Consider the following 286,448-nt stretch of genomic DNA (forward strand, 5'->3'; position numbering starts at 1 on the left):
CACGCGATTTTAAGAAGAAAAACCGTCTTTCTAGGACCCGTTAAGTCCTCTGAAAATATGCTCAGAAAGTCCATTCTGATTGGTTTATTTGTCCTCAAGAACAATAGAACAATAGGAGAACCAAAAAATCTTCAGGGAGGGTAGGAAAGGCAATTGTCCCCATGTGCTTTTTTTGGGCGGTTATGGGCGGCACAGGGAAATGGAGGAGTTTTTCGCACGGGCGGTTACAGGTGGCACAGGCGTCAATGGGTTAAATAAATAAATAAATAAATAAATAAATCACTTAAATTAGCCTCTTGTGCAAGCTACAGTATGTCCAATAGTTAAAAATTAAATACATGTAATGCTGATTTTTGTTAAACTTCTGTAGGCCCAGAGATGGTCCTCCTCCACCTCGTGGCAGAGATCCCATGCCTCCTCCAAATAGAGGGCCCCCACGAGGACCCCCTGAACCACGGAGAGGTCCCCCTCCCCCTGACAGGTATTGTAATTGTTTGTTTGATGTTGAAGTTGTAGTATGTAAAAAAAGTTGTTTGGACTTTAAAATTAATGCTGTCATGTTAGAATTTGGTCATGAAAAGATTACTCTTTACACAGTACAAATGAAATAAAAAACTCCTATTTAAGTTGATTGAAATAAAGCCAGCGGGTTAAATTGGATACAACCAATGGAAACCCAAGTTATAATGCAAGTACAGGCACTGTTGAGCTGGTCCTGAGATTTGAACAGTGCAGTTGGGTTGAAAGAGGCCCTGCATGTGAGTGAAATGTCTTCCAGACACCAGCCAGACCAATTCTCTCTTCATTAACTTTTTTTATCTCAATATTTAACTATTTGTCAACTTCAAGTTCAGTCACTGTAGCTGCTGTAGTCTGCTTGTGAAACTGACATTTGAGTGTTGTCAGAGTAAAGTGTGAGCATATATAACACCTTTGCTCTGACTTGAAACCTTAGCTTCACAAAATCACCACAGACATTATTTCACCTTAATAGCCAAGTGTTTCAGTTGTGCCGGCTAGTGCAACCCAACCATTTCTTTGGATTTTTGTACCTTTTTTTAAATCTCAAGTCTGCTACATTTTGCCATATAAACCTTCCCATTGGTCTGCATAAATCCTACTGCCTTTCACAGATGTTCATTTGTATACTTGGACTTGGATGACGACTCATTGTTGAACAAAAAAGACGACCTTATTTCTTTCTGGGTATGAAGGATTTGGTATTCTCACAAATGTACATGTATGAGAGATAAGCAATAACCAAACTATTTGGTTTTCCTGCAGATATGATGATTATGGACCTCCTGACCGTGGGTACCCCTCAAGGGATTATGACCGTGGAGGCTACAGTGAGCGTGAAAGGGAGAGGCCACCAAGCTATGGCAATGATCATTATGGCAGCAGGTATTTCAATTATACCAGGTGTAGAATTCGGAGTTGCCTGGTCATCAATGGTGATTAAAATTGGATTAGGACCCTCTAAAGGTGCAGTTTGATTGCGCAAACTGTAACTGTCATACCAAAAAGTTTCAGTGTGGCACGTAGTACAAAGTTAATATTTACCAAAGTTATGAAGTTGATTATCACTTGGATTGCCTTTCTTTAATTTTTTCAACTCTTGATTGACTCATTTTAGTGAATTTTGAGTTTCAATGAAGTGATGATTTTTTTTTAATTGCAACCAGAAAAAGGAAATTTCAATAGAATGCCTACAAGCCAGTACCACTAGCACATATTGTATATTTCTGGTAAAGCTTAGCAGCACTGTTTAAAAGTGGTTAGTTATTATGTGCATGATGTATTTTCGAAGGTATCCTCCACCAGAGCGTGGTGGGGGTGGTAGTGTAGGCAGTGGAAGTAGCTACTCCAACAGCGACAGAGGCTATGGTCCACCCATGGATAGAGGCTATGGCAATTCTGACCGCTACAGCAGTGCTGATAGAGGATATTCCAGTGACAGAGGCTATGGTGACAGGTATCTGCAGACGAATTTTCACTCAAACTCCCTTAATTAGAACACTGTGCCATCTTGAATGTCTAATTTTCTTGGTGATAGGTAATCATTTTGTTGATTTCTTACTACAATATACATGTATCCGTACATCAGAGACAAGAAATTGTTTTATTCAAGTCCCAAGATGCAAAGAAAACCAATTTTTAAGCAACCCCTTTGGGCATGTGTAGCTACGATGTACTAGTCTGAAAGTCATTCTCTTTAGCACCACCAAAAATTCCTTACTGGCATGGTTATGTAATTAAAAATTAGACAATAAACTAATTTAACCTCGTACAGAACTTCTGTAATTTGAATTTCATGAATCATTTTCCTGAGAAACCTTGCTAACCCAATGACAAGCCATTGAGTACACCAGCCCGATTAGAATATTTACTACCCCCTAAGGCTATAGGACACATCAACCTCCTAAGTTGCACGCTGAGCACATGTTGGTGTTCTGTTCAGGTGTATATGTATGATGGTACGGTTTTAAAGGGACATTTTGATATCTGACGTGGTTTTCAGTTGGGTTATTTCCATTTAACAACATGTGTCAAAAGTGGAGGCTAGGTGCTGAAGGGAAAAAAACTGACACAGGGACTGCAACTCCAGTGTAAATTTGATTATAGTGGACAGGTGATATGATCAGCTGTTTCCAAGCAACCAGTCGAACAGAGGAAGATTTTAGCAAATACAGCAAGTCCAGATACCCGTCTGTTACAAGATTGTCTAGTTAGCTATTCACTAACCAGGAACAAGAAGTTGTAGTCAAGACTATAACGAAAAGGTCACAAGCGTGAACCAGGGGCTGTAAACCACTTGGCCCCACCTTTCTGAGTTCTTGCATTGGCACCATGGCAGCCTTAAGATTGTCTGTTTATTATCTCTATCTGTTTCCTGTATCCTGTGCTGTAACTGGGTTTTGCTGTGTGTGAATAGGTATGGTGGCGGCGGCGGCAGTTCTGGAGGTGCGTCTGATGATCGTTACCCCCCAGAAAGAGCTAGCTATGGCAGTGAACGTCAGGATAGAGGAGGGTATGACTCTGGCAGCAGTGGTGGAGGATATGGCAGCAGTGACCGAGGCTATGGAGGACCGGATCGCAGTTACCCACCCTCTGATCGGGGTTATGGCCCTCCCCCTGATCGTTCCAGGGCAGGGGGCTATGGTGGAGGGGCCCCAGCTGATAGGCCTTACTCTTCAGGTTCATATTCTGGAGGTAAGTTTGAAAACTTTTGAATTGTACTTTTCAGTCCTTAGCAGATACTGCAGCCTCAAAGTTTTGCTCATAGTATTAAGTTATCTTTTAATATTGTTTGAAAAAAAAGAAAACAAATCATTGCCAAAGATTGTGATGTGTGAACTACACCTGTAAACCACTGTTGAACCCTGCCATCTGGAACTCCTGAGGGGAATGAAAATTGGTTTAATTTGATTTTCTGATAATAATTGACTAATAACGTACATCCAAAGGAAAAGGATTTCAGTTCAACAGAGCAGAGAATTCCAGATAATTGAGTTTGAGAAAGCGAGGTTTTACAGTTTGAGCAAGTTCGCCTAGGCTAACTGGAGCCACAAAAAATACGCATTTTCATAAGTAACACTATGCTGAATTTGGATCTTGGCTTTAGGCTTAAAGAGCTTGTAGACTAGTTAAAGGTAAAAGGAAATTGTCTAAATTACCACAGTCAGTACAGGTTTAAGACTCCTGTAGGGAAGACAAGTATACAGTCACAAGGGTTGACTCAAAGATTTGTATCTTCAGGCGTGACCTTTTGAAATTTTCGTTTAAACGCGATTCAATACGAGTTTGAAGAAGCGAGTTCCAGGAGTGTCATAAATATTATGTTGATAGGTGGAGAGCATTGTACAGTGTCTTTTATAACTCACTGACACTATTTTGAGCGGAACTGGGTTTGGTTTCATCCACAGTTCCTCAGCAGCTCTCAGTCGTATAGGTCGATTTCTTTCAAAGGACCAAGAAAAAGTGTCAGAATTAAGCCACTTTAGAAACGAATATTGGTTTTAAACATCTGGGGTATAATTTCAGTGTTCGACTGAGGAGAGGGAAACGACTTCGGGAGGTTCGAAAAATCCAGTGTTCGAGAAATCGGGATTCCGGTGCGCTTCGAGCTCAGAAAAGTTGCAATAACAATAGTCTTTATTGGCTCGGAAAACAATTTCCTTGGAAGATAGCAATCATGGCACATGGAGGTTGAAGCTAAGCAAATTCATGCTCGGATATCCAGTGCTCGCTTACTGAGGCTCATTTCTTTGGTCTTTACCCACATGTACTGTGTCCGTTGTATATCGCTTTCGATATCCACAATAACTCGACGTTTGAACTACACTGAATATCATAGCAGCTTGAGAATAGAAAGGGTTTGGATGTTTTTGGCCGCTCATGTTATATTTTAGATCTAGCGGTGTGCTACAATGTCTCTGCGGTCCTTCTTATTTGTATGTTTTTGAAGTGTTCTTTTCTTTTAGAAGCAGGAAAATCCGGTCTGACAACACGATCATCATTCCTTACCAGCTCCCTTCGATTGTACTGTAGTCCTCCCAACGGATACACGTCATGTTATGCTACCTTATTCTGTCCTATTGTCTAATTGTGTAATCTGCATTTCGTTTCAAGGCCGCGACTGGTGATGAGATGCGGAATTCCGATCCACACAATCCAGCGAGGATGATCGAAGTTTGTTTACCGTACCGGATAATTAATTTTAGCCAGTGTTAATTGTAAAGCGTATGTTAGCGTTCGTCTGTCCTACACGACTGTTGCCGAAACCATCATCAAATCTGCCGTAATGCTGTATAACGAACGGTAATCAACATCATCAACAGACTTCTATGGACTCTCTTCAACTTTCATTCCTTCGGCAGTAAATGTTCATGTAGTTTGCGGGAGTGTTAGTATACATGTGTTAGCGCTTCCAAAGTAGGCCTGATTCCAGAATTCGTTTAAGTTTTTAGAAGTTTTTAAGTAGCATTTTTCTTGAGGGGCCTGTTGATGTTTTGAATATTTTTTTTCTTTTCCGCAAGTTTGACGAATTTTTATTTGTTGCAAATAAAAGGTTATTCACGTTCACCGATCCGACGTTTCACTGACTGCCGGAGTTCGAAAAGTTCGAACATCCGTCCTTTGGCTCTCTTGATAACTTCTACAGCGACCGAACCATAGCTACGGATAAACTGAAGGCTGTGTTCAGAATCTTCGGATCTTGATTTCAGTCACCCGGCCTGTTATGGAGCCACTCGAGAAACTTGTCATACCGGCAAATGTAGGTCGTTTAGCTCCCATGTCGATTAGCCCCCAGCTAGTTAGCCCACAACCAAAAGCCGAGTAGCCCCCATTGGCGCTTACTGAACGAGAAATAGACCATGTTTTCGAGTCCTGGTCGGAGGCTTACCGACATCCGGTGAGGAACTAAACGGTTAGGGGCAAATCGACTTGGAGACTAAACGACTGGATACCTTACCGGCGCTTCTGGGATCAGTTGAGTAAGACAAGACGAAAAGGCGGGCGGCGTTTTCGTGTATGTTAAAAATCGAACATTTTAATGGACTTCTGTGCTCCACAACCAACATGTCATTCAACAGCGCTGTACTTAACGTTTCTTACGACGATATGCAATGCCAAGAGCATCTTCATCTTCACAGTTCAATGGCTGCGGTATTTTGGTTTGATTCAGAAAGCTTCGGTCGACATTCGCCATCTTGTCTGCCCAAACGTTCCCAGATTCATTGCGCGCATTCGAGCCAATCCTCGATTTTCGAAGCGTTACTGGTTCATTGTCCAGAATGCCGTGTTCGTGGGTGTTCCTAACCGAAGCTTCCTCGTGTCATTCGAATCCGCGTCCATCGATTGTGTTCGAAGTCACCAACGCTTGCAGTTTTATCCGTAGCTATCCGACGTCCTATTCACCACGTTGCGATTTAAACCTGAAATGCATGTTAATCCTAAACCTGCCGCGAATGAATTCTTTTCAGTTAGCTGGACGAGAGTTAAACCTTGGAGAGTCGCTATTTAAATATAATACGGCATTTAATTGACCAGTAAATAAATGATTGTTTTCGCTGGCCGGCGTTCAGTCAGCCAATTTTCCCTCCGACACTAGTTTTATTTTCCGTTAGCCCGGATACCGCGAGATGCACGTCACTTTGAAAACCTAGTGACCAACTCACTCTCGTTTTAAAATTTCTGACATAAACAAAAGACTTCTCTGGTTCATTTCGAGCGGATGAAATCTCAACAAGCTGTCCAAAATGCGACATAAACCATTAAAAAAGCTAAAAATAGTAATAACATGAAGTGAAACCTTAAAAGACATAACGAATGTAAAATAAATAACTAATCGTAATCCTCGTGACGAGGAGTCGATCGTTGACGCAATAATATGACAAATTCTGGAAAAGAAAAATGACTCGTGTCGGTTACGACGCCTCCTTCACTTTTGAATCGACGACTCACCAACTTAAAATTATTTCTGTAAAACAATGGACCTTATCAGCGATACGGGGGCCATTTTGAATAGTTATTACGGGATGCTTCGGGGGCATATACATACTAATTTGCCCCCTGAGCATTCCACAATAGCGATTTGAAACAACAGAATTCAAAATGGCCGCCGTATCGCTGAAAAGGTCTATTGGGTAGAAGAAGAATGAAGGCTAACATATGTTTATCAAATAATCCGCAGAGACAGTAAAGTGAGTGCTTCAGTACCCAGGGAACTTAAATCTCGTGCTTAGTGAAGAATTTGATCGTGCCTACTTGACCATCGACCACATTCCAATACACGAGAAAGAACAGTTCAATTTTGTGGCACTCTTCATCATCTCTGTAGACACGTCTTTGAAAACTGTTGAAAACCAACGCGCTAGCGTAAGAATGATGTGCGCTCGCAGTAAGATGTCCTAACAACGCCACTTGACACCTTACTTCGTGCGCATAGGTTGTTTATGCCTGTGCTCTGTTGCAAATCAGCCTTGTATTGGTGAGACAGATATTTATACATGGTTCATATGGTATCCGCCTTGAAAAGAGTCGACACCGAGTCGAGATCTTAAGTTGTTGCTCAATGTTTCTCCCGAAACAGGTCGCGAGGTCAGACTAGTAAAGTTGAGGTTTTTGAACGCTTAGTAAACCGTCATCGAAGCTTTGCTCGAGTCCGGCTTATCAGCGATTTAGAGCTCAAACGGAGCTGACCTCTCTTGTGTTTTTTTGGAGCCGGGCCTTTCCTTCGCATCAAGGAACCGTTGAATCCTTCTCCAGAGTGGAATTTATTGGTCTCTTTGATGCACAGGATCAGTTACACACCCAGGGCGTTTCTAGAAGGGCCCAAAATAGGGAGAGGTGAGGGGCGAGACGAAAATCGGCCTGTTGGTGCTGAAAAGGGACAAGTGGTTACATTCTCACCCTCTATAAACAAAAGGAAACCCTCATCCCAGATCCGCATCTCAGAAAGCTGCTTTCCGCTGAGCCGGAACCCCCCCCCCCCCCCCCGCCCGCCTTCCAAGAATTTCCCAGGACATTTTCTTTGACACGTAATAATCTGACACTCCGTAGGTGACATGACATAATGAATTTCATGATGTTCAAGCTGTACAGTGAAGGAAGTAACTTGGCGCACCAGCCACGATTATATACATGTAAAGTTATCCTGAAATACCGATTAAAATCCCAGGGATTATTCAACGTTGTCAGGGGTTTCTAGTGGGCGTATAACCAAGGACACCTTTATCCGGGAAAAGGAGGGGGGGAGGGTTGAACACGGATATAGAACCGATGCGCTCTTTGCAAGTTTATAACATTTTTGTTTCCCATTCGGCTCCTCCTTTTCTCCCTGAGAACTTCGGCGAAGCGAACAGGTCAGGCCTCCTGTTATGCATGTAAACGGAGCAGTTCGGTCACCATATTGTTGCGTTGACCGCTTGGCTTGAGAGTTCATCAGTTTTCAGCAGGACCACATAGTGGAGATGTTTACTTCATCATATTTGTTTCATTTTCTTGCATCACTTTGCTCTGGCGAAGGGCTGATGTTGGAAAGGTCGACTTCATTAGCTCTGTTGTTCGTACCTTTTCTGTAATACAGCGAGAGCAGGTACGAACTTTCAACCACTACAGGTTTCAGTGGTAACCCTACGTCGTACAGGAGAGCACACCCCTTCCGATGGTATCTGAGCCAGGCACTCCCACGCTGACTTTGACGGCTAAGCATGTGCGAGCCAGGCCTAAGACTTCTCCCACCCCCCGCCCTGAGCGGTCTTTGAAGAGAAAGGTCCAAGTAATTCCAAGAGAGTAGAGTAAATTAAAGTGCAGGGCCGGGGAGTGGGGGCGGTTATAAAGAGTTTTCATTGTAAATAGCAAGCAGCGCAATTTCCAAGTTGAGGCTGTACATTGTAAACCATGGGTTACAGAGCAAAGGCGGCAACGAACGCGAAGACAAAAAGGCCGTTTGCATGAAACTGTAACACGGTACAAAATCTATAGTCTGCCTCATGGGAAGAGAATGTGCCTGGTAGCCCCAAGACAGTAACGACTCCAGCTACCAGGACGGCTTTTGTTCTCTCGCCCCAAGATTGGGGCGATTGCTCCTCCTCGATCTTGTCAACTACCGTCACTCTACTGTTCGATAGTTGCCTTTTCCTTGTTTCGAAACGGGTCCTGGGACGAACCATGTGAAGCGAATATACGTTTGCAAGATAAGAAGCATGCTTACCAAACGACTTTGAACTGGCCTCGTTTTAAAACATAGGCATAAGGCAACCCGGTAAAGGCTCATTCTTGGCCAGGAAGAATCCAAAGCGGAAATGAGAGTTCCACGCGGATAGTAGAAAGAGAAAATTCCCTGGCGGAGAATTTTAAGCTCGATGCGAGTAAGTTCTTGATAGTTTTGCGAGACTGGCCACACGAAGTAAATGAGATCACCTTACCTCTAAACGGAAAGGTGTCTCCGGCGCCGAACTGCAGTTCAAAGATCGACCGGCCAGACACGAGGGATCCAAAGTATCGCATTCGTCCGCATCCAGTAAAATAACATTCGTAGTTTAACTCTTCCTAAGAAAGTGAATATATGGCGAAACTTTTCCCATCGGGAATTACGTAACGGTTATGGCATTATGTCGAAAACGTTTGATTGCCGTTTGTTTTGATTTTTTAACCATTTTTTAACATTTTTTAGTCTTGTAAATATTTTGTCATAATATTAAGCGAATTTTATGGCGTAAGTGAGAATAGTCAGGGTATTTTTTTTATGTTTCTCGCTGTTAAATGAAATATGCGTTTAAGAGCAAATAATCTAACGCTTGTTTTGAACGAATTCACTCTTGCTGTATTTGGAGTTCTCGATTCGACGCACCTCATACCCTGTGAGAAGGGGTGGGGGAGGGGAGGGAGAGAGACTCTCTTCGAGCAGAAAGAGAAAGAATGGGTCATGTTGCAGCTCTCGTAAGGTCTCGCATGAATGGTTTAATACCCTTTGAGAGGACAAAAGAACAAACAACAGAAACAATGCACCTAGCCCTAAAACAATAACAGCTGCTAACAATCAAGAGAATTACAAGCTTACGAGAGCTGCTAAACTGCCGGAAAGAATCTTCACTCACAGAGTACTCACCTCGGCCGACCGATCCTAAGCTCGTTGAAGTTATATTTTTGAAGGTTATGTTAAGTCGTACTCAGTTACTCTGGAGACATGCAGCTAAATACACACAGGCCCCATTAAAAAGCTAACCATTCCCCAGTCAGTGCTAACATAAGATAACCGAAGCGCTACACAGTGTAACGGAGTACCCTTCAGGTTAACCAAAGTGGTGTTTAGGCTGACCGGAGTACATCAGTTTTGATTTGGTGTTATTCTTGTCTTTAGCCTCTAGTCTCTGGATCTCTAAAGCAATTGTTTTTGTTTTGGCCTAGGTCAACCCGGCGTTCTCTATTTGAGTGGTGTGTTATTGCACCAATTATAAATATTATAAGGTAGATTTCGATCAAAGCTTAAACAAAATGTTGCTTGAGTCGAGCAGTTTATTTTTTGAAATTTTCTATTAGTTGAGTAATCAGATCTCAACACCGCACTCAGACAGGATAGTGTGCCTGTTGTTTTGGGGGCTTTTTTTGACCATTTCGCCACACGTGCGTCCTGACGTCACTTCTTCAAAGGCGTATTATCTTTAGATGCTGGATGTTGATGTCTTCAAACGTCTGTTATCCGTAGATAGGTCTTTATTTGAGAGAAGCGGTGAAAGCATGTGAAATTTTAGTGAAAACATCGAGCATTTTTTCACCGACTGTACCTTACGCCGGATGAAATTGTAAAATTATCTTCGCTGTTTCCATAGACTGTTCGGAAAGAGAAACAAAGCTGTAAAAGCTGTGTGGCGTCTGCCGTTTGTAGATCTTGTGATCTTTTACGCGGTTTTTTTTTTAGCAATTGTTTTAAAGAGAAAGTGGGAAGGGGGGGGGGGCGGGGCTGGCTTGTTACAATCGACTGACGCGCTTAACAAATTTGATCTTCATTATTCGTCAAACGAGCATCCTAAGTCAATCATTCAAAGTCAATCGCTGTTATTTCCATATGGCCACAGAGACTCTTGCAGCCATCAGAGCTATCACATGGAAACCAGCCATAACGTGTCCCTGAGTTGTCGAGTTGTTTCGAACGAAGCATCCAAAGAATCCTATTATCGCCAGGTCGCTAATAAGTTGAGTACGCCAAATGCATGGAAGTCTTCACAGGAAAGTTTTGTTTCATCCAGCTGTAAGATTGAAATTCTAACTTCTTTGTTACTCGTACTGAGAACAAAGTCAAAGAAATCAGTCACGCGAACCGATTTCAGTGATCGTTTCTTTCCTCGCCAAGCACGCACACATCACGTGTATTGCTGTATGGTGGGTGGGGATGACGTCACGAAAGCACAGGCGGTCATGTTGGATAGCTGACGTAATCAAAATTAGCCATGTTCTAAACGAGCAAGGGACTGGGTACGAATATTTAAAATCGATTAATTTGAAAAACTGAGCCTGTAATCTAAAAGAACATCTAAAAGTTAGGACGTGTACTAAATGTCAGTGTTTTTGGTTTTTTTTTTTTTTTTTTATTAAGCTTCGGCCTACTATAACACATAACGAAAAAAAAAAAAAAACATAATGGCCAGGGGAGCCGCTACAGTTTAGCCAATTACAGCGGCCCCCTTAGGTTCAAACACAAAGACGTAATACAGTTTTGAAAAGCTGTGGTGTATGGTTTGGAGGGACCTCCCTCCAACTGCGCAAAGCCATACAAATATTCGTACCCAGTCCCTTGCTCCTTTAGATACTAATCCAGCACATTGCTTCCTCTAGTCCCTGGTCTTCTCTCTCTGTCACGCAACGCTGTACGTTCTCTCTTGAGAGCGTAGCGTTGCGTGACAGAGAGAGGGCCAGAACGATAATTACACGGAAAAGAAATGCATGAAATCAAGGTAGCTTGAAAAGGGTGCAACGGTCTTCATTGATCAACTCCTTGAGCTAGTAAACAAACAACACAAAGACTGTGTTCTTATCTTGTATTCCATACGACCTGTAGTTGAAAACCTCTTCGAAGACCCCCAAGTCTATGGCCAAAATGATTAGTAACTTCATATCCTGTTTTCCGGGCTCGCATTTAATTACGATCCACCCACAGTAGAAAGCGTTTTTATGGACAGCAGCTCTTGTATTTAAGTTAATTTATGCTCCTTTTTTCCTTGCATTTCTCGGCGCGAAACAGGCAGCGAAATAAACATGCTGAACTAAAATTTAAATAAGGGCATTTTCTCGCCTTTTTATGTACCGCTCAAATGTGAACATCAACATCCGTTCCCCCGCGCATTCCCTTCTTCCTAAGGGGAGGGGATGTAGGAAATTGACGCCGTGTGTGGTTGATATTGGGGTGGGGCATTCTACACCATATGGGAGGGGTAGAAGGGATTTGACAAAGTTACCTCGTTATCATGCACGGTGATGCTAGGAAACCAGAAGAGACAGCTCTGTGGATCCAAACAGAGCGTTGAAAACTTTGTGATTTGTTTTGGAAGGAAATGTACAAGAAGTTTTTGTTGTGCAAGGTTGATCGCATGATTTATTAATATATAAGCAATACTTTGGTAACAGTGGAAGTTCAAAGCGGCTGTTCGAGGGTGATTTTGTTTCTTTTCAATTACTCACTTTTGCCACAAGTTTTGCTCCGAGGGATACATAGTAATTGCTTTCGGTTAAATGAAGATAAACAAGTTTAATGCCGAGAAGTCCTTGACTCGGAAACCATGTAATTTAAACTGCCAGCGATTGGAAAAAATGCTGTAACGCTCGAGTAAACTCGTGAGTTTTTTAATTTTGAAGTAAGAGGTAAGTTCAAATGCCTAAAGTGGTTTTGTACAAACTCGATAGAAACTCAAATTGCTTAACTCAAATTGCTCAATATTATTCTCTTACCGTATATCATTGTCAGTGTTAAGTCGTCTCTGCTCTATATGACAATGAGCTATAGTAGTTCAGTCAGGTATTACGGAAAAACCGTTTTGCTGCCTGAAAGAAACACTGAGAAAAGCCGCCAGACGGTCTTCCAACATGGCGAACGGTTAATTGAAGTCACGTGACCGGACATACTAGGCGAGCCGCGCTTTCTGTGCTTTCTATAGACCCTCGCCAAGACGCCAACCAAACCAGCGAACGGACCTGTTTGTCACATTCAGAACACGCGATAGGAGATAAAACTAACGCTAACACCAAACGGAACGAACACAGTGCTTGAGCGGACGACTGCGACTACCCACGTGCGAGTTTCTGAATTGTTTGGCGAGTTTCTCATGGAATTAAAGTGACTTTTGTTGAGGAATTTCTCCATTTTAAGTTAATTGTAATCTTGCAAGTGCTTGGTCAAGTGTACTCTTCTAGATGAATGCAATACAGTCCTCCATCCGATGTGTGCAATTGAGTTTACCCACGTCCGAAGTTCCTGCCTTGACGTGTGGGTTATTTTAGGGTCTTTTCGGTATCAGTCAGTCGATCTTCTTAAATCTCTTGAAAATCCGTAAAATTGTTTGCTTTTTACTTCCTAACTGATTCCTGATGTGCTTTGTCTAAAAACGAAAAAAACAAAAACAAAACAAAAGTTGAGAGGAAAAAAAAAAAACAATCGCTTATGCTGGAGTATCCATGGACCACTTCTTGCGTGTTTCGGAGGAAATACCGTTGTGGACTCAGTAGCAGGCTGCACCATTTCATTATATGATAATTGCCTTATAATATGACAGCTGTAACAGCTGGGGAGTTAAGATGTCTGTCTCCAGACTATGTATGATTTAAGGGCCTTTAGTCTTCCCGCCGTTGCTTAGGGAACGATGAAGAACTGATCATATACGTGCAACGTTATTAAATTTAACGATTCCCCGATTCTGAGATGTGGCGTTGAGGGCGAGAAGTGGCCAGTTTGAGAACTGTTGTTTGAAGTTATGAACTGCTTGTGGCACTCTGCCTCCCCCCCCCCCCCCCCCCCACCCCACACACACACACAAAAATAGTAATGAAATAAAAAAAATGTCAGAGCACGTTGATATCATGGTAAATGTACGAAACTCTTTTCTCTAACCTTAAAAAAACATATTCTTAAAGACGAGTCAATGGCTGAAGGGGAAATTCATAGCAACACGAGGCTCTCTTTGAGTGTCGAAAAGTCGTTTGTCTTTCGTCTCGATTGGCCATTGTTTTACCGAGTAAGTTCATAAGAAATTGCACAAAAAAGCGCCCCAAACGTCAATTAAAATCTTAATATAGAACGGAGATGTCCAATTCTTCACGCCTTATAATTCCAAATGGGTAATTAAGCGACTCTAGAATTGACTATATTGGGAAGGTTCCTCAGCGACAATCCGACTTGAGCTCTTTCAGTTTCGAACGATATAAAATTCTATCGTCGCGAGGCGTTGTCAAATTGCGTATTATAAAAACTAGTTTCGTCCGATCATCAAACAATTCGAACGGAGTCTCCCAGAATAAAAAAATACTCGTATTTTATGACAGAGTAATCTGACCTCAGAGCCCTGGAATAAGTTAGCCCAGTGCAGTTTGGAGTCCGTATTGGAAAGATCTACACAAAGTTGACTTTATCGCATAAAGGAATTTCTCCAAATTTTTGCTCAATATCTCTAAAATGGCTCCAGATCTAAGAGGAGAGCATTTTATCTTCCATCGTTGGTCTTCATGGACCCTTACATTTCTGACGGTGTTTGTTGGAAGAACAGATTCTGGTTCCAATCCCCTGGCAGGATGGGTTTACTAATTTTCTTGAATTACTTGTCTGACTTAAAGCCGAGATTTAAGATGCTGATCAGTCAATCGACCAAGCAAAGGAAACCGGGAAATAAACAGGTTGAACGAAGTAGCTAAATAAAACTGACGGGGGCCACGTGTTGTTGCAAAATGTGTGGGCAATAAAAATGCGCAGTTTTAGTTTGTCTTTAGCTTAGTTTTTCAAATATTTTTGTCAAACAAGGGACGGAAGATAAGCTTGTGTTTAGATAATGCCTCCCTGTTATTTATAAAGTCGTGAAAACACCTTTTATTGGATAGTTGTGATTGTCACTTCCTTTACTAAAATAATTTTGTGTGAAAAGCGAGAGCAAGTATGCAGCGTTTGAATTTTTTCGCAATTGTTTATTTATAAAATAGACCTGTTTGTGACTTCTGGTGATTATGTAACAAGCGCTTTTTTTAGTCGAAATCTGCTGGTTTGACACGGAAGAAAAAAAAACTGCTGCTCGGGAGGCAGAATTTTTTCGGTAGAGGAAAAATAAGAGTACTTTCGGTGCGTGGGAACCTTGCGATGGCATTGTTTTGCAAAGGTAGTGTGTTATAAAGACTTTTGTCCTGAGCGGGTGTGTACAACAATGCAGGGAAACAAAACACACTTTGCAAACAAAGCCAAACACGTGCTCTGGAATATGGCGTTGTAATGCTTTATTTACAGTGCGCTTTATGAACTTCACAATGGCCCCGTTGAGTCATCACAATGTATCACGTCCGATTTTCTAGTAGACCATTCCAAAAGTCGTTTGTTTATTTTTCACAGCCAATTAGCTCAAATCGTTCTCACGGCCCGAGTTGAAGTCATTTCCAAGTGAGCTTTGGAATATGGAAAAAGAATCTGCGCTTGACATTAATTTGTGAAGTGTCACTAATTCGCCTAGCAGACTTATAGTCGCGGTCGCTAAATGCTTTTTATGTGTGGTAATTGGCTCGGCATACAGCTTTTATTTCACGGGAGTGCCGTTTTTTCTCGCGCGAGTTTGTCATGAATGCGCACTTTAGCTGTTGGCTACCCTGTTCTCGCGCTATTTGCATAACGCATGCTGAGATGGTTTTGTCTTTGACAGCAAGCGACCAATGACAGGGCTTCGTTCTCACGCTTTCTGTCTCAGCTGCCAGCGAAAGCCAAAATACCATTCATCCGACAAAAATGCAGGCTCTTTTTAAACAAAATGTGATGATAATAAGCCGGGGTTGGGAACTCAGAGCCAAGGATTTTCCCACGGCTGGGAAGGTAAATAAAAACGCCGTGTACGCCGAAGTTACGTTCATTTGTCACTTTGGTTAGTAGGCAGAGGATATCGAAAGAAACATTTTGAAACATTTGAATCGGAAAATCGTAGGAAAAGAAAAACTAAAATAGCGATGGTGCAGGAATCTACAAAGTTAGAAAAAGAACATGATTCGGAAAGCCGCAAGGTATCGTGCAATTTTTTCCTCTGGATTTTTAAAGTGTTTTCGTGTACCATTACTGACTAGTCAGTGTGGCTCTTTTTTTCCGAGGCAGCTCTTTGAACTCGCGCCGTTAAAATGTTCATCTCAATTTGAAAGTCACAATGCTGGTGTAGTGCAAGTCGGCCCTCATAAGCGTATTTGATAATTTTGAAGGTTAAAGGCAAAAATATATTGTTTTTTTTTGTTTTTTTTCAGTGGTCTAAGCCAATCATGGAGAAGAGACGACGGGAACGAATCAACCGAAGTCTAGAAGAACTGAAGAGACTTGTCCTTGAAGCGCAGAATAGAGATGTAAGTATACTGTGCTGTGTCAGCAAAAAAATCCTTGTAATAATAACAGGACAAGTGTTCACTAAATGTCGCGTTTGTTCAATGAAACCTTTTGTTTAAGCCCCGCTTACAAGTTTAGAAGACATGTTAAAGTTACTAGCGCTAAGGGCATTGTTTGTTGTCTGTGAAATGTTAGGAGTAGCTGGTAGTACATCGGAGCTGAACTACCTCGCTTATTGCACGCAGGGTCTGATATCATGAGCTTAGACGTGCTGTCGCTTTTCTTTGAGCTTATGCAAACAAGTGTTATTTGGACTGTATTTAATATCCATGACATGTCACGAAAAAAGGACATGAATTGTCATCAGCGAGTTAATGAGATTAGACAAGTTATTGATCACGTTAGCATTTCACGGTTGAAGTGATCGGCCCCTTAAACTAGAATCGTTTTAATAGAAGCTTGCGATTTGATTCGGTTGTTAATTGCCCGTGGAGGATCCTGCTCCAGTGGGTTAAGAAGCTTTTTCAGGCCACTAACGTGTTTCATTTCTGCAGAGTTCTCGGTACACTAAGCTGGAAAAGGCAGACATACTGGAGATGACTGTACGACATCTTCGAAGTTTGCGGCATCACCAGCGAACAGGTAACCCATCGCTCGACAGCGCTAATGACAAGTTAATGTACAAGCAATCAATGTCAGACTGTGCAAGCGTTGTTTAAATCCGTCGCTCAGTCGTTAGACGTTTATAAGACGAACACGTCACTAGACGTGGCAGGTGCATGAGCTGACATCTGGGAGAAACTTTTTAATTCTTTAATCGCCTGTCGATTAGTTATTGAACTGAATGAAAAAACGTAAGGGTCGTTATTATACTTATAACATTAGGGCCGCAACGCCGCCGCCTCCGGCAGTCTTCGTACGGAAAATATATATATTTTTTTTTATGTTATATACAAACTCCAAAACTTTCGCCAAGAACATTGAAAGGAACAATAAGGATACGATTGATTATCCGTTGTGGTTATAGTCATTGTAGTTAATACCATATGCAGATTCTTTACTTTATTTGTACAAGTTGATAACCGTTTTGTAGGTGGTGGAGTGTAGTGGCAGACGAGTGCATTATCTTGGGCTATTTTTAATAGGCTTAAGTTTTGACTTATTGTTCGTTTGTCTTGAGCGGATGTTAATCGCAGCGGATGTTAATTCGAGTGAAAACTTTTTAGTACTCGAATTTGTTTTGGTATATAATTGTGTTTGGGATTTTTAGGCAGCGTTGTTTATCATATAACTTGGCATTAATGAACTAATATCTATCCTGTCTGTGAAGAAGTCGCTAGTTTGATTTGTTTGCAATGTCATTTTGTGTCAGTTGTAGTTATTTTTGTCTGCTAAAACCTTTATCTCAAACAAAGAGAAAATGGATTAACACTCCTCAAAGCAAACAAAAGAGGTACTAGTCATGAAAGAACGAAAAATGTGATTGTGTCAGTGACAACCTTTGCTGCAAAAACTCAAGCCAAAGAAAACGAAAGAGGATACGCTCGGTGTCTCGGCGAATTCAATTTTTCCATACATAAGTAGATGGAATGAAACCTGAAACACTGACGAGCGAGAGTGCTCAAAATTAGGATTTAACCATTGAACTTGTACACAATTTATTATGAAAAATAAAGGTACATTCACATTCACAATTGTGGCTCGAGGGTGGAAAAAAATCCGTGTGAAAAGAGGAGCGTCACCCAGTTTTTTTTAATGCAATTAGCTAGAGGAAAATGTTTTAGTGACTTGATTAGCTCACGTTTTATTTTATTTATTTATTTTTTTGCACAGTGGTGACTAGTGGCGACCCACACGTTCTACTGAAGTACCGCACGGGCTACAGTGCATGCGTGGCTGAAGTGTCCAAGAGTGTGATAGGAGACGAACGTTTGGATCCCGACATCAAAACACGAATCCTGTCACATCTTGCCGGCTGTCATGGATCTCAGCGAGCGGGCTACGGCATGGCGCTACAGTCCACTTCGAGAAACCCTACGTCGATTCATTTCGGCACTACAGGGGACTTTGCAGGGAAGGAGCAAAGGCGACTGATACCTAGAGACACTCAAGAATCGCGCTCCTCGCAAGCGCGGGCCAGTATTTCTCCGTACATGGTTCAAGCCCATCGAGTCCTCCCTTCGACAGGGGCCATCCCGCTTCACTATGTTCCTGTTTTAAGTACCGACTCTGCGACCTCTTCAGGAATGCACCATGCTCTGGTCCCAAGTGGGCCCTCTGCAGGTTTACACCTAACAGACCCCTTGTGGCGACCTTGGTGATCAACAGAGGTTGAGAATATTTAAATGGGAGGCCTTTGAGAATATAATGAAAGGAATAAAGTATTTTTAAAAGAGTAGCGTTGATTACACAGTCCACATTTCGAAAATAAGTATCAGTGTAAGCTAAGTAGTTCTTTTGTTGAAGGTCAGTAGCTCCCAAGCCCATCTGCGTATGCTTTGATCTGCCAGCTCTTGTTTAAAAGGGGTCTCGTCTGGCCATTCTGTAAATACCTAGTTGTCAATCATTTAAGTGCCTTGGAGCTTGATTTGTCTGTCACATTGTTCAGTGAATTCATTTGAGAATTGTCCAACGGTTGTCGTCTTTACAGCTTTGTAGGTTTTAGGCGCAAAACCGTATCTAGATTTTAGCCCGACCTTTACGAAGATGAAACAAAGTTTGAGAGCCTTTTTGGTGCCAATATTTTGGGACAGAAAGGCGAAAGTACAGTAGATGAGCCTTCAGTAGCGGCATGAATAGTATAGAGCATTGTTATATACAATTGTAAATACACAAATTAAGGACAGTTAACGTTCTTAGAGATTTATTGTAAATATGAATAAATGATTCTAACTAAAAAATAAACTTGTTTTGACATACGGAAAAGAGTTTTTCTTTGTTTGTCAAAGTAACAACAAAATCCTTACCCCTTCAATAGTGTTGTCTCGTGTAGCTACTGGTGTTTCGAATCATGAGGAGAAAATGAAGGGAAATTTGAACATTTCGTCTGCCAAGAACCTACAACAGTGTGTTACTGTGAAACTCGTATTTCCCACGCGCAAGAGATTAAAGAAAGAATAGCACACTAAAGGGGCTTGGACTGATCGTAGATCATCGTAGAACTGACTGAAATATCACAATAAGGGCTTAACACTGTAGAACGTTAGGGACTGGGCGCTTCCTGGAAGAGAAAAACCTGGAGGCGAGGGTGATTGTTTGCTACTTCAGTTAGAAATTTAATACTAGGGGGTAGGGGTGGTAAACCTGCGATAGACACGCATCTCTTTATGGGGAGGGGAGGAGACACGAATACTCCAAGTAGCTTAACGTGACAGAAACTGCGAGGTAAACTCTGGCTACATTGGCCATTTGGCCTGACGCAGACTTGAACTTAAGCCCGTTATACAGGTTAAAACTTGATGAGGACTGGTTCGTCTTTAAGTTACAAAACAGATAAGTGAGTCAATACTGGCGAATCCGTTTCAAATCTTTCGGTTTCTTCGAGAGGTTTTCCAGAAATGTCGAATGACGACCCTGGACCAGTTTTCGGTTTAGCGACGTCCTACAGATTACTGTGTCACTTCGTTTTTCTAACCAAACGCCTTGAAGAGCACTTGAAACCAGTCATGTTTCGTCGTTTTCTAATTCCCCACGGCGCGCGCCCTTCTAGTTTGTGTCAATGGGTGTCATATTCCCAGTAGTTTTGAGTTCTATTTTCAGAGGATGTTTTACCGCTCCTGATGAATTCATCAGGCGAAGTCTCAGCTCTCTGATTTCCTTGTCTTTCTGTATGAGAAATAAAATTAAAAAACTGTCATTTAAAGCAAATTTCTATTCCGGAATGTTCAGGATAGAAAGTATGTTTCTTTTCTCGTGGGTTGATCCTGTCACAGCAAGCACCGACCATTGAAATCCTGAAACAACAAGGCCCGGTCCAAACGTCCAGCTGTACATGAGCTATTAGGTTCATGCAACGTCCAGCTGTACATGCGCTATTAGGTTCATGTAACGTTTAACATATGAATCAGTACTAGTTACGACCGACACATTTGTATTTGGTTCGACACTGTCGTTCTATTCGACTGAGGCAGTTGAATAGATCGGGAAAAGTTCGACTTCGATTCAGACGAGGAACTTGACATGAGCCGAATATAATGCACACATTACGGATCCACAGTATGTATTATATTTTACATAAGGTCACGCTACGGCAGCCATTTTGGTGCCCCAAAGCAACGAAATGGCGGCCGATATGTTGGTCCCAAACGAAGTTGAGAGTTGATCAACTCTTATGCAAACACTTTCTTTTGCATGGCCGTTGTCCACGTGAGTGGAAACGACCTATAGTCAGCCTACTTGTTAATGACTGACTTTCACTCAGTGAGGAGCGTCACGTCGCTGGGTAAACAACTTCCCAGACAACTATGACTGTGGGCTCAATCTGCAGCTAATGGCCCTTGTTGTCTTGACTCTGATCAGTGATCACATCGATTTTCACCAGTGTCAATATTGTTACAAAGCATCCTTGCTGTGCAAACCGGGTACAAACAAAATGGTTTCTTACGTCGTTAAGTTTTCTCTTCAAATCTATGATTTGTCGCTCTGTATCGATATCAACTGTTGACATTGTGCGGTTTGTCTCCAGAACCAAAGCACCGGAAGTAAACGTTCGACACAACTGTTCCCCAGACTGCAGAATTCTTTTCATCTCCAGCACCTGCAAATGTAGATATACAGCTAAACAAAAACATTTACAAGTCTAGAGTACGAACTAATGTAGGTAAACAATCAATGTCTTATATAGCAGTCGACCGCTGGAAAGATCTTGTGTTTGCATTTTCGAAGCAAATAAAACGTTTTATACTATACCATAGAAAATACAGCCAATCAGAATGCAGGAAAGCCGTTGTATATTCGACGGTATTGCATCCAACCTTCCCATCATGCGCCGCGCGTATGTTGCACTGATTGAGCTGGCCACTGTATTTTCTACGGTATGGTATAAAATATATAGTTATGAAACGCTCTCTTGTAGTATAAAGGCTCGTGTGTTTACCGATAAAAATAATACAAGTGACTAGTGGGCGTTCCATAGTATAACATGGTGTGCCATTTCTAGATGTAAAATTATCTAATTAGAGCGGTTTTCAATTGAGTGTCGAAAGTAATTAGACAATTACTTTGGTTTTGGTTTTGGTTTTACTTCGGTTTGAGATTAGCTGAGTTGTCTAATTGGTAAGTAATTGGTTTGGTTTTGGTTTTACGACACTCAATTGAAAACCGCTCTATGATATTAATGAGCCTAATGAAAAATCACTTAATTACTAGTTAGAAACGAGAAAAAAAAAACTGTTACTAAGAAGTAATTGAACTCTCTCAAATGTGGAGATAAGCACGAAACACAAAGGCAATTCTGAATACAAACTCGTGATTGTAATTCCAATTATGATAAAAAGATAGAACATAGATACCTTTGGTATAAACACAAGGCATAGAGTGATAGAAGTGCAGATAATAATACAAACAGATACAATGGAAAACGAGGCGTCAGGCTGCTCCCTCATGGCTAACGATATAGGCGCACCAATAACGCACAGGATGAACACATTGTACACAGACATCCCAATGTACCTGCAAAACAAGACTACATTTACCTTATGTCAGATGATCACTGCACCCTTTGGAACCCAATAACACGGCAAGTTTAGGTTTCTTTCCAAAGTTTATTGTAAAACTGGAGAAAACATTTTATTGGCCTGAGTGGTTCCTTCTGACATCTTAAGTGATCACGTGCTGGAGCGCTTAGCTTGTATTTTTGTCCCGTGTTTCTTAAGCCCCGTCCACACTATGCTAGAGGAATTTGAAAAGCGAGGTTCACTCTAGATCTGAAAACGCATCAAATGTTTTCGTCCACAGTGCGCCGGGCGCACTAAAAAACGCAACATTCACCGGCCATTTTGGATTTGTGCTTGAGCAAAACTCCGACAGGCAAGTCACATGATTCTCGCGGCGCCATCGTTTTCGAAAAGCCGGCGTTTTCAAATTTCTCCGGTTTGAAGAGCGAAAAACTTCGTTTTTTTGTCGGAATAGTGTGGACGGTAGGAAACGCAGAAATAAAGCTGCGTTTTCAACTTTCTCTAACGCCATGAGTGTGGAAGCTTAAGGGGCCTTAGTATGTTTAGTAGTGCATGAGTCTTTTCATAATTCTGTGCACTACACTCACTCACTCATGCCCTTTACGCCTAAGTGGCATGTAGGGCAGCAATATGTTCCCTCCACATCTGTCGGTCCCTTGCCATAAACTTGATGCCTTCCCAGTTCTTCCCCATCTCCTTGATTTCCTTCTCCACCGTCCGCCGCCATGTGATCTTAGGGCGGCCCCTCTTGCGTTTTCCTTCTGGCGTCCAATGCAAAGCAGTTTTCGCAATTGAGGCTTCTTGGCGAGCGACGTGGCCAATCCACCTCCAATGTCTCCTCATCAGGATGGTAGCCATTGGTTCAGTTCCACACCGTTCAAAGAGATCATTATTTGAGATGACATTAGACCAAAAGATGCTTAGGAACGCCGAAGGCTCTTGGTGTGAAATGTAGAGAGTTTTGATGAATCCTTCTCCGTTAAGCGCCAACAATCTGAGCCATACAGGAGAGTTGTGAGGACGCAGCTGTGATAGAGATTCAGCTTGGTACGAATACTCTAAGTGGAGGAGCGCCACACCTTATTCATCATGTTGAGCGAGTTTCTGGCCTTGTTGAGACGGCTCTGAATGTCCAGGTCAGTTTCTCCATCTCTACTGATGATGCTGCCGAGATAGGTAACTCTGTCTGTGTAAGGAAGTTCTTCTTTATCAATCTGGACTGGTCGTGTGTTGGTAGTATTCAGCGCCATAATTTCGGTCTTTTTGCTGCTGATGTTAAGGCCAACTTGCTTTGCAAAGGTGTTAAGGCGTTGCGTCTTCTCTTGAATGCGCTTGTGGGTGCGTGATAGTAAGGCAAGATCATCAACATAATCCAGGTCTTCCAAGTACGAAAAAGGTGTCCATCTAATGCCCCTGATCTGATCCTCAAAAGTTTCTATGACAACTTTACCTGCTGTGTTGGCGATGGTGACATCTTATTTGTCCACACTGGACAGTCCACACACCCCTGCCTGACACCAGTGTGGACTGTCCAGTGTGGACAAATAAGATGTCACCATCGCCAACACAGCAGGTAAAGTTGTCATAGAAACTTTTGATGATCTCAGCAAGGTGGGAGGGGATTCCATACGCTCGTAATATCTTCCAGAGGCTGTGTCGATGCACACTATCGAAGGCTTTGGCAAAATCTACAAAGTTCACACAGAGAGTTCGCTGCCACTCGGTACTCTGTTCAATAATATTTCTCAGCGTGAAAATATGATCGATACATCCGCTTCCTCTACTGAAACCTGCCTGTTCCTCGCGGAGTTTAAGGTCCACAGCCAGTGACAGGCGCTTCATGATGACTTTCGCTAGGATCTTACTAGGAGTGGATGATAGTACAATGCCATGCCAGTTGCTGCATTCAGAGAGAGCTCCTTTCTTTGGTATCTTGATGATGATACCCTCATTCCAGTCATCAGGGATTTTCCTTCTGTCCCATATAATAATAATAATAATAATAATAATAATAATAATAATAATAATAATAAAATATTTATATAGCGCCAATATCCTAAAAGTTCAAAAGCGCTTTACAGTTAGAAATATTAAAAACACTTAAGAGAAATAAAGTAAAAATAAAAAAATGTCGCTAAAAAGTTATAAAAATACTTTCTTAAAAAGGAACGTTTTTAGTTTATGTTTAAAAAGGGACACTGAGGAGCTGTTCTTGATGTCAGACGGAAGAGTGTTCCAAAGTGTAGGAGCTGCTACAGAGAAAGATCTTGCGCCATATGTTTTCAAATTGAAGTGCGGAATGGAAAGAAGTTCTTTAGAAGATGAACGTAGCTGACGAGACGGAGTGTAAGGAGTGAGAAGATCACGAACGTATGAAGGTGCCAGATCGTTTAGGGCCTTGTACGTGATGAGTAGAATTTTAAAGATGATACGATAGTTAACAGGAAGCCAGTGGAGATTAAACAAAATAGGCGTGATGTGTTCGTGTTTTCTAGAGAGGGTGATGAGACGAGCAGCGGCATTCTGGACGTGCTGTAACTTTTTTAAAAGACAGTTTGGTAAGCCATAGAGTAGAGAATTACAGTTATCCAATTTTGAAGAAACAAACGCATGAACAAGTATTTCAGTGGTGGTCGATGACAGGTACTTCCTTATATTGCTGATATTACGGAGATGATAAAAAGATGATTTGCAAATACTTGCAATATGTTCATTAAAACGAAAATGATGGTCAAAAATGACACCGATGTTTCTTGCTTTCTGTGACGAGCAGATGGTTTCATCGACGACAGAGATTTCTTGAAGGGTTGGTCTCGGTAGATGTTTTGCGGAGATCACTAGAAGTTCAGTCTTATCCTTGTTATATGGTGTTGAAAAGTGGCTGCAAGATGTTTGCGGCGGTCGCAGCGTCTGCCTTGAACAGTTCAGCATTGAAGCGGTCTTTGCCAGGTGCCTTGTGGTTTTTTAGAGAATTAATGGCTGCAATGATCTCTTCTTCCTTTGGTGGTCCGATGTCAGCAATTAGGTCCTCCTCAGCTTCTGGTATATCAGGCTCCTCTTCTGGTGATGGTCTGTTGAGGACTTCCTTGAAATGTTCCACCCAACGTGCTTCTTGGTCTTTCTCAGTGGTGAGGAGCTGTCCTTGTTTATCTCGTATGGGGGCATTTCTGCTGCCATTATATTTTCCACAGATCAATTTAGTGACTTTATAGACATTCCTCTGCTCTCCTTTTTTCCGCTTCCTCTGCTTCCTTTGCCAGCTCTTCCATATATGCCCTTTTGTCGGTTCGGGTCTTCCTCTTGACATGCCTGTTGGTTTCTGTGTACGCCGCTATATACCTCTGTCGGAGTCTGGCTCATCTGCTGTCATTTATCTTCTTCTTCAGCTGGCGTCTTTCCTCAATAACCTGCCACGTGTCTGGTGTAGTCCATTCTTTCTTTTTTCTAGTCTTCTGCATCTCCAGACAGGTTTTACTTGCTTCATCGAAGATGTTCCTCACTTGCTTCCACTGTTGATTTACAGCGTCTTCTTCTTCATTTTCTTGCTCGTCTATGTTACTCAGGGCTTGGAACCTGTTCCTCAGCTGTAGGACAAAGGCTTTCTTAGTCCTAGGGTCTTGTAGTCTGCTGATGTCATATGTAGGGGTGGTTTATTTGTTTGGTCCAGCTGCTCTGAGTTTCAGTCTCACCTTTGCAGTCACAAGATGGTGATCGCTGCTTGCATCAGCCCCTCTTTTTACTCTTACGTCAAGCAGGGAGCGTCGCCACATGCTGTTAACCATGAGATGGTCTATTTGGTTTTGATCCCTCCCATTTGGGGATGTCCAGGTGAGTTTGTGAATGTTGCGATACGAGACAGGTTTTACTTGCTTCATCGAAGATGTTCCTCACTTGCTTCCACTGTTGATTTACAGCGTCTTCTTCTTCATTTTCTTGCTCGTCTATGTTACTCAGGGCTTGGAACCTGTTCCTCAGCTGTAGGACAAAGGCTTTCTTAGTCCTAGGGTCTTGTAGTCTGCTGATGTCATATGTAGGGGTGGTTTATTTGTTTGGTCCAGCTGCTCTGAGTTTCAGTCTCACCTTTGCAGTCACAAGATGGTGATCGCTGCTTGCATCAGCCCCTCTTTTTACTCTTACGTCAAGCAGGGAGCGTCGCCACATGCTGTTAACCATGAGATGGTCTATTTGGTTTTGATCCCTCCCATTTGGGGATGTCCAGGTGAGTTTGTGAATGTTGCGATACGGGAATAAAGTTCCACCAATGATCATGTTATTGAATGCACACCATTCTACCAGCCTCTCGCCATTTTCATTCTGCAGTCCACATCCTTCTCTTCCCATTACCCTTTCAAAATTCATGTTGTCTGAGCCGACCTTAGCTTTAAGGTCACCCATCACCAGCAGGAGGTCCCTACGATGGACGTTCTCAAGTGTCGCTTGCAGCTGCTCATAGAAGGCTTCTTTATCTCTGTCGTTGCTGTCATTAGTAGGTGCATAGCATTGTATGATGGACAAGTTAGTCTGCCTACCCTTTAATCGTACTTGAATAATCCTGCTGTTAACTGGCTTCCACTCCATTAAATACTTTTCCATTCCTTTCTTCATGATGATTGCAACCCACTCGTGATGTAGATCATCTTCTCTCCCAGAGTAGAGAACTGTCTCTCCTGTTGTTGTCTTCATTCTCCCAGATTTTTTCCCATCTACTTATGCCTAAGATATCAAGTTTGTAACGCTTCATTTCAGCAATGACCTGCGCCATCCTACCTAGCTCATACATTGTTCGCACATTCCAAAAGCCAATCAGTGTTGTTGTTTTAGCGCTGACGGCTCCCGTTGTCATGACAGTGGCTTCCTTTCGGCTTTGGCCATTGTCAGTCATTCGAATCCTTTTACCTGCAGAGTTTCTGGTGTTTTCACTCTCGGCATTCACTGCTGCCCATGGCATGGATTCCGGAGGCTTGTGCTGCACAGATGATTCATGTAAGTTACACGTTGCTGTTTCCGTAACAAAAGCTTTTTACATGACAGGGTTGTAAGCCCTGTGCAAAACCCCCAATCCTGGAGGACCAGTAGATTGCTGCTGTATGTATGTATGTATGTATGTATGTATGTATGTATGTATGTATGTATGTATGTATGTATGTATGTATGTGTGTGTGTATGTATGTGTGTATGTGTGTGTGTATGTATGTATGTATGTATGTATGTATGCTCTTTGTCTGGCCCCTAACCTTCGACCTGTCTGGCATGGGTGGCCCTACCAGGACCTCGAGAGGTCCAGCCAGCATAGCTCTCAGGCTCACTGGAGCACGCAAGCTCCCCCCCCCCCCCCCCCACCACAACAAGGTGGCAATCTAATTCGGGGGAGAATTCTGTGCAGTGAGCTTTCATTAAGTTAGTGATGAGGGTTATGTTTCAGATGTTAACCGTCTTCTTGGAAGAGAGAAAACGTCGACGAGAAAACAAATTTCAATTTGTCTTTTGCCTTGCTGACAGAAATAAATAAGTAAAAGAAAAAACTTATCAATTAAGCTACATAAATGGCGACTTATCCGTTACAATACTGTAACCGTACGTTCTTGCTTTATTATCACGTACTTGGAATCGTTAAGCGCAGTTATTGTAACGTTTCTCGTCTCCCAAGCCAAAAACGCTCCAAACAACAATAGCAGTCCTTTGTAACCACACAGTGTTCCAAGCCAGCGGTATGTGTCCTTAGACTCGCACAGCTCTAGTTGCTTTACAAGTAGGACATCTAAATCAGAGTCTAAAGACTGAGACAGAGCAATAAGGTTATTCAAGTTTTAACTGATACAATGATCCAGCAATCTTTGTCAGACACTTGTGATCGACATTTCGCAGTGATAACAATGGGTTGGCAGGCCTACACAACTCCTATCCACGTGTAATAGCTGCTTTGAGAGTTTTGCTCGAACTAGTATATCTTTGAGGATCTGCTCCTTTTGTATTGTACGATAGGGGGATCTTTGAATATTTCGCTAAGCAATAATCCTGTTTTTAGGAGGACATTTCACCAGAGTAGAGCCGTTAGAGGTCATAAGTCTGCGTGGTTTCCGCTGTTATCCGCGTGTAATTTGTTGAGTTTGACACCTCTGTTTTTGGCCACGTGCTATTTTTTTTGGCTCATTTGATTGCAAGATATGTTTTAAGCTCTCTAAATATTAGCTCTGGAGGGACAAAGTTTGAAATATTCCGTGAGCATGTTGGTTGCTTGCATTTTGTATTATTACGCCGGGCCCGGCTGTTTGATTTACTGTTGCAAGTTATGCTGCTTGTTATCACGGGTGTCATATTTATCTTTGTCCGGCTTCGCCAGAGATAGCTGTAGCTTTCCTTGTTGAAAGCTATGAGTCTGTCTTAGAGAGACGTTCTTATGCTTCTTGCATCAATTTCATCGAGCTTTTTGTCCTTCCAGTTTGTTCGTTCTGGAACTGCAAAAGTAGGTGTTCACGCGCAAGTCTGTGGACCGTTTTGCGTGTTGCTTATGATATTGTGTGGTTTTGTTCAGGCAAAAGCTCTGAATTTAGGAGTTCTTCCTATGATTGTTCATCCAGAGAGCTTAAAACATATATTGCAATCAAATGAGCTAAAAAAATAGCACGTGGCCAAAAACAGAGGTGTCAAACTCAACAAATTACACGCGGATAGCAGCGGAAACCACGCAGACCTATGACCTCTAACGGCTCTACTCTGGTGAAATGTCCTCCTAAAAACAGGATTATTGCTTAGCGAAATATTCAAAGATCCCCCTATCGTACAATACAAAAGGGGCAGATCCTCAAAGATATACTAGTTCGAGCAAAACTCTCAAAGCGGCTATGACACGTGGATAGGAGTTGTGTAGGCCTGTCAACCCGTTGTTATCATCACTATAAGTGATTAACTTAAGTAATTATAAAAGGCAAACGCTAACTAGCAAAAGTTAATTGTTTGCAAAAAAAAAAAAAGAAAAAAAAAACCCTTTGGCTGTTAAAATGGCGAATGACAGTGATGCCACTCCATAGTGCTCTGGAATCGTGCGATATTATATAATCGTCGAATAAATGCCATTCAGAACTTATAAATAGCGAATAAAACGAAAAGTTTGTAAGAAAATTGCGTCTGAAGACAATTGGAACTCTTGCCTATCAACATAACAAGCGTAAGCCTTTCGACGAAGAAAAAGATTACTTGTCATTTATCTTATAGCACGAATCTTCCGTCTGACAAAGGGCTAACACAGAATTAGCTCTATATAAAAGTTACTTATTATTGTTACATATTGTTATTATCACGATTGTTTTTAGAGAGGTTTTCAACTGAGTGTCGTACCCTAAAACCAGGCTCAAAATAAATCACAAAGGACACAGATGTAACACAGTCAACCAATCAAAACTCGGAATAACATAATTACATGTAGCTGATGCGAGGCGCGGGAAAACATGTGCGAGTGAGTAAACAGTGGTTTTCGTTTTACGTTTGATTGCATGAAAAAGTGGCCCGAGTTTTCCAAGCCAATCGTGTAACGTAGTCCTACAGAAAACCAATTATTTTCTGACACTCCACGAAAACCACTCTATTTCTCTTACCTCTTGTGAAAACTCTCTCACAGTCCTTGTCATGGGATCCATGACCTGCCATACCGCAAGGTAAATAACGTCAACCATGACAAGCAAACAGACTACAGCGAACAAATGACGATCCTTTATAACCTGAAAAGAGAACATGTTAACTTATCAACACACAGTGACTACAAACCGCTAGGACAATCGAAGCCCACGGTTTGACGAACGAGAGTGGTTGCTAAGCAGCGTTGTATAGCTTCAGGACTCCACTGAACAAACAACGTGCAACTTTGTTGATATAAGCAGCCAGTTTGTGTTTGTCTCGTTCCTCACCGCTTCCAATGATGTGAACAAGTAACCGCCGACTATCCAACGCATTACAATGGAATCCCGCCGTACGGTCTCCTCGTTAATACGGTCACTCTTTTTGTCCCTGCGAAACGCCCATACAAATTCTTATAAGAAAACCCTGTTAATGGCGGCCACTCAAACCAGTTATGTTCATCTTACATCGTTAATATTTCATGCACTGATTCAAGTTCCAATTTTTCAGTTTAAAATTATATCTGCATTCCGGACGCTTATTAAAGAACAGTTGTTTAGAAGTGCAATAGACCATTTTACAGTTGTCCGCTCAGTGACCTGGCCTTTGTATGGCAGCGAGGCTAGAGTTTGACCTTGTTTTGATACAGGCCTCACAGCTTTTGTCATGTAAATGCACCTAGTTAGCATCAGAACAACTTGTTTTACACAACAAAAGCAGTGAGGTCTGTATCAAAACAAGGTCAACTCTTGCCTCGCTGCCATACAAAGCCCAGGTCACTGAGCAGACAACTGTAAAATGGTCTATTGTGATATATCTGTTAAGACGTCACTTAATTTTAGCCCAGTCGTGAGGTGTGATCCTATCACTCCTTAATACGGCCACCCCATTAATACGGCAGAATTTTCATGGCCCGTTGGTGACTGTATTAACGGGGTTCCACTGTACTAATTATTTGCACAGTCCAACAAACAAGAGTTAGCATTGTTATAACTCGAGTGCTTGTAAATTTTTTTTTAACGGGTAATAAAAACCGGAAAATTTCCGAGTCCTTCAACAAAGACTTGTCAATGTAACACTGGTTCCAGTTCAACTGTACACCTTAGCTTTTCTTATGTTTTTCAAGTTTTACCTTTCGTTTTAATTTCTTGTTGGTAAAGATCAGGTGAACTCGCCAGGTTTTGGAAAACATGGCACCATACGCTAAACTGAAGCCTAGTGACAGAGTCCAGGCCCTGCTCTGAAAGAGAGAGAGGGGGAATTAGAGAGAGAGAGGAAAGGAGACGAGAAAGTAATATGAGTAACATTAATAGTTTGAGGCAAATAATAATTTCATGATAAAAAATCGATTCCTGGAGAAGGCTGCAATAACTAATAGAGAACCCAGTTGGAAGAACTGTATCATGTTCATGATCCTAAGCGTCCAATCATTTTATTTCATACTGGAAAGTAAGTGAACAAGTAAATAGGGCCCCTGCCATGTTGACTCTGAGGCACCAAGGTCTAATGGCTGGTTGTGAATTCAGAGCAGAAAAACGTACTGCGCAGCTATCTGCGCATCCCAAGCCCTACTTGCGGGCTCGGGTAATAATGGGATTTGCAATGGTGGAGAGAACAGCGGACTGTAATAAAGTACGCGAGAATGTCGTTCGGTTGATATGTTTTATATACTTGGGCAAGCATGATAGTGTTTTCAACATTTTACTGTTAAGAAAACAAGTCTGCCCTTACCTGCTGAAAGGCTCTCTTGGTTATATATTCAGTGGCTTGCTTATACGGATGCAACGTGTAAAGTGGGTTTGTGACAAAAAATGTACCTTTGCCCCGAAATTTCGTGTGTACCGCGGGGAGATATAGGGTTCGGAAACCTTCTTTAGGTTTATTTTGTCCGAAAAAAATTGATTCCCCACGAAAACAATACACCAGCTTTCCATTAGTGACGTGAAAATGTCGCTGCTCACCGGGAAAATTCAGAAAGCATATAAAGTTCGTAACTTTTTTGTTTACACAATCAACAAAATTCCTGCCATTTTTTCAAACTTGGAGCTTGGCACAGAGCCAAAACTCGCGCATGCTTATTACGTTTTTCCGCTCTAAAGGTTGTGAATCTAAAGCCGCGTTGGTTACCATGGTCAAGACACTCGAGGCTTGCTTTCCCAGTTCCTCTGTTCACAAGTATGTATAAACGTATATTAGGAAATGGCTGGAACGACTAATCTTCTATGAACTTGTATTAATTAATCCATTCAGCAATGGAGTAGTAATACTCCAAAGGGCATATTAAAATGGGGATTGAGCGCCAGACAGTAGCTCAATTGTATTCGCACATTTTAAGGGCTAATTTCACTCTTCCTTAGTGTCTCCTCACCCTGTTCACTTGAGAAGAGCTAGGAACTTGAGCACCTGGTGAAAAGTGTAGCAACGATAACATTGTTCGAAAGGTTGAGGAAGATTAACCCGCAAACACTCAATACCAAAACGGCGTTCGTAAATACTGCTCGAGATTTTTTTCGCACGGTAATTGACGAGGGCGCAGCCCGAGTCAACTTTCAGGTATTAGGGATTCGTTTTCAATGGTATAGGTACAGGACTCGTCTTAGTATAAATATATTGGTCGTTCAAAAATTTACAGTCACTTCACTTCACTAGGCTACTCACTATGTACAACATAATTGATATCTGATAGATTGTGAGTAACGTAGTCGATAAAAGAACGGCATTCACGATAGAACGCCAGATCTAGGTCTAGTACTCTAAACTAATTTATGAATAAAAGTAGATATATTTCAGGTTTACCGCGCACACTATCTCGTAACCACTAGAAATGAAGCCGCCATCCAATCCAAACAGGAACACTGAGATATAACTTAACGTGCATCCCAGCAGCACAGAGTTATTCAGATTAGGACTGGACATCTTGATAAACCTTGTAAAGAAATCAAACCTACTGTTATTATGATTGATCTGGTAAATGTGGAATGGGATAAGCATGACTTGCACTTTGATTGGTAAAGCTAGAGTGGTTTTGGTTTTGGTTTTACTACGGTTTGAGATTGGCTGAGAAGTCTAATCGGTCGTATTAATTGGTTGGTTTGGTTTTCGTTTTATGACACTCAGTTGAAAACCGCTCTGATAGAACCGGTTAATGCAGTTTGTAAATTTCTAGAGTACACAGACAGTCCAGTTAACCAATCGAAACTTGAAGTGAATACATGTACCTGATGCAAAGCGCGGGAAAACGAGTGTCAGTGAAACACGAGTGGGTTTTGTTTTACTTCTGATTGGATGAAAAAGTGGCGCGAGTCTACTTTTTAAGCCACTCGTGCAGCGGAAACCACTCTATTAAACTGAGTTTCAACGCATTAGGGAACTTTGCGACAGCGGCTAAGAAAGCATTGTATAAGAAAGTGTGTATTAAGCTTAAGTTAAAATGCGGATGAGAAACGTTAATTACAATGAACATCACAGTATAACGAATCAGTTTTTCCAGGTTAAGAAAAACAAAAACATTCTTCTTAGTTTATGCTGCGTGTTTCCTGTTTAGACGTGACTGCACAGTTTCAAAGCATCAAAGTCTGTATATTCGCTGCAGCCTGGATCTAAAAAACGGGACTGCCGAACGGATTCAAATCATCTCGTGTTTGTGCATTCACTTCTAAGACGGGAAAAGAAAACAGGCTCGATTTGACAGGGAAGCCTTATGATAGACCAGTCACTCCCGATCATTACAAGTATTACAGCATACCTGACGTTCCGTTTAGCAATGTTGAACCACAGGAAGAATAAAGAGATAAAAATAGCAAGTGACGTCACCACCGCCATGAATATGAACAGCGGAAGAGACACCGACATAAGCTCGTAAACAACTTTGGTCCTGTCTGGAGGAGGTGAACCACCTGTTAGGACATCAAACGAGTCACTCAGTCTGACATTAGAGGAGTCATTCGAAACAGTTGTTTTGTAATGCTTCTCTTGGTAAAGCTTAAAATTCGTCCTACTAAACATTCAGTCTCCTAGCCAGGTGGGAACGAGGGAATAACACGCTAAGAACATGAGCACTTTCCGATCGGCCGGGTTTACTCAGGGGGTTCTACGCAGACTACGTTTTCTTATACTTTACTGTAATAATTAGGCTCTGCATCATTCTGAGAGTCGATTCACACATTTGGATATTCAGCACATTAAAGCATTTGGAACTGAAGATGTCATAAGAATGTCGAAACATGTTTTGTAAAGTTAAAGATGCTGTTTTCTTTTTAAGATGATTAGCACGCAAAGTGACACGAAGTGTAGAGATTAAAAGATTCACTAAATTTTAATTTTTTTCATTGATTTTGAGAATAACCTCGATCAACACTTCGTCCTAACTGAAGTTGACAAGAAGAGGGAGTAAAAACTGACATATGTAAAAGAAAATCTCCCATACACGTCATGATCAGCAACTCCAAATGGTATTGAAAACCCCTAACCATTAGAGAATCACTTAGGCATATCACAGTTCATCTTTTAAACGACCTTCTGAACAAAATAATACCTTTCCATGTTATAGCTTCGTAACCTGTCCAGGTTATCGTACCCTCACTTAAACGATACAATCCAACGGTTACCTGTTTTCCATCTGTGGACGAGCAAAAAGAACGCTTGTAAGCACTGTAGGTGCGGATATAGAATGAATGATTACTGATTTCCAAAACAACGAGTGCCGAAGGCGGAACCTTCTAGAGGGGTCCGGGTCATGCTTCCCCTAAAGACTCCCTAAAGTCCCCTTTCTGAATCATTCTAAAAGGTCTAAACCGTACCACGGTGAAAACTGGTAAGAAGACGGCCTGAAGCGAGATCAGTTGTAAAAATATGCAAAAAAATTGTACGAAAAATTCACAACGTCGGTCAGGTGTGTGTAAAAAATTTTGATCGTTCTAAGTGGTGCCAGTATTGATCAATAAGCAGAATAACACGTCATGCTGCTTAGCAACAACGCCGACACTGGAACGAACATTACGGGCTCCAATGATTCTCGAAGGCACATGGGTAGATCGCTCTTGGGCCCTGGGCGTCAGTCATACGGGTTATTCAAGCTGTGACGCAAAGGAACATATGTTTAAAAAAGATATTTTTACCTTTCATTTGAACAATCTGCGTATCTCCGGCTCTGTTTCCCTTGCTGGTGAAACCAACAGGTCCCTTGAGAAAAGAAGTTCATTATCAAAAATAAAGTTGAAAATTAACGCTACTACTTTCGTCTACATTTCCGTCAGCAGTGATTTGAGTCATTCAGTGTCTCAGAGATCATTATGCTTTAGAACGATGCGGTGAAATGAACGAAAAAGGCTCTTAACATCAAAAAGTTGACAGGTTCATGTCGTGCACTAGAATTCTCCGCTTATCCTCTGCTAATCTTTTAAAAAGACCAAGAGATTATAAAATATCTTGAAAAGGCTTTATTTACAACTTCTCGATAAATGGCGGACACCCTGGCTATGTGGATATGCAATCCTCCGTAGTAAAAAGCGGCCGTACATTTTACCACAATACCATGCGAGCCTTACACAGCCCATACAGAACAAGGAAAGCCGTATTTTTGCAATATTTGTACCTGTGCTAATAACATTGTGTATGTTAGATTTGAAGATTTTAGAACTTTTCTGTACGTTGTTATGACCGTTTTTAAAGTTTTCGTGGGCTAAGAACTATGGGCAAATATATGAGTCGCCGTCTTTTTTTCTACGGAGGATTTGTCAGTTGTTCCAAGGGAGTCCGCCATATCTGAATGTTTTCTTTAGCTCACCGTCACTCCGGAAAAGTTGGTCCTTCTTAGAGCTTCAGTAAGTGCTGCGGATAAGGTCTTGTCACCGTATGGCACTTTATCTAAACGTGTGTTCGGGGCCATTCTACTGATGGTCCGATTCAATGCTAGGGCCATGGCCCATACTGCGTCATATGCGTAACCACGGTGAACATCACGTGACTTTGGTGAGACTCTCGAATCGTATTCAGCCAAGAAGTCCTTTACCGTCTAAGAGAAAGAAATCATGGTCAGCTATGTATGTTCTTGATCTCTGGATTAGAAATTTGTTCCCTTTCTGTCAAGCAAAACCCAACACTTTCTGAGATATTTCAAGCGAGTGAATTTTCAAGCACTGGATCTCATTTGTCAAGTCAGCTCTGACGTTTGTAGGAAGGTTTGATGATCTTTAAATCGTCTAGATCTTTAATGGACCAATCCCACAGTTGAGTTGACATTTGGCACCAATTAGAGCCTTGTCACATGACGTCAAAGCAGCCATATTGGTGTCCCAAAGCCTTGGGAGTTGACCTCCTTTCTTGATTAACGCTTTTTATTGTTCCAATTTGATTTGCATAGCTGCTGGCCACGTGTGTGGAAACGCTCTACTAGATTGCGAGTTTGACTTTTGTTTCACAAAGTGTAATACAGAAGGCGACAAAAAGACCTGCCTTAAAAGCTAAACTTTTAAGTTGCTTTCTCTCTCAAAGCCTTATTTAAATCAATAAATAAATTCTCACATGGCAAACGATTGCTCTATCAGTGAAATACCTTTCCGAAGACTGTTTTAGTTCTCAGTCCAGTATTCCATAGGTAGTCGGTTGCTAGGTAACCATCCATCGCCTCAGACAACTCCTGAGATGAACATGTGATACTGGAATCATCAACTAGCCACCATTCCCTCTCTATATATCCAAGAAGGATCCACACATACTTTGGACCAAACATGCGTAGTTTGTAGGCCTGTATGACAGCATGGATGGTAAAAAAACGTCTGCAAGAGCATTGGCTTAGCTATAATGTCTACTTAGGTAGCGTCTATTCCTAAGTCATGATGTTTAGCCCGGTTTCCTGTGGCAAATAGCTTGTCCCTTCACAGGGATAGCTCCAGCAACCAATTCGCCGGTACTCATTTATACACACGGGAGAAGAGAGGCAATATGAGAATAGACCAATTTCGATTTATTAAAATTCGAGCAAAAATAATAGACTTCAGCACGAGGCTCTGGGGAATAACTAAAGAGTTTGTAGGGTGTATACCCCAGAGCCTCGTTCTGATGGCTATTGTGTTAGGCTGAATTTTGATATATCGACCTTGGTCTATTTGATTTATACATCAAACACGAAAGACCGTGTTTGAGCAAGTTTCCAAACACGGAGAAGGGGTTGAAAATACGATGCGCAGCGGAGTATTTTTGACGAACTTCGAGGTGGAAATGCGGTCAAACATTGTCTTGAGTGTTTGATGAATCTTCTCGATCGAGAAATCGTAAATATCTATTCTAATTTAAAGATCAGATATCCAAACATCGTCACGGTCATGGTTTCCTTTTAAACTTGATGAATTATCAAGGAGTTCAAGAGGAAAGTCTTACCCACAAGAACACTTGGACCCGACCATGGCTTGAGCCGGGACCACTCTGAGGGGATTCTAGCGTGCTAACCACTGAAAGTTATAAAATAGTCGAGCTTTTCGAAATGGAATCCGGTTCAGTGGGCAGAGGTTTAGTTGAAACCCACCTCACAAAAAACTTGTCGGGCTCCTTTTCCAAAAAAATTTGCCAGAATGATTCTTGCTCCTCTGTTCTGAAAAAATAAAATAAATCGGGTGAGTAGGCTTCAACCCAGGGACAAATTTTTACGTTTGTATGACCCCCTTGAATGAGATGATTTTTTTTTCTAACTTGCAGTCTGGTAGGCAGAGTCCGCTACTCGCTAGGACTTGGTCAGCCTGATACACCAATATAGCGCGATATGCGAACTAGATTAGTGACACTTGCCTTTAAGTTTTCCATCTGCATTGTGGCATTTTCTCGGAAACTCTCGGAAGAAATTTGTCTGATTCCGTTCTTGAGGAAAAGAGCATGAAGATCAGATATGGCCTAGAAGGAGACAAACAGAGCTAAAAAAATCTGTACTGTGTAATTCAAAAGAGAAAGAGACCAAAATACACATATTACAACTGACGCGGCTACTTATAATTTAATATACAGCTCGTATAAAAGGCATGATATTTTAGATTTAAGCTGTGTGCGCTAAATACCGAGGAAAGTATATTGGGACAGCTTGCTATTTTACAGGTCTCCTATTTCTCCCATTTCTCTTGTATAAAAGTTCTCAGCCTTTGTGCATAGCTCTCCACTGAAACCACAGTTTACACCATATCGGAGTGTGAATTGAAACTTGTATATACCTACTAGCGATAATTATACATTTTCGTCACTGTATCAATTCTGATTGGCTAAAAGCACCCAGCTAAATTCTTGCTGGGGCCTGTTTCGTTGCGTCATACCTGTAGACGCTTTCATATATGGAGCAGTGACGTCGTACCTACAGACCATAGTCGCACGTAGAAGCGACTTCGAGTAATTATTCACTAATTGTGCGAGCTCTCTTCTTCGTAAGCACCTAGGTTTATGATAATGATAATAATAATAATAATAATAATAATAATAATAATAATAATAATAATAATAATAATAATAACTGGATTAGGTATAAGATGGTGCGAGTTATCAAGGCCTTGGTTTATGTTATTCACCCGAGCCTTCGGCTTAGCGATCGGTAGAGAACACAAACATCGGTCTTGATAATTCTCCCTATCATGCGGCTCGACCTGATCCAATAATTGTCAATTATCGAGGACAACATGGACGAGGTATTACGTGTTATAGATCTGTGGAACGATCCTGGCCAAAAGTCTTGGGTCATTTTACACTTTTGCCAACATATGGATTTTCTGTTCACCCGGCAACCACTCCCCACCCCCAACACAATGTTGATATTGATTCATCCAAAGTAGACCCACTATTCCGTCATTGTTTTGGGGGAAGGGGGGGGGGGGGGGTTATAGTTACCGTTCGGTGTATGTCCTCCTCTTGAAAGATGATACCCACATGACTCCATTTGAATGTTTTCAGTAAGGCTAGCCGGGGGGCGCTGAACGAGGTATCATCCGGGATAGTGCGGTAGAAGTACGGGTACTTGTTTTTGACTGATAACTCGGGTGATGTACTGGAATATGAAATCTGTTGATGTAAAACAATCCACAACAAAATGTTTTCCGTACACACTACACTGGAGGAATTTAAAAACGCAACAGTCACTGGTCATTTTGGATTTATGTTTGATCGAGGAAAACTCGAGCAGGAAACTCATATGCTTGCCGCGACATCATTGTTTTAGAAAAGCTCCCTTTTTAAAATGTTTTCAGTCTACACTAAAACGGAAAGCCGGCGTTTTTAAATTTCTCCGGTTTGAAAAGCGTTTTCAGAAAGCTCCGTTTTCGTGACGGATTAGTGTGGATGGGGAGTCCTAACCGTAGAAATAAGGCTGCGTTTTTAAATTTCTCCGACGTAGAGTGGACGGGGCCTAAACTAATATTATCCATAATTCCTTTCGGCATTGTCACGTAGACTTTCACGCTTTCGTAGGTAAACCTTTCTCGAAACAGATGTATAAAGAATCAGAGCTCTATACGCCATTACGAACAACAACAATTCGGCTTCTGTCGTAGTCTTGCGACTTGCTCGCCACTAATTCGCGATCTAACTTAAAGTCAAAAGGCCTTACAACGCCAGTTAGGAGTTTAATCAAGTTTCTCACACTTGCCACTGGCTGACTAAACTGCAGGGATATATTTTCGACCTTATCTAATACCTTTGTTATTACCTTTAGTTATTTTTTCTCACATTGTACCTGCGGTATTGCCCAAGGTTCCAGGCCAGCCAGCGCGGCTACCACAGTGCTGCATGAAGAGTATCCGGCTCCCAGGAACATGATTTTACGGGGCTCGTTATGAAGAAACTCGAATACGATATGTTCTGCCCAGCCAGGGGAACCCTGTAGATAAAGCCCAAGTGCCTCATTAATACCTGCTCCGACACGTTTGAAAGCTATTTAGGGAATATCATTTAAAATTGTGCTGATCAGTTTACTCTCTTGAAAATTAACTGCATCAGCAAAACTGTCAACGGAAGCTTAAGTTCAGTGAAAAAGTACCTGTAGATGTTGGAATTGGTTTTAGCGTTTGCATATATTATATCAGTTTTTTTCCCCCCTCCTTATTTTGGGCAAAAAAAATCGCAGAAGGAAGAAAAGCCGGCAGGGCAAGCAAAAAAACCGCCCCCCCCCCCCTCTTAGCTCAAGGTCTGGAAACGCCACTGTATATGACACGTGTGGAGGAGATATCTGAATACAGCTTTGAATCGTACAGTGGTGTGCTGTTGACATAATACTGTCATACTTAAGAAATTACAAGTTGTATAAAACAAGGAAGACAATATTTACCTTGGTGTCATTCCAAATCATTCTCAGCTCATAGTCGGTCAACACTCCAGCACTGTTCACGTGATCAAAAGCCATTTGTGCAGCGGGTTGAATACCATTACCGCCTGTCCAGCCATCATTACGCTCTGACGTCATCGGGAACAAGGCGCCCACGTATAGAGGCGTTTTTGCGCAAGTGCGACAGAAGTTGGTAATAATGAAATGCAAAACGAGGAGACTTAATCGTACAGCCATTTCGATAACCTGTTAAGAAAACAGGAGACAGTTTAATCTAAGCTGAAGAAAACTGATTAATGTATAAATTAATGTTGCAGTGACTGATTGACTGACTGACTGACTGACTGAATGAATGAACGAAAGAAAGAGAGAATGAATGAATGAACGAACGAACGAATAAAGGAATGAACAACTTATAAAGTAGCTTCCGGCCATATTTAACTCAAGCATTTTTTTCTTCAATGATGCTTTCCATTAAACTTTTTGGAATTTGTCCATATAAAGTAAAAAAAGGGCAATTAGCACTTTTAAAACATAGCTTTATTAATATTTACTTATACTACCAAACTCAGTATGCGTAAGTATAGATCCTAATCAAGAGAAGATCAAGGTAAGAGAGTGAATCCTCATATAGGGCTTATACCTAAGCTAAACCTTCTTAAGGCATGTTCAGACATGGTACCCAGTTCTTTCGAGGATGTTGCTCGCGCGATGCCTGGACAGCCCAAGCGACTTTTCCGGAATTACCTGAGATAAAATTCAGTTTTGGTTACTGAACTCTCCTCGATTCGTAGTACGCCGATATTAGCAGTGAGTTTAGCCCATGGAATATTCAGGCGAACGACGCCGCCAGTTATAAATTGCTTTGCTTTTTCAAAAAGTATATATTTAGCATTTCTAGCAGCCCGTAATTTCACGATATTTTAAGTCCACCTTCTCTGTTTGTATCATGATTTAAAACTTTGGCTTACAGTTGTTTTTGTCATTGGAGGGTAGGAGCAAGGACTTTCTTGTTTTCGACGGTCATTTTGCCAAAGACAGCATTTTCAATATTTCAGAGCTACAGCCTTGACGAATTTGAAATGTCTATTTGAGACTTACAGTTGTTTTTGTCATTGGAGGGTAGGGGCAAGGACTTTCTTGTTTTCGACGGGCGGAGTAAACTGAGTTCAGTTTTGCTTATAAGAAACGCGCTTGCAATACAAAAAATTCGAGAGATGTAGAAACCTCGATGCACTCTCACTGGTTCGCTCTTTTGTTTCTCGCTGTCAAGTCAGAAATTAACCCTGTCGATCAACTGCAGTCGCAGGAATTAACTTTAATGGCCTTTAAGAGTGACTTCCTGTAAATACTACGGATAGGTGTGCAAAATGCAAAAATCGAATTCCCTCAAACTTTTTCACAAGAAAGCCCTCTGGAAACTATTTAGGAAAATACAACTTTTAGTTCGTTTGGATTTATATTTTTCAAGTAAAGCGATTTTTTAATTTTCACCCTTGGAGAAGCCCTCGAACCACTGAAAAATGTGCTTCGTATTTGCGACTCGTGTAAGAAAACTAAAGCAATTATCAAATCTATTTCGATATTACACAATTCAATGACCCTTCCTTTACAAAGTACAGTTATTAGAATTGGAAAAGGTTCAAACCTGAATTTTTAAAAAATTTTCAAATTTACCCTCCTAAACAGCATTATCAGAAAGCTCGATTTTGGCAAATTTCAACGGCAAAACTCCCTACCTGGTACATGGATTCCGCTGTAAAGATGGTATTCTATAGAAAGAGTGAGGCTTCCTCTATCGTTCTGTGAAATAAAATTTTGGGGCAACTTAAACTGCGAATTTAGACGACCGAAAATATTTACGAAACTCGCTTGAAGTTTATGACCTTTGAACTTACAGTTGTCTTCATGAATACAAGAGATAACCTAAACAACAGTTGGAATTTTAGCCTGAATGCGACCCTTTCCCCTATTTAAATGATTTGTAGTTATTTTTTATCTTCTGTGGGCAATTTTATCTAAAGTAATATTTTTTTTACGCGGAAAAGGAGTTCTAACTTGTTTATGAGTACGTGCGTATTTGTTTACTGAAGCGGAAATTTGTGGATATTAAATTTATTCCATCTAAGCCCTATTTCGTGTGCTGCAAGGCGTTTCGTGTTCCCATTAAAACAAAATGGTATTGCCAAGTAGAAGGCTTTCTTCTCAGATTTTGAAACAACATATAGTTTTTGACTTACCGTCCACATGCATGGCTTGATTTACTCATCAGCGTTACACCCGGTGTGATAGCGCTAAGATGGCGTGACGATAATTGACAAATCGCTTTTTGCAAATCGAATTCATCAAAATATATTTATTAGATCTTTTGAGATCATAATGCTTTGACACTACTTGATAGAGACTCTTGTGAAATAAGTCTACAAAATTTTGAAACTCTCATTACGGTGAAATGAAGAACCTGGATCTACTATTTTTATGCCGCGGTCGTGTGATCCTCGAGTGTGGTATCACATGACAATAACAACTAAAAAAATGGCCACCTGCAGTTATTCTCAAATCGTTGGGGGCACGTGCGGTCCTAGGGTTTCGAATCCCGCACGTATTCAATTTGTTGAAATTGGATAATGTGGCGAAGATATTCGAGGTGTGTTCACAAACGGCGGAGGTCTGGGTATCTGTACTTGTTTCTAACGGATATCCCTCCTCGTTTGTACAGATGATCACAAAGGCACGAACAACCCCAAGAAGAGAGCCCGACGCGGAATTTAAATCCACCGCCGTTTTACCTTATGTCCAAGGAGTTTCGGAGTCTCTCCGCCGCTGCCTAGAACAACAAGGCATTCGCACCGTCTTCAAGTTCGACACGACACTTCGGTCACACTTAGTGCGACCCAAGGACACCGTCAACCCGGCTAAACAAGATGGTGTTGTCTACAGAATTCCCTGTGAGTGTGGCAAAGTCTACATCGGGGAAACAGGGAGATCTATGCAGGAGAGGATCAAAGAACACGACAGGGATATACGACTGGTCCGTACCCAGACCTCCGCCGTTTATGAACACACCCACGAGACCGGCCACGATCCTATCTGGAATGAGGTCAAGTTTATTGATCGAGATCCTCACTGGTACACACGTAGGGTCAAGGAAGCTATTCACATAAGACTTCACCCTAATAACATCAACAGGGATAGTCGAATTGAAATTCCTGAAGCATGGATGCCCACGATCAAAAAACACAACAACAGGATAGGAGAACAGTACAACAGCGGACCACTGAGGGAACAGCTACTCATCGGAACAATGGAACAATAGGAGGATCGAAATGCACCAATCACAGCCGACCTTTGTGATATAAATGATACCGTGCAATAAGTCGACCTTATCGCCTGAAGACGTCGCGATCTGCATCTCAAGTGACTACATCGTGAGACAAACGATAATACACTTTATTATGAGAGCCTACAGGCAACAAAATTTGCGTCTGAGGGTGGAGTCTTCTCGACTGAACCAGATTTATCCCACGATCCCCTTTCTGGTTCTTCTCATGTTGTATCCATCGCTCTGGACAGGAACAGTTCTTTTTGTTGCTACGCCACCTTATCCCGCATAGGTCCTCATGACGAGGCATACTGTTGTGTTCAAATTACCTTCATCCACGTCAAAACAACTTTGGAAACAAAATGTGTGATATGCGTTTACTGGAAGTTTAGTTTAAAGGTAAGGGTTTCGAAAAACCATGCGACGGCAACGTAAGCCCGGGGATGTAAGCCCTTGGATAACATTGAGAAAGGCATCACAGAAAATGTCACGCAGTATTATAGGACTTCGCTTTCTTACGCAATTTAAATGATACGGGAGAATGTTTCGGCGACAGAAGAAAGCAGAGGAGCCATCCGCGTTTTTGTTCAGTGAATGGGATTCAATGCTGGTAGGTGCCTTTATACCTTATTTAACAAGCAAGAGGACAACAATGCGATAAGTCATCAGATTCGCGGATTTTCATAATAACAAGCGGGGTCTACAAATTATTATTATTTTTTCAGTCATATATGTAATTCCCTTATATGTTACTACCTTAAAGTTTCTCTTGACTTATCTCTTGTAGTGAGGCAAGCCGACAAGTATTCCCCCCACCCCTGCCCCACTTTTAATTTCTAGTCCGTCTTCTCCACGTGGTTAGTAATTGGGATCATTTTCGTGGGAGAAACTTGTAAATAGCCGGGCCGCAATATAACTCAAGAGACTATAGTCTCAAGAGACTATTACACTTTTGCACGGTCAGCTACATTGAAAGAGTGCCATTAGATTTTGACTTCGCGTATCATGAAATCACGCCTTATTGGGCCTCATGCTGATTGTCTGTTACCGTACCACTCAGTATTTTCTCGATAATCTTCCGCAATATTTTCGATCTAAAGAGAAAATTGAATTACGAGTACACTGACCTGCTCTAGCTAACAGTAGCCTTGCTTCGTCCAGAGAAGAATCGCTCACGTAAATAGCCTTCAAATCACCTTGAATGTCTTTGTCACACTTTCGAATTAAAACACATTGAACATGTGCGGGATTCGTAACTCTAGGACCACACCTGCCCCCAACGATTTGAGAATAACTGCAGGTGGCCATTTCTTAGTTGTTATTGTCGTGAGATACCACACTCGAGGATCACACGACCGCGGCATAAAAATAGTAGATCCAGGTTCTTCATTTCACCGTAATGAGAGTTTCAAAATTTTGTAGACTTATTTCACAAGAGTCTCTATCAAGTAGTCTCAAAGCATTATGATGTCAAAAGACATAATAAATATATTTTGATGAATTCGATTTGCAAAAAGCGATTTGTCAATTATCGTCACGCCATCTTAGCGCTATCACACCGGGTGTAACGCTGATGAGTAAATCAAGCCATGCATGTGGACGGTAAGTCAAAAACTATATGTTGTTTCAAAATCTGAGAAGAAAACCTTCTACTTGGCAATACCATTTTGTTTTAATGGGAGCACGAAACGCCTTGCAGCACACGAAATAGGGCTTAGATGGAATAAATTTAATATCCACAAATTTCCGCTTCAGTAAACAAATACGCACGTACTCATAAACAAGTTAGAGCTCCTTTTCCGCGTAAAAAAAATATTACTTTAGATAAAATTGCCCACAGAAGATAAAAATAACTACAAATCATTTAAATAGGGGAAAGGGTCGCATTCAGGCTAAAATTCCAACTGTTGTTTAGGTTATCTCTTGTATTCATGAAGACAACTGTAAGTTCAAAGGTCATAAACTTCAAGCGAGTTTCGTAAATATTTTCGGTCGTCTAAATTCGCAGTTTAAGTTGCCCCAAAATTTTATTTCACAGAACGATAGAGGAAGCCTCACTCTTTCTATAGAATACCATCTTTACAGCGGAATCCATGTACCAGGTAGGGAGTTTTGCCGTTGAAATTTGCCAAAATCGAGCTTTCTGATAATGCTGTTTAGGAGGGTAAATTTGAAAATTTTTTTAAAATTCAGGTTTGAACCTTTTCCAATTCTAATAACTGTACTTTGTAAAGGAAGGGTCATTGAATTGTGTAATATCGAAATAGATTTGATAATTGCTTTAGTTTTCTTACACGAGTCGCAAATACGAAGCACATTTTTCAGTGGTTCGAGGGCTTCTCCAAGGGTGAAAATTAAAAAATCGCTTTACTTGAAAAATATAAATCCAAACGAACTAAAAGTTGTATTTTTCTAAATAGTTTCCAGAGGGCTTTCTTGTGAAAAAGTTTGAGGGAATTCGATTTTTGCATTTTGCACACCTATCCGTAGTATTTACAGGAAGTCACTCTTAATTTCTTATGCATTATATTTATTTTCTTCGCAAAGGAAAACAACAATATATGATTTTTGTAGTTATTATAAGCATATTTACATAAGAAAGCTGATAATGTTTTCTAATTCCTTTTTAAAAATAGACCAGACTTCTCAGTAGAGAGCTCTATTGATGAACAGTTATATTCTTGGGGCAAATTCCAAATTTCAAGCTGTTTCTCTATTTTCATAAAGAACTGCATAAGAGGTTTGCCCTTACCAACAGATCACAGGAGCCGACTTGACATTTTAATTTAATTACTGGTCAATTTAGAGCGACACACTAAAAGTTTTTTATACTATAAAATAACTGGGACGCAAAGGATCAGCGTTCGAAGGCAATGATTTTATACTTTGCCGCTCGCATGTTTTCCACTCGATCGTACATTGCCGTTGTGTGCATGCTTGTTACTGTAGTATTTCTTCTTCACATAAGAGAAAAAAAAGTGGAATCTTATTGTCTCAAAAACCAACGAGTGCAAGACTTCCTTCGGTTTCTGAATGTTCAACGGACTTTGAATTTAAATATGATGCTTATAAATAACTATCACCTGTGCAGTGCAAGCCCAGGACCTCGAGTTGGGTTGGCCTAACAGGTAAAACACCATGTTCACGACACTATGTTCATGACACTATGGTTGCGCTTTTTATACTAGAGAACACTTTTTCGTTTTATCAATTTTACCATAAATAGTTTTTGAAAAACCTTTTAGAGGATGAATCTATTAAAGTTTATCAGTATCAGTATTCTTTTCTAAAGAGAGGATAAACCTGCCGTAATAATTTAAAAAATAACCAGTAAAAAGTTTACAAGGTCACTCAACCTACCTTGTCAACAAAGGACTTAGTACCTTACAGTTAGTGGTCTCAGTGTGAATGGTGAACAGCTAGCAGTTTCTTAAGTAGAAGAATAAAATGTTCATAAGTTGTCGCCATGGTCTAGTGTTAAATGATAATTAGTTGAATATTTTCCCGTTTCAATTTTCAGCTGTCTGCAACAAGTATCACGTTTTGTTATTGAGTTTTCCGCATAATAAATTCGAATGGCGCCAGTTAAGGATATCGCTAAAACTAAACATACAAAGAAGGTCTATTTAACTCAAAAGAAAATGGGCTCAGTTCAAAGAAAAATTCAAAGCATGTGAATGCGCAACGAGAATTGGATACCACAGGCATTTCACATAAGTGATGAATACTCGTAGGCCACCCACTCTTTGCGTGTTATTTATTTACAATGGGTCGCCTACGCCTCGCCACTTTCGTGAAAAACAACCAACTTTGAAACTGTGTTTATTGACGGTGCCTACTTTTGTAAGTGCGCATACGTTCTGCGCATCACTCAATGCATGGTTTACACGCCACACTCTAGGGTTGATATTAGGCACCTTAAGACACTAGGACGGGACGAGCTACGGACGGCTACCAGAAGTAAATTTACTCAACCGGGCATTCGCATGAGAACTATCGACTCATCTCTTTGCCGTCCTCGTCTCGTCGAGGACGCCATTTCGCCCGACTAGCCGTCGTATCATTAACGTAAGTACTTTGCTCTTGTTTTGCCCCGACAAATTTTCCAGTCGACCTTATTTTCAGTTATATTGATAAGAATGTTTATAAGTTTCAAATTTTTCGTGATTGTAGTGTAGAATACTACGCTGAGATACGAAAATGTGAATAAAAATATTCCTTGTCCTTCGTTTGTATTTCAGTCACTTTTCAGACGCTGTCACGAGTGTGCAAGCTCAAAACAAAATACAAACTGTATGCATTGAGAGTACATCAGTGTAAGTACAGGCGATAAAATGTTGTAAGAATGCCATGGAAGCATCTATCGAGCAAATAAAATACACAATTTCAAAATGATGTTTAGATGTTTTTTTTTATACAGCCAGGATCGAACTTGATGCAACGTTTGTTATATTTTTATAATGCTTGTTACAATTACAGATGGAAATTGAAATATTCACCAAAAGTCAGGATTCATCGACGACAGAATTCTCAAACGCTCTGGTGGTAAAAAGCCACCTGAAGCTGGTCGATCAGATTGTTCGTTTAATTTTTTCACACGGAAATTCAGGTTTCTCTATTAAAATATTGACAGATGTTTGCTTCGCTTACAAAGAAAAAGAAATTCAGCGTCGCTGTTCACTATCGTTCAAACTTGATAGGATAGGATTTCTCTTCTTTTATAGTCTAAAGGATGTCATTGCTTCCGTGAATAGCTTGTACGAAGTTCGAATCATTGACGTCGCCGTCCTTTACGAAAATACACATCTTAAGCATTTTGTTTTTGGCGACCCAACGGAACCTGCGAAAGTTTCCCGCGTCCACTGCCGTTCCCGTCCTGGCCTTCCCGTCCTCGTATCTTAAGGTCTCTATATTGATGTAATCAACTACGCTACCAAGTACGTAGCTAAAATGAAAGCAAAATTCTCCTACTGCGACCAAATCAAGTTGCTAAAACGAGGAATACCACAATGGCGGCATAACGCTAACCACTAACTGTTAACGACGTCCAGCTGAGAAAAAATTGCTGTTGTCCAAGAAAATTATACTGAAATCCAGGTGTAAACATGCACCTGCGAATGACATATAGTGCGCTCGTAATTTTTACAGGCATGGGGCAGCATATTTTGAATTAGGGGGGGGGGGGGGGGCGGAGGAGGGGTGCTTACAAGCGAGCGGCAGAGCCGCTTGTATGGGATCTAGAAATATTTATAAATTATATTACGTATTTTTTGCTTGAAATTGGCGCGGGCTCCGCCGTCCCTGAGTTAAGTAAGCCGGGAGACCTAAATGTTTGACTTACTGGGAAGGAGACAGGAAAAAAAAAAAATCGGGCAAGGAAATAGTTTTCAAAAAGATTAAAACAACTCATTTAACTTTTAAAATCGCTTGCTTAGTTACCCCAGCATTTTATGTTAAAAAATGGGTGGTAAGCCAATTCAACATGTCATTAGTTTCTGGTTGTGAGGAAAAGATATTTAGACTGTACTTTGGCAAGAGAAGATCGATCTTAGGGAGTTGAATGAGCAAACCACAAGGGCAACGGTAACGGCAACGAGTACAATGGCTTTGTACGCGTGCGTTGTAATTGCTAGGCCTTTACAAAACAGCAATGTGAAAGGCTACAGGCTGCATACTCGAGAGAGCATGAACCACGACCGCCAATTTTTAGAATTTAGAATTCAAAATTTTAGATATTTTGTTTGGAATATCTCTGACAGTGATCGACAAACTGAATGTATCTTTATTCTTGCGAGATTCGAAGGTTAAATCTAAGTGTCTTTGGTGGTGTTGTTGTTGTTGCTTGAACTCCGTTTTGCTGTTTGGATTGTGAGCTTCTCTCTGCACTTTGGACCATCTGTTTGTAAGGTTGCGTTGTGTTCGGGCGTTCGTTTGCTTTGCTCTCGTTTGGCTGCTTATTTCTCTACCGTTCATTCAGTTTTTGCTGTTTGTTAAGGGCACATCTGTCTCTTATTTAAACTCCTATTAAAGTTTCGAAATGTATTAAAACATAGCAAGGGCCGAGGCTTCTTTGCTTCAAAGAAGACATCCTCACAGCTTTGAGGTTTTCTCTGCAGTGCTTTGAAACGAACAGAAATATAAACAAATCCTCCACAAAAAAAATTCACGAAACGCGCCAGTAACATCCGCGAAAGAACTACGCACCATTTCTAAAAATAACTTAATATGGTTTACCTTGGGTAAAAAGCCTATATAGGGGATTCACTCTCTTACCTTGATCTTCTCTTGATTTAATCTAATGATGCAAGCCGAAGCATTGGTTATGGTGAATTATTACTCAATTAAGACACCTAAGAAATCAGCCAATCATGGAGCTTTATTGCTAGTCCAATACATTCCAAGTATTGGACTGAGTTGAGATAAGCTTGCACAAGTCACGCATCGAAACCCTTATCACGCAATAGAAACAAGGAGGGAAGATTGGCACGAATTACAAACGACGAACTTGATAAATGTAGGCTAAACTCTTCAAGATGTGCAAATCGTGACGTAGCAAATCGAAACGCAGGAATCAGCAAGGCGCTCTGCAAACGTCAATTTGTGTCATCACATACGTCATGTCACTTAGCAACATCCATGCAGATGACCGCGGGCTCATTCAATTCTGAAAGATGTTCACGAATATTCAATTTTTATTTTAGAGAAAAAGGAATCATTTAGTTAACTCATGCGAATAACATGGAACCATGCTAGATTGGAAACCTCTCTTATCATAATATAAAACATTACTTAACTCACAAGCGAGTTTTAATTTCCTTTGCACACGTCAAATTAAGGCCAAATTTTCAATTTAAGAACTATTCAATAACTTCACGATGAGAACGGCAAAATGAAACTGATTTTCTGGCAACTCTCTGTGAGTGAAATATGAAAACTTTACCAGGAAAATAATACGAAAGACTGATTTGGAAACAGTGGTACAGTAACTGTTTCGTTACAGGCCTCTCTAGTCACAATATTTCCCGTGCTCTGCTGGGGAATTACTGCTACTCTCTACACTCTAAATACTAAATTTCCAATCAAATAGGGCATAAAATATTCACGAGGAAAGTGAGTGACTATTATGGAAAGATGAATTGAATTTAACTTAACTAGATTTCGATCTCGCTAACCATGGTATTACCCCAAACGCGATCAATCAATTAGGTTTTTTTTTCTCGCACTAGGTTGAGACTTCTTGTGTACATCCTGCCTTGAGCCCTGCAATGCTAAAAGCTAAGGTTTACCAGCTAGGGAACATAACCCAGCGCTGGTACGGTGCAACTTGGAATCCAAATTTAAATATGCTTCACTTGCAGTTCCTTAACTTGCATGTTGTTATCAGCTGTGAACAGCTTAAATTCGTTTGAAGTTATACTTGTCTATCTTGATTACAAATAAACATTTTTTATCCAAAAGCAGTGTTATATAAAACTAAAGGTAATCTGATCACAAGTTTTTAATTAAAAAATTCGATATCCACGAAATTCTCTTCGAATAGCCCAGGGCAAGTCCCTTTTCTTTCTGGTATAGATGATCAGTTAAAACTTTCATAAGGGTATCGTGGGTATTCAATTAACGCATTGCAGCTACCATGTTTGCAAAAAACGTTTGCCGATGTTTTATTGACAACGTTGAATTATACAACCGGTATAGTTGCTCCCCTAAGTTCCAAATTCTAAATATAAATTTTTCTTACTTAATTCCAAACATTTCCTTCAAAGATAGTTATGAGAGTTTCGTAGATCAAGAGAATATCTCCTTGTTTATAGTTTTCTTTACGGCTGTCAACATTCTGTTTGACAATGCACGTGTATCGATTGATATGCTTATAAAGTTGCAGGTGGATCGTATCTTGGGGTAGATTTCAGTTTCTTCCCTCTTTACAAGAATTAAATCACTAGCTAAAATTAGGAAAATTAAGTCAAACACTTTTTCAGTTATTCACTTTGTAATATCGCTTTTGCTTATCAGTCGACGGTAAGCTTTCCGCTGGAATGGTCCACTTTACGTTTCCGTCGACGTAACTAGTTAAGTATCTTTGTAAGAAATTCGTTAGAAAAAAAGTGGATTGGAAAGTTTTGAGATGATGTTATTAGAGTTGAGTTTGATCTATCTCTTCGCCGCCAATAGTCACCAAATTAACAAAAAGCAACGCGTGTTTGAGTTCCGTCCGACAGTACATGTTTGCTCAGGATATTTTCATGTATCGATACATCAAAATCAATTCACATTTTTTCTGAAAACGGTGTTTTTAACATTATTGCCTCAGACGACGGTTCTACTGGTTGCACACGAGTTAACTTTACTTTAAAAAAAAAAAAAAAAAAAGAATTTACATTTGGAAATTGCTCTATGCCTAACTGCAAATTCACTCTAAATTATCATGACTGATCTGGGCATCATAGGCGGCCGGAGTATTCCCAAAACGTTATTTCCAACGTTGTAAAAAAAAAATTATAAGCCAAAAAAAAAACAAAAAAACACTCAAATACTGTGGCGAACTAATACAATCTGCTTCTCACTCCCAGCAGTGTTATTTACTTGAACAAGTAATAACGACAAAAGCTCACCTATTGGAAAATTATTTTTACAGACCAAGTTAGAGATGTGTCCTTTTTTGCAGTCCAAGCTGGAGATCGCTCATTCATCTATGTGCTATTGTTATTGCAGCGTTTTCGGTCGAGCAAAATGGGGAAGTACTTCCTCTAAAAGAGAAAAACATAACCGATAAACTCTTTAATTAGAATCTACCGTCTATGACTAAAAATGCAATTAAAGGTAGCAGAATATATTTGGCTAAAGCGGAAATTAATTTCCGCCTAATAAGCAAAGCTCACACCAAAAGAAAAACAATAAGGGAAAAAAAAAAATTGGCTGGTTTAAAACCGGTTATTTTGGTCTTGTGCATTTATCAGCACAACTTAATTTGAACCAAAAAACTTAAAATATTTATACTGGAAGTTGAAGTTCTTTGATAAGCAGCAAAAACCATCCTTACCGACGTTAAAAAATTTGCTTAACAGAAAGCAACCATCATTTGTGTGTTATGCCGAGTTCCGCAAAGCTGCCAGAAAAATTAAGGCTTGGAGTATATTTACAAAATCCGTATGTCAGCAACAGCATTCAAAGACGGATGTCTACATCTGCGAGCGAACATAAATACAGCAATCTCAGAAGACTTCCCTTACTTTGTAAAATTTGTTTGGACATGTCTATAAGGTGGCTGACAGATTTTGTTACAGATGTAGCCTGTTGGTACAATCTGTCTGTTACTTGTCTAACCTCACCCATGTCTTCTCAAAAATCTTGACGGACACGCCACTCGACACGATTTCAAAAGGTCGCCTTACAATCTAATAACGCACGTACGAAGGTAATCTAGTGCATTTGAAATATGTAGTTTTTGTTTCACCAGACTTCATGAGCCGCAAAAATGAATATAAAAGAAATTAATTGAAAAGGAACAACAATAGGCGAGTTTTGATTGATGGAAAACCGGCGTTGAACTTGTGTGTACACCTGGGTCAAACTGAATTCTTTCCAAAGAGGAAGAGATGTCAATGTAAAAGTGCAAAATAATTTTAGGCCCGGTTCAGACGCCGTACCTCACGTGAGCCGAATCGAATTCAATGAATTAAGTTCATGTGAAGTACGGGGTCTGGATCAATTTGAAAAGACTGATTGAATTCGGATCGGTTCAGCCCTTCTTCACGGCTGGCTCAGCCGAGAATGACGGCTGTGGATCCACTTTGATTCTGATGCTGTACTTCACATGAAATACATAAATCAATTTAATATATTTTAAATGTGTTTTGATGACCTGAGTATGCACAAAAATATAAATGGTACGTCAGCGCATCAAAATGGCGAGTATCGCTCGTCAGAGTGAAGCCGATATGTGTAGTTTGTGTTTTGCTGTTTTCGTGCGCAAACTTGCAGCCACCTTTTCGTGCTTGTGTTGAATTACATGCGAGCATTGAATTTGTTAATTAACCTGAATATTGAAGGTGGGCTTTTGCCCAAGTTGTGTTGTATTTCATGGCACACAAAGAGGTTGGAAGTGGAAATTGTATGTTGAAATTGAGTTCATGTGAAGTACGACATCTGAACCAATATATGTGGGTTACAGTTAAATTATGAACACTTGTTATTTTTGAGACAACACCACATATACATTCAGTGGAATCAGTTGTGTCAGGCTTATCATGATATAGTTGTGAATTAATACTATATCTAGTTTCAGGACGAAACCTAAGTTTATTTATTTGTCTAGTGATCAACAACTATATTTCCGTCATAGAAATTATGAACCTAATAAGAACCTGCTTTGCCTAAATTGCCAATAACTACCCCCAAAATACATGAACCTGTTTTGCCAGACTTCAAATCATATAGGTTCTTACACGTGGATTTTTACTGTAACATGCGAGCAGAGCTTCGTTTGGGCAGATCGAGGCCAACTTTTGTTTTGGCTCGCTTCTATATTAGCGGTCAGTATCGTATTTATTATCTGTTCGAACCAACACGTGTTGTTGATGACCGCTGAAAGTTGTTAAGCCCAAAAACTGTAAGGTAAAAAAAAATATCTCGTGAAATTGCTTTTTGAAAGTTAAAAGGCATACCTAAGGAATATTCAACAGTAGGACTATAATTTCACGATCATCTGAATAGCTCGACGTTTTTTTAGTGATAAGGGCCCGTTCGTTTTTTATAAGGTAGGGGGGGGGGCTGGTGGGATTTGGGGGGGGGGGCATGCGAAAAAAATGGCTTTCGAGGGGGGGCCATCCCAAAAAAATAAGGGAAAAAGGGGGGGTCACGTGAAATATTTTAGTAAAACTTTAAAATGGAATAATGTTTGAATATCAAAAAAATTGCTACAGAATAAACATAGAAGGCAGGATACAAATTTATTACAAACTTTCCTACTGCTTTAAAAAAACGTTTGGCGACAAAAAGCATTTGTAGCTACTGAAAAGAAGTATTTAACACTGTTATTTTCGAATGCAACTTTCACTGGCACTCATCTTCATCTTCGCTGTCGTCGAGTTCTTCGTCGCCGCTTGTGCTGCTATGGGAGTCTCTTTCACCAATGCTACAAGAAGCAGCAATGCTTTCCGTCAGAGTGTACTCTTCAGGGTACATGAAGGTGTAAACATAATCTCTGACTTCCTGCTCAAGATTGGTGGTGATTCTGCTTCTTGCGGCATTGGTAAAATAATTCCCTTCCAAGAGCTGTGCGATGTATGGCCCATCTCTTCTAAATAACGACGTGGCAACATCCAACTTTAATACACTCTTCCGGGATGGCCGTTATAGGAGGGTACACAAGGCATTGTGGAAGATCATTTCCTAGCGGGTTTCCAACACAGATTCCATAAACTCGTTGGACGTTGTTTTCAGTCCGCTTCCTCTTTCTTTCATTTGACTTTCTGCGGTTTTCTTTTTTCGTTCTCCTTTTGTTGATTTGTTGTTTGAATATGCCCTTGAATATGCTGTTATAATTGCTCTTCTTATTTTCTAGTGCTTCCATGTCCTGGGTGACCTTTGTCAACTTAGCTTCTATACATTTGATCTGTTTTACATTAAAACTGTGGGCAAATTCTTCGCCCTGCTTTAAAGCAAGCCCATTGGACTGAAAGAGTGTGGAATCGTGTTCCTTTACATCTTTCAATATGGCATTCAACTTTTCCACCATTGCTCTGTGCTCTTTGATGGAGAAGTTCAGTTTTCTTCCATCACTGGGCTTCAACCAGTACCCTGGCATGGAAAACTCACTCGCCCTTTCTGAACAGCCATCCGCACTTAGAAAGATTGCTTCTTTTGCTTGTAAGATGTCAAACTGCCTGGATTGTTCAGCTGTAAACCTTTTCTTAAATGACTCGTCGCTTTCGCCATTATTGCGCATTTTGGAATGAGCCTCTTTCATGATGCTCATGTAGTAATGCGCTCTTTTCCCGATTGGATTAACAATATAGCCAAGGCTTGTTTTCCGGAGACCGTGAGGTATGGTTGTATCATCAGCAGAGGAGGAACTAGTGACCTACCAGAAAAGGAAAGACGATTTTTTTATTTATTATATTGAACTGATATTATCGAATGATCATGGTTCGTGTAACCATTTAATGTTGTATTCGTGTAGTGAAATGTAGACCTAAGTCAAACGATATATTAAAAGACACATACTATTTTGAAAATGTTCAAACAGTTTTAGGTGCTATCTTTACAATAGGAAAATACAGAAGTTTCTCATTATAAAAGTGAAGCATACATGCGTTTTTAATTAACACTTACCGGCTCATCTTCTTGTACTTCAACAGCTTTCTGTTTTACCTGCACAGGGCAACATTTATACATGCCTATCACTAGAGTAGAGGTAAAAACCTTCCAAATAAAGACATCTGTAAATTAAATGTAACAATGTGTTTCACACAACACATCAACAGATTTCCAGTTTTTTCACAACACTTCGTACTTGGTTCAGTATCACAATGCAGGAGCAAGGAAAGACTCTGTTCCAGGCCACTGTTACTTCCGTAAGATTGAGAAGTTTATGAATGAGCACTATGAGGAGGGGGAGAACAACAGGGAGTTTCTAAAGTTGTCCTGTCAAGAAAAGGTAGGAGAAATTTGTTCTTTTTGTTGTGAATGGACGGGACCACCCATAGAAAGATACCCTAAACCAGTTCCTGACCATTCCTGCCTACCGGAATACCCCTACCTCTCCTACCAGAAGACCCCCAAAGAAGGGCGTGATCCAGATGACTGGCAGCCAGGGGTCCAAGCGAAGAAAGAGCATGGAAGTGGCAGGCTGGTTTTATCTGACCCAGAGAGCGTTGCTCTATTTGCAGATAAGTTTATTGTCAAATCAAAGTTTGTGGTGGATTATCTTCAGCATCTTGAAGTGCTGGAATTTAAAAGGAAAAAGAGAGCAGAAGAAAAGGCAAAGTTAAGTAGGGACGCAAAAGATAAATCATATGAGGATTATCCTTGGACTGAGTTGTGCGAAGATCTAACCAAGCTTAAAAAGCTACGTGTTCCACAACTAAACAAGTACTTGAACCACCACGGGCTGAAGCAGCATTTGAAAAGCAGCAAGAGTGAGAAAGTAAAGGCAATTGTGAGACATTCATGTTTGCAGCAGAAGAGTCCTCTCAGAGCTGGCCAGCCAACACTGAGAAATGCAAGGACGTTGACCCAAAATGACAACAGGGCAAGTGCTGACAGCAGTGAAACGGATGAAAGTGACAATGATGAGTATGACAGTGATGCCATTGACTCTGGGGGAGAAGATGACTCAAGTGATGTCATTCTTGCATTCATCAATTCGGATGAGAAAGATGCCAATGAGAGGCCAAATGCCACACGCTCAGGGCGAGCCATAACTAGGAGATCCGAAATTGACTTCTCTTTCTTTTGATTTGTTTTTTAAACAACAGGTCTCTGTAGTAGAGGGATTGTCAATATTGTCTTCATAGTGAGCACAATAACGTGAAGTAGGGGGATAATAGAGAAATATTAAAAAAGTTGAAATCTAAATATTGTTTGTTCAATTTTTTTTTGTGGGGGGGGGGGTCATCCCAAAAAATGACCGCTATAAGGGGGGGCCATGTGAAAAAATTGGTAAGCTGAGGGGGGGTCATGTGATTTTTAAATGGTGCTTCCCAAATCCCACCAGCCCCCCCTCCCTCATAAAAAATGAACGGTCCCTAATATCGCAAACTGGTTGTTTTCCCTTATAATAATAATAATAATAATAATAATAATAATAATAACTTTATTTGATTGTCTAGTCTTCTAGCTAGCCTTAAGCTTACTAATCGGGATATTCGTGATATTTTGTCAGAAATTCATAGTAAAATACACGTGAATGATGATGTAATGATGTTACGTCATGAACTATTGTATGTTATCATACTTCTATCGCTAAAGCTCTAGAAATGGGATCGTTGAGATATTGTATCATGTTGAATCAAAACTGATGTAGAAAGGATTATTAAAGAACATGTCAAATAACCACCGAAGGTTTTTAGAGAGAAGAAAGCAAAGAACTACGCGTATACCATCTTCAATTTCGTGTACCCAAGATACTTAACAAAACACTCTAGCTGCAGTTCAAATTTCTCATCGTAAAGTTTGAAATAGTTGGATTTCTCCGTGGTGACATTCTATAAGAATTAGCACTTTTGCCCGCCGAAATTTAGACAACTTCGAAATATTCTCCACGGACTTTTTCATTCAAAAAACCAAAGAAATAACAAATTATGTAGGCCTGGTGTTCAGCTCTGCTTGACCAAAAAATAATGAATAATCAGCCTTAGTTTTGAAGTCCTTAAACATAAAATATACTAAATATTCTTTAGAATTTTGCAAAGAACGGATCTAACTTTACCTGTTTTGCAGATTGTGATCAAAACGACCAAATTAACTAAAATAATTTGAATATTCTCCACGAAAATCAATTTTTCAGTTGCTTCATTCCGACATTGTTCGCAAACGTATCTCAGTTTGTAATGGGATCATGGCAATAATTACCACGTGTTTTTAATTCTTAATGTGACAAAAAAAACAACGAAAGACGTTTAGCAGAACAATAGAAAAACTGATATTGTGTTTGTGGTTAAACGAGTTCATCAGAAAAGATTCAGTGACACATTGAACATCTTCACCATATCCAATACTTTGTATTGATTCCCGTATTTAATTAATTAATTTGATATATTATACTCAGAAAATGCAGCAGAGATCTTGATGGTGATACGAAAAGAAGTAGAAATACCTTTGCATTGCCCATTAGGTTATGTGCGCGCGAATAATAATCTTCTTTGTTAAACAATTCGTAAGGCAAAATATTTCGCTCATCTTTAAATTAAGAAGAAGTACTACATCAGAGATCAGAAAGAACAGAACCATTTTGATTTTTCGCATTCTACGTGAAAAAGAATAAAAGTAAGTCGGGTGCCGGGCTGTTTTAAGCTTAATTTCAATTTAGGGTATGCAAAAGTAGCTCCTTTTGTATCCTTTAGTTCAGGCGTAGATTCATTTGTTTAAATAATTCAATTAGTTTAGTTTAACTCCTACTGAGAACCGTTTAACAATCTTAGTCCAAGCATTGATCTTGAGTAATCTGATTGTAGTTTCTCCTCAGAGCATATGGTAAAGAGCAAGTTTAGCAATGAAAGAGTTAATGCAAGTTTTGTGGATAGTTCATCTTCTTTGATTCCTCTCGTGAAGTGTCTGCTTTATTACGTGCGCATAATCTTGACAATCTTTGCAATGAGGAAATAAACGTCCGTCAACAAAGAGCAATGGCCCGGTAGATGCATCTTGTTTTAAAAAGTATAGCCTGACCTTGTCATAAATTTGGATTATTATCGTGTAATACGAAAGAGCGCCACAAGAGGTAGAAATAAAGAAATATCAGCTAATTAAAAGGGAAAAATGATTAAAACTAGTAGTAATCATAGATTAAAGAGTGCGTTCGAGTTTTGGTAGGTTTGAGGGTATGTTCTCGTTTACACATGTATTACGTAATATTAGTTACGACCGGTCAATAAAAAACACGGACTGCAGTTGGTAAGCCGCATTTTATACCTGAGTCCGTGTTTTATACCCAGTCCGGAATGCTTAGTCCTCGTTTTATACCTAAGTCTGTGCTTTATACCCAGTCTGCCGTCAGCAGCCCGCAGTCCGCAGTCCGCAGTCCGCAGTCCGCAGTCCGCAGTCCGCAGTCCGCAGTCCGCAGTCCGCAGTCCGCAGTCCGCAGTCCGCAGTCCGCAGTCCGCAGTCCGCAGTCCGCAGTCCGCAGTCCGCAGTCCACAGTCCGCGGTCCATAGTCTGCGGTCCGCAGCCCATTTTTTATACTGACCGTGTAATGCATCAGTCAATTCCAGCAGTGCCCATTCCCCCCCCCCCCCCCCGGGCTAACCCCCGAGCATTAGCATTTTTTAAAAAAAAAGAATGAGTAAATTTCCCGGGGTGGGGACGAAGAAAGAGGGCAAATGCCCTGTCCCCGAGATCGTCGCCTTCCAACACCTCCGCAGTTTTTCAATTAATCAGTGAATAAAACGGTCAACTGTTCAGTATTTTAATGCAACGGTAAGACTTCAAGGACAACAGTACCTGTTAGTTGATTCTGATTATATTTATTTCTTTATATTTGTTTTTAAGAATTTGCTAGAGGATAGCTGGGATTGCGGCGGACGTGCCCCCAGCCGCGAGCGATGATGGGCGCCTGTATTCGTAGGCTACTTTTTCTGTGAAGAATTAAGACATTTTAAATGATGATGCATTGCATTTTAAGCTCGCAAGATCTGTCTTGAAGATCGCATCATTTGAATTCGCAAACCTTAAGTATTTTAACTCCACTTTCATGAATTTAAAAAATGCTAGGCTAGTTTTGAATGCGAAATGCGAAATAGTCTTGTTCACGTCAGTGATTGTTTTGTGATAAACAAAATATAGTTCACCTTGTCGCTTATATTTATATGCTTACAAGTAATGAAGAAACATCTAAAATTGAGAAAACATACCTTTAAAAACGTCTGCAAGTTTCTCTAGTCCCTGAGGGACAAGTCATTGCTCGACAAACGCCTCGTCTTTCCCGATGAACTCATCCATGGCACTTTCCATAACACCTGTGTCGAATGCCCGACGGTCGCCCCGGGGTACGCAAATGCCCAGCCCCCGGGCCGCGATAGAATTGCGGATGCCCCACCCCCGGGACTGACAACGTGAGCAAATGCCTCGCGGTTGCCCGGGGATGGGGGATGGGCTCTGCTGGAATTGACTGATGCATAAATCGACACAAACGATGCCTGTTCCGTCGGTATGCGAGACGATTTACTTTTTGTTATCATAAGACAATTACGAACACGACTTTGAATCGTCTTGGCCTTGGGGGAACAGCTACAGGGCATTTTAACTTCCGAAACAATGAAATGGAGGACATGTTGGTGTACCAAATCCTATGGGAGTTGAACTCTTTTCTTATGTAAACACTTTCGTTGGGCTTGTGTTACATAATTTGCGCACAGAAATCTAGGCTAACGAAGTGAAACTACACATTTCCTCCTTTGATTCATTCAGCAGAAAGCAGCGTTAGTTTTGGTCGAAGAGAAGAGGGTACACAGCACGCAGTCAAAATACAGCTTTCTGATCGTACGAAAAGTTGTACACATTTCGTGAAGACATGTCTGCAAGGTTTTTTAATGCCACTGACACAGACTTCGAACTTTAAATAACCGACTTATCCGCTACAGTCCACAATAAGCTCGAAAGTCCGCAATATTGCACAACAATCGAAAGAAAGCACAGGGACCAACATTGAGATGACGTCATTCTTCCCTGAAGAATTTTTTGGGGGCCAAATTAATGTCCACAGAAAGGTACATACACAAAAACTCGAATTTTCCTGCATTACCCAATTAGAACTGCGTTCTCTCGAACGCAATAATTAAAATTCCACCTGCAAGGTAATTTTGACTCCCTTGAAATCTTCACAAAATATAACAAAATATATGTTGCTCTTTGGTTTAGATCTTTCTGTACAATTTGCTCGTGTATCTGGTGGCATTTGGTAATATAATATGTGAAATAAGATAAAAAAAAGAAAAAAAAAAAAAAAAACTTTCGATGATCATATCAGCCATGCAGGATACAGTCCCTTAAATTAGAATTTCAGGTTGGGAACAGTTTTACCTCACACCAACGGCTGGAGATGTATGTAGACTGAACCTAGTTTGTTCTTAGATCCCAGTAAAGCACAATGCCCGAAAACACTTCCTCCCAGTCCCCCCCCCCCCCCGGTATAAAATTGGGAGTGCTGGATCGGAAGTGAAACCTGAAAATTTGTAAGCTCGTCCTTCGCAAATTTAGACAGTAAGCTGAAAAAGGGTTTTCGAATCTATTTTCATCTCTTTACCTCGATCTACGATTAATTAATAGTTTAATAACATAAGTGGCTCTAAAAGCTGACAGCTAGAGTTACTTCTTTGGAATATAACAACTTGGTAAGGAGTAAATAGAAATAACAGGGAGAAATTTATTTTTCAGAAACATGAGAGGAATATAAGACTATTTATACTTCGATCAAGTTATGAAACTTGCATGAAAACCAATCGTTCACAGCATATTAATTTTTTACTGGGGTTTCTAGACTATTGAGAAAATTTTAGCCTTAGATATTTTAACGCTTGTGTTGAAACTGTGAATTTTTCTCCTTTCAATTGATTTTTTTATTATCAGTATCCTAGAAATAAATTAACATAAAAAAAAATGGAATAAAGTGTAATAATTAGAGACGAAACCACATCAGGCTTAGCTGGTTTTCATTTCAGGCGTTCTATTCTGATTGAATCTGAATTTGGAAACAGTGGTTTTTCATGCGGAAGGAAAAGCGGAGTACCCGAGAAGAAGAACAACAAACTCAACCCACATGGCACGGAGCCGAATCGAATTCGGGCCGCATTGGTGATCGGTGAGCGCTCTCAACTCTGCAGTATCCCTTCTTCTCTAAGAAAAAAACATGACTTGTTGCTTCATTGTGGTTTCTGTCCGTGTGCATTTTCTTTTGTTCCTTTTGATGCGAAGAAAATCAATTTTCGACGGATGCCATTTAAAAATTGGCAGTTTTTGTGATTTTCATGTGCTTGCCTACCACGGTATTTGTTTTTTTAGGTGGAATTTACAAATGTTCTGCTTTGCACTGAAGTTAGCACGTATTCTCTCTCAGAAAATCCCAAGCAGTGTTAAGAAAATTGTACTCGATTACCCACGCTAGGAACAAATCAAATTTCTTTTCAAGTTACAGTTATTCCTGTACTACGTACTTTGAGTGAAACCGACGGAACATAATTGCCATGTTCATGACATGTTTTTTAATATTTCCTTTTGGCTGAACCCGTAAAAACAATGACCTCGGCGAAGTTATTTTCCTAGCCTTAACCCTTAGGCTTGATGTATTTTAGGCTTTGAAAATTGTTTGAAGGATTTAAGAAGGTCATTTGAATTCTGAGGCTTTTAAAGGGAGGAAATTAGCACATGTCTCTAAAACAAACTCCTTACAAAAACATGAAATGTAACAATTAAAAATGAAATGCAATGAAATGAAAGTCAGTCAGTGTTTCACTGGTTCACCTTGTCAAAGCTCTTTAGTAAATGTACTGGGACGACCTTTTCGATGACTTGAGCCTTCTGCGAGTAGAAGAACAGCTGAAACATCAATTCTAGAATAAATGGAAAGATACTTCTACCAAATGAGACAGAAACAGCGCTGATTAAAAGAATACGAAATAACAATCGATTTGCATGTAACTCAAAGTAATATATCTTTGATACGATAAAAATGGATTTACTTACAGACCTCACGTTCATCAGTGATACCGACTATTATTAAACAAAGCCCACTGATGTGCTACAAATATCACTAGTATTCCGCCCGTGTCGATAAAAGGGCTAATATAGATTGCGCGGTGCCTCTGAAAACAGGCCATAGATTGAGATTTTCCTTCACATATCGAATGACAGCTGACAATGTATGTAATTTAATTTTTCTTGCTGACACCAAACATCCCGACAGTATTTATTGACAATATCAACTCATCGGCAAATTTGCAGCAAGGTTGTTTGTCTTTACTTTGTTATTAACCGCTGCGGTCCCACGCTCAAAATGTAGATTCCCTATACTGACCGACAAATACCAATTTTCAATTAGCACTGTGAATTTTATGCATCAAGAAAGATTACCGACAATCTGACACTGCATAAAAACAAAGCTCGCCCAATTGATTATTTTCCTGTTTTTCCTGTTTCCTATCTGGCTGACTAGTTGGTTGATGTTCTAAGGAGAAAATAAATGTTGATAAACTTTTATATCGAGAGAATTAGTACGTGTATAGAGGCTTCAAACAAATAGGCCTTTCAACAAATATCCAGATATTTCTTAGGATATTTAGAAGTTTCTGAGATATTTAGATTGGAAACTTTAAGGATGCTTAGAAATATTCATATAGCTTTTTTTTTACTTAGCCCTGTGTTTTCCTCGCAATTATTTTGGTATAATACTCTGTCTTACGGCAGAACTTCCAATTTAGCGATTTCCTACTCGAAAAATGTATCTCACATCTTTGAAAGCGCTAAAGTAGTAATTTTCCAAAATGACGGATACTGGTAACATTTTTTGTGATATCTAGAGGTTTTTTGATAATTTCCGGCAAGACATTTAAGCGATTTTACTCGATATTTGTGGAAAGGCCTACAACCGAATCTTTGACTGAAAGCCATCTCTGCTAAGTAGAGAAACCCATTTACTGCTAAAAGACCTGTCAATTTGCGTAAAAGAGTTTGTCTGCTTAAGTTACTTGGTTTTCGTTACAAAGCGATTCTAAAACAAGCTTGAAGCGATTTCCGGTTATAAACGGAAAAAAAGAGGTAAACCGATTATTTTTCAATTTCAGACAACTTGTCCTCAAATTCGACCCGCGCATTATTAACAGATTCGAAATCGCACCTTTTACGTGATAAGAGGTTATTAAAATACTGGGAAAAAAACGACAAATCAATTTAGATATTTCACATTGTCCAAACATGATCGTATTTCATTACGTTTCTCTCCTGCTCCAATGTAAACAGAAATTATGATTATTCGTTGCAATTTCACACAGCTTAATGCAAAAGACAGCAAAGGAAAACACTACGCACTTAATGAAATAAGATCAGGTTATTTTCAACTTGCCGTCCTAGTTCGTTTTATCACTGTCAGTTAAAACAAACCTGATGAAATACCTTTTATAGGTAGCTGGGAGTTCTCGCAGGTTCATTTCCATTCAAAATCAAACACTTTCAATTTGAAAAGGCCATTCTCAGTTGCCTCTTGCCTCTATGTCTAAACGAATCTTCTTGCAAAACCATTCATATGAAAATGTGTTCTGCCTAGCTACATGCCTATTTTTATGCAAATCAAACTAAGAGGCACAAAGTGATCCGCAAATGGTCTACTGATTCTTACCAATTTAAAATGCAATTCACTTGGGCGAAATACGAACTAGGCAATATTTAATTGGAATTTAACCTCGTCAGCATTTTTGTCGAGATTGAAGGCTAATTATCTCGACAAAATGCGTGGCTACCCCCATTTTTCTCTGTAGATTCCAATAGCCCTTACAAAAATCTACTTTTTTCCGCGTGGACCTAACCTGGCGCAAAAACCTTTGTATTTAGTAGGCACCGTCCTTAAAGTCGGGATTTTTGGACTGATAAGTGTCATAAAGAAGGACAAACTCTATCAGAAACGACGTTGTTAACAAATCAATTCATCATTAAGTTTTGTTTTGCAGAGGGCAAGTACTACGACAAGTAGGAAAACGTACGTTTCGTGGGAAAACACACGTTCAACCCCAGTCAGACGAACTTTTTTCCTGAATAAAACGCCAATCTCGCCCCCGGCCAGAGCCCGTGCATGTTCGGTCAGCGGTTACCGGACGCTCAACGCTCACGACAAAACAGAAAATCCTGGTTTCGGTTTGGTTGTGAAAATGCGTTAGATTGCAATAATGGTTTCTGCACATGCGTAAAGACAGTAACTGCTGTGACTACTATACTGGAAAAAGTATGGAGGCTTCGGGAAACGAGATTGAAAACGCACTGATTAGCAAAACCTCAGTGTTGCTAGGTATGTTGCCTATACTTGTGTGCTTGGGAAAACAAACCGTAAGTCTGTTAATGTTAGTTGTTAGTCGTGAAAATCTGGTGCTACATCAAGACAGTGATATTTATTTCGTTGTTAATTCCCTCGTTACCCAAAGAAAAGACGCAAAAATAATGATACACGTACTAATCCAAATTAACTGTGATTTATTGCCAGCTTAAGCTTCTGGATGATGGACCTGACTAATTGTGTCTGCTGTGTATGTTTCCTCGACAAAAAAAAAAATATGAAAGAGAATTCACACAAGTTATCAATTCATTTATACAAGGCATTTATGGATGACAAATAATCTGCAATTTTCAACGTAACACAACGAAACGGAACTTTGAGATCATCACGCAACAGTCCTGATCTCAGCAGACTCCGTCTAAGCGCAATAAAACAACATAAACAAAATGAAACATTTGTAAGAAGTGATCACGAATGGCTTTTTGTCCCTGGTTTCACGGTGTACTCTTTCGGTGCTCTGCTCAGTGACTGAACGACGACAGGTGCAGATTCTGCATCGTGTTTCGAGCTGTAAGACAAAATAAACGTGACCGTATGATTATTTCCTGCTGTCTTCAACACTAGAGAGCTTACGCAAACCACGACGGCAGCGGCAAAAAGAACGGCACCAAGCAAAAGGTTTAATGAGCAGAAAAATGGCTGTGCACGTGCGTTATAAATCTTTGTATATTTCTTTGTCGTTCTCCGCAAAACAACAACGTGAAACGACTGAGTTCTGCATATTTTGGAAAACGCAAAGGACAGTGGCGAACTTTTTGTAGCTTCATTTGGAATTGAATGCTGGCATTACATATTCAGCTTGAGCAACTTATGAACAGATCTAGACAATTGGGAAATTCGAAGGTCAACATAAATTCAATTTTTACAAGGTGTTATCCTGGAGGTCGCCGTCGTCATTGCTTCAGCTCTCTATTAACTAGCTTGAGCGGGCTTTGTTTGGAAAAACGCAGCATTTTACTAACCTTTGAAATACGTGGTGTCCGTGATGTCATCTGGGCGCGGAATAAATGGAGCGGGATGACTGTGAATGGAAGACCAGTCCAGAGTAGAAAAGAACGGAAGGCTTTCTATCTCTTAAAAAAAAAAAAAAAAAAAAAAAAAAACACGAAAGAGAAAGTAGTAAACCTATTACTGCATGGTGGAGTCAAAGTGTAACTTACATTTAGATTAAGACAGATGTAGACTGTGAAGTTAATAAGTAGAGTCCATGTTGCCATGATTCTCTTCAGTAATAGATCACAGATGTGGTAAGAACAAAAAAGTGGCACGCGAGTCGTTAGGCGAGTGTGTCATTGATGTTCTTATCACATTTGGACGTCTTCTGTGATGAATTACTGAACAGGCGCACAGTAACAAGAAATCTATTTGCTTTTATACAACAAAGAAACAAAAAAAATATGTTACCGACGTCATCTATACGTCTGTCCTCCAATACATAGGACCCATCAAAATGCGAGAACACTTCGACTTCTAATATAAATAAAATTATGCCTGGAGGGATGGAAATATAATGGGAAAATTGGGCTCTAAGTCTAGACGTGAAATCAATACATTTTATGTCCCCCTTCCAAGGCAATACCTTTTGCACCTGGTCTGTGCTCTGCTTGAAGAATGAGGATACTTTCTACGGTTCCGACAGCGTGTTCTGACAAAGCCTCATCTCCCTCGGGCCACAGCAGCTCTGACGAAACGAAAACGAAATGTTATCATGTTATGTCTGGTACTAAGATGCCTTGTAGCCTAGCAAAAGTGCTTCCTAAAAACATTACTCCACACAAAACGGTTTCTGTGCCGGAAGGTAATTCTCGAACCGAATCGAATTTGTCCAGGCCAATTTACTGTTCATATGAAAATTCAACTCTCGACATGCAAGACTGTCAAGAAAAAATCGGACATTCTACTGAAGTGTTCAGGACTATACATATGGATTACACGTTTCAAAATGGCACTTTTTATTTCGCCATCTTCCATTCGCATTTGGAAGCCCTCGGTCAGCGGGGACGATCAAAAAAGCCGGCAGACTAAAAAGAAAAACAACAACAACAACAACAACAAGCGGAGCGAGAGAGAGAAATAGAGAAGGTCTACCCGTCCTTTTCTGAGGTTTGAGACGCGCAGGCACTTAAGATACTTCCGCTTACCTCTCTCCATGATGTGACTGAAGACAAGTTCTGGTGTGTCATCATTAAACGGCGGCACTCCTGTTAGAAACTCGTACAGACAAACCCCGAGGGACCACCAGTCCACTGCTGGTGCTGGAAAGACGAGATCAGAATAGAAATTCTCATTAACGATCAGCATACATTTCTTTTAACGTTACTTCTAAGGCACCGTCCACACTAAGCCAGAAGAATTTGAAAACGGAGGTTTATTTCTACGTTAGGCCTACCGTCCACAGTAATACGTCACGAAAACGGCGCTTTTCGAAAACGCTCTTCAAACCGGAGAAATCTGAAAACACCGGCTTTTCATTTCGCGTGGATGGAAAACATTTTGAAAACGGAGCTTTGCAAAAACGATGGCGTCATGGCGTCGGCGATTATTGCGTTTTCAAATTCCTCTGGCGTACTGTAGTGTGGACGGAAACGATTTGATGCGTTTTAAGATTGAAAACTCCTTTTTCAAATTTCTCCGGCGTAGTGTACACGGGGCCTGAGATTTGAGAGAAGACGGTTTTTCTTATTCCTATTTATATTCACGACTCGTACAAACCTCATATACCGACGGGTAAATATTTGCATTCTGTCACTGTCGCTTACAGTTTAGTTCCGCCGAATGTAAACACATTTCTCGTTTACTAAGAGCTTGACAAGGTTTACACCAACAACAAGTAACAAGTAGCTGAATAGTTGTCGCTAGATTATGAATGAACTACAAGCAGTAAATAAAAAGTTGAGGACGTAAGCGAAAAACCATGAAGGGATTTTGTCATGACACCGTGATAGGCACCAGAAGGGAATTTACGCAAACCACAACGGGAAGTGAACGAAGGAAGGATAAATAGCAGTTAAAAGGCTTTGCACGTGCATTGCACATAGTGGTATATCATTTTCTTAGCGGTAGTCTGCAAAAAAAAAAAAGCTTGGAATCACCAAATTCTGCGTTTTTGACTTCTTGTCTCGAGAAATGCAAAAATGCGCTCCGGCTAAAATAGCAGATTTGCGTGATATTTTCACGTGACTACAACCACCAGAATTCCTTCCGCTTTTTCTTTATTACTTAAATTTAGAAACCCCAGTGGGTTTAAATTGCAATTGCTCAAATTAGCATAAGAAACAGAAAAAGTGAAGGATTCTGGTAGTTGTGGCAAAATGATGCCAACATGCAAATCGCATATTGCAAAAAATTGCCAAGTCTTTGCAAATCATCGATAAATCACTTTCCTGTCTTTCATTCATGGTAACAATTTTCGCCATACAATACTATATCATTCCTTTGGTTTTCTTAGCGTTAAACGCGTTTCCCGAGTCTCTCCCACCCAACAGCAATATTTAATTTAACTTACTGTGCTCGTTTCCCAGCAGGATTTCTGGCGCCAGGTAGTCAGGCGTGCCCAGGATTCTATTCTTGGGTGGTGAGGATGGAGGTCGATTTCCTCGTCTACACGACTTCGGAGTCCGAAATGGGGTACGCATGAGAGGTGCTGAGGTGTGGTGCCACTGGTGGGACACCTCCATTGGACCCGGTGTACTTTTGGAACTAGCGCAACTTTTGAACGTGACGTCCATGGGCGAATTGGAAGCAACGGGCAAGCTTATGTCCATATGCGAGTCTGGCGTGCGATTTAAATTCCCTTCCTCGACAGTGTGCTTTTGGTCACTCGAAGGACCATTCACAAAAACCTCGCCTCCGGCAGACTTTTTGTCCACTGCTTGTTCGACTTTAATTTCTCGCACGTTTTCTTTGTCTTCGAATTCAATTGTTATGCTTCTTTCACGGGGAATGGCGTGGCCAACCTTCGAAGGTAAGCCAAATGGCGATAACAAACCAGCTTCTTTCGCAACATCGGCAGTAATGGCTTCAAGATGCGTGTTTTTGTCGACCACACTTGGTGAAGGCGGGAGTAATGAGATCCCACTCTCACGCCTTCTCAACAAACCAACTGTTTGCATAATTTCGTCTGAAATTTCAATTTTCGCTTTATTCGGAGTCTGAATTTTCTCTTTCTTTTCACCTGGATCTTGACTTGGCCAGTTATCACAGTGGCTTTCATTGAAGCCTGAACTTCCAGTTGTATCTGCTTTGTCACTGGTCAGCCTAACAAAATTGTGGATTCCGTCTGCAAAATCACAGGCGCGAGCCAATTTCTCGCTTCTGACTAGGTCGTTGTTCTCTTCGATAGATAACTCGCTCAAAGCTTTATCCGGAGATTCCCGGTCGATTGCACTTTCTTCTTCACACGAGCTATTCGTTCCGCTAGCATAGCCTGAAGTAAAAGGCACTTCGGGGGACACAATTCTACGTGTCACAGACGTCAAAGGTGTTAAAGTACTGATGGCTTGTCCTGTCTCCGAGCCCTCGTGCTTCGCAGGGGTGACTTGCCCTTTCTCGCTCAAAAACTCGAGAATGGTCCCACTTCGTTCACGAGGACTGGAAAATGTAAGACTTAACGGTGCACAAGGTGAAGGGTTCGACGGAGTGAGAAATTCCTGCCTGCGTGGCGGGCTCCCTTCATTGCTCTTCGCGAGAGGGCTTTCGTATTTGCATTCCATTGGGCTGTTGTGCCTGACAGACAAACTCAAAACAGGTGCATAAGAGGATACAGAATCTATCGATAACGGAGCAGCAGCTATGTCCAAAGGCCTCTGTGGTGTACAAGCGCTAATCTCCTGTAACGGACACCGCGATGAATCGTCTCCCGAGGCTCCTCGTAGATCTTTGAGTGTTAACGCATCTATTTCACCGGTGAGACCTGTGTGTCGAGGTCGTTTTGAAGCTGGCATTTGATTCTCCTCTTCAGGTGATCTGTTTCTGACATTTTTGTGTGCCACCAATTTGGGTACAAGAGGCGTTTCAGGAGGGTCATCGACGTGAAATGTTCTTTGGCTGACTTTGGGACAGAATTGGGTTCGCTTTTTCGTGCCCTGAGCTGCAAAAGATCAGTAAACATAAGATGTTACCATACTTGTCCCCAGATCTATCTGCCTGTTACTTTTAGGCTGAGGGGGCACGGGGAACAAAAAATTGACCTTGATAATTCAACTGCATTAACCATCCGCTTTTGACCTGTTTTCATTTTCCAATTGTCTGATCTACAGTTTATCATCAGGGAAAGAACTTGAGCTCTTTTCTCTAGGCACTCGAAATAACTCCCCCCCCCCCCCTCTAACTCTTGCTTATTCGGAGTCCCAAGAGTTTAATCCTTGAATAGCTTATATGCTACACCCCTCCCCTAACCCATTGTTCCACTGTTAACAGAACTGTTTGCCAGCTTCGTACATGTCACCCCGATCAAAACTGGTACAACGTTTTTAAAGTTAGTGTTGATCAAAAACAAACAGCCAGCTGGTAATGAAATAGGAAAACCAAGCCTCTTTTCTTTAATATCATTAATGTCAGTGTAATTTATGCGATGCAATGGTCTTTGTTGGGGTGACATCTCCTTGCATACGGCAGGTGTGCGCCCGAAATTTGAATTGACCAATCAGGATTCAGCAGACGGCAAAAGCTGTACTGTCCTGACGTCAATGTAGGTTAACAAGGTATCGAAAGGTATCGAAGTCGGGCAACTTTTCTCATTGGAGACACCATTTACTATCCACGAAAAGGGACTTATAATTCAAAAAACCATATCAGACTGTAAAGAGTAAAAACTAGAAACATTTTGTGTCTCCAAGCTTTTAATTTGGGGCCGAAAATGGATCGGTAACTCGCTGTTCGATCGCTGTCGCCAGGAAGGATAATTGTTGAATCGTTTTAAACAAAATAATTATGCTGATCCTCGTCAAATTAAACCCAGATTTCGCGAGTTTAGCATTAGAAGAGGTCAAAGCAATTTAGCAATGTCCATATTTTTTTTTTGTTAGCCGCAAAGAAAAAGACTATTGGTAATTTTAATTTGAAAACGATCTCTGGCTGAAACGATTAAAAAATTACAAGCTTTCGACTGTCTGAATCACAGTCTTCGACGGGTAAGAACATTTTACCCGTCGAGGACTGTAGTTCAGGCAGTCGAAAGCTTGTAATTTTTTAATCGTTTCAGCCAGAGATCGTTTTTAAATTTTACCATGTGTTATCCTGGCTGCGGCCCTTCAATATTTTCAAAAAGACCATTATCGTGTCATTTCGGCAGGACAGCTCGGTTTTGACTGCCGCTTGTTCTGCGAGCACAGACACCGTATGCATGACTTTCTTAAAATGGTAATGTGCGTCAAAATGCACAAATTGTGCGTTGCGATGTCACTGTTTATTATTGGAATTTTAGCTCACCTCCAGTTGCAGCAAGAGGGGTCTGACCACCAGGTGGTTCCAAAACCCCTGTGGGGGATCCTTCGGTGCGACTGACTGAAGAGCCATTCCTCAAGGGTGTGGTTTCCATGTGTTGGTGTAATGTTGTACAGCTGCTGTTAAGCCTCGATTTTTGTGATGGCCTCGCTGCAGACAAGGACTGAGGAAAGAACAAGAAATGTGAATCTACTTGAGCCTAATGCTCATTTGTAGTAAGAAAGAGAAATACATGTAAAGACCATCAGAAGTATTTTCAGACTTAAGCCGGTCTCTCTCTCACAATGGATTATGGACAAGTATCATGTTTCAGCCGGCCAAAGTTTTCTTTCGGTTTTCTATCGCTGCAATAGTCAAGATTTCATGTGACGTATCATACTGGATATATACTATAAGCTAGCCCACCATAAAAACAATTAAGTTGCACTCCTTTGGGAAACAAGTTCTATTTTCCGCAAACAATTCCTTATGGAAAAACTCTACAGAGGGACTCTACAAGGTAAGATCTCAATATGCAAAGAGCCAGTTTCCCAGGTGTGAGTAAACAATTTCTTATGTGCCACGTTAGGATTTCATGAGACAAAAGGAGTAAAAGATGAACGATCAGAGAGTGGAGATTGGACAAAACCACTTACAAACGTGAAATTTGAAGTTAGTGATAACACTTGGCCTGGAGTTCTGAAGAAATTTGACCCAGTCTTGTCAGCTTTATTCAAAGATGGCGTACTCATGACATCAATAAAGCTCGGCTCTGTATGCAGAATTTTAAAAATGATATATATTTAGTAACTCTGTGCACACTAGCTCTTCCCATGGCATTTTAGAAGGAATGCTTTGTCCTTGACGTGGTTTACAGGCTGTCTGGGAATAATTATGAAGTTTAACTTTGACTCGCTGTCTTTGATTTACCAAGCATTACATTATTGACAGTAATGCCTGCAAACATTCCACAAGTTTAATCTGTTGCTTTGTACTGTAGATCAACAAGTCATCTATCACGAATGCCGTTCTTTTACTACTCAATTCCTGAGCAGAAATGTTTCGCTTTTTGAGCTCAGCTATTGCAGTTCGACTTGAGGGCAATTCTTAAAGCATAGCAGGACTCTTAAAGACGGTATGTTGTATGCAATCCATGTAAGTCAGCGTAACAATACAGCACAGACTTACTTTTATCCAGAGTCAATCTTGATAACCCAAAATCCGTCAACTTGATTTTCCCTTCATTGGAGATTAGGAGGTTGTCTGGTTTGAGATCTCTGTGGTTTTTGAATAAAGAAAGGTAAAGGTAAAGAAACCGGTCAAGGTACAGCATTTCCACACCTTTTAACAACTGCTATCCTCTGACGGTTTCCTCTTTCATGGTTACAGAGTGGGAAACTCAACTGTTTGAATCCAGATGTTAAGTGTTCTAAGTCGAGGGTAGCAAGGAGAAGGGTGTTGCGTTCTGGTTTCCCACACGAATGCGACCATGAATACTTTTAACAGTAGATTTATTCACAAATTCATGAATAATGTTTGCTTTTAGTCCCTTTTCACTCACCACACCGTAATTTTTGCACTCATAACCAAGTAATTTCAATTATTTTATCGCTCCCGGACTTTTCTTCAAAATGTGAATTTCCCCTGACTCAAAATAAAATTCCCTGACTTGTCCTGACCTTGAAGAATTTTATTTCTCCTGCCCATTCTCTGAGCTGTGGCAATCCTGATAATATCATGGAAGTTTGAAGGGGCTCATTGACTAGGTTTTGAATGTTCTTTTAGAGTGGTTTTCAATTGAGTGTTGTAAAACCAAAACCAGACCAATTACTTACCAATAATTATTAGACTGCTCAGCCAATCTCAAACCGTAGTAAAACCAAAACCAAAACCAAAGTAATTGTCTAATTACTTTCGACACTCAACTGAAAACCGCTCTACCATTCTATTTATTAATTACATCAAGGAAAAGACTATATTGACAAGGTTTGGAGTCAATTTCCAGCACTCCTGGATCACTAGCTGCTACCACAGCCAGTCTGTGGCAATCAGCATTTACTCAAACTGGCCAATAAACATGGCATAATGGGAATTATATGAAATGTACCTGTGAATAATGCCATGTTTATGAAGATACTCCAAAGCCAGAACAACCTGTTTTGAGAAAATAAACAAATGTTAAATGTAATTTAATATGTGACTGTAAAATTGCTTTGCAGCTTCTGCAATCCACCTAGCAATGGGGAACAAGTTAATTAAACAGACAGCACAGCACCATGCATGCTCATTCATCAGCTAAAAACTCTGTAATCAAATTATGTTAAGCAGCACATGGAGCCAACTGGTCAACAATACCAATAACTATTAATATGAACTGTAGCACAGGGCAACATTACAGGATGGATACCCAGGCTACCTTCAGCATTTTCCTATGACTGAACACAGTCACAAGCATTTAACCGGCCTACAACTGGGCACAGGCCTGGCACTGTGAGAGCTAAATTAGTATCTCTCCCAAGAACATACATGTAACAAGATAATTGTGGACTGTCCCCAAAGTCACCCCTCTATCACAGCCAGCTTTTCTTTGGCACAAGTAAACAGTGGCTTGGAAACACAAATCAAAAGAAAAATTTTCATGCACTTGATCTGGTTTGAAATTTTTATAATCAAGCAGCTTGGTTTTAGTTTCCTCAGTTTCACATTAATTTTGATAGCAAACACTGTGTAAAGGAAACTAAATATCAAACTGATGTGCTGGTCATTTAGGGCACCTAGCAATTTATAAATAAACTCCGACATAAAGAAAAGTATTCAACCTGTGCTATATAAATTCTTGACATTTTTTCATCAAAATATCCCAGGTTATGCAACAAAGATTTGCAGTCTCCTCCAATTAAGTATTCCATAACCTGTATTGAGAACAAATGGTAGCAGTTATTTAATGTCATGTGGAGAGTAAGAAAAAAGGAAAAAAGAAAAGAAAAGAAATTATGTGTCAATGAGTTTTAGCATTGCTGCTAATTGGTAGGCAGGTAAAGTCAGCATACGAGCCAAGTGGCCCACAAGGCCGGAGCTCATCTCGGTTTCCGTAGCATGAAGCGACTAGGAGTATTTCTACTCCCCCCTGGATGGGATGCTAGTCCATCACACGGTTATCCCAAGCATTAAGTTCGCCGGTACCCATTTATACACCTGGGTGGAGAGAGGCACTGTGAGAGTAAGTGTCTTGCCCAAGAACAGAACAGAATGACCCCGGCCAGGGCTCGAACCCAGACCGCTCAATCCTGAGACGAGCACACTAACCATGAGGCCACCATGCCTCCCACTGACACCTAAAATAAGTTACGAGTTAAACAAATGTTGGCTTAATTGTTGTCAGAAAGGTTGCAATGTGTTGTTTGGCACCTAACATCCTTAACATATTAATAGCCCTTTCTTTTGAGCTGGATTTTATCATTCCTTCCTTTCTCAACATTGTTTCCATAGACCATAAATTCAGTAACAGCATAATTATTTAGTTGTAAGTTGTACATTTTGTAAATTTATTTGTTAACTTTTAGAAATTGAGACAATTTAATAAATAGCTCATTAAGCTTTATTATAGTTCTCAATGAATAGGCCAGTGTCTGATTGCATAATTGTTTGAATATCAATACATACGTAAACCTAAGCCTTGTAATGATTCAAAGAATCCTTTGTCTGGAAACATAAGCTAGGTTTTTCAGTAATGTTCATCTACCAATTGATAGTTATTCAAGTTCTGAGTGCCATTTATAAATTTGGTCTAGGACAGTAAGTACATGATACAGTGTCGGTCAAATGTGAATTGATAGTTACATGAAACTTGAGCGAGTCGACTTGATCTTCAATCCTCAATACCAAAACATTTTATGAATTGATCAAGCTTTGAGTCAAATCATTTTAAACTTTCCAATCTAGTTGCATTGTTAGGGTTTCGAGTCAAGTCACTGGAGTTTCTATCTGTTGTTCGCTGCTATTTTTATGTACTTTAATAAGAGAAATAAATTGTTCCCTTGGAAAATTTTTTGACCGTCTTCAAACTTGAAATGCGAAACTCAACCCTTGAGACTTGAAACTGAAGCCTCAAAACTTGATTCTTAAATCTCAAAAGCATGAAAGGTGAAGAACTGAGTTTCAAGTTAAGACTGTCAACTTACATGTATATTCAACAGTACTGTAAATAAACCCTTACCAGAAAAATTCTGTCTTTTGATTGAAAGGAATAGAATAAGTTTACAATATAAGGACTCTTCGCAATTGCCAGGCAATCTCTTTCAGCTACAACTGCAGAAAGGGAATATTAAATGAATGGTTAATCAGTCATAAATTCAGCAGTTAATTTATGATGCTGCAACAATAGTTATCACGCATAGGGTTGAAACACTTTGTTATTGGTAACTTTAGTTTATGTACATATTTAGTATATTTTAATATTGTGATGTGCTTTTGATCATTGTATGTTAAATAGTGCAATATAAATTAATAAAGTATTATTAATTATTAAACAATCTGTTTTCATGTCTCTTCACCGTCCATGACCACTCCTCTCAGAGCATCTTTATTGCCTCTATCCCACACGCTTCCACCACCCACCACCCTGTTCCAGGTTCCTCTAGGTGTCTCCAATTCCCTTCTACACCCAGTTCCCCCCGAGATTTTAATTATGACCCTATTTTAAATGATTGCAGAAATTCCTGCCTCCCCTATTACCTTTTCATAATCTGATTCAACGACATGGTCTGAAAATAAATGTGATCACTCTATAAAGTTTAAGCATAAAAATTTTAAAGCATCATTTAATGTTAGATTCTCTCAAGGAAAATGGGGAAATTTAAGAAAACAGTAACAAGGAGTTCATAACTTTGATGTAACTTGAAAAGGGTTAAGGAGATAGACAGCAAAATTAACCATTATTTACCATGTTTACCTTGTTCTATCATATTTTTATTAACAACGTCCGTCTTCTTGACAACCTTGATGGCATAAAATTGTTTGTCTTTGTCTCTTCTACGAGCTAGAAATACCTGTCTGGAAATGTTAAATTGAACAAATATTACCTGCAAACAAATGTCAGCACATAACAAATGAAGCTATTTTAAGCCTAGGTAGAAATTGTCAATCGTTAAGTCTTCAAATGCAGTAACTTACCCAAATGCACCTCGGCTAATTGGCTTGATAATGTGAAAATCATCTATTCCAGTTGGCTAAAGGAACAAAATAATTTTACCCAATTTAAATACAAATACTACTACGATATAAAATAATATTCTAATTTTCTTTTGCACATTTTGGAAGGAAATAAGTATGCAAAAAATTGTCCATGATTCTTTGTTGATAAGAGGGCTCGCCAAATTATTCCAGGAAGAAAAAAAATATCCATTGGCTAGAATAATAACTAGTTTAGTTTAGCTTCTTGTAGAAACTGAGGAAAACAAAGTTATGTAATATAAGATGCAATGAAAGTTTTAAATTCTTAAAGTTTGCGATGTTAAGCTTAAAGGTTACGTTTGAAATGATTTGACCCTTTGTCAGGCTACAGCGAGCTCGAATAAACACAAACAGAGCCGAGTTCTGAGATTTGAGGAACAGTTTACTGTAAGCTTACATGTATTCACTTAAAAAGGTCAAAAAGCTAACACATGTATAGTACATGGAATCCTAAAACAGGCCTTGCAATAATTTTTGGCTTCGGTGATCAAACCATAATTCCTTTTTTTCTCTAGACCTGCATACCTTACTGTACAGTGACACACATAAATGTTCACCAATGTTACGTGGAGCCTTTTAACGGTTGCACTTGCCAGTACTGTACAGTCACGCTATTGTTTGTGATCGGCGTGATATTGAAACCCAGCAGCGATCCGTTTACAATTACGAAAACATGTCACAGCGACCGTAAATTTACATTTTAATCAGTAAAAGTTACATCGATTAGGGACAAACCTTAAGTGTTTGACGGTGTTTACTGCTCTCAGAGGAAGGTTCATCCATCTTTCAGCAAACTGGCACCAATCCGCACCACCAAGATTAAACAGGATTCTCCCTTGAATAAAGATGAAACCTTTGACAAATAGTGTTGTTTACGCGAGAACTCTAGTGAACGACGTGGTTCAAGTCCCTGAAACGTTACTTCAGCCAACTCGTTGAGAAAACCGCGAAATAATAGAACATTTAAAAAGCCAAGCGAGATTTCGAACAAGTAATCAACAAGCCGCCGCCATTGTTTAAATTTCTGCGCGGAAACAACAGTAGTGTCCAGTCCATCCAGTCCTAAAGTGGATCGCAAGTTCTTCTGGGAGGTAGCGGCCTTATATGGAAAAAAATTAACAAGGGCTACCGGTATTGGAATCCACAAAGAAAACTGTGGATAGCCACGCATTTTCCCAAGAAAATTAGCCTTGAATCTCGAATAAAAGAGCTTTTTGCAAAAGAAGAAAAACAAATTTTTTTTCACACGCCGATTTCCTTAGAATTCGCCGTTTAATACACACAGAACAGCAAACGCATTTCATGTTAAATGATAACATAAACCCAATTTTGGTATGTTTTTGACCATAAAGTTGTCGCAACATCCTTTAGCATCCCTGGCATCTCTCCTCTGGTTTAGCCAAGCTATTGTCTAAAAAGGCGGCGAAATATGAGATACAAAACCCCTCAACTTGTCACGCAACAATGTTTCGTTACAAGTGTTGGGTCGATATTTCGCATTTTTCACCTTGCGCGATCAACTTCTTGCGCGACAACATTTGTTGTAGGTTGCAGAAAGTTGTTGCGAAAAGTAGAGCGCGGGTCTACTTTGAGAGACAAATTTTGTCCTTGTTGCTCGTTTTTTCTCAAATTCGCAAATGTCACGCAGCAAACTCATGCGCGCGCTTTTGTTGTTGCGATGCCGCAATCTTGGTTCCACACCAAGCAAATCAACCAATCGAAACGCTCGCGAAACATCGACCCAAAACTTCCAACGAAATAATGTTGGGCGACAAGTTGAGGGTTTTTGTATCTCGTATTTCGCCGCCTGAAATAGGTTCTCCTCACAACCAAAAACTAATCACGTGTTGAACAGGCTTGCCACTTCGATTTCATGACATAAAATGTAGGGGTAACCACGCGTTTTTTAAAGTTAAATGAGTTGTTTTTACCTTTTCTGAAAACTTTTACGGTGCCCGTTACAATTCTTTTCCTGTCACGTCCCCAGTAAGTTAAACATTTGCGTCTCTCGCACTTGTTTTGCGCGAGCGCTAGGCCGGATTTCAACGCAATTTTCTACGGATAACAGCTAGCTTTTCAGCTGGAAACCGTTAACATTTATGCTATTCCGTGTCTTTTGATCCAGGTTCATTAAACTTGATGGTTGGTCACAGTAGAAAATTTTGCCTTCATTTTAGTCGTTTACCTGGTAGTCTGCTGGCGGCCGGTTTTTTCTCTAAGGGTCACTAGGACGAGTGTTTGTTTATCGCGAACGAAAAAGGGCGGTTAATGACGGTGGCCGAGTGGGGAAGAAGGCGGGACAAGGGCGGTCTGACCGAGTAGGGAAGAAGGCGCGTGTTTTTCTTCTCGTGCGTGCCGCGCTCATGTCTCGTCCCATTCCCTTTAGCCAAAACGTCTCGCCTCATAACCCCTACAGAATTTCGAGAGAAAAACAGACTGCCAGCAGTCTATTTACTTTGTGGCGTATTTTACAATAACTGTCCTGAATTTCTCGCGCGCTGACCCCCTGCCTTTCTTGCTGCATTTTTCCACCAGAAATTATAATATAGCAGGTCGAGAGCTAAAAAAAACCAAGCAAATTCAAGATTTGTAAACGAGCAACGCCAGATCGGATCTGGCGCAAAAAGTTCCTTAAGGACGGTGCCTACTAAATACAAAGGTTTTTGCGCCAGGTTAGGACCACGCGGAAAAAGTAGATCTTTGCAAGGGCTATTGGAATCCACAAAGAAAAAAGGAGGTAACCACGCATTTTTTCGAGATAATTGGCCTTGAATCTCAACAAAAATGCTGACATCAGCGTTTTCTGAAAAAAGGTGGAAAGGATATTTCTTCACAGATTTCCTTTGAATTCGCATTTACAAACAGAAAAGCAAACACGTTTATCAAGGTCTTAAAACTGCATGGTAAATGGTAACATAAAAACCATTTGTTGTTCGTTTTTAATAACAAAATCGTTACAACAGCGCTTTTAGCGTCTCTAACAACCTTCCTCTGGTTCAGCCACAATACAGTCTAAATACCTTTTGCTCACAACCAGAAACTAATCACGCGTTGAATAGGCTTGCCACTTCCATTTTATAGCATAAAATGTGGGGGTAACCACGCGTTTTTTAAAGTTATTGATCTTTTTTGAAAACTTTTACGGTGCCCGCTACATTTTTTCCTGTCACCTCCCCTGTAAGTAGAACATTTGCGTATTTCGCACTTGTTTTGCGCGTGCACTACGCCATCTGCAGGTACATGTTTACAGTTGGATTTCAGTGTAATTTTCGACAAATAACAGATAGGTTTTCAGCTGGAAGACGTTAACATTTAGTGGTTAGCAATATGCTGCTATTTTGGTGTTCCTGGTTTAAGTACGGGTTGATTAAACTTGATTTGGTCACAGTAGAAAAGTTTTGCTTTCTTTTAGTCGTGTACTTGGTAGCGTAGTTGATTGCATCAATGTAAATCCCAGCGCGCATGGCGCTTAAACCATGCCTTGCGTGATGCGCAGAAAGTATGCGCACTAACAAATGTAGGCACCGTCCTTAACCAAAGCGGGAAAGAAAATTTGCGTCATGTAAAAAGGAACAAAGTGTACCTATTTTCCTTTCCTTGAGACAAACCGCTGACAAATAAAACTGTGCACGCATTCACGCGGGGCACTCTGGGTAGAAGAAAAGAGGTAGGATGTTGCTGAGGGCGCAGGAGATTTTAAGGTGGCTCCCTCTAGTTTTACGATCGCGCGAGCGCTGAGGAAGTAATCTACGCGCGCTCAAAGAAAAACGTCAGTGTTTTTCGATATTTTATTACGTCAACACGAGCACAAAAAGCAAAACTGACAGTGAATTTTCTCGCTTTTCCTTCGGTGAATTTCCGCAAAATTTGGCAGATTGGTAGAAAATATTTTACTTTAGCCGGAGCTCGTTTTTTAGGGAAATCTATAAGACCAGATTTTTTGCAGCAATAAAAGACATAAATTTGAAAATATCGAAAAAACTGCCTTTATAATCCCTACTTTTTTAGTGTTTAAAATTCGTATCTCGCTGGAAGCGATGTGATGTAAGAATTTTGGAAGATTTCACCGAAGGAAATTCATGAAAATCACAAATAAAGCCATAAAAACAGTTGGGGCATTTATTATTTAAGACTAAATCCCAAAATTTTAACAGAGATGATAGCAAAACACTATTTAATCATTTCTTATTACATGTAATAAGTTTGAGAGGACTAGGTGTGAAAGCGAATGCAAAAACAGCATTCAAAACATAACACTTCGCTCGCAACGCCATGCATAAATGATTACCCTATAGAGCCACCTTAAAAACCAAGTAAGGTCAGTTCTATTTATCGTGCTTTTGACCAAATTTGTTGCTAATGTTTAGTTTACGGTAAACGAAAGGTAACTTTGATATATCTGTTTAATCAGGTCGCTACACAGTGGAGCTGCTGTCGTCCACTGCAAGGTTTGTTTGACTTAACATGAACGTTTTGCAACGCTCGTTCTGGGGAAAGCAATGAAAAGCAAATGAATGCAACGTGTGGTGTATTTTTATAAGGTAAGCTCATAAATGTCTTAATTGTGTAAGTGGAAACCTGTTACTTGTGTTAAATAGAGTGCAGCAGATGGGGTGGATAGAGGTTGTGGCTGGTGATCCTTTTCTCATTTCAGAGACCTCTCCTTCCTTTTGGCATTTAGCTGAGACAAGATGTTCGAGTGTACGAACTACAGTGCAAGGATTGTCTAGCTGTGACAAAGCATCATCTTCCAGGTATTTAGGAGAAGTCTCAAGCAATGAGCTGACATATCTTGATGAGGAAGTAGCTTACGTCAGTCACATGAACTGGAGATGATTCACCATGCTTTGCACAAAGGTGTTATGGCAGTAAAGGTGGAGATAATGCAGATGTGGTGACGGCGCGGCGGAGCGCATGGTTCGAGGCAAAGTTGGAGACGCGGGCAGGGGTGCACGTGCGGCATCTTTGTTGTTGACCGGTCGTAATTCCTTTGAGCAGACAACCTGAATCCTCCATAGTTCATGCAATTGCCGTTAGCCACTTCTTCATCAAGATGTGTCAGTTGATAAGTATAGTTGTGAAATATGATCAGTAGCGTTGCTGAAGCTCTTTTGCTCTTAATAATAAACTTCAACATGTGGAAAGAAACTTATAAACGACTACTAGCAGGGTTAAGAGAACTGACTGGAATTTTCTTCAAATATAAGTTCATGTTCTCTTTCTGTCAAAGTGATTGCAAGCGAGGAGAGAGTTTTCCCCTTTCTTGGTTTGGGAGAAAATGTGAATGGTCGTGCTTGGAAAGGAACGGCGATTAGACGAATAAAACTTTAGTAACTCAGTATATTATGATCAACTTTACTTATCATGATTCAGTCTTCGGTGTCACCTTAGAATAAATGTTCATTATGATCGGATGACCTCAAAACTTTCATAGCGTGAAGGCAACATCGAACCACTAAAAGGCTAAAATCGAAAAGCTAGTGCAACTAAACGAAAAGTTAACAACTAGTTCAAAACGAATTCACTCAAGAGACCAAGAGGAAACATAAACTTGTCTGAAGAAAGCACATCGACGAAGATGTCTTCGCTCTTGCTCCTGCAATGCAACGGCGACCGACGCTAAACTGGGTGTGTCATTTTACACCTCTGTAAATACCAACATTAAAATTCGTTCCAGCTATGAGAAATATGCTTTGCACAAAAGGAATGCATTACACGTTGCGATTGTGTGCTTTGAATATACAGTATATAATGTGAGAAAAGAGAAACTTGTCAGAAAGCTCGCACCTGAAAAGAATTTTATTCGGGTTTATTGCCAAGAGAGAATAATGCGGACTCCTTTTGTAGTTAAGACTTAAAAAGAAACTGATAAGAAAATAATGAAATTGAAAATCCAGGGAATTAGAAATGTCATTTGAAAGTTCATAGTGTATGAAAGCATAAAATAAATTGAACTTGAATGTTAAGCTAAAATGGAAACACGGATTAAACTGAAAAATAAAATGCATCTCCTTACGAAACTCGAAAAAAGTAAAATTGAATTTTAATATGGATGCAAAGTGCACTTTTTCTGGTTTACAGATAATTTGTCAAATTGTGTGTAAATCAGAAAAATTTCTGTACAGCGACAAAAGACCTAGGTACGAGTTTTAGCGCTACAGTGTTTTGGAGGACATGTTCGCGCAAGAGATGATACCAAAACAAAGGCTAACTACCTATTCTTTTTATTAATAATAATATGAAAGTTTTCACAGCGCCATTTACCAATGGTTCAATGGCGCTTACAAGAAATTAAATCTATAAACAAATATCTACTATAAGAAATTACGAAAATGTCAAAAACAGATAAAAATTTAAAAAGATATATAATTAAAAACTTCAACTTAAAAATGCTTGTTTAAAAAGCCACGTTTTCAGTTTACTTTTAAAAATGTTCGTGGAAGGCGAACCTTTAATATTATTTGGAAGTATGTTTCACACAGTTGGAGCCGACACCGCAAATGAACAGCCCCCGTAACCTAGTCGTCTCGTCTTGTTCATGGACAAATCCGCAACCGTCATGGCATTCTAGTACAATAGCTTCTAATGCCTCTGTGCTATTAATTAAGATAAACGTGCTAGGGGACGGACCATTAGAAAGTGAAAGGGGGGGGGGGGGGGATAAAACAAAAAAAAAAATCGTGCAGAAAAGAAGTGGGGCTTACAAACTGTACCCAGCCTGAATGGCATCTTGGCAGCCACTTTATACTGCAGTTTTAATATCTCGGTTATGGTGGAATTCCCATTCACCTGGTTTTCTCTACACCCATGGCGAATCGTAACACTTCCCCTAAGATGGCCGCTAAGATCAACGTTGGACAAACGTCGTAATCAAAGACAATCATGGAGGTGTAAAGTTCTCCAACTCGTCATTACCGAAAGAGGGCATAACTTTAGCATGGGAGAAAGGTAATTAATTTTTCTAACTCGAGCTTTGCTACAGAATGCCAAAATCATTCTCCTTGATGAAGCTACCGGGAACATTGATTACCTGACTGATAGAATGATACAGGACGTTATACGTTAAGAGATAACACAGTGCACGGTTCCTACCATAGCATGCAGGCTGGACACCGTATTGGAGTATGATCGAATTATGGTTCTTGAGAGCGGGAAGATTGTAGAATTTGATCAGTCTGACGTTCTGCTGCAGAAAAGAGACGTTTTCCTGTCAAAACTGTATTTCTCGTTTCAAGCAGGAAAAGAAAAATGATAATTCAGTAGCTAAGCCAGTAACCTCAACCCAAATTGATGGCGTTGCTGAATGGGAATACTCATTAGTGTCTTTCTTCGCACCAGACACACTGATATGACTTTATCATCGTTTAATTAGATACTTTAGTCAGTTTTAATCATCCTTTTTATAGTATTTACACTCCTTGAAAGTAGCTTCGCATATTCTCGACTTATATACTAATTATGGGCATCTTTTGTGCAAACGTATAAGCACTTTTTACAGCTGTTGAGGTGAAAACTGTTGCTAATCATACATGAAAACTCTGTTCAAATATCAATCTCTACGACTCGAGCGAAATATTGATTCTCCTCACTAAAATCCCATTCCTCCAAAGTGAGTATTATGATGAATATCAAAAGTAGAAATGACATCAAGTCGGAAAAAAATCCGAGTTCCAGATGGGATTTGAGCGCACGACTCTCCGTGATCTAGCCGGACGCTCTAACCACTGAGCTACTGGAGACTATGGTGAGCAAGGATGAAATTCACATTTCACCCCTGCTCACCACAGCCTCTCCAGTAGCCCAGTGGTTAGAGCTCCGACTAGATCACGGAGGGTCGTGGGTTGAAATCCGATCTGGAACTTTTATTTTGTTTCCAAGTTGATGTCATTTCTACATTAAATTTCATACAAAAAATATAAGAACTCGTTGCTGCCATGAAACCATATTACGTTCAGTGTCATAACCCTTGCCTTGAGAATCAAAGAAATTAGTTTTTCAAGTCGATTTATTGGACTCAATCTGAACCAGCCTTTTTGTCGTTGTGCGAGACTTTCATTCAGTTTTGATTACACACTTCTAGTGACATCTGGCACTAGCATCCTACATAAAGAGATCCGGCAACTAAACCAGTATGTTTTGTTTGTTGTGTTGTGTGGACCCTTGTAATCAAAAGACTTCTAATATTCCTTTTTGTCAGTTATAACTATGTGGGCCCAGGAATATCGGTGCTTATCAGTGCCGTATTCGTTTTATCAAATGGCATCCTTTTTTCTACGCACACTGGTGGACCTGGCAAAAATCTCGCGTAGTCTGGAATTACATATTTGAACACAACTAAAGCATCATATTTAGATTCTCATCAGCGAAAATACGTCTAGTTAAAACTGAATGCAAGGTTGGCACTACGATAGAACGTCTGGTTTATTGAGGCCTTCCAGAAAGGTATGACATCCGGCATTCTACAGAAACAGCGTATTGCGTCGTGTGGGCTTCTGCATTCAAAAGACTTATGAAAATCTGTCGTTTAGGGTTAAACATTTGGAAGTGGCGCCCGTTATAGTGCCACTTTTACGCTTTAGTCGACAAATAGTGAACGGCGCCGTCAGGGTGCACTATTGAGTGCTGGTTGCACGAGAGAAGTTGCTAACAACTTCTTGGGTGCTTCGATTCGATAAACCTCCCAAGTGCATCCATCACTCAATACTGCTCGCTTTACCGTATACCATTTGTTATCTAACAACAAAACACAAAACTTTCAACAAAACCAAAGCAGCTCGAAGCATTACATAAACTAAGACATGGACAAACTAAGGCAGGCTTTCGTGTGTGTACGGGTTCCAGCTTTCAAACAATTGTGTTTTTTTGCAGCGATTATTCATGCGTGCATTTTTGCACTCTCCTTCCTCCCCAAGATTCCCGGTACTTCTCTTTACATCCGGGGATAGTAGATCTCATGGGAAAGTAGAGTCGAATCTGCATTAAACCAAGGTCGTTCAAGCGGTCTTTATTTATTTACTACATCGCTATTATCACCCCCCTTTAATCGTTGTACGAGTAACAGCTAAATCTCATCAAGAAATTCACAGTCAGTGGCTACGTCCATATTTTCACGCCTCAAAATCAAAAAAAGTTGTAAAATCCTCAAGAGCGCTAGAGGACAAGACAAGCTTTCAGGTTTCACTATAGCTACCGTTTTTTAGTTAACCAAGTGATTTTAGCGTGGCTGACGTCAATTTATTTCTTGATTATCTAAAATCACAAAAATGGAAGTGTTTTTCCATCAGGAAGGCAACTGTTGAAAGCATCATGGCGTTGGAACCGATATGTTGTCTTTTACTTCAAAATGGCATATAATACACCTCAGCAATAGGTGTTATCTCAGGCCCAGAGGTAGGAGTGCGTGAAACACCACCACCTAGAAGAACTCGTCCATTGTTAACAACAACGATCTCAGAACCACTTGAATCTCCGGAACCGCTGCCACTGTGCTCAATACTTCCTTCACCGCTTAACTCCATCCCATTTTCCCCACCACCTGACCCTTTGGCACTTTGTTCCTCGCCTGACCCTTCCTCACTTCCTTCCCCTCCTGACTCTTCACCACTTTCGTCACCATCCGAGTTTTCTCCGCTTCCTTCGTCTCCTGACCCATCCCCACTTTCTTCACCGCTTGACTCTTCTCCACTTCCTTCGCCACTTGACTCTTCTCCGCTTTCTTCACCACTTGACTCTTTTCCACTTTCTTCACCGCTTGACTCTTCCCCGCTTTCTTCTCCGCCTGACTCTTCTCCACTTTCTTCACCGCTTGACTCTTCTTCACTTTCTTCACCGCCTGACTCTTCTCCACTTTCTTCACCGCCTGACTCTTCCCCACTTTCTTCACCGCCTGACTCTTCTCCACTTTCTTCACCGCTTGACTCTTCTCCACTTCCTTCGCCTCCTGACGCTTCTCCACTTTCTTCACCGCCTGACTCTTCTTTACTTTCTTCACCGCCTGACTTTTCTCCACTCTCTTCACCGCTTGACTCTTCTCCACTTTCTTCACCGCCTGACTCTTCTCCACTTTCTTGACCGCCTGACTCTTCTCCACTTTCTTGACCGCCTGACTCTTCCCCACTTTCTTCACCGCCTGACTCTTCTCCACTTTCTTCACCGCTTGACTCTTCTCCACTTCCTTCGCCTCCTGACGCTTCTCCACTTTCTTCACCGCCTGACTCTTCTTTACCTTCTTCACCGCCTGACTTTTCTCCACTCTCTTCACCGCCTGACTCTTCTCCACTTTCTTCACCGCCTGACTCTTCCCCACTTTCTTCACCGCCTGACTCTTCTCCACTTTCTTCACCGCTTGACTCTTCTCCACTTCCTTCGCCTCCTGACGCTTCTCCACTTTCTTCACCGCCTGACTCTTCTTTACCTTCTTCACCGCCTGACTTTTCTCCACTCTCTTCACCGCCTGACTCTTCTCCACTTTCTTCACCGCCTGACTCTTCCTCACTTTCTTCACCACCTGACTCTTCTCCACTTTCTTCACCGCCTGACTCTTCTCTACTTTCTTCACCGCTTGACTCTTTTCCACTTCCTTCCCCTCCTGACTCTTCACCACTTTCTTCATCGCCTGACTTTTCTCCACTTTCTTTTCCGCTTGACTCTTCCCCGCTTTCTTCACCATTTGACTCTTCTCCACTTTCTTCACCGCTTAACTCTTCTCCACTTTCTTCACCGCTTGACTCTTCCCCGCTCTCTTTACCGCTTAACTCTTCTCCACTTTCTTCACCACCTGACTCTTCTCCACTTCCTTCACCGCCTGTCTCTTCTCCACTTCCTTCACCGCCCGACTCTTCCCCACTTTCTTCACCGCTTGACTCTTCTCCACTTTCTTCACCGCTTGACTCTTCTCCACTTTCTTCACCGCTTGACTCTTCTCCACTTTCTTCACCGCTTGACTCTTCTCCACTTTCTTCACCGCTTGACTCTTCTCCACGTCCTTCGCCTCCTGACCCCTCTCCACTTTCTTCACCGCTTGACTCTTCTCCACTTTCTTCACCGCTTGACTCTTCTCCACTTTCTGTACCACCTGACTCTACCCCACTTTCTTGACCGTCTGACTCTTTCCCACTTTCTTCACCGCTTGACTCTTCCCCGCTTTCTTCCCCGCTTGACTCTTCCCCGCTTTCTTCCCCGCTTGACTCTTCTCCACTTCCTTCGCCGCTTGTCTCTTCTCCACTTCCTTTGCCTCCTGACTCTTCCCCACTTCCTTTGCCTCCTGACTCTTCTCCCCTTCCTTCACCGCTTGACTCTTCTTCCATTCCTTCACCGCTTGACTCTTCTCCACTTTCTTCGCCTCCTGACTCTTCTCCACTTTCTTCACCACCTGACTCTTCTTCAATTCCTTCACCGCTTGACTCTTCTCCACTTTCTTCGTCTCCTGACTCTTCTCCACTTTCTTCACCGCCTGACTCTTCTTCAATTCCTTCACCGCTCGCCTCTTCTCCACTTCCTTCGCCTCCTGACTCTTCCCCACTTTCTTTACCGCCCGACATTTCCCCACTTTCTTCATCTCCTGACTGTTCCCCATTTTCTTCACCACCAAAACTGTTCCCGTTTTCTTCGCCATTTGCCTCATCTCCAACATCTTTACTGCCTAACTGTTCCACACTTCCTTCGCCACCTACTTCCTCGCTTACCTGCTCTTCAATTTCCTCGTTGCTTGCCAGCTCTCCACTTTCCTCGCCGCTTGACAGCTCTCCAGTTTCCTCGCCGCTTGCCATTTCTCCACTTTCCGCGCCGCTTTCCAGCTCTCCATCACCTTCGCCACTTGCCTGCTCTCCACTGTTTTGGCCGCTTGCTTGCTCTCTACTATTTTCACCGCTTGCCTGCTCTCCACTTCCTTGGCTAATTTCTCCTCTGCTGTCAAATGCATTTCCATCAGTCTCCTTTACAACTGATTTTTTGATTTCGCTGTCGTCATTTTTAACCTCATAGTTTAATTCCTGTAAAATGTTTTTATATAGTTGATCTATATCATTCCAAACACTATCACTTGAGTAGTCGGTCCACCTTGTTGGAAAAGCTGCTGGAAATGTAAAGAAAAAAATGTTAAAATCACAGAGTAGTTGAAATATTTTCTCGAAAATAGGTTCTTTCTCTAAAAATAAATATCAGCCTAACCCTTCTTGTAGAAACTTTAAGTCCGGAAAAGGCGCGCCCCACAATTAAAACCTCAATAATTATTAGCTTTCTTTTTGCTTTAAGGTTGCTGGGTACTCGCAAAAAGAGATTGGATAACCGCAACTTCGTACCAACTGATTATAATTTGCCTCTGTTTTCCACAACTCTATTCGATCGACTGAAAATGTAGAAGTTCTGAGTACACCTTTTGTTGTTTTTTAACACTTTGTGAAGAGAACAAAATTTTACCTGTTATTACAGTGAAGACATGATTGGTCTGGAATGTTAACCATCGAGTCAAAAATCACTCCACAAACTAAAAGACCATGACCTGCTCCAAAGTAATAATTTAAAATCCAGCCCCTGAACATGCCCGTCGATGCAACGCAATATATAGTATCTTAAGAAAATTAAAGAAAACTAAAAGTTCAAAAAGAAACCCCGTATATATAGCCCTGTAATGTTCTTCATACTATGGTGGCCCATGGGTGCCATATAGCAATTAATATTTTTGCATAATTTCGTAATTTTGTTTGGTTTTTTTTAATTGTTTTATTTTTATCACTTTCATTTTATTATTCAACCTAAAGAAATACGTTTCCCCCCCAAAATTTTAACAGATTGATAAGAAATAGTTATTTGACCACTCCTTCAATCACCTTTGGCCAAACAAATGCCGTATTATAGATTACTTATTAATGTCCTATAATCTTCCTGGGAATATCTCAAACTTTGGTCTTGTTGCATTAACTTCGCTATTGCCAGGGCAATGTAGCAAGACCTCAGTTTCGAGATTTTCCCGCAAAGACCACATTTTCGGTTGATAATTTGTCAAAAATACAGATAGAAAAAAAAAATAAAAAAAAGTAACGATCACTCACCCGTGAGAGGGATGCACCATGTAATAAATAATATCTTGTTAAGTAGAAAAGGCTACGAAAAAAAGCAAAAAATATTTAGGCAACTAGAAACATTTGTACGTCCTTTAGGATAGAACGCTGTTCCATCACAGGGTTTATACACCTCGGCATGTAAATCGTTGTACTAATCTGTACAACTGGGTGGAGCAAGTTACATTAGGGTAAGGTTTTCAAGTGCGTTAATGCATGCTATGATGCTAAAGAACATAATGCGCTATAATTCCGGCCAGAGCTTGAGTCCGGACCGTTCGATTTGGAGTCCAAATAATTGTATAGCAAAACCGGGAAATAGTCTAAAAATATCGCATTACCATTATTAGACCCTTATTAGCACATGATACTGGCTGTTGCTGTGTCTTGGGGACGAAAACAAAAAAAAATAAAATAAAAAAACAAAAAAACAAAGCAAAACGGAGTGGAGAAGCCTCGATACTAATATATATCAGCGTTCTTCACAACCATTCACTATCAATGTCTCCCTAGACATCGAAATACATTTACCGGCGGACCCGAAAAGATCTATTTTAACCTGAACACGAAAAGCTACTGTGGAGGTGTTCTGAACGTTTCACTGGTGCATCGTGATAAGATCACAAGCACTTGATCTGAATTTCAACCCATTCAGACCAACAATTAATATTTTATTATATGTATACAGTATCCAACTGGCCTATTTCTCTTTCTTGCAATACCGCCCAGGTAGTCCTAATAAGCCATTATTAATGTTCATATTTTCATTCCTCCTCCGTTTCAGACTCTATACATAATTATTTTCTCTTCACCGAAAAGCCATTCAGACAGCCAAGCATGTCTTTCCTTCACTTCGCTCCCAAATTCTTAATTTTGCTACTTTTTTAAACAATATATTATTTTGAGGTCGCAACCACCTGAAAACGTTTACCGAAAGAACTTGTAGCAGAGTTACTCAGGCCTACCAGAAAAATTGTTAAAAACAGGACTAAAATCAGATTGTTAGCTTAGACTTTAACCCACCATAAACGAGCAATGTATCAGACGTTTATCAAACAATGTATTATTTTTTCATCACAATCGTCAAGCAATCTTTGGTCATTATTTCTCATTTTCACCGAATTGAAGCAAAATAATTACCCAATCATTGGTGAACACGTTGTTATCATTTTCGTGACAAAATAGGTCACCATAGCAACAGTATGATCTGCTAAAAACACCTTTAATTACAGCTTTAGGGGCTTATAATTCAAACACGGCGCGGTGAATTTTTTTTTATTTCATCAAATTTTAATAAACATGATAAGACGCAACTTTCGGCAAAGTTTTAAACAAATCTGTACATAGATTTCAGAGCCACCTTAAAGTTTTGAAAATTTAAGGTGGCTCTTGTTAATATATAAAAAAAATTCACAATGGCGTTTTCGAATTTTAAGCCCCTAAAGCTGTAATTAAGGGTGTTTTTAGCAGGTCATACTGTGTCACGAAAATGACTGGGCAGTTTTTATTGTGGCTGTAACGAAATTTGAAAAGTTATTTAACACAACAATCGCCGGTCATTTTGGATTTGTGTTTGAGGAAAACTCGGTCACGGGAATCTCCTGATTATCGTAATGTCATCCGTCCTCACGACAACGTAAACCCAGCGTTTCCAAATTCCTCCGGTTTGAAGAGCTTTTTCTAAGAGCTTAGTTTTCGTGACTGATTAGTGTGACGAAAGGCGTAACCGTAGTGGCGTGGACGGGACGTTAACAGATGATAGTCTGTCTTTCTTTGAGTTTTCACAAAGATTGTAAGCAAGTCATATAAGCGTTCACCGACCTGTTACTCTGTTTCTCGATGAACGATGAAAGCCGAATTAAGAGTCAGGTCAACATTTTAAAAATCATCTGAATTTATTTTATCATTAAAAGGATTTGGTTTTATTTGACAGAGTGCATGAGTGGAGTGTGCGTTACGCAATATATACGTCAACAAACCAATTTCACTATCGTTGACGTGGGGTAAGTAATGTATCAAACACGAAAGACCGTGTTCGATCGCATTTCAAAAACACCAAGAAGGGAGACGAACTGCGAAGTGTTTAGAAATGTGATCAAACACTGTCTTGAGTGTTCGATATATCTTCTCAATCGAAACTAAAACTGATTAAGGAGAGAACGGAGAAATAAAATGATAAAAATCTATGTTAATATAGATATCCAAACACCGTCACGGTCATGATTTCTTTTGTCTAAATTTGATGAATTATGAAAGAATTTGAGAAATACATGCAGTGGGAGTTTAGCGCATAAATGTACAATGAACTGAGAATTGGAAGGAGGTTCATCAAGGCGGCCTTCTTGATATCCCCAGGTTTTCAATGAATGTGAAAAGGCTAAACGAAATAGTAGAGAGAAAGGGAGGTGGCCGCTAAGTACATGTAGGAGTTCGCCGCCTAATAGGAGTTCGTCATAAATTAGCTCGAAACTTAGTTGAAACGAGAAGGCCTATGACTACTGTTGCACATAATAAAGATTACGTATCATTGTTTTTCTGATTCACTTGTCACAAAAACGCTATATCCTTTTTTACAACCATCAAATATTTTCGCTCGCGCGCGATTGGTCTAATCATGTCACGTGACCGAATATTCCTCAGCTAAAACTGGGGAATATCCAAGAATATTCCCCAATTTTCAAAACTGCGCGTGTTGCGAAAACGATTTGAAAGATAACTGGAGATTATCTGTTCCTCGAAGCTCAAAGTTTTCCTCCAGCTACACTCTCGGAAAACTGTTTGCTTCTCGAAACAGATAATGTCCGCGGACAAATATCCTAGCATATTTACGCGCTAAATGAAGGCTATTGTTTATGTAAAATCACGCGCCCTGCGTTAACGATATATTTGTTACTACCCGGTTAACTGCTTAGTGAACATGGAAGCACTTTAAAACAATCATAATAAAAGTGTTTTTTAATGTTATAATCAGCGGCGCCACTTTCAGTTTCGGCTTTTATTTTGTTGCCACTTTTTTCCAAAACAAAGCCAAACTGCGCTGCCGCTTAATAGAGGTGACCGGTTAAAAGGGCTTTATTTACAGCATTTTACTGTCAATAATTTTTGGGAATTTGATATCTGGTCGCTTAATAAGGTTTCGACTGTATATATATAAAACAACCCAGTCGAACCAGCAAGACAGGAGGCCGAATTCCATGTTTTTCGATATGAAAGTGTTACTTTGTTTTCACCAAAGATAGTTCTCGAATTCTGGATTTTCGTTTAATTTCCACTGTGCATTTGAAATAAAGTTAAATAATGCTTAAACTGTTAATATATATTTAAATTATTTTTGGTGAAAATTGCACCTTGTGAAAGTCACTCTCGATGTTTACTGTTTATGCATTTTTACCAAAACGGTCTCGTCGCCATGGCGTTTGAGGAACTTTAGGCCAATACGCAGTTTTCTATATAAAGGGGAATAAAATCTCTTCGTTTCAGAAATAAAGACTCATTGTTTTTTCGATTTCTCAATTTGAAAGATTAAGAGAGATTGTATTGCGATTCGAAATCTTACCGGCGTTCAAGAAATCGTAAAAAAATTGGTACATGGCGCTTTAACTGAAATGTCGCCTTGCTTCAGTACAGTTAATATTGGTTTCACTTTATTATTGATGCATGTATATATATCTCACGGTTAGTTCAAAACTCTTCTACTCCTCTGGCCTCAGAGATACACGCGTCTGAATTCACTTTAAAATTATCTTGTAGAAACTGTTAGGTATTTAAGATAAAAAACTACTCATCTGATATCCTTCTTATTAGCGACCTTTGGTTTCGAAGGGCCACTTCTTACACCATTCTTTTTTTAAGAGTTCGCTTGTATGCTTTTGTTCAGTAGCAGTTGGAGATACTAAAAAGCTCATTTATGGGCATTATGAGAAACCATAGGCAGAAATCTGAAATAAGCACTACTTTAGTTGTTAACTTGTCTTACCGTAACACTCATGGTGGCTTTAATCTTCAATTCGGATCCTCGTGGCTTTGAAATGAAACTCAGCTGCAAGCTCGCGAGAACTTGTTAAAAATTTGAAAGTCAATAATTTGACTGAGGCTGTGATCTAGACAAGCTTGTCATCCTTGCCCGTCACCCAAGAAAATAGTCATATGAGTAAAAAGTGTTATAAGCGGTCACGTAAGGGTACACACTTACTAAAGGTTTGAATATCACCGTGCTAATCTGTTGTCTGATACCAACCAAGGCTAGGCTACTTAGCTAGGGATCATTGAATCAAAACTCAACTCCAGACCTTATTCTTCATTGTCACTTCCTCCTTGGGAGCGTATTGATCTGGGACACTCTCAGGCTCTAGACTTCAGAAGCGAAATGTCGCAAAAAATCTCTATAACTTGTACAGGGCAAGGCTTCGAAATTTCAACTAATTAAAAGTAACCTGCTCGTAGAATATGACAATGACGTTTTACTCAGATGTTTGAGACTCTTGTATTCCGTCGAGTAATGGACTTCTGATTTGGTGCCAGAAAGAGTCCCTGCGAAATGAACAATTCAGTGCGAATGCTTGAAGACGTGTTCCATCGCATTAGTGTAGGCAAAGAAAACCAAAAACGAAAACGGTGAAATTTTTTACACCCCATGAGTATTCTGTCAGCGTTTCGAGTGTTTTACATGAGGTGTGAATCGGGAAAAACGCCACGACAATTGATCAGACACGCCTTCTTCTTCATCTATCTTCTTTATCACGCAAAGTGGCACATGCTGTCAAGAGAGATCATGTAAGGGCTTGATGATCGCAAACCCAGGTCTCCCACGGTCAAAGCTAAAAATCTTGGTAAGAGATTAAGAAGGAATCCACTAGAACGTCGAGTAACAAGTGGACAAAAACTTTGTACCAAGATTATGCGCATCATATTGCAAACTTCTGTGAGACTGTTTTAAGAATGGCTGACTGTAAGGATCGAGAAACGCCGGTCAACGACCCATTTGGCAAATCGCTCATATTTTGCCCAAAGATACCCTTAGGTGACCTAATTCTAAAAATCATATTTAAAGGTTCCAGGGAATTTTTATTTTTCAGAAATTCGCAAAAATTTGAAAGCGCGGTCAAAGTGCGGTTTTTCGTGTAATAAAATGACAGAAATAAGGTGCGAGGACGAAGCGCTGCTTAAGTCTTAAAATAGTTTCAATTGACTTCACAAATGTGGAACAACCACTCTAATTTATTCCTCGTTTTAAACTAATCTCAGAGATGTTGATATAGTGGTTTTCCGAATCATTTTAAGAATACCTATGAAGCGTACGTGTGAAAAATAACGGCAAAATATAGGTCATGTTTAACAGCATCAAAATGCATCTGGGACCTCACTTTCCGATTATTTTACTTTACAGCCTTAAAATATCATTATTAAACATATACCATGCCAAGTTTCATGCTCGAACTCGCAGTATTTCCCTTTGAGAAAAACGAAAATCTATGTCACTGTGTTGGGCGCAAATAACACAATAATTACACACGAACAAGAGACAAATCAATTTCAACGGCGAAAGTAAAAGGCTGTCATTAATTAAAATCCCGTCAATTCACTGCTATCAGTAGAAACATAATGTCCACCACATAAAAACTGTTTTTTAGAAGTTTTCGGAACATTGCGCGTTAACTTTGTTTGATTTCCTGCCCGCCGTCATGTCTAGTTTGTCATCGCGTGTATTTCCTTAATGTAAACAACACTGTGAATGGTTGTCATAACAAACGCAAGAGATTTCCCGGAACATTAATGTTTTCGATTCAGCAAAACGCTTTAAGTTCGTTAAGACAGAATAATGGGCCAACTTGGAATGCTGTTTAGCATTAAGGACGTTAAAGGACTGTAAATTAATCGAGTTGAAATATCTTGAAGCAAATCAAAATCGCGCCCTTATTCTAATTTGGTAAACAGCCGATCTCCGTTCAAGTTCAAGAAGTCGAGAGGTTAATCCGGCAATGTATCACCGGTGCAACAACAAAATCAAACCGAGGTCATCAAAAGTGTATGTTTAAAAGTGTAGTGGTAAGTTTCAAATAAATTTCGCCTATATAAATTGGAAACAAGAAGTGAAACGGTCTGACCCGAAACAAATAAACAAAATATTAATACGACTAATTTAATCCGAAAATGTTACAGAAAACATACCTAAAAGCCGTCGATTCCCCTCAATACCACTCCACATCGCCTTAAAGAGCCCAAGCTTTCTGCTGTAAGAATCAGGGGCCTCATGAATCTGTTTTTACTATATCGGCAACCATGCTGCGGGGCTGATATTCGAGACTTAGTAAATGTTGTCACACAACCGCACGGGCAGCCCAGTCACGCCTTTCACTGCTCTTGCGCAAATGTTCAACATTTCGCGATTTCCATAAACCGATTACAAGTTTAAAGTAGTGACAGTAGATTGAAATGCGCTTTTTAAAGTTGTCCTATCCATGAGCAATTATTTCTTGTTCTTGAATGGCTCTTAGCTGTAGCTACAGTCCAGCGGGGAGGGGGGAGGGGATACTCCGGGAAATTTCGGATATCTGTATGCCGTGGAAGATTAAGTGGTCTCCAGCTCTTAACGCAAACGCTGAAACACCAGATGATTCTCGAAGTATCACAGGGATCACTAAGCTAAATAATTTTGAGTTTAGCTCCGCTGAGTCAATTACCTGTTGGCGCGCATATTGCATTGACCGTGGACAGGTGAGAAAACAGTTCAACCGGAAAAGCTTGTTGCACATTGTAATTTAGCGTTGTCCAACACGCAATCGGTCTGGTTGCAATGCTAATCGTATTTGATAAAATCTCAAGTTTTCTTTCGACACATGCTGGGGTGACATACTACTAGATGGGCGTGGCAGGGAGCCACGAGTCAAGTCAGTCAACTCCCAAAGCTTAACAGAAGAGTGATATTGAACCACTGGTGGAAGGACTGCAGATTGTCCCTACGGTTTACCCTGATAGGCCTCTGTGTTATTCTAATGAACTGATATTGTTACAATGATACCATGTATCTTTATGAACACGCTAATGGTCAAGGGTTTCTTTTTCAGTATAAAAGAATCATAAATAAGTAGTTCTTCGTGAAAAACTATTTTAAGGAAAGTAGGCTGTTCGCAATATCTATGTTTTCCGATGTTCTAGAAAGATTAGTTTGGTAAGGCACTGTTGCGCTGCGTCTGCACGCAGTGTCGGAAACAAAGTTGATTAGATCATCTGTGTTTAAGTTGATAAAGGTAAATTAATCGCTTCAGCGAATTTGGAAAGGGTGACGATTCCAACCTCGTTCCCAGAGAGGTTGAGACGATTCGGCCGTTAGTTTTTCCTCTAAAGGGTCTTCCTCCTTTACTCCCTCTCGCTCTCTACAAAAATTTAACGATCCTCCTCCCCCCCCCCCCCCCCCAGTCCCCCGCCGCAAGAGATGTTGCTAAATATCGAAGAAACCAAACACCGAAAGTTCCTAAGAATACTTCCGGCAAGTGCAATTGTTAGTAAAATACTTCAGAAGCGCCGAGGATGGAGCTCTTCCGCGCACGAGTGAAGAGGTATATCTAGTTCCATGTCTTCGCAACCGCACCGTAGCATAGTCAGTTTCAGGTTCTTTAGGCCAATGCGGAATTTTGCTATAAGATACGATTTCCGCTGGTCACTGACTGCCCTAAAAGCCTAACCCTCTTTTAAAGCAACAAGGACTTCTTGGTGACCTATTGTGGCTTTGAGTCAAGCACCAACGCTTGCTCCAAGCAGGGTTTGTAGCACATTTTGGCTAAGGTCGTAAGGGAATGTCTCTCCACGGACTGAGTACATTTCTTCAGAGACAAGTGCCTCTCTAAAGTAGACAGTATATGAAAGACACGAATGCAGCCGCCTTGAAGACATAAATACATCCCTGCCGTACATAGTTTCTATCCTCTATCCATGGAAACATCAGCAGACGCTTCCTCGGTCACACCCGTTGACAATGGCACTGATGTTAAGGTCGCAGTGTTCGTGCGTTTTTAGAAAATGACCTTAAGTCTCCTTCAGAGAACGATGCTTCCAGCAGAAATAAAGAAAAAGCGATGTCTGACTAAATAGCAAAAGAAACCCTTAACCATTAGCATGATCATAAAGCTAAACAGTATCATTGTAACAGCATCAGTTCATTAGAATAACACAGAGGCCTATCAGGGTAAACCGTAGGGACAATCTGCAGTCCTTCCACCAGTGGTTCAATATCACTCTTCTGTTAAGCTTTGGGAGTTGACTGACTTGACTCGTGGCTCCCTGCCACGCCCATCTAGTAGTATGTCACCCCAGCATGTGTCGAAAGAAAACTTGAGATTTTATCAAATACGATTAGCATTGCAACCAGACCGATTGCGTGTTGGACAACGCTAAATTACAATGTGCAACAAGCTTTTCCGGTTGAACTGTTTTCTCACCTGTCCACGGTCAATGCAATATGCGCGCCAACAGGTAATTGACTCAGCGGAGCTAAACTCAAAATTATTTAGCTTAGTGATCCCTGTGATACTTCGAGAATCATCTGGTGTTTCAGCGTTTGCGTTAAGAGCTGGAGACCACTTAATCTTCCACGGCATACAGATATCCGAAATTTCCCGGAGTATCCCCTCCCCCCTCCCCGCTGGACTGTAGCTACAGCTAAGAGCCATTCAAGAACAAGAAATAATTGCTCATGGATAGGACAACTTTAAAAAGCGCATTTCAATCTACTGTCACTACTTTAAACTTGTAATCGGTTTATGGAAATCGCGAAATGTTGAACATTTGCGCAAGAGCAGTGAAAGGCGTGACTGGGCTGCCCGTGCGGTTGTGTGACAACATTTACTAAGTCTCGAATATCAGCCCCGCAGCATGGTTGCCGATATAGTAAAAACAGATTCATGAGGCCCCTGATTCTTACAGCAGAAAGCTTGGGCTCTTTAAGGCGATGTGGAGTGGTATTGAGGGGAATCGACGGCTTTTAGGTATGTTTTCTGTAACATTTTCGGATTAAATTAGTCGTATTAATATTTTGTTTATTTGTTTCGGGTCAGACCGTTTCACTTCTTGTTTCCAATTTATATAGGCGAAATTTATTTGAAACTTACCACTACACTTTTAAACATACACTTTTGATGACCTCGGTTTGATTTTGTTGTTGCACCGGTGATACATTGCCGGATTAACCTCTCGACTTCTTGAACTTGAACGGAGATCGGCTGTTTACCAAATTAGAATAAGGGCGCGATTTTGATTTGCTTCAAGATATTTCAACTCGATTAATTTACAGTCCTTTAACGTCCTTAATGCTAAACAGCATTCCAAGTTGGCCCATTATTCTGTCTTAACGAACTTAAAGCGTTTTGCTGAATCGAAAACATTAATGTTCCGGGAAATCTCTTGCGTTTGTTATGACAACCATTCACAGTGTTGTTTACATTAAGGAAATACACGCGATGACAAACTAGACATGACGGCGGGCAGGAAATCAAACAAAGTTAACGCGCAATGTTCCGAAAACTTCTAAAAAACAGTTTTTATGTAGTGGACATTATGTTTCTACTGATAGCAGTGAATTGACGGGATTTTAATTAATGACAGCCTTTTACTTTCGCCGTTGAAATTGATTTGTCTCTTGTTCGTGTGTAATTATTGTGTTATTTGCGCCTAACACAGTGACATAGATTTTCGTTTTTCTCAAAGGGAAATACTGCGAGTTCGAGCATGAAACTTGGCATGGTATATGTTTAATAATGATATTTTAAGGCTGTAAAGTAAAATAATCGGAAAGTGAGGTCCCAGATGCATTTTGATGTTGTTAAACATGACCTATATTTTGCCGTTATTTTTCACACGTACGCTTCATAGGTGTTCTTAAAATGATTCGGAAAACCACTATATCAACATCTCTGAGATTAGTTTAAAACGAGGAATAAATTAGAGTGGTTGTTCCACATTTGTGTGAAGTTTGAAGTCAATTGATATTATTTTAAGACTTAAGCAGCGCTTCGTCCTCGCACCTTATTTCTGTCATTTTATTACACGAAAAACCGCACTTTGACCGCGCTTTCAAATTTTTGCGAATTTCTGAAAAATAAAAATTCGCTGGAACCTTTAAATATGATTTTTAGAATTAGCTCACCTAATGGTATCTTTGGGATAAATATGAGCGATTTGCCAAATGGGTCGTTGACCGGCGTTTCTCGATCCTAACAATCAGCTATTCTTAAATATCTTCTCAAAAGAAATCATTTCTACCAACACCAAATGTCGAAACCAAATTTTGGAGTTCATATGAAACACCTGAAATTTTACCTGTGTTGGCACAATTTCTCCGAACTTTGAAATTTAGTTTTCGAGTTCCTATGGGAAATTGTTTATAGCTTTAGCTTTTAGAAATGCAAAAAGGAGTTTAATATGCATAACATTATTCTGGTACAAGACCTTTGTCCACTAAAAACTGAAATTGCTCTATTTCCTATCGGATTTCGTCTAAACAAAAGCTGGAAAGCGCATCCTCTGGAAAATGCATTGGTGTGGACATGCCCCTAGCTAGTTTAACTCGAGTTGAAAGTAAGTCGGAACTATCTTCCGTGTACAGTGTTGTTGGCCTTCTAACAAAGGCGCAAACTTTGTGAATCACGAAAAGTGACAAGAGGCGAACGTTATAAGTGCATGGAGCGAGACATAACTAAGAGTAAATTGGACTGGAATTAGCATCTAATGCAAATGAATTTAATATCTTCTTGATGTTATAACCCCGCCTGAGCCACACAAGCTACTTCCAAGTGTTACAAGTAGAACGTGAGGGACTGGGCCCAGCCCCAGGTTACTTATTATTATGGGATCAAAAATCCCACGCGTTGGCGAGAGTGAAAACGAAACGAGGATCGATGAGAAAACGTGTTGTCATTGTAGTTTTGTAGTAGTTCCTGTGCGAGATTGAGTAGAGTGTAACATTTGGTGACCCCGACGTGACAAAGAAACCATCGAAATGTCTATAGAAGTCGTCGAAGAGATTCAGATATAGGTGAGAACAGCAATTTGTCAGCTTAGCGAAGCGAGTCTTCGAGAAATCTGTGCGGGGCTACATATCGAAGTTAAAGAGACGGATACGGGACGTCTGGCGTTAATACAAATCCTAACGAAATATTTAGACGCCGAAGAACTCGGAACTGAAGCACTAACGAATCTCAGAGAAACAATTAAAGAAAAGAAACCGGCAACGAAGGACGCGAAGAGTGAACAAGAGGGTGGTGTGAAAACCGAACATGTGGATCAGAAGTCTGCTGTCAAGTCAAGCACAAATGCAGTTACGCCTAAAGAAACCACAGCGATTCCACCGTTCAGGAAGGAATTTAAAATATCGGGACAGATTGGAGATTCACGTCAGAAAGATCGCTTGAGCTTTACCAGTCTTGCTCACCAAATTAACGCTGGATTGAAACGGGGCTATAAAGAAGAAGAAATTGTCGAGGCCGTTATTCGAGCCATCAATCCAGGCCTTAGATTGAGGAGCTACTTGGAAGGTAAGCCCGATCTAGATCTTGCCAGATTACGTAAAATACTCCGGTCACATTACCAAGAAAGGGGGGCTACGGAAATGTATCAGCTGCTCAGTTCGGCAGTACAGGAAGCTGGGGAGACCCCTCAGGACTGTCTTGTTCGCCTCCTTGATCTAAAGCAGAAAGTACTGTTTGCATCTCAAGAAGCAGGATCTGATTTGAAGTATGACCCAAAGCTGGTACAGTGCATGTTTCTGCATTCATTATTAACTGGGTTACGGAATGATAACAATAAAATGGAGATAAAACCATGCCTGCAAAACACCCAAGTGGAAGATGAAGAACTTTTTGAGAAATTGAATGCAGCAGTTAGTAATGAAACAGAAAGAATGCAGAAGCTTGGTTCCCGTCATGACCAGCTCACAAACCGAACCCCCACACAGCTTGTAGCTCAATTGGCCACCCATGACGACAGCAATGCCTCAGTTGAAGGTAAAACCCCAGAAAAGCCACCAAAAGTTAACCTTCTTACTGAAGTTAGAGAGTTGAAAGCGGAATTGGCTGCTATCCGGGAGGGCATGGAACAACAAAGCCGCGCTAGCCCTCACCCACAGTACAACCCTGTAGAGCAAGGGAGGGTTCGCCCTAGAGGGTGCTGGAATTGTGAAAGACAAGGAAGGGGTTTCCGTTGCAACCATTGTTTCAACTGTGGTGATGTCGGCCACTTCAGTTACCAATGCCTAAGGTCAAGCCGAAGGGGCTATAACTCAGCAAGCCCCCAGGGAAACAGACAAGGGTTGCCCCCACGGGACAAGGAGCAGCCCCCCCGATTCATGAGCAGTCCCAACAATGCATGAACCGTGGAAAGAGGGAGGATTGGGCACATCAATACTTGCGGTGTTCACAGTGCCATACTAGCCACTATTGTTCAAAAGTTTGTCAAAGGGAACATTGGGAGAAGCATAAGAAACTATGTCAAGCCATTAGCGAAGTTGAACTGAGGGAAAGGGCAAGTGTTGAAACATTGAAAACGTCGTTCAGTTCCCACCTAACCCCGAGACAACGCTCTAAACTCACCGAATTAGTGGGGAGAAAATGTGTGGTTTCCTGCTTGATTCAAGGGGAAAAGGTGGATGCCCTGTGGGATACCGGAGCTCAAGTTTGTGTTGTGTCCAAACATTGGAAAGAAATTAACCTACCAAACGAGCCAGTAAGAGACATAAGCGAGTTATTGGGGGAAGATGGATTAAATCTCCAGGCCGTGAACGGTACAAAAATCGCATATGATGGCTGGATTGAGGTAGAGTTCCAGTTGGTTGGGGAGGACGGGTACTCGGAGCCATTGACAGTACCCGTACTAATAGGAAGTGAAGATAATCAGGAGTATCCCATCATCGGCTTTAATGTCATTGAAGAGGTCATTAAGAGGAGTAGTAGCCCCAACACAACCAGCCTATAGCCCCGAATAGTGAATGACTCGTTCCCATCTGTGAAAGAGGGCGAAGCAAGAGCGCTGGTTAATTTCATCCAAAGTATGGATGATGAAGCTGACACCGGTATGCTCAGAGTCGGCAGACAAGACATACGTGTCCCACCAGGAGAGACTGTGAGAGTCAAATGTCAGGTACACTTTGGACTATTAGAAGAAGATTTGCCTGTTGTGTTTGAGCCCAAAGAGGAAGGGGTGTGGCCTGAGGGGCTAGAAGTTCAGGGCTGTCTCCACCGAATCTCCCCGAGGTCCTCGAGCCGAATGTATGTTCCAGTATGCAACAACACCGAACGAGAGATGACCTTACGTAGGCGGACAGAACTGGGCACTATACAGTTAGTGCAGTCCGTCACGCCACTGCCAGTCGAAGCTGAACAGAAACAAGAGAAAGAGGAAGGTGAAACTTGGAGTGAGGCAACCAGTTATGAGTGGGAGCCAAGTCAGCCCGAACAAAGTAAAGCAAAGTGGACTCCCCCAGTTGACTTGAGCCATTTGTCAAGTGAGCAACGGGTGATTGTCAAGGAGATGTTGAGGGAAGAATCCGGGGCCTTCGCTATAGATGATGGTGACATTGGATGTGCCGAACATTTGAAATTGGAAATCAACCTGAGAGATGACGTCCCAGTACAAAAAACATACAATTCAATTCCAAAGCCCTTGTACGAAGAGGTAAAGTCAGACTTGCAGGATATGATCAATCGTGGTTGGATAAGCAACTCAAAGTCACCCTACTCTTCCCCAGTGGTGTGTGCGAGAAAAAAAGACGGCAGTCTGAGACTATGTGTTGACTATAGGCAGTTAAACAGCAAAACTGAGGATGACCGCCAGCCCATCCCTCGCATCCAAGACATCCTGAATAGTCTCAGTGGGAACACTTACTTTTCAGTGTTAGACCAAGGAAAGGCATATCATCAAGGATTCGTAGCAGAAGAACACCGACATCTAACAGCGTTCATCACCCCCTGGGGTTTATACCAGTGGAACCGGATTCCTTTTGGCCTTAAAAATGCACCGGCAGCTTACCAGAGGTACATGGAGGAATGCCTAGAAGGTCTCCGCGATGAAATATGTATTCCAAATCTTGATGATGTCCTGGTGTACAGTAGAACATTTTCTGAGCATGTAGACAATGTGCGAAAGGTACTTAAACGTTTGCAGGAGTATGGTATCAAGCTGAAGCCAAATAAATGTCAGTTGTTTAAGCCCCGTGTTCGTTACTTAGGCAGAAGAGTCTCAGCAGATGGCTACACGATGGACTCAGCAGACGTTGCAGCAGTGGCAGCCCTTAAGGAAACTAAACCAAGAACTGTTGGTGAATTGCGCAAACTCCTGGGTTTCATAAGCTATTACCGCCAATATATTCGCGACTTCTCCAGATTAGCCAAACCCCTTTATGACCTACTTTCAGTTAAAGAATGCAGTGACCAGCCCAGCAGAGCTAAAGGACAGAAAGAGCACCCCAAGTGGAGGTTGCCGACATCGAAAGGACAATCGTCATCAAATCACAAAATCCCGTGGAATGAAAGACACCAAGAGCGATTAAACTTCCTAATTGAACTTCTTATGCAGCCAGGGGTAATGGCTTACCCTGACTTTGAACGACCATTTGTACTGCACACGGATGCCTCAAGCGAAGGACTTGGGGCGGTGCTCTACCAAGAACAAGGGGGGAAATTGAGAGTTGTTGGCTATGGCTCAAGGACATTGACGCCCGCGGAACGGAACTACCACTTGCACTCAGGAAAGTTAGAATTCTTCGCCCTAAAGTGGGCAATTACTGACAAATTCAGGGATTACTTATTCTATGCTCCATCCTTCGCTGTTTTCACTGACAATAACCCGTTAACGTATGTGATGTCATCAGCAAAGTTGAATGCCACGGGGCATCGGTGGGTGGCCGAGTTAGCGGATTATAACTTTACAATCAAGTACCGACCGGGCAAGACTAATGTTGACGCGGATGTTCTGTCAAGAATCCCATTGGACATAGACAAGTATATGAGCGATTGTACAGAGGAAGTACCCAAAGATGTCCTTGAGGCAACCGTGGAAGCAGTTAGGGAACAGGCAAAAGGCACAATCCCATGGGTTACGGCAATTGCCGCAGACTTGACAACTCCTGAACCGACATTAAAGGATCTGAATCTAAAACCCTTCAGCCCTAGTGAAATCAAGGAGGCACAGCACTCGGATAGTGCTATATGCCGCGTGCTTTACTACAAGACACACGGGATCAAACCGGGTGGTGGCCAACTGAAGAATGAACCCCATGGAGTTACCAACCTTATGAGAGAATGGAAGAAACTGGAAGTTGATGAACATGGTATCCTGCGACGAAGAACAAGCTCTAAGATACAATTAGTTCTGCCACACAACTTCATCCCAGTGGTACTTAAAGAACTACACACAGAGATGGGACACCTTGGAGTGGAGAGAGTCGCAGAACTTGCAAGGTCCCGCTTCTACTGGCCACATATGTACCGTGACATAGAGTATTTTGTGACACAACGTTGCAGATGCATCAAACAGAAGAAACCAAACACAGTCACGAAAGCACCTATGATGCACCTGATGACATCAGCACCCTTTGAAGTAGTTTCCATTGATTTTCTGCATCTGGACAAGAGCAAAGGTGGATATGAATATGTACTGCTGATTGTTGATAACTTTACCAAATATGCCCAAGCCTATGCAACGCGCAACAAGACGGCCCGCACTGCTGCTGAGAAGATCTACAATGAGTTTATCCCAAGGTTCGGTTTCCCAGCACGAATACATCACGACCAAGGTGGTGAGTTTGAAAACAAATTGTTCCACAACCTAGAACGTCTCAGTGGAGTTGCCAGCTCGCGAACCACTCCATACCACCCACAGGGCAATGGCCAGGTAGAACGCATGAACCGAACGTTACTCTCGATGCTAAGGACCCTCCCGGAGGAAAAGAAATCGAACTGGAAAGATTCCTTAAACAAGCTTATACATGCGTACAACTGCACAAGACACGAAACGACTGGGTTCTCGCCATTTTACCTGATGTTTGGCCGTTCCCCACGATTACCAGTTGATTTGCTGTTTGACCTAGACAACGACCTTCAACAGGGTGATTACCAGGACTATGCAAAGACGTGGCAAGCAGATATGAGACGGGCCTACGACCTAGCATCTAGGAACACCCAGAAATCGTCAGCCAGGAGTAAAGTGTATTACGACAAGAAGGCTTCCGCAGCAGTCCGACTCCCCGGCGACCGCGTACTTGTTAGAAACCTTTCAGAAAGGGGAGGACCTGGAAAGCTCCGTTCACACTGGGAAGAGCAAATTTATGTAGTTGAGGAACGCATATCTGATAGTCCAGTCTATCGAGTAAAGCCAGAACTTGGCCGTGGGAAACAACGCGTGTTACACCGTAACTTGCTACTTCCTTGTGATGCTTTACCACTGCCTAAACCAACGAGAGCATCATCCAAGACCACCCAACTAAGACCTAGAGTGCCACCTCAGCCTGAAGACATTGGAGAGAGTTCTGATGATGAGTATGAGATGAACACACTGTCCTCTCCAGTCACCCATGAAATAGCCTTTCCGGCGGAAGTAGACATCCCTCCTATGGACCCACAGGACCACTGTGATAATGAAGATTGTGCCACTATGTCAGATACCAGGGACCAACCTGACCCACAAGTGGACACTGGTGACTCATCAGTGCCAAATTCACCCGTTCTAGATGTGACTGATATGGCCCCTGAGGAAAGTGACAATTCAGATTCAGAGGAACACCTAGAGGGAGCTACGCGACCTAGAAGGGAGAGACGACCCCCTCGGATTCTGACTTACAGTCAGATGGGGGTACCCGAGTACCAACGTTTAAACCCAGTAGTAAACGCAATTCAATGCCCTCAGGTGATACTTCCCTACCAAGTCATGGCCAACTGGCTTGTACCTCACTGCCGGTGTGTTCACTGCACCCCGCACATCCCATTTATTCCACAGCTACAGTATATACCACAGCCCATATGGACAAACCAGTAATGAACACTCCTGAAGTCACAACTGATTACTCCGAGTATTAACCATGGACAAGCAGACCTGTTGCTCGCCTTCTGTGACTTAACTCATAAGCGAAATTTGTGTTGGATTTTCCCTCTAGTTACAAACTGTTAAAGACAAAACCTGCAGATAATGGAACTGCCACAATAGGTATTCAGTTTGAAACATGATGAGAACTGACGCTCCCTCCCAACCATTGTTCTTTTTGGTTTTGTATTTCCTGTTATAATGTCGGGACGACATTTCTGTTGGAGGGGAGTGTGTTACAAGTAGAACGTGAGGGACTGGGCCCAGCCCCAGGTTACTTATTATTATGGGATCAAAAATCCCACGCGTTGGTGAGAATGAAAACGAAACGAGGATCGATGAGAAAACGTGTTGTCATTGTAGTTTTGTAATAGTTCCTGTGCGAGATTGAGTAGAGTGTAACACAAGCCTATACCGAAAACACAAATATGGCCTACTTGTAAGTAACAGAGACTGTATTTATCTTGCAAGCTTGGGTAGTGATCATAAGTCTATTTACTAGATGCTACAATTATTATGATCTCGTTTCCTAATAGATTCGTTTAGCCTAGTGCTCTCTAGAATATGGAGCTTAAGCAACGACAACGGCGCCGTCAAGTACGACGCCTAGTGAAATAAGAATTTATATTTTACCAGCGAAATTCGCAATTGTCTAGATCTGTTTACTACGCCAACGACTCAAAAACGTGCTCAGGTTAAACGGCATGGAATGACAGTGTTCACTTCCAAATGGAGATATACAAAACTAGCCATCGTCGTTCGCGTTCCTTTGACTAGGCAGAACTTTGTAACTTCACGTTCTTGTTTTACAAACGGCGGCAAAGAAATGTACAAAGATAACGCACGCACACAGCTATTTTTTTACTCATTAAACCTTTTATTTGGTAACGTTCTCTTTGCCGTCGTCGTCGTGGTTTGCTTAAGCTCCCCATTATTTATTTTTTTTTTTGGTCTATCACAATATCATAAACTCGTGAATATGATTAAATCTGAAAGAAACAATTCTTCAGCGAAACATCATATGGTTTGAACTAGAGCAGCAAACAAAGAAGTATTTAAGTTTCGTGATACCGAGTGTCAGCTCTCGAATCTGTTCCACTCTATATCAACATAATTTTGCCAAATGCAATTAAATCCTTGTGTACTCTTTCAGTTGAAGTTTTAAAATTGCTTTCATAGAATCAGCTTTCACAAAAAATATACTTTACTGTATTTCTGTATTCCCCGCGAAATATCATCCAAATTGCGTAACACCCATCATTAACAAATGCCAAAGAAATACTGAATCGTTCCCAGAAAAATCCTGCCTTGTTAACCAGACAAGTATCGCATACAGTGCTTATACATTTTACGGTATACCACGGTAAAATTGATATCACCAGCGGCAGATAAAACTTGGCGAATTTGAGTAAATATTTTTTGGCGCTTAATGCGTTTCTGGCTCTCTCAAACTCAGCCTTCTCTCTTAGCTGTGGGAGCTGATTGGATTCACCTGGTACAACTCTCGATCTGTTTTTGAGCTTACGGTAAGTTAACCAGCTTACCATAATAAAAGCCAGCCACGACGTAGAGCAAAATAGATGAATAAAAATGATGTAATAAATCTTTTCGTCGATACCGGTGAACGACAAACACGAAAATATCAAGCAAACTGCTACAACGGACAGAGAAACCAAGAACGTGACCCGTTTTGTAACTTTTACCCGGTTGAAGTGAGGGTGTGCGTATGCAGTATATCTCTCAATGTTGATCATCAAGTACATCGCAAGTTTCGATGCGATCAAAAAGTCCGTTAACAACGACGTGAAGCTTGGAAAATCCAAATATCTCGGCTTTTTGGTTAGGCCTCGAAGGATTTCACCGACGCCAAAATACGGCAGAAGAACTGTTCCGGCCAAGAAGTAAAGGCCACGATTGACATCTTCGATTCTGTGGATAGCTTTGCGAGTCAGGTTTAAAGGATTCTTCACAACTGCAATGATAAGAGTGATACTTCCAAAACATGCCATAAAAGCCGAAAAAATTGATATTATTCCGTTTGCCAGCAAAACCGAAGAGTAGAAATCCATTTCTTAAGCTGCCTAGTAATTCGTTGCTTCTTTCAAGTTGGCGTGGTAGCAGAACTTCATTGACGAAACTAACCATCTGCTGAAAAGCAATTTTGTGCTTTGAATATATTTCTTTAGCTCTTTGCCTATTAAATTGGCAGACGTCTTTTAAATGTTTCCCACCGCGTCTGTGAATGGCGTCGGTGATTGTTATTGAGCCATGCAATCAATTCATGAGATAATGCTATGCCAGATGAATCTCACCTCATTCATGGAACCTTCAATTTCTAAGTGTTCAGAGGCTTGGTAGGCAGGTGACAGAAAGCAAACAAACTGTAATGTAACAAAGATACAAGATATTGCCTTTCAGCGATAACAGTCACAGACTCGTAAGCTGAAAGAAATATGGCGATCACTAAAAAAAGTATTAAAAAAGATAAAACGACGACGTCAGCAAATTAACGAGCGATGTTAATAATCACGAAAAATTCAGGCTGTGTTTCGATTATTTGTCTAACACGCTGTCAATATAGCAATTTATCAAGGGTGCGAGTGCGAAACAGGACATGTTGCCAAATTGCGGTCACTTGCACGTTTTTTGGAAAACAATTCCTTTCTGAACACTGATGAACACAAGAGAGTCATCCATCGATGAAAATAAGCACCTGAAAAAAAAAAAACAACAATAATTTTTGTTCTCTCGACCCTTACCTGGGAAAGACCAGAGAGAAAATCAGGTTTTTGAAAATTTAAACGAATTCCCCATTTATGAATTTAAAATTTGTTTTTGCAGCTGCCTTGCAAACTAAAAGCAAACAAAAAAAAATATAGACCTTCAGTGGCTGGCTCGCAATGATAAAATCGTTGTACCAAGGATATATATCAAGAATTGTACAACGAGAATTGGGTGCGCGGAAAAGTAGAATATATTTCGGCTAAAACCTTCTCCGAAGCAAATGTCAGCGTTGTTATGCGCATAAAAAAAAAACAAAAAAAACCACTTCCTCTGGTAGAAAAAAACACGCCGTTCTTTCTGAAATTTATTTTTACAATTACGCTAATTGTTACTTTTTTTATCAAAAGATCTTTGCACTCAACCAAAATTTCATTAAATTTTTCACAAGGTGGAGATTCATTCACGCCATTAATACTCATTTTCTCACAATTTTTTTTTCTGTTTTCACAAGCGCCAACCAGTAATTCTGAAAAATTAGTTTCAACAAAAGTAAATGCAAAGTCATATTTTTAAATAATAACCACATTCGTTTATAAACTATAACGAAATACTGATTTCAAAGCAGTTGAACGCTAACAGAAGGAATGTAAAAATTTTATTGTCATTCATTTTTATTTCCCACATTTACTGACAAGGCAGAAACACGAATAATTCAAATTCCAACCAAAAGAACCCAGATTATCTGAGACTTCACAGCATACACCAGACCAAAGCTATAAAACCCCAAACATATTCTTCTGCTCTGACCTCGAACCAGAGAGTGTATAAAAACTAATTTTCCCTTTTTTGTCTGCCACCTTTCAATTTAACTTGTGAGTTCATAGAATGAATATTCAGTTATTCTCGCGTTTGTTTAGGTTATTGTTATTTTTATAAAATTCACCATCTTTATTCAATTAATACAACGTTTTTTATTTGGATTACGTCAATGTGATTTCTAAGCCGTGCAAAAAGTTACTCCTACCACTCGCTTATTTGACAGGCATTATTTTAGAACAACATGTAGAACGGATCAAATGTTGGGAACTGCAATGTGTCAAGGATTAATATAACAAAATTCTAACATGGTGCCCAGGCTTAGGGCACTAAAACAGAATAACTGATTTATTCATTTCCCTCAACCTCGATGTCATTTTTTTCGTCACCATGCTAAAACTTGTTAATACCATACGCATTCTAACCAATCTTCACCGGTAAGATTAGTAAGATTGAGTGAGAGTAATTAAGATTGGTACGATTAACTTCAGTAAGATTATCCAGAATGCAATGAAGTCGTTATTGGCTTTATTTATGTCATATTGACATTATCTCCAACTCGGGCTTGAAGAGGTTTTAAGCAAAATGAATAATATTTTTTGCGCGTGTGCTGTCGTTTTTAATAAAATATGATTTATTTGGAGATAAACATGCCATTTGTCACATTTTAAAACGAATTTCTTTCTTAACATAAACACACCCACGCAACTGCAACATTAAGCTTAGCTTTTAGCAATTAGTCACTCAATAGTGTATTTGACTCGAAAAAAGAATTACAATATTTAAAAGAAACTTGAATGAATTATTTATTAATCAGTACATACTCTAATTTTACAGACTTCGCCTAAAAACGGTAGGAAAAAAAAAAACAAGAACAACAATGCATGGGCTGTATTATTAGAAAATGTATTTATTTAATACTTTACAATTTCGCCAAAAAGAAAAAACAAAAAAATAGCCGGAGTAGCTCACGCCCTCAAAAAAACTTGGAAACTGGTCATTTCATGCTGCTGATTTGCACAGAACGGCTGCGGAAAGTACAAAAGTGCCTAATGCACGTGCAGATTCGTTGTCCTACTAATTTAAGCCTTTTGTTAGGCGATGTTCTGGTTGCCATTACCGTTGTGTTTGCCCGTAAGTTCCTTGTATATTAATGATCATTGTCCGAGCGTACTAGTTTTTGTAACATATTTGTGACATTACGTGTATAGACCAATTTCGACATATTAAAATTCAGCCTAACACAATAGACCTCAGCAAGAGGCTCTGGGGAATAAACCCCACAAACTCTGTAGTTATTTCCCAGAGCCTCGTACTGAGGTCTATTGTTTTAGGCTGAATTTTAATAAATCGAAAATGATCTATTGCGTGTCTAAGATTAAGGTAGTCTTGTAGCTTATCCGGCCTTCCCTTATTAAAATAACCTTACAAGATTGTTGATATTGATAATAGCAAGAAAGTCCATTAACTGCACTCTAAATGCGCTGATAGCAGCTAGCCTATCTAATGCCTGATAAAATTATCTACCCAAAGCCTGAAAACAAACAAACACAGAAAAACTTTATTCTTAAATAGCTTTGATGTTACAGATGTCACGTTTTGTAAGTATGTATTTAATGTATTTGAACTTTTAATTAAAATTTTTTGAGGAAATGTCTATTTATTTACTCGTCTTTTTTCTTTGCAACATCAAATTTCCCATATTTTAGTGACAAAACTGAGAATTGGAATTTTACTGACAAATGCCATTCACAATGGGCTCACAATTAGACCTTTTCCACCAGATATAATTATACTGTTTTCCCAGTAGTTGGGCTGAACAGTCTGACTTTCAAGGAAGTATTTGCAATTAAATTTCCCAAATCCAAATTGTCGTTAAAATGACTCGTATTCGTGCCTTTTTGACGGCCAAAAAAAACCTCATTCAGAGGTTCTCTCTCAGAGAAGACAGCCTCAATTTGTTTTTATTTTTTTCACCGAAATGTTTGTAACCGGAATTGTCGCTTCAAAGCGATTTACAGTCTCAGCCATTTGCAAAGACGATTAATGGCGGAACAATAATTAAATGCTTATCTTCGAAAAAAGCGCCTCACTGAGTTATAGTACGCTTCAAAGCGAATCGTGAGAGTTATTGGCCCAAGAGCATCTGGTAGAAACACAAGTGATATTGACAGGCGTTGCCAGAAGAATCCCACATCGTTTGCTAAAATGGCGTTCCGGTCTGTCAGTTCACCGACTTTCACAACATACCAAGGTAAAATGCTTAAAATCAACGGACCCAAAAATAAAGAAACAACAGTGAGATATTTTCTCGCCGTTCGTGAGGAATGCTTCCTGTGACGTTCTAACTTTTCCACTGACTGAGGAATCTCATTACTGGTAATTCTGTTTCTAGTTTTTATTTTCCAATAAGTGAATCCCGTTGTGATAATTGGTAACGACATCGGAAATGAAAAGAACACATGGATGTAAATTGTGTAGAAGACCTGTTCGTTTATCCCAGTAAACGATAAACACACAGAAAGCAGTAAAAATGACTCCATTAAAAATACTGTGATCACAATTTTTTTCCTTGTCGTCAATCGACGGTGAAGATACGGTGAAACGAAGGCTGTACATCGCTCGATCGAAATGACTAGAGACACTTGTACGTTGGCTTGAGCGAAGACAAAAAATGTTGTAGACAAGTAGCTTGGGAAGCGGATGGTTCTTGAAGTGATTTCTAAGCCATGTAAGATCTCAGCCACTCCAAAATAGGGCAGAAACATGATGCTGGCCATAAGGTTAGTGTAGAAGAAAGCATTATGTATTTTATCAATCGGTCTCTCTGGGCGAAGAGGAAACTTGGCGATCGCCGCGATTAAAACAATATTCACTAGGCAGATTGTCACTGAAAGTAAAAGCGAAAAACATCCGTTAAAAATCAAAGCGATCGACTCGAATCTCCTCATCTTCATTCCGTCTCCATATGTGGTGATGTTATTCATCCTACAGAGGGACACTCGGCTTTTAAGAATACTTGGTGTAGAGAACTTCGCTCGTAGTTACAAGTCTCCTAGCCGCTGAATTACCGATTTTGTCGCCTTATAAGACAATTATACCAACGGAGGAAGCACTGTCAATGCATTGGATGACCATTTGTTTTGAAATTTCTCAGCCAATCCGATTGAAGAAGAAGTCAATGATTGCATTTAGATGTGTTGATTGTGGCACAAAACCTAAGGACTTCTGTAAATTACCATGGAAAACAGTATTATTCACAGACAATAAGAAGTAGCTGGAACTAAATACAGCCTACTTCCATTCACATATTGGTCTGACAATTTATTGCTTATTTATTTTTCTATAAACAGTCCGGTAAAAACCAATTATCATGAAGCGGCTGGTCTATTAAAACTGTGTATGTTGTTATGGTGACAACGTGATATTTAAAATTAGAAAAGATGGAAAGTCAGTTTTGAACGAATAGCAAAGCGTTCGAGTGATGTCATAACTCAGACACACTCAGACAAACAAAACGGAATGGTGGAAAATTTGAAGCTTTTTCAAGCGCGTAAGCAAGTGTTCCTAAAACAATTTTTAAAACGAAAATTTGGCGTTCATTTTCCTGCTATTTCTCTCAGAAAACGCCTATGCTGTCTGACTCTCGCAGGGTTCCAGTAATTTGCATTCTATTTTTAGACTTCACGCACTTCGTTGTTGAAATTGAACTGCATTTCTCATCCATCAGTCAGCTCATTTCTCAATAATCAATAAGCTTGTAAATCTCAGAACTTAGCTATCAGATTAAAAGGCGCCTCATTTCTCATTCGGCAGTTAAAATTTGACCAATTCTCAGCTATCAGTAAACCCCATCCGATTGCTCCTGGGTTCATCGAGGGAAAATATGAAGTAATTAGGGCTATGCCACTTCCTAAACAGCCACAGGAAGTGTTCAAATTATAACAATTATTTCCTTGTCGAGCTTAGCTTGAAGGGAATCTCACAATCCTGTGTATATACATGCGATCGTGTTTGCATTAATGACATGAGAAATTATCAACAGCAAGGATGTACAATGAATTTAACAGAATCAACTCTAGTTAATGAAAACATGTTGGTTCATTTTCAGGGTAAAACTGGTGACAACAAGAGGAATTGACCAGCGGACAGCATGAACTCATTTTCGCGATCAAAACCCAGAGGTATTAAAAATCAGAGTCCTTGACCCGGCATTTAACAGAATATTTCCGAGTTGCCTTTTGCCTCTTGTCAAAACGAGTCTGGTATGAAAACGTGTTCCGCCTGCAGATTCATTCTCATGCAAATCAAATTTATTTTCATAACAAAGGGTTTGCACGAAGACTCGTTTTGAAACAGAGGCACAAGGTAACCCGAAAATGGCCTACTGAGTTTGACTCGTTGCGAATGTCAGTCATCACAAATTTTGTCTATTTGTCAGTTAAATTTGCGTCATTTGTCAGTGATCGGTTAAGCTGTGGCTGTTAATATACTAGCGAAGACCTTAAATGGCTTAAACCTTCCCTTATTGATTCCTTTCATAGAAAATATGCATCTAGTTAAACGCAAAACCCTTCTTTTTTTAATTCTTTGTTTTCTAGTTTCCATCTATTTACAAAACAAGCATCTCAATTTCTTACCAGCAACTTCTAATGAAATTAAAGCCTAAATTTCAACGTGCCATTTGTCAACTGCAGTTAACCCCATCCAGACCCTCCTATTGTTTAACATTAACCCAATACAGAACGCTCCATATTGGTTCATTTGCATATGCTTATAGGGAGGAGATGCGCGTTCTTCAAATGATTTAAAATTTGAGTAAATTCAAATTTGAGTAACAAATAGCAAGAGAGAATCTTTCCTGATGTAACTATAAAATTTAAACCAAGGTAAGAAAGGAGAAAGGAACAATACAGGGCAAACAGATATAGCCTGTCCTATCTGCTATATAATTAGCTGTCAACCTGCCTTTCGCACTGTATTAGTCCTTAGCAATAATTGTAAGGTGAATGATTTTAGCGAAGCTTGTCTTCTTTAATGTCGTGATGCTTGCCAAAAATGAAGTCTGCGTCCTTGAATGTTTTAATGTTGATGCTATTATCTTTTATCCAGGGAAAATCATGTTTCCAGAACTCAGAAGATATGTTATACACAAGCGCGGGCTCGATGGATTATTCTTCTTCGTGAAAGAAATTGTTGATGAGAGAACTAGTTAACGATAGATGAAGAAATTTTCAATCGCAATGGACGATGCAGTTCAGCACTTCTTATTGGAAGGAGAATGAAGGGAAAGCTAAGAAGGCAGATGATGGGAATTTGTAGTGGGCTTAAACGTTTTTTACAGGGGTACATCGTACTTCGTGATATGAAATCATCATATCACGTGTGCAATGACCTGAGTGAATCTTTTGGATAGCCGAGACTACTAGAATTCGAACTACCAAAACTTGTGACAAGAAAGTAATTCAGATTCATGTTTCTTTGCTATTCATTTATTTGCTAGTTTCATCTGCAACTGAAAGACGGCAACGAAAACAGGCGAAAATTAATAATTCAAACAAGATGATAAAAATATAACATAAAAATTAACAATTTGTGAAGTCTTCCATCCACCCTGTCATTTGCTTCTCGCTGTGTTGTTCTTGGGACTTGAAGAATTATCCACCACCATAGCGACCTGAAATAAGTAAACGATATCGTTATTTTTAAATCGTAAAGAAATGAGTGACAAATAGCGTGCGTTGGGCTTAGATCTGGAGCAACATAATTGTAGTCATTTTTGACTGGGTGATGGTATGAATGGGAGTGAAGTTAAGGATTTACACTACGAGTGATATATGAAAACTCTTTCAAAATTGCAAGAGCCTGACTGCGAATGCAATTTGAAAGAATTTTCAAATATCACAAGTAGTGTAAATCCTTGATTGCTCGAGCTTTCACTCATTTATTATATGACTGAGAAAACTGCCAACGCGCGCGTGTTAATTTGTACTGCAGTGCTTAAGAATTCACGATAATTAATAATTAATTAACTCATCCAATCACATTGAAGTAATTATCTCAGTCATATAATACTTATTCATGTAAAAACGTTTTGCAATTTATAATTATTGCGGTGGTGCGGTAACACAAAGGTATTATTCGGGTCATGTCATTGTTCAAAACTGACTTTTGTTTAATGGAAAATCGAGGAAACAAAAATGACCATGTCCCACGGTGATCAAATTGAAAATTCTTGCTATTATTTGAACTAATTCTCTTTTAAGTGCGCTTGTAAGCCGTCGATCCAAATTTGACTCCCGTACATCCTGCCACTGGGACAAGTAAAATAACAATGTCAAATGAAGTCACCTTGTGAAACTCGATACGAAGCGAGGAATCCTTTTCTTCTATTACGGTGATTGGATTTGAAAACGATTGATATCTGCTCTCCCGTTCCTCGCATGTACACTCGGGCAACGTACGGTGAACGATGACGGTTTCTCCCCCGGGACCCATAACGGCCTTTCGCCTGGGAGCCATGGCGGCCTCTAGGACGATAGCGGCTCTTAGTACGGGACACATGGCGGTTCTTCGCCCGTCGGGCATACGTGTACCGGCGATACGTTCTTTCTGAATCATCAGCAACACTTTGATAACCGTTATAGTTGTCGTCGTTGTTGTTGTTGTCATCGTCATAATCAACATCATCATCATCATCATCATCATCATCATCGCATTCGTCATCGTCTTGATACAAGAACCTTTTATCGTCTCGGCCTCTGTAACGACCGTTTCTACCGCTCAATTTACGCGTCAAACGGCTCCCACGGAAAATTTTAACGTAATCATGACTAGGAAAAAAACAACATGATTAAGTTAACACAATTTTCATTTCAAACTTGAAAAATATCTCTTACAAATGCATATAACAATGTCACAGAAATGCAATGGGAGAGCAACGGGTTTTTTTCTTAATATATATATTTGAAGTGTGAGGGCCTGACAAAGAGATCTGAGATTAAACTTCTCTCTCTCATTAGCGATTAATACTCGATCTTGAAGCGTTTGGAGGCTTTTGGAGTCTGATTTCATCCGAAGGAATCAAATCAAGCCGTGTTTTGTTGTTCTGTACTGAGTGTGTAACAAGGTATGCAATATCATATTGCTCTCACACTTTGACCATCTTTTTCGCAATATGATATTGAAAATCAAACTGGTGAATATCAACGATACCAAACTCATAACATGTAATAATCTTTATATCTCAACCTAAAATTCCTTTCCACCCACCATCGTTCAGTGTCAAAGGTACGAAAAGCCAATACAAGGTAGGATCTTCTCGGCACAGTAATAGTCCATTTGCACTCGATATTATTTGGGTAATTACCAGGGTAACCAGGAGATTTAAAGTTTCCGGATGAACCGGTCAATGGTCCTCCACATGTGGGTTCTAGAGGAAAACACAAATATGCATGTAGTTATGTAGTTATGTAGGTCTTCATGAGTTGTCTCAAGGATTTAGTTTAGCGCGTCGAGGGCAAATTTACTTTTTGTTGCTCGTGGGAGCTGAGGGCGCTTGTAGGGCAGAGCGCTAAGTGGGACCGGGTGCTTAATTCAGTTATTTCTTCGACAAATACTTTGTAATGTCATACAGTATTTCAAAAAGCGACAACGAAGTTATAACAATTGGGATTCTCATAGTCGTTACATCAGTCGTCACATGTAAGCAAGTAGACTTAATAATTTACTTCACTTTGCCAAGCTTATATAATAATTTTCATTTGATAATGGCGACATGTCGTCGCCGAAACGTCATGTTATTATATCGCTGAAGTTTATTTTAAAACATAATTCACTTGACACGAAATCAGAATGTCACTTGACAATGGAGGCGTTAATTCTAATAGGGGAGCTTCGATTTAAAAGAGAAAGTGATTTTTGAGTAGGAGTGATATTTAGAAAAAAAGATTCTTACTAGAATCAAACTACTTTTTTTTTGTTACATTTTGTGGGAACTGTTTTCCTCAACGCTGTGACTTAAGAAACTCGCATGATGAACTATCTAATCAGTGGCAAGTATTCGATGGAGCTTCTCAGTTTATTGAATACTTAAAGAAAGTTAAAAGTATGGCTGATGATGTTCGTCTGAGGACGACATACAGAATGGTTTTCAAGAATTTATCAGCAATGAAACAATTACCTTCTTATTGCGTCTAAAATCTCACTTTGGGTTAATTAATTTTGTGCGGGAATTATAGATTACATAAGATTATAATAAGGATCCTACCGAGCCCTATGCGGTACTTAGCATAGAATCCCCTCCTGGTGACACTGTGGTCAGATCTGAAAACGATGCTTATCAACTCGCCCGTTCCTTGTATGTGAGTTACTTTGTCTTTGTGGCTGCCTTTTCCAGTTAAATGACGGACAAGCCGTCTCCCCACATAGACGTTTAAGTAATCATACCTACGTATCAAAAGACAGGTTCAATTAGGGACATGGTGAACACACTACTTCTCTGCATGTTTCTAGCTGCGTATATTCACTGGAGCTGTATGAGCATGAAATCTATTTCTTTTAATTAATTGTTGACTCCTCTTGGGTTTCATTGTCACGCAATAAAAAAATAATTCGAAAACCATTTAGTGTATAAAGTCAAGAAATTATGATGTTATAGGAGATGAATAAAGAAGACACTTCCCCAAGTTTTAGGTCTGTACGTTTTCCCAAACTTGAAATATTCGTCGAAATATTTTGTGCAAATTGGCAGAGCCCAGTATGGAGCCGCCATGTTGGTGTACCTCCATGGTACAAACATGGCGGCCGGAAATAGTGTAAACATCTGGAACTTACTTTGGTTATCTATGTGACTGATTAACTGAACTGATCAGGCAAACATTTAAATGTAAGCACTTTTCCTAATGCTTTAACTTCTAAAAAGGCTAAAAATCACGAGATAAGTATATATTTTTCGACAAACGCGTTCATAGCTCTATACAGTCACGCACCACCATAACTCTGAAATTCAACATGTGCCTGTTTTCAGACGAAGCAAGCTATTGAACTGAAAAGTTGTTGAAAGGTATGCATTTACCCCCTCTTAGGACTGATGAGGATAGTAACTCTGGTGGCCCTTTAGTTTTGGATTTTAGAAAATAAAGACGTCACCATGACTCGCATATATGCGAACTAAGAATTGTTTTTCCTTCAACCGGCACAGTGAGAGCCACTACATGTATGTAAATGAAAGATACGGTCATAATTATTTTATGCGTAGTCTAATATTTAATTGCGTTTAATCGTCTCTGAGCTCGGTTTGCAGAACACAAGCTCCTAAGAAAAAAAATTCAAGGAGGAGGTAATTTGTTGGAAACCAAAGCGTGCAAATATATTTATTTTGGTTTAATTTATTTATTGTCCAGCCCTTGCACTCCTTGAACGTTTCCTACCTTACATACGAATGGGATCCAGAGGTCCGTTTCTCGAACCTCCCAAAAAGTTTTCGCACCAGGAAAGCCGTAGCAAAATCTCAAACCTTATGATTACAGAGCTGTTTTATTCACGAATTTTTAATAGGAAGAGAGGTTCTCTTCATACATACAGACAAACATACTTTATTTATTTCAACTCGGTAAAATCTTCATTGAATTATTATAATAGAATCAAAAATGAAGTTCAGTTATAAATACACTGTTTTACAAGATTTGTCGTGTGAGAGCCTGACAGATAAACAGCTTCAGGCGTATACACCTCTCGGTTTTTAGGTACAGATTCTCTAAATTAAAATCGGCCTGGAGGGCCCAAAAAGTTTCTGAAGCTTTTGAGAAACGGACCTCAGGTGAGAGAGAGGAAGGACTCTCTCTTCTCTCAACTTGGTTCAACCCTAATCAGTAGGGTAGAGAGAGGGATAGTTTAGGGACTAGAGTGGCTGTTGTTAAATTTGCGTTTTTTAGCTGGATGACGCTTTATCACAGCAGAAAAATATTGAGCAGGTCTTCTGGACTTACCGCCTTTCAGTGTGAAAAAAGACAAATTCTATTCTGAATTGTGATCCTCGTGGAACAGTGGTTGTCCAAATACAACGGGCGTTGTTAGGGTAGTTGCCAGGGTAATTAGGAGATGAAAAGCTCCCGGATGAGCCCGACAGTGAACCACCACATTGCTCTGAAGATAAAGACCGTAACATAAACCTCAAGTGGCTGAAGATATGATTTTTAAAGGATCTTAAAGCATCCTTTCAGAGAAATGAATGATACAAATTTTCTCCAATCATTCTGTAGCAGCGAAGCTCAAATGAAAGTGTCTTTGTAGTTTCATGTAAAATCCCCTTGTCTGCAACGTTACTAAAATACCTTTCATGATAATTATGGGAAAGTCCACGCATAAATGATATCAAACCCACTGAATGGTAAATAAATGGTACAGATGGCATGGACTAGTATATGATTGTGCAGAAAAGAACACAAAGATTTGAAGGAAACAGTAAATTTTAATACAAAGTATCGAGTGTTCTGATTTATGGAAAACTCTCTCAAAGTGCTTGTTGTGTCGCAATTCACGGTTATAACGTGAAGCAAACGTTTTTATTCTCAGTTATACTATACCAAATTGTTTCAATATTTTTGGTGAATAACCAGGCCGAAGAAAATTTCGTCTAGCAAATGCAACATTTTCTAACTCACCCAAACTTTACAACAAATTTGCCATATCCGACATACGAAAAAAGTTTGCATTTCTCTGTTTTATCGTCAATGGTACATTCTTAAGAGATACTTTACCAGGTTGAGTCGTTGGAACCGCCGTTAAAGTTGCAGGTTCTTCGGTGGTCGTTGGAAGGGGTGGAGATGTTGATGAAACACTCGAACCAGCATTGCATTGCTCCGTGTGGCAACAATAGAAAGAGCAGGATTCGATCGTGCCGTTGCGAGATTGGTTCAGAATCTCACACCCACGGTTTCCACTACAAAACATTTCTGGAATACAACCTTTTGCAAAGATATCTGTGTTCAGGAGAGTCTCAAAAGCCTGAAGTGTGTAGCAGCTAAAGCCTGTTTCACACAGTCGTGATGTCTGTACTGCAGTGCAATTCTCCAAAGACAGTGGCTCTAAGCAGACGTGGCACCTTAGGCGAGAACGAGCTGTTGGAGTGAAAATATGAACAATTGACTCATGCTTCAGCGTGCATCGTCGAGTTATGATATCGATACACGCCAGAAGTGCAATGCCTTCCTAGCTGTGCCATAGTTTTTTGTTCTAAAAAAAATAGAGAAAGTAGGAGCAGCATTGTTTTCCTGAGGCGTTTGTTATTTTCTCTTCTCTCTACAAGACGAAACATTTGCACGGGATGGTAGGCATGAAGGAAACAATGGAAAAGAGGAGGACAAAAGCAGTCGGTTCCTTGATTTAATTTTCGTCACAAGAATGTTCACTACTTATTGGAATAGTTCAGTGATCCAGAAAAAGATGGAATTGATTGCAATCGATTTATACTACCTTGTTCTTGTCGTTGTAACCAACTATTCGGCTCCAGGTCCTCGAGCACTTCTGTCCATTCAGAGGACGGAATATCCAAAGGCTGAGTGGCCAAAGTGCATGTTATAACCATCTGCCAGGAGAATGTTTTCATTATACACTTAAATCCCGCTATTTCGAACTCTCAGGGGAAGCGAAAAATAGTTGGAAGTAGCCGTTAGTAAATTACTGAAGGGCAAATCCTAGGACAATGGTTTTGAGTTTGAAATAACGGGGCATTCGTTAGTTTGAATTAACGGGATCCATCTGTATGTCAAACTGATATTAAAATTAACTTGGAAATGAAATGGGTATGCATCACAATTCCACGTTCTAAGTTTTGGTAAACATCAAACTAATCGCAGAATTCTGAGCAAGAAATCATTTCAGAGCGTACCACCACTTGTACTATATTATCACTTATGTCCCCCACGCGAATTTGTTTTCTTTTAGACATGGAAAGCACTCCAACAGTTCAGCTCAGTTGAGTGGAACTTCCCTCGCTAGTTAGAACGAACGCATCTCGAAAGGAAAATTTGTAATTGCAATAAACTTACATCAAGGTTCAGAGTTCAGATTTTTGGACTAAGTGTTGTGGAGCTCGGACTAACAATCACTCCGTTAAGTGCGAATGTGTCGCTATTGCATGCACTTTTTTCTGGGCCAAAGAAAGTTCTTGGTCGGTCATTTTCCCACTTTTAATACCCCTTTGATACGACCACAAATTTATGGCGCAAAGGTGACGAAATTGACGAGGCTTCGCCTTTTTAAAATTTGTCAGGAAGTTAAAATCACACACATTTTACGTATGCTGTGATACTTTCATCACTCATTCATGTTCTAAATTACATGATCTGTATAATGTGGACAGGCTGAAAACTCTAGCTTCAATCAATTGTCCTTAGATTTTGACATTACATCAGCCAATATCTCTCTATGATTTGTTTATGCGCCACTTTTCCATTAATTGAGTTTACTGATATCGTGGAAAGAATGCACGCATACGCAATTAAAATAAAGAAGATTGACTAGTTGTGGGGAGGATCAATATTCTATTTAATAAAATCTTACATAGACAGGCATCTCAGAAGCTAAAGGCGCCCGTTTTTTCCTCAGTTGAAGAACATGAAGGGGAAAAAGTAAAGAGAGGCTTTTTGTAAACCGCTTTTTTTTTTTCATTTAAATCCTTGTTGTTTCTGCTACTGACTCCATGTACTGGTGAAACCGGTATTGTCCTTCGGGGAGGTTTATCTCAATTCTGGAGTCTAGTTTTCGTAGTTTACCAAGATTACTATAGTTTAATTGTTACCCTTTCCCCAAAAGACCGCATTAAGTCCTATCTTCCTTACACCTTACCTGAATAATTATTTCAGTACTATTAATCTAGAGGTAAATTATAAACAGAATTTGTTCACGAACTACTGGATGTTAATGGTCTAAGTAGAATATCATTTACTAAACAAAATGATATTGCTGTGGAAAGCCATTCTCTAAGCGAAGGATTTTACAATAAATTAGTTGCGTTCTTTCTTAGTAAATGGAAAAAAAAAATCACAATTTTCATGGTGTAGAAAATGCAAAACAAAGCTATATTTAACCCCAAACTTAGAAGAAAAGCTCAATAGATTTGAATAGTCACGCGCAATTGAGGACCGGAAGAACGTTATTTTTTGAAGCACTGGCTTCAACATTTTGAATGATGGTGAAACAATTAATTTGAGCTGTTCGTTGTTGCTGGGATTGCAAAAATTCCCCTTTTTCGCATCTGATCTTCTAAATTTTTATTGTTAGTTCATTTTCATTCAACAACCAAAATGTGGCTGAAACATCTCAGTATATTAAACAGTTGAATCGGTAAACTTAAGTGGATTAAGGTAGCACGGAAGTATGGGCACTCAATTAATTTCACTTCCATTCAGTTTCAGTAAAGTTAATGTATAGGCATTTTCCAAGGTTTTTGAAACATTGTGAAGTCATCGCATCGAAGTTAAAAATTGGCTGAAACGATTCAGCTAAATTTAAAAATTAAAGATTGAAAGATTAAAATACTGTGAATTCATAAGGCATTGAACTAATAAATAAGTTACGAAAGTGAAATGAGCCCAAAATAAAGTAACTTCATTCAGTTATCTCTAGGCATACCGTTAAAACGAGCAGAACTTTCTCCATCTTTGTTTTCAAGGTGACTTCTCTTAGAGTATTCCTTTCTTGAAATATACCTGTAGCTTCGAATCTTTCTTTATATACTTTTGTTATTACATATAATGAAACAGTTGTGACCACTGGGATATATGACTAACTCAGTTATTTTTGTTAACTGTCACGTGGTCTTCCCTCTTTCAATATTAGTAACAATGCATCATCGGCATCCGTGCTTTATGAGAATACACGAGAATACGTGTTATGGCTAACGAGAAGCTCTCATTCTTGTTGAGTCCATCTACAATGTGAATTAATGCCTCTTAAGTCAAATCTGAAAGTGATTAATGGTGCATGTAAATGGCAGTTCAAATTCGCGGTTGATTAATATTTGCTATAGTAATATCGAGGCTCTCAAAGATATTGCCGACGATATTGGATGATTCTAGTGACTGAATGAATAAATGAATGAATGAAATCTTTATTAACATGCCGGGTCAAAATACATTTAGTTCAAACTAATCAAACTGAAGTGACAGTTTATTAAAAAAAAAAAAATCATTTTAAAAGCGTTTTGTAAAGAGTACTGCTAATGCTACAGAATTAGGTAAAACAGTGCAATAAAATAAAATAAATTAAATGCTTCATAGAGTGGTCAACGGTTTAGTCACAAAGAGAAGTAAAAGTGGCTAAAACAGAGTTCGTTTTCAGTTACCTTTGAACGTCTCAATATTGATATCACAAACCTGACGGAGGAACACTTTTTCAGGATTCATGCGTGATAGTAAGCGGGCTACATAAGTAAATTAGAAGTGCTTCTTTTAATATCTACAGCATTGGCTTACAAGTACCCTTGTTACACCTAAGCTCACTGCCTTAACATTATTCAAAATGCAAATAAATATATGAAAGATGGGCCTTGAAGGCTAACATCACTTAAGCTACTAGTAGTCGCTTTTTAATCCTTCGAGCCAGCCTGTTCCAGGCTCTCAGTCAGTGGCGACGGCGACGATCGAAAAAGCGGGCGCGCGACGAGCAGGGTCCGGTAAAGAAAAAGCAGACTCTGTTCGTGACTCGTGGCCCGGTCGCTTTGTTCGATCGTCCCCACTGACCGAGAGCCTGAAACAGGCTACCTTCGAGCCCAGTAGACAGCAGAAATTTAGCATTAATACCAATCACAGAAAGCTCAGGAAAAGATAAATTTTACATCTTTATTTATACAAGTGAGAGTCACTGACCGGAATCAAGAGCCATCACTAGGAGCGTGCAACTCCTATACTAAGCCTCTGTCACGGGATTTTTACACACTGGTCTATTTTAAACTTCTTTCCCCCGCGGAATAGGTCATTTCCGGTCTACATGAGGGCGCATTGGTAAGGAAAAAAATGGCCACCTCAGGTGGACATGTCGACTTACTGAAATAATGACGTCAGTTAAAAATTAAATCCGTGCTTGTGATTGGTCACTGAGGTTCCTGCGGGGGTCTGAGTTTCTGTTAAATTCAAACTAAAAATATGGTACCTGAAGAAGGCTGGTTTGGCCAGCCGAAATACAGTACACCTTCAACAATTCATCCCACTTTGTGTCGGTTTCTGCTTTTATATTATTCAGTTTGTAAGTGAAGCCGATTAGATCACTATTGATCCAAAGTATACCAGCAGGATCATCGTTCCAGTTGCTTGCTTAAACGGCATTTTATAAAAATAGATCGGTCTGTGAAAACGCCGTGACAGAATTATGGGGTAGCTGTACGCTCCTAGTTATGGGCTCCTGCCGGAATAAAGTAATTCATTCCAGACTGAGGAGAACTGCAAGGAGAACGACAGAGCGGGAAGGCGGCTTTAAGGGAAGGAAGGGGGCGGGGATAGCATGTTTCCTTGATCCCTTGAAAATTTCACCTGTGTTTCTTCCTTGTTCCGTACGAGATATCACAGTCTCTTGCTCCCTATTGATAAATTCCATTGATCCTTAATTTTATTTTTCAAAGTTCTTTTCAAAGTAGAGATATCCCTCAAATGTTTCCTCAAAGTGGTCTCAAAAATGTCTCTTGCTCCCTTGAAATAAATGATCGTGTTCCCTTGTTCCCCAAAAAACCGCGGGAGGCCCTCATAGACACCCAGATGCCGGAGTTCAAGGCACTTACTATGGCTCCATCAGTGCTTGCATGCAATTATTCTACAAGATTTTTTGTTCCCTTTTATAAAATCACGAGGATCTTTTCATCTGCCATTCCTTACATGTCCTGCGATGCTGTTAGTTTGATATACTGGGGGATGGACTTAAAACTATTTGTGCCAAATCTTGCAACCACCGCACAACTAATCTTATTTGGCTGGAAAAAATGTTGGCAAGTTCTCGCATGATCAAGGAATTTAACCGGGAACATAACATGATTTGCCATTATATGTATTGAAACTTGATGTTTCCATGACAACTGTATTTTGCAAGACTGTTTCTCTAGATTTGGAATTTTCTTGTGTTTTATTAAACTTTCCACTATAACATATCCACAATAACTTTCATGCAGTTATTGGTAAATTTTACAAATTGGCAGTCCAAACTGGCAGATTAAAAAAGACGGCTTCTTGTTGGATGTCATGGGTCAATTAACGCGTTGTATTAAGTCATCACACCATGTTAGTTACATAAAAAGATACATTTATGGACGCGCTTAATACCCTCTACGTTTCAGTACTACTGCTTTAATATTAGTGAAGTTCCGCTTGACATGATAAGCCCAATCTGAACAGCGTTAAAACTAGTTTTGTCCATAAAGGACATCACGATCCTTCTGATTGCGAAGCCTGCTGGGATTGTTTTGTATAATTTGTCATTAATAGGCCACGTTCGGTATATCAATATTCTAAAATGGCTCCGAGGCTTTCGGGTCAAATTGTAAATTTTTTAAGTTTCTTTTGTCTCTCAATTCTCAAAAGAGACTTAGATACAAAGAAAACAACACCAAATATAGAAGTTTGTCCTGAAAGCCTCGGAGCCATGTTAGAATATTGATATATCGAAAGTGGCCTATTGGGACTTACTCACTTGAAAAATATCGGCTCTACCTTTTTCAATTATATATCAACTTGTACAGAAAGTGCTTTTACAATGCTTTGGAATCATCCTTGTTTGCTACCTTTTACCGTGATTTTGTCCATGGAAGATTCTGTTTCGTGTAATTCGGCTTTTGGAAAGTGAAATTAACGAAAGCATACGAAACTGACTAGCACTAAAATATCACGACCTAACCCTTTTAAGAGACTTCAAAAAACATCGATCTGATCATTGTGAGCAATGGTTTTATATCACATATTCATGTTCAGGCAGTGTACTTAAGAATTTGCATTTTATCTTTTTCAGATTAGGGGAAACGACCCATCGTGTGAAACGCACAATTTCTTTTGATGTTAGCCTCTCGAGCTCCAAAGATGTTTCTTGAGCTGAGTTGCAGGGCTTATGAACAAATTATTCGTTTGGCAATATCAGTTGCCGTGTCTTTGAAATAAATCAACGCAAAGAAAATGAAAAATGAGAACGTTAAAAAACATTAGCTTGATATTTTTCTTAAAACACTACTTTCTTAAGTGATAATCTCACTAACAGCTAAGATAAACAGACAATGAATGAAAATCTAATTGGAACTATGATGCAAAGTAAATGCAAAACACGATAAAAGAAATAAATAAAAGCTGACAACAGATTGCAAAATATCATTTCGCCTGGCCTTCACGTCACCTTCAACCAAAAACAGCGCCTGAAATAGATAAAAAGCAAATTATTCTAAACTATTCAATTTATTGAAAAGAAATAAATAAAAAGAATGCTGGAAAGGAATCACAAATTTGTTGTCTGAATAGAAGCGTTTCGTAAACGTTTTCGGGGGACATTAAACACTTAACGTCTGGCCCCAAAGGAAACAGTGAGTTTTGTTTCCCCGAGAGTTCGCCTCGGGGAACATTGAAGTCGAGGGGAAACGAAACTCACTGTTTCCCGTGGGGCCAGTCATTAAGTGCTTAATGATATACCTCCCAACTCAAAAATGGGAAGAATACTGCGAAAGACTTATTTGCTTGACGCTCGGGTTGGCAAAACAAATTTGCAGCGGTTTCAACATGCACCATCTGATCATGATCACGTGCGAGTCGAAAGTTCAAGTTGTTGTTTTCCTAGGGAGTTACTGAGTTTTGTTCGCCCTAGGGAGTTAGTGAGTTTTGACCCAATCGGAAAACGTTGGGAGGTATAACAATTTTGAATGATGTACCTGCGATATTCTTTTTGGAATCATATTCTGCGATTGCAACTGAAGTGGTTACCCTTTGTAAAGATTATTATTACTTTCTAAATTATTATTATTACTATATAAAGCCCAAGCTGACGAACACTAAACAGGTCCGAGGAGCTTATCTCGAGATTTATGGAAACAATACAACAAAAGGAACGGAGAGGGGAGGGAATAGAGAGAGAAATCCAGGTATTAACAAACCTTACCTTGAGAAACACGGTACACAGCTTCAAAGCCCTTTTCAGTGTCATCGTCATCATCGGATTTAAAAATAATCGCTATTAGTTCGCCCGTCCCCGGGATGGTCACTCGTACGACGTATGGAGGGACATGGCGGCTTCTCATCGGGAAGCCAAATCGGCTACGTCCAGGATAGCCGAACATTCTCTTCACACGCTCACTTCTCCTGTAGTCACCATCACCATCACCGTCACTATCACCATCACCCTTATCTTCGCCATCACCATCGTGGCCATCGTCATCACAATCATCATCATCATCTCCCCATCCTAACAAGCCATAGCGGTACACACCACTCAAGCGACGCACCTTACGACCCCCTTGAAGAATCATGACGTAATCATCACTAGGAAATGAACAAGAGCAAGGGAACAGATTAAAATAATTAGAGGATCATTTCTTTTTTGCTTATAACATAAAGCCCCATCGTTTTCTGATCTTCTACGCCTTCTTCCTTGATAAATGACACGTTTACAGCTATATTATAGTTTAGCAATCTGGGGGAAAATTCAAATTGTAAGATGACCAATGCTCCGTTATCTCTAACTAAAAATACGATTCTATTTTGCCTAAGTGTGGGCTTTAGTATAAAAGATATACATCCCACTTGCTTTCCACAAGCAATATAATGTGAGAGTTTAAAATTTTGGGTATCCTCATTAATGATTACTACTACTATACTACTTGATGTGAACCTCAGGACTTTACTTGACCAGGAAACGTTAATTTACCAGCTCAAGTTCAACTCGCAGTCTGTAAGTTGATGTTAAACCCACCATATCTCCGTTTCGAAGAAGCGAAATTCTAGCTCTAGCACTGATCCAGGTGGCACAGTGATTGTCCACACGCACTTGACATCGTCTGGATAGTTGTCAGGGTAACCAGGAGATCTAAAGCTCCCGGATGGAAACGGCAATCGTCCTCCACAAATGGCTAACGAGAATAAAAGAATACTTTGGATTTGTGTTATAAACTGACAGATCCAAATGATCGTTAACTGGCTGATGCCTGTTTTTGTTGTTGGTTTCATCCTACCCTAAAGACTATTTATAACAATCCAGGATCACTTGTAACCAAAAAATAATAATAATTAAATCACTTTATTTGAGTGTGGAAGTATTTACCACTACTGTACTAACCGGGGACACTAAGCAAGGAAACAAATATCTTAAATTGAACAGAAACTTGAAATTTAAAAAATCTTGAAATTTAACACCAAAAATTTAAAATGCAAGTTTGGAAGGCAGACTGCAAATACGATTTGAGAGAAACGAAATGACGAGAAAATGGCAGCGTAGATCCCTCTCATTTAGTTCCCCTACATCTCTCCGTAGGTTATATTCAAAAGTCACAAATACTGGTGTCAGGAAAAAAAAATCTGGTTTAAATATAACTTACGAAAAATTCTCCTACAGTTCATCTTTCCTGTATCCTCCAATATTCGACGTATTTAATAACAGTGTGGTACATGATTTAAGCTTCTTTACTTGATAACATTAATGAAATACCTTGCATCACATTGTATTTGGCAAAGAACCCTCTCTTTGTAACACTGCGGTCGGAGCTAAAGATAAGTCTGACCATCTCGCCCGTTCCCTGGATGCTGACAGTGTCTTCGTCTAGTTCTTCATCTTTAACCAGTTCTTCATCTTTGAAGAAAAACCAGCTAAAAATATCTTTTCCATAACCCTTGCCATCCTTAAAAGTGAATATATGGATATATGAATATATGAATATGAATACAAGCGAATATATGACTTTTCAGGCTTTAATATCACAACTGCTTAAGTTGTGTGCATAACTACGAAGATCAATCAGGTTTTCACACCTTGTCATCCTTATCATCACAATCTCGTATATCATCATCGTCGTCGTCGTCATCATCGTCATCAATGTCGTCCCCGGTTAGGTACCGGACCAAACGTCTGCCCACATAAATTTCAAGGAAATCATAGCTACAAAAAAGTAATAGAACTTAACTTTTTAATTTTATTAATGTTATTCAATTACAGTAGGAATGTGCTAGGGCGTGTTCGACTTATTTCAGGGCTCTTTATACAGTATATCTTCTTGAAACTGAACGTGTTTTAAAACTTTTGACCATCTTTTATTTTGTGAAAGGTTCTTTTCGCTTTAGGAAAATCTTTGCTTAAAACCTAAGCTAGAAGAAAGGCACGCAAGGCGCTAAGCTGAAGAAAATTGACTCTAAACTTTCGAAAACCTTTCTAAAGAGCAGAGGAATCTAGTAGTCGGTGAACTTCTTAGCTTTTTGTAGGTAATATTGCAGAAGAAACTGGTTTTTAAAAACTACAAAAGTTCTGGTTGGCAAAAACGCCAATAAGCCCATAAATTCTGTATAAGATTTTGAGTTTAAAAAAAGAGATGCAGATATATCGCGGTCAATTTTTTGGTACACTTAATCATTCTGTGATACTTTCCATGTTCAGATCTGTTTTTTTTTCTTAGCTCGATTAGAATATACGATAACGACAGAAATATTGTAACATAAGATTCCAGTTTGTTAACAAAACACTTAACATGCTGCCTGTCGGCCTTGCGCGCGCCAGATATTGCCGAGAAAGGCACATGAGCTAATAACCTAGGAGTGTGGAGCCAATAGGAGACACCGCTGATTGGGAATTGACGAGATACTCGGATCTTGATGATAAGGAACCTTTAACTTCTTACCATTCTTCGGTTTTAAAGAAGAGAAAGTCGATCTTGAGTACAGATCCTAGTGGAACGTGGATTTTCCATTCACAGTAGGCGTTGTTAGGATAGTAGCGAGGATAATTGGGGGATGCAAAGTGTCCTGTTGGACTGGCCAGCGGACCACCGCATAACCCTGAAGAAAAAAACATAAGCCACTGACATGGACAAAATATTTGTAGCTCATTATATTCTGAAATTGGCAGAGGGTCGGTTTTGAATCGGGCGGATCTCGTTGTTTCCTACTCAAGCAGTTATGACATGAATGTTGCTCGCCTTTAGCAAGTTGCAAAGATCCAAGTGAGTTTGGGCTAATGTTGTGCACGTGAGTTCCTTGAATATTATAATAATTCATGATCATGTGAGCAGTTCAATTATGGTTTCGATTGTTGGAAAACCGATTATGCTTCTCAAAGATGTAAAAACTATCCCAGGTTTAGTTTTTCTTATATATATATACACTAGCTCGCTAGTTTGAGCACTCTGGTAATGGCTTAGATACTACCACTTGTGTAGTATTTGGGGCGGCTTTTCAAGCTTAGCCTCCATCCTAGTCTTCAGCACTGCACTGATGAGGCCCAGAAGGCCGAAACAGTACTGTCTGCAGTTAGATATAGCCCGCTGGCATACAAAGCTCTGCTTTCATGTCCAGTTTGAGCACTCTACTGGGATGAGTCGTTACTGTTGCAATTGCGCATGCTCACTAGCTCGCTAGTTTGAGCACTCTGGTAATGGCTTAGATACTACCACTTGTGTAGTATTTGGGGCGGCTTTTTAAGCTTAGCCTCCATCCTAGTCTTCAGCACTGCACTGATGAGGCCCAGAAGGCCGAAACAGTACTGTCTGCAGTTATATATATATATAAATTCTATTTCCTTGTGGTGAATGGATTTCAAAAAGCGCTCAACTCTTAGAGGAGCATAGTATATTCATTAAATGTAGTTCAGGACTTCAGGAGTGATTCATCGTTTTATTGCTACAGACCTGTTTCGTATGGTCAACAAGTGACCACACTCATCAGGCAACATCAACGAATGACCGGTTAATTTAAATGCTGGCGGTTAAATACAAATTCAAATAGTTGCTATGGTGCTGATTATTGCGTTACGTTATCTTAAGGTTTTTGAGTACATATCTGTTTCTGTGAGGGCACGAAGGAACGTAATGAATTAGCAACTTCGTGCCCTCACAGAAACAGATATGTACTCAAAAACCTTAAGATAACGTAACGCAATAATCAGCACCATAGCAACTATTTGAATTTGTATTTAACCGCCAGCATTTAAATTAACCGGTCATTCGTTGATGTTGCCTGATGAGTGTGGTCACTTGTTGACCATACGAAACAGGTCTGTAGCAATAAAACGATGAATCACTCCTGAAGTCCTGAACTACATTACATTTAATGAATATACTATGCTCCTATAAAAGTTGAGCGCTTTTTGAAATCCATTCACCACAAGGAAATAGAATTTATATATATATATAACTGCAGACAGTACTGTTTCGGCCTTCTGGGCCTCATCAGTGCAGTGCTGAAGACTAGGATGGAGGCTAAGCTTAAAAAGCCGCCCTAAATACTACACATGTGGTAGTATCTAAGCCATTACCAGAGTGCTCAAACTAGCGAGCTAGTGAGCATGCGCAATTGCAACGGTAACGACTCATCCCAGTAGAGTGCTCAAACTGGACATGAAAGCAGAGCTTTGTATGCCAGCGAGCTATATCTATATATATATATATGTATTGATCTTTTGACGAATTTTACAAGTGAAACTTAAGGATGAGAACTGAGTTAGAAATTTAAAAAAAAACGAACGAATTACAGAAGCTAACAACAGGATGAGTCATATATATTTACGTAACACTTTTGTAACATTTATTTACCAGTTCGACTCGGTATTGTTGTTGGCACTGTCGTTGGAAGTGTCGTTGGAGGTGCAGTAGTTGTCGGGGGCTGGGTGGTTGTTGGAGCTGGAGTGGTTGTCGGCGGAGCTGTTGTCGTCGTAGGGGGACTGGTGGTAATCATAGATGGAGCTGTAGCTGTCCGAGCACCAGCGTTGCATAACGAAACGTCGCAGCAACTGATTGAGCAAGACCCAAGAGCACCACCAAGAGATTGGTTCATGTAATTACACCCGTGGTTTTCAGTGCAGAAGAACGCTGGAATACACCCTTTGATGAAAACAGACTCGTTCAGCATGGTGTCAAACGCCCGCAGCGTGTAACAGCCGAAGTCTGCTTTACAAGTTGCTGATGTGTGAACTGTGGAACAATTCGTTGTGCACTCGTAGCAACTCAGGATGGTTGGAGCTGCCGACAAAAATTAATATCTTAGTCAAAATAATGTTCAGTCGGTGAATAAAACTGCAAAGGACTAACATTACCTACAACTGATTTTCTAGATTTGCTTGGCTCAAGGCGTCAAAATTAATGATTGTTAGTAATTATATTTATGCTCAAATTTGCTAACAGCTATTTATTTCCTTGTTCAGAACATTACGATCCATGCTGCGAAATAGACAGACAATATCAGATGCCCAAAATAGTAACAAGCTTCGAAAAACAACGGAAAAAGAAAGAGGTGATTAACGAGCTCTTGAACATTTGTTTTGAAGAATTCACTGATTGTCACCAAATAAAGAAAATGCCTAGTTAGTCAGAACTTTAAATTAAAAAAATGTATTGTCGACAGAATGTGAACGTTGCCATTAATTATATAAAGACTGCTATTTGAGAGTAAATTGTTATATACGCACATTACAAAAGGAAACCGAGAAAAAAAGAGGAGACTCCATCAGCCATTCTGTTAATTAATTACACAATACTTGGGGGCCTAGCTCCATTCATCCCTAGTAGTATTTTATATGTAAATAGTTGGCAAGAGTAACTCCCTTACCTAATTCCTGAGGTTGCAAGAAATAGTCTGGCTTTGTGTCCTCCCAATTAGGAAAGGGCGCCGATTGAGCTACTGCTAAGAGTGATATCACCACCTGACAAAAAATATCACAATTTGTCAGTTACGATGAAATTGAAAAGCCTCACCTGGATTGGGTCTGATATCGAGTACAGCTTCTCTCTAGTAATCTAGTTGTGGAGTATTATTGAAAGACCGTTACATCCTGCTATTCGTGATTTAACTGAATCTTTTTTGGACGTTTAAGAGGAAAAATATATCGATTATTCCGTGATAATTTCGTATGATCGTTGGTTTCGCATTCTTTTGGTTGGAAGTGATTGTAATGTTAAGGTCGATTCTTAACGCTGCTGTGATATGTCATCGTCACCACTGCTCTAAGATTAATATAGAAATATGAGCCAGAATCTTTAAAGGAAAAAGACGAATTTCCAGTGACCAAATATCCGAAAACAATATCCCGCCATGAGGTTAAATACAAACTTTAACACCATGTTTTAAAATGAAATTGGATCTCCGTGATGTTTCGGAAATTCAATTTAATTATCGGTGATACCCGCAACGTTCGCGAATCCTCGTAATTTTTCTCCCTTGCTAAAAGGAATCAGTCTGAATTGTTAAAAGGACATGATAATCATCATCTTTCTCGTGCCTATATAGTTGCTGGGAAGGGGGAAAGTAAGGGAAGTTTACGAAGGTAATTTCAGTCCAATCCGGAGGGTTTTATTCTTTCGCTTCCTACTTTCTGATAAGCATTAACGTTATATCGACCAAGCACAACTCTTGGCAATGTATTTCTATCTCCTCATCTATCTAGCGTAGAACAAACCTGCAAAGTTCGCAGGAATTTGTCTTATTGCTGCACTAAATTAAACGTACCTAAAGGACTTTGAAAAAAAGAGCTAGAGATTAATTTGACCTTGAACTAAAGAAGACGCAAAGGGTATTTAGATGGCGTTTAAAATAAACAAATAGTTGACTTGAAAATTTTATAAAAATGGCAAACAGTTGCAACCGATGCTTACCGTCAAAACGGGCAAACGCATCTTCGAATTCATCTTCACCTCTTTCACTGGCATCAAGGCCGATGTAGCAAGATACCTTTATATCACTTTCGCAGAAGTTCGTATGATACTTTGTTTCTTAATTTGACTTTTTATAAGCGGCCTGATCCAATCAGATGACGCCTTCAGTATTAATATTTCGAAATATTGTTTTGATTATCACAGATATAGCGCGCCTGCGTCGCTGACGGAAATTTCCCCGCTGTTGTTAGCGTCTGCGACGCAGGCTACACAGATACAGTCCAACAATATGTATTCAAGAAGTCACGTATTTACTTTCGCTAAATGGCCATTGGTAATATCAAGATTTAATGCATTTAGAGGACCTAGCAAACTATTTTATTGAAGAAAGCTACAGAATTTTACTTTAATTTTAGTTAAAATCCGACATAGTTAGGATTACAATTCACCTTTGGAATCGGCTAATGCTAGTGTTGTTATAATATCATTCTTTTAGAAACAAAACTATTTGATAATTACTGATATTTGAAAGGAGATTTTTCATTTATTTTTGCCCCACGAAATATCTAAGGGACCTAAAAGCTACAATTTCCAAATGACTTATTGGAAAAAAAAGTCGAAAATGCAACCATCACCTATGAGGAACAAAAATAATTAGCGTTCCTTTAAATCTTTGTAATATGGAATTTTTACATGCTTTGGATACACAACTAACTCAAAACCAAAGTTTATTTTACTAATAACCGTAGCTTTCCTGTTTACCTGTAGACAGAGTGTTTACAGCAACTGTCTTATATAATTACACAATGGATATCATATTGCAATCTAATATCGTTTTTTGCAATTAGATCATCATTTATAGTCATCAGACAGTTAAATTTGAATAACTTTCGATGGTTCCTCGTATTTATAGTGTACTAGCGTTTTCTTTTTTTTTTTTTACCCCATGCAATTATATTACCATTTTAAAATTACTTATTGCTTTAAGTTCTACTTTAATTTACAGGGAGATCAACAACTGATGTATGTTGAACAAATTTTAAGGGCAGATATTATGACCTCTAATTTAAGTAACCAGTCATCTCTAAAAACATCTTAAGTTGTTTAATGAATCAAACTTTTTCAGGTCCTCTATCAAATACACGCCGAAACTTGTCACAACAAATGTATGTGTATCCCCTCATTGAGTAATGAGTGTCATTAAATTCTTCGAGAATCCCCCACTTCACGATTCGCGTAAATTCTTCTCCTCTTTATTCCACGTTACTTTCCTGAAAAATGTAGTCAGCCCGGCTCGGCGGTAACCGCGACAAAGTGGATAAATATTGTTTCGAGATCACACAGTGAACCTGGCGATAGTTTTATTAGGAATTTCACCTTCTCAATCTTAGACGTATTTTTTTTTTTCAAGAAATCAAGAAATAGGGCCATAACCACATAGAAGTTAATCTCTGTCAGTTGCGACGCGTGGTCCTAGAAATATACACACTCTCTATTTATCCATTTTAACGATACGGTAATTAAAAATATCAGTTCCACCTGGTGATATTGATTTCAGCCGAAAGCAAATACTAGTGAGATAGATTTCGTTCTGAATTAGGCGCAAAGTTATCAAATGAAAACTATTTCGTAATTTGTAATTTGTAAGGGCTTTAGAAGACACTCTATTACCGGACCGTTATAGAGTTTTATAAGTTACGGTTCTTGACGAAACCATTTCCATATTCACTATCTTCAAACGAAGATCATTATTATCGCCACTATATATGGAACTGTTGCAATAACTAAATTGCTAAACTTCCAAAAATTCCTTAACCTTTTTATTGCTTGTATCACGAAAGTTATCGTTTTTAATATACTGTACCAAAAGAAACAAAAATGCTTAGGATAAATAACGCTCATTTTCACCTCAAATTTGTATTATGGAATTATTGGCATTCTTTGGTTACGTAACTAAATCAAAACCAACGTTTATTTTACTACAACCGTAGTTTTCTTGCATACCTGTATAAAGGGTGTTTACAGGTATACAAGAAGTAGCAGCATTCAGTAGACACTGGCTTTAATTTCACAACTGCTTAAGTTGTGTGTATAACTGTGATGGTCAATCACGTCTTCATATCTTTCTCCGCAGTTCAAAATATATGATCTTTTATATGTTTACTTGCAATGTCTTCTATAGTTACAAAATGGATATCATATTGCAATCTGATCTCGTTTTTGTACTTAGATCATCATATACATGTATAGCCATCAGACAGTTTAGTCTTGACGTCTTCCGATGGTTCCTCCAGTTTATAGTGTACTAGCTTTTTTAACCCATGCAATTATATTTCCATTTTAAAATTACATATTAAGTTCTACTTTAATTTACAGGAAGATCAATAACTCAAGCATGTTGACCAAACTTAAGGGCCGGATACTAAGACCTACAAAATTGAGTAACCAGTCCCCTCTACACATCTTAAGTTGTTTAATTAATCATCCTTTCTCAGGACCTCTATCAAATACACGCCGAAACTTGTCACAACATTAAATTCTTCGAGAATCCCCAGCCCACTTCACGATTCGCGAAAATTCCTCTCCACGTCAGTCCACTTTGCTTTGTAGTCAGCCCGGCTCGGCGGTAACCATGAAAAGGCGAAAAATATTTATTTCGAGATCACTTAGTAAACCTTACGATAATTCTATTACGGATGTCACCTTCTCGATCTTACAGTTTTTGTTGTTGTTGTTGTTATTGCTGTTTTTTTCGAGAAATAAGGCTATAGCTACATCTCTGGTAATCTCGGTCAATCGATGCCGTGGTCCTATCAATATCCGTTTTAACGGTATGGTAATTAGAAATATCAGTTTCACCGGATGATATTGATTTCAACCAAAAGCAAGCACGCCGTTTTATTGTTTGTATCCACGAATTGTTGTTTTTAATATACTAGCTGTGCCGCTTTTCAATCGAACGAACGTCGTTGTCTCTTTCTCTGCGATGTTCCAGGGAGAAAATATGTCATTAATTTACACTTTTCAAATGATACAGTGTTTACACTTAATTTACTGAAAATGTTAGTATGCAATGGTTGTTAGCGAACTGAGCGAGTTTAATTCTATTTCCAAAGCAGTCGAGAAGCTGTGTACAGAGGTTCAGCTGAGCAATTTAAAAAATATCTAAAAACTGAATTGGCATTGTTTCAGGGGTAGGTAAAGAGTTATTCGTTCGTGAAACATTTTAGCATAGATATTTGTATTCAGAGTTTAAGAAGTATTCCTAGTGATTTGCCTCCTTCTATTCAATTTTGATATTAATCTGGAAAGAATAATTTGGGAACTTCATATTCCTAGAATCGGAGATGTCGGCCTCATTTATTTGTGACCCTTTTTGTCTTTTTTTTGTGTGTGTGTTTTTTCTTTTCGTGTGTTTTTTTTTTTTTTTTTTTTTTCATTTTTTTCTGTGATCTGCTACCGCGCGATCTGAAAATTACTCAGCCTTTCGGGCATTGAACTGATGACCGGCCCATATCGTTCAAGCTCCAAGCTGTGGAAAGTCCTTGCTAGCATCTATAGCTACATTTAATTTGCAAGTTTTAAAATAATTTGGCCTTTCATTACATTCCTGCTGGTAGCATATCCTGTTAATTTGTATTTTGCGACTAATCTGATTTGATTTTTCAAGCGGTCAATTCGTCGAAACAATAGAACGAATGTGAGTGATCCTATTTATATCGACTGCATGGGTCGTTTATATCTCCTTTTATTCCTCAACGCAGACCTGAAATTCATCGCGCTTTGCAGCCAATAATTTAAACGATGCTAGATTAATGGCTTTTTGTCTCCACAAGCAGTACTTTCCATTAACAGTTTTCAGGTAATCGGCCCGCGCACACAATAACACTGCTGGGTGTGTGATAAGGGAGATATTAAAGGAGCTATGTCAAGGTTCTTGCACCTAGAAAAATTTAGCCTACATTTTTCAAGTTCGTCATTTGTCCATGTGAATTTTCTCCCTCCTTGTTCCTTTATGGCTTATCATCACCTCTGTGTTTTTCTAGCTTGGTAACCTACTATTTTCAAATTTTCTTCAATATCTAAAGACAATTTTGTACATGGCCAAAATACCGCGACTTAGCTAAATTTTTCTGTCATCTCTCACAGATCTGAAGTAGACTGCAGATTAGTTATCGTGCAAAGTCAGTTCTGTATTGTTTCTATTATTAATTCAAATTGCAACTTAGAAAGGCATTTGAAAATCAATACTTAAACTTTGTAAAATGTGACAGTTCCGTTATAGCCACTCGAGCCTTCTGAAATATACGAGATAATGTTTTGTTAAGACGTTTTAATAGCTTTACGTAATCGCTTCGAACTGTGTTTTCAGCTGAAAAAAAGTAAAATATTGTTTGGTTACGTCCTTGCTATATGCTGGCCAAGTAACTGGGCATTCGCTGACGTCCCATTGGTTTGTTAATTGCTGTTATAGATTCAGAAACCTCTAGGAGTCTGACAATCTCTGGTGCCGCACGCTGGATTGCTAAGACAAGGAGAACAACTAAACAGTCCGAAAACCTATAGTCACACAGTATCTGTATGAAACCCAATAATATTTGAAGAAAATAGAAACCCAAGACTTCAAAGGACTTCTAGAGACGAAAAACATTCCTTTCAACAGCTATGTTTAAGGTTCCACAAGAAATAACGAAAAGTAAGAAAAAAAAGAGATATTTTATTAACCTTGGCATAGTCGGGTCATCCGCTACGTGTTTGTCAAACGCCACCTAACGCTTAAAGTTGATGTAATTAGCAATAATAATCGCTCTCGTTGAAAATTGCCCAGCACTGACACCCTTTATCGCACGTAATGGAGGTCAGGGTTGTCAATTTATTTTGGTCAGCTCTATCTCAATCGAATGCTCTCGTAACGATATCTGACACTTTTAATTTTAAGGATTGGTTGCTTTTATATTCTTCTGTCGTTTCAAGCCCTGACAAATAGTTGAATTATAAAAATGATTTACAAGAATGACAAAGATCTCATCAGAAGAATTCTTCCAGAGGCCTCTGCGTAGGTCTTAACTTTGCGGTGCTCTGTCTGTTTTCCCATGAGTGTAAATAGGAATAAAATTTCGATATGATTCAGAAAGGCATAGAGAGTTCGCAAAACGGCCAGCAAACCTTTAAATTGTATGCTTTTTTGTCTCCTTAACTAGCGTTCTTGAATTGTGCCCCGTGCACGTGGTTGATCACTCTCTACCTGGCTCATCATACGTTCATTCGCTGCAGACATTTTTAACATAATTCACATCTTGTAGCGCTTGATATTATTACGCCTTTGCTCAGGATTTATTATTTTGTTTCTTTTGCTGTTATTACACAAAACATTATGTTTTTATCCATGTCGACATCAGTGCTTACATATCTCGATTTCCGTTCGTTTATTTATTAGCAATATAAGCCATCTGGCTTGACAACATGGGTTGTTGCTTGCGGAAAATACTAACTTGTTCCTTATTTGTTTAATGCTACAAGAATACTACAGAGTTCAAAATTTATACCTTGGCTCAGCTTAAGCAGTTAGTGGAATATACGCACTTTATGAATCCTTCGTAGCGAGATGGTCACCAGAAGTTGGCCAGAGTGAAATTGAACAAATGAACAACATATGCCACTATCACTATACATTAAACTAGATACATATCGAAATATATTCAGAAGACATAGACAGCCATTAGTGGATAGTCGTTTAAATTATTGGCTTGAGTGAGGAATTCCAGAGCATCACGGATCGAGAGGAACGTCTGAGTTCCCGTGGTCATTTTGGAACACTTAGGAGCAATATTATAAGTCAGTAGAGCGTTTATGTATCGTAATATTTGTTTCTGTTATAAATATCACATTGAGTTCAAAATATGTTAACTTGCAATGTCTTCTATAATTACAAAATGGTTATCATATTGCAATCTAATTTCGTTTTTGTACTCAGATCATCATATACATGTATAGCCATCAGACAGTTTAGTTTTCACGTCTTCCGATGGTTCCTCCAATTTATAGTGTACTAGCTTTTTTTACCCCATGCAATTATATTTCCATTTTAAAATTACATATTATTATATTCTACTTCAATTTAAAGGAAGATCAATAACTCAAGCATGTTGAAAAAACTCAAGGGCCGGATGGTATGACCCATAAAATTGAGTAGCCAGTCCCCTCTACACATGTTAAGTTGTTTAATTGATCATCTTTTCTGAGGACCTCTATCAAATACACACCGAAACTTGTCACAACATTAAATTCTATGAGAATCTCCAGCCCACTTCACGATTCGGGAAAATTCCTCTCCACTTCAGTCTACTTTGCTTTCCCGAAAAATGTAGTCAGCCCGGCTCGGTGGTAACCATGAAAAAGCGAAAAATGTTTGTTTCGAGATCACTTAGTAATTACCATCCGATAATTCTATTACGAATATAACCTTCTCAATCTTACAGTTTTTGTTCTTGTTGTTTTTTTCTTTCGAGAAATAAAGCCATAGCTACATCTCTGGTAATCTCTGTCAATTGATGCCATGGTCCTATCAATATCCGTTCTAACGGTATGGTAATCAGAAATATCAGTTTCACCGGGTGATATTGATTTCAACCAAAAGCAAGCACTTGTAAGAATAGGTGACGTTCTTAATTTAGCACAAAGGTAAACAATAAAAACACTATGAAACGAAAGCTAGTTATTGATTTAATTCGTAAAATTTGCAATTTGTAAGGGTTGCGAAGATACTCAAGATCTGTAATAGCAGCGTTTTAAATAACGGTTTTATTGATATGAAACCATTTCCATATTCGTTATCTTCAAACGAAGATCATTATGGTCACTGTATATGGAACTGTTTTAATAACTGACTTGCTAAACGTCCAAAAATTCCTTCGCCGTTTTATTGTTTGTATCCACGAGAGTTGTTGTTTTTAATACACTAGCTGTGCCGCTGTTCAATCGAACGAACGTCGTTGTCTCTTTCTCTGCGATGTTCCAGGGAGAAAATATGTCATTAATTTACACTTTTCAAATGATACAGAGTTTACACTTAATTTACTAAAAAGTTTAGTATGCAATGGTTGTTAGCGAACTGAGCGAGTTTAATTGTATTTCCAAAGCAGTCGAGAAGCTATGTACAGAGGTTCAGCTGAGCAATTAGAAAAATATCTAAAAACTGAATTGGCATCGTTTCAGGGGTAGGTAAAGACATTTTAGCATAGAAAACTTTGTATTCAGAGTTTAAGAAGTATTCCTAGTGATTTGCCTCCTTTTATTCAATTTTCATATTAATTTGGGAAGCATAATTTGGGAAATTCATATTCCTAGAATCGGAGATGTCGGCCTCATTTCTCTGTGACCCTTTTGGTGTTTTTTGTGTGTTTTTTGTTTTTTGTGTTTTTGTTGCTGTTGTTTCTTTCTTTTTTTTTTTTTTGCACCTTGAAAAATTTAGGCTACATTTTTCAAGTTCGTCATTTGTCCATGTGAATCTTCTCCATCCTTGTTCCTGTATGGCTTATCATCACCTCTGTGTTTTTCTAGCTTGGTAATCTACTATTTTCAGATTTCCTTCAATGTCTAAGGGCAATGTTGTACATGGCCAAAATACCGTAACTTAGCATCCGCTAAGTGTTTACCAAACGCTATCTAACACTTAAAGTTGATGTAATTAGCAATTATAATCGCACTCGTCGAGAATTTCCCAGCACTTCACACCCTTTATCGCACGTAATGGAAGTCAAGGTTACCAGTTCTATCTCAATCGAAAGCTCTCGTAACGGCATCTGGCACTTTTAATTTTAAGGACTGGTTGCTTTTAGATTTTTCTGTCGTTTCAAGCCTCTTACACTTTTATAGAATTAGTTAAATTATGAAAATGATTTACAAGTATAGGACAAAGATCTCATCAGAAGAATTCTTCCAGAGACGGCTGCATAGGTCCTTACTCTGCGGTGAGCTTTGTCTAATTAAATAGATTAAGGTGTTTGTCATGAATGAAATGGAAGCTTTTTAATAATATTGTATTTTATCTGTTCCCCAATTAGTGCCTTTCCAGATACTTTAATAAAGGATATGTATGTATGGATTTATGTATAGGCATAAAATTGCGACATAATTCAGAGAGGCATATAGAGAGTTCGCAAAACGGCCAGTAAAACCTTAAATTGCATGCTTTTTTTGTCTCCTTAACTAGCGTTGGTGAATTGTGCCCCGTGGCTCGGTCTCTACCTGGCTCATCATACTTTCATTGGACTGCAGACATTTTTGACATAATTCACATCTTGTAGCGCTTGATATGATTACGCCTTTGCTCATGATTTATGATTTAATGTTTTGTTGTTTTTACATGAAACATTATGTTTTTATCCATGTCGACATCAGCGCTTACATATCTCGATTTCCGTTCTTTTATTTATTAGTAATATAAGCCACCTGTTTTGACAACATGGGTTTTGGCTTGCAGAAAATGCTAACTTGTTCCTTATTTTTTTTTTTAATGCTACAAGAATACTACACAGCTGAAAATTTATACCTTGGCTCAGCTTAAGCAATTGGTGGAATAAACGCACTTTATGAATCCTTCGTAGCGAAATGGTCACTACAAGTTGACCAGAGTAAAATGGAAAAAATGAACAACATATGCCGCTATCACTATACATTTAACTAGATACATATCAAAATATATTCAGAAGACATAGACAGCCATTAGTGGATAATCGTTTAAATTATTGGCTTGACTGAGGAATTCCAGAGCATCACGGATCGCGAGGAACGTCTGAACCCCTTGGTCATTTTGGAACACTCAGCAGCAATATTATATGTCAGTAGAGTGTTTATGTGTCGTAATATTTGTTTCTGTTATAAATATCACATTGAGTGTGAGTGTAGCTCCACTTGTTTGTTTGTTTTTTTCAAAAAATTCTAGAACTATGAATGAAATTAAAGAAATGAAAATTTACAGACAATAAATTGATTTAATTGATTTATGTGCAAACCGCACTAATGACAGCTGTTGTTGAGCAGCTGAATCTATATCTTTATGACGTGGAAGACAATATTAAGCGCATATTTTTTAGCTTGAAAGGTCGTCTTACTGTCTAGCAAAAGGTATATAACGCGAGTTAATTAATTAAGTGTATCAAAGATTATAAAAGCTTTGAAAAGCTTACAAGATCGAGTAAGGAAACACGCTTAGCGCAAGAGTTGTGCAAAGATGAGGGCTTGTCTACTTGCTTTGACGGTGAGTAATAGAAATGTTTAATTGTTTGTCTGGAGATTAAGGTTAAACTGAACAGAAACATAGTATATACGTCGTCCTAAATTAAACTTTCATGTTCTCTTCGAGGACACGATGTAAAGATTCTCTTAAACGATCGTTGAAATCTCGTCACCCTGGAATTATGGCTTTGTTTATTGCTATTATATATTTTGGACTTTTGTAATACTAAACTAACTGGGCTGCACGCAATCGTAATAAAAAACACCTAAAATTCCTTAAAAAGTTTCTAATAGTTAAATGGCCAACTTTGATCTGAGCTGAAATTTCATTTTCCTTTACCATAACTATCATTCATTGACAAACAGTTGATTCACTTAGCTTCGCCTCGTGGATCCACATCTACTTTGACAATGTTGTGACGTAATTTATCATTACCGGCCGTGAAAAACACGCATCAATTTTTTAGCTGGAGTTCCTATGTTTATTTTTCTCATCAATTCTGAGACGTATGAAGCAAAGCTGCCGAAATTCTGAAAAAGCCTAATACAGAAGTTTGTCAATGATGAAGGAAATATAGGGATCTGCTAGCACAATATTCTTGAAAGTCCGTTTACCAAAATTCCTCAAGTTAAACTTGACTAATGACAAACGGAGCTTACGAAAATGTTAGGGAAAACTAAAACTAATCCTTCTAAACGGTTGGCAGGATATAAGGAATTGAAGCGAAATCTTCCATGAAAAGGCCTTCAACTCATCTACAACATTTCGAATACCGCCAAAATGCGAAAGGGCTTAAAAGGGCTTAGGCTAAAGATTGAACTTAATTAAACTAAGTTGAAGAAAAATTGATTTTTTTCAACTATTTAAAATTTTAAAACGTTTGATATGCAAGTTTGATAAAGACTTCTTTTCTGCGAAAAAATCTCATTGTGCTCTCTAACTAAAAAAAGATCGAAATCCTCACGATGTTAATCTCAGACATGATCAACATACGACTCGAAAAACCTTCAATAAATTGATTAAATGCAAAAAATCGAAACATCTAAATTCTCAAATAGGCGATTTGCATGATGGCGTTATTTGACTGCAACTACCAGAAATTGCTAATCAAAGCAATCGTTATTTAAACCCCATTGGGAATACAAATTGATTAATTGGTAAAATTAATTGACAGAAGCAGAAAATTAAACTTTTACGCTTCTTTTAGAAAAGATACCAAAAAATCTAGTTCCCTCGATGTGATAAAAAAGCTACACCACAGAATTGCTATTAATAAATTTCGTTCAGGGAATCATAAATTACGTATTGAAGGAGGTAGACACACAATACCGAAGACTCTCATAAATTTGAGAATCTGCTCTTTCTGCCTTTCAAATGAGGTTGAAAATGAAATACACTTTCTTTTCTCATGCCAGTAATATAATAGGTTACGTTTAAAATTCTTCGATGAAATAATAGACAAATGTAGTCTTTTTAATGAGTTAGATATTAATGCGGAGGTATTGCTCCTCTTAAACGGCATTGATCCTACTGAATGTCGATTAACTGGTGCTTTTGTTTTTCAAGCAACGTCCCTTACATAGACATGAAATTTCGTTTGTAAATTAAAAATAGAAGCTTTAAGAGCGTTTGCTCGGGCTTCGTACCACAGTATCAAATCGTACTTTACGAAAACGCGTATTGGACGCAATAAAAGCAAATTAAAGAATCAGGATATTTGAAATGTGAAGGTGAATTAATCAACATGACACGAGCGTGGGACAAAGAAAAATTCTGAGTCCCCGACAGGAATCGAACCCATGACCTCCCGAACACCGGGCGGGCGCTCTATCTACTGAGCTACGAGAACTCATGGAGAGCAAGGTCATTTAACTGAGTTCATATATGATAGGTGTCCTGCATACTGCTAGGATCAACGCTATCGAATTCATCGTGAGTAGTGATACGTTAATAAAGATGGTGAATTTTAAGCTCGGTAATGAAATGTGAAGGTGAATTAATCAACATGACACGAGCGTGGGACAAAGAATTTGTCCTCTGTCGGGGACTCAGAATTTTTCTTTGTCCCACGCTCGTGTCATGTTGATTAATTCACCTTCACATTTCATTACCGAGCTTAAAATTCACGATGAATTCGATAGCGTTGATCCTAGCAGTATGCAGGACACCTATCATATATGAACTCAGTTAAATGACCTTGCTCTCCATGAATCTTTTTACAACTTATGGCGATTACTTTGTACAAGCTAGCAGAAATTGTACGAAGTTTGTTTACTGGTCGTGGCGATCCGAGTAAATTGTGTAGCTGAACATCTTTGCCGTGTTGCGACCTTAACCCTTTTCAAGAGTCATAACTCCTTTGGAGAGCGAATAATCCCTTTCCAGAGAGCCAAAACGAATCATGATAAACTCCTTCGCGAAAACAACAGTCCTGTGACTAGGCTTAAATTGCATTGCACATAATTTTCATAAACTTTCAAGTTGTGTATTTTGCGGATAACTTCCAAGAATTTGCGACCCTTAACGCAGTTTATGAAGAAATATTCAAGCTACATATTTTTGCTGAATCAAGACAGGAGTATTTTTAAAAAGGACTCTCATTTATAAAGAGAGATCTGACCTCTCACTGAATGATCGAATTCTAATGAAGAAACTGATTACCTCGGTCAAATTCCAATGGCTGACTCTGGATCAGTGTTGAATCCCTTCTACGTAATTGTCAAAACTGTAACAAGCGTTCTGGTAGTAAACATGGCAGCGCTGCTGAGGTAATTTTCAGTACATCGTCACGCAAACTCCGTGATTGAATCAAACGGATCATTTCTCAAGCGTCTAATCACCAAAAAAGATGGACAAAAGTTTTCTTTCATTCGTATGATGGGCCCAAGTTTATCCCTGTTTTCTAAACAGTGCGTCAACAGTAGGCTCAACAAATGAACATAGGCCCGACTGTATAGCTATACTAGCACTTAGCGTCGAAAACCTAATACCTGATTAGATGATAACGTGATAATCAGAAAAAAAAAAACAATAATTGATGCTGTTCATGACTAATCTTCTTAAGAAAGTAAAGTGGCTTGAAAACTGAGATTCTTGTCGAAGTCAGAACAAAACTATATACTGAGAAAAATCAGAAATAAATTTAATATCTACCCTATATAAAAGGCTGCTCTTATTTCAGTAATTTGTGATCCAAATTACTTGTCTGTCACTTTGCACGCATATTCTGTTAGTTCGTGGAGAAATAACCAAATGTTACACAAAGTGCGTTTATCGTGCAGCCAATAAAGGAGGTATTCAGTATCGGAAGAGTTAAGTATGGCTTTGTCCAACTGCGCGCCTTTCTTCTGTTCAAATAAATATAAATGCATGTAGTTATAAATATTCCATATTGACAATACTCATCCGTTTCGTTTCTGGTAAAGACGTTTCAAAAATTAATGTTCTTGATAGGTGCTGCTGACAAACTTATGGACCATTCATTCAGCGCGTTTTCGTGTTTCAAACATGGTGCAACCCGAACAACCAGGTAAGGGTATTTACAACTTTCAAATCTAGCTAAGTGCACAATGTAATATGCACATTTGATCCAGAATACAATACAAATAATGGCATTTGGCGATGTTTCAATACAGTGAAGTTCTTTATTGATACCCGAAAGAAATTTATGGAGACCCGAAAGACGAAATTTTACGGCGAAATCCTAAACTTTTAGGACGATGGAGAATGAATATTCTCTTCGTCATTTGTTTTTCTACGTTTACAATCTTTGTGTGCCGTACTCTCCTTGCATACACTGGGACTACACTTAAATTAAAGTGCAAATGGCGGATATTATTTTGCTTGATTTGGAATCTACACGGGATCGTGATACTGAGATCGAAAAATACAATGGATATTGTTTTTTGGGTGTGTGTGTGTGTGTGTTTTATTGTGTTTTAGCCATCTTCTGGTTGGGGCAGAAACCTTGGGGGGTTAGAACCTGGGACTAATCAGGCAGGCTGTGACGTCAAAACAGGATGTAGGGTCTACAATCTTTCGTAAATGTTTACAATTTTAAACCAACATTGGAATTAAGGTTACTTCCCACCTTCGCAGGTGCCCTTCGGGAAAAAAATCGTACGCGCGCCAGTTTCAATAAAACCCCAACAAACTGTATATCATAAGAAACCTTAATAAATGTAATTTACGAAAAAAATACAATTTCAGCAATGTTTTCTTTTAGGAAATGTCAGGAGGCGGTAAGGCCTGAAACGACCGAGGCTTCTTCTATTGAATTTATCGGGTATCGGATTCCGCAGTGCGAGCAAAATGGCTGCGCAGTCTTATTCACAAGGCATCAATCAACGAAAGTGTGTCGGGCTTTTTCGATATTCTGATTGGTTGTCTAGATATCCACTTCTAAAGTTGGAGTAGCTAAAAATAGGCGAGACTTGTTGCGTAAATGGACGCCACGGGAAAAATGTGTTAAATATCAAAATTGCCCGACACACTTTGGTTTGTCATTATCTCTGGAATGTTCTGGCAAAATTTCAAGAAAATCCGTCAAATCTGCATACCCTATAAATTCGCTCAAAGTGGATGTATTCCTCCAAAAATCAAATGCGAGATTTTAGCTTGTAATGGTTCGTAAACAACCTGCGCCACGCCCGGAGATTATCACGCCTAATAAAACCGCAAACCAATGGAACAACAGGACCTCCTAGTGCCTATGACAATAGATCAAGATTTCCCGGGAAAAGCATCGCATTGCAACATGTTTTTTTCATCTCGCTCAGTGGAGTTCAATTTAGGACGGCGACGTAATATAATGGGCAAAGACGCCAAAGGCAAAGGCAAAGGCAAAGGCAAAACCCGCGTTAAAAAGGTTAAAGGCGGAAAATGTGCCGCTGAAAAACAAGACGTTAAGGAATCGACGGACAGCTTAAAAAATACCCTTATTGCTGAAATGAGTTCCCTTGGGTAGGTTACATTTTCTTTATCACTTCCGCCAGATTCCGACGAAGAATCTTGTTCGCAGCCTGCACTGACGTTAACTTTGATTTTTAAGCTACTTGCTCCAAGGATATTCGAACGCTCCGGATCTTCTGCAGACGCCGAGATTATCGAAGGCGTTTGGCCAAACCAAGGGCCTTTGTCGCTTTCAGCAAGGTTTTTTTTTTCTTTCCTTGATAATATGGAGGTTTTTCTTTCTTCTTTGAGCCGGGTTTTTTCGATTTCTTTACCCAAGGCCTTTTTTCTGCTTTTGATTTTTCCATAGGAGTTAGCGTAAAGAGCTTCCACGTGGGAATTTTTGTCAAGTGCGTGATGTAAATAAAAATATGCAAATGACATGAAATACGAGCGATGAGCGTTTGCCGCGAAAATTTCCCCAGGGTTCTCGTCCGTTGACAAGATTGTGACACCTTCCTAGTTTATTAACTTTATTTGAAAATACGTTTTTTCTAAATAACTCGGCCGCTTTTTGAGATTTTTAATGTTTCTCTTTTGGAAACACTAGATAAAATGACGAACTTAAATTTTGTCAAATAAAAGAAAAAACGATTTTTTTGGCCTCTGAAGGTGGGAAGTAACCTTAAGCTTGATTGCCAAATTCCTATTATATTTCACTCATTTTATTGGTTTTTATTTGTTTGGTTTCAAAAATAAGTTGACCTACGTACGTTCACAAAAAAAAAATGGTTCAAATCAGTTCGAGAAGGTGAACAATGTTGAAGATATCACTCAGGTCTTTTATTGCATTGTTTTATCAGCACCAGCGCAATGTGGAGGTCCGTTGGTTGGTACATCCGGGAATTTTGCATCTCCTAATTATCCTGGCAACTATCCTAACAACGCCTACTGTATTTGGACAATCACTGTTCCGCAAGGATTACAATTCAGGATAGATTTCCTCTTCTTCGAAACGGAACCTTGGTAAGTCATGACCTCTTGCGGGCTTAGCTGTGCAGCCTCTACGAGTTCTGGTGTTATCAAGTAACTCATATCAAATAATAAGAAATACGTGTAACTTCACCAGTTGTTAATATAGCATAGATACGGTAAACCACATGACTTTAAATCAGACAATTATATACGGAGCCTCGTTTTTACTGCATGGCCAACGTCTGAAGTATAGTCAAAACTTCTTGGACACAGTTAAAATAGTCAATTAAGTACTTTCTTTTTTCAACTGATAAGCTCGTTTATTTGATTTATTTAACGAACTTTAAAACTTACAAAAAATATGACAATTATGACTGAATCAACATTAAAGTAACCATCCTGCCCTAAGTGGATTAAATACCGCAAGCAGTCAGATCATATTTGCCAGCACCTCCAGGCGCGATTCTGGTTGACAAGACCGAAGGCAATAGAAATATTTGCATAATTACAGCTTCCCTGCTACATGGCCAGGGGTTAATTTACCCAGTGGCCGTTACCTACCTGGTGTCCCACTGAAATGAAAATAGCATACTTGCAAACATGGTCAAACATAAATTCATTTCGAGAAAAACAAAAAACCTTTGTCGTGGTTGAGTTGCAAGTCCAGTAAGCGATGTTTTTGTGTTAAAGCATGCATGATAAAAACATGATGACTGAAAATTAAAAGAGGAACAGAACATGAACCAATCCGCCGACCAATTAATCTAAGCTGCCATTACGCAAGGTGTGTTACCTAGAATAAAAGACAATGAGATCATTTCTTATTTCTTCAGCTATGACCTGGTTAAAGTTTTCGTGGGCAGACGTTTAATAAAACGCTTGACTAAAGGAGGAGGAGAGAAAGACAACTTATATTTTAAAGATGATGATGGTGATGGCGATGACGACGACGATGATGATGATGAGTGCGATGATGACGATGATGATGATCGTAAAGATGTGGATTTTGCAAAAGGGATGTACTTTGCCGAACATATGTACAAAGAAAAACACAAAGAGCCCAGAATCGTGTCAATACATGGAACAGGGGAAGTGGTCAGGGTCGTTTTCAAATCTGATCCCTGGGTGACCCGGAGAGGGTTCTTTGCTCATTACAGCATGGGACAAGGTGAATAATGAATTTAACTGATAGGCACATTTCTGGTGTCAAGCGCCATTTTTAACACTTCATAATATAAAACGAGTCATGGTTAGCTTAGAGTATAGTATCATTTTCATTTAGGTATAGTTATATTATACAAGCTTACAGAAAGATTTTATTTGATTCATTATTATTATCTATTATTATTTTTGGCGCTGCCACTAATTGTGGCTACCTCAAAACAGTTTCCAGAACTTCTCGAAACGTTGATGAATTATTATAATCACTTTTTATCAGTCGATAGTACAATCTTGGCATCAAAAAAAATCCCAATTATTGGTGAACACGTTATCATCAGGTCACCATGGCGACAGCATGACCTGCTCAAAGTACCCTTAAATTTAGCTTAAACGGCTAATAACTCAAACCGACCTCGGTGACGCATATTTTTTATAATCGAATTTCGACGCAACTTATGGCGAAGTTCTAAAAAATTCTGCACATGGGGTTCAGAGCTACCTTTAACCTCTAAACCTTAAGGAGGGGGAAAGGACTGGCCTTAAACTGATTGTTTTAACTTTAGAAATAATGAAATCTTCGTGGTGGCCGAAACGTCATGTATTTCTGCTACGCGATCTATATTGTTCAGATTCTGTCACTTGATTCAAGTGTTCTGTGTTCTTCTATTTTCCTTAGCCCTGTGTGGAGGTCCTCTGGTCGCTCCATCCGGGAACTTTACATCTCCTGGTTTTCCAGCAAATTATCCAAACAATGTTGAGTGCAAATGGACCATTACTGTGCCGATGGGATCCACTCTGATGCTAAATTTCCGCACCTTTGAAACTGAACGGTGGTAAGTTTACAACCTACTGCAACCCTGGGCGATATAACAATTAACGCTGCGCTCCTTTGCAATATTTTAATTCTATGCATTGGTTTCAATGAATCAAGCTAATTAAACGAGGTTTAAAATACACAATATTTAAGGTGTGGCGTACCAAAGATGAAATGGTCCCGAGTTTTGCAATCGTAACTGTAGATTATTAAGATTTTGCTTTGCCTGGTTAGAGCTTCAAATTTTTTAACATAAGACACTGTGACCTGTAGCGCTTTGTGCTTTAATATTAAGTACTTAGATTTATTACTAACTTGGGTCAGATGTTGGCATGATCACACAACAGTGGAAGTATAATATAATACAAAAATGTCAAGTCATCCCTTGAGATTTTAAGTGGATGATCACATTTGATAAAACTTTTATGTAATACTTAAACCAAAAGCGCTGGAAACAGTTGCCATTCACTTTAAATGAAAAAGATTAAACAAGGCATCTAATTAGCTTGCTATATTTTTGCCCTTTTCCATTTCTCCTCTTAATTGTTTACTTTATATTTATCTTTGTAATTTTGGAGTGGAATAAATAAATAAAATGGAAAAAAAATGAAATGAAAAGACCTTGCTCGCATGGCTGCTCCATAGACGTTCGGCGGGAAAACTTTGAGGTCGTGGACTTCATGTCTTTTTTATTCCTCTTGTGCTTGCTGATACACTTTTTATTGTTGTTGCTGCTGTTGTTGCTGTTGTCGTTTCTCTAGTTTATACCGCTGCACTTGTTGCTGTGTACTCTTACTTCTTTTTTTCTTTTTTTATTACTATATTCAATGTTGTTGAATTTGTCTTTGCTACTGCACTTGTACATGTGTTGATGTTTTCCTTATCATTGTTTTTGTTGTAGATGCATGTAGCTCTGGAGTGATCTAAATATCCTCAGCTTAGTTCTATTTATTTTTTCAGCTTTGATTACGTCAAAGTAATACGGGGCATTCGCGAGATACGAAGTCTGAGTGGCATGTACGGTCAATATTCGTGGTTCACAGGAAGACTCGACAATGACTGGGATGACGACTGCGAAGATGATGATGATGATGATGACGATGATGATGATGATGATGATGATGGCGATAAATGGAAGAAAAAGTTCCGTTATGGATACCGGATGTCTCGATTCTATGGGTTTCCATACCTTCCTCGACTATACGTCATCGGAAACGGCGAGGAAATATCGATCATCTTTAAATCGGACAGCATTATTACGTTGAGAGGATTTGAAGCCGTTTACCACGTTTTACAAGGTAACATCCTTCTTAGCGTATCAACCTCATTGAAAGCCTCTATTTAAAATTATGCTTTGTTTGAATTATTTGAACCAAGGGTTCAAAGTCCCCCTTTAATTTTCAACAACAGTGATTGACCAAAAAGAGCAGAGAAAAAAGGGGGAAACTCAAAGTTACCTCATAATCTCCAAAAAACATGATTATCAAATTTTCTAGAAGAATTGCGATTCTTATTTCTTATTTTCCGATTGACGACAAACATGGAAACATAGTCTCCTTTTTTGAGGCCAGCAAACTTGGTTTTCTTTACATTTTCATGGAGATGGTTTAACAAGACACAAGTTTAGCATCACTTGATTAAGTGTGGGAGTATTGACCTGGAGTACCGGAATCTGTCACCAGACACCTTAACCCAGCTCATTCCGTTTAATTTTGCTAAGAAAATACACCAATCTGATTCCAAAATGGATGGTGAATGGTACTTAACAGAGATATCTTTATGCAGACCTGAAATAATGCATAGCTAGTGACTGGATTTACTGATGAAAATCGTGTCAATGAAGAATGACACGGTTTGATATCACGACTTCTAAGGGCCTCAATATCAATCCCACAAAAAATTACGAAAAAAATAAGAGAGTGGAGAAAAAAAAAGACTGACATTCCTTTGAATTTTCATACTACAATGGAGATTTTATTTTATGCTGTTAAATAAATTTAATCATATGTATATACTACTAATCATTTTTATGTCACGCTTTTGTTTTCCAGGTCAGCTGCACGGCAAATGAACAGTTTCTGAAGATTTAGCAGACAAACATCAATGCAAAGGAAAGTGTTTGTCTTTTGGGTTATCATTTTGCACGGTTTCAGTTGATCTTTCGCAGTTTAATAACAATGCGTGCGACTGAAAAAAAGTTTGTTTCCATGGCAAGAACAATGTTTTCCATGTGCAGGACACAGTACATTGATCTTGTAATATTTAGGAGGTACAACCAAAGGCAAGAAAGAAATCAAAGTCAAACGTGCTAATTTTGGGGATATCGCCATTTCGCCCACTTTTCCGCTAAGCCGTTTTCAGTATTAATAAAGAACAAATGGCCCAACTTCTGGTGATGATGTAAATGAAGTCCAAAACTGATTTTCCTTGAATCTGTTGGTAATTCCATTATTAAAGAGATAATAATAATTTTAACCTTAGTCGACTGCAAACAGTTTTTTCCTTGTTTTGTTCCACGCAAAGCGCCGAAAGCATTCGCACCTCACCAGGGGTTTGTTGACACTCGCTTCAGAGAGTTCGTCCAAATGCTGCGAAAACGAGAACATAGCACCTTGCATTCTGTTCAGACCTAGACAATACCACGTTAATTGATTATATCACTGAGATTGTTTTTTCGCCAGGTATATGATAACAACTTTCCTTAGCGGAGAAAGGTCTGCCATTTAAGAGTGCTTCTTAACCCCGAGAAGCACCCCCCATCTCACTATCTCTGAACCGAGTGTAAATTGTTCCACTTAAGGCCAAACTTCCTTATTTGTCATAGCTTGTTGCCTGGATGTTACTGTGGGTCCATGTTATATTATTTCAGTTGTTCAACTCCTCTGCTTTCGATCCTTTAATTTATGAGTGGACCAAAAGTGCAAAATTAATTCTGTTAGAACGACTTGATTGATGTTACCTAAGTGATTCCTCAAGCTAAGGGTATTATCAGTTCAAAAGCATGATCAATTAAAGTTGCGTATTCCACTATCCCCACATACAAATTCTCCCTTTCAATGAAAATAGTTCTCGTCTCCTACCCTTGCTATTAAAATAAATCATGAAATTCAATATTTAAAGGGGTTCTGAATAAGTCACTTTGATACCCGGGTGGATGTAACCCATAGCCCTTGGACATTTTAGGCAACTATTTAAGCGATGGAAAACACTAACAGTCTAAGACATCTGCCGGTTTCGGCTTGGAGTTGGCACCGATCACAGAAACGAGAATGGATGCGTCTAATCGATACTGAAAATGATTCAAAATGCCTGGTCTACAATAGAGCGACAAAGAAGGGACATAACTTCACGCCCTTTTCCTTGGCTAAATTTCTTAATCCTAGTGGAACAGATCCAATATTATCGCATGATAGCATTTGTCCTGGCTGTTGTTAGCCACGATCAGTATATTCCACTGCTCAATCTTCGCGCCAGATTTTATCGAGAGCAGGCTCATCCAGGAAGGTATACTTGAGGGAGAAATTAATTTGAAGCTGCGAGGGACCTAGAGGTACGCATTTCAATTTTTTTGGATCTGATGTGTAGCTTTTTTTTGTAATTTTGTTCTTGTTGTCATCACTTTCATCATTTATCATTTTCTAGCTAGGAAGTTTTAAACGTTCTAAAAGGGTCTTAATTTTGTAGGCGACGTGCTTATATAAGCCCCAAGATAATTTTTTACATCTCAAGTGACTAAATCGTGCGATAAACGATAATAAACTTTTATTATTGCATCTACCACGATGAACAACAACACCTCTTCCTCCACAAATTTTTGTTTGTTAGACTCGTTTCCTCGTCACCTCGTCAGGACAACACCGCACTTGTCCCTTTAGGTAACGTTACACGAACCGACTTTTAACTCAACAATGTTGCGCACAGGGCGACTTGACGCAACATTTCGTTGCGGCAGTATGTTGCAAGTTTTTGAAAGCGATGCAAAAACTTGCAACATTATTGCCCGAAGTTTGTATGTTACGTTTAAAATCGTCACGTGTAACATACCGTTGCCGACAGTCGCCGACCGTTGGGCATCAAACTTGCGTCAAAAGTTGTCTCGTGTAACATGGATTAATAATCGATATTGAAATTCGGCGTTAAAATTCGGCTCGTGTAACATCACTTTTCTGGATCAAAGCAACATTGAAATTTAACCTAAAGACCGCCCCACCCTAGTCCTGAAATCTTACCAAACTTTGCCGCAACCACGCGAAGTGCGAGACAGCAAGAAAGTTTGTTCAAAATATTCGACAAGATACTTGTCAACCTGAGTTTCAGAAAAAAAAAACATTTTAATATGATGATTAGTGTATACATGGAGTTTTTCAGAACTATGGATTGACGTTATGGCATCATTACTTTTATTTAGATGAAGCGCATTCCCTTAAACGCCGATAACTTGTTTTAATCAAAACGCAAAACGTTTCTTTTCTTTGACATCTTTAGAAATGGTAGAGGAATCATTTGTCATCGCGGCCACCTGAAAGGGAAAGAAACAGCGAACGGTTATTTAGTAAATGGCGCGGGATAAAAAATAACATTTTAATTTCCAGGAAGGTTGAACTCACTGTGACCTAGCTGAAGAGAAACGCTTTGGCTAAAGCGGTCACTTGTAACATAATCATATTACGGCAGTTCAATCTGAGTTTATGGACGGAAAAAAAAGTCATTTGCTACAAGTTTGTTACAGTACAATTACCGGACACAGCAGTTATTACAAGTTCTGACAGCTCTCGAATCAGCTGGCAGCATGCCCTGGAAGAACCCTTCCGCCTTGACAAAATGCTTTAGGTTGATTTGAAGAAATCATTTGAATCAGCCAACCTCGCAAATAGTTTGATGTTAACGGAAGGTTGCTTCTGTTGCTAGAATTATCAAGCTCTATTCCAAGTTTTATTCAGCTTTTCCACTCAACCAAGTTTCAGCCTTTGAAGAGTCTGCTATCCCGAAGAAATTCGTTTCGAAAGATGCGACTTCGGAGGCCTAGACCGCCTCTTTGGAACGGTACTTGGCAGCCAGGTCGTGTTTATGTGACGTCATTCCGTCCAACTCGAAATTGACGGGAAGGAGCAAAAACCTGCAACTAACTTTGCTTCCTTTAAAAGGTCGGCAAAATGTATTTTTTCGAAGGGATTATTCACTTCAATATCTTCAATGCCATCATTTTCGGAGTTTGGAGCAAATTTGCCTCAAAATAATACGGCTCAAGAACAGCCATAGCCCAGAGAGGCAGTTAAAAGGCTTGTCGGAAGCCATTCGGACAAAATCTCTTGGTCGGAATGACGTCACGAAAACGCGGATTGGCTGCTGAGTACTGTTAAAAATGGCGGCAACGAAGCCGAATTTTGGGCTTCTTTGGAGACGAATTCCATAAGGAAAACCTACACTTTAGAGGCTGAAACCTCGATGAGAAGAAAAACTTAGTGTGAGGTGTTTATTAACAGTTGATTAAATAATAATAATAATAACAATATTTCAAGAAGGTGATAAGAATGGCAAGGCAAGGCCCTGCATCAATTAAATTCAATACCCCGGTGTGGCTTGGCCAGATTAACAATTTTCAGCCTTATTCTCTCGACACGTGTATATTTGTTTTGTCATAGTAAACTTATGAATGGTCAATTGCCTCTATGAGACATGCCTGCAGGGAATCATGGTAGTTACATTCACCATCTTAGACTGGATATTTGTTTTGATGAATACCATGATTAATTCCCTGCATGCGTATCTTATTGAGGGAATTGATCATTGACCACCGTCGAATACTTCAACAAGATGAAAACCTTGAATAAGTATCCAATACCTCTAAACACCTTGAACCTGGCTGAGAACCCTCTCTGACCAGTATCGTTACCATCAGATGAAAAGTTGATTGATATCTGCTGCCCTCGAGCTCGGACATAAACACATGGAGCTCGTGGTGGTCTCCCCCGGCTTTGCCGTCGATAACGGTCATATCCGGCTGCCAAACGATCATAAGGAGTATCATAGCCAAAGTAATCAACATCGTCAGCAACTTCATCATCATCATCATCATCATCACAAGGACTATCTTCTCGATACAAGGGAAACGACAGAGACCTTTTTCCTCTGGATCGGAATACACCACTTAAAGTGCCGACCACAGTGTTTCCCCGCCTAATCGTGATGATATCTCTTCTGTTAAAAGAACACAAGGCACAGCACGTAATCAGACCTAAAACTGACGCTGTTGTGACTTTTAGTACATGTAGTCTGCATTATCGAGTTGACAAGTACGCGTTGCTCGTCCTAAGCCTTGAAGAGGTGGGGGTTGGGGTTTGGGGGTTGGGAGGGGGGTGGATGCTTCCCCACACCGAGAAGGTTTTTTTCAAAATTTTGAAGGGATTTACTGTGTGATCCTGAAACGTCCAGTATAGTACCTGGTCGTTAATCCCTCGCCAGAATCTCGACACGTCAACTCTCTCAACGTCATTTAGCATAGCCACAACAACCCCAGTTTGATTTGCATATCGTGTTAAGCTAGATTTACTCTTTTCGATAAGATCCTCCGGTTTTTTCCCATTGAAAGAACTTTGCCGAATTCGCACCTTTGTCCATTCGTTCATCATATTTGGCTAATCTCGTGAAAATTTACGTTATTTTATGATTTTGTGAGAAACAAGTGAAATCCACGATGGCAGCTCCAGCTGAGATGACGAGCCGTGACTGACTTCAATAGATGTCAGATGACATCATGACCATCAGAATATTTGTCATCTTGTAGAACAAATCCAGGGCTATCTATTAAACTCAAAACGTTTTAGATATGTCTTATTATAATGATAAGAGTGTTTTGTACGCCTGCCAGACGCATGCATAGTAAAGTTAAGATATTTTTTCGTATTCACAACTAAGCTGCGTACCTGAGGAGCATTATTAGTCTGTCTACGTGAATACTCCAATAACTTACCCCCTTTCAGTGTCTATTGTTAAAAACTCCAGCAACAGTCCTCTCACGTTCCTCCCAGGTATGATCCACGTGATGTCTGAATTGGGTGGATAGCTCCCTGCATTGAAACCAGGCGATCTAAATATCCGGTTATTTCCTCTCAATGTATAGGTTCGGGGAGCTAATAAACAAAAAGAGAATATTAGGTTAAGTACCTTTACTTTTGAGCACCTTTAAAGGCCATCGATATTTTCGACAGCCAACTAGGCAATACAGTCAGGCACCTCATTTTTTTTTTTTTTTTTTTTTTTTTTTATTTGGCCCTAACTGGACATATGTAATGCTTTGCTTCTTGTCAAATCAGGCAACTAAAGCTTGTTTACTGTTTCTTGGAATTTACATTACAAATGTCGAGTTTTCTGCCGATTTAGTTTTTGTCTAGTACGCACTAAGAATTCGCCGGTACCCATTTATACACCTGAGTGGAGAGAGGCACCATGAGAGTAAAGTGTCTCGCCCAAGAACACAACACAGGGCTCGAACCCTGTACTAACCATGAGGCCACCATGAGGCTAACCCTGCGATGGATAGTATCCCATCCAGGGGGAAGTAGAAATGCTCCGGCCCGATGAGCCACTTAGCTCGTATGCAGACTTTACCTTACCTAATACACACTAGTACTGTCACAACAAGATCTTGAGAACCACTGCTTACATTTCCACGTCTTGGCTACTGTCTTTTACTTTCCTTTTTTATTTACGTTGTAACCTTCCGGTGAAATTCTTTAAAACAAAACTCGTACGTGGGCAATAATTGCACATAGCATCGATGTTTTCTGCATACTGCTAGTCAGGGATTTATCGGGCTGTGGTCATATCAACCCCATTACATGAAACTATATATTGTTTGCCCGGATTAGTCTTCAGTTCAGAATGACGTGTACACCAAACTCATAAGTATTCAGTTTTTGCAGTTAGGTAATACGTTCGATGAATTCAAGCTAAGTGTAGTTAAGAGCGATCTTTTTCAGGCGCAAAGTTTAATAATACCTCGATAAATAATTGGAAACCGGTATTTGAAGTAAACTTTAATAAGAATTATACTAAACCAATTAGATTATTTGCTCTCGATTTGTATGAGGTGATAGCTATAGTTGATGAGGCTGCAGGCCGAATCAGCTATATCCTCATAGAAATCTCGAGCTCATAATCTAATTGTTAAATAGTGGCCTTGATGTGACCACAAACGTTACTTGACGATTTGCACCAGGCGCATGGTATTTCCGTGTAAACGTTTACATTCCCTCATAACTTGAAATCGAATTAACTCAAATGAAGACTTGGGGCGTTTTCCATTTAATACAAAATCCCAAATCTTCCAACGGTAGCAAGTGGACTGAATTTTTCTGGACAAAGTTCTTGAGAATTTAAAAGAAAATAATCTGTTGAACCTCCGAACAACTTATTGAAACTGCAGAGAGTCAGTTCAAATGGAACAGATATTCCCAGTAAGAGCTTTTCAAAACATTTGGTATACGTCGCTAAGATGTCCCTTTTTCAAAAATTCCGGAAAATGCTCACATCATGCGCCACTGAAAATTCTCAAAACAAAATCAACCGGGATTTTTCATCGAAAATGGAAAGTGACCCTATTAATTATATTTTAGACTGCTGACAACCGGGTTTTTCTCTTAAGGTCACTTAGACGTGTGGTTAGCGAACGCAAAAGGGTGGTATGGCTCGCCGACCCGTTGCCCTTTTGGCTGAAGCATGTCGCCTCATAATCCCCGCCATTGCTGCCACGTTGAATGGTGAAAGGGAATTTCAACGTAACAGAAGTGGAAATTCCTTCTCACCATTGAAGGCGTTTCCCTTAGTAATTTGTTGCGAGGTCTTTTTTTCAGTTTGTTTGTTGTTGTTGTTGTTGTTGTTTTCTTTTTTTTTCTTTCTATAATTAAGTAATTACATTGTTTTGTAACTCCTTAAGTAACGTAATGTGTAAGTCATAATAAGTTATTATTACGTATTGTAAGTAAGTAAGGCAATGCCAAGTATTGTAAATAGTTTTTTTTTTATGTATTATAAGTGACGTTTGTAAGACCGTAAAGCATTAGAAATACTAATAATAATAATAATAATAATAATAATAATAATAATAACCACTTAATAACCGAGAGTGAGGTCGTTACGGGAAAATCTCAAACTGAGGCCTTGCGAACCGAACGGTCGAGGTTATTAAGTTGTTTATCATATGGCCGATTAATTAAAGAAAAGAAAAAAATTATTCGAGCGGAAGTCGTCAGATTACATCCGGCGATGCGCGCGTTTACCGATTCATTCATCGATCGTCTCAAACCCAGGGCAAAACTACACAGTCAGTGAACTTCACCCCTGTATTACGTATTCCGTAAAAATACACATTTCTTTACGGGAAAAGTGATTGTCACAGCCTCAAAAAGGTGTTTTAGTATAGTGGTGCCACAAGTTGATGGGGGAGTTTTTGCGACTTTTGTGGCGAAACGTCAACGCACATGGAAAAGACAGAAAGTGCTTCAAAGTAGTCCAAACCAACGGTCTTTCGGTGAAACAAAATACTAATGCTTCAGAATGGACTGCTCAGAATAACTCGATCTCCGCATTCGCTTTCGACAACATATCTTCGCCTTAATTCTTCATTCTGGGATTTAGGGATGAACTTTTCAAGCCTTGTGAACGTCTAAAACTTCCTGCAGTTATTAGAAACACTGCTACCGACAGAAACCGCCCGATTGTTTACATCTGATGATCCTGGAAGCTGATTTACCCTTGCTTGTGTAAAGCGAGGGAATATATTTGATGAGAACTGTGACGGAGTTTAATATTTCTGTAATTGTTGTGACTAAGATGATATCTTATAAGTTTCTTTGTTGTGTTTTGCTCAGGATGCATGACAGATCTGCCGATGGTGTTTTTCATTTAGCGACTTTAGCTTTACTTAAGACTCGGCAAACTTTGATTGTTTTTCACTAGTGCCCGCCAAGGTTACCGACTGGTGAGTCAAAAACGACTCCTATGTAAATTTTATTAAGGAAAAATCTCTAAACTTTTAGCTACTTACTTTCTCTTACTGTTTTAAATCGGTTTTCATCGTTGCAATGCGCTTGAATTTTCAGAGCCGGGCTCTTCCTAATTTGCATAATCCGTAATCGGCCCGTGGGCATTACGGCTGCATAATGACCGTTCAGATCTCGCTCTTAGCCAATCAGAGCGCGCGTTATATCGGCCACAAGCCAAAGCCATACAATAATGTCGTGTATTGTAAGTAGGTTAAGTATTGTGTCGTGTTGTAAGTAGAGTAAAGCAATGTAAGTAATTATGTGCTTAGCAATAAAAAAATAAAAAAATAAAAAATAATAATAATAATAATAATAATCCCAGCTGAGTCTCGAGAGAAAAACAGTCTGCCAACAGTCTAATTATACTTTAGTACTTTCATTACCAGGTGTAGTAGTGGGAGTACTTGGTGGAGCAGTAGACGGTGCAGTAGTTGGTGGAGAAGTCGGTTCAGCATTGCATTCATCAGTATGGCAACAATCCACGTTACATGACTCAACATCACCGGTTTCATTAAGATTGCTACATACGAACTCCGACGAGCAAAGAATTGGCGGTAAACACACTTTGATTTTAACTTCAGTCATAATTTCATTTTCATTTCTAAGTGTCGTCACGGTAGAACAGTTGAAACCTGACTCGCAAGTTACCAGTTCCTCTTCATTGGCGCAATCTTCTACGCAAATGAAGCATCTCAGGCGGGGTGGTGTGCCGCTGCCGCCATCTGTGGAAACAAATTGTTTCAATATCGTTATGGCGGTGGGTTAAAGATGATTTCCAGTCCGTACTTCACACACTCGAGAGTTTGTTTACGTTTTTTGTCTTGTTCCATGTACGACATTACAAAATGTAAACATTGCATGAAGTAATTAAATTCAAAGTTTCATGTCAACAACCATTATGGATACGAAGCTTTATGCTTCGTTCTTTCTCATCAGATCACTTGATGAAACAGCTTCTCAGCTGTAAAAATCAATGAAGCTGTTGGAAAAAGAATTTGAAAGGCCTCAAAGATAAGGAATGTGGTTCGTAACGAATAACATCGATTCGCATTTCATCGAGTGAGACATATATTGTTTATAAACATTAGGGTGCTGAGACTGCGCAGTACGGACTGGAAATCATCTTTTCACACAGTGTAATGAGATTTTTAAAAAATTAAAAGGAAAACAGCTACATGTACCATTGTTTATGGGAAGATGATTTTCCTGTCACAGACAGTAGTTCAACCTTCTGGTTACTAGTCCGCATGCGTATACTTCTTAGCCACATCAGACTATAAGGCCATGGCGCTGGTTATTTAACGGGGGGACGCTAATCCATTCATATGAAGAAGGTATAGATGTATAATAATAACAATAATAATAATAATAATAATAATGATGATGATGATGATGATTATTATTATTATCATTATTAGTAAAGGTTTTTTAAAACAATTTGAAGTAAAAACTAACGGTAAAAGGGCGCGACTCTCCGTCATCGCATTATCAAGCTTAAAAGTGAAGAAAAAATTTTGCATAAGTTAAATATAAAACGAAGAAGTAAAAGTATGTAAAGTATGAAAATATAAAAAAGGGTGTTAAGAACAATAAAATGCATGCAAGAATAACATAATTAAAAATCAAGCAACATCTGAAACCGCGCGAAGTCAAGCCGTCTATTGCTTAACCAACAATCCCTTGCAAATATCAATTTAAATGTGACCTGTGTGATGCAGGTTATGTTGGTTACACGCGGCGGCATTTGCATCAACGCTTAGACGTGCGCAAGAATGCGTCTTCCTCCATTGGAAAACATTTTCTTATGAAACATTCTTATGTGCCCAAGGATCTTACCAAGAATTTATATAATTACCATCTTAAAAAAGTGCAAGAACTAGTTTGACTCTCTCATTTTTAATTATGTTATTCTTGCATGCATTGTGTTGTTCTTAACACCCTTTTTTACATTTTCAGACTTAATGTACTTTTACTTTTTCGTTTTAGTTTTATACTTATGCAATTTTTTTTTCTCTTTTAAGCTTGATAATGACCGAAGTTCGGTCGAAACGTCGCTAACTTTAACCGTTAGTTTTTACTTCAAATTGTTTTAATAATAATAATAATAATAATAATAATAAGTATGTTTACTCTTCGTTACTGATACTTATTAGAAACAGAAAAAGAACATTTGTGGAGACAGTGTGACCGAGCTTGATACTGCTATATCGGCTGGTCTGACTCCAAAGTGCCAGCTGATATTATTAACCACGTTACGTTCATACGACTCTTAATTTACCTTGACCCTGAAAAGTTTGTATTAGGGAATGGTCAATGAAAAAGAACTATTTATAAGTCGGCACACTTTACAGTATCCGGCTGGTAATTTTAAAAAGGCCAGCGCCCCGGCTAATGTATCATGTTGTTATGTGTAATCATTTGAAAATGAAAACCAAGCAATTAAAAAAATAACGACAAAAGTGGTGAAAGCAAAGATACTGATAGATGACAAATGTGGACCAGATTGCATCTTACGTTGCTTTTAAATTTTTATACTTTTTTAACATTGTACATACGTTTTTATTTTAGTTTCTTGAATTTTAATGTTATTATAACGTATACCTGTAGTATTTCACCTCAGTGTCCCCAATTAGCTTCCTTAGCTAAAGTTGTAAGACACTTCAAAATAAATATAAATATACATTTATATAGCGCCATTTTCCACTAATTGTCCATGGCGCTTTAATAAAGTTTACTATTATTATTTATCAAATTTCAACCAAAAAATAATGACTTAAAGATTCAAATTTCGCCAATTGATTTTGTGACAAGCGGTCATTCAACCGAGGTTTTTGAACATAATCCACTTCCACCCTCTCCTGTATTTATTTGGCGGCATATGCGGGAAGTAAGAATGACCCGGCTTACTTTCGATAGTCCCCTATCTGTACCATTGTCCTGTCTAAGTGAACAGTAACCTACTTGGGTTGAAGCCGTCGAGAATTTCAAGTGAAAAGCTAGTTGTCAACATTTAAATTAATTAACTGCATCAAGATGATGCTATTGAGACTCTGATATATAGGTCCGCAACACGTATAAGATCTCTAGGTGAAATTGACAGTTTTAAAAAATGGACTTGGCAGAACTGACAGACGACAAATCTGGAACAGATTGTATCTTATGTAGCTTTTAAAATTTTATCAAGTGTATATATGCTTTAATTCTAGTTTCTTTAATTTATAATGGATTTTTAATGTTATTTTAATGAAAATTTGTGGTATTTCATTACAACGTCCCCAATTAGCTTCCGGAGCTAAAGTTTTAAGACACTTTAATAAAGTTTATTGTTATTATTATTATTTATTATTATTATTATTATTATTATTATTATTCCTAAGCTTCTTTTGAAGCCAAGACCCCTACCTTCGTCTTGCAGCCCTAGCAAACGTTTCGTGTTGCTGAGATCCTGGATTTCGTCCAACCAATTAGGAAAGGGCAATGAATGAGCGGTCGCTATGCATATTACCACCACCTAAGCGAATATAAATTAAATGTGATCAGGGAAACGTGCAAGCACTTCGTTGCCTTATTACTTGTACCAATATATAATTCATAAAAAATACGTTTTCATTAAACTGAGTTAAGCTCAAAGCATACATTTATTCTTTAACTGAGCAAGCTTTAAGTGGTATTACAGTAACTGCAGTATTTGGGCGGCAATGAAAATTTGAAATTAAATTCGAGTTGAGCGGCCGGTAATTATAACTACTTGAAGTTAATTATGAAAATATGTTTTCAAAGAGAGGCGATTTCATTTCAGAGACATATCTGACTTTCAAATCACGTGCTTGCTTCGTACTGCATATGGTTAAGAAAAATGTTAACCGGCCTTTGATGAGAAGAAGACAGCCTAACCTTAGCGAGATGTTTATCAATTAGGAAAGATTTTTAAAACCGTGGTATTAAATTAATTTTGCTCAAAGGCGAGAGTTTAGGTGAAGTTCATAGCTGCAAGCTGAAAAGGCCAGAGCATTAAAAGCCAAAGCGAGGTACTCTTAGATTATGCGGTGGACTCATATGATTGTGAAGTAAATACTCAGTGCATGCACACAAAAGCAAACAATTTTAAATGTAACTCTGACACGTAAATGAAGAATTTAATTTTGTACAATTTTCACTTGTCCATCAACCGTGTTGTTTTTTTCCTTTACACCTTCCCAGTAGATCATTATCAACTGCTGTAAATTACTTAATATACAAGACAGTCAATTCGAGAAAACGTTTCTTGGCTGGTATTAGTTACAAATATATTTGAGCTTATTAGATAGCAGGTTCTCGGGTTGACGATCGATCATCATTGATGTTCATGTTGTTTTACGTTCAGTGTTATCCCATTATAAATATGGTCACACAAAACTTACATGAACACTGCTGCTAATGGTTATCGGGAGGGTGTCATTGATAATATCCTATATACAGAGTAGCGCTGGATAAGTTCCACTAAAAATAAACTTAGACTTTGTTTATTTTTCTTAATGTGTGCATCATGATTTGTAAAAAGGTTCGGTTGCATTTTGATGATATTATGTCCCAACGTTAAATGTGAAGCTATGTCCAAACATTATCAACGAAAACAAGAGTTTCAAACCTTCTGTCAACGGCAACAATACAAATTAAATCGCTTACCGTTAAAGACAGCCAATCTATCTTCATTTTCACTTGATTCCTTCGTTACCACATGTTTTCTACGACTCCGTGGATGCTTGTTGATCCTTGTCGCTTTTATATTGCTTTGATCATCCGGATTCAGGCTTTACCTCAATATAGAACCTCTTCGAGCCAATAGGGCGACCTGTAATTGATCGAGACGGTTTGTCTGTCATGATAATCGTATTGCCTTCCTCTTAATATAGTCTCCACTGCGACACTTCCGTCAACTAATATTAGTCAAAGAAAACAACGGATCACGTTTTGTTTTGTGTACTTACCCTAAAGCATTTCTGTTGCTTTTAAATGAATAAAACACGTATTTTATAAATTAGTTTTTACCACGAACGAAATTACTGGTTAGATGTTAGTAGTAACATTAGTTACAGCTCTGCATTCGTTACCATGGTCATTTTATATTGTACTTTGGACAGTAAACTGTTAGATTCCTTTAGAAGTATTTCAAACGTAACATGTAGCGAGCCCAGCCAGAAAGAAAAACCGTTATCTTAGATTTCATTTGATATCTCCTCTCGTCCAATATGCGAGTGTTGGAAATTTTAACTTAATTTATTTGTTTCAAGAAGTCTACCACCAGGTCAAACAAAATTGATTTTGCAAACACAAGTAACTCTCAAAGGATGAAATGTCTTCGAGATTCAGTCGAAGATAAAACTCCTGATATATCCACTGGCATAATGGAAAGATAAACTACCCCGCTACTCGATGGACAACGGGCAAAAAGTCAACAACAACAACAACAACGGTAACCTGGAAAGTTTAAGTTTTCACAGTCACGAATAAAACAAAATCAAAAACCATTCAGTGGATAAAGTCAAAAAAATGTTATGTTATAGAAGTTAAATAAAGTAGACACTTCTCCAAGTTTTAGGTTTGTGCGTGATCCCAAACTTCAGATATTCGTCAAAATGTTTTGCACAAATTTCAAACGTCCATTGGGAGGACCTAGCTCCGTAATACACCAATATGGCGGCAGGAAAATAGTGTAAAATCTGAAAGTCACTTTGGTTATCTGGGCCATTGATTGTCTGTGCTGCACAAACATACATCCACATAAACACATTTGCTACTACTTTTACTTCACAAATGGCTAAAAATTACGAGATAAATATAGTGTTTTCGACAAACGTGATCGTATGTTTTCGGTCACGCACCGCCATAACCCTGAAATTCAAAATGCGCTGGTTTCCAAACGAAGGACGCTGTTGAACGAAAAAGGTGTAAGCAGATCTACATTTAGCACCTCTTATTTGTGCTGGGGATAAACACTGTTTGTGTCCTTAGTTTTGGGTTTAGTATTTGATGTCACCACGTAAAAACGATCTATTAACAAAATTGTGTAACGGTGATGAAATTGAAGTTACTCTGCGAAAGCGAATCTATCAAGTGTATATTTTCAGTTTTAGTTGCTGGAATAAATTTCTCAAGTTGTTTTGCTAACATTTGTTTACCAAAAAGATTCCATAGCTCGCCCTTGTTTTGTGATTGATAATGTCATCAGACGCGCATGCGTGGCTTGCTTTTTCTAAAGTTTGAATATCTTCTTCTGACAATGAAACGTTCTTGTCTTTTCCGCCTTTGGTGCGCAGGTTGCATTTTCAAAATGTAACACTCGCGTCACTTCTTAAGACATATTCACATCTTCTTCTTTGAAAAGTCCGGTTGGTTGTTTTTTTTTTCAATCGACAAAACAATCGATACTCCTGAAGACAGGAATTATCGATTGTTGTCAATTTTTGCCAATCGTTAGCAATCGATAAAGATATTTTTCTGTGAGTTCGATTGTTATATCGATTGAATCCATTGATTTCCGATATCGATTTTTATTGATTGACTACGCCTGGACATGTAAATACTCTCTAATATTGGAAGTTTTTTCAAAGCACCAACACCGTTATTTCTCAGCTGATTCCGTTAGGGGGCTACTCTTAGCACAAAAAATTGACAACGTAACTTTTCCACCAATTCCAGCAATAACAAAAAAACAACAACAACAACAAAACTATATTCTTTTTTCAATAATTTACATGAATTTTAGGTTAATGAGTTGTGTTACATCTACACTTTATTATTAGAAATAATTAAGTTAGAAACTTAAATATAATGACAGATAAACCTGCAGGTAGTCTAGGCTAATCTAGGCGGGCCACATCTATATTTATATTATGCCATTAACATGCAATAAGCTTATTATCCAACTATTTGGACAAAGATTTATGAAAATTTTATTACAAGCGTTATAACCAGAGATAAGCTAAGCGATGGGTGGAAATTAATCAGGCTCTAAATTTAAGAATTTGAGTCAGGGTATTGACATTGAAGAACGCAGTTCAGTAAGTCGTTTTATCAGAAACAACGCGTGACTTAGATTGCTGAGAATTGTTCAAAAGAAACTCAAGAAAGGTCTCAGTCATAGCGTACCATAAATTCCGATAATGCGCTTATCTTTCAGAAACCTTCTTTTCAAAAGGTTTTTGGGTGCGTTAAGGGTGCGTTTCTTTAGGAAAAGCCAAGATTAGATTCTTAAATCCGAGAACGGATTTTGCGTTTCATTACTAAACTGATTGATCCAAGATAACTCGGATGATTGTCCATCAAAGGAACCGAAGAATCCTTGCCCAGAGTGGATTTTTCGGTTCCTTTGATGCACCATAATCCGAGTGATCTTGGATTAAGCTGTTTAGTAAAGAAACGCAAAATCCGTTTTTGGATTTGAGAATCCACTCTTAGACTTTCCCAAAGAAACGCACCCTAAGTTTCGAGGGAGTTTAATATCATCAGAAGGAATTTGAGTGACAAGAATGTTTGGGGTTATATTGGCAAGGGGTGTTGAAAATTTTTGTTGCAGACAAGAAGTATATATCCGCATGGTAAAACGTAAACTCTGTTCGATATTCTAGTTTCGATAATTTTTGTTTCTACGTTTCTAAGCATAAAGTAACATAAATAAAAACCGAAAATATGAAACAAGCTTTATAACAGGGGGCCTATTATAAATATTGCCTGTGGGGGGTGGGGAAGCTTACTATCGCTGGGACTCTTTTGCTCCTTAGGAGATTTGGGGGATTATTGTCGGGGTCTGGGGATATTTGTTGTCAAAACGTTTTTTCCTTATTGATGATCTTCCCTCAAACGGTTGTAACTTTATAGTTGCTGTCGATTCTGATCAATTTATTTACAGTTCAATCTTTTCTCGCGCTGATACTCCGTCTTCATGCTTCTCAACGTTGCAGAGACACTCTGTTGGACAAAATACGTTCACGCACTAAGCAGGTATTTATTGACGTTTTCTCCGGCAATATCCGTCTAGAACTTCTGTTGAAGCGATTTATAGTTCACACAGGAATTTTAGAGTAAAGAACTGTGATACTTTCAGTTTTGAAACAATCTTAGGACATACAATTTCAGCTTGAAAGTATTTTAGCGTGTAGTTATACTAAAACATTCTTTGCAGAATTTAACGTGCGTCCAAACAAAAGTCGACTCAAAGGAAGCAACCAGTATCGTCTTAGAAGCACTGAACAGGTAAAAATCGGGCATGTTGCTTCGTACGTCAAAAGAGTACGAAATATGGCATAAGAAAGCATTTAATTTCAGCAAAGAACGTTCGCTTTTTTGTGAAATTAAAAAGACTTATAGCCTCTCCAAGGTTTCCATACTGAAACGTGAATAGTGACGCCAAGTTGTTGTTGTTTTTCTTATATAGTATCGCATATATATTGTACAAGATGATTTTAAGATCCAAAACTCAATGTTATCTCGAATCGTCGATTTATCAGTTAAGACCGACTTCATGAGTCAAAATGTCTCCTGAACAATATACACGGCTATGTTTGCGACACGATTGAACAATAATTATGTATCCTTAACATGATCAGGTTATGTTCCATTTCACGGATGATGCTGTTTAGATATAAAAATTAACTGGTGAATTTTTTGTGATCCCATTGTGCGAGTTATATCTTTGAAACTTACATGCACATGTACATGTAACTCTAGTACAATTGACACCTAGGTTCTTTTCTTTAGTAAAAATATGAAATTGTATATGTTGTATTTGCAAATTTTCAACACACCAAATTGTCTTCTTTTCAAAATCTCACCCTCGTGTTTATTCTTAAAATATTCTTAAAATTTCGCAAATTTCAGTCTTGATACTCTTATAAAATATATTCTTATAAAAAATATGACACGTCTAGATACGCAGTGTTGAGATCTAGAAACCCCTCATATATCAATCATATTTCTTGCCATTACCAAAAATCTTTCACCTGCTAAAATATTAAACGTTTCATTTACTCAGTTTTAAAATGCCTTCGAGCATCGGTTTATGGCTATGATATCTTGTCTCCTTTGGCTCTACCGATACTAACTGTGATCCAACGACTATCTTTGATCCCCTGATTCCTGTCCAAACCTTAGGCAAACGTATTGATATGCTTCGGAGGCTACATAGTCAGTAGAGCTGTAACATTTTAACGTAGAACTGAGTGTACTCCGTGAGTTTATTTTAAGATAAAAGTAAAAGTAAACGTTTCGATTTTAGAAATGAGAGTTATTCGTTCTGCGTTATTCTGAATAATTAAAAGTGGAGTAGCAATCTTTGTATTCAATGTTGTTTGGTAGCTACTTCCTGACCTCATTGCATTCAGTGATTTTTTTAACAATTAGTCACGCATTAATTCTTCACTCTGTACAACAGTAAGCAGGTGAAAGGTGACACTAAACAAAAGGAGTATTAATTAGGACGTGGTGGTTACTAAAACAAGGAATGATTTAAAATGACATGAAATGACTTACAATGACCTGAAATGATCGAACACGATTGAAAATAATCTTGACTGATGTCTAAAATGACCAAGAATAACGTTTAATTAAGCCTGCCTAAAAGATCTAAGATAGTAATTGGCAACAGTACAATGACCTGAAGAAATCTGAAGTGGCCTACTAAGTGAAACCATCCTCATTTGGGAAGATTTCAGATATCAGACAAGGTTATTTTCGATCATTCGTGGTCATTTTAGGTCATTTTAGGTCATTTTAAGTCATTTCAGGTCATTCAGTTCAGAATTCAGTCAAGCTTATTTTGGGTCATTGTAAATCATTTAATTTTAGTTAATTTCAAATCATGTTTGGCCATTTCGTGTTTAGCCGAACTACGCTTTATGGAGTGGTCTACTGGAAAGTGAAGCACAGTTGAAGCAAATTTTAAAACCTGTAGTCTTGAGTGATAGTGCCTCGACCCAGCGAATGACTTATTCTCTAAACTTTCGGTTTTCAATTATCATTTGTTTGGGTTGGGTATCACATTATTTAAAGGGACATACAAGTTACACAGTATAAGTTATATTTGACAATTCTTATATCCCTCGAACTGCGAAGCATGAAGCAAGTGACGTTTGATCCACCTAAGTACAACGTCCCTTTACAAACTATAAAACATTAAAAATAATCATCCTTCTTTTGACACTGCATGTTTTTTTCCTGAATTTTTAAAAACGATATAATTTAAATTACCAAAATTTAACATTTTAGGATTGTTGTCACCGTTGTGTTAGTGATTTATGGATGACGCTTTGGAAAAGATGTCTGCTGTATTGACAAAATGACTTACCATGTTAAATGAGGTTATTACATCACGTTTTTTTTTTTTTTTTCGTCAAAAGGAACATTTCTGAACTGGCCTGCTCTAGGCTCTCAGTCAGTGTGGTCGATCAAAAAGCGGGTGGGCGACGAGCGAGTCTGGGAGAGAGACGGAGACCCCGACTGATTCTTTGATCGTCTCTACTGACCGGGAGCCTGGAACAGGTTATTTGTGAACATACTATATACCACTTAAGCATCGTGATCATTGCTTGAATATTGCTGAGTTACAGATCGGGGGGGAAGGGGACAGATTCCTCCCCCTCCCCCTCCTTACGCGATTGTAGAAGACCGAAAACTCCCAGTCTGAAAAAGGTCTTTTTTTTTGCAAATTTGTAGCTCATAAAAAAATTAACAGGTATTCAACGCGCGATGTGATGTCTACCTGACATCAATGTTAGGGATATGATCTCATGTTAGAAAAGTCATCTGTTGTGCTAAAATAATCATTTTGTTCAGGCGTATTCAGTGGTTTTTGCTACATGCTTTCACTCAGCCTTTCACCTGTCGACACCACTCCTCCAGCATTTAACCCCCCCCCCCCCCCCCGCCTACCCCTTGGCGTTCTGTCCCTCTCCTCCTTCTCCGGCATGGGCAAAAAAACCGCCTTTCTACTACCCCTTCGTTAGCTCCCGGTACTACGATTATCAGTTTGGTCACCAGGTTTTAACGTGAAAATCGTGTTGTTGTCATGGGCGACTGGCTCCGTTTCCAGTGGCAACTTGTCGGCCTTTGACGTCATTAGCAGCAAAGAGTGCGAAATTGTAGGCTACGCGACAGGCGACGCACGGCTGTTGATATTGTTACCAATGGAAACGAGGTAAGTTGCCCGTGGCAATACCGTAATTTTAAGGCCAAAACTTCGTCACCAAACTGCCGTCGTGCCTTATTCAACTGATACTCGTAGTAAGGACAATTACCCCGCGAAGATTAATGATCAAGCGAACGAGCGAACGAACGATCAAGTGAACGAGAGAATGTTTCTGTCGTGCATTGTATAGGGTGATCGTTAATGACATCATTGTTTATGTATATTTTTCCCCGTTAGCATAAAACTTTACCCAGAGACGGCTTCATGCCCGGTATATAGGATTTGACTCCAAACATTTAGAGGGCTTCTGAAACTTAGTAACTGATGAATTGTTTGGCTCTTTGGGTGTAATATTGAAGGAGAAACTGGCTTTCAAACAATGCAGGATTTCTGTCATTGTGGCGAAAGCCCTAATGAGAAAATACGTTTTGTGAAAAATTTTGAGATTTTAAACTCGCGTCGCACAAAGAGTATTCAATGACTTGGGCTCAAATTTCCTGGAAAAATTAATCGTGCCATACCTTTTCAATAATCAAAGCTGATATTTTTGAGGTTTGATCAGAAACAATGTTGCTTCTGCTGACGAGGCCAATGTAGAACAAAGATTTTCTTATTAAGCCATAAATATTGGTGTTTCGCCTATGATACTGGTTGCTCCTTCACGCCGCATTGTAGTATCCAAGAATAAATTAAAATCAATTTAATTGAAGTGTTGGAAATTCAGTTTAAGTAGTGTTGCCTCCAGCATTAACGGATAGCTCCTATTAACTACCTTTAACCTGCCTCAGTTGCAAAATGGATCGACATTTAACAAACATGTTCACGAACCGAATAAGCAAATGAGAACTAACATAGATATCTTGTGTTTTTACTGAGAAAGCATTTTCGTAATGAAAATCGGATTTGATTATTTTCGGTGTAGCTTCTTTAGTTTATTATAACTGTTTACGCAACTTAATTTAGACTTGGAGTGCTAGATACTAGCAGTAAAAACAACGCCTTTGTCGAGCTGCCAGAGGCAAAAACAAAAAGTGCTGATGGATGCTAATAAAAACTCTGCCCTAGGGAACGATTCCTTTTCGGTTAAAAGGATATAAGAGTTAAAATTAAAAAAAAAAATCACAATAGCAAACTGACAGCGAACGACTAACACAGGTAAGCAAATCATCACTTGTTTGTATGTTTTGTTATAAATACTACTCAACATGAAGATTTAAGATACCATTTCTTAAAACCTGGTTCACATCAAAAAGCTGTTATTTTCTCATAAGGTAATCGTTCATTTGACATTGTAAGAGGTTCAACGCGGTGGTTTTCCAATGATTAATATCTTTTCGTTCGGTAAGTTACCTTACTCGAAAATATTGTAAAAAGACTTCATTTCACTGTACACATCCAGAACAAACCTTACCTTTCGCGAGTGACAGTTAACGTACCGTTATGCTCTGAAACGGTTAATTTGTTTTTGCTCTTGTCTGGATCAAACGATGTGGTACTATCAAAAACAAGTAATGTTTCTGGAGTAGTTTTACAGCAAGAAAGGTCAAAATCAAAAAGTGTTTCTGTTTTTTGGGTATGATGACTGTAGTTTTTTTAAAGAGTATTGTGGGAGTTTCGCATGCATAACGAAAGATCGATACAAAGGCACGAAAGTGATATCTCTGTGAGAATAGCTTCAATTGGCGTTTCAGCTGTCACGTTCTCAATTCTATATTCGATGTACCAATGTCTTAGTGAAAGGACGGGCACGCGACATGTTGCCTGATAAATACTCATGAACTCATTTCTTGGTAGAAAAATTCAATTATACCAAATACATCAAAGACCGACAGAGGAGGCTTTTAGCTTACGATTCCAATAGAAACTGGTAGGGTCTCCCATTTGCAGTTTATAACAAAGATTCCTCTTGAGATAAACATAACAAGCAATTTAAAAGCCTCGGGATCTTTTAAATTTTAACTAGCGTCGGAATAATTAGAGTGTGGATTAATCGCAGGCTTTTAACAAAGGTAAAATAGCTGACAAAAAAAAAAAAAGCCGCGAAAATGTTGTTTAGATATTGGCCTGCATATCTGCCGTTATTGATGGACTTTGTTGCTGAAAATTACCAGACTAGGGCTTGCGATCGTGTCAGTTTATATGACACGTTGGGCATTTGTCCTCGCAATTTTATCCTTTGGCCATTAAAAAATATATGCGCACACGTTCTAGAAACTCGAACATTCTAGCGGATGGAAATGAAATTTAATAGTGACAATGTTTAACATTGTCAATATGTACTTCCAAGTTTTATGACACAAGGCTACTTGCCATGTGCTCCAGCAAAGCAAATCAACGGGAGCTATCTCAGTCAGATTCCTGTTTCCGTTTTTCTAGAGCGTTCTGTCCGCAGAGGTCTTGCTTTCCGCTATTTGAATAACCTGTCTTTTTATTTGTCGGCGGATATGTAAATTCAGGCACAGACCCAAAAATTAATATGTAATGACCGACTTCCATTGAAAAATAATAAGTGTTTGGAAAGGTTTCAGATGCAACTGGCATTTTCTTCCCCACAAACCACGTCACGTAACACTCCGCTTTAAAGTGTACCAAACCGTTCTGCGGGCGCTTATTCCAGATTTCTGTTCTCTCTGGTAAGAAAATTAATCATTCTGTTCTCTAAATTTATTTAAGGGAATGAAAACCTTGATGATTCTAGTATTCTGAAAAATTGATAGTTATAGCCAAGTTTGTGGGTCCGGCGTAGTTTTGGATGCGATGCGACGTTTCGGAGAGGAACGCAAACAGATCACGGTTGGAAGTTGCGCGTTAAGTTGCAGAAAAATTACGTTTGAAGTGATCCTTGTTTAAGTTTTGAAACTGAGCCTCATTAAGCGACAAAATACATACTCTTTTTAAGAGAATTACTCGTATGCCAACGTAGGTAGGGTATTTTTATCGGGTCCATCCGTAATTAAGTTCTGAATCAGTAGGAGACTGAGCGTTAGTAAACAACAGAATTTGAACTGTTCTTTTAGTTCTTGTTTTATCAGTTTGTATTGCGTGGGATCATTAGAATTCATAACATAACATAACATTTGCTAACATGACGTTTAGCAAAGAAAATTTTGTAACGCTGAAATGCGAAATATTGTAAAAGTGTGTCAATCAACAGCCATTGTATTGAGATTGACGGTTAGTCCATCAAGTAAGCATATCAAGGGTATGCAAAGACATCCAAACTGAATTTTTCTCATTTAATGAGAATACTGTGTATTTGTTTCGCTGTCCGTTTTTTGGATATCGATTGCTTGGCGGCAGAATTGTTAGCGCGTTTGGATTATAAATGTTTCAATTAAGAATCGTTTTCAATTCGGGACGGCCTGGTACCCTCATCTAAGAAAATAAAGTTTTCTGCCGCAAACTTTGAAAATAGAATTTCCTCTGGAGAAAACCCTGGTTATCAAATTTCAACAGGAAATGCATACAAATAAATCGGCGGGAACGTTTATTCAATGACCAAAATTGAATTAATTGGAACACAAAACTGCTATTCATCTTGGGACGTCAGCTAAAAACAATGCTAGTCTCTAAGCGAAGAGGCATAAAGTAGGCAGTACCGACAAAAGTCTAAAGATATTACAATTTTTTCAAGTCATGACTGTACCATTATTAACATAACTATTTATCCCGCGCGATGGACAAAACAAAATCTTTAGAAAATCTTCTTTTCTGGTGCACTTCGTTAGGAGACAAACCATTCTCTTGTAATACATTTTTGAAAGATATCTCTCGTTTACCTAGAGTGCGTTTTTAAATAATTTTAATCTGTTTCATATTAAATGAGAGGGAATTGCAGTTGGCGGTATATGAGAACGAAGTTTAACCTTTGACTATGTAAAATAATTTTTGCGGTATTTTTTTAAAAGGCCCGTTTTGAATAATCTCCAAGAAAAAAAAATGCAAATTAATTCAAAGTAGTAACCTCTAGCGATCTTGAGGCGAGAATGCATTTGCTCATTAAAAAAAGAAATACTGCAACAAGATTCAATTAGAATTCTGAAATTAAAGTTAATGCGGTCAAAAGCCTCCCTGACGAACACTTATTTTGTCACTTATTTTACGCAGGACCCATGTTGATAGCAGTTTTTATAACTAAAATGGTCATCTTGCATAAATATGTTTTATATTATTACATCATAACACTTCTAGACTGAGCGATCGCCTCCAGAAAGCAACCATTTAAAAACTAAATTATCGGCCAACTCACAATACGGAGAACTTATCGTTGCGACAAGCTCCTGAAATTGAGTGGGACCACTTTGATGGGTTGATGGTTAAGAATTTGCTAAAATCTATCCAAATTAAATTACTACTTCTTTTTGAGAGAAAGTGTTTTGGGGATCATAGATACTTCCCCTCGTAATCGACACCTTGCTGTAATTATTTCGAAGCGACCACAGAGGCCTCACACTTTATCAAAGTTTCGACAGTACTGACGGATACAATGGATAATTCTATATCGCTAGCAGATTCTTCCACGGTTTTAAATGAAACCATAGTAATGCAAGTATAAATGTATATCTGCTTACTTACAGTGCTAAATATGAAGTTACACCATATATGTGTTCCTGTCTGGCTTTTTAATGAGCTTCTTCTTCTCTCAGCTGACTCAGAATCAATACTTTGGTCACGTTTTGAGCTACTGATTTAAACAGTTGGTCTGGCACAGCGTCTAGTTAACTGTGTGTCTCTCTTCCTGAATGTGTCAGAAAATAATACGAGAATACAAGTCAATATATGAAATATCATACCTATGAAATTTTACCACATAATCGGGTCCCAGATTTGGTACATCGTGGCTCTTCTGTCATGTGTCTAGTTCATATTCTTTAACCTCTACTGGTATATTACGAACTCACAACTTGACCAGCTCCCAGCTGGCTTGATAGCTCAGTTGGTAGAGCACTGCACCGGTATCGCAGAGGTCATGGGTTTGAATTCCGTTCAGGCCTGAATTTTTTTCAGGCTTTAATTCACAACTGCTCAATTTGCGTATAAATGTGATGATCAATCATGTCTTCATATCTTTCTCCGCGATTCAAATATATGATATTTCATATATTCACTTGTATTTTCCAGATAGAGGTAACAATGGCAACGAATAACACATCATTGGCCAGACCAACAGAGTCCATACTTCATATTAACAAAGAGGAAGGATATTTCTGGTGTTCTCTGTTTATTCTTGAGGCGATCATCATCGTTGTACTCAATATGCTTACGATTATCGTCTTCACCAAGGACCGACACGTGCGCAAGCGCAGCACGTATTTGCTTATCAACCTATCAGCGGCTGATATCGGTGTGGGAGGACTTGTTATACCTACTGCTGTTTTTCGTCGCGGGAACACTTATGGACTTTGGAATGTTGAAATGACTCCCGCCTTGTTCATTTCCACATATGGAGTTGACACACTGTTTTTTGGGTGTTCTCTTGCGTTTTTGGTCTCCATTTCAGTTGAGAGACTGTACGCTACAAGAAAACCAATGAGGCATCGGTCTATGACAGGAATGACATACAAAATTTGGATGTCTTGCGTATGGGTTGCGTCTTTCATTTATACAACTGTCGTAGTTTTGTTCTTGTTTTACGACATAATCGGGTTGCAGATTTGGTACATCGTGGCTTCATGCGTCTTCATTTCGCTTTTGATTTTAACCTTTAGTTACTGCGCGATATTTGTCACAGTGCGATGCAGTGAACAACCCCAGCACTCGCATCGCGGCCAGGTTAGAAAGGAACGAAAGCTTACTATGACACTGTTCATGGTCACGCTGGTCTCCTTGTCAGTCTGGATTCCGTACGTGTTATTCACTTTCCTGGAGTCTCATCTGTCACGACAGTTCTCTCCAGAAGGGCTTTTACGCGCGCGGGGCGTTTGTGAGGCTCTATTTTTTGCCAACTCCTTTGTGAATCCGATACTGTACACGATCAGAATTCCACAGTTTAGAAGAGCAAGTATTAATCTGATAACTTGTCCTGCAAAGACTGGAAGCGCACAAATGTCTTCATTGTCGTTGGACAGTGTAGGAGTGGACAAATAACAAGAGGTTCGATTTCAGGTACTCATAGGGGCGCGTTCATGTTTTGGCGTACAAGGGTAGTGTGGTCCCGTGGGATTTGAGGAGAGCCATGCAAAACAAAAGGCCTGAAATTGGTGTGGGTGTGGCCCGAAAAAAGTCTTGTAAAGTCGGAAAAGCACCTGATACAATTGATTTTAAGTTAGGCCTTTCCACAAATATCCAGCTATTTTGGGGGTAATATTTAGAGGTTTCCGAGATATTTAGAGAATTAAGGGATATTTAGGAAATATTCAGAGCTTTCTTGGCTAAGCCCATGGTGTCCTCTCTATTTTCTTTAAACAGTACTCAGTTCTATGTCACTGGGAAAAAAAACCGAGTTTAGCGATTTCCCACTTGAAGCATGTATCCCATTAATTTCTCCAGGAAGCTAAAGAGCTAGTGAAACTTAATACATGGTGAAATTTGTAGCTCTTTGGGTGTAATATTCAAGGAGAAATTGTCTTTCAAAATCTGCAAAATAGCGCTAATGAACTCATATATTCTTAATAACATTTTGAGTTTTTAAACCCGTGTTGCACAAAAGGTATTCAATACATCAGGCTCATATTCATTGGTATAGTTGATCGTACTATATGACGTTTCAATATTCAGAACTGATTTATTTGTAGCTCCATCAGAAACTGAATTACTTATGCTAATGACGCAAATATTGTAAACAAGGATTCAGCTAATGGAAAGGCTATTTGAAGTTTTGTAATCATGGTATCTATAATAAACCAGCATTCTCCACAGAATTGCTCGTATAGCGTAACTCGACTTCACAAACTATTTGAGGGATAAATATGGTCATCATTTCACTACTGCAAAGACCACTTCCTTTCATAAAAACAACGTTAACTTTTCTTTGCCTTCGCTTGTTAACTGATACATAGTCCGAAAGCTTAAAACCGGCTAAAATGAGCATAATATAGTCCTTTGTTAAAATACATACTTTTTCGCAAACTTGGAAAATTGAAAATTTTGCCCATTCTGAAACTAGCTCAATTACACCAATGCTTAATGAGAGCCTGAATTTCTTAATCGTTTTTTGCGTCTACGGTTGCATTCTAATATTTTCCCGACTTTGGAATCACTTTTTGGAGCTGTTATGACTTCTCTTATAAGTTCTTTTAAATTCACTATGGCAGATCCAAAAAGGGGGATATTCTGAAATTATGACGTCAGTTTGGTTTTGTTGGACGTTTTCATTGACACATAGATATAACTTAAGCAGACAAGTTTGGATGTTTTACACACGACATAAGTTCGACCACTAGTGACGAAATACTTTCGGAGATACATGGACTCCCCCGCTCCCGAACGAAAAAAAAGGCAGGCTGGATAGGCGGGTTGAGCGCTCGGTCGTCCAATTCATGAACATCTGTACTGCTCCCTCAAGATATTCATTCCCTCAAAACTGCAATACGCCACTCGTTGTGTCTATTTCCTTTCGAACGTACTAAAGTGCACTTGAATATGTCTTGATTTTTAACATTTTCTGGGCACCATTTACTTCACGCCAAACAAACTACAAAGGAAATTAAGGCACGGTTCCTTTAAATTGATTGCTCCTGGAACCCTCAGACAGTCCAAAAAATAATTATCTGACTATGGTACAAGCGGGCAGATGACCCCCCTCCCCTCCAACCCCTCCCCCCTCACCTCATCTAGGGTTTAGTTGTGATGAGACATATTATAATCATTTTCGGTTAATAGATAGCTCTCAGCTTGCTCTACAAGATGAGCTGTCATATTACATCACATGGTGTCATTAATCCTGCCATGCTGAAACCGCCTTTTTGGATTTCACAATTTTCTTGGAAAGACAGAAAATGACCAAAATTGATAAAAAAAATAATCCAAGATAATCAAAATGTCTGCAAGACAAGAACGAACTGCTACTGAAGTTTTCATTATCGGTTGTCGTTAGCTCCCATTTTCAAAATTTCTGGGGCTTGGATGCCAGTCCCCTCCCTGTCTTTTACGCCGAAGGGCTAACATAATTAATGATGAAGCCCTAAGACTCCATTTAATTACATGTAGCATCTACGAAATAATACCTAAATGATATTGCAGTGTCTAAAAACTAGAAAGGCGCTAACATGATAGGGTTGCAGATGAAACGTTTGTTTTTCATATTAACATGTAAGCCTGCTGTTTGTTTTGCATAAACAAATGGTTAATTTGATATTGGAGCACCGCCGTATGTCAAGACCGCAGACCATTAATCATTGAACAATTGTTTCAACACGTAACTGCGATCATCGTTATTTATTTGCCCTGACATTATTAAAATAATCATTTGTAACCTGTCTTCCAGTAACGCAAATATATTGCTGCTGGAAATAACTTGAAATGTAGCATTGTATGGTAAACAGCTGCAACGTTGAGAAAGTTAGAAAACCTGTTCTCAGGCCTTGCTTTGTACGGAAAAATTGTTACGACTGGTACGTGTTTCCAATGAAAGCATTTAGTCTTAAATGTACTGAATTAAAGAAGTCTTGCTCTCTCTCCTATTAAATACATTAGTGAACATAACTCTCACTGGCCTGATTATGAAAATGAATGTCCATCTAAATGTTAATTTGCAATGCTGGAATTTTCTCAAAAAGGAACAGGTGTTTAACGAGGCTTTCTTTTCAGATATAGTTTCCTTTGTTATTAATCTACCACCTAAGAACCTTTCGAGAACCAGCGCGCCATTCTGAAGACGTTTGCGCTCTCTCTCTCTCTCACTGGTAAGGAAATGAATTATATTTCGCAATTCTCATGTTATTCACCTTAGCGACTGCAAATCAATGATTTTCTGAGAGTTTTCTGCGCAGGCCTACAGTTTGTAAGCTAATGTAAAGTGCGTTGTGTCATTACAATATACCAGTGAACATTGCATGTAACAAAGCTAGTGTGACGCGACGTTTAGATGGGGGAAAAAAAAACATTCAAATGCATCCTGTGGAGTTGAAGGTTATGGCAAAAAACGTACGTGCGAACCTAAATAAAGTTTAGCTTTCTTTAGAGCATTCTGTTGAAAGTTAGACATTTTTTTCAGGATTATTGGATTTTATCGCAACTAAACTTAGACTCATATTTCCTTCTCCGAAATAGTGACGGAAAAGTAAATTGATACGAACGAAGTTACAACAGCTATAATCAGTGAATTCGCCGACCAACTGTAAGTTGTAAGTAAAAAATGATTCCTAAGGCAACGTAATTGCATTTCCTCTCAGTTACTTGTAAATATAAGAATTCTCTACCCTCGGGATTTTGGATATTTTCTGTAAGGACGTCAGTTGATTTTCTAAATGGGTTCAAAGAGGAATGTTTCAATTTTTTCGGAACGATCGGGTTACCACAGCGACTGGTTTATTTTTGTAAGAATCGAGTTGTTCAAAATTCAACAAGGAAGATGTAAAAATAATTAAACATAGGGGATTTCACAGAATGCAGTGTTGAACCCGACCTTTAATTGCGAGATAAACTTATTCTCAAGTAGTCTCAAGTATTCTCTCATTAGTCTCAAGACGAAACATAACAGTACAATAACCAAAACAAGTACGCCAACGAAGAAAAAGGCACCACTGTAAGAAAGCAGGCTTCTTAGTACTTCAAACTTTTTTTTCCCGAAAGTCATGATCATGAAAGTATTTAATAATTAACTCGCAAACTTCTTGTATGCTTTACAAAATTATCGCGCATATAGCCCTAAGGAAATTTACCGATAATTAAAATGTAAGGATACTCCTCGTTGATTGCTTCCAGGCAGCCTTGTTAAAAGCCTGAAATGTTTGTGTTTGAAGAATGTTTGAATTGAATAAAACTGAACGCCGATACATTACGTTTAAATGGGGTCTTTCAATTATGTTTCAGTTTATGCATGTGCATAAAATAACTGAGAGACTACGCGAGCTCTGATTGGTCGATAGAGTTGCAAAACCTATGTTCTATTGTACCGGTGAACCACGGTTCCCGATATGGTAGCTCTTTGCGGCAATTAGAGAACTCAGAACACCGAGAGATAACAAATGTAATAAACAGCTTGGGTTTTTACTGGCTGAGATATCAATAACGCGAATATCTCTTCATTCAACTTATTCATAGAAATTTTAAAGGATAAACCGGACTAGTAGAAGGTCAGCATATAAAGTTTTACCATTTTTTTCCACGGCAAAAATTTCACGACCATTCCGGCTAAGCTTGAGTTTAAGTTAAGGAGGTTTTAGACACTTTTTTCGTTGCCCTTCACGTTCTGTGGAGGACGATGTCAGCTGGGCTTGACTGATCAATTTGGGTTGTTATAATTTCTTTCGAGTTATATAACATAAAGTTTTTATGTTATATATTGTTTAACTCATGTATGCATAACACGATGAAAAATAAATGAATTTCAGTGGTTTGCATCAGCTTGGCTTTAAAGCAATAGTTTTTATTTGGCAAAATACAGAAGAAACACGGAATTTATAGCCTTCAACATAAGTACATGAAGTCTGAGTACACTTCCGGAAGCAGCGTTTCTGTAACTAGTTACCTTTATTTCATTCTCAAAACTTTGGAAAGTTATCGTTGAATCACTTGGCCAAGCGTATGAAGTTTGTATTTAATACTTGCAAACTTTTCCTGCGGTCTTTTACTTTCGTAATGACTGATTCTGCCTACGAATCCCTGCATTTCCTCGTCAGAATACTTTCGAATTGGTTAATATGCCTTCTGCCTTTCACCGATAACCCGGCTTTTCCTTTCCTTTCTTAAAACGTTCTAAGCACGAAGTGTTTTCGTCGCTTTGCTCTGCGGATTTTGTACTTTTACTTGTAGTCCCCGAATTTGATCAGAATAAGCAACTTGATCACGAAGGTACAATACATTTTCCTCCCTTTGACAAAAGTTTTCCATAGTTATTTCATAAAAGCAATAGGCCACCCTTTATATGGGTTTACCGGTGCTATAAACTCATAAAAAGAGTGGTCCATTGCTTAAATAGACATCAAATAATCACTCTCTTTTCTCAAGGGTTTATTTTTGCTCGATTCATGAACAGAACGGTTTGCAATCCTCCTTTCAAAATGCTGAAGAAAACCCTGATGTCTTATTCATCCTCGCCCCCCACCCCCACCCCCCCTACTTGTACATCCCTTGTACATGTACGCCAGAGGGTCATTAACAAGTGGCCAGATTTCTGTTTTATATCCTGCATGCATCGTTTCACAAGTTCACATGTTTATTTGCTTGGCTTGGTCCGCCACCGTGAGTACTTGTATTTTCTGTCAATGCCGGGATTTTCTCGGATGTGACCGTATCGCTGGTTTTCACTGTCATGTCATCAAAAATTAAAATCTTAACCATTCAATAAATAACGTCAAGAATCTGGAGTATGATAGATGATTGAGCTATTAAAGCGGTTGTGAAACGTCAAGTTCTCAGAGGGTCTTATATTTGATGAAACTAAAACTTCAGGAAGATAGGTAGTTTTTAATTTTGGAAAACGTTAACGCACATAAGAACCGGCACTTTTCTCGGGTGCAGGAAAACACCGACTTCAAATAAAACCGGGGTGTTTAATGGAAAACTCAGCCGATGTTATTTTAACCTTGCCATTATTCGGGACCTGGCGTTTAATCGGGAAAATACTCTAGTTTAATTTAAACAAAAGAAGAAACCAACCTAAGACCTTTTGTGATATTGTGAGACAGCAGTAATAACTGTTTGCTGATCTATTTCAGATAGAGGTAGCCATGGCAACGAATAACACATCATTAGCAATATTCAGACCAACAGATCCCAATCTTCAGATCTACAGGGAGGAAGGATATTTCTGGTGTTCGCTATTTATACTTGAGGGAATTATCATCCTTGTACTCAATATGTTTACGTTTATCGTCTTTACCAAGGACCGCCATTTGCGCAAGCGCAGTACATATCTCCTAATCAACCTATCAGCGGCTGATATCGGTGTGGGAGGACTTGTTATACCAACTGCTGTTTTTCGTCGAGGGAACACTTATGGACTTTGGAATGTTGAGATGACTCATGCGTGGTTCATTTCCACACATGGAGTTGACACACTGTTTTTTGGGTGTTCTCTTGCGTTTTTGGTCTCAATTTCAGTTGAGAGACTGTACGCTACAAGAAGTCCAATGAGGCATCGCTCTATGACAGGAATGGCATACAAGATTTGTATTTCTTGCGTATGGGTCGCGTCTTTCATTTGCACAAGTGTCATAGTTTTATTCTTATTCTATGACATAATCGGGTTGCAGATTTGGTACTTCGTGGCTTCATGTGTCTGTGCTTCGCTTTTAATTTTAACCTTTAGTTACTGCGCGATATTTGTTACAGTGCGATGCGGTGAACAACCCCAGCACGTTCATCACGACCAGGCTAGGAAGGAAAGAAGGCTTACAATGACACTGCTCATTGTCACGCTAGTCTCCTTGTCAGTCTGGATTCCATACGTGTTATTCACCTTCTTGGAGTCTTATCTGTCCCGCACATTTTCTGAAGAAACAATTTTACGCGCACGAGGCGTTTGTGAGGCACTGTTCTTTGCTAACTCCTTTGTAAATCCGATACTATACACGATCAGGATGCCTCAGTTTAGAAGAGCGAGTATTAACTTGATAACTTGTGCTGGAAACTGTGGAAGTAGACAGATAACTTCATTGTCGTTGGACAGTGTAGGAGTGGACAAGAGTGAACGGATGGCCTCATCTTTAGACACTGTACTCTAATAGTGGACAAATAACTTTGGCTAGACACTCTTCGAGCGGACAAATAACTTGGACTGTACATTCTCTTGTCCCTGAGGAGAGAGACCTCTGCTGGTCACGTCAAGCTCTTCAATACGGTAAGGGTCAACTAACACAAGGGACCTCCATTGTAAGAAAATCAAAGAAATGCGACCACTAACTACACACGGATATAGAAGTGCACCTTTGAAAGTCCAGCTGCCTTCTGAGCTAACTTTTCTCTTGACTTTATACTAGAGAGGACAAAATAGATATATTTACGCACCTCATTGAAGTACATGTATATTACTGTGATTTGAATCAAAGCCTTTTCATTTAAAAACCGTTTTCACTTTTTAATGTTGCCTGAACATGACTCACATCGTTCACTTTTAAAATGATGTAACCATGTACTATTTATGTATAATATAATTCTTGATAATGCAAACAAAACGCGTTACATCGGTGTCTAAGGGTGTATTCCTTTGGAGTGATCTGGATCAAGAGCAGTGATCCAAGGTCTGTCTGGATCATGGTGCATCAAAGGAACCGATAAATCCGCGACCAGAGTGGATTCATCGGTTCCTTTAATGCATCATGATCCAGACAGACCTTGGATCACTGATCCTGATCCAGATCACTCCAAAAGAACGCACCTAAATATAAACGAAACTTAAGTTACATAAGTCTGATCGATATAATGTACACATATAATGTCAACAAACCTGTCGAAAATCGGTCAACACTTACGTTGTAGACCAAGTCAGCATGTCAGCATGGTCAGAATTGCCCGCAGATCGGCGGTACGGCAGTAATCTTGTTTCCTGTCCAAGATGCAGAATAAGAAGATACTACATTACTTAGGTATTCACAGATAAATAGACTGATCCACTGCATGGTTAAATTTCAGTTCGGTGCTTGACGTTTTTTAATCGCTCCGCGTTCGATCCAGATTCGGCTACCTGCCTCTTTTGTGAACGAAAATGTCTTCCATTCTTTATAGATGCCAAAAAATAAAAAGGCTTTCTTCTTCATCGGCTAATGCGACTTCGAACCCCAAAGCGCGTGGTTTTTAGCTTGCTAGTGGATTTATAACACACAATACCAGATCTGTCAAAGCAGCAATTAGAACACATTGCTATACCATTCACCCAATAGATTTTTTGCCACTCAGAACTGCTGGTTTTCAGTGTCACGCCATTCAAAATACTGGCAAAATGAAAATCAAAACCGTTCAATAGATAAAGTCCAGAATCTGGGAAATGAAAGAAGGTAAATATGCAAAGACTCTCGCCAAGATTCTGGTCACAGCAATTTTTCTTGTGCAGGATATGTGGAGAAAATTTTTACTCAAATCTATGGAGATTTGTACGGAGACGCCATGCTGGTGCGCAACCGTATGGGCACCAACATGGCGGCCGGAAACCAACACAAACATCTGTCACTGAGTTTTGCTACAAAAGCGTGAATATATCCCTCGAGAAACTCTAAAACAATAAAATAATACTTTTTCTAAGACATAAACTGTTCAGATAGCCAAATTCCCCGAAATAAGTCAGTTTTTTAACCATCATCACAGCTCTCTAGGCCGTCATGTAAATGCCGCGTCACGCAAAAGCTTAGAAATTCAAGCGTAGTGTATCACAAAACTAAGAACCCATTTGGAGCGAAAATTTGTATGAATATTAGTTTTCAGCTGCTCTTAAACATCACTAAAGTAAAATCTCAGGAAGATCAATAGTTTTGTGGTCTGAATTTTAGTGACGTCACGTGAAAACCAGCTATAGGTATTTACCTAATCAACAACAACCAGGTCTCTCTCCTCGACGACAATTGCGCAAATGGAGATAGAGTCTGGAAACGAGTATAGAGATCAATGCAAATAAAATAGTAATGAACTTTCTCACCGATGTCGCGCTTTTACAATTTTTCTTTTTTTTTTAAATTCAAACAAAAAAGGGTTCGTCGCTCGATTTATTATGTTGAATTTTGAACATATGCAAACTTTTATGCGAATCCGTTGCAAACTTATGAAAATATGGAACCGCAAACTTACCAATGTTTACAAAGATATGTATGCCAGGGGGCAAGCGTTGCCCCCTGGCATAAGTAGTACATGTGCAGTGTGACTAGGGAAGTAAACAAAAATCTAATTACAGGCTGTTTATACAGACTGCTTAAAAATTTTAACATGGATTATATTAATTTGACTGTGATTAGACAATGATTATTAAAACAATTGTTGACAGGTACAATTTATATCTATTTCAAGTTTTGACTCCAGTTGTTTACATATCTCGTTCCTATACGTATGCGTATATGTTCCTATACGTAGACTATACGTACATCACCAGCCACTATGCCTGTTTGACATGGCTTGCGTTTGACATGATTGGGCAGTCAATCTCTCTCGCAAAAACTAGATCTACACAGTCTCTTGGATGCTAATTTGTCTATCCATCACTCAAATTTTAGGGCATATTTACTCGATAGTGGATGCTGACTTGTACACTATTCATGAAGAAATGCTCACTCTAGTCGAATTGCATAGAATACAGAAGAAATGTAGTATGAAGAACAACAAAATTAAAAGATTAAGCAATTTGAATTTTTTGCTTGAAGTAAGCTTATTTGAAAATACAAAATAACGAAAATAATAAAATCACGGTTTTGAATTTAAGATACGAACACTGCCAGAATTTCAACGTGTACACAAAAAAATGCGATACAGAAAAACAGGCTACCTTAGGCTTACCTTGGACTCTACAAGGAGAGAAAGGGAGTGGAAAACCATCAAATTCTCTAGCCATGCAAGAAAAAGGCTATGATCGAGCCACGTCTAGTAAACACGATCTGTCTTCCTGACTTTCACTGTAACAATTCTTTGACATCGCCGGCCGCGCTGTTTTGACCGATACATGACCACAGTGATAAATGCCTCTCTCAGCTTTCATCTACGAGTGAGCAAAAGCCCTAAGCAAAATATTACATATTTGCAAAAGCGAAACACAAGAACCAAAATGGTTGGAGCTCTTCGAGAAACTCGTACCCAAGCTCTCCATACCAAAAGTTTACATCTGAGTGAGTGACACATTTACAAATTCTGCCCATAACAATAGTCGTTTCTACGCTTCGCGTATGACAAATTTGCGGTCCCATATTGTTGCGAGTTTGTACGGATTTTAAAGAAACTAGGCATCTTTTCTACATTCGGCTTGACAAAGTGATCTATGGAGTTTTTTCTTTGTTGTTTAAATGAAAGATTCGAAAAACTGTTGATGCTGCGTGGCATCGGTAGGAAGGTCCATTCTGCAATTTTCTTCGATAAAATAAAAAAAAAAAAAAAGAAATCTGTCTAAAAAAGACAAATTTGGATTAAGCTGCTTAGCAATTGAGCTTGTACTAGCAATGTCAAAATGGAAAAATGGCGCTGAAAAAATTAAATGGCTCTTTCAAGTTTCATCGTCAAAGAAAAAAATTATTTATTTAGCAATGTTGCTGAAGGAAATGGGAAAAACGAAAAAAAGAACAATTTTTGTTTAACGTGCACGTCAAAATGTGATACCTGCACGCATGGCGACGTTTATTGACGTGGTGCGAGTGTTGACAAAACATCCTCACGTAATCCCTCTTTTCAAAAATGTGAGAGAAATATCTCGGTATTGGATGTCACACGGTGAGAAAGATTGATGATGAAAAAGCAACCAGATAGCTCCATCAGTATTTTTTAATTACAACTAGCATCTATGATATTATACCTAAATTAATTTCAGGGTCTTAACCACTTTAAAGTAGTTTACAAGAAAGGGCTGTGGTCAATAATTTTTGTTTTTGTCACGTATACTTGCTGTTAGTGTTGCAGTAAAATTATAACTGTACGGTTTTTGAGCCTTTTATCAAAACCGCAAGCCATTTATTATGGAACAACAACTGTTTCAGTTTTTTATGGCACCGTTGCATATTTCTCCTGAGGCTATCACAAAAGTGAACAAACATCTGCAGCCAGCTTTCCAGAAACGTAAACATGTTACTAGAAATTACTGTAAAGTAAGGCAGCTGCAAGGTTTAAGAAGCTCAAAAGCCAGTGCCCATGCCGTGCTTCATCGGTATAAATCAAGGGAGACTGGTTTTTTTTTTTTGCGATTCATGTTTCTAACTAAAGTATTTTGTCGTAAACAAACAATTATAAAACTAAAGATGGCTCGCTCTCCACAACTATAGAGACATAAGAATAGCTGTGTTATGTCTGCTTTGAATATGTAAATTGCTGACTGATCCAAATATTAATTTGCAATGCAAGAATTTTATTACGAGGCTTTCTGTTCAGATGCAGTTTCCCTTGTTTTACTCATCTGCCGTCTAAGAACCTTCAGAGGTGTTGCATTCTGTAGCCTCTTGCTCTGATTTACTGGTAAGGAAATGATTTACATCTCGTAATTTTCCGGTTCTCACTTTAGCGACGGCAAATCGATGGCTTGCGCAGGCCAAGCGAAAGCTGCTATGAAGTACGTTGTGACGTTGTATCAATACACGAGTGAATTTTGCATGTACTATTGCTTGAAAAAAAAACTTGCAAACAGATCGCCTTGTGTTGACGATTACGACCGGAAACGTTTGTTTTTTTTTTTAATTAACTTCAGGCTTTCCATAGAGCATTCTGTTAAACGTTGGACATTTCTCATCTGGGTAATTGGATTTCATCCCAAAACGGTTGACGTTTTTGGCTCAGACTAGTATTTCCAACTCCAAAATCGAGTATAACGCCGATACGAACCCGGTTACCACGGCTATAATCAGTGAGCTGGCTGGTTGCCTGTAAGTCGTAAGTTAAAAAAAAAAAAAATTCTAATTTTTATTTTTGCTTACTTGCATGTAAATATAAGGTAACTGTGTATAATGTTTTTACCCTGGGACCTTGATATCTTCAATCTCTTAGCAAGACGTCAAGGTTAATAATATTTTTTAGGGGTTTCAAAGAATTGTTGGGTTGACGCTGAAGATTTCAAAGAAGATGTTTTCCCCTAACAAAAATAAAAGAAGAATCGAGTTGATCAAATTCAACAATGAAGGCGTACAATGAAATAAGTGGGAAATTCACAGAATACAACGCTGAAACGGCCTAGCTTTTTACTCAGTGAGCTATTCATTTCAGGACGAGCTAAATGAGCTAAGTCTACAAAACACATGCACATACGTTTGTACTGAATAAGCAAAGTTTTTACTCAATGCCCAATTCCCTCTATGAGATGTACATGCAGGGAAACATGTTAATTGTATTCATCAAAAATAACAATGAGTCCAATCCAAGATAGCACACAGTGTGGACTATAGGCTTGCCTTCTGAAATCTAGTACCTCTCGTCTCGGGACTTACAATCGAATAATAGCAACAGCACCAATTCGAACGTTGCTCTGTTGGATTGGATATTTTTTCATCCATGAACGCAACTGCCATGATTCCCTACCGGCTCGTCCCAGTCATAGAGGGAATTGACCATTGAGGCGTCCTAAATTCTAATATGGTCAATTCTAATATGCTTTTCATGCATGTTTTTTTTGTTGTTGTTGTTGTTTTGTTTTGTTTTGTTTTTTTTCACAACTCGATGTTTTAAACATTGATGGTAAATCAGTAGATCAATATCCGTTAAAAGCTTCTCTGTAATTAAAAAACACTAAGAAACTCAGTGTCAGTCGACTGACAGATGTTAATACTGAAACAGTCGAAGTGTTTCACATTTCTAAGAATTATTTCCTATCTTCGAAATCTGAAGCCAAGCGGGCGTGGATTAATTTACTTGCCTAGATCATCATGGCTGCATACTTTTCTCTTTCGAGGTAGGGATTTTCTTGGAAATTGACCGTATTTTTTTCGGCGCCGAGAAAACGTAGGATTTCAAGGCGTTTATTAAGAACACAGCTTTATACACCCGATGACATTTGAACCCGGCAATTATTCGGGCTCTGGCGTTTAATCAAGGAAAGCCGCTTGTTTAATTTAAACATGGACAAAAACAAACAAGCAAAAAAAGGGTCTAAAACCATTGTAGGATTGTGTGACAGCAGAAATAACTGTTTGTGTATCTATTGCAGATAGACATAATCATGGAAACGAATAACACATCATCAGCAATACTCAGACCAACAGGGTCCATACTTCATATTAGCAAAGAGGAAGGATATTTCTGGTGTTCTCTGTTTATTCTTGAGGCGATCATCATCGTTGTACTCAACATGTTTACGATTATCGTCTTTACCAAGGACCGCCATTTGCGCAAGCGCAGTACATATCTCCTAATCAACCTATCAGCGGCTGATGTCGGTGTGGGAGGACTTGTTATACCAACTGCTGTTTTTCGTCGAGGGAACACTTATGGACTTTGGAATGTTGAGATGACTCATGCGTGGTTCATTTCCACATATGGAGTTGACACACTGTTTTTTGGGTGTTCTCTTGCGTTTTTGGTCTCAATTTCAGTTGAGAGACTGTACGCTACAAGAAGTCCAATGAGGCATCGGTCTATGACAGGACTGACATACAAAATTTGGATTTCTTGCGTATGGGTCGCGTCTTTCATTTGCACAAGTGTCATAGTTTTATTCTTATTCTATGACATAATCGGGTTGCAGATTTGGTACATCGTGGCTTCATGCGTTTTTGTTTCGCTTTTAATTTTAACCTTTAGTTACTTCGCGATATTTGTTACAGTTCGATGCAGTGAACAACCCCAGCACTCTCATCGCGGCCAGGCAAGGAAGGAACGAAGGCTTACTATGACACTGTTCATTGTCACGCTTGTCTCCTTGTCAGTGTGGATTCCGTACGTGCTTTTCACATTCCTAGAGTCTCATCTGTCACAGACATTTTCTGAAGAAACAGTTTTAAGAGCGCGAGGTGTTTCTGAGGCCTTGTTCTTTGCTAACTCCTTTGTAAATCCGATACTGTACACGATCAGGATGCCTCAGTTTGGAAAAGCGAGTATTAACTTGATTACCTGTGCTGGAAACGCTAGAGGTGGACGGACAACCTCATTGTCGTCAGACACTGTACTCTGAGAGGGGACAAGTGACTTGACCTGGACATTCTGCAAGACGACCAACGGGCTATACACTCTGGCAGGGAATACTGTCGCTGCAAACTCTGGAAGTAGACAATAAGGAGTTTACGAAACCACGACGGCAACGGCAACGGGAACGTCACTGAGCAAAAGAATTAATGAGCAGTACAGTGGCTGTGTAGGTGCGTTATAATTCTTGGTACATTTCTTTGCCGTCCTCTACAAGACAACAACATGAAATGACCAAATTTGGCATCGTCCAGAGAACGTGAACCACGACGGCTAATTCTTTAAATTTTTATTTCAAACTTATTGCTGTGTTCCGGATTTAGTTTTGCGATATTTTTGACAGTGATAAACAAAGTAAATGACTTAAGAGTATCGTGAGATTCGTAGGTAAGATATAAATTCAGTTTTTAATCGACGTTGTCCTCGGCGTCGCCCTCGTGGTTTTGTAAACTCCCTAATTATTGTCACGCAACACTCTGGGAGTGGACAAAAAGACGTACGCAGACGCTGTGACGGTGGACAAATAATTTTGGCTGAACACTGTTGGAGTGGACACTGAACAACTTATGCTGGAAACTTTGGCAGTGGACAAACATTTTTGGCTGGACACTCTTGGAGTGGACACTGAGTTTTGCTGGAGACTATGGAAGTGGACAAATAGTTTTAGCCTCTTGTTTTAGCTGAACACTCTTAGGGTGGATAACTTGCTTTGATCACTCTTAGAGCGGACAAATAATTTGGATTGGGAAAGGGTTTGGATCCAGTCGAGTTCCGTTCGACAAAAAAAACGTACAAGAACGGATAGCTTAGCATAGTTCATCGCCAATTTGTTTTACGTGATAAACGCGTGCTCGGTAACAGCTCACTGCTTAGCTGTTATTACAGTTGAGTCTGCGGTCCAATATTCTTTTGCTTAAACAGGCATACAAACGAGGCGAATGGGTCAATACAAAGCAGAATTGACCCTTTCGCCTCGTTTGTATGTTAAACCTCTGAAAACTGTAATAACAGCTATTGATCCAGTCATCCAAAAATTGTTGTGTTAATGCTACCTTTCAAATTTGGCCTGTAACGGCCACTTTTTCCGACCAGTGGCAAAGCATTATCCGTGTAAACGACCGGTAAAATCATCCGGCCGGTCTGTAACACTTTTTGACGGGTAGGTACCCAATTTTCCACTCCTAACGGACTTAAATATTAGTTTGATAGCTTTGTGAAAAATATTTGTATTAAGCAGTTAAGTAATCGCGAGCGTACTGCATTTTATGTCCCCGTTGATCAGGTTGAGGTCGATTTGCAGGCGGCTGAGGATTCTTTGTTGATTATTGGATAAGAATCCTTAGTTAACAAGAAACTTCTGTCAATCATTTGCACGATGTTATCACGTGAAGTGCCCCGATGTTTTCCCTTAGATATTTCTTTCATCTAAGCGCAGAGGAAACACAACTGGTATTTGCTGGAAGAAACTTGCACCAACCTTTCCTTGTGATACATGCATGTTAACCTGAAAAGTATCGGGAAATAAAATATTTATTGCGCGTAAAAATTATCTTGAAATAACAATTAACCCATTCTTCAAGGTTCGCAAAAGGTTCTGGAACAAATCCGTTGCCGAGTTACTGCGGACCATATTCAGTTTAATTAGCAGAAACAAAGTGTACAACCAAAAATGAATTTCTATACCACAAATACAACGTGAAATGAATGAACTATAGGATATGTTGAAACTTTGTGAAGCATAATCTCCTATGCAGACCGTGACAAACTTTCGGGTTAAACTACCGCTGAGTGATAATTAAAACGAATGTCTGCCAATATTTGGTACTTATAGTTGCACCTGCAGATGTTTCATTGGTATACAGAACATTAAGGAAAACGCGAATGCAGAGTGCAATTTCTAAAAGAAAGCATTTGGTTCTGTAGAGGCCTTAGTGATCGAAAACGTACTGTCATTTTCTAAGACACATTAGAGTGTCTATAGATTAAAAGATTTTAAGATTCCTCAACGCACCCTCATTCTCCCAGTCGTAGAGAAGTTTAAAAAAAAGCCCGGAAGCTCAGGTAATCGAATTTGCAAAAGTGCTGTGAAAAGAATTAGCATGTCGTAGCAGGTTTTCTGAGACAGGTGATGGGTATCTGTAACTTCAGAGGCGGATTGGGCTCAAACAACGGTTAGGTTTCATCTGTTATTGTTTGACATCCCTGAATTTCCATACTTATGTCTGAGAACCGTAATAGCATCCAGAAGCATAAATTAAACAAATTTACGAACGAAAGACAAACATAATGTATAACGAGAAAGATAAAGTAGAATTGACGCGTTACGTTAAAAGTAAAAGAGAATTTTAATAAAAGAGTGGGTTTTCCCTTTTCTCAGTCCTGATTTTGTTCTCTATCTCAGAGGACGGCGTTTGAAAAAAATAATTAATTTTTGAAAAAGCGCTAAGAGCTTTAAGGAAAAGCCGGAAAAGTTTGCGAAAAGGAAGTGCCCCACTACAAAAATCCTACAACATGACGTCATCATAAATTACAGTTTTTTTCGTCAGAAGTCGTCTTAATAACGAAGCGCGCAAAGTCTACAAATTGAGTGCAAATTATCGGAACCCCGCAAGAGTCAGACAACATAAGCGTGTTCTGAGAGAAATAGAGGAAAATGAACACCAAATTTTCGTTTTAAAAATTGTTCAAGGAGCACTTGCCTACGCGCTTGAAAAAGCGTCAAATCTTGTCATTCCGTTTTGTTTGTCTGAGTTTGTCTGAGTTATGACGTCACTCGCGTGCTTCGCTATTGGACATGTCATAGGCCAATTAAGCCAGTAACGACTTAAGTTGTTATTGTTTGAAGTGACATCAATGACGTTAAGGTAAACATTCTCCTGTTGACATAATGTAAATAGAGCGCCGGAAATTTTCCGTTTTACTTCATGAAAAATAAACTGTGAGTAAAATATCTCATTCTCTGAAATGTCGCTAGACGCCGTGAACAAGACCATGAATGGAACACAGCCATGGAGCTGCAAACAAATATATGACGCTGCAGCAACAAAGATCGGATTAACCTTTGTTTACTGCTTAATCTTTGTTGTTTCGTTGGCCGGAAACACTTTCATCGCAATGGTTGTCTTCAAGACGAACACCATGAGAAAGCCCATCAACGTTTTAATCGCAAACATGGCCATGTCCGATTTGTTGTTTCCGATTTGCCTGTTCCCGCGAATTGTAACGCGTTTGCACGTCGACTCCTGGTTAGTCAGTGGTCGTCTTGGCGAGGCCTTGTGTAAGCTGCTTACATTCTTAACCGATGTCTCCGGTGCTGTGTCAATTCAGAGCCTGGTCCTTATCGCAGTGGATCGATTTCAAGCTGTGGTTTTTCCTCTCCGTTCTCCTCTGATCAGTTCAAAGCGGTGCCCGTTCTTCATTCTCGCCACGTGGATGGTTGGGATAGCTACCTCCACCGCATATCTTTTTGCCTACAAGCTTGTGAAGAATCAGGGTCGGTTGGTTTGTGAGCTACGGTGGAAAGAAGCTTTTGGAGAGTCCTCGTCGTTTGCAAATTACATTTTACCAATGACTTTTGTATTCTTTTACATCCCGTTACTAGTGATAGCCATACTCTATCGCCTCATCTACTTAAAACTCAAAACACAGGTGATTCCAGGCGAGCAAACGGCCATTGCTATACAACAACGACTGACAAGGGAAAGAAATGTGCTCAAGATAGCCATTGCTATTGTGTTAGGGTTTGCATTATGCTGGTTGCCCTACAGTTTCGCTTCCACTGTGCTCTTTGTATTTGGTGGCACACAGCAGTGTGGTTTCGTCTACTTCACTTTTGTTGCCGCAGTTATTGCTCACTCAAATTGTGCTATAAATCCTTCCATCTGCTTTATTTTCAGTCAAAATTATCGACAAGGTCTCAAGAATTTTTTAACAAGGTCTTGAGCACTCCAGTGCAAGGATCGAAAAAAAGAAAACGATCAACTGAAATTGGTTAAACTGAACATGTCTGCAATTGGATAATCTAAGCCACTTGTCAAAAAATAGTAAAATTTTAAAATATGATGCATGCATGGTGATATATTTCTGCTCAGCAATTGTCGCGAATTAAGTCGAACGTAGAGGATCAAGAAAGATCTTAATTCATTTTAATTTAACATCCAATGTAGGTTCTCTTCAGTTGCCTAGCAAACATCAATGAAGACTGCAAGAAACTTGGAATAACAGTTTCATTTTGCAAGCTGTATATTTTAGTAAACTCAGTCCAGGCACCTGCGGCTTGTAAATGATAATTATTTTTAGAACTAGGTAACCGGATGGTGTACCAGCTCCTTCATTAAACGATGGCTTTATAATCATTTTGCCTTGTAGTTAATTATTTTAGTCTATAATTTTATTTAACTCGACTTTGCCACTTGTAATTAATACTTATTTTAAAAAAACGTCGTATTTGATTCAATGTGCTCTTGACAACTTTGCAGAGTGCTTTTGAACTGTTCTTTACAAACATTATGTTGTTGTTGTTGTAATTCTAGTTGCAATTTTCCTAAATAAGGAACGGCAGTAGCATGTGCAACAAATTTCTGCGCAGTGTTGCAAATTCAGTCCTTTTACACAGTCATTCGATTATGACCCACTTTTTTTATAACCTCCCTCATCTCGAGTACAAATGACATACCAGTATATACACTCCTCGTCCCATCTTCAAAAACATGCAGCAACTTCTATCACCGGTCAGTAATAAACACTAATGTCTGGCCCCAAGGGAAACAGTGAAAATTTCGCGAGACCCTCAATGTTGAGGGGTCGGGGGGAAACAAGACTAACTGTTTCCCGTGGGGTCAGTCATTAAGTGTTTTGTTATACCTCCCAACCCAAAAATAGAAAAAACTGCGAAAAAAATATCTTTGCTTGACGCCGGCTGACCGGTAAATTTGCCGCGGTTTCAAGGTGCACGACCTCATCACGTGGCAGTCGAAAATCCAAGTTGTTGTTTCCCTGAGGAGTTAAAGACTTTTGTTCGCCCAGGGGAGTTACAGCTGTATTAAGTTTTGACCCATGACACGTGACACGTTCTCCTCCAGTCGGAAAACGTATTTGAGTTGGGAGGTATAACAATTTCCCATGTTTGACTCACTAGTATGCAAATCCCACATTTCTTTTTTTTTTTATGAAATGTATTTACTTCTCACACAGTTTACAGAGCTTAAACTACTTACAATGCTTACACAACAGTACTACACTATTTACGTCACTTACAAAGAGATGTACTACAGATATAACCCTGCAACTCCTATACACTTTACTTACACTATATTATGGTAGCAATTATCACTGTGTTTTATCATGCAATAAAGATAAAAGCCACGAACAAGACTACGCCTGGCTTAAAGAAAAGAGTTACAATAAGAGAGAGTGAAAAGAAAAGGACGAAGCGGAGTGAAATTTATAGTAATTTTCCCCAGATGTCCAAGAATTTATGCAGCTTTCTTTGGACGGTGTAACTTTGCTTTAAAATATCAAGTTTGTCTTGGAGGCGAAGAAGAAAGTCTTCAAACCATAAGTTGCCATCACATGAACTTGTCGAGAAGATATGGAATTTTGCGATAAGAATTAGAGTGACATTATTAAGTGCCTGTTTATTTTTGATGTTATTATGCCAACCGTATAGGACGTGAGACTCATTCAAAATGACCACTTGTTTAAATTTCTGGTACCAGCAGTTGGTGAATCTATCCCAGAAAGCCAATAGATACTATACAGTGGTACAGTAGGTGGTTTATTCTTTGTTTTTCAGTGGCGCATAAGGAGCAAATGTCTCTTTCAGTAATGCCAGCTCGAAAAAGGCTGGACTTGGTAGGTAAAATGTGGTCTATTATTTTAAACTGGAGGGCAGTTAATTTCGAATCTTTGGCTATTAAGAAAGGCAACGAGTACACTTTGTGGATGCTTTTTTTTAGAGAGACCGTAATTTAGAATTCTAGTCTCTGATGTCGGTGGACTTACGTTGTTACTTAGAAGTGTAGCGTAGGCTACACGGATCGACGGAAGGTCTTCAAGAGGGGCGTTTTGCATGGCGCAAGGGTGTTTTGATTTAGTATTTTCTTCCATTCTGTAGGGATGGCAGCGATGAGGCCATAGTAAAGTGCAAACGGAATATTGATGTTCACTTTGCGAGTGAGTTCGTCCAGTGAGAGGAAGGTGTTATCGTCTTTTAAAAATTGTTTGATACGGATAATCCGAGCTTCAAATAAGGGTTTGAAAAGGACTGGCCGGTCTCCGACCAGGATGCGACTATTATCGGCAGATGATTTTGTTTTGAATACAGTAATTCTCCGAAAATTTTTCAGCGTTGCATTCTTGCCAATACTTAAGTTGCGTGTGGTAAAAAGGTGGAAGTGCAAATCCCACATTACTATGTTCAGCAGCAGAATATTAATTAAGCCTGAATATGATTTTCAAGATAATCAGCCTTATACATGTCCCGTGTCACTGTAATAGTCTACAAAAGTGTACGAGAAAACTTTACCGCTGAGCTGGAAATCTTCAATGAGTACATTTCACAAATAATATCTGAACTAATATTTAACACAAGCTTTAATTTGACTTGCTGACAAATTTAAAATCGGTTGAACAGTTTCGAATTTTCTGTCAATCCGTAATGATTACTGTATCACCAATCAAAGAAACACCAATTGATCATGATATACCGTTAAGTTAAGTCAAAGATCTAGATTTATCTGAACAACATCCAAATGTACAGCTGTACCGGTCTACGAGCTATGTGAATATGCCTAAAAAAATTATCATGTTCAATGGTGTATTGCGGAATGTTTAATGATCTCATTCGTCACAGAGAGTTGCCTTGGGCACAAAAGCAGTACGTTATGTTTAATATTTACCAAGACATAGGCATCGTTCTTCACTCTTCCTTGCTTTTTCACTATCTTCCTTTGTACGGTCTTGTATATCGTTGACATTCGTCAGTCTTAGAAACTATGGACTATATAATCTATCGATATATTGCTAAACCACAGAGCAGTTTTATAAGACCCGATGCGGATCATTAAGTTCTTGCCTAAGGGGACTCGCTGCTCCCTGCTAAACAACACAGTCAGATTGTGCGGGTTTTTGGTTGACTGTCAACCCATGGAACAATCTTTGACATTCTCGCACGAAGATCATTTATCACGTGTTAATCACAATGCTCTTAGCCAATCATATTGCGTTGTTTCCTATCTTGACAGCGAGTCTCTCAATAACATCCTCTTTAAATCAATAAAGGATATTAAATAAATCTGCGAGCTTTTTACTTTCCTCAAGCATACAGATGGTTCCTTGATCAACATCCATCACGCCGAGGAAGTCTTGAACATATGTCTTGACATACTTGAACGCGATCAGGTAAGACATGGGAGAATACACTCTCTCTGTTAATCATTAATCTATTTCCATGCTGTTATTGGGGTAAAGTTTAGAAGAGTTAAGCTAACCTGGGCATGCATGGCGAAGGCTTGGCTGGTTCTTTTAAATCACCACGTTATGGTCCGTGATCATGGCACTATATTTGTCAATCGCCAATAATCGCAGGGAATTCCTTTTCCCCAAGTTTTTATGTTCATTTAGCATTCGAAAGCGACCCTGAAGAGAAGGGAAGTTCTCAACTTAAACTTATTTTAGAAAACCGAGAGAAAGTTTTTCAAACTTTGTGACTTGAATAACTCAATGTCTGCATACGCACAAGTTTTGCATAATAAATTCACTCTTTAGCATACGAAGCTAGGAGATGGATCAAGAAGGCATATGATTTAAACCTACAGTAACCGCTTTGTTTCACACGGTGAAGAATCAGTGAAGTTTGTGGAAGAAGCATTTGATATCAGTCACAACGTATTCCGAAATGCGCACAGACTGTTTTCCAGAAATATTTAATCAACTCTGTGACTACGGAAGACAAACGTTATGGATTTTAGACGGCTACGTCACGCTACGATGAATACTTTGATCAGTTTAGTACAAGCGAAACCTCAAAATTAAAGATGAGACGGTTTACAGATCGAATTCGAAGCATAGATACTAAGCAATGAATACTGAACCGTTTGTAACCTTAATACTGTACAGAAAACCCATTTGTGTAGCCGTTCATATACTGATAGCTGTTAAGGAATATTTTGTTTGTGTGTTATTTTTTTAAATTAACCTTGGGAAAAGGTTAATGATGCGTTATGGCTTTTTCATTTGCAAGTTTGATTTTTCCAATTATTTATGGGTAAGCATATTGAAAGATCTGAAAAACATTGTTTCGTTAGAGCTGTCAATCTCAGTATTGAAATGCCATTATATTTCATCTGTCAAGGACTGATCCCATGATTATTGTAGTAGAAGTAAGAATCAGATCAAACGTTCAGGTGTTGGTAATTGAGATTTATTTATAACATGGTTATAGTTCAGGAAAGCGTACCCTATTGAGGCTGACCTCACTTGTTTTTCAATTTCTCGCCCACTTGCTGCTCACTCTGGATTCCCTAACAGGGCCTTCGATAGTAACAGGCAAATCGAGGCACTTGCCTCAGTCATTTGGTTTTGTTTTGGTTGTTTAAATCGGTAAATTACATGAAAATAATAACATGGTTTGTCAACATTTGCAACTGAAAACATGAATAATCAGCTATGAGATAATTTGTGCATTATTAATTTAATTTACGTTTCGTTCTAATATAAAGTATGAAGCCAAAACGCTACTCCAGAAATGCGTTTTTGAGATGTTTCATCTACATTTAAGTTTTAATGTTGTCTAGATGTTGTAAAGATGGCCCTTTTCCCCCAGAGAATAATACTTTAAGATAAAACAAACTTTCAGAGGAAAAAATCTCCGTCAGTTTCAGACGAAATCAGGAACAGCTCAGAGAGCATCAGACGGACACGTGGAATGGAGCTGATGACAGTATTACGATTGGTAAGTGACGCCGGTGGTGATAAAATTAGCCAGCTATATCAGGTGAAACTCGTTTTCCGCTGTGAGTTGTGTCAATTCAAGTCTTTTTACACCTCTTTTAACGAGGTATATCTAGAAGCCATGAGTTTCAACCGGGAGAGCATGAAGGGTATTTTCAAAGTTATCCCTTTCAAGTTAGTTCCAAGGCTGCCAATTTGGAAGATGAGACTCATGGACGGCTATTAGTGGTTTAAAGTCAATTCTTATCGAAAGGAAACATATCTAGCAACAATAATTTCATTCAAGTGGCAATGAAGGGTAAGAGAGAGAATTAAGGGCCGAGACAGTTGAGCCATCTCATGTAGGCCAGGTAACCAGTTCCCCGCAGATGTTACCACGCGCGTTACGTGGATGTTTCCATGAAGGATGAAAATGCATTTCAAGCCGCTTACGTTGTCCACGCGAGAAAATTCGTGTGTCAGGATTGTCTATTTAATTCTATATCCTTCGAGAATTCCAAAACCGGGAGCGATCTAATCTAAACCTAGAAGATTACCTTGAAAATAAGGCTATATGCAGGAACGACTCCCTGAAACTTCACCTCTCTTGTTTCAGTACATTGACATTCCTTACTGCGTTCTCACTGACCGACTGACCGTCTGTCGGAGTGGCTGGCTGACTGACTGGCTGACTGACTGGCTGACTGACTGGCTGAGTGACTAACTGACTGACTGACTGACTGACGGTCTAACCGATTGACTAACTGACTGACTCTGTCATTGGCTGATCGACGGACCCACGGACCCACGGAACGACCGACCGACTGACTGACTGACTGACCTATTGACCAGCTGTTTGGCAGGCTGGCTGGCTGTCTAACGTAGCGCTCCTTCACATTTCAGCTCGCTTTCTCCGCTGTAGTTACTTTAACAACTGCCAGGCCAAGAGTTCATTGGAATCCAGAATATGGCTATGATGTGGATTACAAAAGATACAAGGAGAGAGGTAAAGAGCAGGCCTCAAAATCAAAACCGTACTAATCACTCTGGCCAATCAATCAGCAAACGTGTATACTTTCGACACACAAGACTAAACCGCTTTCATCGAGAGGACCTCGTGACTAATGGTAGAAGAAATTGAACTAACTTTGTCTAAAAATGGTCTCGTTATCCTCGTTTAAATTACAAATCGGTCACCTACAGTATGGTCTTAACTGTTAATTATAGACCATGGTCAAACTAAAGTGGAACCATGAGCGGCGGGCAAGACGTTTAACTGCAAAGTTTTGGACATCTTACGACGCCATTTCTATGCTTTATAGACTGTAGACCAGGAGAAAATATGGTCCATTAGCTTTTTTTATGGTAACACTGAAAATTTACTGGCAAATTAGAAGGGTAATCAATGTGAAAACGAGTGCGTGTGACAGTTAAAAAGATCACTACTGTACTTGAAGCAGACAAGTTCCTCGAAAATTTCTATCCACGACTCTGCGGTTTAAGTCTATTAGAAGGACCAAGACAATTTCTCAAAATTAGCTCCAAATTTTTTTTTAAACTTTGCCAAAAGTTGCGTCTTATCATGCTTATTAAAATGTGATAAAATAGAAAAAAAAATCACCGTGCCGTTTTTGAATTTTAAGCCTCTAAAGCTGTAATTGAGGGTGTTTTTAGCAGGTCATACTGTTGCTATGGTAACCTATTGTGTCACGAAAATGATAAAAACGTGTTCAACAATGATTGGTCAGTTTTTTTGATACCATGATTGTAGCATCAAGTGATAAAGAGTGGTTGTAGCGACCCGCCAAAATCTAAGTGCTGGAAAGTGTTTTACGCCACCTTAATTTGTTGTTGCTTTCGATAGACAAACTTTATAAGTCAGACGGAGAGCAAGGTCATGACGATAGCAGCATTACAGGCCAAACAAACCGCGCATTGTACCAGACGGATAACAAATGGGACGACAATTATAGGCTACTAGATGAATTAGGTAATCTTAAAGTTACGACTTGTTTATTTCGCGTCTCTCTTTTGTTCGTTCTTTTCATGTTACCATTTTCCCCGCTAGATAAACTCTATACGTCAGACCGTGAACAAGTTTTTGATGACAGAAACATCAGAGACCAAGCAAACCGGGCATTGTACCAGACAGAGGACGAGTGGAACGATATTGAGAGTGTGCTCGATGAGTTAGGTAATATGACCTTTTCTAATTGTATTAAGACAACGACTGAAAAGACGTGTCGTGGAATATTTATCTTTAGAATTATCGCTGCTTAGAGAGTTGACTGGAATCAATCTTAATAACTGTTGTTTTTTACTTTGCTCTTTGTTCTGGTAATTACAGAAGCAGCACTAAGGAGTGATGAAACTACGGAGTCACCAGCCACTGGTGAACCTTATGGATCGCCTGTAATGGACAAACCGTCTGAGTCATCTGAATCACCTACCACTGAAGAATCTTCTGGATCAGGTGAATCACGTGCACCTGCCACTGAACAGCCTTCTGGATCAGCTGAATCACCTACGACTGAAGAACCTTCTAGATCAGCTAAATCACCTTCTACTGAAGAGCCTCCTGGATCAGCTGAATTACCAACTATTGAGGAATCGTCTGGATCAGCTGAATCACGAGCCACTGAGGAATAATTTCACCATCGCAGATAAAAGTTGTTTCAATATCTACATTATTCCCGATATCTGTGATAAATTAAAATTGTAGTTTCGTGTTTTTAGTCGTGCATCGATCGTTTTGTAGATGGAAGTGGGAACTAAACAGAATTATTTTTAGTGGGTGACAGTAGCCAAATCAGACAATACTTTATTACCTACCTCCCTCAAAGTCGGTGTTATCAAGTTCCTCTGGTTAGAAGTTCCGTTTTCGGTGGACAATTTCTCCAGATTATATTAGTGTGGAGGTTAGGCCTAACCGTAGAAATAAAGCCACGTTCTCGAATTTCTCCGGCGTAGTGTGGGCAGGAATTAAAATGCTTCGTTAAACTTCCCAACTGAAATGAAGTTTTCTATTGGATGGAAAGATACTACATGAGCCGCCTGGAACTGTATAACTCTCTAGGGCAAGCAAAACTCACTGACTCCCTCGAGCAACAGCAGTGCTAACTTGCACATGATCAGGTTGTGTGCCTTGAAAACATGGCACGTGTACTCAAAAGCAAAGGTTTATTTTTTATTTTGTTCTTATTCGGTTATTCGGAAGTCAACTAGTTACACGTTCACCAAAAATACTTGCGTACTCAAAGAAAGATCTGTCAGTAATTCTAAACCTCAAAGCGTTGTTGAGCTGTCTTGAAAGTTTCAGTAATAAATTCATATCGGTTTCAGCGGTAGACACATTTTATTTCGGACAATAGTAGGCAACAGAGTGTTTATTATCAGTTGGGATCTAACAAAACGCTAACTGTCGCCACGGGAAACAGTGAGTTTTGTTTCGTTTCTCTACCACGGAGGGTGTTGGGGAACAAATTTGTATTACGGGGTGGCCATTGATTGCGGTCCCTTTTTGGGTCAAGAGGGCTGGATATTAGCCAAGTTCTTTGCTCGTTGAGGCCAGGAAATCGCACAAGCTTCGTCGTAGAGAACATCGCAAGGACGCAACAAGCAACTTTTTTCTGTCTTATGTAATTTACAACAAGTCAATAAACTGTTTAGAAACAACAAAAGAAAATAATTAGTAACTTAACTACAACCCCACAAATTTTAGCGTAACTTCAGCACTATTCATAAATTTTCTTTTCATGAAGAAGTTCTTCTCATTCTCGATTAACCCGATAACTGAATATTTCTTCTTCATGCAGAAAATAGAAAGACAACATGCAAACGCTGCCTAAGTACACTTGTCCACTTTGATGTAAAAAAGACTCCAAACCAGTCTTTATCCATGGCATGCATTGGGTGAAGCATTAATTCAACATACAAACTACTCCTGACCTTATCAGTGCTTCTAGAGGTAAAAAATGTAATATCAGTTCAATAGCCAATGGCATTGTTATTGTATAGGAACATTAATTGCTTAAAGCTCAAAAAGTTAAACAGGAAATAGATGTTCATCTGCTCCATTCGAGGGTGATCATACAATCGCATATTGTGTCCACATTTCTTCCTTCCTCCAAGTTACTGATAACAACCGACTAGCCCTCGAAAAACCCGAATCAAGTGTTTATTAATTCTTTTAGAATTTTGACTGCAGAAAACAAAAAAACAAAAAACAAAAAACAGAAACGACAGCCTGCAAACCCAGCTTGAAATACAGACACAGACCTCGGGGGGTCCATATAAGGACATATGAAGTCAGAAGCGCTGAGGCAGTACAGGCCCGGTCAGAAATCAACCACCCTATTCCGACACTCCATCCAGACTCATGCTTCCGGTGGATTGTCGCATGGTACTCATGATACCTGCGTGCTGTGTCCAACAGGATAGGTTTCCAACTTGCGAGCACGGAATGACTAGTCGACCTCTCGACTGCTACCACCGCTCTGGACGTGAAAGTAAAACAAGCACTAAGAGGAGCGCACGAAACTCTCCACCCAGCTTTATAGGAATGCGTGATTGCCTTCTGCGATCATTCCGATTTCAAAATGGACGTTTTATTAGCTTGTTCTAGCACTGATCTCGGATTTTTCTAAGAAACCGGAGTCGTTACCTGTGTCCTTACTTACTTATCCTATCATTACCAGAATTGTCCTCAGCCGGGTTGCTCTCAGGACTGAAATACTTTTCCGCATTCCATCTTACTGGATTTTTCTAAGAAACAAGTCGATACCTCTGTCCTTATTAACTCATCCTATGGTTACCAGAATTTTCCATAGTCGGGTTGCTCTCAGGAAAGACTTTGCCGCTCTCCATCCCATTGTCCGAGGCATTTCTCCGGCCAGAAATCACTTGAGTTTTTCTACAGTATGGATCATTATAAGCCACAACTGAACCAGGCTGATGACCAGCAGACTGCCGCGGTTGCGACACCGATATGCATGTCATGTACGTACTGCACAGTAATCGGCGCTTCAAGGACTAATCTAGAGAAAAGTAGGTGTTTAGATTAGTAATTCACAAAGGAAAACTACGTTTAAACATTTTATAATTACATGCTGTCTTCGGTCTCTTCGTGTCTTATCACAAAGAGTTTTATGAAAATTGAAGCTTATTTACGAAGAGTGTAAGGGTAAATATATGTGTATATGTGCGAGAGTCGCCTTCTTGGATAAAGTAACTGCTTTCCATACACTCGGTTTCTAACTCAAGCATTTTAATATAATTTTCAGATCATTGTTCCACGGTACTGGTGTTGAAGCTTTTCTAGGAAAATTAAACAACGAGTTTTTGCTGGTATTCTGAATTGTTGTGGAGCCCGAAAGTCACTGAGAGTTACTTTCTTAAGAGACTGCTTAGTCTTTGAAATATCATATGACCAAAAAATCTTCAGAAATGCCATTAGAATAAAGTTCAATCTATTTGCTGATTATGTAGAATGAGAAATTCTTACTTACCTTTAAGAAGGCTTTTTCCACTGCCCTGCCTCTCTTATCTGTCTCCGCATACTTCAACATAGTGACTGTATCTAAATGTCTCACCGGTGAAGAAGGAATTAACGCGGATTGCATCGTTCAGCATCGATTATTCTTTTGTCGGTTGCTACTAAAGATTACTACAGTACAGTTCTGAAATGTCCCAAGTGATGAGCATCACAGAGCCCAGTGATGCTGGAATCAAACCGTTAGAAGGAATGTTGCCACCTTGTGAAGCGAACTTTCAGTCTCAAAGCTTCAAGAAACTCAGGTTCACGTGAAATGAAATGCTCAATGTTTAAATAAAACTCGCTGTATCCTTTTAAAGCTTCGCTCGCATTGCTAAAAGTCAGCAAACCTGAGGGGAAGTGGATACAGCTCAAACTGAACTAAACATCGGTTGAAAAATTTGAAAGTGAAATTTGGCTAAGGTGCGCATGGACAAAGGAAACTGCGTCGTTAAGTTTGAAGTTCATTATTAAATGTGTGAATTTCTCGCGCATAGCAAGGAATTAATAATAAGTTTTGTAACGTATCAAATCAGCGCGTTTAAGTTTTCATTGCATCATTTACATAACAGGCAAAGCTGAGTATCACTTCAGAGACCACTGATTGCCTCTTAAATCCCTTGGCGTTAAACAGTTAAACAGTTAAACATACTGGTACATTTTTCATCTCGCTTTTGACCGCATTACGTTATGTTGACTTTAAAAACGCGGGAAAACGGGGCTTTGGATCCGTGGCGTTGCCACAAGTGTTAGACTCACGTGGTCGCGTACGAAGATACCGCGAAGCCACGAAAACAAATCGCTCTCATTCGGCCAAAGCGATTTGATGGACCATGAAACAAGGAGACAGACACTTTGTTAACTACGATTAAGCGGTTAAATCTGATTTGAATATTGAAACCATTAATAATTTGAGAACCCTGACTTCCAACGGGTTTTCCAAAAGACTATTTTAAGACACGAGGTACATAAAAGTAATTTTTAATGCCATGATCCACGCAAAATACGATCAATCATAATCAGTGGGTGATCAAACACTCCCTAAACGCTTTCCTCATATCCTCGGAAATCGACGGACGTTGCCGACTTGACCATCCGTTCGGATGTCGTAACACCGAAGATCATGGTCCTTTGTTGATTATTCTGTCATTCAAGAGTCGTTATCCTTCGGTTTCCAAGAGTACTAAGAAGGCCGGAAACCTCTCAATGCATAATTGTCAAACCCACAAAAACTATTTTTAACTTAAAATACGATACTGTATAACATTTCAGAAATACCAACAATACTGTAAATCTTGGATATAAATACACGAGTTGCGTTCAGAGGGTGCGCACGTTTGATTATTTTTGTTTCCTTGTAATTTAAATTAACTCCATATTTATTTATTGTTCGAGATAATTTGCCCGCGTAGGGCAAACTTGAAGCTAGTACCTGAGCCTCCGCTCCCTCAAACCAGCGGTCGAGACAAGAACCCATGTCATAGTATCAAGGCAGGAGTCACAAAGTCAATGTGAACTCATATTAGCGCTAAAATTGGCAGAATATCCTTCTTAGATTGAGAAAAATTGAAACTGAACTAACTGGAGATAATATAATAGGGAGCTTAGGCAAACCACGGCGACGACGTCAACGAGAACATCGTAACCAAACAAACTTGTTGGATTAACCTTATCATAACTGTTAAGAGTCCACTGAGTGTTGCTAACTCCAGGGGCTTCTAATTCCCCCAAAAAATAACTCTTGCACGTCTTGCGTGCCTATGTTTCTGATCAGGTTACCGAGCCATCAACAAAAGAAAAAGGCGCTCGATCGCAACTTGCTCTTGCATTTTCAGAGCATACGATAATAAGAATAACACTTTTTTCTTTGACCTAGCCTGTATATTACTTAATTGCTTCCATTCGTTTTAGTTTGTTTTGCTACAACTGATAGTTGGATTTTGTTTCACTACTCCATCGTTAATCTGCTAAGGAAGGAGATTTCCATCAAAGTGTCTGCATGTTCAAGAAATCGCGCAGTAAAAGATCTTGCAAATTGTTAGGCGGTACTCAAAAAAAAAAAATTGAGCCATTAAGAGAGCAGAAGACAAGGTAGAGATCGACGTGGCTAGGTCACGTTCTTGGAATGGATCATCATTTACATCCACGAATCGCTCTCACATGGGTACCAGCAGCTAGCAGGAATCGGGGTCGACCGAGAGAGTCATGGAGGAAAACAGTGGAAAGGGAGCTTGAAGAGAAAGGACTAAAATCTTGGGACGAGGCGGCATCAACGGCAGAGGATAAGATAGTCTGGAAGTAGAGAGGCAACAGCCCAGTTCTTCATAGGAGAACGGAACAATGATGGTGATGACTCAAAAAATTCCGCATAGAAACTCAATACCAACTGACTGATAAAAATGACTGTGAGTAAATTGGTAGCGTAATCATACCTTTTTAGCGATAATCTTATCTGTGAAATTACGATACTTCTACTAATATTTTTAGATGAAAATATAGTCAATATTTTGCATTTTAGTTTGCAAGTTTGTCAAGGCAAAATGTAACCAGTCTAGATGCCGGTCTAAATGGGAAATTCTAGACCGCAGTCAATATCGATTTCAGCCAATCACATTCGTGAAATTTGTAGTTCCCAGTCCTTGTCAGAAACAGCCATATAATAATATTGAATAGCGGCCAGGGAAAGCATTCAACTAATTAAATCTACTTGGTTTACTTCTTCAACTGAGTCCCTTGACTATAACGCACAACAAAGTCGTAGTTGTGAATATAAATATAACGTTTTATTAAATTGGTTTTGTTTATTAGTAATTTATCTAATTCCATACATGTTCAGGAAATAAAATTCAAACCCCTATTTGGTCAAATACATGCTTATTATCCAACAGATATCTCTCTTTTTTGCTATAAATATCCCATAAGAGCAGCAGTACAATAAAAGCTAATAAAATATCTCCACAAAACTCTTAACTAAATATTACAATTTACCAATACAAAATACACACAAAGTTTTCTCATTGTCGAAAACCGAAAAACATTTTTAAAACAAGTGGCACTGAAACGTTTGGCTAAACAAAGCGAACTCAGTCAACCATCATATGGAGCCATACTGGTTCTCAAACCGACGATGGAAAATTTTTGCATCAGAAAAGAAGTTTTCCCAGTGGAAGAAATTTCATTATATATTAAGTCAAATTATTCTCGCATTATGATTGGTTCTTACCTATGATCTATTGGAAGACAGACTCATAGATGACGTCATTGACACTGTTGTTTGTTTATTGGATGGCAACAGTAATATGGCTGCGTGAGGTAGTGACACCGTTCTTATAGGCATTTTTCAGAGTAGAACATGTTTCCTTTATTTCCTCATAAGCCAAGTTTATTTTTACTGACAAACAGAAAAATTCGAGAAGTTTAAAATGTTGTACCAAAGGCAATTGATTCATGTCACTCGTCTGGCAATTTTGATACGACACACGTTGAAGAGATACGATGGATTTTGTACGTGGTGTAAACTGCACAAGACTTGCCGCAAGGTTGTAACACTTTGAACACGATTGCCTTAAAATAACTTTTGCTTACTATCACTGTCAATGTCAATGACATTGCTCTAGATACAGGAGCTAGTCATTTCAAGGTCTCTTAATCAGTTTTAAACTTCATTAACGCCCCGTCCACACTACGCCGGAGGAATTTAAAAACGGAGGTTTCACTCTGAAAACGCATCAAATGTTTTCTGTCCACACTGCGCCGGAGGAAGTTAAAAAGCAACAATCACCGGTCATTTTAGATCTGTGTTTGAGGAAACCTCGGTCAGGGAAATCACATGATCATCGTGACGACATCGTTTTCGAAAAGCACCGTTTTCAAAATGTTTACCGTCCACGCAAAAACGTAAAGCCGGCGTTTTCGAATTCCTCCGGTTTGATGAGCGGTTTCGAAAAACTCCGTTTTCGTGACGGATTAGTGTGGACGGTAAGCGGTTGGCCTAACAGTAGAAATAAAATTGCGTTTCCAAATTTCTCTGGCGTAGTGTGGACGGCGCCTTAAATCAGTTAAACATTAAATGAAGCTCCTGTGTGTCTTTGTGTTTCGCGGACAGATAACAACTAAACCTTTGTCCACGTCCATGTCTGTTTCCGTGGCGTATATCAAAGTTAAATATGTGAGGTTCGCCGTCTATTCCATGTCAGAGATATTCCATTTCCGCGAGGGTATATTAACATTCCCGTTGGGTTTTTCTGTCATTGTGCTTTGTAAAATAATCTTCTCCGCCTTGGCTTGGTTGTAAGTTCGTTAAATTAGCAGAAGTCTACTGTTATATTATCTCTTTGTTTCGCTTTAGTTCTTTAGTGTCCTTGAATGTTCTTTAAATCATTCGTTAAATTGTCAGGTCGTTTCACTTGCTTGGTTTAGTCGCTTCGTTCCAAGTTTATTTACATTGAAATATCCCAATCCAAACGCCACTGGCGTGAACACAGAACTCCCTGGTCTCGCTAAAGAACTAATAATTAAATGACGAGTTTCTAACAAACCATCTTCCAAGCCTGGCGTACAGTCAATCACTGTCGCTCTCATCTTCCACGTTTTGCACAAAGAGCAATGCATTGGCTTCAATTCCGGCAGTTTCCAAAGTTTGGTCTTCATTTGATGAATCAAAAGCGTAGATTTTACGTGGAAAGTTTGAAACAAGGACGAATTCAGCCGGTGACTCCTCATCGCAAAACACAAAGTCATACAAAGCCTATGGGGAATAACAATGAATCGTTATCTTCATTGATAAAATTTATACTGTTACTGTTATTGAATTTCTACATTTCCTATTGGATCTCTTCTTGTCTGTTATTAGTCACAGTGTATAACAGACTGCCGACCTTATCTGGTAAATAGATGTGCGATTGTTTACATTTTGTTCGGCCCAACAAGTTTTCCATGTAAAATCATCAATTATGAGAACCATTTGCCATGAAAATATAATACGTCTTAACAAGTCGACAAGACCAACAGGTCTCGAATTTAAAAAAAAAAAGAATTGAAAAAATTCTCACCTGCAAGGAATGCGACTTGAGAAATCTCCTCTCCAGCCGTTTGCCGTTGGGTAGTTTAATTAGTACACGGATTGAATTGGGATCAGAATTCTCCGGTTCTTCTGGAATTCTTAATTTTCTATCCAAGCGGTCCTGGGCTATAGACTTAAAAAAACAACTACGCATTACAGTGGAGCCTCACAATAGCGGTTAACATTCCACAAAGGCCAACGGATTTTTTTGTCCGAATATGTCAATCAACACCGTTTACTCCAAGCCACTTAGAAAAGAGTTAACCAATCAGAACGTTACTTAAGAACAAAAGATTGCGATCTCCTTCTCAAATAAACCAATAACATTGAAGAATTAGGACGACACAAAACCGAAAACCCAACAAAGTGCGAAGTGTTGCGAACCTCTCAGTAAACTTTGGCATTTGTTGATTGGTTTATTTCAATCCTAAATTTTGTACGCTTTTCAACGGTTTTGGTTTAGTTGTTGCTATATGAATTTTTAAGCTAAACTTTGCGAGCGAGATTTATAATTACGATAATTCGCCTTCAAGGACTGAATGTCTAAAAGTGTATATAACACAGAGGAGTCGATAGTACTGATGTATTCACGTCAAACAGACCGTTGCTTGCTGTCACGAGAAGCTACCAGTCCATTTTTCTCAGTTTACGTTTTGATTGGTTAGTTTTTTCTAAGTGATCCGGTTAGAGTAATCGCACTGTAAACCTCCCTTCAACGTGGTCCAGCGTGGCTGTTGTGGAGAGTTTCGAAGTTCATTTGGCGAAATTGTCCATCTAAAAATTGTCCAGTACATCGAAATCTTGCACAATCTAACAAAGCTCTCATTACCTGTGCCCTGTCTCTTCGAGCTTCTTCTTTCTTTCGTTTAGTCTCTTCCTCCAGTCGCTTTTTGTCCTCTTCTTCACGTTTTCTTCTTTCCTGTGAAATTAAGATAAATTAAATCAACTTTGATTGCCTTATTACCAACGTAATATCAATATTAGCGGCTGCACGGAACGAAGTGATGTCAATTGCAAGTGAAAAGAAGTTGTACAAATAACATTATAAATAAACCAGCAGCTCGCAAGCGATAAAAGCCATCAAAAGGCAAAAAAAGCTGTAGCGACTTACTTTCTCCTGGTCAGCTCTGACAGACTCGTAATAGGCCTCATCTTGTTCATCACGCAACTGTTGAGCTTGGGTACGTTCCTGCCTGTTGAAAACAAACAAAAAAAACATACTACATACAAAAATTTGCAATGATTGTCTTTCCCTCTGTCATTCTATAGACTACAAATGGTTGAAGAGAGAGACATTACCGATCAATGCGGAAAAGCCAGTGCAGCCCCCCCCCCCCCCCCTCCCCCGCTTCTCCCCTCCTCCACGTCTTTTGTTTTGGAATAGGGGCCGTATTCGTGACTCTGACGGGGTTCTCAAAGGGTTTCCCATTCTTATTCTCTTATCAACAAAAGCAGATCATCGTCCATTGTCGTCAACACTGACATGTTGCTACGCAACCAGACAAATGACAAGCTCATTCGCATTTGACTACTTTTCATTTTTGTCGCCATTTCCCCGCCATTTTGACCAAGGCTTTTAGCATGCGACGAAATGCAGTGTTTTTTCACTGCGCTACGTCACGCAATCATCAATGCAGATAGCCGTACGTTACGTCACGCAGTCATTAGTGCAGAATAGCCGTGCTTTACTAACCTGTCCGCTCTGGCCACTACTAAGGCTGGCTCGTTATCTTCTATTAAACGCGCTAAATGTGAAACATATCTATCAACATTCATCAATCCTGTACAAAAACAAAATCATACCATACGTGTAGGTACAAAGTTCTCAAATATTGTTGGGTCAATGTTAAGGTTTATGAATAGCACGAGAAGCTAGCTGTCACCAAAGCTTTCCGGGTCAACGATAGTTCGGTTTTCATGCTCCAATTTTTCGTATTTTTCTTATAAACAAAAAAACACCTGCATGGATCAATCTATCATGCCGAATTTAGAACGTGTGAAGAGTTTTATAAAAATCCGTCACAAAGTCATGAAAATATACATGCAGGACCCCAAATTACAAAGAAAATATCTATACCAGGGGGCAAGCGTTGCCTGGCATAAATTTCTTCGTAAAAATTGACTACTAGTTTAACTTCCATTATTTTTATGAGTTTGCAAAGGATTCTAATGAAACTTCTCATAAAAAAATCGTAAAAGCATGAAAAATTAGTAAAAAGTATTACGGTCAACCGGAAAAAATGTACTCAGTTCATTCATACTAGTAATTTAAGCATCCATTTCTGTAAAGAGCATAACCTTTTCAGTTTCAATACTATATCAAAATCCTCTCTTATCCTGTCAGGGCGTCTATTTGAGTTCAACTAAGGCCAATGCATATTACCGCTAGAGAGAGACCCTTACATCACTATCACATAACTTAGTTTTTACAAGTGACAACATGCAGTAACTTGTGAAAACAAACCTTCCATTCGCCCAACAACCGTCATTCTGTTATCTCTAAGACATATCAAGGCCAGAAAAGGATAGGTGGCTTCACGAAGAGCACGAGAAACTGAGGCACAAATGAAAAACATTAATTTAGTACTTAACCAGCTCCTGCACACGCAACTTCTTTACTCAGTTAACAAAGCCACAAGAAAACAAAGCAACATCTCCGTCAGTGACTCCCAAAATAAAAGTACTACATTTTTGTTGCTGGAAATGGTCAGAAATGCAAATGTAGTTCCTGCATTAAGTTAAAACAGAGTACTGTACCTTTATATCCTTCAGTAGATTTCACATTTGCTGCCCAAAATAACATGTTTCCATTCACATATTCCCTAAATCCTTCATTTGTCATTGTTGACCTGATAAAAAGAATTGGATACAAAAGAAGAAAATGGTGTTTCAACTGATGAATATAGACAGCCTAGAAATATATATTACCCATGAAGGGCATTCAGGTAGTGACTTGACAAAGGTTAGTGTTCAAAGCAAACGAGTAATGGGCACTGGAGTACAAACAAAATATATTTATAAACTTGTCCATTGTTCTAATGAAGATACTTCACTATTGCAGTGTATGTCTCTCCTCAGGTGTGTAAGTGGAAACTGGCATTTACAGCTGGGAAAATATAAATACCAGTGAGCATAGGATCACAGGCTTGGAGGGGGATCTGCAGCACCTTCCCCCGACCAGTTTCAGAAATTGTGAAATTTTTCAGGCAAAATGCTCATGATTTGGGTAACGGTGCATGGAAAAATCCTTGGAAAGTGTCAGAAATCTTTGTAAAATAGTCAAAAACATACATTAGTTTATTAATAGTATATATATGTTTATATAATAGTAATAATAACTTTTTGTTATATAGCGCCATTCCTACATTCAGGGCCCTTTACAAAGTTGGCAAATATTTAGCAATCATGTGATAAACAAGATAATACATGGTTGCTTGTAGATATGGAATATCTCATGTTCAACATTATATTGAACACATGAAAATAAATTCCATATCTAAGCATGCCCATGTATTATTCTCTACGTATAATAATAATTATTACAACATTGGGTGTATTTTACAATCTCAATCCCCTTATGCCTTGCCAGCACATCTAGATCACATAAATCAATCTATATTTACCTGCAAAATTCCACTGTGTCCTGGTGCTCTGAACTATGAAGGTAGACTAGAAGAAAACGTAATTCTCTCTTGGCATCATCCAAAGCCTACAAGAAAATAAAACAAAATATTTTATGACTCCTAGCTGCTGAATGTTTGTAAATGTACAGGTTACCCATGCTGCTACTACCCCTAATAGAATTGCCCTAATTCACACAGCTTACTGACCCTGCTGGGAGACGGGGGTGGGGGAAGGAGGAGCTGTTGCAAAAAAAGTGATGGAGAATTGTACATACCTTTTTAAGGGGCATTACTCATGACTTGGTACTGCTTATGGTACCAAGCCAGAATTTATCTTGATACCTCTTAGGGTATAAACCAGAGTCAAGAGAGATAATAAGATAAAACAAAAAAAAAAAACAAAAAAAATAAAAATGAAAAGAAAAACTAGATCATACATGTAGTGCTAGGAATGTGGATGGTTTGTCCAATAAGCAGACTTGACCTGTAACAGGGACGTTTGAGAAATACTGTATGCTGATATTATTTTATACTCTTAGTTTTCTTCTTTACTTGGTTCTAACCTGACTGTAACTTCCTTGATAAAATGTGGGATGGACCGCTCCATACTCTGCTTCAAATTCTGCCTTAAACTGTAACACATCTTCCAGTGGAGTAGTTTGAGCTAGACCAAAGAGGAATAGACTGTGTTAAATTGCCCAATCAGGGTTGCCATCCACCGGAACAAAAAATATCCCTGACTTTTCACTGACTGTAAAGCAATTTTCCCTGACCCTACATGATGACTATTCTGGCCAGGAATCAATAAAAATAAGGATGGCTCAGATAATTTTTAAAACAAAATTGCCTTGTCTATACAAAAACATCTAATAAAATAATTTGTGGCAACCTTAAGATAAAATTCTCTGACTTTTCACTGACTTTGAACAGGGATTAGAACACCCTGATCTGATACAAAACTCCCTGACTTTTTCCTGACCTTGAATAAAGCCTAATTTTCCCTGACGTTTTCCTGACCATGGCAACCCTGCCAATTCCTACAAGTAACAAGCTGAAGTACATCATTGTAACTTTATATCATTTCAATATTCAACTTTTCAGAATGACTACATGCCATGTGGTGAGTAACATGACAAAAAGTTCCAACACAATAATAAACAATAATACAAGTAAAATGTTACCAAAATCAAGTATATACCTTGAAATGCTGTTGGCCAGATAAATCTCGCTGAAAACAGAAGACATTAATTTTAAGCATCTTGTGGTTATCACTTTTTCTACAATATCACTACATTGTAAGTTAGAAAAAAATCTTTCTTACATGTACTTGAACGATAGGGTTTCTGCTATTCAGTGCCAAAACAAGCAATCCCAATGTACACTGTCTTTTTGGTTGGTTTTGATTTACTAAGTTAAGCTTGAAAGATAGATTCTACCGGTATTAAATAATTAGATTTTTTAAGAACTTGGTCCTGAGGATTGAGTGTTCTCAATGATGCATGGCTCAGAGTGTCCTTCACGTATTGTTTCTTTTGAAACTAATTCACATACATCATTGACAAAAGGAGATTCAAGTCAGTAATCTTTATGATTAATGGTGCAAAAACCCAAGTGTGATTACCTTAAGTTTAAACCAGACAGGAACTGTAGGAGCAGGAAATTTAATTTCAGAATAAAGCTACTGGTTTTTTAAATGAAACTGTTGGGTTGTGATGGCAGGCCAGTGAAACACTCAGTTCATTAATATCAAATTGGAGTCGATAAAGATAAATGAGCCACCTTAACAAAATGAGGTGACATTTTTCATGTTAGCCCTTCATCACATAGCTCTGATGACGGGATAACGCTCAAAATGCCAGCTTCAAAACTCACTATGGCAGTTAACATACCTTTATCAACTTAATTAATTAATTAACCCCTTGAGTGCCTGACCATTGTGTACACTGTGTGCCACACCATTTTCACTGAAATTGGGTGTCTAGTAAAAACCTTCAGAATTATGCCATAAGCTTTTTCACTTAAGCTATGGACAAGCACACATTTACTGAAAGGTCATAAAAGTATCTATTTAATGCTGTAAATTTCACTGAGGTTGACATAATTTGATATCCATATGACATCAGAGCAATGGGAAATCAGAGGTCTGTCAAAAAACCTCCTACGAGTCTCAGGTGCCAATAAAAGTTGCCGGGAGTTTAACTAAATCTCTTAAAATTTTGACGTACCCAGCACACCATATAGGCACCCGAGGGATGAAAATCACGACATACTGAGTACGTCATATAGGTACTCAAGGGGTTAATTTCAGGCACAACTTCCAAAAGCACTGCTCTATATTGTGCTCAATGAACATTCTCTTCAATAAAGTAAAATAAAAGTTTCAGCTGTTTGCTGTGTGTAATACCAATGAATCCAAGAAGATCTCTCACAATACTGGACGCAAATCTAAAAGGAAGAAATGGAATGGCCAGAGCCCAAAACAACCATCCCTGAAACAACAACACAATGGAATCACTGTTAGTATTGATATTCACTTACAAATATTTAAATAACATAAGTCTTAAATATATTGAGAAAGCAGGCACTAAATGTAAAAGACAGAGTATTCAACTGTTTATCTCTGACAGTCAGTAGCTGAACTTTAACCACAAATAAGTTTAGTTTGCACTATAGGGAAGACAAATTGCTTTTTACATAGAAATTTTCTAGTATGATTTACAAAATTAAATAAATGCATTCACTGCAGTCCTTCAGTACATCACTCATGGTAAACTTGTATGGGCTCATTGACTAATAACACCATAAAATTCAGACGATACTCATCCCCCATCTCAGCACCAATACCAGATGGCTACATGTAGGATTGAATATCAAAACTTGATTCTTGATTCAAAGAATCAAGGACCACGTATCAAGTTTTGAGTTACCACCGTAAGCAACCTTCATGTAAACGGAAGATACACCTAACCTGGTTTTGTCTTTGTGCCACCACTACTGTTCTAGGTGTGCCGGTGTTTGCAGTAGTTCTTGAAAATTGGCTCTGGGTTGCTGAATCTTCATCTCTGCCATCATTCTCGTCGTCACTACCATCAAATGAGTCTTGCCGAGGGTGAAAAACTGGCTCTGACCCTTCTGCTTCATTCAGTGTATCTTGAACTGCCGTCTAAGCAATAAAATGATAAATGTTAAAGATGGAAAATAAATATCAGCATACCTGCCTACTCTCCCTAAAAATCTGTTAGTTTCATCGCAGCAAACTGAATCCACAAACCTGCTGCTCCCCTATATGGCTTGTCAGTTCTTCGACAGATTTCAGGAAGAAATTGGGATTTCAAATTGACTCTCTACCATTATATCTATCCAGAGCTTATTGTTTTAGTTAGCCTCTTTATTGGGCCGAGAAGAGGTACTTTTGAACTCACAAAATTGATGATCTCCCAGATTTTTATTTAATATATTTTTACTTATACTTAATTTTTCAGGATTCTTTGATTTTACAGTTGGTTTATTCTTTCATTTTTAAAATCACACCCAAAGGCAATTTCAATAAAGATTCATCTATTACTAGTTAAATATAAATTTGCAGCTGTTGTTAAAAGACAAACTGTTTAAATATCTGGTGGTTTTTTTTTTACGGTGAATTTTAGATTTTTCAACTGTGTTCGATTGAGTTCGATTGGGTTCGGGTACTCCTGAAATCAAAGGCAACCGAACACTCTCACACAAATGTATTGGTTCCATTGTCCAATCGTTCGAAATCTTAAGTTCGATCAGGTTCGATTAAATTCGATTATCGAACAGTTCGATTAGGAACGTCGGACATTTCAAAACTTCACTGCGCACATATTAAATATGAAACAATCAGAAAATTAACTATGATTCAACAGGTATTTATATGCTTATTCTAAATTCTACCAAAATTTGGCAATAACAAATTAATCTTAAATACATTTTTAACTTGTAGTATGGAAACCAAAAGTAAATCACCTCGATATCCCAATTGTGCCTCTCAAGAACTGCTCGACACTCCTCAATATCGTTGTAACCAGTTATATCCTGAAAGAAAATAATTCTAATGATGCTTTTTCTCTTTACATCTAATAACTGAAGACGCTTTACACTCCAACCTGAAAATGAGCTAAAATCTCCGTTCGACAAGCTGAATCGTCGCATCCTTCCGCCATTTTGCTCCTGTTACCCACGTTGCCTTGCGGGATAAGCTTTTATCCTCAGCCTCGTAACCACGATCTTTTTCTGTAAGCGTGACCAGAGCTAGCGTGACTAACGAATCTGAAGAAGTCACGTTATTAACCCGTAGGAGATTGATGGATAAAAAAGGTTATTCGGACTTTTTATACCCGGGCGAGCTCACTAAAAAGACATGGAAAATCTGGCAGCTCATGAAAAACTCGAAACTGAGGTTCATTCTTTTTTCCATGTCATGCGAAAGTCAAGAAGTTGAACAGAAAGCCTGTTCAAATAAGCATTGCGTTTAAGCTCAGGCCTAGTTTTGGAATAAGCGCGTTGTTGTTGTCCTAGGAGCGGCACTTATTCGGTGGCGGCGTTTATTGGCATTCAAGGTGTTGTCAAGTGCAGTACTTTACTGTAGCCGTTCGACCCCTAGGTCTGGAAGCGGACATTCGAGAGTAATATTTAGTGGTGACGGCGGTGAAGATGGTCATATTATGGTATACAATTTCCGTTAGCTCCGTTTTCCTCCACTCTTAACGAGGAGTAGGGCTTGCCTTTCGTGCTTTTCCAGTTTTTAGTAATCGCAAATATTTTGCCATCGCAGAAGATACCTTAGAAACGCTGCAGGCAATTTTGGGGGATTCTATCCACACCAAGCGAAGAAAATGTTATTTTGAGCCAGAAACACAATGTGATCGAAAGCTCAGGCCCTCACTTGTTATTAATATATTTTTAGAAACAACACAACGTTTTTTAAAAACATGTTTCAACAGAATCTTCTGTCATCTTCAGTTTAAATTACAAAGTACAGAGTTGAATACACACACTATATATTCAACTCTGTACTTTGTAATTTAAACTGAAGATGACAGAAGATTCTGTTGAAACATGTTTTTGAAAAACGTTGTGTTGTTTCTAAAAATTTAACATGTCTGCTACTATCCAGACTTTTTGGCATTATTAATAATATACATGAGAAAAATCCCCTGGTGTATTTTATATATAGCCTTTTTGATCTTCTCTCCCCTTCCACCCCTCTCATACCCCTCATAGTTTTCCTCAATAGGGAAACGGGAAATGACAATTTCTAACTCTGAAATATAAACGATCTTGCTACCATTCTGATCAGTGTGAGCAAGTCAGTATCAAAAAAAAGCCGGCTTGATGAGTTAGCTACACAGATTAGTCGCTTTAATCATTTGATCTAAAAGTCCGGAGTAAGCGATGATAATAGATGGCAACTTTGTCATCTTTTGCAAAATAATAATAATAATAATAATAATAATAATAATAATAATAACAATGATGATAATAAGACTTCATTTATATATCGCTATTTCCCTTTAGCTCAAAGTTTACAGTCATAGAGGAAGCTATAAACGTTACAAATTTAAAAGATCGTTGTTGCTATTCTCCGTCTTTCCTTGGTATTGGTTTTCTATGGGTTTCCCACATTGGGGGTTTTCTCGGCTGGCAAATTAATTCCCCTTTGACCCATCTTACCAGGGACCACGTCCATATTAGGAAGTGCCGTTCACCCAAATAAATAGTGCAGGGGGTCTGGGTGCGTGCGCACTCAAGATGGCTGGTGCCGAGCACGGGAACACCGAGGCTGATGTAGGAGAAGGAAGAATGGCTGCGAGTGAGGGAGCGAACGGAGGGGAATATGCGGACGAAGGACAGGATGGTCGAGGTAAAAAAGCTAAAAAAACAGCCTGAATTTATGTGTCATTTTCGCGAAGGCTAAGTTTGGAGCGGTCGTGTAAGGAAGGGAAAAAATCGTTTTCAACATGCACATCCTGACAGCTTTCGAAGGCTCTTCTACCTCCGGTCGCTAAGTCTTCGCTATTATGCGGCGAAAATTTTTCGCAAATGTTTCTGACTTTGTGTTTTTCTTCCGCTAGGCGACACGGAACTTTTCAGCAAGTCGCTGAAAATTCAATCCAAACGTTTTTACGTGGATGTGAAGCAAAATCGTCGTGGCAAGTTCATCAAAATTGCAGAGGTTAGTCGTAAAACAATAAAATCCATTTGCCGGCGTCGAAGAAAGGCAGTTGCACCTTCGCTGAAGCTACATTACGCCGTGGTTTTTAACCAGATAATGTCCTCTTCTTGAGAATACCGTAAACAAGCTAACGCGGGCGTCTGAGTGGGCTGTCTTCGACTGTCTTTGCAATTATTTATTTCAGCTGAATTATCGGCGCAACGGAAGGTGTGAAAAGAGTGGAGAGAAAATATCCGAGAGAGCGAAAACCAAAACCTGGCAGGGTGTCTTTACAGTCTGTCAGGCTCCTAAAGCTGTTCTACATATAATTATTTTTGGCAAGACCTAGAATAGCCCGTTATGAGTTGGTAATTTGCAAATCTCTGTGCAATTTGTGACTGGAGTTTCTTGGATATTTTTTTTTTTTGGTTCGGGTTTGAATTTAAATGGCCGGGACTTCCTGTAGTGTGATAAATAAGGTATGTACACACAAAATGTACTGTTATTGGTAATACGTGCTAGTTAGATATGCCATTTCTAGCTTTCGCACTTGATATCTTTTTCTGAAAAACAGCTTTTTGTATCCAGTCGTAAAGAGCAGGAAATATTTTCTCCTCCAAAAGGAAGCCTATGTTTTGATATATACGATAAAAATCACTGATTATCAATTATTCAGCTGTGTTGGCAGGCCGCTAGCTTGTTCTGCTATTGTAGGTAGCATTTCCACGTTTTTATTTGTTCCTTTTCAGACCTTAATCAGCAAGTACTTTATTATTGAACTTATTGCGAGAAAACGAAGCTCGGAAGGAAAAATAATGTCAGGCTTATGCTGTGTTTGAATTCTATTTTACTTTTTCTAACATGCATAAAATCCTGCCGGCTGAGGAAAACGTTTTTTCAGGAACTAATTATGTAAATTTCCATGACATTATGATTTACCTGAATTCTTAGATTTCTCTATTTTGGTGGAAACCAGAAGTAAAATATGTTATCTTGCTGCGCAATGCATAGTTACTATTTAATATGTTGTTCGAAATGGGCTCGATTGGGTCGAAAGTTTTGAAGGGTTATCGGTTGTTCACGAATTTTAAGCTCTTGTTAGCTAAATATTATCTTGTACAATTTGACATGCCTGAACTTGAATTTATGGTGATTTTAATTGTAATTTAGTGATTTGTAATTTAGAATAGTGTCTGTGCCTCTAAAACGTAAATTGACGTCGATATTAGGGAATTCAACCGTGTTTCAAGTAAATGGAAATGCAATATATTTACTCGGTGACGATACGTTAGTGAGGTTTCTCTTTTACTGCTCATTTACCAGTTTGGGAAATCAGATGTTATGAAATGAGTAAACATTATGTGTAATGTTTTTTTACGTTGACTTTAGAATGTTAACCGGGGTACATATAAAATCCAGAGATGAAATTTCCTCGGAATTCTTCCAAACAGTTCACTTCTCTTTCAATCTAGCCATTGTTTTTGAAGATAACTCTGTGTTATGGATTGTCTGGGATGTTACTGAAAAGAACAAAGGAACCTTATCATAAAGACTTTTATTTTAAATTATTCATAAGAATTTACAATTCAACTAGTATTCTTAAAAATACCTGAAGCTATTGAGTCCTGCCTCAAAATTTTTGAAGCTTAAAATTTGCAAGATACATGAAGATAGCCATTTACCAGTAGATACCAAAGGCAATCATTCCAAAAGTTTTACATGAAATTTGTGTGGGAACGTCTTTATTTCCGGTGGATCTTTTTAAAATTATTTTCTTGGTAGACCTTTTTATTTTAATTCCTGGTACATGCAACGCCAGTCAGGCTACCAGGTTAGTATGTAAAATTCTTGTGATGTGGCAACAGCTTTTCCTGTTTACTATGCTTTGAGAGGTGTTCTCAAAAATGATATTAGCCTAGTGATTATAATGATGAAATCCAATATCAAGGCCAGTTATCTGAATTATCACAGACATTCAGACCTTTGATATAAATGACAGTACACGTATACCCAAGATATTATTACTTCAAACACTTCTATGAAAAACAATGAGGTATTTATAAATTCCAGTTGGTACTGGATAGTTTTTTTAGTGTTTTTTTTTTCAGGATTGACTATACAATCAAGTTATCATCCTACTAGCAGTTGGCAATTATGCTTAAATATAATTTAATTTATGTCAATTTGAGCAACTCTGTTATTCAGAATTAGGTTAGACTGTGAGCAGTTTTTTTTTTTTTTTTTTGCTCGAAAATCTGTGTGAAAGAACGTGAAACAAGTGAGCGGTCATGAGTGTGCGAGTATGACTTGCAAAGCCACAAGCCGCAAGTAGTGCGGGCATTGAAGACGAGTGAAAAGAGACTGCAATGGTTTTATACAGCATTTCTGAATCCCAGTACTCTGCTGATGGAGTAATTCTCTTGGTTGGTCTATGAAGTTATGATGAACATCTGTCAGTAACCTTTATTTGTAACATGCGCTGCACTCCAAACTCTGTTGTTAAGTTTGTCTCCTATGGGTGGTAACATTTTTTACCTCTGCGGTTCTCTTTTAAATTTTAATCGATCCACCTTATTATTAGTTTTATTTGTTTTGAAGGGCTGTGGTATTAGGAGGACTTGAAAGTAGAGTAGAGCTGTTTGAATGTCTACAAGTTTTGGCTGTTATCTAGTATGGTAGGGTATGGATATTTTGGAATCAACCCTTAACAGGTTGTCACACATCCAAAATCCCTAAATATAGGACAAATCATGTGTTATTATTTAACAAAGCGCACTCAGCCAAGGTTTAATTTGTGACTATGTATGATGACCCTTGCGACAAGTCTCTTTTTGCAGCTGGAAAGGATTTGATTATTCATTATTTCCCATTGTATGTAGTACCAACAGCCTAGATGAAAGAAATGGACTTAGGTTTCTAGTAATGATTTCCAGCACTTGCACATTGATGGATTGACACTACCTGCTACATGTGTTTATTATATAAGTTGATGCTCAAGTAATGAATGGTATAACACAAACATCCAGTCATTTGTGAGAGTTACAATCCTCTTCTTGGTTTGATGGGTGCACTGTAGGAATTACAAAACCATTGAAAAAATCTGGTTAGCTTTATTTAGCTTTATATTTTTAGTGCTTAATGTTTACCCTAGTGCTCAAAACATTCAAAAATGAATCTGCAGAAGGTTTAAATTTCCCTTTAGTTAGTTTTTGTTTTTTGTTCTGTTCTGTTTAGTTTTTTCTTATTTTTTTCCTGTGAAACAGTTGGCACATGTATAAAAGAATAAGTAATTAGACAGTATAATTTCTGGGCTAGGTACATTGCAATGTTGTTAGAAGTATAAAAATGTGATTAACTTAATATCTTGCAGGTTTCTGTTAACCGTTCTGGAAAAAGCAAGGTCATATTTACCATGGGCGTGGCTCGGGATTTCTGCACCAAGCTAACAGCCTTTGCAAATTTCCTTGCCCAAGGTAAAAGCTATCTTGATAGTACATGTACATCACAGTTACATGTACATACATGTCACTGTTTCATAATTTGTGTCATGATTTACACTCTTATTTTAATTCATGATTGCTTGCAGTTCTTGCACACTCAAAAGAACCTCGTGTAAACTCCTTTCTCAAATAAGATTTCTTTTAACAATGACACAATTGCATACTCTTATCAATCAGTTGCTGACCTTCCTTACATCATTATAATAGTGGTGCAGCTGGGAACAATAGCATAGGTGCATCCGCAATTATTGGGGAGGAGCCCTAGGCTTGGTGTTAGTTTGCCATGGTGCTCGAAGAACCTTCAGCTAAAAAGACTCATCTTACCTCGTAAACTTTTTGTTTCTAGCACCGAAACGTGATGAAGAATCAGAGGAATCTGGCAATTTGATGAGGTAAAATGACAAGTTACATCATTTACTGTTTGTATGTGCTGTTATTCTGGGGTGCTCCACCAGTGCAGTTCCTAGTTGGAAATCAATCAGTGGATACTTTCACAAAAAACCTACATACATGTACGTGTCCATGTGTACAAAGGACATGTATAGTAGCAATATTCATTGTGACAGATGTCCCTGCTTGATTTTATGTCTTAGTCTGTAGCATGGGTGAATTGACAGTACTACATAATATGCACTTTACATCGACATGGTCTTCCTCATTGTGTAACATACCTTTTAGAACCCATGAAATAATTTATACAGTTAACAGTACAATCAGGGTTCTCTGGTTTGGGAGGTTCTGAATGCTCAGTGCCGGGTCTTACTGGTCAGTCTGAGAGAACCTTGCACTAACATTCAGCTGTTTCTCAGCTGCTTGTGATTGAATGTAACTCTCTGTCTCTTTTTTTATTTTGTAGCGAGAGCATCAGAGGTCCAAACAACAGGATGTATTATCTTGACCTCAAAGAAAATAACAGAGGAAAGTTCCTCAAGGTTTGTGTTAGTGTCTTCAGTACTTTTCCTGAAGAATGGTTATTTTGATTCCCAAATTGATAAAAACAGTATACCTGGCAAATAAGAGGCTGGCTTCTAGTACTGTAGCTTTTTAAAAATGCCCTCCTAAATAGGAAATTCCAGATAAAAATCAGGCATATGTTGATGGGCATCCAGGAGTCCTGTGGATGGCCACTTTTTAAAGAAAATTGTTTTATTTTTCATATGTTGCCTTATAAATTGTTCATTGGAGCAGGCCCTATTTTGCATTTTGGATGCCCACTTTTCAAATCCTGGCAAAAAGCCTGCAGAGAAGAGTTTCACGCATAAAACAAGCCCTTCATTCAAGAATTCTGAAGCTTGAATTACAGTTGTTAAGCTGACTATGGGTAACACGCATATAAGAACTACAAAATCAGATTTCAACAGTCACACATACTTGCATGAGAACATTCACAATTTTGACAGCCTTCTGCTCTTGAGTTGAAGCAAGTGTGTAATAGTGTTAACCTGTATACAAAGTCTATTGACATATTGTATGACAATCATTCATGGAAAGCCTTGAAACATTCTAACACAACTCTGCTTTGACAGATCAATCAAACTGGGACATATGGCCGTGGAGGTCGCACTAATATTGCTGTTCCTGCTCAAGGCATTGTGGATATTAGAAATGCACTTTCTGAGGTGCTTGAGGAGTATGGCTCAGAAGAAGGTTGGTGAATTAATCCACATTAAAATGTGTGCTAATATTCAGCTGTTTGTGATTAAATTATCTGAAGTCACTTCACAGAAAGTGGAGTGGCTTCTTCATTTTTCATGTCTCTGGCTGTGACTCTAATTTTGTGTAATTTACTCCACCTGTCCGTTACCCTCTACCCCACCCATCACCTTGAGTAAATTTTAAATTAGGTCAGTCTATGGCCTGCAAGTTAGTCTTGCAGATCCCAGTGTATATCAGATTTTCAAAGTGCAATTTTAGGTCAGCAGGGAAACCATTGCCATAAAATCCAACCAAGGATCTTTTGTTGTAGACCTACAGAATGTAGTTCAATCTGTTCAATGGCAAATGTGATAACAGTAAACTGAGTACCTTTTGAAGAATCCTTTCAAAAAAAAACCTTCATATTTATATTGATTTTGTAAATTATATATTACATTCATTTAATTACTTAATCCCACTTGACAATGACAGTTTTGTTGATAATGCTGTCATGTCATGAGGATGGCAAATATGAAGCGTTATTAGGGTCAAAATTAGAATGCAAATTATGTTATGGTGTTTCATATTTTATTCGGCCACACTGATGAATTATGTTCAAAAGTTTGATCGCATTATGTTCCGCTCTTTTGAATTATGTTCGGAAGTTTGAATTTATTATAGAATACTACCGTTTGTAAATTGTGTTCAGCTTTTAAGAGTAATGTTCAGAATGTTTAGCTTATAATTGCTTTGGTTATTTTCTTGATTTATGTTTTGACTTATGGAGTGCGGCTTCTTCGAATTATGTTCGGCAAGTGGATCGGAGGCTCGCAGCAGGAAACTCACAAGCAGTCCTGGGACGAGTAAATTTTCCTGCGCTTTCAATAATTTATTCCAATTATTACCAGTGTTGGTGTGCTGTTCAAATCAATATGGCGGACGAGTCAATTACTCAGATCACTTTCGAATTGGGCAGACGTATAGCCACAAATAGCCTCCTATAGCCACAATTTGGAAATTCTCTCATTGATCCTTCCACTATCCAAAGCTTCATCAGAAATATCTGAATATCTTTGCCTAACAAAAGTTTCATACTCAGGAATTCTCCATTTAACAGTGCTTCCACTGACACCAAGCAGAGATGCGATCTCTCTGGATTTAAACCCCAAGTCTAATGAAAACTCGAGCTGACCCTCTGAAATAATAAAGCGTGGTCTTTATTGTTCGCTAGTACCAGTAATCTCTGCTTGAAACGAGACACTGGACTGACTAAAATCATCATTTTGTTTCACTTTGTCTCATAACTTCCATGGCTTCGTGAGTGACGGCCATTACAGCTTCTCCAGATGGAATGAGATCACTGTAACGCACAATTGTACAACCAGTGAAGGCAGAATTGTTGAAAATCACTCTGACAAGCACTTCGTTCAATCAAATCGATTATATCACTTGCATGTCTGCCCAATTAGCTCCAATTTAAAAGTGATCGTCTTGTCCACCATACCACCAACACTGGTAATAATTGGAATAAATTATTGAAAGTGCAGGAAAATTTACTCGTCCCAGGACTGCTCGTGAGTTTCCTGCCGCCAGGCTCCAATCCACTTGCCGAACATAATTCAAAGAAGTTGCATTCCATAATTCAAAACATAAATCAAGAAAACAACCAAAGCAATTATAAGCTAAACATTCCGAACATAACTCTTAAAAGCCGAACATAATTTACAAACGGTTTAATAGTATTCTATAATAAGTTCAAACTTCCGAACATAATTCAAAAGAGTGGAACATAATTCGATCAAAAGTTCGAACGTAATTCATCAGTGTAGCCAAATAAAATACAAAACACCATAACATAATATGCATTAAATTTTGACCCTAATAATGCTTCATAGGCAAAATCTTGTTGGCTTCTTATTTCACTAATTTATATTATATAACATGTTTCTCCAAAGTGTCTCTGATTTGATACTTTCTTATGTAATATTTTTAAGGCCATTGAGTTAATGTTTGGTAATTAAATTTATTTAATATCTGCTTTATTTCTAATATCTTGCAGAAAGGGAATGGACCCCTTCCCCCAACCAATAATTTAAATGTCAATTCTTTAGCTATATATTTTCATAAGAACCAGTTGTAACTCTTGTGCAATCCTGGTTAATTCTTTTCACACTTTCTGTTTCAGAGGAGGTATCAAGTGACTTACCCCCTTCACGTGAGCAGCGTGTGGAACAAAAACGTTTTTACTTTGATGTTGGTAGCAACGCAAGAGGAGTATATTTGAGGATTTCCGAGGTAAGCACATGGCTTTATATTGGGCAGTCAACTGACTGCAAATGGTCTCTTTTTCTCCAGCATGGATCTAAGAATGAGACATGGTTACAGGGGCATTTTCTCAAATGTGCACAAAGGAATACATTACTTGCAAAAAAAATTACTTGAAAAAAAGGAAGTTTAATTTTCAGACACTTGTTATCTCATTTTGGACAAATTTAGGACAAGAAATTCGGGACCTTTGCTGGAACATAACTTAAGCAAATTCACGCCTGTAAAACACAAATTAGATTGAATCAACTGCACCAACAAGAAAATAACTCAAATTTTATCAAGCTGTTACGCATCTCAAGCAGTTTCTTAACTGGAGTTCGCGACCATAAAGGAAACTAAGAGCTTTAGAGCTACTGTACCTTAAAGTTTTATACAGTACTGTTAACATTTCACACACGTAAAATTTCATACGCTAAAAAATTTCAGGCGATTTAATTTCCAGCACTTTTTTGTGTGAAATTAAAATAATCTGAAATTTTTTGCCAGTAATGTATATTAATTGCATTGGTTTTAATAAATTATTATTAGTCAGATCCAGTTGTCTTCCTTGTGTGTTATTGTTAAGCACTAGCAGCCACCCCCTCTCTCGTTACCACCCAGATAAACCTCATTTCAGAAGCAAGAGATTGTTACCAAAGTGAACACTGCATGAGCCAGTTTTGATATACTTGTCACCCACCACAACTCCTACGTTGCTTGGTCACAATCATGAGTTTAAAATGGCGCTGAGACTTGGGACTAAAGGAGAATTTAGTGTTGGGCAAATAAATTCCCAGGAGATGATGTTGATGTAGTTAGTAACTTCTAGCTGTTTATTTATTTTTACATGTCTAATGACATCTACTTTTTTCCTTTCCAGGTAACAGCCAATTATCGAAATTCGATCACAATACCCAAAAGAGGGTGGGTAAACATGAGGGATATTATAGGTGAGTCGAACATGTACCAGTCCATTGCAATCTGATTAAATTTATATTCTTAGCTCTGCATGTATGTGTTGAACCTGAAGGTTATACCAAGTTTATCAGTCTTGTTTACCAATAGAGATGTGGAAGTAGCGTGCAAAGTTGTCCTATACTGTAGAGATTGTTAGCTGTTGTTTATCAGATATACTTGAATGTAAATATATAATGTAAATACCATTGTTGTTTGTTTAAAGTGCTTCTAGGATGAAATGTTTACTTTTTGCAATCACTGCAGGGGGCATCCTCTTGTCATCCCTGCTTTTGAGGTTATATTACAGTGGTCATGTGCATATCTTTATGCTAACACAATGTACAAATGAAATACACCACTTAGTTTGTTTGTGAGTTAGGCACTCGTACTGACAGTGATTAAACATTCCATTTGTTTGTCTGTATGTTTGTTTTCCATACATATTATTATTATTTTTTTAGTAACTTAACAAAAAGTGTTCATTGACAGGGGAACTTATTTTTCAAGATTGTGATGTCTTTTAATTACACATACCAATCATGCGAGGGAAAATGTGCAGTTCCAGAAAATATCCATACTCTCCCCCAGTGTAGGGATTAGAATTTCCTGGGAGGTGAGGACGTGAATGAGGAGTTCTGTAAGACCTAAAAATTTAAAGAAATGTATGAAGCTTAATTGGAATTTCCAGAGGGGTGGGGAGTCTTTGAAAAAATCACTTCTGTGGCGGAAGTATGGATATTTTCTGGAACTACATGATGGTAAATAACGGATAAAATGTGAGCTCATCTTTTGTCAGATGACTTCGTCAAGAAGATGGAAGACGATGAAGAGGAGGAGGATGAAGAGGACGAAGAAGAAGAAGAAAGAGGGGACTAGCCCAGTGTCCTCTCCAAAGCCTCCTGACTTCTCTCTATTTCTTTCTCTCACTTTCTCTTTCTCTCCATTCCCCCTCCTCTCAAAACACAAAACTCTATTACTTATAGTAAATAGCCATCCCCCAAAAACACAATACATGGCCTCCTTTCTCCTCCCCGCCTCCCGAAAAATAATACGAACACTTTTAAAATAATATCAGAAGCAAACTTAACTGGCTTTCGTGTTTTGTAAACAGAAAGCCAAATTTATTCTTATTTCAGAGGGTGCAAGAAATTTTAACTCTGCAGATTACATTTTTTGTTGTAATCGCTTCGGCTTTTGAATGCCATGCACAGAAAAAAGAACGGAATTTAATACTAAATTTCCTCATGCTTGTACAAAAAAAATTAAGCCTTCAAAAAGCAGTCATTGTGAAGTGATAAGTGGTATTGTAAAGGTGAACACTGTTAGCCAGCACACAGTGGCTGGCTCAGGTTGACAGTCATCTGATGTGAGTCTGCCTAGCAATAAAATTTGGACAGAGTCCTGAAATGATTTCAGTGGCCAAGTGTGGTTCTTTTTCATTGTTTAGCCTGACAACAGGCCTCTGTTTTTGAGTTTAGATGAGTGTCCACTTTCTTACGGGAGCTTGCTCTCTCTTTTCTCAGCTGTGGATGCTCCGTTGAGAAATGTATGAAAGCGAGCAGAAATCAAAAGGGGAGATAGGAATGCTTCCCCACTGATCCCCACTGATCCCCACTGATCCCCACTGATTCGCTTTGTCATTCAATAGAAGGTGGATCTAGGAACCTAGTTGACTGTCACTCTCAAAGCGTGGGCGAGGGCAAAAATATTCTGCCATTTCAAAGGCAATGCACGAACGATCGTGTTCTATGTAACAATTGAGCTCGAGATTTCTATCGCGTAATAGAAATCGAGAGCGAGTAAAAACCATTGACACTTAGTTATTCATTTATTCATTCATTCATTCATTCGTGATAGAACGCTAGTAGCGGAGCTCCTGTGCGCCGAAGGCGTGCGAGCCGAGCCCCATACCTTAGAAAATTTGGTAACCCATCGATCCAAATAATTTTGGTTGTCACGTGACTGTCCGTTAATTTTGTTAATTTTGCGACATTAAATTTTCGCGTCACTCAAATTTCGCGATTTTTTTTAAATCGCGAAATTCGCGAAATTAACGTGTCGCGAAAATTTCATGTAACAAGGTATTAGATTTATACCAACAGCGAATAGACAATGATAAGAGAAACAATCGGATTTACGGCTGCGTGTCCAGTAATGTGAGTTATGATCTTTTTGTTCAATTATTGTTCTTGTCTTAGGGGTGAAAAACATTTCAAGCCACGCCCACAAGACAGATCTTGATACTCTTGGAGATTCTTTACAAACTTTCCGACGAGCACCACCGTCCATTTTATATGGGAATCCTCCCCCCTCCCCCCCTCCCCGGTATCACACGTGCCTTTCATTCTTCCATGAAACGTTTATTGCGCTGTCGTTTCCATTGCCAAGCTGCTTGTGCATGTCTTGCGCGGTATTCCGACATGCAGAAAACTTCACACGGGGACGGTTCAATATTTAGAAGAAATGGCTCGGAAATAAGTCCACCCGGAAAGATAAAACTTCCGAGCATGAAAGGGCAAAAATAACGTTCGTACCCCCCCTCCCCCCTCCCCCGCCTTCCCTCCCTTCCCTGCGCTTCTCCATCCCCTTGCCGGCTGGTGACTCTTTCTTGGACGGACCTGACTAGTTTCCAGTCATATGTCAAGAGGCCATCATGAAGACGATTGCGGCGAGCCAATTAACGTCTGTATCACCTTGTGTTTAAAAGAAAAGCTGCCTCTGAGCTGCTTTGTTCTGCTTGGTCGCGCTTGCATTACACAAAAGAATGGTGGTTCCAAGATACTGAGTAGGAGAAAATTAGCTTTCGGTCGAAATATGTTCTTGGCCATAGTAGACTCGCTTATATACTTGTAAACAGTGGAAGTTTAATTTAGAAACTCAGGTCGGCTGACAGTTGCAGATCAGACTTGTTCAACGTTGACAGAAGTTTAGAAAAAAACGTCATATGTGGTACAGCCGTCATGTAGGACACGTAGGTCTCGCCATTCGTGACCGTACAGTAATGATTCGACATGATGCGGGGGTGCTTTATTATTTTGAGAGCTGAAGGGAGGGCGCTTACAAAACTAAAGAGGGACCTTTGTTTAAAGGAATTGTAACTTGGCTCACGTGAAACAAAGACCCGCCGAGACAGTTGCTCCGGCAGTAAAATATGGTGTATGATGTGAGATGTTCAGTTCATGGATCAATGACAGATTATGCAAATGATATATGAAAGATCATATATTTGAACTGCGGGAAAAGATGAAGACATGATTGATCATTGCGGTGCGATGATCAATCGGAATTGGAAGGAGAACGCTAAATCGAATCATTTCTGGTAATAGACAAACCAAATCCTACACTCATGCAAATGACAAACGAACAAAATATATTTACCGAAAATAAATCGCAACGCGACAAAAGGAACTCGCATTTTTGACTGTGACCAAAAAAGGTATTTCAGAGTCATAATCCCGATCGATAAAAGAAAGGGAGGTTAAAAGATGGGTAAAAGCCGATATATTTGCGGTAACTTCGACCCTAAACAAGGACGCTATGATCTATATTATTACGGCATAATCAGTTCCGAAACCTGAGTTCAACAACATATCAAATGCGACCCACTTGTTGTTTAGGACATAGCTGGCGTGGCAACCCTAGCCTGCGAGTACACTTGAATAACGCGCGAGTTGGAGTAATAGGACACGCGCGGCGAACTCGACAGTCAGGATGTAAGGACGGCCATATGACAAGGCATATCGCAATCCTCCGTAGGAAAAAAGATGGCGACTGGTACATTTACCCATAGTTCTTAGCGCACGAAAACCTTAACAACGTTCATAAATTAAAAACGAACAAAAACCGTATAAAATCTTCAAACCTAGGCTACTTAATGTCCTTGGAATAGGGACAAAAACTGTAAAAATTTGGCTATCTTTGTGCCTTTAAGGCTGTGTTAGGTTCACAAGGCATTTTGGTAAAATACACAGCCGCCATCTTTTTTCCTACGGTGGATTGGATTACAAACCTCATTTTCACAGTGTAGACAAACTCTAACATTTAACATTTTGGAAATCTGGCAAATTTTAGCAAGTATTAACAAGTTCTATTAAACTGGCTTGCGTTCATCACTTAAACCGCACAACAGGCGTTACACGCTAACCAGCAATGATGTCTGCAACACCTGAGGCAGAAGTCGAAATTCGTTGAAATATCGAGGCAAAAAATTAATGAAATAGTTTTCTATGATTTTTAGCTAAGAAAAGCGCAGTTCCTTGGAGTTGACTAGCGTCATAAACAAAAGTAATGGTTAATTATAAATTTGCATGTGTGCATTATTAAAATACTTCTTAATTAAAGGTTTTCACGCAGAAGAAGGTGCAAACTGAGATTTACGAGGAAGAAGAATAACAAACGTTTTGTTGTCATGCTCCTGCGCCTCTTTTTGGCTTGTACGAGTCATTGTAATGAGAAGTTAGTTTTTAATTATCAATGAGTTATTGGAGGGTTATCGATCACTGCCCCCGCGACGACGAAATCAGTCTCTACATTTTGCAGCTATATTCAGTGTATATATTTTGAACATACAGAAGGTCTAAGGGCTTTGATTACTTGCCCGCCTATAAAAATTATTTGCCCTTCTTCAGCGGGACTTAATTTTTTACGAAGTACGGTGCCAGAATTCCTCGGAAAGCGAAGCGAAAGTTTGCAATTTGTATATGTAATAGGACTACATGCTGTTCAATTTTGAAATAATTGGATGAAAAAAATTCTGAGGACAGCCAAAATTGGACGAGGCCGTATAGGCCGAGTCCAATTTGGCAGTACAGTCCAAGGAATTTTTTGAATCCAATTATTTCAAATTGGTCAAGCATGTAGTCCTATTACCAATTAATTATATAGGATCCAAAAACAGATGAACAAGGGAAATATTTTATCCTCTAAAGTACAGTATTTCTCACTTCGCTTTGCTTAGCACGTCACAGGTCAAACACTTTAACACAGTTTTTTTTTTTTGCTTCTTTGAGTGTTCTTGTTCTGATTATTCTCCCTCATCTCGAGTAAATCAGCAGCATCTCTCTCTGGAAACCTAGCTGAAGACTCCATTTGAAAGTTTAGACGTCAAAAAGGTGGAGAGAAAAGTCGGGAAATTCCGCCACTAACATAAGAAAACTTAGCGAGCTACAATCGCTCGGTGACGTTTGATAGCAGTGGTAATAGCTGCAACCTGATTGGCGAATACTCGGTTCTTTTATTTATCTTGACATTTCATTGGTTGATGGAAAGTATCCAGATTTTTCTCAAATTGGACAGTTTGTTCAAAGCTAAACTAAACGTTCGAGCAAAAACTATCCAATTTATTTTAAATTTGGACAGTTGGCAAAAATTAATAAAAAATAGGTCTGTTGGCAATATTGGATTTCGATGGAGCTATATAATTAGGCAGGAAACTTGGTCATTACCGTAAGCAGAATGTACAGTACAATTCAGTTTCAGTCTTTGAATAAAGAGTTGTTTTTAAGAGCCTAATACAAACGTAATATAATGGCACTTCATTTTAAAAACCGGCAAATGTGTTTCAAACGACTTCCACACTGGGTATCTAACGAGGCGGCTGCAGCAGCTGGCCGAACAATCTATAGTTCCGTTTACAGTAAAATTTAGCGTACGAAGATTCGCATTATACCACAGGCTAACTCCAAAACTGTGGATTATTTCTATTTACTTCTCCCAGCCATGTTAGCATAGTACCTCTTCTACTATACATACTGGAAGGAAAATTATTCCTCGTCGACTTAGGCTGAACTTCCAAACTGTAACTCCGCATAGACTCTTCTTCGTAAAGAGTGAAACCTAAATCTTCGTCACTGCTTTCTGACGAACAACCAGACATTTGCCCTCTTGAATTAGGAACAATCTCGTTTGCGTTTATATCGGTAGCTGTAACAAAGAGTGAATCTTTAAAATCTTTCTTTACTGTGTTGTCCTTTGGTATTTCAGCGTCCAGAATCGATTTTCCCTTTAGAGCGTGTTTTTGATGGTCAATAGTTTGTTCGCGTAACTTTCTTCCAGATGTTTGATTTAAAGAAACTGAGAAACGTTGTTTAGAAGCATTAATGGTCTTTTTGCCAAATCCGTATGTCTCTAATTCTCCATGATCTTCTCTCTGATCCATCTCTAGTATTCTTGCTGGAATGTAATGTTCCGGGCAACTGTACTTACGAAGCCGTACGTTATTGTTACGAATTTGCACTGGAATGTTCGAGGGTCTATCGGAAGACGAGGAGAAAGAAGAATACCTTCGTGATAAATTGGGACGGCCTTTGACAGTGTGGCCATTATGTAATTCATTAATTGGAGGGCAAGAAAAACGTCTTATTTTAGGACCCTCCGCGTTTTTAGTAAACGTTTGTGCGGGCTCGGACTTCTCTTGATAAACAACTCGTTTTACTGCTTGAGACGATATTGCCACTGGGATTTCGTCCAAATTTTTCAGGTGCGCCTCTGCAGTCATATTACTTCTCAATTCCGGGATTGTGTGCTTGGAAGCTAAAGAAGGGATTTTACTGTGCATGTATTTGCCAATGCTAAGCTTGACTTCCTTATGTTTTGCGTCATTTTCTTCTTGCTTCTTGCTGCTTTGTACTGCTTTTTCTCCTTTCTCTTGGAGGCCATTCGATCGCCGGTTTCGAAAACCATTGTTTTGTAGCCACGCTGATACCTGGGGGTCCTTGCTGCGAAATATTTCAAAGCTTTTCATTTCGGAAACCAGCCCTCCACAAATTAAACCAAAATGTTTCACTACCGTTGCTGCTTAAAATCACAGCGTTTCATCAGTACTTCCTCAACTAGCCATCTTCCGCGCTGAATGGAAAATTCACTGGTACAATTGACGTAAACTTTCGTTTCGAAGCGTGTTGCGACGGCGGAAAAACGGGAAGAGCTGCCTCGCCGATTTTTGTTGTTAAGTGGATGAAAAACCCTCTAACATGACAATCTTGTAATTGAATAAATTGACACTGATATCATTTAAATTTTGAGATGATTTCCAGCGAAACAGCAAGATATTTTCATGTACGATTTAGCTGTTAATGACTATCGACTTCACGCACCATATTTGCATACTCTTTCTGGAGTCAATAATGGTCACTGAATGAAAGAATGAAAACCTAATCTTCACCGCTTTTCATGTTTGGTCGCAGTCCATTACCCTAAGCACCTACAAACAATAAAATTTAGCATAAATATGGCGGGGGTGGATCACTAAGAAAAAGATTTCATTTATAGTACGTAAACATCGCCTGAGAAGCGATAAAGAATACAAGAGTCGATAAAAAGCGAAAGATCGATGGGGGGCGGGAAGGAAAACAAAAGAAAGATCGATGCTTTTGTTTCCCTTGTTCTTGAAAAGCTTTTAAATGATAACGACCCCTAGATCGTCTTTGTCAACAAATTAAATGGTATTCAAGAAGGTAAAATACCGCGCTCTAAAAAAATAAAAAAAATAAACAGCAAATGGAAAACTTTGGTTCATTTTTAGCGGCGAAGGTTACTGAGAACGCATTAACGGTGTGAAAAACTCCTCAAACTTGATACAGCACTGAGTAATTTACATATCTTTGTCTACTTCAAGTTGAAAACTTTTTAACTGTTTTCTCTTATGAACGACTTCTGAATTTTATCTTTCCCGCACAATATATAAACTGACCCAAGCTATATAAGCCTTTTTAGTGCAACTTTCCTTATGTATGAACATCCTGCGTGTTAATTATTCCACTCAATTTTAGATCTACAATTGCTCAACCAGAATTTTAACTTTGTTTACTTAGAAAGTCTGACCGAACAATGAAGTTTAGCATGCAGGATACAACGCGTTCTTGTCACAGAGCATTACAGTTTGATAGCCTTGACACAAGCTTGGCCCAAGGTCAAGGTAAAATTCTTGTTGCATGCTGTTTTTCATTCTCAGCAATGGCTAAGAAATTAAAGAACTCCTTTGAAGTGTTTGGATAACAGCACCTTGGCAGCCTTAAAAAGATTTAAACGAAGGGAAGTTTAAGCAGAATTAACTTTCTGACTGGAAGTTGACAGGATTCGTTATGGAGGATGTCAGTTAAAAGTCAGTTGTAGGACAGCTAGTTTTAAACTTCTTTACGCTTGAAGGTCTAAAGGTGCTGTGATCAAATGCTTTTAGATCAACCAACAATACGGAAACTAGTGCTAAATTAGCAAATGTCTTAAGTCCAAGAAACTAGCCAATCAAACATGATGTGTCTCCAGGGCCACCTTTTTCTCATGACAAGGCTCCACTGGCTAAGCCAACGATAAAGAGACAACCTCGTTCTCAGGGTCTCCTGTCTTCCCACACTACTCCCCAGGTCTCTCGCTCCGCGCTCCGGCAGGGCAAGAAGATGAGAAACCCTGGAAACGAGGTTGATAAAGAGACCGCTGTACTGTCCCAGTCTTATACTGGAACCAGAGCAACAGCCTTTAGAATCAGGTTTTCACTCAGATAGACATCCAGGCATCCTGTGGAAGCCCACTTTCTTGAAAAAGTTATCTTTTTCATAGGTTGCTTTAAGAGTAGTCATGGGCAATAGCAAGTATAGGATGCCCAGTTTTCAAATCTGGGTTAAAAGCCTGTCTGGCATCGAGGATAGCTGTCTGATGGTATCAGATAAAAAAAAAAAAAAAAAAAAAAGTCAACATGATATCACAACATCATAATTTAACAAATGGCTCAATAAATAATCCAAAATAAATCGGCTTACAGATAATATTACAGAATTTATTCACACACTAAAATATCTGACGTATATTTTGCAACATTTCACTTTGACTAAATATTGGCATTTTAGACAATTATTGGATGAGGTTTTTGTAATATCCAGAATAATCAAGGTCAAGGTAGGGGTTATCAGCCAAAGCCGAAGGCCGAGGCTGATAACCCATACGGAGACCTTGATTATTCTGGATATCACAAAAACCAAATCTAATGATTGCTTTATTATACATTGAAAGAAAAAAAAATGGAGGTCATGTTTTTGTTTCTTCACTGACGGCAAGCAAAGTAAAGCGCGCAAACGACATGATTACCCTTAGAAATCATGCACTGCGGCCATATGTGATATGATTACCCATGACCTTGAATGTCCTTGACATGATTATTGTATAATCTCCAGCTAGATGATGCCACAGGCGCTGACTATGAAAATTTACTGTACGCTTTTGGCCAATCAGAAAAGAGATAGTGAGTTCAATGTATAATACATTATTTTGTTTTTTTTTTTTTGTGCAGAAAATTGATGACATCACTTTCTGCCTGAAGCAAAGAACATAAATGTAGAAGACATTTGCAGCCAGGCTATGGAGGAACCCTCAGACCAACCAATCTTATTCATGATATTTACATCACAGGTAGCCCATTAGCTACTGATAAATAACTTTCATCCTGCACATTGACTTTATTACCAATAAAAAAATATTAGACATTTATAACATCCTTATTAGTTGCCATAAAAAGATGTTAAAAGACAAAAATTATGTGACTTTTCCTCACCTCTTAATAACAACTTCACAATCATAAGTAGAAGTTGGAACGTTTGATAAGTGTTAAGTCCATAATTTCAGACTATACTTCTATTATTATTCAAAATTAATAATAACAATTGTAATAATAATAAATATAGCCCATAAATATAGCGCACATAATATACATAAATATAAAATTTTCTGAAAACAAAAGCTATGAGGCTGATGCTTTCTTCACCAATTCCAAATTAAGTATTAAACAAAGTTTTGACAAGTTGATATTGCTGTCCAGAGAAACAAGTACAGATCAGTAAGTGTAGTAACCGTCAAGTAACAAAGGCCGACGCCTGAACATATTTCATGATATTTAAACGGCTCGTTACAGTGTACGGTGGTAACATAAAGTTTCAGCAGTTCGTTGATATTATGATCGCTACATGTCCACGAAACGTAATACATTAGAGCTAGTGTCCTGCGTTGATGAAGTTCGCCAGGGAAATTGAGTCATCGTGAACTGAATGAGAAGCCAGGTTGCGGAAAAAATTCGAAAAATTGCGACGGGCGTACATGTAAGAATCTTCTTCTGCAGTTAGTCCATTGCTGTTTTAGGCCGTTGCTGTTAATGTTATCAACTTATCGTTTGAACCTCTGTATTCCCATCAGTTATTGCAGTCTTGTTGCCTTTCGCGTGTGCCCAAATAGCATGAAGACCAATGAATCCCATAGCATAACACAAAATCACAACATTCCTTTTTCCTTTGGTAGTAGAAGGATTGAAGTACTGCAGAAAGAATGAAGATCGACCCAGGATTCCCTTTTTACCTTTGCCTTCCATGAAGATCATCAAAACTCTGATTCGAAACAATAAGACGAGTTAAAAAAAATCGTGCTGAAAGTCGCAAAAAATTACCGGTGTTTGATTATTCCGCCTTGAGATTGCGAAATGCCGGATTTTCGTCAGGCGTTCAAATTAAAAGCTCGGCTACCAAGGAGTACCTGGGGTACCCGACTCACTACCTACCCCTCCCCGGATAGGATATTTTTAACCCAAACAACAGAGCGGTTTGCCACATACCGCTTGCTTGTTTTTGCGCGGGTCGCTGGATCGCTTCGGTCATTTGTGTAATTAGTGTTGTTTTAAAACTTCTGGACATATTTCAGGTCATCACTTTCTGACAGCTACAATGAATCGTCTTTTGTAATGCACAAGGCGCGGTTAAAGGCCATTGAACACTCTGCTTTTGGAGAAACGATCGAAAAATCGTCAAAGTTCAAAAGATTTGACACTGTGCGTGCTATATATACGGGCCGTGAGTAAAGCTTGTTCCGGCTCAAATCCGATCATGGTTTACTTCAGAACTAATTATAATCGGCGTGATGTTCTTGATGTGGAAAGAAGAAATATCGCATTTTGAGATTTGAAGATTTAGACGGTAAGTCACGTCTGTCCTTCAATATAAGCTTACAAGTAAAGGTGATGGAGGAATCTTGTTGCAAAACTTCCATTAGGTTTGCAGCTGTGTTTTGCGTAAATGTGGTTGGAAGAAGGGTTTTAGTATATACGAAGCTTGATGTCATAACACATTATTTGATCGCACACTTACATGTAAGCTTACATCAGCAAAGAATATTTACCCGCATATCTAAGGTAAAAAGTTTGAAAATATCACAGACGAAAAAAAAAATCGAGTAAGAAACTCGATCTTTGCGTTCGGATTGACCTGTAATGTCGCGGAAATTTATCATTGAAACCGATGATCGAAACCTGGAGAATGTTTGATCGTGCACTGTATTATCGGATTCAGTCTATATTCATGCAATTACAGTATTCAATTTGCCATGGTAATATCTTTAGCTTGTTATTGAGTCAAACAAATTTGCACTTTAATAAGCTATGTGTCAAACATGGTTTTGTGCATGATGTAGCGAGGGAAGTATGTATACATTCTTTGTTAGACTTTGCGGTAGGTCTCTAATTCTTTGCAACGGGAGCAGATCTTCAACATGCTGATAAACGTGCCTAATTGGTCCGTAATGTCACACCAATCTCACCAGTAGGTGATGAATCAATGTATTCTTATCGTAAATTGAGTATTAAAGGTTAGCATGTAGGTGTCAGCATAATTATAAGTAGATTGTTTGCAAAAGCCTTAACTTATTTCTTATCTTCCTAAGTTAAATTAGTGGAGGCATTTTTTCAGTGTCAGCAGACAAATGTGTTTTGGTTTGAGCCCTGTTATCAGGGAACAAAGAAGGTCTAGCACAGTTTACATAATCATCAATAGCACAAATGTTACACAGTACTGGCATATGCATGTCGAAACCAGAAAATAATATTGTATCTTTAGAAGATTAAGAAAATCTACCATGTCAAGCTTAGATCCCTGGGGGCACTCTCATGAAAGGGACAGGGGTGCTTGTTGTACCCTTTGAAGGGGTTAAAATGCAGTTTTGGTACCTCATAGGTTCAGCCTCAAAAGGTCCACAGAGGCAGCTAGCTTTCACCTTATTTTTAGGGTATAGGTAAGGTAAAGTCTGCATACGAGCCAAGTGGCCCATCGGGCCGGAGCTTATCCCAGTTTCTGTAGCATGAAGCGACTAGAAGTATTTCTACTCCCCCCTGAATGGGATGCTAGTCCATGGCAGGGTTACCCCCAGCATTAAGTTCGCCGGTACCCATTTATACACCTGGGTGGAGAGAGGCACTGTGAGAGTAAAGTGTCTTGCCCAAGAACACAACACAGTGTCCCCGGCCAGGGCTTAAACCCGGACCACTCGATCCGGAGACGAGCGCACTAACCATGAGGCCACCGCGCCTCTCACTTTAGGGTATATTGAGCCAAAAAAATACATGTATGAGATTTAAGGCAATACTTACATAAACATTATGAGTAGAGGGTATTTGAAGCAACTGCCTTATTCACTATTTAAAATATTAGCCCAGCAAAGTTAAATTCAGGGTGCAAAGAAAATCAGTTTTACAGCTTCCCCCTTTGAAAAAGCTGTAACTGGGATTGTACTGGGGAGATGGCATACTCTAATAACCAACCAACTTGATTTATTTGAGGGTAGCACACAACAGTAATCACTGAAAAACCAGTGGCCCTCATGTAAACATTTACAGAATAAAGAGATGACGTGTTAAAAATTGAAAGTATAGAAACTGATTCTCAAATATGGAAGGATTATATAAAACCAACTGAGATATGAAATACACTAAAATATTAAAAAGCAAAAGATCGGATTAAGTCTAACAATTAAAACAAGAAAATTAAAAAAAAAAACTCTACAAAGCAATGCAAAGCATTGGATCAAGTCTAACAATTAAAACAAGAAAATTTAAAACGAAAAAAAAAACTCTACAAAGTTTTGTACGCGAGGCTCCGCCCTGAGGTCCTCATTGAACAGTCTGGGTTCATCTGGCTGGGGACATTGTGTTGGTGTCCTGGGTAAGACATTTTACTCTTGCAGTGCCTCTCTCTACCCCAGATGTACAAATGGGTCACTGGCAAATTTAAAACTGGGGGTAACCCTGTGATGAACTAGCATCTCATCTAGGGGTGAGTAGAAATATTCCTAGTCGCTTCATGGTACAGAAACTGAGATAAGCACCGGCCTGATGGGTCTGTATGCAGCCTTTATCTTTAACTCTGCCCCCAGGTCCAGCCCCTTGCCCTTTTTTGAAATATTTTAATTGAACATTCTTATAACTAAATGACCTATTTCTCTACCTGTTCATAATTATACCTCCACTTGTGAAATACCCAGTACCCTTTTAAATAGCTGAAGCCTGAAAAGGCTCCCCTTTTGGGCAGAGCCTCACGCTATGGTCCAGTCACTTTCACTAGCCCCATAAAATTTTCCTACTAGTTAACACGACTGATTAACAAAGAAAAAAATGAATGACTACAATAATTTTAGGAGTGCTTCTGTATTTTGAATTTGAATACTTAAGCCCAACTGTAAAAACCACCAGCCAGGGCCCTCCAGGACTTCCTTTGCACATCACAATTACTTGGAAATGACAAATGAATGGAATTTGAACATTATAAAACATCATCAATGATAAAAATGGTCACAAGTATTGCATCCATACACAGTACAGCTTGCTTTGATCATTCATTGGTCAGAAATATATTGTTAACATTGACTATACAAGCTTTTCTTTTGTCAATTTGTCAATATCAAGCCATTCATTTGAGGCCTTGTGAGAGATGCTATCCAACCCCCCAAAGTTGCAGGCCATTACTGTGGTTGTGTTATGCTTGCTGAAAAGCTGCATGTACATGTAGGGTAAGAAATGTTCCTTCAAATAAAAGGTGTTTCAGAGAACTTTGGCCAAAATTGTTTCAAACAACCACTGTCTCAAAATTTTACTGGACAGTGCTGTCTAAGAGTTGCTACAGTGTAGGTGTATCTTTAATTTATATTTTGCCATACAAGTGTGATGAGAGATTAGCTGATTTTATTTTCTGTGAAAGGTGAATTTACGAAATTATTGTCCGCGATCTGTGACCTGAAGGTTTTGCCTGACATGTGAAGAACTTGAATTATTCACCGATTTTCGTGATTTCACCACTCAAATCTATGTGATTTTGAGATGCGAGTCCTCTGAATGGTTACAGTCGTTTATCGAGAGTGACTAATAGACATGCGATTTGCAATATGGACCCTTGACTTAGCCTTGCACGATTTTTCTTTCTTCAAACACTCTAGTGTAAGAACACTGGTTATTAAAAAGAGTAACTTAATTACTTGCTTACTTTCGTGATTTGGGAAAACGAAATTTTAGTATCTGTGATCCTCAATTTTTTCCATTCATGAAACGTGCCATAGACTCCCCTCCCCCCCGTACAACCCTCATACTGCAAGAGGAACCTGCAAGTGTAAAAACTAAACAAAAGCCTTGCCACTTCATGAATATTCAACCACTGTTAGTAGCAGTTACTCTAACTTACTGTTTAATATACAACCTGCAATTAAGATTGGGACCTCTTTTTAGCAAGTAGCTGCATGTACTGTTTGGACATGTATCTTATTCACTGACTGGTAATATGTACATGGCTGCATATCTTGGCTGTGGTTAAAACTATGACATTGCCACCTGTTGTGACATGCTCAGTTGGAGTGCAATGCTGTGAATAGTTGATTTTTAAATTTATAATATTACCCACAACCACTAAGTTATTCAGTGATCATCAGATAGCATTGAATTTAATATATAATTTAAAAATGTCAAATGCCTTGCGATGACTACATGTCTTTTGTCAAGGTTTGTCCACAGTACAGTGTAGGTTATACAGAGGCCGGAAATCATAAATCTGAAAATGCAATTTTTAAGTACTTACTTATGGTCAAAAGAAACCTTTAGAATTAGTGGCCTGAGCTGGGTGCTTTTCTAATCACACTGCATTTTATTTATGTATGTATTTATTTATTATTTATTTATTTAATATTTATTAATTTATAAATATTATCCATTAATGGCAAGTCAGTGTTAATCTAAAACTAACAAAAGAAGTAAAAAAGTCATGTTACTTACCATATGCTTACAGTATTTTGTGAATAAATAGAAGGGTCACAGCCAGAATGAATCATGGTAAAATTTAAAAGTATGTAAAAGGCATCACACTCTCAACTGTGTTAACTACAGTCTTCAACAGGTGGACATGCTTATTGTTTCCCTATGATGGGAGCATGGAAATTGTCTGAGGAAATGGGTATCAATTAAATCACTTGGATATTCCCCTGCAGTTTGAATTGAGGCAGGTTCAGTCACATGATGCCTTTAGACCAATCGTGTGTGAGCAAAAATATTTGATGGATTATAGTGATTGATATTGTTGACTCCAAATGTTTTTACATTTTGTGTTTGTAGGGATGGGCTCAAGGTCATATGTTAAAGAGAAGAGGCTCTATATGCCAGAAGACGGCCTCATTTTATCAGAGATTGCAGTCCTTTCAGGTTATTAACTATTTTTATCAAACATGAGAGACAGCTTTTTAATCAGACTTCCAAATGTTGAGAAGAGATTACTAAATAATGTGGTGCAAAGCACCTCCAGGAGACTTTTAATCAATTAAATTTGAGGCATTTGTTGTTGTACCCTTGAACAAATTCCAACTTATTAATCTGTGAAGAGTGAGCAAGCCACTGAGCATGTCATTAACTACTTTACTGAGGCTGTAAATTACATGTTTACTGCATAAGCCAATTGAGTGCCTTCGTGTTTGAGATATACTGTAAATAACTTCTGAATCAAGCCTATCCATAGCAAGCATGTATGCATGCAAAAATATCAGAAAATAAATATTTATGACCTGAATATGAAATACATGTACATGACTTGTGTACAAAAGTAATGTGCATCTAGGTACATGTCTGTATGCATTGGAAGACTTTATCATGCAATGTAGGTTTATATAATGACCTGCAGCAGATTTACTAGTAACTGAGGAGTGGTAATTTATTATCTTCGGATTCGATCAGCTCCTACTAAAAAGTGTTTACTGCACAGTGGCCTAAACTGAAGAGATTGTAGAAGCAGTGTGACATAAGTAGACCTTCAAAAATACATCTGTTCAATGACTGTAGAAAATGTTACACTAAATAAATGTCAGAAAAGATTGTTAAAGGTTATATAATAGAGTACATATTTGATTAATACATTATCTTCCAGCAAAAAGTAAAATAATGTGATTTGTATTTTCTTGTTGTTGCTGCAGGTGGTCATGATTTACAAGGACACCCACTGGTGATATTGCCGTCCCAGCATTACCCCAGTCTTGTGCAGTTGAACCAGGCTGATGTCATTAAGCTCTTGAAATACCTTGCTTTTCTTTCCAGGTTTGGCCCCAATTTTATTAGTACATAACATGATAATAATAATGATAATAATAAAATGTACATCATTCTGTTACAGTATTCAACAGAAATGGCAGACCCTGATTGGTTATAGATATGAAATTATAGAATGTTTATTCCATTTTTTTAGGTCATGGTACAAAGAGGCAGGCATTTCATTTCTTCTTGACTTCCGTAGTTCCAGGGCAGCTGTGGTCACTCATGTTGTGGGTTTGATACAAGCATTTCAGGTTTGTGCAAAGAGCCATCTTAATTGACATAACAGTACTTTCCATATACAAGGTTGTTGTCAAAGTTTTGTTATTGAAGTTTGAAAAACACTCTGTTGCAAACTGGTTCACCATGAATGGCTGACAGACTGTAAAAGTGACAAGACAAATAAAATTTTTAACTTTTTGGTGTGCATTTAAGGAGAACAGATGGTGGGAACACATTTTAAACAAACTAAAGTGACAAGACAAATAAAATTTTTAATTTTTTGGTGTGCATCTAAAGAGAACGGATGGTGGGAACACGTTTATCAGTCGAGAAAAAGTGTTTAATTGAACTAGCTTGAACTAGATTGGTCTCGCCCCTGATTATCTGAAATCAATGTTTACTGATCGGAGTGCAATATCTACCTATTCTCTTAGGAATTGTGAAGGAAAACTAGCTGTTCCACTACCCCGCACCAATTTTCTAAAAAACAGTTTCAGCTATAGTGGTGCGGTGCTGTGGAACAGCTTACTTACCAATCTGGGGCAAGCATAAACTCTTGCTAGTTTTAAATCCGGCTGCAAGGGTTTCCTTTTTGATAAGGGATAAGTTAATCAAACACACGGCATTCATGAAAAGCAGACACTTTGTTACAATTGTTTTCATTTTTGTTGTTTTAGATTTAATTAATAGTAGATTAGTATCTTTATAGTTGACAATGTAATTAATGCAATTTTAGTATTAACTTTAAGTCCCGATGTTTTACCCACGTATAAATAAAGTTAAATAAATAAATAAATAAATAATTGACCCGCATCGAGGAAAATCAGTCTCGTTCCCTTGTTGTGAAGAAAAGATCGCAACCAATATTTCCCCTATAGGGTCACATTTGTTCTGTAGAACACATTTATGCATATGTACATTACACATGCATGTACAATGTATCCTGCTGAACTTCAAAATTAAGTGCCATGAAATTCATTTGATATCATGGTATTTAGAATGACAGCAGATCAATCCAAAGCATGTACCTCATTTCACCCGAAGATAAGCAAGTGAAGAAGCATTTGGCCAGAGAGATTCACGCCCGACAGGAAAAAGGACAGCTTAATTTCCAGGTAAAAAGGAGTAGAATTATGTACACTACGTCTAGAAATGATCAGTGATTTACCATCAGAAAAATTATCTTTATCCCTGAATTGTAAACTAACTTCCTCTTTCACAGAACTAAGACATCTACCACATGTATTCTATACTGTTAGTAGTTCAGAAAATACAGTGTGTTTCGAGAATGACTGTACTGTAGGTTGTATTGAGGACAGGCTACATACAATGTACATGCACTGTCCAGTTCAGATGGAGGGAGAGCTTCTGATTGTCTAAGAGTACTCATTACAAATAATTTTTTTCCACCCAGGGATATTCCTTCCCTGGGGTGGAGATTTCCCTACCCCAGGGATGTTTATTCCCCTGGAGTTGGGAACTCCCCAACAAAAATGACATTAATTTCAAGTGACATTTATTAAGTGTGTTCTCAGACTATGAAAGGAAACGTTTGTTACTATCATTTATCAAAGAAAACTCAACTTGCTTGTGTTCTGATCTCTTTTTCAGACTGTTTTGGTGAAAGGCACCTCTGATCTCTTAACTTACATAGAAGCCAGCCAGCTGACTCCTTCATTTGGAGGAACTCTGTCTTATGACCATAAAGCGTGGATCAAGTTGCAAAAGGTACTGAAAGTGCTGCACCTTTCTCTTTGTTTTCCCCTGAAGAGAAAAGTGGGGAACCTGGTGGCCCAATGGTTTAGGTGCAAGCTCTGTTCTGGTTGGACAGCTCTTGGGTTGAATCCTTTCCCAGGGTCATTTTCTTACATTCATGTTGAAGAAACCTCAGGGCCTCTTTGTACAACCAAGAGCTTGTTTTGGTGGAAGGTGGGTGGGGACACATACATGAACCTATGATTGACCAGTATCCCATCCAATACAGAGTAAGACTATGAGCAGTCTCTCTTTTGCTCTAACGTGTGCGGGGATTAATGCAATTACTAAGCAAATGAACACAATATTCACAGGACCAAACAGAGAAACTGTGGGTCCCCTGTAGCATGCTGCATTTTCCTTGAATAGGCTCCATATCCCATAATGCTGTAATGATAACTTGTCAGGAGTAAAATTTAGTGGTATTTTAACTGATGACCCATCTAGCTTAGCCAATCTTTAGCTACGAATGGGACATGTTAACCTTGCATACAAGTCTCAAGTGAATTATCTTGCAGAATTACATGTCTGATTGTATACACAATCCAGTAACAGTGAACTGTACTTGTACAAGTCATGTATCTGTACAGTGATTCACATTCATTTGTTATCTGTGATGTCTTTTTTTTTTCTGTAACTTTTCCACCTACTGTACCAATTGTAACACACTTAATTTATAAATAATATTTTATTAATCATAACAATTACAATTTCCTCAAATGTGATTGATGCATAAACTGCTGTATTTTGCTCTAATTAATCAGCAAAGTTATAATCGGACAGTGTAATCGGACAGTTGGCTGTAATCGGACACCTGTAATCAGACAGTTACATGAGCCAATCATTTTAAGTCCTCTCCACTAAATCCACCAATCACAACATTGATTACAATCACTATAGTAACCACTGATTGAGACTGACTTTGTAAAATTGTGGAGGTTTAGTCTGCGGTGACTGTTTTGAAAGAGACTTCACAGCCATTTTGCGAGCTGTTCTCCATATTTTATAATTATGATATTTAAAATGACAATTAAAAGCTCTTTTTCAAATGAAACTTTTACTTTTGTGGGAAATTGTAATTGTTATGATTAATTGGTAACAGAACATCGTGTCGTCCAATTCAGTCTGTAATCATACTCGTGATTAACAAATCGGACTCCCGCTTCGCGGTCGTCCGATTTTGTTAATCACTCGTTTGATTACAGACCGAATTGGACTCCGCTCAGTCCTATTACCATTATAAAGACTTCATTCACTGTTTTAGAATGAAGGTTTTTCTTTGTATACTATTTGTTTCTCTTTTGTAGAAGCTGGAAGAATTCTATTTTACCTCTGACTATGTAACCAGCCATCTTCCAAAAGCAGTGGATGAAATGAAATCTCTGAAAAGAATGAGAACGAACAATGGAACGTCAGGTGGTGATCTAGTCCTACAGAGAACTGAGACAAAAAGGGCACAGATAAAACGGTAATAGAGTGTGTGGAATGGATAAGATCGGGTTATTTGATTTTTGCTGATCAAAAAGACTGCCGGCATCAGTCATTAAATCAGACACCGTTCAGAAAAAAAAAAGTTCAAACTGATGTTGTTGTTTATAGTGTTTGATGCGCTTAGCTACAACTAGTTCGTTCACAGGCATGCCACCTAAACTGAAAGACACAATTTTGTCAACTAAACATAATAGGCTTAAAAATCCTAACTGGTGGGAGGCAGACCAGTTGGCTATTTGCAAGCATGACTGTGGAGTTGAACTATGGTCTACCGAGAAACAACTCCAGCTAAGTGCGGGGGTTGGACTTATCTATCAAAAATGGCAGATAAGAGGTTGATTGTGTGGACCGGGCCAGTGGGGTGGATCCTCCTCGTATACAATTTTGTGGGGTACCTCCCCCGGTTGATGGTTATGGCATCGATCAACTGGTAAAGACATATTTCTTTTTACGATTTCAGTGACTTATCCCTCGATGTTGCCCTTGAAGAGGGAGATCATCTGAATGAGCTGTCGCTCAGGCCTGAATATGACAGGACATTCTCAGTAATGTCCAGGAAACCGCTGTACGCACCCATGATGGAAACGATCAAACCATACCGTGACAAACTCATTCAAGCTAAAAGACAACTCGACCAGGCCTGGAAAGGTGAAACTGCTTCAGTGCCTGTTGTCACTAGTTCCCAACCTGACGACGTCCATGAATTGCGAGAGAACTTAAGTCGAGTGAGTATAATACACTGAAGGCATGTTTACTTTACTTCAAAAGAACTGCAAAAGATGAATTTTGAAGTATTGAGACTTCGACCAAAGGGACTAACACGTGTCGTTGTACATGTATTGCAGTTGGTGAAGTGGATTCGAGGGGACGCCGAAGATCAACTGAACAAATTCTCCAAAGGTGCTGATTCTCTCCGATCAGCCAATCAAAATAAAGCAAAGTTTGACGGCGAGTTTTATCCTTTGACCAAGGTTTGATAATATTTATTTGTGTGAAAAGCTCAATAATATATGCAACAACAACAACAACAACAGCAAGGAACTCGCAAACGAACAACAGCACAAACGATCAAAGCAACGTTAAAACCCTACGGTATGCTACTCTTGTCATGCACTGCATGCGGTTTACAAGCGTGCGCATCTAATGTCTCTTAAACATTCAGCGTCGTTGTTTCGTCAGTTCTTGTACTCAAACTATCTCCGGTTATCGTTTCACTTTGCAGGAAGTTATAATCCAAGGAAGAGAGTTAGCTGAACGGGCCAACGAAATGAGCACTAGAAATCTGCGTGACAAAAGACCGCTTCAAACTGCTTCTAAAGTCCTTTTGTCTGACCTGACAAGCTTAAGCAACAAAGTGGAACACACCAAGAGGTTATTAGAAGATGCCGTGAACTTTTACAACCTTCTGAAGAAGGTAATTAAAGTTTCACAAAAGCCGAGCTTAAACTTGTTTTAGACCTTTTTGAGTTACTGGATTTATTTCTTAACGATTTGCTTTTGGTGGTGTACCTTTTCTGGTCTTACCGTCCGAGGGTATTAAAACATTACTCTCTTTAACTGTTAAGTACAAGGTTTGGCGTTTGCACTGGGTTTACATGTAACTTGTGAAAAAGTGCAGGTCTAGGGAATTCAAGGTAGTAAGGTACATGCATGCTTATGGAATAAACACGATCGAAGGTTTAATGATTCGTTCGTTGGAGCATGTACCGGCAGTCCGTAAAAGACACTTACCATTTAAAAGCCCACTTAAATGTCAAAAACCCGTATCTCTTATGCCCCTGGGGAGTGCAAGTTGCTTCGAGCAAACTGTCAATCAACATGGGAACATTACACTGCAATCTTTCAGAGTTCCCATCAAAGGAACACTCGGTTTGACAGTTATTTATTGATCTGCAGGCGGAGACGTGGTACGGGAAAGCGGCCGAGTTCTGGCCTTCAAAAGCGACTTCAGGCACAACTTCAAGCAGCTCCATGTTATCTCCAGATTCTAATCGCGACTTACAGCAATACGAAGACAGACTATCAAGATTTCTCCTCAAGTTCCCTCCACCCTCCCCTAAGGAACTTCTCTTCTTAGAAGCATTCCTTGATAAAGTCCCGGATACGCAGCAGAGGAACCAGGCCAAATTACTGACGCATCGTTGCAGGGAACTTGAGAAGATTATACGAGCTCGCGAAACAAATGTAGAAGAGTTTGGAAGAAGAAGACAAGGAACTGAGAACAAGAGGTCAGCGTATGGCAATGGAGGAGCTTCAAGGTTTGAGAATTTTTATCGCTTGTTTTGTTGGCATGGGAGGAAGATATAATACGTTTATCAAAAACTGGCTCTTGTAATACATCACCGTATCAAAGAATAAACTGAACAACTTTTGCTACCTGTACCATCACCATAAAGTAATTAATTCCAAAGCCTAGACAAGTGTTTTCTATTGATTCCATGCTCGGACACCAGGCAATGTCTGCGTCAGGCCAGTGGCCCATCAGGCCGGAGCTTATCCCAGTTTCTGTAGCATGAAGCGACTACCACCCAGCATCAAATTCGCGGGCACCCATTTACACACCTTGGTGAAGAGAGGCACTGTGAGAGTAAAGTGTCTTGCCCAAGAACACAACACAGTGATTAGCAAAAAGACCCCAATGTTAGATTTTACGAGAGGTCATTGAATATGGGCAGGGATGCCGGGTGTAAGGGCTGTGGTGACGTGCTGGAGACAAGTCAAATTGTTGATTTTATTTCTGTCCATGATCATTTTCCAACTGGTTGAATAGAATAGGACACATCTCTCTTTCACCGCTCAGTGCCATACAACTTTTTAATAGCGTTCCTTGTGCAACAAGTGTTTTAAATTCCTGGTTTTGAAATATTAAAAACCTTTACGCTGCTTTTACAAATTCAGGAGGTCTCCCAGGCAAGTTGAAAGTGAACATCAGTACAGTAGAATCAAGGATACTCCTGCTAGAATAATCAATCAGGATGCAGCATGCTACATGAAGGCACGTGACCGCTCGGCATCACAAGAAAATCTTATTCTTCCGACACCCCCTACGAGCAGATCAGCCACGGTGCTAAACGGTACCGCGAGGGACTCGGAACGAAAGCAGTTCAGTGGTGCGGAGCGCAGGCCTAAGTCTGAAACACTAGATTCGTACGAGCCGTTCTCTAAAAGCTCGTCAGCGAAACGATTTACGGAAGAGGACTTGTTCAGCCAGACTTGTCCTCCCGGGGAGACTGGCAGATACTTCAGGCAGATCAGCAATAGGGAGCCAAGAGACAACCGGGACTGGCGGACAGGACCCAAGCATCCTTACGTGAGGCAGGCAGGACCGAGTGAGGATGTGCTATCGACCTCATCGGCAGACACTCGAGTTGTGGCGAAAAAAGTTGCACCCAAAAAACCTGAGCGAAAGAAGCTCAAGAGAGCACAGGAAATGTCAAGTAACATGAATAACTTGATACAGGAACAGATAAAACTGGAAAGAGAACTCAAACAACTTCAGGAGATTAGAGAATGTTTTGTTCCACCGCTTGATCTGCGGGAGCTAAACACAAATCACGTGAATGGCACGGCACCGAACGGTGAGCAATACCCAACTCTTAATGGTCAGAGTAAACGTTTTACCAATTCAAAAGACAACAAGATGTCTCCTAGGGGTCATCTGATTTCCGGTCCTGCGCACTCGGGCGCTAGACCGGAACTGACATCAGATGACTCAGTGGACCGTGAAGTGGAGGGGTTACTCAGTGAGGTAATGTTGCTGAGGGATAGCGAGGACGACACTTCGCCGATAAAACAAGATCATCTCTCCCCAGAAACTACAAATATCCCTCAAAGAAACGCTCCTCAAGGTTCTTCACCAGGGTTGCTTTTGAACGGTTATCCCAGCGTAGTTCATCAGACTAATGGTTCGAATGGTTACATGCAGCAAAGTTATTCTACAACTCCTGAAATGAAGCCACAACTTGTGTCTATGCATGGACATCAGGTAGCCGTCCCTATTGTATCGCAAACGGATAAAATACAGCAGTTCCGCTTGTTAAAGAAGCAGGAAATACACTGGATGAATCAGATACGTAGCCGGCGTCACATTCTCGAACAAAAACTCGACTCTATCGTTAGACAAGATGTAGAAGAGCAGTATTTTTACGCGCAAGAGGAGCTCAGTAGAGTCGAAAAAGCTATCGCGGACTTGTTCCAATCTTTATCTCCCCAGGAGGTTCAGTGGTTAATGAGGAACGGTATGGCACCACCCAATCCAGATTATAATCGTTCTCCTTACAGTGCGCGCGCTTTGCAGACCACTAATCATGTGACTCCCTCGATTTCTTACAATCCGTTCGACCAGCAGTTTCTCCCTCGACAGCAGCAACAACTGGTGCCTAATCCTGTAGCCCCAGCTTCCTTTGTAACCGGTGTGAATGTACCGCAGAGGTTTGGGTTCCAACAAACAAATTCTCAGCCCCAGCTTACTGCGAACTTCTCTCCTTCGTATGTGCACGGCGCTGGAAATGTTTTTCCTGGATTTCAGACGGCAGGTGCCAACAGGGGTAATGTTTCTCGTCAATTTCAAGACAATGCAAATGCGTCATCACCGTCATTTGCGAAACCTCCCAATACTGATAAAGAAACGCAAACATTTAATGGATTGCATGTTCAAAATGGAGTCTCTCCCGCTCTTAGATTGGACTCTGACTTAGGGACACTGCAAAGCGCTCATCCAGAGAGAGACGTGAGGGACCTGGACACGGGAACGCCCAATATGGTCAACAGTTCCAGAGCCAGACGACCTCCGGAGCCTGGTGATAGTGGGCTCAGAAACGAGGCTGATCATTTTCGAGTCGACCCAGCGGACAGTGTAACCTTGGAACGACAAGGTGCAGAGCTTGTCAGTCACGCGGTTCCTAGGCAACAGGAGAATGTAAGAAGGGGCCAACTTGCGCGCGAAGGGACAAATGAGGAACAAATTCATTCTACAGCACAGAACAGACCAAAGCCTACCTCTGTTAAACAGGCGAGTTTTGACGATCACGAAGTCGTGAGACTAAAAGAGAAACTGGAACACGAACAAAGAGAATTACAGGCCAGCTTAGAGAGAGAGCAGAATAAATTTATAGAGGAGCAGCGGCGGTTAAAGGAAGAAGAAGACAGACAGAATGAATGGATCGGGCAGCAAAAGGTCGAGCAGGAAAACCAAGAACGCATGCGCGAAAGTTTGGCCAACAAGGCAAGAGAAGAGCAGACGAGTGAACAGGAACGATCAGTGGACGAGGTGAGAAAGTGATACGCGTTAGTTCTGTCGATCGAAGCTAATTTACGGCTTACCTCGGGTGATTCCTCGCTTAACACCCGTACCCCGAGATAAAAACCCGAGTGTAAGAACTTAATGGGTTAAGAACCTACTGGCAGAAATTTGCCATATTAATACACCCCCCCCCCCCTAAAAAAAAGAACCTGCTTAGCCAAGCAAGATCAAACAGGTTCTTATATGTGGTTTACGGTTAAAATTATGACAGACATTTTAACCAAGGAGATTGCAATTTATATGACAAGATAATACATGATACAGTTGTGAATAAATACTGTATATTCAAGAACCAAATTCAAGTTTATCAATTTTTCTGATACTCAACAACTCTATCTCCTTTATGAAAATTAACAACCTGATTAAGAACCTACTTGGCCTAAATTGCCAATAACTACCCCAAAATACGAGAACCTATTTAGCCAGACTTCAAAAAATGTAGGTTCTTACACGTAGTTTACTGTAGCTGACTTGAACAATGCTATTTCACTCTCGTGTTGACAAAACTTGTGGAATACGCTGTGACATAATGGTCTGTGTACTGGACACCAGATGTCCAGAGCGATTTAAGTTCGAGCCCTTTCTTGGGTTGGTGATGTGTTCTTCGGGAAAAAAAGACACTTAACTCTCACAGTGCCCCTGTCCACCCAGGTGTATAAATGAGTAGTGGGGAATTTAGTCCTGGGGATAATCCTTCGATGGAGCAACATCCCATCCAGGTTAAAAAGGTTAAGTCTTCATACGAGCCAAGTAGCCCGGCAGTTCGGAGCTTATTTCTACTCTCCCCTGGAGGGGATGCTAGTCCACGCAGGGTTATCCCCCACCATTAAGTTCGCCGGTACCCATTTATACACCTGGGTGGAGAGAGGCACTGTGAGAGTAAAGTGTCTTGCCCAAGAACACAACACAATGTCCCCGACCAGGGTTCGAACCCAGACCGCTCGATCCAGAGACGAACGCACTAACCATGAGGCCACCGCGCCTTCCACACACATCCGATTCAGGGGGTAGTAGTAGTACTCCTAGTCGCTACATTCTATGGAAACCGGAGATAAGCACCGGCCTGATGGGTCACTACGCGCGAACGAAAACATTGTTTTCTTGTTGTTGTTTTTCAGGAGCCTGTTGAAACTAAGAGAGAACTGGAGGAAATCCGCGAGAAACGACTCTCATACTTCCGATCTCAAACAAACTCTGTAGCACTTGATGAGTTCAGCGAAGCTGAAGAAACAAGCACAGAAGCACAGAATGACGAACTGCTGGATTTTAATGATAATATCGAGACACCTGAAGACGAATTTAGACCAACCCAACAAGCAGAGTTTGTATCCAATGAACGGACGAGTGACCTGGAACGAGAGAGCCCCAAACCTGACCGATTAAGCCTGGATCGGAATTCGTCTCCAACGGAAAGTCAACTTGAGGACATAGACATTGAACAGTGTGATTTTGTAAGCGAAGAAAGCAAAGTATCGCCTGAAGATGAGCTTATAGAGTTATTGAAGTCTGGAGCTATTGACATGTCATCGCCTGAATATTCAAGAGACAGCTTTGATATGGCTGAAGAAGATCCACAGGAATCTTTAGTAACAGATGTACAAACCATTCCAGAGGAAGAGAAGAAAGACAGCTCTGTGGAATTGGATGCTTTTGCTGGTAATAAAGCTGAAACGAAGTCTGATGGTGAGTCTGACAGCTCTGACGATGTTATCGAGAGGTTTGAGGCAAGTCTAACCCCCGAGGAAAGGCCAAATTACATAGATAACGTTGATAGTGATTTGGAAGCAGACGGAAGCCTTAAAGGGGACGAGCAAGAAAGTATAACAAGTGACGAAGATGAAACACCCGAACGTGACGTAACCGGACTTGAGGCACCCGAACGTGGGGCAACCGAAGGTGAGGTAATCGAACGTGAGGCACCCGAAGGTGAGGTACCCGAACGTGAGTCACCCGAACATGAGGCACCCGGAGATGAGACACCCGAAGGTGAGGCACGCGAACGTGAGACATCCGAACGCGAGACACCCGAACGTGAGGAACCCGAACATGATGAGCTAGAAGACACTGCGCTTTCTGAAACCAGCGCGAATATCGAAAAACTTGTGGCGAGGCTGGGAGAGATTGAGAACGAGTTAAGCGAGAGCGAAGAGGAAGGATTGGGAACCAGAGAGGCGACGAGAAAAAGTTCTGACGAAGAGTTTGAGGAAATTGAAAGATTGTTGTATGAAGAAAAGGCGCTAATTGAAGCCGAGGAGAAGAGTAAGCAGTCAGCTCACGAGCCTACAGATGATTCATCTGATGAAGAGTTTGAACGGCTTGAGAAAGAGCTGTACGAGCAAAAAGCTCGTGACGAGGCTGCCGAGAACGTTAATGAAGTGTCCCACGAAGAATTTGCGAAGACGGCTTCAGACGAGGAATTTGAACAACTAGAAAAGATGGCATATGATGAAAAAGCCGCAAATCAAGTTCAACCAGACGAAATTATTAAGAAAGGTAATGAACTAGGATCTCTAAGCAGCGACATCGAGAGTCAAGCAGTGTATTCCAAGTTAGTCTCCTCGCCGCCAAATTTGCCCATGTCGTCGAGGAAGACTGAGGAAGATGACGACTTACTTGATATTATCGGCGCAAGCGACTCTGAGCTCTCAGACAGCTCAGAAGATTTAGAAGAGGTACAGAAACTCATTGTGGCTCAGACCTCATCCGATGACCGAGAGACACTGGGTTCTGACGAAGAGGAGAAAAATCCTGTGATGTGGAGTGTGTCAGTTCGCACCAGTGCTCCCGCGCCACCTGTAGCTGCTGCTGTGGCGAGTGAACATAACGTAGCCTTTGTAAGTATGGAGTTAATGAAATAAATAAACGACCGACCGAACGAATGAACCGAACCAACGAACCAACGAACCAACGAACAAATTAACGAACGAACCATCGATCGATCGATCGACAAATTTGAATGATGCAGGGAAATATTTTATTCTAACGATATTTTCCTTTTCAGGAACGTAGCGGGGGAGTAGTTGCTGTAATCGATAATGGCTCGGGTTTCTGTAAAGCTGGTTTCTCCAACGAAAAACAGCCACGAGTAGTTTTTCCCGCAGTGGTCGGTAAACCACGTCATCAGGTGAGTTTGTCGGTAATAACAGCCAAGCGATAACTGGCGGGGTGGCTTCGTTGTAAGGTGACGCAACGCCAATGACAGCCTCGGTAAAAAAAATTGAATTTATATTCAACCTACGAATCTCGGCAGAAAATGGATTCTTTCAGTTTTTCTATCTTTGTCATAGCTATCTCAAACTAAATAAGTTTGACAGCGCAGTAAAATTCGAAAACTCAGTTTTAAAAAATTGGCCTCGAGATTCACGTTCTCTTGACTACGCAGATTTGGTCATTTCATGTTGTTTTGTAGAGAACGGCAGAGAAATGTATCAACAATCATTCAAAGCACGTACATAGCCATTGTTTTGCTCAAAAAAACTTCTGTTTGGTGAAGTTCCCGTTGTCGTTGTGGTTTGCTCAGGTCCCGACCATCCTACCCCGGAGAAATATGAAAATGGCATTTTTTCTCTGAAAACGCATCAAATGTTTTCCGTCCACACTACTCCGGGAAACGCAGCAATCATCGGTCATTTTGGATTTGTGTCAGCGGAAAACTCAGGCAGGGAAGCACATGATTATCGTGACTTCTTCGTTTCCGAAAAGCTCCGTTTTCGTGACGGATAAGTGAGGACGGTAGGTGTAACCGTAGAAATAACGCTGCGTTTTCAAGTTTCTCCGGTGTGGTTTAAACGGGGTCTGAAACTCTCTAATATTTTTGAGTAGTTGCACTGTGAGAATGATCTTACTCTATGTATTGAAATGTCCATGAATCCTTTAAAGAATGAAATCGAAAAAAATTTCATTGCGTCTCCAATTTTGTTTTAACTAGTAATGGAGTTTGGTTTTTGTTTTGTTTTAAGTCCGTACGGAAAATGTTAAATAAAGTGCTGTCATTTCGGCAAATACTGAATGATGCGGCCAAGTGGTTTGATTTCAACTTCGGCTTGAATTGAAATCGTTGATCAACTGGTTTAAGGACAGATTTACCCTAACAAGTCTATAAGCGGTGTTTGTGGTGTTCCTATTACCCAGGAGGCCATGATGCACGAGTACAGGGATCAATATATCGGCGATGATGCGCAGAGCATGCGTGGTGTGTTAACTCTCAAGTACCCGTTGGAACATGGGATTGTACTCAACTGGGATGATATGGAATCGGTATGTTTTGTAACTTGTGAAACTGTTTAGGCTGAGGAAAAAGAAAGAATTTACAACGTTTAACGTGTGTTCAATGAGTATGAATGCCCTTGGAAGTTTGGAGAGCACGATAGAGGTGTAAGAGTTTCTTTCTTAGAGCGAGCGGAAATACCTTTCTACTGATGTGACTGGGGGTGATACCATTTGAACATGTCATTTTATGGAGCACCAACGTGCCTCCATCGAGCAGAATTAATCTACGGACTTGTACTATGGCGATCTATATGCTTGACTGTTCAATGAGCAATTGATATTTATGCAGTGCTTCTTTCTCGTCTTTTATTGTTTAGATTTGGACTTACACATACGACCAGCTCCGTGTTGAGTCCCAGGACTTCCCTGCCTTGTTGACAGAGGCACCCTTGAACCCAAAGTACAACAGAGAGCGCATGTTACAGATCATGTTCGAGACATTTGAGGTGCCTTGCCTGTACATAGCTGTACAAGCTGTGATGGCTTTGTATTCTACTGGACGAACCACAGGTAAACCCTAATCAAGATAGCAACTCTCCCTAGTTATACCCATACATCCCCTTAATACAAGCTCTGAGAATTTAGCGGTGCATCACAGTTACGTCGTCTAATTGATTACTTTCTTACTATCACCACTTCGCTTCGCAATGTCAGAGGAAATGGAATGTTGGTCGTTAGGTGATCAGAATAAACAAAGTCAGTCGGGCGGTCCTTACAGTCACTATTATTTTCACCTCTCTACAACGGTGACTGTGGCCATTAAAGTGCGTCCCAACTGCTAAAATAACCTCTCCTCAACGGCCAGTAAATCAAAAGACTGACAAACTGTGCCCCATTCCCCATTTTTAGTGCAGTGCACTTTTGGGATGGATTAGATTGCTACCCGCTAAGTGTTAAGGCACTAACGTGTGAACTATAATGTTTATTGAATTAAAATGAAATGTCGAATCCACAGTAAAATTGAAAGCTGTGTTGACTATTCATTCTTGTAAGCTTTTTTTGCCTTGAATGAAAATTCACGCATGAATCTTGCACACTAAGATTATTAATTAATTAAGGTCTCTGTCCGTTCATAATTTGCAACGGGAAAAGCCCTAGCAATACAATACAAATTCGGTCTGAACTTGTATGACTGTACACTGTACTCTGCATTATCTGAGAGTGTCTCTCTAGTTATTGTTAAAGGTCACGAAACTTGATCCGTACCGAACGTCGACGTTGGTCTCTGCTCTGGGTTTCTGTTGTATTGATATACTTTGGATGTCTTATGTATTTATGTGCTACAATGAGCATTTTATTTTTTATATTAAAAATTAAAAATGTCATATTACACCCCTACTTTCCCATAACAGCCACCTCTCAACAAGGGTCACTTTCCTCTGCCCCTAAGGTGGCCGTTGTGGGAAGTTCGTCTGTATCTGCGATAGTCAAGCGTGGTGCTAAATGTCAACTGCACTGTTTCAGTTCGGAGATAAGACACACAAAATAACATCAATTTTCTATCGTCACTTAGGCACAGTTTTCGACTGCGGTGATGGAGTAAGCCACACTGTTCCAGTGTACGAGGGATACTGGCTCCCTCACGCCACCCAGAGAATGAACCTGGCAGGAAGGGACCTCACCAAGTACATGATGAGGATCCTTATGGAGAGGGGCTACTCATTTACGACCTCAGCCGAGACGGAGATCATACGGGACATCAAGGAGAAGCTCTCTTACGTAGCGCTTGATTTTGATCGCGAACTGCGGGAGTCTGAGACTAGTGATAAGTGCGAGGAGTTGTATATGGTAGGTAACACGGTTTTTGTTTGTTTTTTCTGTATATGGCCTATTTTTTTTAAGAGCAGGACTGAACGGAAGTAGACATGTTATTATCGACAACTGTTTTATTTACTAGCTGACAGAGGCCTTTCTTGATGAACGTTAAAATGTTGTTATTTTCCAGCTCCCTGACGGTCAATCCATACGCGTGGCAAATGAACGATTCCGCTGCCCAGAGGTCTTATTCAATCCCAGCATGCTTGGCATGGACATTGTTGGAATACACGAATCCATCTACAACTGCATCAGGAAGTGTGACGTGGATATCAGAAAGGACTTGCTTGAAAATATCTTGTTATCAGGTGAGAATGCTCGTTTTTTTCTGGTTCTATCTGTTACTCAGAAAACAAGTCAAGTGATCCCAAACCGTATTTTCCGTGCGCTATAGACAACGAGTAGTCCCTCTCGCTTTTTCCGTCGTGTGTAACGAGAAAGAAAACCGCGGGGGAAAATGACCGCGCGAAATCCTCGTCCCCAGAATTTCGCGCGGCTACTTTTTCCTCGCGGTTTATTTACGGTCTCGCTGGACGACCTAAGCGAAACAGGGACTACTCGTAGTCTAGGTGCGCTATCTCTTCGAAGTTAAGTTTGTTTTTTACTCTATTCTGGCAATGGAGATCGGCAGTGCGATTACTTTGGTGATTACTCTTACGACACACAGTATAGCTGTGCTGTACTAACACCAACGTTAATCTTTACAGGTGGAAGCACATTGTTACCTGGACTGGGTGAACGCCTTCACAAAGAGATAGCGACGCTCGTCAATCCACGTGACCCCGGCCGGGTCAGGGTCATAAGCCCGGATGACCGGAAGCACGCCGTGTGGAGCGGAAGTGCTGTGCTCGCTGGACTGTCGACTTTCCCTCAGATGTGTATTTCTATGCAGGAATATGACGAAATGGGACCAGAAATTGTCCACAGAAAATGCTTTTAACATTATTGTAAATTTTACCAAAGATAAACTTAAGATTCAGTTAATGTTTATGACCGAAATATTGAGGTCATATTTATAAATCCATAGTTAGAGTAGAGTTTTTCAAGTGTATATTTTATTCAAGAACTGAACCATTTTATTCAAGGAAACTGAGTTTCTAAAGTAGAAAATATATTAGGCAATAAGCATTTATTTATAACAAGGAGGGCAGGGCAGAGTTCTGCTTGGCGAAGAAAAAGAACTCAACCCCGATAACTTTGGAGTCTTTCCAAATATTTCCTACATTCTCGAAAAGATTGCCGGAAATCACTTGATTTCTTAATCACACCGGCTTTACCCTTGGGGTAAGAAGAAAGTGAATACATGTTTCCGTGTAAATTTTACCGAGGGAATGGCTGGATGAAGCGAGTTATCACACCGTCATATCCATGTTTTTAAGTCTTACGTGAAATAGCTCATTCAATACAGACCATATCCATTGACTTACCAAAGATACTGAGAACCACATAATAATCGAATTTTAATCTTTTTAAGCCTAAATTGATGCATTTTATCGATACAATTCCAGATTCTTCCTTGTCAATGTTCTACCGCTTTTGTGGTCTTCTCGTTCGTGGGTAGAAACAACTAGAAACGAGGCTTTTAATTCCACGCGCTTTGTAGTCTTTAGCCCAGGCAACCAATCAGACTGCTGGTAGCCGCTCTTTTGTCTTGGGGTCAGACGAGTGTTTATCCGGGAACGCGACGTGGCGGTATGGATTAGAGAGGGTTGGGGCGAGTCCTTTCTAGTGTGAAACGACTCGCCTCATGCTCCCCACCTGATTTAAAGACAAAAGCAGATTTCGAGCAGCCTAGCGACTAGTCAAAACATGCCACATGTCATGGGCATTTAAGTCTTCATGGAATTGTAAAGGATATGGCGGACCAGCCATTAGTCTAGCTTGATAATCCATTCCTTGAGCTATTACACCTTTGTACTTCCCGTCGAATTATTTATTACACCACATACCACAACACCTCTGTTCAAGGAGCGAGTTTCTTTTCCGACCAATAGTCGTAGACCTCGAAGATTTTCCGATGATTCTTATTATCCAATTGCAAACGAACCCGAACACTCAGGAGAACGACGACTGATGGTTTTCGAGGCGGACAAGTAAAGGTGTTTGATAATTTCTACAAGGTATTAGAGGTCACTTATTGCATATTTGTTTCCTTCATTTAAAGTGGCATGCCTGTGAACTAGCTAGGTGTAGCTAAGCGCGTTGACCGCTATAAACAACAACAACAACAACAACAACAACATAAAAGTTCGTGGATAAGAATTATAAGTTTTTCGCTCAGGTTGGTCTGCATATGGCAAAGGAACACAACTTGAAAACTTTTAAGTCCTCGCGAATTTTTCCTCCTGAGTTCCTCTCTGAACTATTTTTTCAGAGGGAATTTCTTCCAATCTCGTTCCCACTTGAAATTATATCTATTAATATAGAGATATTTATAAATATTTCAGTACAAAGTTTTGGAGGTAAAGAAGCGCTTGTCCCACGACCAGCTGAATATATTTCTGGTTCATGTCGTTTTAGGATATTTTATTCTTATTTGATGATATTTTATAAAAGTTCTGTTTTTTTCCTTTTTTTTAGCAGGTATTTAACAACATTTATAGAGGTTTAATTTTTAAAGCAACTGCTTGCTTTTTATATTCTTAATATGTAACGAAATAAATATTTCGTTATTTATCCGAGCAAGAGTTAAAATGCTGTAGCGGCGTATTACTTTTAATTGATGTAATCAAACTTCGCCCATGTATTGCAATGGCGGAAGTTTCTCTGGCACATTTGTCGGCAGAATTTTCTTAACAGCTGATATTTGCTACTTCCCTTATCCTGTATACACACTCGCTAACGGTTCGTGTGTATACTAAGAAAATACAAGTGACAAGTGGGATATTCCATGGTATACCACGGGAGAGCGTTTGGTAACTATATTATACCACGCCATAGAAAATACAGTGGACAGCACAATCAATGCGACAAACGCGCGGCGCATGATGGGAAGGTTGGATGCAATACCGGGGACTATACAACGGCTTTCCTGTATTCTGATTGGCTGTATTTTCTTTAGCACGGTATAAAACTGAATAGTTTCTGGTAGCTTCTAGTTTGCGCGGTTGGCCTTTCTTCTCCAGTCATTTCGTGATGGCAATGGCGGCCAAAGGAATGGGAAGGAGATAAGAAAAGAAATTTATCCCCATTCTACTCCCAACCATTTTATTTTTCATTTTGCGAGGAAGATCGCCATTACTCGGGCAATGCATATAGAGAGAAGTGTTTTGTCTTTAAGCCTTCACAGATATTTAAACTGGACTTGGCATTTCGTGTTTTTGCTTTGTTTATTTTTATATTTATTCTCTTGTCAATACAAGCCAAGCTACACTCTTGTTATAAGAATACTGTTTGTCCGGCCGAGGCTGAATATCCGTATTTTTCTACCGATTTTAGGCTGAAAGTATTCTTACGACTATTCTTAGATCACAGCGTATGCCATTTCTGTTTTCGAATCTATGTTGTGTCTGGACCGTGTTAAAGTAATTTTGGAGTCAGCCTGCAGACTATAGAGCCAGATCATATGACACGCATAACTTCTTGCAAAAATGTTGTTAGCATCGAACATACGGCTATTGCTGTTTTTATTGTTTTCGGTTGGTTTTGCTGTTTAAGGTGGCCGAACACGGTTTTCGCGCGCGCTTTTGCTGATGCAATTCAGCGCGCGTACAGGGATTGCAAAAACAAACATGCCGTCAATAGACCGGTCATTTTATTTACTCAACGCCCACACTATCTGTGCAGTTTTTCTCTACTATTGAACGCAGTGCGGTATTGGTGGCTTTAGTCTTTTATTACAAAGATATGTTAGAAAAGGTAACGACGCAAAGAACCCAGCAACTCTCGGCTTTTTCTTTGTTACCGAAAGAACCCAGTTAAATGCAGCGCATGCGCAGTTGCTCGAAAAATTGAGACCGATTGCTTTTGCAGAAACTTGCCGATTTCTGACGATCCAGTCGTTAGAATTTCAAGAAATTTGGCAAAAAAATAGTTCAGAAAGCACGGGAATGATCTATCGCAAACAATCAGAATTTTGACATAGGGAATTTTTAATAATACAGAACATGCAGTGAAAACGATTTACGGCGAATTACGAAAGTCGCCTATGTCAAAATTTTATTAGAACAGTGTTGACAGAAGGGATTCAATGTCAATTCGTAGTGGGCAAATGATGAAAACAATCTAACGACTGGATTTTTTTTTTAAATAACAAAAACCATTTTTTAAGCCTTGTTTTTAACCAGCCTCGTTGCCATGGCAACAGCACACACCTTAGCCAAAATGCGAGAATAAACTTTTCTGTGATTAACCCTGACTCTTGCAAAAACGGGCGCCAAAGCATAAATAGCTTAAAAGTAATGGTGAATTAGGCATAGGCTCTTGAAAACTGTGTTCGGCCACCTTAAGGAAAGGACGAATTTTGTACGGGTTTGTTAAAGATATGTATTTGTATTTACAAATTTTGAACACCCAAAATTATATTCCTTTCAAAATCTTAGCCTCGGGTTTATTCTTGTAATAATCTTAAAATTTCGCAAATTTCAGCCTCGATATTCTTATAAAATATATTCTCACAAAAATAAAGTATAATGAATAAAAACGAGTCCGAAAGCGGCTGCAAAAATATGCGACTCAGCACCAGGCCGGGACGGTCAAACAGCAGGGTGCATCGAACCTGGTAATTTCACCACGTGCTCCGATCAAAACTTCGTTTAAACACTGTTCTTGCAAACAAGAGGATTTAAGAATCATTTACCTGTCGTGAAATGTTGTTTTCAAATTATGGGGATTTCCAGAGCAGAGACAGGGCTTGGCTAAAATGTAAAAGGTATCAAGATCGATCACTGCGTCGGTTCATTGGGATGTTGGGACTTCAAAGAAAGCTTAAGACAATTCTCATGATTTTGATTGTCATATATTTGTGTATCAACATTTATCACACATCGAGAAGCATTCTACAAAACGAGGCGCAGATAGCCCTGCTAAAGAAAGTCCTCAACAAACCTCTTTGCGTAGCACACCAGAAAACAATTCAGCGACTCCGAAGATTGACTAAAGACCTGACGTACGTTAGAATGTCTGTAGATCGCGATGTCGCCATGGCGAGAATTATCGACGGTCATTACGACAATCTACGAAAGCTACTTCGAGAAATCGAGTTTATTACGAGTACCAACGTGGACGAAGACGGACGAAAACGATTCAGCGACGACGAAGCAAAAGAATCGCAAGTTGTGTGCCCTGAGGTTTATAAAGGATCTATTCATGGCTATCCGTTTTATACAAAGGGTTTTGAAACTGAAGACTGCTCAGCCAAACGGGACACAAAAGAGCTTGTGACATTAATATTTGATGAAGTTGTTGTAACGACAGCAACTGGTGTTGCAAATGTATTTATTCAAACAAGTCGCGTGGACCAGTTGTTAACTTTCATAGAAAGCGTATACCGCTTATTTCCTGGGATAAGGGTGAATATCGTGCTAGGAAAAAACTGGAATCAGCGAGAGCTGCAAGCGATTAAGGATAAGACAAGCCAAAACAACTTGCCCAATAAAGTTTCCATTTATTCTCTCAAAAACAACGGGTTTAACAAGGGAGAATTACTTCAAAGTATAATAAATGGAATAAAAACAGAATATACCTTGATTGCGCCGCGTTTGACAAATTTCACAAACGATATCAACCTCGAAAGGCTCATAAGAATTCTCTCGACTCGTAAAAATACCTTATTCGCAGGTGGCAGTTATAGGAATTTAACAGGTCACTGGTCACATGGTTGTCTTCAAACGCAACTTAAAAATTACACTCTATCTTATAAATCAGGTTATTATCACTCTTTCTACGAATGCTTGGTTTGTGACTACATCTCAGGCCCATTTCTTGCGAAAACGTCCCTACTACGAGACATGGGTTTTCGTTTGAGTGGAGAACTTGGTATTTTCAGAGACTTATTTTTGAGGGTAAAAGATCGATACTCTAGCTCACATCCGGGACTGGATCATGGCGGCACTGCGGTAGTAACATGCCCGGATGTGATGTTCCATACACAGTATTCTCCAGCACGTGACGAGGAACTTGCAAACTTTGCAAATGAGCACAACATTAAAAAGATCGTTGAGGCAGACGGGACAATTCGATGGTTTGGCTGCAGAAGAGGGCTAAAATATCGAAATGGAGAGAAATGCCCTCTGAAGTCGGGACTGGCCGTTCCGCCGTGTTGCTTGGAGAACATAGCCGATGCGATTAAATTTGTGATGGAGCAATGCGGTAGGAATAACATAACTTGTGAGCTACAAGAAGGGACGCTATTAGGCGCTGTTAAACTGAACAAGGTGCTGCCTTGGGAGAGGGATGCTGACATCACATTTCTAACTGCGGACTTTCCAAAGCTGGTCAAGATAAAAGACGTATTCACCAGACAAGGATATGTAATTCATGATATTCGTAAGTCTTATAGATAGTATGGTAGTTTAATTATATTCTTTTTACAGAAACTACGTTTGAATTGGGACATCGTCCCAACAAAGTTACGTGAGCAATTGGAATTTTCACAGCCACTCAGTTGAGGAATTTACATCTACTGATTTCTTAAATAGATTCACGGTTGGAAATTATAGAGCAGGTATGTCCCGGACACTGTGTTCCCACCACAATCATCGCCCCTTCTGAGATGTAAATTTTTTCGCTTTTTCATGCTATATTCTAAACTATATAAAAGATCGTGTTCCTATATTTTCTAAGAATAAAATTCACTTTAGAGGTCTAGAACAATTGCTAAACGTCCCCGGTATTCCGCTTGTAAGTCCACCAGCAGTTTTTTAGACCTCAAAAGTGCATGTGTTTTCTTAGAGAACACAGAACAACATCTTCTATTTGGTAAATGGATGCACAGGGGAGTGCGAGAGAACCGTAACAGTTCAAAGAATCTTAGCCCAGCCGAGGAACTCTAGCTTCTTGGGAATTGTTTACACTCTCGTCCTCGTCAAGCAAACATAAAAAAATTCTGCTTGTAGTTCATAGCAGCCGGACACAATTATAGTGGAGTACATACGGGTGCCCATCGAGGTTCGAGCCATTGATTTTGTGGCTGTTATAATTCCTTTTCTTTTCTAGAACAGCCATGGTGTTGTGTAGAAGGTCGTAAAGCCGGTGGAAAAATCGAACTACTCGCCGACGGATGGTCCATCCAGATGTACGGCCAACACAGGATGAACTCCAGAGGAGCCCTTGCTTATGAGCACTCTCTCACGAAGGTCTTTTTCAGCGGAAGCTGGCTCAACGTGCCTTTCAATCCGGGGCTTTATGTAAGGAATCGCTACGGAAGAGAGGTTTATCAACACGCTGAACACTGGCTATCAACCGGAAAGCTGTCTGGATGGGACGCATACGAGGCAGGGATGTTTAGTTCATGTCCCGTCAAGGGATTTCACGGGTGTCTTGATCAATATCAGCCCGATGGCTCTATACAGTTCGAGAACAACTTTTAAACTTTTCTACATAAAATTTGAAGGGTGTATTATCAGTACGATTTCATGTCTTGTGTTAAATCGCGGAAACAAATACACATGCAATCTTTGAAAGGTCATATACCATTTATTAAAACTTACGTAACAAATTTTATTGAAACAACAAACAATTGACTTTAAAGCTCCGGTAAAAAATAACGATTTTAGAACGCGTTTCACCGGCGTAAACACAAGGTCAATGACGTCACGTCCGTTGCCAAGCAACGATCTTAATGACAATATACGCGTTAAGACTTAGAGGTGCAGAGTTGAAAGTTTTCATCCTTCATTGAAGATATTAGCCAAGACAGAAGACTACCTCCGTTCGTACGTTGAGGTTCTCCTCTGTGCAGCCGTGCTGATTAACCTAGCTCCCTCTCGTATCATGGACCCTAGAGTGTCTTTATGCGAGTCAAAGACTTTGCCTTGCTCCATTTCCATCAGGTTCGACATCAAGTCTCCACCAGTTAACTAAGGGAAGGGGCGACACATACACACTAGTAAAAAACATGAGCTATGCGCAAATCAGATGTTCACAGATGCTATTGAACTGGTTGGCTCGGTCTATTTTGGGAATATATCGGTCCTCTGAGACCAAGTCAAGTGCCGCTGTATAATGCTTTGGGTTTCACATACCCTACGTAATGGCAATAGACCGAAACAAACAAAAGAAATGTAATGAAATTTAACTTCTTTTGTTTTTTGTCCTCTAGGCCTCACTATCAAGCTGAATTTTAATAGATCGAAACTGACCTATTACGCTAGCTAAACGCTCGCAGGACACTTCAAATTTAACCGAAGAATCATCGTTTCGTGAAGTGACGACGTTTGATTTGTGCTACGGTATAGTAATAGCTCTCCTCTCTGTCCAGTGAATATAGCGCGCTGATGTAATATTTCAAACACGAGAGACAGTGTTTCATCGGGATGTCCAAACACCGAGGAGAGAGTGGAAAATACGACGCGCAGCGGAGTATTTTTGACGAAATTCGAGGTGTTTGGATAGCCGATGAAACACTGCCTCGAGTATTTGATATATCTTCTCAATCGAAACAAAAACTAAGGAGTAAAAGGAGAAGTTTGAGAAATATAGATTGATGACTACTCAACCAAGCTAGCTAGTTCCCTACCGCAAAGTTCTCATCGCTTATCATCTTGGCGCCCTCTTCAGCGTCATTCTTTAGTATGCCTTCCTTCTTGGCTTTGTCTTGCAAATCTGACACCTCACCAATAATCTTACAAATTAAGAGAAACCTTTCAGTTATATTGTCTAGTTCCAGGGTGTTTCGCACGGATCAGACACGGAATGAATTCCGTAGGGTCACAGGTTCTACTGACAGGACAGCCCGTAAGTTTTTCTGAGCAGCTTGTGCAACCGAGTAACTTGTTTAGAACTTTAGAATTCCCTTAAGTATGCTCGAGGCCTAAAATCCCGTTTAAGTTTTAGATATTGTCTGCATTCAGTATGGTTGTGTGAATTTGTATCGTATTTTTCTTTTTTCGGCATAGACTCGGACGGAAAACTAGACAAGTAAATTTGACGAGTTTTCCTCCAAAAAAAAAAAAAAAAAACTGTCCCCTTCCGTGTTCGCACGAAGACGGGCAACTCCCACAGACGAGTTTCCAGTCTCTAAAGTGAAATCGACCAATTGATGGATTAATTTGACTGCCTATAGTAAACGGTATTGACATTAGGAAATTTGCTCTTTTTCCCTCCATAAAGCAAATGGTTACCTCAATCTTATCCTGTCTTATCTTAAAGAATTTCAATTTTTACCACGCAATCTCTTCACAAGTGTTTCCAGATCTCCTGTAAGCGAAGCTTCGCCCTCCAGAGATCTTGTAAGGAATGAGATTACAACAGTCTTACCTGAATAACCTCTGTTTTAATCTTCTTAGATTCCACGAGATTTTGTTCAATGGCGCTCAGGATCAGCAGATAGTTTTCCAGTTTCTCGCTTGAAACATTTGTCAAGTCCTGTTCAACGAACCACAAAGATATGATTATTTTCCATTACAGTACTTAACATTTCTAAGTAACGACTCGTCTTATGCAATGAGTGACTCGCGAACGCAAGAACATGAACAGAAACATGCGCAAAGAGTTTCGCCTCTTTCGTTCAGTTTACCCACTTCCTTCGTAATAAATAATATAAACGTTGGTCCCTTGCCAATGCAAACATTTTTCTTCAAATGGCCTTAGAACCACTCTCAGACAAGGAGAGAGACTCAAACTGCCATCATCAAAGCCCTAACTGATAAAACGCTTAGGCTACGTGATTTTTGAAAGCTATGAAGGCATTATCCTTCCATTTTCCAAGCCAAGTCTTCCCCTTTCGTTTAAAGCACAATACTAACACTGCATGTCCATAGGATTTTCTCTAAGAATGCGGGAGAATAAAGGAGCGGTTGGTGAGCGATCAAATCTAGCTTCCCCTCGGCTCACTTCGGCTCCATTCGGCTCGACTCGGATAGGCTCTGCGTTCGGTTAGGTCCCTACACTGGTCATTTTTCACTCTTTCTTAATTTTACTTTATTTTGAGAGGAGTCTACTCACGGGTTTCTTAACTTACCGGTAACTGAAACGGCATCTGTTTCAGGTATACAAAACTGGGGATGTCTTCCACTCCAACTGTCTGCACTGGGATGTCTAAAATGCAAATAGCCCCAGTAGTTTTCTACTGTTCTCTCTCTTGGAAAGGATAAGTCAAGATTTCAAAGATTATTCGTGAAGATCGGATCTTGGAGAATGGAACCTAAGAATCATAAAGCTCTTGTGAAACTCCTTTGTAGCTAACAAACAGATGCGTAATTAACTTACCTTCTTCCTCGAGTTTAGCTTTCAGATCATCTGTTTCCCGCTCCTTGCCTTCAGTCTTCACATCAACCATAGCGAATTCCTGTTCACACGAAATAAAGTACATGTTCAGAGTCACGTGATGTCTTGTTAGAATTTCGGTATACTTCACACATTAGAAAAGTTAAAAGAATAACCAAAGTCATCAACTAGCACATTCTCTTGATGTGCCACTAAATACTCAGAACAAACATCAAGAAAAATGCTTGACATACAGTAATGAGAATTACGATATTAAAGAGTTATAAATCCGAAACAAGTTAAAGTTCCTCCGGCTCACTCTTTGTAGAATGAGTGTCTGCTAAGACGATTTTTCTTTTATATTAGGCACTCCATCAAGGAACAGGGGAATTTCAGGGGAGTAGGGATGGCGTAGTGGAGAGATCCCTCGCCTCCCACCAATATGGCTTGGGTTCGATTCTGGCACGGTGTCATATGTTGGCTGAGTTTGTTGTTCGTTCTGCTCTTGTTCCGAGGGTTTTTTCCAGGTACTCCGACCGGTTTTCCTTCCTCCACAGAAAACCAACATCTCAAAATTCTAATTCTTTAATCTTTAATCTTTAATCATTATTTATACACGGTAAAAATTCATCAGGTACAATAAATTCCAATGAGATAAGATCCTAAACCTAAAATTCTAATCCTAATATTATATTAACTTACAACAATATTCTACCTATAAACCTGATTTCTATGAATGCCGTGTGAATTCGACCAGAATAGAGGACCCGCGTGGAAACCAGTTACGGCTGATGAGCCTTCTTCGCTCAATATTCAATTTTCTATTTAATCAATGCTGATAACTCACCTAGAAAATCAGGGATGCTTACCATTTACAAAAACCATCCAGTTGGAAATTTCAGAGCTCTTTAGACACAAACATTAAACAATTAAATGCGACGTCGCGGGAGAGGGAATCGCTATAAAGTATATTCACATCAGCTAGGGAGACTTAAAAGAGCAGAAAAACAGCATCACCTCAAATCACAGCGCATATTTTCTAAAGCTTCCCAAACGGAATGGCGCAAGCGATTTGATTTTCCAACTGGAATTTCCGGTTTTCCCATGTAAATAGGAAATTTTACATTTTCAGTAGTCTCTTTCTTTATCTACTTTTTTTTTTTTTTTTCTGGGGTAAGAACTAAGCGAAAGGTGGAAAAAAATCTCGAGGCGAGCCGGGAAAATCGCAGCACGGGCGGGCGGGCGGGACTACTTGTATGGGTTAACTACTCACCAGATTTGTAACCACAACAGCAACAACAAGGTTGGCAAATACAAACGCACCGATAGCTATGAAGGCAATGAGAAATAGCCCTCCACCAACGTAGTAATTCTCTCCAACATCCTGCGTGACATGAATCAAGGGATAAAAAATGTTTCTACTGAGTTGAGAAATTTGTGTTACATTTTATGCTAACTCTTACTAGTTTGTACTTATTTTGATATTTCTTGTTATAAATATCTTAACATTTCTAGCCAGCTTGAAAAAATGTGTCATTTTTACCTGAAAAGCTTTGAAAATTTCCATCCATCCATCTTGAGTAAGACAAACAAAGAGATAGAACATGGCTAAATAAAGTCAAGGATTGTGATAAACTGAATCAAGATGAAATAAATGAGTGTACAAAAATAATTTAGTGTTTTTATGCCCAAAATAGCTGTTATGGAAGAGAAGGAGCTTTTAAGTTTTGGAAAGAGCAGCACCGTATCCATATATAACTCTGTACGTTATCAATACTTTTAATTTTTTAAAAGTTTCAGCTTGTTTCAGCATGTTCCAGCATGTTCCAGGACGTTCAATGTTCCTGGTTTTATGGATGAACAGTCCATGATGAATCAATCTAACTGTCCGCGCCGAAGACTAATGCGTCGATCAATTTGAAGCTTCAACATCCCCCACCGAGCAACCCACGGGCACTTGACACAAAAGGCCTTCCCTGGGGTGGGGAATTTGAACCGTGCTTGGTAAATGGACAAATTAAAGCCGATAATTTGTCAGTGTGTATGTCAGTTCTTGATTGTGTCAGAGAAAGATTGAAAGGATGAGCGTAAGCTTGTCGTTGGAATAACAAGTCTAGCAGAGCAATACTCCCAAGAGAAAAGTAAAACCATTCTTTAAGCATTCTTCCTCAAAGAATAATGAAAATGATAAATAATTAGGTCAGGATAAGTATTAAATATTGTAATAGAAAGATACAGCTAGAGAGATTTCCAAAATACATCGGTACAATATCCCGGTATAGCGTGACTCCAATCACAGAAAACACCAGCATGATAATCACAAGCAACAGTACAATGTTGGCCATGTCTGTGAAGGAAAAAAAAAAACATTGTTATACCTTCCGACTCAAATACGTTTTCCGATTGGAGGAGAGCCTGCCACGTGTCATATCCATAGCGAAACAACAACTTGAACTTTAGACTCGCACGTGATCAAGTCGTACAACTTGAAACAGCTGCAAATTATTGTGGCAACCGGCGTGAAGCCAATAATGTTTTCGCAGTTTGTTCCATTTTTGAGTTAGGAATTACAACAAAACTCTTGATGAATAGCCCCACGTGAAAGAGTGAGTTTTGTTCCCCTTCGGGAAACGAAACTCACTGTTTCCCTTGGGGCCATTGATTAAGTGCTAAATGTTCTAGTACTTCGTAACTCAACTAAGCTAAGCAACGAAATTTTCTGAGATCATATGATAAGAATTTACCACTTTAAAACAGGTAAAACTTACCAGGAACTGACTGAAGAATTGTCTGTACAACAATCTGTAACCCAGGCAGAGAACTGATACTGTGAATTAAAATCAGGTGACAAATGGTGAAAAATACCCTTAAAAATAGGCCTTTGTATTGTAAATAAAGTTACAATAAATCTTTCTCCAAACTCGGCTAAACTTCCACAGCTACCTCAGGGGTTATAAAAGTGTCGCTTTTAACACAAGTGTCTACGTCGCGTGCACAAGATTCCACGGTTTTGTTTTCTCTTAATCAAAACGATGATAATAGTCCCCCCCCCCCCCAAAAAAAAAATTGATTCCTATCAAATCGTGCGGCCTGTTTTACAATTGCTCGGAAAAAAACCAATCGCGGAGCCAGTTATTTGGTTAAACAATGGAGCAAACGAACCAATCATAAATCGGAACGTGGAGACGCCATATTCCCAGGTCAGACAGCGCCCACATCACGCCGGACAAATTTGAAAACCCAGCTTTGTTTCTGTACGGTTAGGCCAAACGTCCACACTAATCCGTCAAGAAAGCGTAGCTTTTCGAAAAACGCTCTTCAAACCGGAAGAATTTGAAAACGCTGGCTTTTTGTTTTCGTGTGGGACGGAAAACATTTTAAAAATGGACCTTTTCTACAACGATATAGTCACGCGCGATAATCATGCGGTGAAACATTGACTAATTGAATGACTGATTGACCGAGCTTCCTCAGTCACAAATCCAAAAGGACCTGTGAATGGCGCGTTTTTTAAATTCCTCCGGCGTAGTGTGGACGGAAATATTTGAGGTGCTTTCAGAGTGAAACCTCCGTTTTCAAATTCATCCGGCGTAGTGTGGAATTTCCATTGAAATGTCTAGGCAGCACTCGTTGTAATGTGACCACTGTGGCTAATCCTATGTGTCTGGTGCAAACAGCTATTCTACCTTCTGAGACTGCGGAAAGCTCTCAACACTCTAAGAATTCTCAACACTCCTCTGCTTCCTGATCCTGTACTGAGCACTGTCAATATAGCATTACAACAACAAAAACAATGAGACAAAGTAATAAAGACACTTCATAAACAATATTTTAACAGAATGTAATTACCTTTTTTTCTAAAAATAACAACTGCAACGAAATTAGTTTTAAAATGTAAATGCAACTGTCTCGTTCCCCATCAAAGTCATTCCAATACCGTTATGATTTGCGATTGCTGGCCGCACATAGGTATCTTTGCTGAGTCTTGAGTGCGGCGCTTGTTCGGGTACAGCACTTGCAATGGAGGGGCGCACTTTCGGGTTAATAGGTAGATCCCCTGACATCAAATGACTAATATCTCGGTAGTTTTAAACTCACACGGTCCAAGGAGAAGAGCCACCACAATGAAGAAATCAAGAACGTTCCATCCCATCTTCCAGAACATGAAGAATCCGTGGTACCACTTGACAAGAATCTCACACACAAAAATTGTCATCAAACACTGGTCCAGTACTGAGAACAGATGGCTGTACTTCTGCTCCTAAAAAGCAATCATTAACGATTATTATTGATTGAGAATTATCAATGAACACCGCACCACGATCGATTCGTCAACAAAACTCATATATTGAGGGACTCATGTGATTGATACTTACAAGTTTCAAACGTTTGAAAGTTGTTTCAAGGTTGCCACAGACATCAGTTTTTAAAATTTCCAAACTTTTTCGATCCCTCACAAAAATAATATAGTAAGAACCCCCAGCCTCCCCTTACAGTTCTCCTATCCAATTATTTGTTTAAAGATACTGAAAAAATAAAAGTTAAAAGGACCTCACACATTAATTGTTCAAAATAGCGAGAGATTAAAAAATTGAATCTCTAGTAAGGAGTGCTGGCTCTTGGTGAACCATGAAGCCGCCTATCGTGGGGTCATATCCCTGTACTTTATGGCAGGATTTGGAACTCTATCAGTCTACTTCTGTAGTTTCTATTTATTATATGGAGAAGAGTGTTTTACTGGGAACTAAACCACTCGTAGATTCCATACGCGACTTCATCCGGGACCCGAGTGGCGTATTTTCCGTATGTCACCTTTGTGAGTGTCGTATCGTTCAATGAAGTCACGATTCCCGCCTTTTGCTTTTGTTGAATTGGTTTCTCCATATAATAAAATGAACATTACACGTTGGCTCGAAGATATGAATTTTATGTTCTCGTGACAAGAACAATATCTCACGAGTGAGCGAAGCGAACGAGTGAGATATTGTTCTTGCCACGAGAACATAAAATTCATATCTTCTCGCCACCGTGTAATATCCTCTATTTATACCAGGACTCAAAAAAAGTGTCATCCAGTCGCCCAGGACAAGTAGATTTTCCTGCGGGGCAAGTAACTTTGCACTCTTGTCCAGTGGGCAAGGGCCCAGGCAAGTAGTCTGCCAACTGAATATAAGCAAAGTAAGCCAAGACATGGTAAACTTGTTAAAGATTGTAGCATGTCGTAGCATGTCATGTCGAAAAATTAATATCTGCTGATCAATTTCTGTTTGGTGATCCCCCCTCTCCCCCTCCCCCCCCCCCCCCCCCCACCATCCGCAGGGAATGCTGTACCACGCCACAAAGAATGTGAAAGTGATAGTTAGGTGAGCTAGTGCCTTGTGTCCCCAGCAGTGTCCTGAGCCAGTCACCCGGGGGGGGGGGGGGCACGCCATATATGGGCTATATACTTTAGGTATGTGCCGCTGTGAAGGGTATGATTTTGAAGCAGTTTTCTCTAGGATAGGGTATATAAATCAGAGCATTTGGGTCTAGAATAGGGTATCATTTTTCACAAAACTGACTAGTTGGTTGAAGGTTTTATCCAGACTACAGAAACCAGGAATTGCCACTCAAAAATATAAAAAAATCAAATTGACAAGTTTAAATTTATGCAAATCAGCCTCAACAGTGTCGATAGATGGGGGGATTTGGGGAGTTTACTCTAGTATTGGGTAGCAAAATTCAGCTGAACTAGCTCTGGTATAGGCTAAGGGTTCCAGGGTCCCAGCAGCACATCCCCACCCAGAAATTCCCAAAGTATCCTCCTCCCGGGGGGCCAGTGAATGGGCATAGGTAAAGTGGGAGACGACAGCTAATAAAAGCTACGAAAGAGAGGACCTTAGTACAACATTGCACTTACTAGTTCCTGGTCTGTCTCCACAACAATCAGTAGACTATTAAACAGGATAACACAGAGGATTCCAGTTCTGAACACAGTGTTTGACAAGAATTGGCCAAGAAGCTCATTAGATGCATACTCCTCAATGGCCTCATCATCTAAATCAACAATGTCCCACATGTTTTCTTCCCCTTTCTCTTTTGACATCAAGAGTTCTTCTTTCTAAATTTTAAGAAAAGTTGTTACAAATTAATGGTACAATAAAGCCAGATATAATTTGCCATAGTCTCAGAACAATAGCTAACTTAAGTGTTACTGTGAATTTTGCTAGGAGAACTAAATGTTTTATCTGTTTGATGCTTTCAGCAACAAAGCAGTGCTCACATGTTTAATATATAGATTTAGGCAAGCCTAAAAGCAGAGCTCCTGGGCCGGGTTGTTCAAAGCCCAGTTAAGATAACCCAGGTTAAAAGAGAATTCTGATTTTAGTTTTGTAACTTCTGTATATTGTTTGGCATTCTGTTTTGAGTTTGAATAGTCTCAAAATACACAAAACAAAACATTTGTATACAATAAATATTTATACTTCTGTTAACTTTTAATCCTGGGTTAGCGTTCACCGGCTTCCGAACAACCTGGCCCCATTAACCACAAGTTAACCTAACATGAGCCCACAATCCACTAGAAAACCAGCTTTTAGCCAGCGGTCAACTTCAAATAAACATGTTACCTTGATGAGCTCAAAACTTGAGCCCACAATATGGTCACATGATACTGGTCAGCGGATATCTTGTTTTGACAGGTCAATTGACCATAACATGGATGTCAATATCAAAGAAGGAGGCTATAAATAGAGGCTCCATGTCCCTGTCAACCTTTTAGCTGGACTATGGCCGCCATGTTGCACGACTCCGTCGCCGTTGTGCGTAGTACCCACGAGCAATACCGCTAGCCATGATAATCATGATCTTAGTAATTGCGCAAATTACAGGGGATCACGCTTCTGGATGTTTCAGGGAAAGTGTTCAATAGGGCACTTCTAAATAGAATGAAAGACGAGGTTGATACAAAGTTTAGGGATCAGCAAGCTGGCTTTCGCAAGGATTGATCATGCATGGATCAAATCACCACATTGCGGATCATTATAGAACAGTCCTGTGAGTGGAACTCTCCCCTGTACATCAATTTCGTAGATTTCGAAAAAGCATTTGACAGCGTGGACAGAGATACACTATGGAAGCTTCTCCGACACTATGGGGTGCCAGTAAAGATTGTAAACATCATCCGATCTTTGTATGAGGGGTTATCGTGCAGAGTCATTCATAGAGGACAGCCCACTGAAGCATTCAACGTGAGAACAGGGGTCAGACAAGGGTGCTTACTTTCGTCATTCTTGTTTTTGCTTGCAGTTGATTGGATTATGAGAACAGCCACAGCACAGGCAAGAAATGGAATCCAGTAGACACCTTGGCTGCAGCTTGACGATCTAGATTTTGCAGATGACCTGGCACTGCTATCCCAAACACATCGGCAAATGCAGGAGAAGACCAACAGTGTTAAAGACTCGTCTGCCCAAATTGGTCTTCACATCAACAGGGGAAAAACCAAGGTCCTCAAGATTAACACAACGACTACTGAACCAATTCAGCCAGATGACGACTTGTTGGAAGAGGTGAATTCCTTCACCTATCTGGGCAGCAAAGCAAGAGCAGTTTTTCTGCAGTTAAAGAATGTCTGGAGCTCCAAAGACCTGACACTTCAGACTGAGATCAGGATCTTTAACAGCAACGTCAAACCTGTTCTATTATATGGCTCAGAGACCTGGAGAACAACAGTGGCAATTACACAGAAGGTGCAGACTTTTATCAACTCATGTCTACGAAGAATCTTGCAGATACATTGGCCAACCACCATCAACAATGAAGACCTATGGCAAAAAACCAACCAGAGGCCTGCAGATGCTGAGATCGTGATGAGATGTTGGAGATGGATAGGCCACACTCTTTGAAAGCCTTCTACCAACATCACAAGACAAGCCCTGTTTTGGAATCCCCAGGGAAAGAGGAAAACGGGACGGCCTAGGAACTCGTGGAGACAAGACTTGGAAGCAGACATCAAGAGATTGGGGCTGACCTGGAGTCAGCTAGAAAGGAAAGCCCAGGACAGAGATAGCTGGCGAACTCTTGTTGGTGGCCTATGCCCCAGGAGGGGCACTAGGCATAGGTAAGTAAGTAAGTATGATAATCATGAGAAAATCCATTCATGGGTTTCCTTATCTTTCCTATATGAGTATGGGGCTCCACTTGGCGGCCCTTTGGGCTGCCAGAGCTCCACTATAGTAAGGCTGCAGTGACTATTCCAAGTTTCCTAATTATGCTAATTAAAATAAAATATTTCCAGTTTTTCAGCTCAATAATCCATTTCTGCATTTGGTTTGCTTATAATGCAATGGCACTTGGTACACTGTAGGGACAAAGTTTGTCCACTGGGGGTGACAGTTCTAAATAAAGTGTAGTAAAACACAGGAAAAATGCAACCTTTACATGTATCTACAATTTCTATACAGAGTGGAACCTCATTGATCCAGTCACCTTGAAAAGGGTCACAAAAATCTGGCCATATTAACAGGATGACAGTATTAAAGGGGTTCTTTAAGAACATGACTGACTGAGCTTTTGTTCAAGCCAGTATAAAGTGGCTGTATTTACGGGATGACTGTTAAAGGCCTGGGGCCCGTTTCTCGAAAGCCCCGGAAACTTTTTGGGCCCGGAAAGTCATTATAGCAAAATCTTGAACCCTACCATTACAGAGCTGTTTTATTCACATATTCTTAATATGAACAGAGGTTCCCTTCATACAAGAAGTTTCAGGCGTATAAATTTCTCTGGTTTTAGATACAGATGAAATAAGAATAGCTTTACGGGCCCGAGAAGTTTCCGGGCTTTTCGAGAAGACCCCTGGTTCCGCTGCAATTATAACTTGTCTCACTCTGGGAAATGGGATAGCAGATAGTAGGACTGGTAGTTTTAGCCTTTAGGGCCTATTATAAGTTAGCATTTTCAACATGGAGGATAGAAGCAGCTATCTGACAAAGGTGAACCACAGGAAATCAAACTGGCTTGTGTGAATACAAAATAGAAAAGTAATATTTTTACAGTAGTGTACTACAACATTATTCATCTTCAACTATCTGCCTGGAATTTAAGGCAACACATTCTGTGCACAGTTTGATGTCAATGCCACACTGTATTTCTCTGTACAATAAGTTTCATTTCAACTGATCAGTTTAGAAAGGTTTTAAGGCCTCAAAAAGATCAACGACTAAATACTTGAAATAAATAAACGCGTGTTAACTGTTGATAACTACTGGCCACATCTACCCTTTTTTTTTTTGCTTGCAGGGAACTTGTTTTAAAAGTTATTACAGGTATTTAGTGACAACTATTTCATAAATCACCTCATTTTGAATTGCGTGGAACACTGCATGAAATTCTTTTTCCCTGTGAAAAAAGGCAAAATTACCATTCAACAATGTCACTGAGTACTCTCGTTTACCAACCTGAGAACCAAATTAAACCTGTCAGTCTTTTTGGCTACCTTTTCCATAATGGCTGTGGTCATGTGCTTTCACATTTAATTAACCTTTGATCTTGAATGTAAAAAACTCTGCAGCATGAAGCAGCTAGGAATATTGCCACTGCACCTCCCCTGGATGGGATGCTAGTTCATCACAGGGGGACCCCGGAGTTTCATCAATGTTTCCAGAAGGAGGGTAACTGGTTTTCACAGGCGGGCAAAATTTCTTGAACTGAATTTCTCTTTAAGAAAAATGTTCCTCTAAATGTTCAAACCAGGTGGGCAAAACCATCCTCTTAGCTGGCCAATTGACCCATTGCCCAGCTCTTAATGAAGCCCCTGGGGACCCCCCAGCATTTTCTAAGGTTACTCTAACAATTCACCAGTACCTATCTAGTATACTTCAGGGTGAAGAGAGGCACCGTGGGAGTAAAGTGTCTTGCTCAAGAACACAACACAATGACCCTGACCAGGCCTTGAACCTTGACCACCCAGTCCAGAGCCAGTGCACTGACCATCTGGTCACCATACCTCCCACAAACTTTAGAATAAGTGCTTGAATTGTGTGTAACATGAGGCAACTAGGGGAGTTGCTAAATCTCCCCATGGAAGGGAGCTAGCCCATTTCAGGACAGTACATATTCATTCTCCCAGGTGAAGAGACATCCTATGTGAGTAACTTCACAATTAAATTTATTTAAATTTGTACTTTGGAAAAGGTGAACTTCCATGAATTCAAAATCAGCAAAGAAAAAAAACTTTTTTAAAATACAATTCTGATTATACAGACTCCTTAAGTTTATAAACAACAACATTCCTCTATTTGGAACTAACCCAGCACACTGTGCTTTTTATCAATGTATTGTAAAGTACCTTTTTTCATCATCTTTACTTGTTTCAGAGGGAGCTTTAAACATAGATGCCACCTTGAGTCTCAGTCGTACTCTGTCGACAGTCTAACATGACAAGTAGAACAATAACCTCTATCAGTTCAGGTAAGCTAAAACCTCTGTCACATTTAATTGGCTAGCCCTTACTCATATTTCTGCTTACACTTTTAAGAGATTTGGACACGGATTTCTCTTCTGGTTTATCATCTGTTTCGTTTGAGTCATTGCCTTCATTCTTGGAAAGTCCTCCAGTAAGTTGGTTCAAGGTACGGACTTTGTTTACACCCTAACAACGAAAATTAAAAATACTAAAGTAAAAACTACACCGTTTTAGTGGCCGAATTTATACTAGGGACGAATTACTCGTCTGAGACAAATAAGCAATTCAAGACATGTAATTTGTCTTCACGAGATGGATAAATCATCTAGGTATAAAGCCGGTGCTTTTTTGTGTGTGGAAAAATTTGTCTTCAGTTAATTCATCTGATTTGTCTGTCAGCATGTCTTGAAGATGTGCTGACAGATAAGTCTTTTAAAAACAGATTTTTCCACAATATAAATTCAGCATTTCCTAATTCATCTCTAGTGTAAATTGGCCCACTGAAATCTAGCAATGTTGTATTTGCAACAACATTGAGAGAATTGTAAGCTTACATGCACATTACCTTTTTAAATTTTGAGTTCATTTCAGCGATTCAGGTTGGCAATCCTCTTCAAGGAACAAACCATTCAATATTTCCAAAACTATAACAGCAACAGTGGCATGGAATCTAGATGTGGCAAATATTAAAATCAACACATCAAGATGTATAAAACCGCTAATGTTCATCTCCAGTTCATGTTCTGCACTAGGACTGCCACATTTTGCTGCCGGACGTGCACAATCTTGAGCCCTAGCTGTGATAAAATGCTGTGACTGAAACAACATAAGCAATCGTTAACCAATTCTCTCTGGTATGGATTAGATACTTTCAACAGCCGAGGTTGTAGTTTCCTAAATAAAGCCGTAACACGGTCATCACTAAAGATCCACCTGGCTATAGTCTACAGCCTCGAACAAACTTCCCCGAATTATTGGCTCAAAAGCGGCTGTCTCAGACAATGTAAAACCAAGAATGAATGTTATCCGTTTTCATAGTAAAGAACAAATGCAAGAAAAAATTTATATCACCTGAAACCCATACAAATAAGGCATCTTTTGTGTAGAGCTTTGCTCTGCTTCGCTCCGGGTCACAAGAAGCATCGTACACCTTGCTCAATATGGCGCCATGTTTTTGATTAGCCAATCACCGCAGACTTACGTTAAGTATGCCCGCCTGTGATGTCTACAAGATCACAGCCCTCCGTACGGCTAGAGAACCTGGGCAGAGGGCTCCCAAATATGAACTCAATAGCATAGCCCGGGGAAAATTTTGATGTTCTTAAAACAGATTCTAGGAACATCAAATTTCCAAGGGGCAACTATCAGACCGATAGTTTCGAGACATAAAAGCACTATTGTCTTAATTGTTCACCATTAAATTTACTTCCGCCAGCCAGTTCAAAAATCATTGAATTATTCAGTCAACTTTTTTAGATGAAAGTCGTGAAAGCCAAATCCAAAATTTGGAAAAAAAAAAAAAAACAAACAAACAGACAAAAACTCACTTAATGCAAATTCAATTTTTTATTGTCTATAAGCCCGCTTGACAAGCGAACCACTTATCTTATGCTTTTTGTGGATATGTTTGAAAGCTCTATGCCAAAAATCAAATTCCAGAATTGTTCAAATTTGGTCTGGAATGCGAGCGCGTATTGTCTTGTCTTAAGTCAGGATGGCCGAGCGGTCTAAGGCGCCAGACTCAAGGGTTATTCCCTTCCCAGTAATCAACTGGGTGAGTGTTCTGGTCTCCAATTGGAGGCGTGGGTTCGAATCCCACTCCTGACAATAATGTCAAACTGGTGGCTTTTTTTTAATCGAAGTCGAAACTGAAAGCTAGAGCATGGTTTTTTAGATTCTCAAATAAAGTATCATTTTTGCCCGTGTCGGCCTTGTGTTCACGGTATGATGCTTAGATAGGGCGGGGTACCTAAATTGTATCAGCCAGGAGCCCATTTATCAGCTTGATACAGATTTGATCACCAAGCATTGCCCGCTTGGACAGCCGGCTTAAACTTCACGGAAGTACCTTCCCCGGACAAGCGAACCACTTATCTTATGCTTTTTGTGGATATGTTTGAAAGTTCTATGCCAAAAATCAAATTCCAGAATTGTTCAAATTTGATCAGGAATGCGAGCACGTATTCGTCAGTTTCTCTTGTCTCAAGTCAGGATGGCCGAGCGGTCTAAGGCGCCAGACTCAAGGGTCATTCCCTTCCCAGTAGTCAACTGGGTGAGTGTTCTGGTCTCCAATTGGAGGCGTGGGTTCGAATCCCACTCCTGACAATAATGTCAAACTAGTGGCTTTTTTTTAAATCGAAGTTGAAACTGAAAGCTAGGATTGAGTAGAATTTGATCTTGGTAATGTTTTGTATCATACAGAAATAAATTCTCTTTTAAATAATCTATATGGAAGAAACAGTCATATTTCTCTCGGCCACAGAAGTACATGGTGTGTCTATTTTTGGTAAAAATAGATAAGCGCCCTCTGCCGTAATAAGCCAGTAAGTGCTCTCCATAACTTCGAGCTAGTAAGGCGACAAATTGAATCTAGCCTACGTAGCAAGTGTTCCCGATCCTAGAAGACTTTTTACTCATAAAATGGGAGAAAACAAAAGAATCGACCATAAAGGGGGCGGTGGTCGTCGATTGTTTTGCTCTCGCTCCAATTTGCGCGCGGCCAGAATGCTACCACAGGTTCCCCAAGCTCCGTGGAAGCCGTAACATTTTAATATAACTTTCAGTTGTGTAACACAGCGGTCTGGGCGGTCCCAAAACCTCACGGAAACACAATTGCCACACAGGAGTCGATGCAAGTCGTTCTTATTGAATTTCTTTTCCATATTTCGAACTGTTATAAGCGATCGTAACATTCCCATACAAACTCTTACATTTAGTACCATTATCACTGTGTTATGCAACTGAAAGTAATATGATGTGAAGTATATATGAAATAATTCATATTTGCACTGCGATGATCATTCTTCACCTTCCTTTGAAATTAATATATTAAAATGTTCACGGCTCCCAACCAGCTTGGGAGACCTGTGTGGCTACGCAGGTTAAGTTGAATCATAACGGAAGGCTATTAGAGTAGGCGTCGCTTAAGACGGGCTAAAATATGAGTGATAGCGCGGAATATAGTGCATTTTGAAAATCTCGTCATGAAGTGATGTAAATTAACCACTACGAGATCCTCCACCTTTGCAACAGTAAACAAATAACTTGGCAAAAACCTTACATAAAAAGAAAAAAAATAACTACATTACGCAGTTCTGCTCAGTTTATTAAAATACTCCAATAATGTTTGTTTTTTCTTTCAACTTGGAAAAAGCGACCAAGAAAAATATTCGTAATTATATACATGTAACTCATGGTACATTGGGCGGTCATTGTAAATTTATTTACAATGTAAATTTACAATGTCAATTTATTTACTATATTTACAATTTATTTACAATTTATTTATTTACAATGTCAATTTTATTTACATTGTAAATAAAACTTACGAATTCTCCTCCCAACGCAACAAAAACCGTTCTATTTTTTTTCAGCTACCAGTCATGAACGCAATTGAACACCAGAGCGTGGTGGCTAAGAACGTTAAATATAAACGTTGAACAATAATTTTCAATAACTAATCTGTTTTCTTTGAAAAATAAATTCTGTAGGTGTAGTCTTAA

General features: G+C 39.4%; 21 protein-coding genes, 1 long non-coding RNA gene and 2 other non-coding genes across 33 annotated transcripts in view; 13 read left to right on the forward strand and 11 right to left on the reverse strand.

Moving 5' to 3' along the window:
• The window catches only part of LOC145501876 (uncharacterized), a 10,017-nt gene extending 4,932 nt beyond the window's left edge, over positions 1 to 5,085 (forward strand). The window contains exons 4-8 of the mRNA XM_081481262.1: positions 371 to 481; positions 1,285 to 1,404; positions 1,811 to 1,975; positions 2,936 to 3,213; positions 4,633 to 5,085. Coding sequence (XP_081337388.1) covers positions 371 to 481; positions 1,285 to 1,404; positions 1,811 to 1,975; positions 2,936 to 3,213; positions 4,633 to 4,646 — 688 coding nt within the window. The 3' untranslated portion in view covers positions 4,647 to 5,085. The remainder of the gene's footprint in view (positions 1 to 370; positions 482 to 1,284; positions 1,405 to 1,810; positions 1,976 to 2,935; positions 3,214 to 4,632) is intronic.
• A 5,985-nt stretch (positions 5,086 to 11,070) lies between these two features.
• Positions 11,071 to 13,653, reverse strand: LOC145501898 (uncharacterized). Its single transcript, XR_014051268.1, has 2 exons — positions 13,565 to 13,653; positions 11,071 to 13,492 (listed from the first exon to the last, which is right to left on the reverse strand). It is a non-coding gene; the product is annotated as an uncharacterized LOC145501898 (long non-coding RNA).
• Positions 13,654 to 15,658: 2,005 nt separating this feature from the next.
• LOC145501890 (transcription factor HES-4-like) lies at positions 15,659 to 18,991 on the forward strand. Its single transcript, XM_081481282.1, has 4 exons — positions 15,659 to 15,741; positions 15,973 to 16,068; positions 16,603 to 16,690; positions 17,882 to 18,991. Exons 1-4 carry the CDS (start codon positions 15,688 to 15,690, stop codon positions 18,367 to 18,369), a joined length of 726 nt encoding a protein of 241 aa, XP_081337408.1. The 5' UTR covers positions 15,659 to 15,687; the 3' UTR covers positions 18,370 to 18,991.
• Positions 18,992 to 19,132: 141 nt separating this feature from the next.
• LOC145501894 (gamma-aminobutyric acid type B receptor subunit 1-like) lies at positions 19,133 to 50,258 on the reverse strand. Its single transcript, XM_081481288.1, has 18 exons — positions 46,305 to 50,258; positions 39,626 to 39,868; positions 39,035 to 39,178; positions 38,194 to 38,364; positions 37,117 to 37,218; positions 36,857 to 36,922; positions 35,888 to 36,079; positions 35,120 to 35,347; positions 34,452 to 34,515; positions 33,869 to 33,952; positions 33,080 to 33,230; positions 32,131 to 32,260; positions 30,467 to 30,574; positions 29,316 to 29,438; positions 27,325 to 27,500; positions 21,559 to 21,718; positions 20,652 to 20,804; positions 19,133 to 19,873 (listed from the first exon to the last, which is right to left on the reverse strand). Exons 2-18 carry the CDS (start codon positions 39,857 to 39,859, stop codon positions 19,754 to 19,756), a joined length of 2,406 nt encoding a protein of 801 aa, XP_081337414.1. The 5' UTR covers positions 39,860 to 39,868; positions 46,305 to 50,258; the 3' UTR covers positions 19,133 to 19,753.
• On the forward strand, positions 41,899 to 64,807 carry LOC145501891 (uncharacterized). 2 transcript variants are annotated; one of them, XM_081481284.1, is made up of 2 exons: positions 41,899 to 43,554; positions 64,319 to 64,807. In XM_081481284.1, exon 1 carries the CDS (start codon positions 42,342 to 42,344, stop codon positions 42,936 to 42,938), a length of 597 nt encoding a protein of 198 aa, XP_081337410.1. In that variant the 5' UTR covers positions 41,899 to 42,341; the 3' UTR covers positions 42,939 to 43,554; positions 64,319 to 64,807. The 2 variants fall into 2 exon arrangements, with proteins under 2 accessions (XP_081337410.1, XP_081337409.1); XM_081481283.1 differs by lacking the exon at positions 64,319 to 64,807 and adding an exon at positions 44,983 to 45,103 and having other exon boundaries at positions 41,899 to 44,546.
• A 14-nt stretch (positions 64,808 to 64,821) lies between these two features.
• Positions 64,822 to 77,439, reverse strand: LOC145501866 (serine/threonine-protein kinase greatwall-like). The gene is made up of 14 exons (XM_081481250.1): positions 77,089 to 77,439; positions 76,294 to 76,349; positions 76,073 to 76,173; positions 75,338 to 75,429; positions 73,941 to 74,033; positions 73,229 to 73,275; positions 72,310 to 72,398; positions 71,778 to 71,893; positions 71,128 to 71,305; positions 68,204 to 69,787; positions 66,840 to 66,953; positions 66,278 to 66,379; positions 65,661 to 65,771; positions 64,822 to 65,206 (listed from the first exon to the last, which is right to left on the reverse strand). The coding sequence occupies exons 1-14, from the start codon at positions 77,134 to 77,136 to the stop codon at positions 65,160 to 65,162; spliced, it is 2,778 nt and encodes a 925-aa protein (XP_081337376.1). The 5' UTR covers positions 77,137 to 77,439; the 3' UTR covers positions 64,822 to 65,159.
• Positions 77,440 to 84,908: 7,469 nt separating this feature from the next.
• Positions 84,909 to 88,892, reverse strand: LOC145501772 (uncharacterized). Its single transcript, XM_081481168.1, has 2 exons — positions 88,781 to 88,892; positions 84,909 to 88,426 (listed from the first exon to the last, which is right to left on the reverse strand). The coding sequence occupies exons 1-2, from the start codon at positions 88,890 to 88,892 to the stop codon at positions 85,692 to 85,694; spliced, it is 2,847 nt and encodes a 948-aa protein (XP_081337294.1). The 3' UTR covers positions 84,909 to 85,691.
• Positions 88,893 to 106,686: 17,794 nt separating this feature from the next.
• LOC145499686 (uncharacterized) lies at positions 106,687 to 108,772 on the reverse strand. The gene has a single exon (XM_081479211.1). The coding sequence runs from the start codon at positions 108,539 to 108,541 to the stop codon at positions 107,654 to 107,656; it is 888 nt and encodes a 295-aa protein (XP_081335337.1). The 5' UTR covers positions 108,542 to 108,772; the 3' UTR covers positions 106,687 to 107,653.
• A 2,078-nt stretch (positions 108,773 to 110,850) lies between these two features.
• LOC145500599 (uncharacterized) lies at positions 110,851 to 113,088 on the reverse strand. Its single transcript, XM_081480117.1, has one exon. The coding sequence runs from the start codon at positions 112,997 to 112,999 to the stop codon at positions 112,082 to 112,084; it is 918 nt and encodes a 305-aa protein (XP_081336243.1). The 5' UTR covers positions 113,000 to 113,088; the 3' UTR covers positions 110,851 to 112,081.
• Positions 113,089 to 114,804: 1,716 nt separating this feature from the next.
• Positions 114,805 to 121,061, reverse strand: LOC145500629 (uncharacterized). Its single transcript, XM_081480146.1, has 6 exons — positions 120,773 to 121,061; positions 120,002 to 120,158; positions 118,282 to 118,460; positions 117,285 to 117,444; positions 116,364 to 116,845; positions 114,805 to 115,689 (listed from the first exon to the last, which is right to left on the reverse strand). The coding sequence occupies exons 1-6, from the start codon at positions 120,963 to 120,965 to the stop codon at positions 115,670 to 115,672; spliced, it is 1,191 nt and encodes a 396-aa protein (XP_081336272.1). The 5' UTR covers positions 120,966 to 121,061; the 3' UTR covers positions 114,805 to 115,669.
• A 6,154-nt stretch (positions 121,062 to 127,215) lies between these two features.
• LOC145501773 (uncharacterized) lies at positions 127,216 to 134,838 on the reverse strand. Its single transcript, XM_081481169.1, has 9 exons — positions 134,818 to 134,838; positions 133,775 to 133,868; positions 132,763 to 133,188; positions 130,855 to 131,011; positions 129,995 to 130,121; positions 129,675 to 129,864; positions 128,943 to 129,099; positions 128,133 to 128,512; positions 127,216 to 127,398 (listed from the first exon to the last, which is right to left on the reverse strand). Exons 1-9 carry the CDS (start codon positions 134,836 to 134,838, stop codon positions 127,382 to 127,384), a joined length of 1,569 nt encoding a protein of 522 aa, XP_081337295.1. The 3' UTR covers positions 127,216 to 127,381.
• A 12,724-nt stretch (positions 134,839 to 147,562) lies between these two features.
• LOC145501774 (procollagen C-endopeptidase enhancer 2-like) lies at positions 147,563 to 155,569 on the forward strand. Its single transcript, XM_081481170.1, has 6 exons — positions 147,563 to 147,584; positions 149,809 to 149,971; positions 150,754 to 151,088; positions 151,758 to 151,914; positions 152,856 to 153,193; positions 153,947 to 155,569. The coding sequence occupies exons 1-6, from the start codon at positions 147,563 to 147,565 to the stop codon at positions 153,964 to 153,966; spliced, it is 1,035 nt and encodes a 344-aa protein (XP_081337296.1). The 3' UTR covers positions 153,967 to 155,569.
• A 73-nt stretch (positions 155,570 to 155,642) lies between these two features.
• Positions 155,643 to 166,718, reverse strand: LOC145501880 (uncharacterized). Its single transcript, XM_081481267.1, has 6 exons — positions 166,604 to 166,718; positions 165,341 to 165,449; positions 162,322 to 162,660; positions 158,866 to 159,025; positions 157,738 to 158,093; positions 155,643 to 156,414 (listed from the first exon to the last, which is right to left on the reverse strand). The coding sequence occupies exons 1-6, from the start codon at positions 166,628 to 166,630 to the stop codon at positions 156,395 to 156,397; spliced, it is 1,011 nt and encodes a 336-aa protein (XP_081337393.1). The 5' UTR covers positions 166,631 to 166,718; the 3' UTR covers positions 155,643 to 156,394.
• Positions 166,719 to 169,228: 2,510 nt separating this feature from the next.
• On the forward strand, positions 169,229 to 186,022 carry LOC145499750 (adenosine receptor A3-like). 4 transcript variants are annotated; one of them, XM_081479275.1, is made up of 3 exons: positions 169,229 to 169,918; positions 170,100 to 170,170; positions 184,919 to 186,022. In XM_081479275.1, the coding sequence occupies exon 3, from the start codon at positions 184,931 to 184,933 to the stop codon at positions 185,924 to 185,926; it is 996 nt and encodes a 331-aa protein (XP_081335401.1). In that variant the 5' UTR covers positions 169,229 to 169,918; positions 170,100 to 170,170; positions 184,919 to 184,930; the 3' UTR covers positions 185,927 to 186,022. The 4 variants fall into 4 exon arrangements, with proteins under 4 accessions (XP_081335401.1, XP_081335402.1, XP_081335403.1 ...); XM_081479276.1 differs by having other exon boundaries at positions 184,923 to 186,022; XM_081479277.1 differs by having other exon boundaries at positions 178,221 to 184,923.
• Positions 186,023 to 191,680: 5,658 nt separating this feature from the next.
• On the forward strand, positions 191,681 to 194,548 carry LOC145499955 (trace amine-associated receptor 365-like). Its single transcript, XM_081479471.1, has one exon. It carries the CDS (start codon positions 192,025 to 192,027, stop codon positions 192,973 to 192,975), a length of 951 nt encoding a protein of 316 aa, XP_081335597.1. The 5' UTR covers positions 191,681 to 192,024; the 3' UTR covers positions 192,976 to 194,548.
• A 1,388-nt stretch (positions 194,549 to 195,936) lies between these two features.
• LOC145499349 (QRFP-like peptide receptor) lies at positions 195,937 to 196,928 on the forward strand. Its single transcript, XM_081478857.1, has one exon. The coding sequence runs from the start codon at positions 195,951 to 195,953 to the stop codon at positions 196,926 to 196,928; it is 978 nt and encodes a 325-aa protein (XP_081334983.1). The 5' UTR covers positions 195,937 to 195,950.
• Positions 196,929 to 200,293: 3,365 nt separating this feature from the next.
• LOC145501887 (uncharacterized) overlaps positions 200,294 to 286,448 on the forward strand; it is a 237,544-nt gene continuing 151,389 nt past the window's right edge. The window contains exons 1-6 of one of the 3 annotated variants that reach the window (XM_081481280.1): positions 200,294 to 200,387; positions 201,863 to 201,939; positions 202,821 to 202,923; positions 203,782 to 203,907; positions 203,986 to 204,111; positions 204,265 to 205,441. In XM_081481280.1, the coding sequence (XP_081337406.1) occupies positions 201,913 to 201,939; positions 202,821 to 202,923; positions 203,782 to 203,907; positions 203,986 to 204,111; positions 204,265 to 204,566 (684 nt within the window). In that variant the 5' untranslated portion in view covers positions 200,294 to 200,387; positions 201,863 to 201,912 and the 3' untranslated portion in view covers positions 204,567 to 205,441. Of the gene's footprint in view, positions 200,388 to 201,719; positions 201,940 to 202,820; positions 202,924 to 203,781; positions 204,112 to 204,264; positions 205,442 to 286,448 lie in introns of those variants that run through there. The other 2 variants (XM_081481278.1, XM_081481279.1) reach the window with 2 other exon arrangements.
• Positions 210,212 to 220,359, reverse strand: LOC145501870 (FAS-associated factor 2-like). Its single transcript, XM_081481257.1, has 14 exons — positions 220,263 to 220,359; positions 220,123 to 220,191; positions 219,104 to 219,298; positions 218,540 to 218,624; positions 217,334 to 217,363; positions 216,699 to 216,799; positions 216,136 to 216,221; positions 215,270 to 215,361; positions 214,977 to 215,066; positions 214,206 to 214,293; positions 213,624 to 213,705; positions 213,342 to 213,431; positions 212,502 to 212,645; positions 210,212 to 212,197 (listed from the first exon to the last, which is right to left on the reverse strand). Exons 1-14 carry the CDS (start codon positions 220,317 to 220,319, stop codon positions 212,012 to 212,014), a joined length of 1,395 nt encoding a protein of 464 aa, XP_081337383.1. The 5' UTR covers positions 220,320 to 220,359; the 3' UTR covers positions 210,212 to 212,011.
• Positions 221,739 to 232,661, forward strand: LOC145499705 (transcriptional regulator protein Pur-beta-like). Its single transcript, XM_081479232.1, has 9 exons — positions 221,739 to 222,019; positions 222,231 to 222,331; positions 225,681 to 225,783; positions 226,157 to 226,202; positions 226,667 to 226,742; positions 227,337 to 227,457; positions 229,631 to 229,740; positions 230,633 to 230,702; positions 231,506 to 232,661. The coding sequence occupies exons 1-9, from the start codon at positions 221,908 to 221,910 to the stop codon at positions 231,583 to 231,585; spliced, it is 819 nt and encodes a 272-aa protein (XP_081335358.1). The 5' UTR covers positions 221,739 to 221,907; the 3' UTR covers positions 231,586 to 232,661.
• Positions 240,665 to 265,036, forward strand: LOC145501293 (uncharacterized). Of its 2 annotated transcripts, XM_081480780.1 has the most exons (19): positions 240,665 to 241,655; positions 246,101 to 246,187; positions 246,949 to 247,069; positions 247,218 to 247,317; positions 248,284 to 248,400; positions 248,897 to 249,013; positions 250,348 to 250,508; positions 250,992 to 251,256; positions 251,377 to 251,502; positions 251,754 to 251,945; positions 252,428 to 252,789; positions 253,430 to 255,800; positions 256,952 to 258,667; positions 258,835 to 258,957; positions 259,965 to 260,090; positions 260,420 to 260,612; positions 261,616 to 261,890; positions 262,048 to 262,225; positions 262,625 to 265,036. In XM_081480780.1, the coding sequence occupies exons 2-19, from the start codon at positions 246,103 to 246,105 to the stop codon at positions 262,855 to 262,857; spliced, it is 6,861 nt and encodes a 2,286-aa protein (XP_081336906.1). In that variant the 5' UTR covers positions 240,665 to 241,655; positions 246,101 to 246,102; the 3' UTR covers positions 262,858 to 265,036. The 2 variants fall into 2 exon arrangements, with proteins under 2 accessions (XP_081336906.1, XP_081336905.1); XM_081480779.1 differs by having other exon boundaries at positions 240,665 to 246,187.
• On the forward strand, positions 266,593 to 269,463 carry LOC145501895 (uncharacterized). The gene is made up of 2 exons (XM_081481289.1): positions 266,593 to 268,403; positions 269,073 to 269,463. Exons 1-2 carry the CDS (start codon positions 266,726 to 266,728, stop codon positions 269,444 to 269,446), a joined length of 2,052 nt encoding a protein of 683 aa, XP_081337415.1. The 5' UTR covers positions 266,593 to 266,725; the 3' UTR covers positions 269,447 to 269,463.
• LOC145501868 (cation channel sperm-associated protein 4-like) lies at positions 269,536 to 284,391 on the reverse strand. Of its 3 annotated transcripts, XM_081481252.1 has the most exons (17): positions 283,798 to 284,391; positions 283,292 to 283,396; positions 282,790 to 282,912; positions 282,610 to 282,692; positions 281,618 to 281,660; positions 278,182 to 278,382; positions 276,381 to 276,543; positions 275,969 to 276,044; positions 275,051 to 275,109; positions 274,519 to 274,629; positions 273,826 to 273,890; positions 273,556 to 273,666; positions 272,286 to 272,364; positions 272,038 to 272,114; positions 271,335 to 271,442; positions 270,595 to 270,699; positions 269,536 to 269,935 (listed from the first exon to the last, which is right to left on the reverse strand). In XM_081481252.1, exons 2-17 carry the CDS (start codon positions 283,310 to 283,312, stop codon positions 269,780 to 269,782), a joined length of 1,581 nt encoding a protein of 526 aa, XP_081337378.1. In that variant the 5' UTR covers positions 283,313 to 283,396; positions 283,798 to 284,391; the 3' UTR covers positions 269,536 to 269,779. The 3 variants fall into 3 exon arrangements, with proteins under 3 accessions (XP_081337378.1, XP_081337381.1, XP_081337380.1); XM_081481255.1 differs by lacking the exon at positions 282,790 to 282,912 and having other exon boundaries at positions 283,798 to 284,390; XM_081481254.1 differs by lacking the exon at positions 275,969 to 276,044 and having other exon boundaries at positions 276,383 to 276,543; positions 283,292 to 284,390.
• Positions 284,435 to 284,553, forward strand: Trnal-caa (transfer RNA leucine (anticodon CAA)). Its single transcript has 2 exons — positions 284,435 to 284,472; positions 284,508 to 284,553. It is a non-coding gene; the product is annotated as a tRNA-Leu (tRNA).
• Trnal-caa (transfer RNA leucine (anticodon CAA)) lies at positions 284,933 to 285,051 on the forward strand. Its single transcript has 2 exons — positions 284,933 to 284,970; positions 285,006 to 285,051. It is a non-coding gene; the product is annotated as a tRNA-Leu (tRNA).

This window comes from Orbicella franksi, chromosome 10 (genome assembly GCF_964199315.1).
Source record: "Orbicella franksi chromosome 10, jaOrbFran1.1, whole genome shotgun sequence".
Classification (NCBI taxonomy): domain Eukaryota; kingdom Metazoa; phylum Cnidaria; class Anthozoa; order Scleractinia; family Merulinidae; genus Orbicella; species Orbicella franksi.

Bases quoted from the DNA above. Each gene is read 5' to 3' on its own strand.
- LOC145500599 (XM_081480117.1), bottom strand. From the start codon at position 112,999: ATGAATAACATCACCACATATGGAGACGGAATGAAGATGAGGAGATTC.
- LOC145501868 (XM_081481252.1), bottom strand. From the start codon at position 283,312: ATGAACTCAAAATTTAAAAAG. The intron at 276,544-278,181 runs GTAAGTGCAATG...ATTGCTTTTTAG, and splicing joins TGGAGACAGACCAGGAACTA to GAGCAGAAGTACAGCCATCT. The intron at 274,630-275,050 runs GTAAGTTTTACC...TTTCCTTCACAG, and splicing joins AATTCTTCAGTCAGTTCCTG to ACATGGCCAACATTGTACTG.
- LOC145501866 (XM_081481250.1), bottom strand. From the start codon at position 77,136: ATGGATGAACCTTCCTCTGAGAGCAGTAAACACCGTCAAACACTTAAG. The intron at 76,350-77,088 runs GTTTGTCCCTAA...TTGTTCCTTTAG, and splicing joins AACACCGTCAAACACTTAAG to CCAACTGGAATAGATGATTT. The intron at 65,772-66,277 runs GTATTGCCTTGG...TTTTTTTTTAAG, and splicing joins GCACAGACCAGGTGCAAAAG to AGATAGAAAGCCTTCCGTTC.
- LOC145501894 (XM_081481288.1), bottom strand. From the start codon at position 39,859: ATGGCTGTACGATTAAGTCTCCTCGTTTTGCATTTCATTATTACCAAC. The intron at 35,348-35,887 runs GTATTTCACTGA...TCTTTCTCTTAG, and splicing joins CTAAAACAGTCTTCGGAAAG to ACGGTAAAGGACTTCTTGGC. The intron at 19,874-20,651 runs GTAAGAAACCAT...TTTCTCATACAG, and splicing joins TGAAGAGAAAACTTAACGAC to AAAGACAAGGAAATCAGAGA.
- LOC145499750 (XM_081479275.1), top strand. From the start codon at position 184,931: ATGGCAACGAATAACACATCATTAGCAATATTCAGACCAACAGATCCC.
- LOC145501895 (XM_081481289.1), top strand. From the start codon at position 266,726: ATGTTGTTTTCAAATTATGGGGATTTCCAGAGCAGAGACAGGGCTTGG. The intron at 268,404-269,072 runs GTAAGTCTTATA...TTTCTTTTCTAG, and splicing joins ATATGTAATTCATGATATTC to AACAGCCATGGTGTTGTGTA.
- LOC145501772 (XM_081481168.1), bottom strand. From the start codon at position 88,892: ATGTTCAGGGGCTGGATTTTAAATTATTACTTTGGAGCAGGTCATGGT. The intron at 88,427-88,780 runs GTAATAACAGGT...TTACATTTCCAG, and splicing joins AGACCAATCATGTCTTCACT to CAGCTTTTCCAACAAGGTGG.
- LOC145501880 (XM_081481267.1), bottom strand. From the start codon at position 166,630: ATGAAGATAGATTGGCTGTCTTTAACG. The intron at 165,450-166,603 runs GTAAGCGATTTA...ATATTCGCTTAG, and splicing joins TAGATTGGCTGTCTTTAACG to GTGGTGGTAATATGCATAGC. The intron at 162,661-165,340 runs GTAGGGGTCTTG...TTGTTTCCACAG, and splicing joins GCTAGGGCTGCAAGACGAAG to ATGGCGGCAGCGGCACACCA.
- LOC145499349 (XM_081478857.1), top strand. From the start codon at position 195,951: ATGTCGCTAGACGCCGTGAACAAGACCATGAATGGAACACAGCCATGG.
- LOC145499686 (XM_081479211.1), bottom strand. From the start codon at position 108,541: ATGGATTTCTACTCTTCGGTTTTGCTGGCAAACGGAATAATATCAATT.
- LOC145501293 (XM_081480779.1), top strand. From the start codon at position 246,076: ATGTTTTTACATTTTGTGTTTGTAGGGATGGGCTCAAGGTCATATGTT. The intron at 246,188-246,948 runs GTTATTAACTAT...TTGTTGCTGCAG, and splicing joins AGAGATTGCAGTCCTTTCAG to GTGGTCATGATTTACAAGGA. The intron at 260,613-261,615 runs GTAAACCCTAAT...ATCGTCACTTAG, and splicing joins TTCTACTGGACGAACCACAG to GCACAGTTTTCGACTGCGGT.
- LOC145501870 (XM_081481257.1), bottom strand. From the start codon at position 220,319: ATGGCGGAAGGATGCGACGATTCAGCTTGTCGAACGGAGATTTTAGCT. The intron at 215,067-215,269 runs GTACAGTACTCT...TTTGTGCCTCAG, and splicing joins ATCTACTGAAGGATATAAAG to TTTCTCGTGCTCTTCGTGAA. The intron at 212,198-212,501 runs GTGAGAATTTTT...TATTCCCCATAG, and splicing joins TCAAGTCGCATTCCTTGCAG to GCTTTGTATGACTTTGTGTT.
- LOC145501890 (XM_081481282.1), top strand. From the start codon at position 15,688: ATGGTGCAGGAATCTACAAAGTTAGAAAAAGAACATGATTCGGAAAGC. The intron at 15,742-15,972 runs GTATCGTGCAAT...GTTTTTTTTCAG, and splicing joins ATGATTCGGAAAGCCGCAAG to TGGTCTAAGCCAATCATGGA. The intron at 16,069-16,602 runs GTAAGTATACTG...TCATTTCTGCAG, and splicing joins TTGAAGCGCAGAATAGAGAT to AGTTCTCGGTACACTAAGCT.
- LOC145501773 (XM_081481169.1), bottom strand. From the start codon at position 134,838: ATGCGTTTGCCCGTTTTGACG. The intron at 129,100-129,674 runs GTATTTCATTAA...TATTCTCGTTAG, and splicing joins CAAATACAATGTGATGCAAG to CCATTTGTGGAGGACGATTG. The intron at 128,513-128,942 runs GTGGGTTTAACA...TTCATTTCCTAG, and splicing joins TTCTTCGAAACGGAGATATG to TGATGATTACGTCATGATTC.
- LOC145499955 (XM_081479471.1), top strand. From the start codon at position 192,025: ATGGAAACGAATAACACATCATCAGCAATACTCAGACCAACAGGGTCC.
- LOC145499705 (XM_081479232.1), top strand. From the start codon at position 221,908: ATGGCTGGTGCCGAGCACGGGAACACCGAGGCTGATGTAGGAGAAGGA. The intron at 225,784-226,156 runs GTAAAAGCTATC...TTTTGTTTCTAG, and splicing joins TGCAAATTTCCTTGCCCAAG to CACCGAAACGTGATGAAGAA. The intron at 230,703-231,505 runs GTGAGTCGAACA...ATCTTTTGTCAG, and splicing joins AAACATGAGGGATATTATAG to ATGACTTCGTCAAGAAGATG.
- LOC145501891 (XM_081481284.1), top strand. From the start codon at position 42,342: ATGATCACAAAGGCACGAACAACCCCAAGAAGAGAGCCCGACGCGGAA.
- LOC145501774 (XM_081481170.1), top strand. From the start codon at position 147,563: ATGGTGCAACCCGAACAACCAG. The intron at 147,585-149,808 runs GTAAGGGTATTT...TTGTTTTATCAG, and splicing joins GGTGCAACCCGAACAACCAG to CACCAGCGCAATGTGGAGGT. The intron at 149,972-150,753 runs GTAAGTCATGAC...TTATTTCTTCAG, and splicing joins TTCTTCGAAACGGAACCTTG to CTATGACCTGGTTAAAGTTT.
- LOC145500629 (XM_081480146.1), bottom strand. From the start codon at position 120,965: ATGTTTTGTAGTGGAAACCGTGGGTGTGAGATTCTGAACCAATCTCGC. The intron at 120,159-120,772 runs GTAAAGTATCTC...CTTTATCTTCAG, and splicing joins GGTTCCAACGACTCAACCTG to AGCAATGTGGTGGTTCACTG. The intron at 117,445-118,281 runs GTAGGATCCTTA...GTTTTCCTCTAG, and splicing joins TAAGTACCGCATAGGGCTCG to AACCCACATGTGGAGGACCA.